Raw genomic sequence first — 282,178 nt, forward strand, 5'->3', positions numbered from 1 at the left:
CGGTGGGCTCAATGGCCTCCGTGGGCTCTGTGGGCTCCGTGGGCTCCGTGGGCTCTGTGGGCTCCATGGGTTTTCCTTCTGTTCCCGAGCAGAATCCCCTCAGGTGAAAGGACCACAGTGCACCAGGGTCTTGTTGAAGGACGTCAGGGTGGTTTCCGGTTTGGGGCAAATGTGAACAAAACTGCTATAATGTGTGACAGGTTTTTTCACGAAAGCAAGTCTTCTTTCTCTTGGGTAATACCTAGGATTGGGTCTGCTGGATTACATGGTGAGTGCATGCTTACTTTTTATAAGTAACTGTTGTCCAGAGTGACTGTTCCATTTTGCATTTCCACTGGCGCTGGGAGGATTTCCGTTGCCCCACACGCAACGTCTTCACAGGTTAGGCTGGTTCTCCTTATTTGGTCCCTTCCAATAGAGGGGGAGTGGCGTCTTATTTGGGGTTTCATTTGCATCTCGCTACTGACTAATGATGTTGAGCATCTTTTTGTGTGTTGATTTTCCATCCGTATACCTTCTTTGGTGAAACATCTGTTCAGATCATTTGCCCATTTTTGAATTGGGTTGTTTGCTTTGTCATTCCTGAGTTTTGAGAGGTTCTTCCTCTATTCTGGATACGTGCCATTATCAGATACACCACTGAAAAGTATTTCTTCCAGTCTGTCTTTCGTCTTTTCATTCCCTTGAGTGTCATTTAAAGAGCAGAAATTCTTAATTTTGATGAAGTCTAATTTATCTACTTTAAAAAAATGAAGTGTGGTTTTTGATGTTAGAACTAAGAAAACCTTGCCTAACTCAAAGTCACAAATATTTTCTCCCATTTCCTTCTAGAATCTGTGGTTTCATGTCTTAAATTTAAAACACCTGTGATTCACTTTGAGTTAACTTTTGCATATGGGGCTCAGTATGGACTGAAGTTCATTTTTTGCATGTGAATGTCCACCCAAGAACATCCTTGTCTCCTTCCACCCCATGGTCAATAACTCCTCCTTTTTGTTATTAAAGTCCCTTCTGCTTGGCTCTGTGGTCAGTGCCGTCCTGGCTGGGGTGTCCACCTTACTCTGCCACCACAAGATGGGAAAGCAGGGATGCTGGTGGGGTCCCTTGAGCCGGCAGAGCCAGCGTGTCTGGTCCCCATTTGACCCCAGGGTGGGCTGGATCTCTAGGGCCTGGGCCTGTGCCCGCTCAGGGTCTGGAAGCTCGAGGTGTGTTGATTAACTGTCAGCAGGTTCAGATTTACAGCTTCTGTGGAGCAGGCGCCTGAATGCCAATGAGCAGCCCTGCTCTTCTGAGCTGGGTCACAGACTGCCCCCTCCATGCTGCTGCTGGAGATGATGTCTGTTTGGTCATCTCAAAATCCAGGGATTTTAAAAGGCTGCCCCTGTTCAGGATGTATCCACAGTTCATGGCCATCATGCATGATGGAGCAGGAAGCTTCACTTAAAAGAAATGTGTAATGCTCTGCATCATAGACCAGTGAAATTGTTTTCTTACTGAATTTGTCTATATTGTTAAAGAAAGAGAAATAAAAGATGAGGTGTTTAGAAACAGCTCACCCAAGTGTGAACAATTAGTCCTTTGGGGCTGTCCCCTCCCAGGGCAGTTGCTGAGCTGGGGGAAGGGCCCCTCCCTGAGTACTGCCCAGGCACTGCCTGTCTCTCTTGGAAGCAGAGGCTGCCAGATCCCGATCAGGGGGCAGAGTCTTCAAGGTGCCCCACCATGTTCCCTGCAGGATCTGCCCCCCAGCAACTGCCCGTTAAGGCAGCTTCATCAGCCAGGGCTCCAGCCCCAAGAGGGAACGGGGAGAGGCTCCGCCCTGGGCTCAGCCTGTGTTTGTGTGATGGCAGAAGCAGCTCCCGTGCAGCCTCCAGCTCACAGGCAGCCATGGGGTCACGTTGCATTTGCATGGCAGAACCAGCAGGAGGGTCCCTGCTGGCAGCTCCTGCCTGGTCCCCTCATCCTCAGCACAGCGTCGTCCTCGTGTTTCTTGGTGCACAGCATGGCCTTGGTCCTGGTGCTGGCGTGTGCCTCACTCTTGCTGCTGGTCTGCAGCAGCTGCTTGCTCATTTCGTCCCTTCATTGTTACATCTGTGGCTTGCCACCCAAAACAAACACTGACCTCTGACTTCGTGGCCCATCCCATCCCCTCCCCATGAGGGCTTTTGTGCAGTGCTTTGTAGCAGACACGTTTCCACAACGCAGAGTATAACCACTATACGATCACGGCAGCAGACACGTTTCCAAAAGGCAGACTCTTTAATTGTGTTTGAAATCTTTGTTAACAGGCATTTTTTTTGGGTGTTTGTGCTTGGAATCACTCTGCAGGGATTCAGCCATGTGCACCCTCCAATCTGCGACCTCGTGCTGGGGCTTTACCTCCCCTCTGGTGGACATTTGGTTATTTCCAGGCTTCTGCTTGTTATGAGTGCTGTTTCTTGAACATTCCTGTGGAGTCTCCTGATGTGCTGGTGCTGTGACTACTCCTGGGTCACATTAGGAGTTGGAATCTTCAACTTTGGGAGATGATGCCAACCTCTTTTCTGGTTCCTATTGGCTTTGGAGCTGTTTCTCTTTGCTCTTTGTTTAGAATCTTTCTGTTTTTACCAAGGGCAAAGATGTTTCTCAAATGTTACTGGGTGATTTGCACAAAATCTCAGAAACTGAACGACTGACTTGAAACCATGAGTCCCCCTCCCCACTTTATTGCTCTGTTGTCTAATTTATTCTTTTCAGCCAGCAGCTTACAGCCTGCGGGCCAGCTGTCTTGCAATCTATAATGCAACCATCTTGGTTAAAGCAATAATGGATCCTTTTACTAGCCTGGCCATGGGGCCGTTAATAGGGGATGTCATTATTAGAGAAGCCGATTTCAGAAAGGGTAGCTGGGCATCGCTGTGGAGGCCTGTGAGAACAGCTGCCGCCACCAGATACAAAATGAAACCAGGAACCCATGGAGAACAGGCAGAAAGTGTGCGCACGAGTGTGTGCACACATGCCAGCGTGTGGGGGGAGTGTGCCTGTGCATTTGGTCATGGTGTGTATACACTTGCTCCTGTGTCCTGGGTAGTGTGCGTGTGTGTGTCCACACTGTGCATTTGGTGGTGTGTGTGCACCTGCTCCTGTGTCCTGGGTAGTGTGTGTGTGTGCACACTGTGCATTTGGTCGTGGTGTGTGTGCACCTGCTCCTGTGCCCTGGGTAGTGTACATGTGTGTGTGCACCTGCTCTTGTGCCCTGGGTAGTGTGCGTGTGTGTGCACACTGTGCATTTGGTTGTGTGTGAACCTGCTCCTGTGCACCCGCTTCTGTGCACCCACTTCATTGTCCCACCTGCCACCTGCACCATCAAAGTGGCTTCTGCCTTTATTATTTATTAGGGAGCTGTAGAGCCAAAATCAGTAGGAGGGTGACCCAGAGCAGAGCACCACGTGCCTGAGGACTGTCTCAGGATGGGAGGACCATTCCAGCATCCGTGTGAGCCACATGGGGCTCCGCCGTGGTGGCTGGGGAGAGGATGACCTCAGAGGCGGCCCTGGGCAGACAGGGAGTTGATAACAGCACTGGTCCCCTCTGTAGAGTTGAGAGAGACCCCATGAAGGGGGTAGAGGAGGAAGAGGGAGGAGGAGGCAAAGCCTGTGTCTGGGTAAGGTCTGTTTCATATTTTCCCCAAATCAGAGCTTCAAGAAAAAAATACCTTGACTGTGAGCAGAGTTAGTGGCTGCCATTTGTTTCTGTTTGGTTTGAAAATGTTTGGCTAAAGTTTCTCAGACAGAAGAGCATATGGGGAAAGGTCCTGTTCTCGGCCCTCGCTCCATGTCCCATCAGCTGGGAATCGGTGTACTTGTGGGGCGGTGTTGGGGAAGAGCAAGGATCCAGACTGCAGGGTCTCACCCCCTCCCAAGTGGCTCACCCTGTGTGAGAACCCTGGGGTTGCTTGTCTCATGCACATTTTTGGAAACTGAGGCTGTAGGTCCCAAGCCTTCCAGTGGCGTTCATCATCTGTTGATTCTGAAGCAGGCAGAGTTCCGGACCCCAGGAAGGTTCTTGTCTTCCTTGCCAACTGAGTTATGTTTCCAAACAGTTGAGATCCCAGTGGAAATTTCCAGCACACACAGACGGCAGGGGCCTGTTCCTCTGGCTCTGTTTTGACATCAATCAGAATGCTGTTTCCTGATCCATATGTACGACTCCGTCTGCACGTGGTACCCGTGGTGGTATTGATGAGGGTTCTGCCCTGCGGCTTTTAGCGAGGTTCCGGTGCCTTTGTGCCTGTGGGGCTGGGGGCCCCGACCTGTGGAAACGCCCTGTGTCAGCCCTGGGTGGTGCCCCAGGCATGCTGCCATCTCCTGTCCCTGCTGCCACCCTTGGCACTGTCCAATGAGCTAAGTTCATGATTGTGGTTGTCAACTTGTTCCTACACTTCATCAGCTATCCTCGTTGCAGCCCAAGATAAAATTACCCAGGCTTTCCCCTCCAGCGTGAAGGGCAGGGGCCCTCAGTGCTCATCCTCCCCCAGCATCATGCACGGTCACGGGGCTGTATTTGTTGACGGGACTTTTGGGCTCCCCAGGCTCTGAGCTGGTTGGGGCTCCCCCTGCACCATGCCTGAGCTCCCCACATCCTACCTCTCTCCTGTCACTCGAAGCTCAGCCACCTGAGCAGCACTTTCCTGTCCCCTCCCTGAGAACTGGGAGCTCTTGGGATGAGGATTGTCTGGGTTTCTCCCGTGGAACCCTTGCTGTGGCACTGATACACTCACATAAATATTTGCCATGTGAATAGCCAAGTACGTAAAAGAATGCACTCCCTGAAGGCAATTCGCAGCCCCATGTTCCCCCCACCCCCAACACTTCCAGGCAACAGTGAAAGTGGATGTTCTGGGGGTCCCCGAGACCACCTGCATCTCTGGGGACTCACTAGGATTCACAGGACTCAGCACACAGTCGCACCACAGCAGGGCCACACCACGGCAGGGCCACACCACAGCAGGGCCACGCCACGGCAGGGTCGCACCACAACAGCCACACCATGGCACAGCCACACCACGGCACAGCCACACCATTATCGCAGCCCTATAATCGGGAGGCATGGCTGGATCTGCAAGGGAAGAGTTCACAGGCACAGCCTGGGGAGGCCTGTGAGCAGACTTCCTGTGCTCTCTCCCCTCCCGTGCTCTTCCCCCTGCGAGGTGCACACGGGACACACACTCCCTCCAGCAGCAAAACACAGCCCCATATATGCAGTGTTTCTGCTCGGGGAATTCCAGCTAAGACCCAAAATTCATGGTTTTGATTTGGGGGCTACTCAGTTGTGCGCCCCCTGCCCACTAACATGCCAGGCCCTCAAAAGAAAGGCTGGTGTTTGCCACGAATCACATTGTTTGCACATCTAAGTGGGAACCTCCTCACTACAGGAATGCTTCGAAGCCAAGTTCCCAGACGCCAGCCAGTGGCCACCGTTGCAAGCAGGCACTTCTGCAGCTAGCAGCCTCAGGCCTGTCCACAGAGACACTCTTGAGTGAGGACTCTGGGGTGCCAGAGCTTGCTTGGGGGCATTGAGGAGCCCCATGGAGCCACAGAGACCAAGGCCAGACCCATGGATGGCTGCCTCCCACCTGTCCTGTGCCTGACATGGCTCCAGTCTGGATGAGGTCCTCAGCTGACTGTGAGGGACAGTGCCCAGAAAGGGGAGGGTGGGTGGGAGGGAGAAGATCACATCCCCTAGAAGAGACGGAACAGACGGGGTGGGGCGGAAGGGATTTGGGAAGACTGCAAACCTGGAAGCAGAACTGTGTGTGTGTGTGTGTGTGTGTGTGTGTGTACGCATGTGCTGTCTGTGTGGTGTGGTGTGTATGCATGTGTGTCTATATCGTGTGCATGTGTGTGCTGTGTGTGAGTGGTGTCTTTGGGCATGTGCATGTATGTGTATGTGTTGTGCATTGCATGTGCATGTATGTGTATTTTGCATTGTGTGTACACATGTACAGTGCATTTGTGCATATTGTGTGGGCATGTATGTGTAGTGTATTGTGTGTACATGCATGTGCAGTGTGTATGTGCTGTTTGCGCGTGTGCAGGTATGTGTATTGTGCATTGTGTGTACATGCACATGTAGTGTGTGTGTGTGTGAGTGGTATGTTGCGGCCATGGATGGGGCAGAAAGTCTCCTGTTCTGGAAATAGGGCAGTGAGTGGAGTGTGCTGACAATGGAGAGCAGCAGCTGGCTCTGGAGAGGGATCAAGTGACCACAGGAAACCAAATGCTCTGGTCTTGTTCCTTCAATCTGGGGAGTGAGTTTTTAAAATTCAGCATAATATTTTCAACAAGACCTCTGTTCTCTATTTGCATGTGCCTAGTTCATACTCCAGGCAGTTGATCACATAATTCAGAGAGGCATTGACAGGGTGGGAGTGTTTCTGGGTAGGTGTCCAGATCCCCGGCCCTGCTCAGCCTGGAAGTGTCACCGAGGGAAATCCCTGTTTTACATGGGGCTTCACCTTTTCCGTCTGTAAAATATGAGGGCTGGACTGGCAGGTCCCCTTCCTCCTGTACCTTCTAGAGATTGATGGTTCTGGGACAACCTATTTAGAAACGAACCCGATTAAAGGCACAAAGAACAAGGTACTATGTTAACTGCCGCAGAGATTTCAACTGTAACGCTTAATACGGGAAGAAGTAAACATGTACGTGTCATTTGACTACATTTATTTTTCATTCTGTTTGAGGTAATATCTTCTTACTTAGAAGTTAGGTTAAAAAATCGAAAACCAAAAAGCTCTTCAGACCTCTCCTAGATTAGAAAACCGTGGTGTCTCTACTGCCGGGCCCTCTGCCTCTGTCCCAGCGTGCCCTCGCTCCCGCCCCTCTGCCTCTGTCCCAGCGTGCCCTCGCTCCCGGCGTGCCCTCGCTCCCGGCGTGCCCTCGCTCCCGGCGTGCCCTCGCTCCCGGCGTGCCCTCGCTCCCGGCGTGCCCTCGCTCCCGCCCCTCAGCCCACGTGGCCTCCCACCCGATGCTGCCATGCCCCAGGGACTGATCCGGGGCCCGCCCTTGTGAAAAGCAGATCCTTCATAACTTCTTCAAAAACATTAAAAAATTGAAAGGTAATAAAAACTTTGAACCTAGCAGAGGCCCACTTTCTAAGCAATGAGGGAAGTTGGGTAGAAACTGGGCTGCTGGCCCAGACGTGGTGAGAAAGATCCAAGGTCACTTCTGTAGGGGCTTTGTGGGGAGCATGGACTCATCTTCCTGAGAGTGTGGCCTTCGGTGGGTGCCGGGTGCGTCTCCCGGGCTGGAGGCTCAGGTCGTGGCGCTGTAGCTGGTGCTGGACCCATGAGGGCAGTGCCTGCCATTGGCTCAGTGACCATTCTGTGCAGAGCCAGTGCCTGGTCAAGGCCCCAACTGCCTTGAGTGCTGACCTGTGGTGGGTCACACACATTCCCCAGGTCGTCGCACTAAATGGCGTTTTCTCCACTCTTTTTCAGAGAGGAAGCAGTGCATTGGTGAAGGCAACGTTAGGTGTGATTTCCATTCCTGCTGGGAGATCCGGGCCGCAGCCCGGGAGCTTCGTCCAGCCTGTGGATGGAGCCTGACTGGCTGCAGATGGAACTTCTGTGTCCTCCCACCCTAGGTGGGCTAAGGTTCTGTTCTCAGAGCTGAATTGACAGGAGGTGTGTGTGTGCGCTCACTTGTGTGCACAAGCATGCATTTATGCGTGTTTTCACGCAACCAGAGGAGCCATTCGTGGGATTTAGCCATTTCGAGGCACCTAGAAGTTGAGGCAGCCAGCTGTGCAGCCAGGTGCGAGGTGTTACCTGCAGCATTGTATAAAAGAAGCGACTCAGCTGCCGTAGGGAGGACTGGGTTGTCTGGAAGTATTAGGCTCATTTTATATTTGTGTCAGAAGAAATGTCTGACTTTGGGGCAGATGACACAGTGGCTGCGGACCAGGCATGGCTCCCTAGGTTGAAATCAGGGAAAAGCTAATAGTATCAGACAGATATGCTTTTTCTTTGGTGGCTGCAGGATTTCTGCTGGAAAATGCACTATTAATCAGCACTTGTCCAAGAAAGACCCATCCATTTCTGTTGTCATTCAAGCCACAGTTCCTGATTTACTCGGCAAGATACTGGGCCAGTTCAATGTCTCTAGCTGAGCCTGACCTCGGGGTTTGCGTCTCGAGTCTGAAATCCTGTTTAGTCCTCTGTGCATAGTTTTGTCTCATTTTAACGACTGCATCTTCTTGGTACATTTATTATACTCAGAACTGAATGGCACACAATAGCCTTGTGTTAATAAAAGCTACCGTGACGCTGTGGGTGAACCACTGGGTTGAAGTCCGATGGACTCTACGATGCAGGCATCCAGAAATATGTTGTAATTCTACCTGGCTCCCTGCCAGCCTGGCCTCCTCCTCTGGGAGAGCTCCTGGCATGGTCCCAATGTGTACCTGCAGGGGAACAACAGCTGCATGGGCCAGCTGTTTCAGATCTAAAGATGTGCAGTGAAACTCACATTCCCAGATTCACATCCCTCATGTTTATTTGGGTCATCATGGTTTAGCATGTTGTATATATGTCTGGAGCACTTCATACACCTCTATCCACCACAGACACTCTTAATCACAGTTGTGTAATGATAATAAGGCAAACTATACAGCAAAGAGAAGCATGTAAATATGTACCAAATTCTTGTGAAGTTGTAATTGTTTATATGTAAAAAGTATGTATATAGGAAAGGGAGAAGGTGCAAGGAATGTGCTGAATAACATCCAAACTGCATCGCGTCTCTGCCCCATTCCTGAAAGCACACATCTAGTTGGAGCGTCAGTTCCTCTCCTTAGATATCATTGTTTTCACTCGTCTATCATAGGCACCTTCTTTACATCTGATTACAATACCCAGCATTTCAGAACTGGGTTTTTGCCCCCAAAAAGGTAAATATGAGCATTTATCACTGACTCCTCCTGGTCCAGTGAGCAGCAGCAGAATTCAAGTATTTAAAAATAAGGTGCATTTCTAAATTGCAGGCTATACCTTCTTTTCCAAACCAATGGGCTAGAGTGAATTTCCCCCAAGTACTTGGGCTGTCTTACTGCTAGCTCTTCTAACAGGGGAAATCTGTATGAATGCATCACCCCTAATAAGGCAAGAGGAAGGACCCTGAAATGTTGCCAGAAATGTACTGTTACATCAACATTTACATTATATTAACATCATCACACTCTGTGTTCAACACACAGAACAACATAGATACTCTAGTTTGTCTAAAGTAAAAATCCACATAAATAGCAGATTCCTTTGTTGACACCAGTGTGTTGTTTACCTTGTGCCCATGGTCCAGATTTTGAGCTGGAGAAGGACTATGGCTGTTCCTTAAAGTCTCTGCCCTTGCAGAATCTGTAGCCTTCAGGATACCCCGAGTGCCTTACAGGGCTTGTGAACACCGATACTAGAAGTCAAAAAGAAGAGAGTGCCCAAGTGTGGGTTTGGAGGCACTGACGCATTCGCCAACTCACCGTCATCCCATCCTTGAAACCCTGAGAGAGAGTGTGTGTTTTATCACAGTAATGGAATTCAGTTTAGGCTCAGGAAACTCATATTGTGAATATAGGTATCAAATCATATATTTGTTTACTGTATATTTTTTAAAAAGCTTTATTGTAAATTTATGCAAAAACTAACCGGGCCTGTTTTCTTACGGCGGCATGCCAGGTAGTGTGTGTATTCTCCCAGGCACTCCCTTCATAGTCACTCTCTATCCACGTGACATTCTGTTCCATGCTAAGCAGTATTCACAGGCCTAACATAGGTTTGTATGGTGATCTAGAAGATTTTACAAATATTTTTGTATTGTGATTCCTATGATATATACCAGAGAATTTTTTACTCGTTTGTAAATTATTGTACAGTTTTAATAAAAAATGTTTTAAATCTTAGACGATTAAAGTCCCCTCAAAGGTATTAAAGTTTGAACTGAAAGCCGTATGAGCCATTTCTGCACTTCTGAGTTCATTCTCTGAACAGTGAATGCCTCTGCACACCAGAAACGGAGTCCGCGCCTTCCGCCCACTGTGGAGGAAAGCCCCAGTTCTCACCTGCGAGATCACCTGGAGGGCAAGCTCTGCAGTCAGGTGCCTAGCAGCACCTGGCTCCGGTCGACCACCTGGGAGGCTCCCTCCTGTGGCTGTTGGTCAAATGTGAACCATGGAAGAGATCAGACAGGAAAGGGACGGAACTTCTGCACGTGCATAAGAACAGTTGGTGATATTTGCCGTGGACGGTCCCACACAGGTGAGTAACATTGCATTAATCATTTAGGGGAGGGGGAGCCCAGAGGACGACGAAGGGGTGGGAAGCTGCTGGACTTAGCTCTGCTGGCTCAGGCCCCGCCAGTACTCGAGGTCATGGTGACTCAGTGGCCAAACTCTGGCTTTGAAGTGCGGACTGCGGTAACAACGCAAAGGCCCGAAGTCTCTGGGTTCGAATTCAGCCGCTGCAGGCTGGGTAGAATGACAGATGGAGTGACAGCATCGCCCGTCACTCCTGTCTCGCCCCAAGCCTCTAACTCGGCTTTAAGGGAGATCAGCAGCAGTTTGCGTGGGCGGGTACACCCCACCCCCGCGCGCCCTCCACACTCGCCCAGGGTTTCGGAGTCAGGGCTTTCTTGTCTGGCGTGGGACGGCCCAAGGGGCCTGGAAATGTGGCCGGGATTCCCACAGCGGTTTCTCCGGTGCGCACTCCCTGCCCGGCCTTCCCAGCGCGCAGTGTGTCCCGAGGGCGAGCAGCCGAGCGTGGCCGGGACTAAGCGAGCACCCAGGGGCCAGAATGGGGCGTTCAGCACCCGCTACGCGGACAGCGCCAGCTCCGCGCAGCGCTGCGGGGCGGCAGGAGGCGGGGATAGGGCGCGGCCGCCAGGTCCGCCCAGTGCACCTGCCGCGCAGACCTCGCTACAGGAGGCTCCGAGACCGGATTCTGTCGCCCGCTCCTGCCATGACCGCGCGGCAGCCTCGGGAGCCCGCGAAGCCTCTGGCCCGGCCCAAGCTCGGCTGCGTGTTCCGCTGCGTGGAGGACGCCTTCGAGAGCAAGACGCTGCCGCTGGATGCTCTGGGCGGCGGCTGCCCGGGCCCTCGGGTTGGGAGGCGAGTCTGCGCGGCGCGCGGAGACCCCTCAACGGCCGTAGCAAGTCCCCGAGGGCAGCCCGGCGTGGCCCAGGCCCGGGACCCCCAGCAGGTAGTGGCCGCGGGACAGAGGCCGTGGGCCCGGGCTCGGACTCCCCGAGACCCTCGCACCCGGAGGACGCCGGGCGTGGGGCTCCCCCGCTCCCCCCTGCGGGGTCCTCCCTATCCGTAAAGGTCCTGAGCCTTCTGGGTCCTGCGACCACCTCCCACCCCCGCGAGGTCCCGCCCGCCACCGCGTCCCGGTCCCTGGGGAGCGCGAGCGCCTCTTTCTGTCTCGCTCTCTCTGTGTCTGTCCTATTCGGGCCCCTCCTCCTGCCCTCCGTCTCTCGCGGCCAGCGTGGAACAGCCTCGCGGGGTCACAGCCTGGCGCTCGGACCCTGGCCCGGGTCATCTGCGAAGGAGCCGGCTTTGGCCAAGGTGCCTTCCTGGACGGGTGCGGTTCCCAGAGCGTCGCGGCCCGGGGTTGACTGGCTCGGAATCCCGGGGCCTTGGGCGCCTCGCGTCTCCTGGGACCTGGGTTCCGCGCTGGAGGGCAGCGGGGGCGCGGGCGGGGCCTGGCAGGACGTGGCCGGACTCTCTCCCTCGTCTCCCCGGGGTGCAAACTCCGCACACATCAGCTGGAGCAGGTTGAAATCCCCACCCAGCGCTCGTCCGCGGGTCTGCGCGGGGGCCCGGGGTGCAGAGATCAGACCCTGCAGCGGTTCCAGCGTGGGGGGCTTTAAAGCGAAGGAGTGGCTGAGGGCGGGGGCGGGGCTGATGGGCGGGGTGAGGCGGGGCTTGTCGGGGGCGGGGCATGCCGGGGGCGGAGCCGGGGTGGGGGCGGGACCGGAACGGAGCCGTGCGGCCCCGCGCGCTCGCAGTCTGTCTCCCGCCGTCCCCACGCACGCGTCCCCCCGCCCGCCCCCGCTCGTGCCGCCCCTGCCAGAGACCCCCAGGAGCAGGATGTCCTTCCAGGGCAAGAAAAGCATCCCCCGGATCACGGTGAGCCCGGTCCCGCTTCGCCCGGCGCCCCCTGCCCGCCGCCCGGAGTGGGGCCTGGACGCGGGGCGGACCCTCCTGGTCTTGTGCGTGGGGGGGTCCCTGCCTTTGCGTCTGGCCCCTGTCCTGGCGCCCGCCCTTCCCTGCTCGGCTCCTTCGCGCCCCAGGGTCCGAGAGTCCCCGCTAGCGCCGCGCAGATCCCCTTACGGAGCGGGGCGCCCAGGCCCGGCCCGGCCCGGCCCGGCCCGGCCCTGCCCTGCCGGCTTCCGGGAGCCTCGGCTGCGCCCGGGGAGAACCCGGGGCCGGGCGGCCTGTCCCTCGGAGCGCTAGAGGCTCCTTCCTCCCACGGCGGTCGGGTGGGCGAGGCGGGCGGACGCGGCCCTTTGTTGGCTCGGGCTGGTCCGGGGCGCGGGGAGATGCCGTTCCCGGCGCAGCTCGTGGGTCGCCCGCCCCTTGGATGCACTGGCGCTGCGTCGGGAGCTCTTTGTCCGAGACAAAGCGATTTAGCCCCAGCCGCTCTGGTCGGAGTCCCTGGTGGCCCCGAACCCTTCCAGTAACCTGGGTTCAGCGACTCCAAGGAAAGCGAGCGGTCAAGGGCCACTGGCCGGGAACCCTGGCAGCCCCTGAACCTTCGAGAGCAGAGACCCCTCCCCAACACCCACACGCACCGGCGCGGGAGGTCCCGCTCTGCCAGAAACAAAGCCTCCCCACTCGGGCGGCGGGAGATGGGGGTGGGAGAAAGGAGGCTTCGGGACCCGGCAGGACCTGGGCGGGGGAGTCCATGGGGTCCCAGACCCGACTCTGGACTTGGCCTCGGTGGGAGGGCCGTGGGGTCTGACCTCTGGCATTAGCTCGAGCCGTGGGCTGTGGGCTTCACTCCCCCAGACGCTGAGCGAGGAAGGAGCCCTCCCCTCTCCAGATGGGAGGGGCTGCTGCCTCCAGAGGGTTCTGCCCGGCTGGGTCTGGTCTTGATGCAGGAGGTCTTGCCAGTCAGCTGGCATGTGGGGGTCGAGTTTGGGGGTGGCAGGAGGACCCCTTCCCAGGGGAGGTCAGGCAACCATGTCAGTGCGGAGGGGCAGCTGCTTCCCGGGAACTTTCACCTTCATCTGGATGAGTGCAGTAAGAAGAGCATGGCCCCACACCCCAGCTGCGTCTCCTCTGGGTTCCAAACCCAGTCTCAGTGTGGGTGCCTGAACACTTGGGCGCCTATGAGCAGAGAGCCCAGACCACACGTCTCCTCAAGCCTCCTTCTGCCCGGTTGCGTTTTCTAGGGCTTCCTTGAAAATGCATGGGTCCCCTGGGAGGGGTGGAAAGTGAAGAGGAGGGACAGCACCGGGAAGGCAGCCAGGGCCTGATGCGGCCACAGAGGCTCTGCAAATGCATGGTGGTGCCGGGTCAGGGCTGAGCCTGGCGCTCAGCTGGGACTGGGCAGGAGGAGGAGAGGTGCAGCGGCTGGGAACAGACAGCTCTGTAGACCAAGGGTCTACAACTTCTTCCACAACCGGCCCGAGAGTAAATGTTGTCAGCTTTGTGGACCACGCTGTTCCTGTCGCAGCTGCTTGGCCCTGCCAGGAAAGCAGTCCTGGACATTTAGGAAGTCAGTGGGCACCACTGTGTTCCAACAAAACTTTATCTGTGGATGCTGCAGTGTGAACTTCATAGAATTTTTGAGTCATGACATATTCTTGTTATTGTTTTCAGTGAATATACAAGAACTATTCTTAGCCTAGAGCTGTATGAAGACAGGTAGAGGGTTGGGTCTGGCCTGTGGCATAGTCTGCCAACCGTTTGTAGACTATGGGGTAGAGGTTGACAAGTCACTGGGATCCTGAAAATACAGCCCCACAGTTAGATGTCAGCAGTGAATCCTGGAATGGAGCTCCTAGATAATGAACTCCTTCTCATTCTGAGAGTTTTACCAAGTGTGCATTTCAGTTTAATGCTCTTGGCTTCAGACTGACGGTGTGTGAAGGCTGCAGCCCCAGGCTAGGGCCCTGGCCACCTATGGGTGGGCCCTGGAAACCCAGAGCAGGCAGCCGGACCTCCCTGTTAAATGCAGGCGGTCAGTCCTGCCTGGTCAGTTGCAGGGCGTGCTGAGGCACACGCCAGACGGTGGAGGGAAAAGCGTTGCCGAGTCCAACCCGTGGGCGTGTCCTTCTCCACCTCCTTTCACTCCTTTTTTGTGTTTCTCTCCCCCATTCTCCAATGAGGTCAGATCTTCACCTCTGACGGTCATGCAGAGTCCCATCAGTGACACCCTACTTTCTGCCTAATCTTCTGCTTCCCGGCCATCTGGTAGGATTCTTAGAAGTGGATTTATGACTGCCAAGCACTGGAGTCAATCCCTGTCTAACGCCACAGCTCTGTGCTGCTAGGGCTGACCCACAAAGAGTGGGCCTCACCAGCCTGACGCTCTGTGTCCCACTGGGAGTGCGTCCGAGCTGCACTGGAACCGAGGTCACCCCATCTCTTCCCCATCACCCCCATGGCCTCTTGGTCAGCAAGTCCTGCCCTCCTGACTCCCAGCCTCTCTGGAATCCACTCTCCTCCCGTCCCTTCCCATAGTCCTGTCCCAGAGCCCCTCATCTCACTCAGAAATCGCCCCAGCAATGATCCAGCTTCCACTGTTACATGTCACAATCTACTTTCTAACACAGCAGCCAAGGTGATCTCTTTAAAACATGAAACCAGGATTGAAACCTGCTTAAGGCCCCCAGTCAGGGGGCAGCCATGGAGTCCCCAGGCCTACATATCCTGCCCCTGCCAAGCTCTGGGCACCGACTTGCCTCTGGCACCACCACCCCACCAGAAGGTTCCAGCCCTCGGCCTCCTCCCAGGTCTGCTGATGGCAGCTCAAGCCCTTTCCTGCCCCAAGGCCAGGCTGCTTCCTGGCTGGAACGCTCGCCATGTCTGCCTTGCCCCTGTATCAGCCACCCTGGCCCCGGAGGTCCTTCTCCCAGCCCCTCTCTCATGGCCCTGCCATGGGCGCCCTCACTGTGCTCTGCGCATTCGTCACCGACTGTGATGATCTGTGCACGTGTGTTTTTGCTGCCGTTGGTCTTCCCTCAGTGGAAGGCAGCCTCCTGGGGTGGGGACCATGCCTGTGGGGGCGCTGTCTGCCTCCGCCTCCGCCTCCTGGCACCATCACCGGTCTGTAGTGTTTGGGTGGAACCAAAGTCCAGCTCCGTCCAGTCCCAGCCTCCTCCGCGTGGGTGGAAGACAGGGTGGAGGAGAGCAGGATCTCTGAGGCTGCACAGGAGGTCATGAGACAGCGTTTGCCTCCCACCTCAGGCTGGGGCTCCTCAATCCAGTGGTAAATTAGAAGATATAAATATGACCTGTGGCACTGCCACACTTTCACCAACACAGGCTTTGCCCTCAGCGAGGTCTGAGCAGCAGCTCTGGGGCGTGCGTGGCGCTTCCAGGGGCAACTGTTTTTGAGCGCCTGGTGCCACTTCTTGGGGAATAGTAAGCCGCTGCAGGCTTTTGTGCTCGTTTTTACGTCTAGAAATTTTGCCTGAATGTTTCAATCATAATTTCAGAGGAAGGAGTTGCACCAAGAGTGTTACTGAGTAACTCAGTTTGGAGAAAAATTACCCTTTGTTGTTCCCGATAGAGTGACCGCCTTCTGATCAGAGGTGGGAGGATCGTGAATGACGACCAGTCCTTTTACGCTGATGTGCACGTGGAAGACGGCTTGATAAAGTAAGTTTCTGCCGAAAATGAAAATACGTTCCCAGATCGTGTGTACACGCTGGTCACGTGGTATCCAGGCAGTTGAAAGTATGTTCCCAGCTCGTGTGTACACGCTGGTCACAGTATCCAGGCAGGTGAAAATAGTTCCCGGCTCGTGTGTACACACTGGTCACATGGTATCCAGGCAGGTGAAAATAGGTTCCCAGCTCGTGTGTACATGCTGGTCACGTGGTATCCAGGCAGTTGAAAGTATGTTCCCAGCTTGTGTGCACACACTGGTCACATGGTATCCAGGCAGGTGAAAATAGGTTCCCAGCTCATGTGTACAGGCTGGTCACGTGGTATCCAGGCAGTTGAAAGTATGTTCCCAGCTCGTGTGTACACGCTGGTCACGTGGTATCCAGGCAGGTGAAAATAGGTTCCCAGCTCGTGTGTACAGGCTGGTCACGTGGTATCCAGGCAGTTGAAAGTATGTTCCCAGCTCGTGTGTACACGCTGGTCACGTGGTATCCAGGCAGTTGAAAGTATGTTCCCAGCTTGTGTGCACACGCTGGTCACGTGGTATCCAGGCAGGTGAAAATAGTTCCCAGCTCGTGTGTACACGCTGGTCACGTGGTATCCAGGCACGTGAAAATAGTACCCAGCTCATGTGTACACGCTGGTCACGTGGTATCCAGGCAGGTGAAAATAGGTTCCCAGCTCGTGTGTACACGCTGGTCACGTGGTATCCAGGCAGTTGAAAGTATGTTCCCACCTCTTGTGTACACACTGGTCACATGGTATCCAGGCATTGACTTTTGGGTGAAATCCATGGGAGAGGTTTCTTCTTTTCTAAACCCATCCTTGGCAGCAGTAAGCTGGTGGCCACTGTCAGAGCCCCGGCCTTTGGTGAGGGCAGAGGTATGTCGGGTGGCTGTGGGGCGAAAGCAGGACACTAGCTTCCACGTTTCTTTGTTCATCACAGCACTTAGTATGGTGCCTGGCTCACAGCAGCTGCTTCCTAAATACTGGTGCCCACACCTATTAGCGCACCTGCTTCCGTTTGTTAAGCTGCTCCCTCCTCTAGTCAAAAAAGTAGCAACCAGGGACCTGAGTGGAAAACCACAGGGCGTGGCGTCTGCATGAGGCTGGACCCTGCAGTGACCGTCCTGAGCTGCGCTGAGTGATGCTTTGCTTCCTGGCACTCCTGAGGAGCTAGTCCACTGAGTGGCCGGCCGTGCTGGCCGTTTCCTCGGGGTCTGGAGCTCATGCAAACCCTTTAGCTCTGCTGCGTTGCTGGGAGCCCATCTGGGCTCTGACCTGGGCTCCCTGTAACCAGTGAAATCTCTGCTGCTTTCAGACAAATCGGAGAAAACCTCATCGTCCCTGGGGGCATCAAGACCATTGACGCCCATGGCCTGATGGTCCTTCCTGGTGGCGTTGACGTCCACACAAGGCTGCAGATGCCTGTCCTGGGCATGACCCCAGCTGACGACTTCTGTCAGGGCACCAAGGCAGCGCTAGCAGGAGGAACCACCATGATCTGTGAGTGTCTGGGTCTCCTCCTCTACAGGGGGCAGCCAGCATCTGCTGCCCCTCCCTCTGGCCAGGTGTGTGTGGGAGGAGGAGTGTCGCCTAAAGGTGCCTTTCTCAGCTGTCTGCCTTTATTGCATCTGTCTGAGAACCTGGAGTGCTTTTCTAATCCGTGTCTCTGGGTGTTTCTGCGTGGCCAGTGCTGGAATGCTCCTGGGATTTCCAGGACTGGAAATCAGTGACTGACGTGTGTCCACTTGTATTTCCCTGGGCACTAGTAGCCAGCCCGGAGTTGGGGGTTGGAAAACTCAAATGCCTTGGGCGAGGGGAGCGGTCATGCTTTCTGAAATGCCAGATACATGTTTGACCTTGAGCCACACGCCTCGGAAGCTTGATATCTGGAAGATTCTTGCTCATGTCAAGAAGAGTTAAGGATGGAGACTGTATTTTTAGAAAAAGATAAAAGCAATGCTCATTATTATTCCATCAAAAAATAACCAGAGTTGCTATTTCTGTAGTGCTGGCTGCGTGCCCGGCACGGGCTCTATCCTGACACCCATCGGCTCACATGCTCTCCTCCTAAAACCCTCTGAGCTCAGCCCAGCTGGGCTCAGCTAAGCCTAGTTTAACAGGCGGGTGAGGGGAGTCCGCCTGCCCACCACGAGCACGTGGCGAGCTCAGGAGGCAGGACAAGGCCTTAGAGCCTAGACCTTGACTGCACTGTGTGGCCTTGGGTGCCATTCACTCTGCGGCGTCGTCTGGCGCAGACATCACTGCTGTGGTTGAGAACGGGTCTGAGGAGCCTAGCTGAACCTGGTTCTATGGTTTTCTAGCTGTGTGACTCCAGATAAACTCAGCTGGCTTTTATAAGTCACACTTTGTTGATCTGTAAAACAGAACACTGGCCTCATGAGCTTGTGAGGTATGTGTGAGTTAATGCACGTCAGTTGCTTTGTGTCCCTGGCACACCGGGGAGGGCAGCTCTGAGGACCCTGAGACACCTCACAGGACATTTAGCCGTTACCAAATCACAGCTTGGTTTGGTTTACTCAGCCACAAAGGGAGGAAACACCAGCAGCAGCCCATCCTGCAGTCTGAGGAGACTGGCCACTGCTCGCACCCTTCAGGGGGCGGCCCAAGCCGGTCAGGACGTCTGCACAGTCGAGACCACCTGCCTCGTGCCAGTGCCAAGGCACCCGGCCAGCTGTGGGTCCCCGTGAAGACAGAGAAACACCACAGACACGAGGCTGGCCTCTGTCCTGCCTTTGTCTTCCTCGGCCTGCAGGCCCAGGCTGGCACTGTGGATGGCTGCAGGGAGGGTGGGTGCACACTTCATCCTGTTGGGATGAGTAGGGGCCCGAGGGAGGGCTGTGCTGGAGGAAGGCATCCCTGGTGGGTGCGCCCTCCTGTCCGACCACCTGGCTTGGAGCTGTCTCTGGCTGCACCAGGAGAGGCCAGTGAGCAGTGTTCGGGCCTTGGGTGTGTGGTTGGTGGGGCAGCAGCGTGATGGCTGTGTGCAGGGGGCAGGATGGCCCCTTTCAAGTCTTGTGGGGCACTCGGGAAACCAGCCCAGCTCCCACTGTTCTAGGAAGGCACCCAGAGGCGGGGCCCAGCACCTTAGACAGCGCACTGGCCCAGCCTGACCCTGGGGGTGCCTCACCCAGCCTGACAGGAGCTGGAGGCAGGGCAAACCCCCAACCTCCTGTGCTCCTCCAAGTGCGATGTGGGAGTGGGGATGGTTTGGGGTGGGGCTCTTCCTCTCTCCCCTCTCCCTTCTGTGCTCAGAGGGTGGCTGGGGGACTTGGGACAGAAGGTTCCTCTTTGAACAAAGCGATAGAACGGGTTTGTGGCAGCGTCATCCTCTCTCGGGGGCCGGTGGCCTCTGCTGTGTCTCCCTCAAATGGTCCTCTGGTCTCTTGGGAACATGAAACAGAATCTCCCATGGAGGAGGCAGAGGTGGGAACCAGGGACCAGTGGGGGAAGCTGCTGACCATGCTGCCTTCACAGTGGACCACGTCTTCCCCGACATGGGTGTGAGCCTGCTGGCGGCCTACGAGCAGTGGCGGGAGCGGGCGGACAGCGCGGCCTGCTGCGACTACTCCCTGCACGTGGACATCACCCGCTGGCACGAGAGCATCAAGGAGGAGCTGGAGGCCCTGGTCAAGGAGAAGGGTGAGGGCGGCTGGAGGGGCTGGAGGGTGGGCATGGAGCCTGGTGGAGGGGCCTCTGCCCTGACCCTGTGTTCTGCCGATGGTGCTGCTCTGCCCTGGGGGCTGGTGTCCAGGTTTGAGTGGAAGTTGGAGAAAAGTCATTTGAAGGCCCATCCCACCTTCAAAGGCTCTGGACCAAGAGGCCTTCTCTTTCCCAATCCGAGGGACCCATCCTGGAATTGTCCTCCCGATGAAAAGATGCAGCAGATCCGTCGTTTCTTAGAAAAGAGGCTGCCCAGGGTGGAAGAGCAGCAGTTCCCCAGTCTCCTAGCATCTGGGGATCCTTTCAGAGGGAGAGACCCTTTGAAATCCATAACTCTTTGTTGTCACCAGTGCTAAAACAGATCAGTGTATAAACAAGTTAACATTTTTCCCCACAAAAAACCCTGAAGCTAAAACCACATCAGAGTTTCATAGTGGGTTTGACAAGTGGCATATCTGATTATAGCCGATCTCTCCTAATCTGAGTCCGGCCCACAGCTTCCAGCCTGGAGGTGGGGGCGGGATGGGGTCCAAGCAAGCCCAGAAGCCTGTCAGGCCCTGGCACTCCCAGGGACGCCTGCTACCCGTTCCCTACAGACCTGAAGGAGGCAGGGGCATTTCTTCAAGGCCATTCCTCTGGGTTCCCATTCCCCAGAGGGTGACGGTCATCACATAGGTGCCCCTTGATGTCAGGACCCCTCACCTCCCTGCCCGGGGGCTGGTGGAGCCCGTCAATCCTCAGTCCCTGGGCCTCACTCCAGGCAGCTGCTCTGCCACCCATGCTGTTCTGTGAGTGGACTTGGGAGGCCTGTGGCCTCGTGTCTCAGAGCGGAGGTGGAAGCAGGGCCTGCACCTCCCCTCACCCTGTGTTGGCAGTGCTGGGGCCTCTGCTCCCCGAGCGCCATGCAGGAGTCGTCGGTCCTGTGCCCACGGGGTGGTGTTGCAGGGACAGCACTGCGCAACCCAAACATCACCTTCCTCAGACGCTCGGGGGCAGGCCTCGAACTCCAGGTCACATGCAGGTTGCTACCTGGAGGGATGGCTTGTGGGGCACAGGGTGACTCAGTTTCCCCAGTGTGCCTTAGCTTGTCACACTAGCACTTTCCACCCAGCGAGGAGGGGATGCCATGGGCTGGGTGGGCTTGAGTGATGGGAGGTTGGGATCTTGCCTCCAGGCCCAGGCCGGTCCCCACACAAGTTCCGAGTCCTGGGGGAGGTGGATGGGCTGTGGCTGCCCAGGAAACAGGAGAGCTCAGCCCTCTTCCTGTTTGGGCCCCAGCGTCAGAGGCAGCCCCTCGTCCTTCTGCTCATCCTAAGGGCCCAGCCCTGAGATCTGGGTGGTCCCACAAGCCTGCACTGTGAGCCAGGCATGGCAAGTGGGGCTCCAAGGCCCTGCAGGCAGGTGCTGGATGTGCTGGGCGGCCAGAATGCAGGTCCCCAGCACAGCGCAGCCCGGGCCGCACTTCCAGGAGGGACCCACTGGAACTGAGGCCGAGAGCCCAGGCACAGCGGCTCTTCCAGTAACGGGGGGTCTGCTGGATGGGTGTGAGGGGTTCTCACCTGGCATTTGCCGCTGGGTGGACAATCAGTTCCTAACCCGGAGCACAGGAGCAGGCAAGGAGGGCCTGGATGTAGCTGCCCCCGCCTCACTTCCCAGCTTGCTGGTGTGTGCGTGGAAGCGGGGGTCTGCTCGCAGGGCTGGCAAGCCCGCGACGGAAGCACTGCGGAGGTGGGGCCCAAGACCCCCAACCCTCCAGTGGGCAGGAGCAGCAGAGGCTCCTTGGGTTGTCTGACCGGTGATGGCTGAGCCTCTGACCCCTGCCTCTTCTCCAGGCGTGAACTCCTTCCTGGTCTTCATGGCATACAAGGACCGGTGCCAGTGCAGCGACAGCCAGGTAAGGGCAGGCGTGGGGAAGGGAGTGGGCGGGTGTATCCCAGGCCGCTGCTGGTGCAGGCACAGCCCCACCCAGGACGCCACCACTTCTCTTCCCAGATGTACGAGATCTTCAGCATCATCCGGGACCTGGGGGCCTTGGCCCAGGTGCACGCTGAGAACGGGGACATCGTGGAGGAGGTGCCGTGGGGCAGGGCTGCCGTGGGGCCGGGCTGCCGTGGGGCCGGGCTGCCGTGGGGCAGGGCTGCCGTGGGGCAGGGCTGCCGTGGGGCAGGGCTGCCGTGGGGCAGGTGCAGGGGCTGCCGTGGGGCGGCGCAGGGGCTGCCTGTGGGGCGGGGCAGGGGCTGCCTGTGGGGTGGGGCAGGGGCTGCCGTGGGGCAGGGCTGCCGTGGGGCAGGCGCAGGGGCTGCCTGTGGGGTGGGGCAGGGGTCTGAGGGTGACTTTCATGATACGCAGACATCAGCACAGAATCCCACAAAACCTTGAGGGAGGGTCGTAGCTTACCCCGAGTCAAAGGTCAACCAGTGAGTTAGAGAGACTGGGGGCGGGTGGGGAGCTTTGAGGCCATAAAACAGCTTGTCCTTGATCAACACTTCTTATCCAAAATACCTCAAAAGCAAAGTGTCAGCCCCAGGGATCGAGGCCCCTCCTGTGGAGCGGGGTACCCTCTGGGGGTTGGGTTACCACCTTCCTTCCAGCCAAGGGCACCCATGTTGACAGGGCCACATCCTTCAGACACATCCCATTGGGCTGGGGAGGGCCTGAGCCCGCGTGCAGTGGTGCCAACCCCCCAGGCCCTTGGGGCTGAGGCAGCCTGGCCCCTAAGCCCCTGGGCCCTGCACCTTGTTTTCCCCTCTAGCAGAGGCACCCACAGGTACAGATGGAGTTCAGAGCGTGGGCCACCCCATACTCGTGGGACCTCAGTGGGGGTCACCACACAGGACACACCTCCCTGACACTGCAAACCTACAGTGAGACTTCCTGGGACGGGATGGGCTCTGCCCACCTCCTGAGCTCTACAGGAAGGTGGTGGCACTCGGGCAGGGGCAGGTGGGGGGTCCCCAGTGTCCTCGTCCACCCGTCCAGCTGTGAGGGCATCGGGGCATCACAGACACTTCTGTGGACCAAGGCCAGGCCCCGGCTGCACCGTCAGGAGGTTGTCCTGGGTCTAGGGATGCTCCACATAGAGAGGGAGGGAGCCTCAGTATTGGGGCTGCTGCTTCTGGCCGGTACCATGTCTTCCCTGACACGAGCGGACGCTGTAGTGCAAATCTGCACGGAAAGGCAGTGCTGGAGGAAGGAGTGGTCGTCCACTCCTGACCTGCAGAGCCCTCCCTGCCTGTGCACACCCCCACACATGCCCCCGCTGGGAGAGGCAGCGTGATGGGCATAGTGGTGGGGGGGTGGGGTCTTGGTGCCATCAGTCAGGAGCCCTGCAGCCTTGGGGGAGCCACTTTCCCCTATCAGAGCTGTCCCCTCCTTGGTAACTCAGGGAGCAGGAATCGCACCTCTCCAAGCTCCTCTGCCCTCTATTCTGAGTGTTCTGTGGCTGGGAAATTCTGGGAGGCCTGGGGGTCCAGGACCACTTGGGGAATGGGGCCTCCTAGCCTTGGGCTTAGCATCCAAGGCCCAGGCTCCCTTCAGGGCTTGGAGCGAGGCATCCTGTTGGTTTCTTTAGGAGCAGAAGCGGTTGCTGGAGTTCGGCATCACTGGCCCCGAGGGCCACGTGCTCAGCCACCCCGAGGAGGTAAGATCCCAGGGCACCACAGCACACCCGAGCCAACTCCGCCCAGACCACTGCTGCCTGGGGCTGTGCTGACCCTGGCCCTGGGCTCCTGGCCCTGCCACTGTGCTCGCCCCGACCTCATCTGGGAGGCGTGAATCCTCCCTGTGCCAGGCACTTGTCCTCCATCCCCCCACAACCCTACAGCCTGTACCTGGGGCCCAGAAGATGGCGTGAGCAGGCCCAGGCACTGAGCCCGAGGCTGGGTCACTCCTACTAGGCTGCCCTGAGCCTGGCATCCCATGGGTGACACTGGGCATCCCCATTGCCCACACTGGTCTGGAGTCCCAGGGCCCTCGTGTGGCCTCATCCCTCTCATCTCGTCCCCAGGTGGAGGCTGAGGCAGTGTACCGAGCTGTCACCATCGCCAAGCAGGCCAACTGCCCGCTGTACGTCACCAAGGTGATGAGCAAGGGGGCGGCCGACGCCATCGCCCAGGCCAAGCGCAGAGGTGAGCACCCAGCCCCGCCTCTGATGCCGAGGGGCCATGGTCTCGGCCTCCTGGGTGCAGCCCTGGGGAGATGCAGGTTCCCTGAGTCCCTGCATCGGGGCGGGGCACTGGACCCTGAGTCCCTGCATCGGAGCAGGGGCTGGACCTGAGTTTCCAGCCTCACTGGAGCAGCAGCTGCTCACCAGGGGCCCTGAGGCAAAACATGGGGACGCTCATCCCATTTCCAGTGGGGGTGGGTGTGGGGAGAATGGAATGATGAGGAGTGTCTCCAAGAGAGAATTCCAGTTCCAACAAGGAGGCCCCCCCCTTACTTTGCTGTGTCCAGAGCCGGGGTGCTACCTGCCCACAGAATGCCAGCCAGCTGGAGCCTGGCACTGCAGAGAGCCTCAGGCCTGGGGGTGGGGGTGCCACCCAGAGCTGTGACTGGCAGCGGCTTGACTGTGGTGTCCCCCAGAGGCTACTGGGCTCAGAGGGTCCATAGAGCCCCAGCAATCACTGGGGCTGGAGAGGGCCAAGGATCCAGGCACAGAACCCAGGTGACGGGTAAATGAGGGGGCGTCCCCTAGGCAGCCTCTGGATCTGGTCTGGTTTCCCCTCCTCCTGCTGTCCCCACTGAGTCCTGAGAGACCTCGTTTTCTGGGCCTGCCTGGGGCTGTGCAGGTCCCTGGGCAGGGTGGGGGGCGGGGTGGGGGTGGTGGTGGGTGGTGCCCTTCTGTGTTTCCTGCATCGAGGGTTGAAACTCAAACCCACTCAGTTAACTGGGAAAAGGACTCTGAGGCGTGCAGGTGAATGGGGGTCTGCAGGGGTGAGGCCTGGGCCTCACTCAGGACACCAAGCAGCCTCGGGGCAGCAGGCCAGGCTCTTCTCAGGGTTACCCCACCCGCCAGGCTCTTCTCGGGGGGTACCGCACCCCACCTGGGAGCATTTCTCCCCCACCCACTGGTGGGAGCTGCCTCAGCTGTGAGCTGGAACCCTGGTGAGGCCATGGCCAGGGCACCCCCGGCCAGTCAGCCGCCATGTAGTTCACTGTGCCTCGCAGCCCACAGGCACGCCCTGGCCCCGCTGGAGTGCCCAGGGTCCTGGGGTGGGGTGTGCGCAGAGAGAGGACTTGGCGTCCGCAGGCCAGACTCCCTTTCCCAGAAGGACCCCCAGGGCCAACCACGTCTGCCCGGGACCCAGGCCTCTGCCCCACCTCTTGCCCAGGGCCAGGGACTCTAGACTGGGCACAAGCTGTCCCAGGCAAGGAAAGTGAGGGGCAGTTGTGGGTGTCAGCAGCAGCAGTTCTCGGGGCCCCAGGGGGTGCAGGTGGCCGGCGGGGCACCTCTCATGGGCCTCGTGCTGCAGGGGTGGTCGTGTTTGGGGAGCCCATCACCGCCAGCCTGGGCACCGATGGTTCACACTACTGGAGCAAGAACTGGGCCAAGGCCGCAGCCTTTGTCACATCACCCCCTGTCAACCCAGACCCCACCACGGCAGACCACCTCACCTGCTTGTTGTCCAGGTAAGCAGCCGCTCCAGGTGGCCCCAGGTTAGCCGCCCGCTGCACACCCTGCCAAGGCCGTGGCCCTGACACCCCAGGCCTCTCCCACAGCTCCCATAGGGCAGCCCAGACAGTGGCGGGTGGGGAAGTCTGAGCCCTTTGGTCCCAGCGGGGGCTCCCCTGGCAGGAACCAGTCCCCGCTCCCCTGCACAGAGGCGCCAGCTCTGCCCAGCGAGAGCCGCTCAGATGATCTCTAGCCCCTGCAGCTGTGCTGGCCAAGGGGGCTAGAGCTGACCTGGCCTCTGCCAGCTCAGGAAGGCCAGGACCCTCTGACCCTGGCTTGTTTCCAGCGGGGACCTCCAGGTGACAGGCAGCGCCCACTGCACCTTCACCACTGCCCAGAAGGCTGTGGGCAAGGACAACTTCACGCTGATCCCCGAGGGCACCAACGGCATTGAGGAGCGCATGTCGGTGGTCTGGGAAAAATGTGTGGTGAGCACAGACCTGGGCGGGGCACGCCATCTGGGGAGCGGCTGTGGGCGGGATTCTGATGGCTGGTCAGAAGGGAGCCCATCTAACCAGTGCACACTCGTGAAACAGATCAGAGCACACGGGCTCCGGGGTGGCGGATCCCCCACCCAGGGCGCCTCAGACACGTGGTTCTGGCCCCTCCAGATGAGACTCCAACAGCAACAGGGGCAGCTGGTAGCCCCCCACCCCCCAGCAGACTCTAGTGTTGCCCGGACACTGTTTGCCCAGGGGTCAGCATGGGGTCTCCACGCTGTGATGTTAGTGCTCCCCTGCGATGCCCTCACAACCTGTCGCACACCGCCCTGTCCTGCGCCCTCCTGCATCCTCAGCCCACTGCCCTGTCCCGCGCCCTCCCGCATCCTCAGCCCACCGCCCTCCCGCATCCTCAGCCCACCGCCCTCCCGCATCCTCAGCCCACCGCCCTCCCGCATCCTCAGCCCACCGCCCTCCCGCATCCTCAGCCCACCGCCCTCCCGCATCCTCAGCCCACCGCCCTGTCCCGCGCCCTCCCGCATCCTCAGCCCCACCTCCCCGGGCAACTGAGCTCTTCCCCTCAGCTGCTCCTGCCTCCCCAGCCTCCAGGGCTCCCCAAGGAGACTGTGACGTCTTTCAGGGGACACAGGTGTTGCCATTGAAGCTCCACTCTCGGTGAACCTTCGTGGAAGCTTTACCCACAAAGTGAATGCAGAAAGCCTTCGCCCAGGAAGGGACAGACCAGCAGGCATCACTGAGATGGGCTCCCTGACTCACCAGTGCAGCCTGGCAGGCGTTCTTACCCCGAGTGTTGCCATGGCGAGGGCCGTGGCTGGAGCCCTGTCCTGATCTTGGCTGCCTGGGTGGCACTCTAGTGCCCGCCTTCACGGGGGCCTGGTATCCATCTTTGTGGGGTCCCAGCGGCCCAGCATCCGACCTGGCAGGGGCCCCGTGTCCTGCTGTCCAACCTTGTGGAGGGCCTGGTGGTCCAGCGTCTGTCCTCACGGGGGCCTGGTGGCCTGGCATCCATCCTTGTGGGGTCCTGGTGGCCCAGTGTCTGTCCTCGTGCAAGCCCCACCCCAACCCCACCCGTTGCCCTCAGCTCAGCCTTCTTGTTCCCCAGGCCTCTGGGAAGATGGACGAGAATGAGTTCGTCGCGGTGACCAGTACAAATGCTGCCAAAATCTTCAATTTTTACCCAAGGAAGGGGCGAGTGGCTGTGGGCTCTGACGCTGACCTGGTCATATGGAACCCCAAGGCCACCAAGATCATCTCTGCCAAGACCCACAATCTGGTAAGGGAAGGCAGCTGTAAGTCAGGGTTGGCTTTTGTGGGGCCGGGACCCCAGGGCAGCCTTCCCAGGAGAGGCGCAGGACAGAGGCCCACGTGGCAGCAGCAGTGGCCTCAGCCATCCCAGGGCCGTCCACACAGCCTGTCCCAGGCCAGACACTGAAATGGGCCCTGTACACGTCACCTCGCTGCGTGGCCCCTGCATCTGTGGTCCCCTTGTGCCGTGGAGGAGGCTGGGGCAGAGCGGTGCCGTGTGCACCTGCCTAGCCAAGGGAGAAGTGACCCTCTCTGCCTGCCCACGCCTGTCCCCTTTGTCCTGGAGAGAGACGGGACTCAGAAACAAGGTCCGTAGGCCGAGGGGGGCATTCCTCCCGAGTTCCAACCCCTCAGTTCCAGCATCTTGCTAGGAGCTCGGTGTAGGCACACCAGGCCTGCTCCACGCTGGGCAGCCACAGTGCTCCAGCGGCTCAACGCGGATGGGACTGTTGGGCCCCAGCGTGGAGGCACTGGACCCTCGGGCCTCTCTCCCCAGAACGTGGAGTACAACATCTTCGAGGGAGTGGAGTGCCGGGGAGCGCCTGCCGTAGTCATAAGTCAGGGCCGAGTGGTGCTGGAGGACGGGAAGATGTTTGTCACCCCCGGGGCGGGCCGCTTCGTCCCTCGGAAAACATTCCCGGACTTCGTCTACAAGAGGATCAAAGCTCGCAACAGGGTAGGGCTGCACCCGCAAGGGTGTTGTGCAGGTAGGCGCTGAGTTCTGGGCCCAGAACACACCCCTGGTCAACCTGGCCCGGCCCCCCGAGGGGTCAGGAAGACAGAGCGGGACCGCTGCTTGCCCAGGGCCCTGGTGGGTCTAAGTGGAGCAGAGCCTGCTCCCGGAAGATGGCAGGGGAGGCCCCCATGGCACTGGGCCCTTCAGGCCCTGGATCAGCTCTGCAAATGCCTGTGAATGGCAGCTGGGTCCCATCTGAGTCATCCACGGTTGTTAGAGAAAATACAGATATAAAGTGAGCAGAAATCTAGCTCCCCACGGGAGCTGCCCAGTTGGACCTCAGTGTGGGTCCTTCTGGGATTCCCCATGGACAGATGTGCACGCTGATTTCTGGACTGGGGCGTGTGCTCCTCTCCACATGGGCTCTCAGGAGCTCAGCCACGGGAGCCCCTCCCTGTGGCCGTCCAGTGTCTTACTGTGGTGACACCGCGCTTGCCCGGCATCATCCGTGTCTGACGCCGTGTCTGACGGTGCAGCAGGTGTGGTCCTGCCCAGACCACCAGGCGCTTCGGCATCATCCGTGTCTGACGGTGCAGCAGGTGTGGTCTGCCCAGACCACCAGGCGCTTCACACATGCACCGGGACGCTCGCAGTGGCGTCTGTGCACAAACAAGTGCACGTGGGGCCTCGGAGGGAGGTTGAGGCATGTGCGCCTGTGTTGGTAGGACTGAGGGGAGGGACGTTTGCACACACATGTAGATGGGACCGCAGGCGGGCATTATACACGTATGGGGAGGACTGCAAGGAGGGAGGCGTGTGTGAACTTGGGTTGAGCACCCCCCCAGGGCAGCCCCAAATTCCTGAAGCTGGCATTGGAGAGGCGCAGAGCAGGCCCAGCCCTCCAGCTGCCCATGCTCAGCCCCTCATGCCCCATCTCTGGCCCCACAGCTGCCCAGGCTCAGCCCCTCATGCCCTGTCTCTGCCCCCACCACCCCCCCGGCAGCTGGCGGAGATCCACGGTGTGCCCCGTGGGCTGTATGACGGGCCCGTCCACGAGGTGATGGTGCCTGCCAAGCCAGGGAGTGGCGCTCAGGCCCGCGCGTCCTGCCCAGGCAAGATCTCAGTCCCTCCTGTGCGCAACCTACATCAGTCGGGGTTCAGCCTATCTGGTGAGTTGGGCCTGGGGCACCAGTGGGGATGAGGGGCTCTGCCGGAGCATCCGGGGCCTCAGGTACCAGGGCCCAGCCTGTGCCCAGAGGGGCTGCACACGGAAGGCACCCAGCTGGGGACTGGGGCAGGAGATGCTGCTGGGGGTGTTGTGGGGGCCAAGGGCTGAGCCCAGTTAGGGAGGCCCCTCCTGCCCGCTGTCTGCCCAGGGCAGCTGTGATGAACCCTCACCTTCAAGAGAGTGGCACTGGGGTGGGGCTGTCACATGGAGCCCAGGAGTGAGCATGGATCCAGCCTCAGGGGAGGTGGGAGGCCTTGACGAGGATCTCAGGATCATGTGGAATCCAGGTCCCCACCCAGCCGGCCCCAGAACCAAGCGTGAGGCACAAGGGAGGGTCTGAGCTGTGTCCTGGGGCCTAGAGGGATATACAGGAATGCCTGGGAGGGCTCAGGCTGCCAGGGTCCGGCCTCTGGCGTCGCTTCTGGTGCATTCTCCGGACCCGGGAAGGTGACAGCAAAGCCCTGCTCACCTCCTGGGGACTCAGGCCTGGGGGCAGGTCCCTGAGAACCCGGCACTGTCTGGGAGGCCAGGGGCAGCCTTTCATCACCCGCAACCCACAGTAGGGACGAGGCAGGACTGGCCTGGGCTCCTCTCAGGACAGGAAGGGCTTCCTGCAGGGTCAGCCTGGAGCCCACAGTCCCCGCAGGTTTCATGATCTCCTGGGCAGCCTCGCCTGCACCCCGGGCCTCAGGGATGGGAGTCCTGCCGGGCACCTGGTCTGTTTGGCCTTCTGGTGGTGGCAGGTGTGTGGGGGCTCTGCAGTCCTGGCCCCACTGACTCTGCCTCACGCCTTGAATAGAAGGGCCCCTGCCCCTGCCTCATTCTCCCCTGCCCATCTGTGCCCTTTCTTCAGGGTCTCAGGCTGATGACCACATCGCCCGACGCACAGCACAGAAGATCATGGCACCACCTGGCGGCCGCTCCAACATCACCTCTCTCTCCTAGACGCCCCGGACCGGCCCTGTGAGCCGTGCTGGCCCCACCCGAGGCCGTGGGAGCCCCAGGGCACTCGCCCCCCTCCTTAGCATTTTCTTTTGTAGAAGTTTCTCGAAGGTGCTTGGCGGTCTTGCCTTCCCCCTCCCCACAGGCTCTCCTTGTGGGGTCCCAGGTCCTGCTGCCAAGAGCCCCTCAAGAGAAGGGCTGAACCTGGGGAGATGTCACTGCCAGGGTGAGGTGGCGCCACATGGCAGGGACAATGCCGGCAGTCTGAGCCCAGGCACCCCAGTGCCCGCTGGGCCCAGCCTGGGGACAGGGAACCTGTCGGGCTCACAGTGTGGGAGCAGCTGGACACCAGGCTTCTTGGTGAACCGGCGAGGGGCCGAGTCCCGCGTGGTGGGCGTTTGCCGCCGCCTCCCCACCACCAGTCACTGCCTCGCAGAGCCCCACACTCCCACAGCCGCTCCTCAGAGGCCTGTGCCCATCGCAGGCCTGGGAGGAAAGTGGGCGCAGAGCCCTCCTGCTCACACAGCTGCTGAGACTTCAGGGACCCATCAGAACTTGGTGCAGCACAGCCCCGCCCGTGGAGGGTCCCTTTTACGCACCCCAAGGCCCACACCTAAGCTTTCGTGTAGCCCTCATCCAGGGAAGTTTTGCAATCCTTTAGGAAGACACTGTCCTCTTATTACAGATTGTGTATTTCCGTAGGCTTCTTAGTAGCAGCTTTGTACACTGAGGACACTGTAGCCAGGAACCTGTGCATGCCACCCACCGCCTGGACAGGCAGTCATCCTGCCTCTGATGTGAATCAGGCCCATTAAAGACGTCTGGGTTTGAAGCCGCCTGTGCATGGAAGGCCGCGTCTCCTCTCCCCAACGCCGTCTCTGCACAGGTGGGGCCCGGCTGGCTGTGGGCTGGTCCGGCTCCTCCTGCAGCCGCAGCTCTTCTCCCCTCAATGGCAGGGAGGAGCTCACCCTCTCACAGGGAAGAGGGCCGGCAGGGCAGCCGACATCCAGGGCGGGGCAGAGGGTCCCCCCGCCCACATTCTCACCGGACAGCCCGAGCCACCCTAGAAGGCGGGGGAGCATGCACGGGAGCGTGTGGAAGTGAAGCACACACCGCCGCCACCCGGGTGGGTGCTGCCCACAGACGCAGGCCCAGCACTCAAGGCCGGGCAGCTGTGAGGTTCTGACCCGAGCCCCCGGTGTGTGGCTGCGGTGCTGGTGTGCTCTGTGTCTCATAAAGGGTGCGTGGACGTTCCCAGACGGTTGTCCTCATCCCAAGAGCGGGGCCTGGTCGCAGTCACTGGGCACTCACTGTTGAGCAGAGAGCCAGGGACACCTTGTGCCGCCAGTTCTCTGGCCCCCGCCCATGCACCGATGGTCAGAGAATTTCCTGCCGTGGTCTCCGGGGACCACAGACAGGCTCATCTCTGACCCTGGGCTTCTTATAAAGCTGTGCAGCTCCCAGGCAGCGGCCCTGGAGGAGGCCGTGGGCCCTCAGCATTTCCTTCCCGGGGCTCCCTCTGGCCCAGATGTGGGAGCTGATGTCCCCCACACCAGCATCTCCCACTCTGCCCCAGTGTGGGGGGGTGGCGATCAAGGGAACCAGACAGCACCCACACCTCACCAGTGTCTTGAAGAAGGACAAGGTGCACCACCCTGCCATGTTCCCCAAACGCACTTATTCAAACCCCCACACCTGTCCTTGCCCCGAGCCTGTCTCTGACATCGCCAGACTTCCACCAAGTACACGGCGCCTCTGGGCCCTTGCAGAGACCGGGCCACCCTTCCTGGTGGTGATTTGGGTGCCGTGTCCCCCATGTGAGCTGCTGAGGGCTGGAAGGCTAGTTTCTGCCATGATTCAGAGGACAGGGGTGGGTGGGGGACGGGAAGCTGCATTCTATCCCCTCGGACTTCTGACTGCTCGTGGCATGGCCGGTTCTTCCCCAAATGTTCTTTGGCCGTTGTCATCTCCATCTCGCAGCCCAGCCAAGGACGGGAGGGCCCTGTTTGCCAGGGGTGCAGTGGGGCTCATGGACACAGGTCTAGGCACATGTCCACTATGGCGGCTGTCCTGGGAGGGGCACAGACCCGCCGCACCCATTTCCCCAGAGGAAACCAGCACAGGCCTGTCTGGAGCGCTGGGCTGACGGGCTGAGCCCATCCTCCTCCAGCAAGACCAGAGAGAAGCACACAGGCCGTTTACCCAGTTAGTTACAGTTCCAACGACAGAACCACCCAACCGCAGTGAGAGGGATGTGTCCCTTTATGGAGGGCCAAGCACTGCCCGACACTGCGGTGGCTCCACTGTGCACGGTGCTGTCCTGGGCTCCTCCGCCTCCAGGACCGTCTCTGCCTTCCACAGCCTTACGGCTCCAGGGCCACGGAGACAGGCACCCGCCCCAAAGCCATGGTCCGGGAGCTCTGCCCTGGGGAGCTGCCCACCCCACTGGCTGCCCCAAGTCCAGGCCAACCAGAAACGGCAGGCACGGGCCTGACAGCCAGGCAGACACAGGACGTACGCAGAACATGCAACATCGAGCGGTTCTCACGTTGTAATTCTCAGAGGTGGAAACTATACAGAAATTACTGGAGCAGTTTGAATCTCTAGAAAACATTCACCTCCCCACCCACTACCCCAACCCACGCCCTTGACCTCCAAGAACTGTGCCGAGCCTGGGGCACCCGCGGCCTGCACTGCAAGGGTCACCTTGTGAGGAGGGCTGTGCACAGCCTCCGGGCTGAGCGGGGACAAAGACTCCTGTCCCATCCATGGCCCCAGCTCCCCGTGAGCGGTAAGAGGACGCCCAGCAGCGCTTCCTCCATCTAGGCGGGTCTCGGGGGCCCACAGGAAATGCCCTCCACAGGTGTCCCCTGCACTCACAGCCTCTTGTCCCCTGCACCACCACAAGCCTGAGGTGTGAAATGTGTCCGGGGCACTGTGGGCACCGCCAGCCAGGCTGGGTGGGAACGTGAATGCCAGGCCTCGGCCCATGGCCCTCCCTCTGGCAGCCGAGTCTTCAAAGCAGCTCAAGGGCTGAGGACCACGGGCATCCCGGCCTAGCCGCTCCCGGCCGAGGGGCAAATGGGGCCGCACATGGGCAGGGCGGAGCGTTCCGCCTCGTCCTCCACAGGCTCCGCAGCATCCCTGGACTCAGGGGCAGGGAGAGGCTCGCTCGGGAGGTCCTGGCTCCTCTTCAGCCTGGGGTGGCAGGAACACACGGAGGGCGTTACGCCCCCACCTCCCTGGCCTCACGGTCCCATGACCTGCCCACGGGCTCATGGGATAGGCCATGGCGTGGATGCCCAAACGTGGGCCACAGGCTGGGTGTCTGCTGGAGAGGCCATGCTCCCGACACACTGGCAGGGAGCCTGGGGACGGGTGGGGGCACGTGAGCATGCTGGCAAGGCTCGGCGTGTTTCCAGCCAGAAGCCGAAAAGCCTGACTGTGCAGGTGCCATAGGTCAGTGACTTGGGAATGAGGCTTGGCTAAGCCTCATTCTTCACCCGGTCGTCTGATCCCCAGGCTGCCAGTTAGTGCCCTCAGCCGTCTGCACGCGCCGCCCTGCACGTCCCGCCCATAAGAGCTCAGACCCACCTCCTCCAGGAGGCCCTCCTTGCCCTGTGCGGGCAGAGGGGGCATCCATCCTCCCTTGGGCCCCACCGTGGCAGCTGCTGCTATTTCTGGCCTGCCTTGCCTGCTGCCAGTCATCTGTGCCCTTTCTGTCCCCTAGGGCCTGACATTCAGGAAAGGTCTGCTGAGAGACTGAGGGCGTGCCTGGGTGGGGGAGTTGACGTGGCTCTGATGGGGCCTCCTAGGAAGTCACCACCCCTCATCTGGGCAAATGATGTGTCTCTCCCCAGAAGATTCCAGCCACGGGCCCCGCGTGGAGCGCAAACATGCCAGAGCCTGGCAGGGGCCTCCCGCCGCTCCCCTCCATAGCTGCTGCTCAGAGTCCCCAAAGAGAGCGGGGCCACGCACCCCAGGCCCACAGGTGCCAGCTCACGTGGCCAAGAAAACCTTAACCTTAGCCCCATTTTCCTCCTCTCTGCCACCACGCCCACCCACCCCCAACACACTCACTTTTCTCTGTTAAAAATCACGAAGTCTTGCTGGATGGCATCGAGGCAGTCTTGAAGATAGTCATTCTCCTGTGGACGCAAAGGCACACGTGAGTGTGGGGGACGCTGTCCAGGTTCCGCCCACGTCCCCTCAAGTGAGTGTCTGGGCATCCCCATCGGGCCTCCACCTGTGGCTTTCTTTGGATGATGGCCTCTGGGCTATTGAAGTGCCCCGGCCCTCCAGCAGCCAGACTGCCCGGGAGCTCGCATCTCTGCGGGTGACTCACCCAAGCCCGAGGATGCCAAGGCCCAGCTCCCTTGCCTCTGGGTGGATGGCTTGGACTTGCTCCGTGGGGCCTGCAGGACCAGGCAGAAGCTGTTCTCTGCGGGACTTTGCTGGAAACCACTCCCTTGCCAGGCCTTTCCCGTCTCGTACCGGGTTCTCCCAGCCCCTCATCACAGCACACACACACCCGTCCCAGGCCTGCTTCTGGGGCCCTGCCCAGAGAATCCTGGAACCAGGGCTGTCTTAGAAGCAAGCCCTCAGGACAAGCTTGTGGACTGAGGCTGCCCCTGGCAGGACCCACCCTTACTGGTGTGTGATGGGCAGGCAGGACTACTTCCTTCAGGCAGCAGGACCACTTCCCAGGACGCAGGGGTCGGGGGAGGGCGTGGGTGGGGTGGAGGGAGTGCTGGCCACTCAGCGCTGGCATGGTGTGGGGAAAGCATCATTATGGTGACCGTGAACTTGGATGGTGACGTTGGTCACTACCAACGCGTGAGCAAATGACAGACCCAGATGAGCCAAGTCACAGTGAAAAGTGCAGGGAGTCGCAGGCCTCGGGTGGCATTAAAAGGGCCCCCACCTCCTGCAGCTGAGGCCAGAGGATGCCCACTTGTGAGGACCACAGAACCTCAGATCCATAGGAAATCACCCACGTCACAGCCAAGGCCCTGGGAGGGAGGGAGCTGGGCTCTGAAGGTCAGAGGGGATGTGTGAGTGGGTACACACCAGAACGCTCACCCCTAACTAGACATACAAAAGGTACAGCAAAACCCAGTGTTACCATCTTACGGGACCACCCCCCCATGCGACTGGCCAGTGACGGAAGCATCGTCATGCAGTGCGTGACAACAGTCTGCGTTCACCCGAGACGGACAACAGCATGCTTTCACGGCCCCAGCCAGGGCTAAGGGGACTCTTCCCTGTCACAGTGTCGTCTGTGCCTCGAACACCTGGACACTCTTGCCTGCTATCCATGGATCCTATTTTTGGTCTCGCTCTGTCACCCAGACTAGAGTGCAGTGGCGTGATCTTGGCTCACTGCCAACTCTGCCTCCCAGGTTCAAGTGATTCTCCTGCCTCAGCCTCCCAAGTAGCTGGGATTACAGGTGCCCACCACCATACCCAGCTAATTTTTGTAGAGACGGGGTTTCACCATGTTGGCCACGCCAGTCTTGAACTCCTGACCTCAGGTGCTCCACCTGCTTCGGCCTCCCAAAGTGCTGAGATTACAGGCGTGAGCCACCATGCCTGGCCCTGTGGATCCTATTAATGCTGATTGCCAAGTGGCAAGTCCTCTGGACACCATGTAAACCCACGAACAGAGTGTGGGAGATGCAGAAGGCTGTTCTCCGATGAACGTTTCAGGGATTTGCTGACGTGCGTCACACTCGGACGCGCCCGCCAAGATAAAGGACAAGCCGTCTCACCTTGCGCCTCTTCCCACGAGAAGGAAGCATAGGGCTCAACACATTTCTTGGGTTTGGGGAGCAGCTCACGTTCCCCACGCCGAGGCAGTGCCCTCCGTGTCTCTCCTGGATCTGTGGTGGTGTGAGGGTTTCACCCTGGCAGCGGGAATGTGGACTCTCTCTTCCCAGCCCTGAGTGGGGACTGTCCCGCCCGCTCCTCCTGGTGGTGTCACCCTGGTCCTGGGCGTTCCCCCCACGTACACGGTGTGAGCGGCCAGCACCTTGCCAAGGACTCAAGAAGAAGCCGGCAGACTCCCACGCTCTCTGCGGGCAGCCCTCTCCTCTCCATGTGGCTCTCTCCCTCCAGGCTTTGCCCTGTCACTGTGGCCTCCCCTAAAGGAGTCACGATCCTGGCAGAGGACCTGTCCTTAGTCATCAAGAAGACGACAGGCTGGGTGATTTACTGTGTCTCAGCACTCTCTGGTCTAACCCTGATATAGACAGACAAGTCTGCAAACTCGGGCCAGCCTGAGAAGGTGACGGTGACCTAAGGCTCAGACTACTCAGGAATGAGGGTCCGACTGAGCCGCTGGGATCCTGCGATTCACGGCGACACAGGGTGGGAGGGGCTGGGGTGAGTGCCAGGGATGCAGAACATGAGCGCCCGTCGTGGCCCTGTGTGCAGCCCAGCGGCAGGGGCTGTTGGTCATCCTGCAACGTCCACAGCCATGTTCTCCTAGGCAGAGAGGCCACCAGAAGCCTGAGGAGCTGCTCCAGAACCATCTGGAAGAGGTGGCTCTGAGCAGCGCCCGAGCCGGGCTGTGTCACCGAGATGTGTAACCACGACCCCTTTCCACAGGGACTCCCTTCCCAAGGTGCGTGTAGCGCCGCCAGCAGGACCCCGTGGCAGGGTTTGTGCCTGGCCTGGGTCTGCCCTGCTCTTCCTCTGACGGCCCCTGCCTCCTCCTCGGGTGGCTGGGGCCCTTTGCCAGCACACACACAGCCAGAAGGCCACAGAGGGGCCCTTCGCCCATGACTGACTGGTGGGGGTGTTTGAGAGCCCAGCTCCCTCAGGGCGGGGACCTCTTGAGCCACAGGTGGCGCGCCAGGTCCCCTGAAGTCCGAAGCCACCCCAACAGGGTTTCCGGATTTCTGCTTGAAAGCTGAGCTCTGCTGGCATCTCCCATCCCGAGGAGGGCGGGGGTCTCTTCTGGATGCACTTTCTGAGTAACTCGACCAGGAATCCCCGTCTCAGGGCACCCGTGGCACCTCCACACATGCTGAGACACAGCCTCGGACTCCAGATGCCACCCACAGCGAGGAGGGGCCTGGGACATGGAGCAGGCTTCAGTCCCTAGCACCGCCACAAACCTGCTTGGCAGCTCAGATGCAACTGTCAGACCCCCCAGCATTCAGTGGAAATGCCAGGGACCCAGAATAGTCAAATAATGTCCAAAAAGAACAAAACTGGGGGATTCACAGATCCTGATTTGAAAGCTTGCTACAAAGCTACAGTTATCAAGATGGTGCGGTCCCGGCGCAGGGCAGACATCTGGACCAATGGAATAAAATGGCAAGTCAAAAAACAAGGTGTGATGTCAAAAGCAATTCAATGGGGAAAGAATCCTCTTTTCAGCAAATGGTGCTGGGACAGTCAGACATCCACCGATGAGAGAATGAAGCTGGACCCTCACCTGACATTGTTCATAAAAATTAACCCAAAATGAATCACGCAGCTAAACGCCAAGAGCTGAAACTATACAATACTTAGAAGAAAGTGTGAGAGTAAATCCCTGTGGCCTCAGCTGAGGCGATGGATCCTTAGACAAAGCACAGCAGCCGAGAAGGAAACAGCCACACCGGACAACGTCAAGGTCCAAGACTTCCCTGCTGCAAATGATGCCCTCAAGAAAGAGAAAAGATAGCCCACGGAACAGGAGGAAATACCTGCCAATCTCCTGTCTGACCACACACCTGCGTTCAGGAAATAAAAGACATGACTCCTACCAAGAAACACAGAGACGAGCAAGGACTTCCGGCTTCTGCTCTGCGGCGAACAATGTGGAAGGCCTCATTCCCATCCCTGCGACAGGAAAAATGCGGAACTAATGAAAATCAATGACTTTTCCCGGACCCATCAGAGAGCTGAGGTCAAAGCGCTGCGGCGACCCCCAAGTCTGGAGAGACAGGTGAGCAAAGTCACAGCTGAGACCTGCTGGCCTGGAGCAGAACTGATGGTGTGCAGGAACACCTCCTGGGCAGCTCTGGGGAGCGGCCGGGGCCGTGTGCAGAACTCCTGTGGCTGCGGTCTTATGGGGCCCCCAACGTTTTGTGGGTTTCCCCTCCAGGAACCCTGCCAGGTCTTAATGAAGCCAAGGATGATCCCTTCCCGGCTCTGGCATGGGATGGGGACAGTCACCACTGTGAAATACACCCAGAGCATTCTCCACAGCAAATGGAATTTGCTCTCCAAAGGAAAGGCTTATCTCACTTGGGGGAAGACTGTTTTTCAGCCTGTACCCCGCTTTAGCCTGTCTCACCTAAGGGGAGGGGAAAAGCAGATCAACAACTGTGAAGGGGCACAGGCCCCCACGACTGAGATTTGGTCACAGACTGTGGAACAGTTCCCTCCCCGCCATCTTCCCAACACACCCACAGGGCCTCCGCAGTGTGACAGGGATTCCAGCAGAGAGGGCCACAAGACGCAGACTCTCTCTGAGGAGGAGGATTTAGGGAAGCCCAAGGGCAACCCGGGAAATGAAAACAAATGTGAAGCCTCTGGTACCCACAGCTACAGCAGACTTTAAACCCTGCCCCAAACCTGGCCAGATTACATAAACCTCACACTAAAGGCCCATCTACTTCAGCTCTTATTACCAGATACATCATGTCCAGCTTTCAACAAACATTACAAGGCATTACAAACATTACAGCTTTCAACAAACATTACAAGGTCTTAAGGAAAAAAATAGAGTGTGAAGAGACAATGCACACATTAGAACAGATCCAGATATGGCACCCATGTTGGAATTATCAAACAGGAAATTTGAAATAACTGTGATTAATATGGTAAGGGCTCCAAGGGAAAAGCAGGCAAGAACAGATGGGGAACAGAAGGGCAATGTAAGTAGAGAGATGGAAACTCCAAGGAGGGATCAAAAGGAAATGCTGGAAATAGAAAACACTGTAACAGAAATGAGGATGCCTTTGATGGTTCCTCAGTAGACTGGATCCAGATGAGGAAGGATCTATGAGCTTGAAGAAATGTCAACAGAAACTTCTCAAACTGAAATGCAAAGAGAAAAAAAAAAGAGTGAAAAAAATGAACAGAATATCCAAGAGCTGTGGGACAATTTCAAACGGCACCACACATGCATAATTGGATTTCCAGCAGGAGAAGAGAAAGAGAACAGAATATTTGAAATAATAATGACTGGGAATTTTCTGAAATTAATGACAGACACCAAACCACAGATCTAAGAAGCTCAGAGAACACCAAGCAGAAAAAAAATCTGTACCTAGGCATATCATTATTCAAATTGCAGAAAACCAAAGACAGAGAAAATCTTGAAATGAGCTGGGGGTGGGGGGTGGGGAGGAATTCTACTTACAGAAAAAGAATTAGAGCAGACTGCCTGTTAGAAATTACATAAGCAAGAAGAGAGCGGAGTGAAATATTTAAAGTGTTGAAAGTAAAAAACCTACCAATCTAGAATTCTATATCCAGTAAAATTATTCTTTAAAGGTGAAAGTAAAGACTTTTTTGGACAAACAAAAAGGGAAGGAATTCATCTCTGTTAGACCTGTCCTACAAGACATGTTAAACAAAGTTCCTCAGGGGAAAGGAAGATGATTTAGGTCAGCAACTTGGGTCTACATAAAGAAAGGAAGCACTTTAGAGGAGGAATGAATAAAGGTAAAATGAAATTTTTAATTTTTATTAATTGATCCAAAAGATAACTGTTTAAAATAACAGTAGTAACAACGTAATGAGCAATTATAGCATACAGATAAATGAAATGAATGACAGCAATGTCATCAGGAACAGGAGGAATGTATGAGAGGTGCCGTCACAAGGCATCCCACTGCACATGACGGGGCAGAGTGTCAGGTGAAGGTAGACTGTATGCTAAAGGTATACTGCAATGTCCAGGCCAACCACTAAAAATATTTCAAAAAGAAGTATAATTAACAGGCTAGGAGAGGAGATAAACTAGAATAATATAAAATGCTTAATTAAAACCAGAAAAGGCAGAAAAATAGGGAAAAAGGAAGAACAATAAATAGACTACAGTTACAAATAAGGTAGATATCATATTGAACTATATAAATGACCACTTATTTATTTACAAGACAGCGTGTTTCTCTGTTACCCAGGCTGGAGTGCAGGGGCATGATCATAGCTTACTGCAGCCTTGAACTCCTGGGCTCAAGTGATCCTACTGCCTCAGCCTCCTGTGTAGCTGGTATCACAGGTGTATCCCACCACACCCAGGTAATTTTTTTTTTGTAGAGACAGGGTCTCGCCATGTTGCCCAGCCTGGTCTCAAACTCCTGGACTCAAGCAATCCTCTCACCTCAGCCTCTCAAGTCACTGGAACTACAGGCATGCACTGTTATGCCTGCCTAATTTTTTTGTCTTTTATAGAGCTGGTGATAAGGTTTGGCTGTCTCCCCACCCCAATCTCAGTTTGAATTGTGACTCCCACAATTCCCGTGTGTCATGGGAGGAACCCAGTGGGAGGTGATTGAATTATGGGGGCGGGTCTTTCCTGTGCTGTTGTCATGATAGTGAATGAGTCTCATGAGATCTGATGGTTTTAAAAACAAAAGTTTCCCTGCACAAGCTCTCTCTGCCATCCATGTAAGATGTGACTTGCTCCTCCTTGCCTTTCACCACGATTGTGAGGCCTCCCCAGCCATGTGGAACTGTAAGTCCATTAAACCTTTTTCCTGTATAAATTTCCCAGTCTCAGATATGTCTTTATTAGCAGCGTGAGAACAGACTAATACAGTAAATTGGTACCGGTAAAGTAGGGTGCTGCTGAAATGATACCCGAAAATATGGAAGCAACTTTTTAGAACTGGGTAATAGGCAGAGGCTGGAACCATCTGGAGGGCTCAGAAGAAGACAGGAAAATGTGGGAAAGTTTGGAACTTTCTAGAGACTTGTTGAATGGCTTTGACCAAAATGCTGATAATGATATGGACAATGAAGTCCAGGCTGAGTTGGTCTCAGATGGAGATGAGGAACTTGTTGGGAACTAGAGCAAAGGTGGCTCTTGTTATGCTTTAAGCAAAGAGACTGGCAGCATTTTGCCCCTGCCCTAGAGATTTGTGGAACTCTGAATTTGAGAGATGATTTAGGGTATGTGGCAGAAGAAATTTCTAAGCAGCAAAGCATTCAAGAGGTGACTTGGGTGCTGTTAGAGGCATTCCGTTTTAAAAAGGAAACAGCATAAAAGTTCAAAAAATTTGCAACCTGACAATGCAATAGAAAAGAAACTCCTGGCTGGGCACGGTGGCTCATGCCTATAATCCTAGCACTTTGGGAGGTTAAGGCAGGCAGATCACCTGAGGTCAGGAGTTCAAGACCAGCCTGGCCAACATGGTGAAACCCTTCTCTACTAAAAATACAAAAATTAGCTGGGTGTGGTGGTGCGTGCCTGTAATCCCAGCTACTTGGGAGGCTGAGACAGGAGAATCACTTGAACTTAGGAAGCGGAGGCTGCAGTGGCAATGAGCCGCCATTGCACCACTGCACTCCAGCCTGGGTGACAGAGCAAGACTGTCTCAAAAAAAAAAAAAAAAAAAAAAAAAAAAAAAAAAAAAGAAAAAGAAAAAAAAGAAAACCCCATTTTCTGAGGAGAAATTTGCATAAGTAACAAGGAACTGAATATTAATCACCAAGACAATGGGGAAAATGTCTCCAGGGCATGCCACAGACCTTTGCGGCAGCCCCTACCATCACAGACTCAGAGGCCTAGGAGGAAAAAATGGTTTCATGGGCTAGGTCCAGGGTCCCTCTGCTGTGTGCAGTCTAGGGACTTGCTGCACTGCATCCTAGCTGCTCCAGCCATGACTGAAAGGGGCCAAGGTACAGCTCAGGCCGTGGCTTCAGAGGGTACAAGCCCCAAGCTGTGGCAGCTTCCATGTGGTTTTGAGCCCGCAGGTGCAAAGAAGTCAAGAATTGAGGTTTGGGAGCCTCTGCCTACATTTCAGAGGATGTATGGAAACACCTGGATGTCCAGGCAGAAGTTTGTTGCAGGGGTGGGGCCCTCATGGAGAACCTCTGCTAGGGCAATGCAGAAGGGAAATGTGGCGTTGGTGCCCCTATACAAAGTCCCCACTGGGGCACTGCCTAGTGGAGCTCTGAGAAGAGGGCCACCATCCTCTAGACCCCAGAATGGTATATCCACCAACAGCTTGCACCGTGCACCTGGAAAAGCCACAGACACTCAATGCCAGCCCACGAAAGCAGCCAGGAGGAAGGCTGTACTCTGCAGAGCCACAAGGGCAGAGCTGCCTAAGACCATGGGAACCCAACTCTTGCATCAGCATGACCTGGATGTGAGAGATAGAGTCAAAGATGTTCATTTTGAAGCTTTAAGATTTGACAGCCCTGCTGGATTTCAGACTTGCATGGGGCCTGTAGCCCCTTCGTTTTGGCCAATTTCTCCCATTTGGAATGGCTGTATTTACCCAATGCCTGTACCCCTATTGTATCTAGGAAGTCACTTGCTTTTGATTTTACAGACGCATAGGCAGAAGGGACTTACCTTGTCTCAGATGAGACATTGGACTGTGGACTTTTGAGTTAATGCCAAAATAAGACTATGGGGGACTGTTGGGAAGGCATGATTGGTTGTGAAATGTGAGGACATGAGATTTTGGAGGGGCTGGGGCAGAATGATATGGTTTGGCTCTGTCCCCATCCCAATCTCAGCTTGAATTGTGACTCCCACAATTCCCACATGTTGTGGGAGGAACCTGGTGGAAGGTGATTGAATTATGGGGGCGGGTCTTTTCTGTGCTGTTGTCATGATAGTGAATGAGTCTCATGAGATCTGATGGTTTTAAAAACAAAAGTTTCCCTGCACAAGCTCTCTCTTTGCCTGCCGCCATCCATGTAAGATGTGACTTGCTCCTCCTTGCCCTCCACGACTGTGAGGCCTCCCCAGCCATGTGGAACTGTAAATCCATTAAACCTTTTTCCTGTATAAATTACCCAGACTCAGGTATGCCTTTATTAGCAGTGTGAAAATAGACTAATACAGATGGGTCTCACCTTGTTGCCCAGGCTGGTCTCAAACTCCTGGACTCAAGCAGTCCTCTTGCCTCAGCCTCCCTGGTCGCTTTAAATGTGAATGGTCTAAAATACACCAATTAGGTCAGGCACAGTGGCTCACATCTGTAATCCCAGCATTTTGGGAGGCTGAGGTGGGAGGACTCCAAGAGTTTGAGATCAACCTGTACAACATAGTGAGACCCTGTCTCTACAACAAAATTTTTTTCAAATGAGCCAGGTGTGGTGGTGCACACCCACAGTTCCAGCTATTCTGGCAGCTGGGGCAGGGAGGATCACTTGAGCCCAGGAAGTCAAGGCTGAAGTGAGCCATCATTGCACCACTGCACTCCAGTTTTGGTAATAAAGCAAGACCCTGTCTCTAAAAAAAAATAAAGTAAAATAAATATGCCAATATATTGTCAGAGTAGACTAAAAAAAAGACAATAAAAATTTTAAAACATTTGGATAGACATTTCTCTAGACACAATGCCTGATAAAACACCTCAAAAGATGTTCAATATCATCAGAGAAATGCAAACCATAACCACACAATCACTGCACAGTAAGATACCTATGATTTTTTAAAAAATAAACCAGACAATAACGGGACTTGGTAAGTATATGGAGAAATTAGAACCCTCACACACTGCTGGTAGGGGCATAAAATGGCACACCTGCTGCAGAAAAGGGTAGGCGTTTCCTCCAAACATGAAGCACAGAGTCACATATGACCCAGCGGGTTCATGCCTAGGTATGTGCCCCCCAAAAATAAAAGTATATATCCACACAAAGACTTGTATGTGAATGTTCACAGCAGCATTATTCATGATAATGAAAAATGTTAACAAGTGGAAAGAACAAATACTCATCAACTGATGACTGGATAAAGGAAAGGTGATACATATGTGGAATATTACTCAGCCATCAACAGGAATGAAGCACTGACAGGCTACAATGTGGACGGGCCTCAAAAGCATCCTGCGAAGTGAAAGAAGCCAGCTGCAAAGACCACATAGTGTGTAACTCCACTTCCATGCAACGCCCACAACAGGCAACCCTACAGAGACGGAAAGTAGCTTCGTGGCTGCCAGGGGAGGGGAGAAGAGGGGAATGGGGCATGACTGCTAATAGGTGGGGTCTTTCTCTTACATTACATGAAAAGGTTCTAAAATCAGATTGTGGTGGAGAATGCACAGCCCTGTGACTATATTAAAAACCACGGAATTATACGCTTTACATGGGTGCACTGTATATTGTATGGAATGTGAATTATATCAAAATAAAGCTGTTTCCAAAAACCTCTCTCAGCCTCAAGGTTAACAGTGGGACTTTTTTTTTGGAGTGATGCTTTCCTTTCAGAACACCTCCTACCCTCAAGCCAAAACATCTCCCCACAACCAACCCAAGACAAAGCCGAGCTCCTCCGGCTCACAGGTGCCTGGCCTCACCTGTTCCCAGCCAGAGCCTCCTGGGAACTCAGCATGGCCAGCTGGGCTCTGCACACTGTCCATCCCTGAGTCTCCCATGAGGGCTCCTACCTCATCCTGGGCCTGTTTCTACACCCCAGAGCCCTGGCTCTGGACACGCTCTGGTAGGGAAAACTTAAACATCTGATGGGGGGAATGCCAAAGAACCCCCCAACCCCGAGAACCTTCCAACCATCCTGTGGCTCTCGGCAGTGCCTCACAGTGGCCACCTGGCAGACAGCAGCTCTCCACCGGCAATTCTGCCTGAGGACACCCAGGGCTGCCGGCAGCAGTCCTGGAGGAGGGGCGAGGATGGGAGCCTGACCCACTGGGGGGCTGTGTTCCCCCCAAAATCAGGGCACCCAGGGCATGACCCCACCCCTGCCCCCCACATCATGGTGAGGAGGGGACTGATACCCGTCTTCTGCCCAGGAGCAACACAGGGCCCACCAGGTCTGAGGAGGCTGCACGGGGGCTGCAGCATGAGAGTTTCCCAGGACATCCACCACAGGCTCAGGCAGACTCAGGGGCAAGGGGACCACCGAGGGACCCAGGGTCATCACTGTCACCCCGACATCAACACACAACCATAGCTACTCCTTGGTGAATATCAGCCACATACATCCTGGTGGTATGGGCCAAACTGTGTCCCCAAAAATGACACACTCAAATTCTAATCCTGGGTACCAGTGAATGTGACCTCATTTGGAAGTGAGGTCTTTGCAGATATCATCAAGATAAGATGGGGCCATACTGGATCAGGGTGGGCCCTAAATCCAATGCCTGGTGTCCTTATGAGAAGAGGGGAGGAGATGGAGACGCACATACAGGCCGACCCCACGCAGCAGCGAAGCAGGGGCTGGGGGGATGCGTCTAGGCCAAGGCAGCCTCTACCGGAGGGTAGAGGGGCAAGGACTGGTTTTCCTCCCAGGAGAGCCTTCAGAGGGGGCACGGCTTTGCTGACATCTTAACTTTGGACTCAGGCCTCCAAGCCATGAGACAACACATTTCTTTTTAAATCTGCTGATTAAAAGGGAGCCTGTTGATGCTCTATTGTGAATATCACATTCACATGGAACACGAACCACGTCCACATTGGGAACACCACGTCCTCACATGGCAGAGGATCAAAGACTCAAAAGAGGACTGAAGTCACCCTTCTACAACAGCATTAACTCCACCCATGCTGGAAGAACCTACATGGCCCCATCAGCCCCCAAAAGTCCCATCTCTACCACCACCACAATAGGAAGCAAATTCCAACACGAGTTTTAAGGGAAACATTTCAACCACAGCACCTGTCAAATCCCTGATGAGACCACGACCTCAGATAATATTAGCTCACACTCTGGGGAGACCCAGAAGCAGGAAACAGAGCTGCACCTGATGAGGCCACGACCTCAATATTAGCTCACATTCTGGTGAGACCCCGAAGCAGGGAACAGAGCTGCACCATGCCTGGACTTCCGGTTTACAGAAACTATGAGATCATCACATAACTGCCCAAAGGGTTCACCTTACCCGCTGCCTAGACAGCCAATTATCAAGACAGGGGAGCTGCAGGAGACAGAGTAGTTCACGCACAGCCGGCTGTGAAGGAGACCATTTCATTACGACTCAGATCCATCTCAGAGAGACGCATTGCTGTTCTTCAACCACCTGAGTCGTGGTCAACTGTCCTGGCAGCCCCAGGATACCAGCATGCCTGGGTGAGCATGAGGGCTTCACGTGGCTGTCCCGGCACACACACCTGATGCTGACGCACCTGGGCTAGTCTGAGGGCTTCACGTGGCCATCCCTGCACACACTCACAACTGACATCAACGCACCTGGGTGAGTGTGAGGGCTTCACGTGGCCATCCCTGCACACACAACTAACATCAACGCACCTGGGTGAGTGTGAGGGCTTCACATGGCCGTCCCCACACACACAACTGATGCCGACACATCTGGGTGAGTGTGAGGGCTTCACATGGCCGTCCCCACACACACAACTGATGCCGACACATCTGGGTGAGTGTGAGGGCTTCACATGGCCATCCCCACACACACAACTGATGCTGACGCACCTGGGCGAGTGTGAGGGCTTCACATGGCCGTCCCTGCACACACAACCAAAGCCAGCACACCTGGGCGAGTGTGAGGGCTTCATGTGGCCATCCCTGCACACACTCACAACTGACATCAACGCACCTGGGTGTGAGGGCTTCACATGGCCGACCCCGTACACACAACTGACACCGACACACCTGGGCGAGTGTGAGGGCTTCACATAGCCGTCCCCGCACACACAACCAACACCAGCAGACCTCGGCAAGCATGAAGGCTTCACATGGCCATCCCCGTGCACTCATAACCCCAGCCCTGGTTGTCCCTGCCCACCTGCTTCATAAGGAGCGAGGTGGGGGCTGGGAAAGGCAGAAGGGAGGTCTCTGGCCTTCTCAGGACTTCAGGAAACGGTCTGCTGGACTTCCGAGATGTGTGGGCTGCCAGGGGTCCCCACACGCCTTGCTCGGTGGTGGAGAGGAGCCCCAAGCCCAGCCCGCCGCCGCGCCCTGAGCCTGCCCTGGCACTCACGGACTGGGAGCTGTCCCTGCTGTTGTCCCGGGACTTGTTCTTGGCTAGGCGCTTCTTCTTCTTGTGCAGGGGCCTGGACTCCAGGATCATCTCCTCCAGCTCAAAGGTGGGGTCGCAATGCAGACGGCCTTTCTACAGAGGGATGGGAGCTGAGCCCTGGCCCGTGGAGGACGCCACGTCCATCCCCAGGGCCCCCCACCTGAGCCGCCCACACGCTTACGTTGGGCACGAAGCCCGGCTCCACCCTCTTCTCGCCCAGGTGGTCCCACAGCACGCCGGCCAGCGCCGGGGCTGCCTGCACGTCCTGGAGGCTGGAGAGGCGGTGCTCGGGGTTCACAGTGAGGAGCTGCAACCAGGCATGAGTCAGAGGGCCCAGGGCCCACAGCCCACCAGCACGGAATAGCCCACCAGCACCGAATAGCCCGCCACCCCCAGGCCAGGGCACCTTGAGGAGGGTCCCACCAAGCCTGAGGTTCAGAATTCAGGAACCTCAGGGCCACGCGAGGAAGGGTGGTGCCGACGGCCGACATCAGGCAAAGCACCGTGGCTGGCTCAGCACGTGGCCCAAGGGATGCCTGTTCTGAGTGCTGCTACCTAAACCCCTGGGGCCAGAGGACAGCAGAGGGATCTGCAGGGAAGGCTCTGCTGGGATTTGCCAGGAGGTGGCAGCCGAGGCCTGGCTAGTGGCTAACACTCCGCACGTGGCTGGCCTCACAGTAACTATCCCGGAGCCACTTCCTTCACCGAATCATGGGACCTCCACAGGCCAGATGAGCCCGGGGCAGCCATGCATGGCCTGGGAAGCAACATCCCAGCGCTGGCACCTCCCGCCTTTCCAGGGAAAATGCCGTGGACCCAGACCCCGTGCGAGGTTTCCCAGACCTGGGCTTGGGCGTGTGGGTCATGCCCAGTCCCCACACAGGCCCTCTCTAGCCCAGTGCCACCTTGTGAGCCACCTGGGCAGGTGTGGCCGAGCTTCGTGGGGCTACAGCAGAGTTAAGAGGCTCTCGGGGCTGGGGAGAGGCCCCAGCAGGCAAGGCCTCCCCAAGGCTTTAGTCTGCTTGGCTACAATTCCAGGGCAGGAGGCCCCACCTGCCTGAGACATGGGGGCCGGGAGGCAGCCGGGCCCGTGTGGCACACTCATTCCCCTCCCGGTCCTGCCTGGGCCTGGCTCTGACTCCGAACCCCCTATGGTGTTAATGCGAGGCTTGGAACAGGGAACTGTGCAGCCCAGTCAAGGCACAGCCCCAGCCTAGCACCAGATCACAAATGGGAGGCACTACTGATGGCCACACCCCTGCCTGTGTCCCTGCCAGGCTGATGTCCCCTGAGAGGCGTTTGCAGTGGGCAGTGGCTGTCCACCTTCCCCAGGAGGCACTGGGGCAAAGGGTCCCGGAGATAGCATGGGCTTGAACCCACCCACCCCACACCCTCCTTCCAATACGTGGGACAAGGGGACGTGGCTCAGGGCTCCTCTGTGGTGACCTGGCAGGGCGGGCGCACAAGCCTGCTGTGAGGGTGCCTGGGGACGCAGCTCAGGGGATCACCAGGACCCCAGTGACCTGGGAGGGCTCGCCATGAGAGGGCCACAGAGCCTGCCACCAGCTCGCTTCCTGGGGCTTGGGGCTGCCATCTGCGGAGGCCCCCACAGGTTACAGTGAAGGGATCTGTGCCTGCCAGGAAGCGGCACTAACTGTGCACTGGAGGGGGTGCCCCGAGCCGCAGGTAAGTGAGGGAGGGAGGTGGGTGCTCGGAGGGTGAGGAGGCTCAGGGATGCGGGCTCACCTTCCGCAGCAAGGCCACCATCTCCTTGGACCACGTGGGGACATACTGGACGCTCACGGTGCTGAACAGCTGCACCAGGGACTCCACGGCGTTGCTGGAGTGGATGTCATAGGGCCTCTGGAGACAGGGAGGCAGTGCTGGGCAGGTCCTCCTGGCCCCCAGGACACCCAGAACAATGCCAGACACAGGTGCCATCGCCCTAAGAGGACCCCCTCCCCCCACCCCAAGTGCAGGTACAGCTCTGAGCACAGCCTGGCCTCCACCTGCCGTGGAGGAGCCTGGGTGAGATAAAGCTTACGCCTGGGTCCTGCACCATGGCTGCTGCGCCCATCTGGCTGAGATCCCGGGGGGCTGGGTCCAGGTAGATCAGCCCCAGAGGGCCAGGAGGGAGCTGGCTTCCTCAGAGGTGGGGTCCTGTGCAGGGCTGAGGGGTACGGTCCACAAGAGGACCCCCAGCCTCCCGGTCTCCAGGACTGGCCTCGCCGTGGCCACAAGGGTAAGAGCACAGGGCCCCAAAAGAAACTTTTTGTGGAACGTTCCGAGGCAGCACCCCTGCTGGCCAGTTCTCAGCCTTGTCCACCCCCACAGAGGCTGGCCTGCAGGCCCCAGCAGCGGCCCCGGGAAACCACAGTGAGTCTGTCCTTCCTCCTCCTGCTCAGGCATTCCATCACCAACTACACACTTCGATAAAAGCGTGACTCCTCAGACACAGTGGAGACATCCCTGCACACCTGGGCACTGGGGCAGCCACCCCCTCCCCAGCACTGGCGGGGGCAGAGAGCAGGGGCCTGGCAGCCAAGCCCGGGGACTGCAGGGGGTCCATACCCATCCTCGCAGCAGCTCATAGGCCATCACCCCCACCGACCACCAGTCCACCTCGAAGGAGTAGCCGGTCCCGCCGTTGACAAAAGAGTGGAAGATCTCCGGAGCTTTCCAACAGAAAGAAGGAACAACAGCTGCCATGGGGTCACAGCCCGGACCCGTGGGCACAGGGCCGGCACCTTGAGGCCACATCCCGAGACCAGGCTGCCTCCAGGGTGGGACAGAGAAGCCACCGAGGTCTTGTCCTTCCCACCTGGAGGAAGCCAGCTCCCATCTGGAATCCCAGCTCAGGCTCACCCATGTACGGCTTGGTGCCTGCTAATGCCGTCGCCCGCTCCCCGTCCTTGATGATGGTGGCAATGTTGAAGTCGGTCAGGTGTGCATGTCCTGTGCAGAGAGGGGTCAGGTGTGGCTGTCCCAGGACCAGAGATGCATCCTTGCGTGCAGGATCCTCCTCCCCTGACAGGCCCATCCCTGCCACCACCCACCTGGGCTGCCCACACCCGGCCCCACACACCTCTCTCATCCAGGAGAATGTTGTCAGGCTTGACATCTCTAGAAAGAGCAGAAAGTGGGAAGTTGAGTTGCCCTGTTTCTGCCCTGGAATCTCTGTCACAATCCCTGGAGTCCCCAGGACATCCCACCAACCCACTCGAGGCAGAGGCCTGGGAGCTTGACTTGGTCCTTGGATGATGCTAGGACCTCACACCCCTGCGTGGGGGCAGAGGCGATGAAGTCAGCCACTTCGTTCCCTGTGGCATCTGGACAGCAGCACACACCTGGCACCAGATGCTGGGAGGGGGCCTGGAGCCCCAGAGGACGAGAGCAATTGCTGGCAGGGTCTGCCCTCCCCCTCCAAGACTCGGCCTCTAGGAGACCAAGCCACCTCGGCTCTTGCTTTGCCCCGACTTTTCCAGGTACACAGCCAGTGCTCAGGTGCCTAGGTCATAATCAGACATCCGAGTCCCCAAAAGCAGAAATGCAAACACCAGTCCATTCAACTTTAAAATATATCTCACAGATATTTTCATTTTGTTCCATTGCTGCAGAATTTCAGCCTAATTTCTGCTTCCCAATTTTACTTCCTTCATAATCTGCTTCCTATTTTCTTTTTTTTAAATTTTATTTTCAGAGCCATCACACCGGCTCTGCTTCCTAATTTCATCTGCTTTAAGCTAATGTTAAAATTAGTTTGGATTCCCTGGGAGGTGGTGGATGGGCAAATGGGAGCCTTCAGTTAAATGGACCAGGTGAAGGCCACCTGCTGTGACCCAGCCTGGTGGTCTGTCCACGAGGGCTAACAGCCCTCTGTGCCCAGTCTCAGCTGGGGCTGCTGGGACGAGGTCCCCCCAGATGGACACCAGGCACACAGCCATGGGGCTGACCTGGTCGGCACAGGTGCCACAGCTGGGGGCAGGCACTCGGGCAAGGGTGGGGCAGAGGAGCTAGACCCTCTCTGTGGGAGTACGGCCGCCCTGCCGGCAGCCTGACCTAAGGCTGCTTCAGCCCCGCCCACCTCAGCAGGTACCTGCGCCGTCTGCCACGCACACACCTGTGGATGATGTGCTGGCCGCGCAGGTAGTCGAGAGCCAGCGCCATCTCGCAGATGTACAGCCTCACCGTGTCCTCGGAGAACTGCACGTTCTGCTGCAGGTGGTAGCGCAGGTCCCCGCCCAGAAGCAGGTCCACGACCATGAACATGTCCTCCTCGTCCTGGAAGGAGTACCTGTGGGCACCGACGGGAGGCCTGTTGTGCGCACAGCTGGGGAGCCAGTCACGGCTGCTCCCACAGCTGACACACTCCCCCTAAGGACCACAGCCCCACCCCAGCATCAGCCACCAGGCATTCCCAGGAGGAGGGGCCTGCCCAAGGCACTGATTGCACCCCAGCCCAGAGCAGCTCTGAGCCCAGATCCTGAGGAAAGACACACCACCCTGTGCTGGAGGTGGCCCAGCTGGGGCCAGAGGCACCTGGGAGTGGCAAATGCAGAGCAGAGCTACAGTGCCAGCTCCGGGTGCTTCAGGCTGCCCGGCCTCCTCTTCGGTAAAATGGAGATACAGACATCTGCCTCGGAGGGTTGTTACAGAAAACGAGGCCGTGTAGGTACCACTCTTGACACTGTTGGGCAAAGAGCTGGCATTTAACAACCAGCATCCATGGTGATGACGATGGCAGTGATGGTGGTGGTGGTGACGGTGATGGTGAGGATGACGGTAGTGGGGACTGAGGGTGGTGGTGATGGTGGTAACAGTGATTGTGGTCGTGGTGGTGGTGGTGATGGTGGTGGTGACAATAGTGATTGTGTTGATTATAGCGATGACGGTGATGAGAGTGATGATGGTTGCAGTGGTGATGGTGGTGGTGGTGGCGGTGGTGGTGATGGTGATGGTGATGAGAGTGGTGAGTTTTTCAGGCCCTAAACTCTCTCCCCCTCTGACTAGTGCCAGAGACTCCATGGGAGCACATCTCCATTGTAGGGAAGCCCTGGTCTTCCGGCAGGCTCAGAAGAGACACTGCATTAACCAACCCCAGCATGCCATGGCCACCTGGGCCCCTGCCAGCCCTGGGGCACAGGAAGGGGGATAGATGAGCAGGGCTAGAAAGGGCCTGTGGGTGGCAGAGGCATCTCCGAGGCACGAGGGCCAGGGAGCACCAAGGGCAGGAGAGGACAGCCAGTGCCTTCCCGGCTTCAGGACGGTAAGTCTTTCTGCAGCAAGGCCAGGGCAGGCTCACCAGAGGTTCACCAGGAAGACGTGCTCGATTTCCTGCAGGATCTCCAGCTCCCGGAAGACGTTGCGGACCTCGTCCCGCTCGATGCACTGCTGCTTGTTCATGTACTTCATGGCGTACATCTTCTCCGTGTCCCGCTTCTGCACAATGCACACCTGGAGGGCACAGGGCTGTTCGGCAGGACGCCTGAGGACGCCTGGGGACACGTGGGGACACCTGGAAATGCATGGGGATGCCTGGGGACGCATCGTCAGGACACAAGGGGACACCTGGGGACGCACCGCAGCCCCTCTGTCTCCTAGACGCGGCAGGTGCATTCCTCTCTGCCACATCTGGTAACATTTGTTCTGGGGATTAAGATGTGGGTGTTTTGGAGGCCGTGATTCTGCCCCCCAGAGGTTCCTGTACTGCTTAGCATGTGGCCCTGGCGGCACCTGTCTCAGTGACATCCTGGCTCCGTGGCTGTTACTGAAGACCCGTCCCTGAGACTCAGTCCTGCGTTTCAAGTCTGCAGCAGGACACAGCTGTCAACAGGCGCTATCTGCAAACAGACAGGGTCCAGCCTAAGAGCATCCAGGCGTGAGTTGGAGCCAAGCAGTGGCTGGTTGTGCGGGGAGCGCCCCTCACCAGCCATGACCTGGGCATGGAGTTTCGCCTTCCTAAACCCCAACATCCTTTTCCAGGGCTTGGAGCAGCAAGCAGCCCGGAGGGGTACTGGGGAATGAATGCGAAAACCCGCTGAGCACAGAGCCCTGCGCTCAGGAAGCCTCATCAACCATGGCTGCAGCTTCACCCTGGACGCACATCACTCCACACTCCAGAGACCGCCTCCCGTCTCAACACCGTGAGGCCAAGGCCCCTCACCCTGTCCTGCAAGGAGACACACAGACTGAGCGTGAGGCTTGGGGGCCACCGCTGCCACCACAGCGGGACCCCCTCCGGGGCGCCAGTCCCCACATAGCTCTTCAGGCACTGTACCCTCTGAGCATGGATCATCGGTGTCAACACTGATGCCGCAAACACATGGCTAATTGCTTGGCAGTGAGGATGAGAGTGAGGCGACGGGCGAGAAGCATCAATGAGCAGGGGGGTCCCTTGTGGCCAAGGATGTCAATCAGAATTGAGGATGAAGATCCCCAAAGGGAAGCCAGGAATTAAGGCACAAAATTGTGAGCAGCAGAGCCAACCCCTGTCTGCCACTCAGGTTGGGAGAGACCTTCCCAGGAAAGGTAATCCAGACCCATTTCCAAGGCCTTCCACAACCTCTGCTCTCTCGTCCTCAAGGAGTTGGAGCCCAGTAGGGGGCCTGGAGGAAATGGATGATTCTGGATCTCAAGGTGGGCCACAGAAGGCCCTGGGCTCCTGGCTGCATGCCCGGAAAGCGTGGTGGCACACACCCGTAGTCCCAGCTACTCAGGAGACTGAGAAGGGAGGATTGCTTGAGGCTGAGAGGTTGAGGCTGCAGTGAGCCACGATTGTACCACTGCACTCAGCCTGGGTGACAGGGCGAGACCCTGTCTCTAAAAAAATTAAGTCAGATGATTACCAACCTTAATTCAATCTGCAATCTTCATTCCTCTCTGCCACGAATGGTAACATGTTTGTTCTGGGATTTGGATGTGGGTGTTTTGGAGGCCATGATTCTGCCCCCAGAGGTTCCCGTACTGGTTAGTGTGCGGCCCTGGAGGCACCTGTCTCAGTCACACCCTGGCTCCGGGGCCGTTACTGGAGACCCCTCCCTGAGACTCAGTCCTTTTGTGAAGCAAAGCGGTGACCCTCCCTCCTCCAAGGGGCCACTGGGAGTCACACTGTGCACAGGGCACCGGGCTGGCCCAAACTAGGAAAGCATGTCTGATGGTGCCAAGCGGTGGCCTGGGTGGATCCGGCTGCAGCACTGTGGTGCGGGAGACAGTGGCTTGGCCTGGCACCGTGGGCTCTAAGTGTGGCCTCTCCAGGAAGCTGACAACAGGTGTGGCCTCAGCACCTCCCTGCCCGCTGGGAGGGGAAAGCTGAGCCTGGAGGGACAGGAAGAGCCTTGTGTTGGGGGCTGCCCAGAGGCGCGTGTGCTGATGGGGGCTCCTGAACACGTGGCCACACCTGCTGAGGAGCAGGGGCAGCTGCAGGCAGCCCGAGAAGAACAGACAGAGACTAAGCTTGAAGGAGGCCGCCTTGGGAGGGCGGGGCTGGGCGGGATTTCTCCTGAACTTTCTGCATTTCCTATGACCATTTTTTAAATTGTTATTTTGAAAGCCAGTTGAGGGTTTCAGAATGACAGTGAGCATAAGCTGCAGCAGCCCCTGGCTGCCCACTTCGGTTCCGAGGACCCCCTCCTGCCGCTTCCCACTGCCAACGGGGCAGAGTCGCGTGGCTCAGCAGCACGGCCTTCCTCCCATGCACACGGCCGCAGGAGGCCGAGGAGTCCCGTGCTCGGGACGGAAGCCCCAGCCTCACTCTGCACAGGCGCAGAAGCAGCGGTGCTCTCCCGTGCCAGCCCCAGCACCCGCGGCCTCCCGCAGACAGCCACTGCAGGCTCAAGGCAGCCACTGCAGGCTCAAGGCGGCCACTGCAGGTCTGGAAACTGCTCCAGAAAGGCTGTTTCTTGCCCTGGGGCTGGGACCAGACAGGCTGCGAGACAAATATGGTGGAAAATCCGGCCCTCACCCTCTGCCCCTCAGGAGCCTGGCTTGGGGCCACTGGCTGGGGCCAGGGCTCTTGCTGCTGGGAGGGAAGCTGGCGGGGGGGGGGGAGCTGCAGAGCCCACCTCTGCCTGGAGCGGTGCCAGCACCCGCAGCCCAAGGCCGTCTTCAGCCGGTCCCAAGCCTCAGGCTTTCTGTCGCTTGTGCACCACCCCAGAAAGCTGCCTGCCCAGGCAACCCAACCCTCTCCGGGCTCCCTCTGCCCCTCCTGCTCACGATGCAGCTCAGCTCTTACGGGGGAATCTCTGGAAGAACACGCCTTCCCTTGGGGTGCTCAACCCCCACAGCCCACTCACCAGGGGACAGGGCACCTGGGCTTCCCGTGCCCTCTGGGCCCTGTCACATGTGCGGCGGACACAGACCGGGTGTCTACTCCAGACAGGACCTCACCCTCCTGCCAGACAGGCTCACCCAGGACCACCCACTTTCCCAAGCATGTGGCCTGGGCTCCATCTGGGACCAGCCCCTTGGCCCTGTGACCCAAGCCTGCTCTCCCCGTCACACGCATCCCATCACCCACAGCCAGGGAGCAGGGACAGAAGAGCTGCCTCGAGTCAGGGCCTGGCCTCACACACCCACGGCTCTGCTGTCCACCAGAACGAAGCAGCAGATCCACTTGCCTCCAGCCTGTTACCCCACCTGGGAAACAAACTGCCCTGGATGGTGGAGCCATCAGCCACAGTCCAAGCCCCTGGCCTGGCCCTGTGGGAGGAGCTGCCCTGAGGAGCAAGGGGAGGCAGAGTTATACCCAGGTCTCCCGAGTCTTTGGGCTCTGTGTCCTGGAACATTCTCAGCTCAACTGCAGTTCAAGAAAAGCTTGTAAGTCTTCCTATGTGCCCGCCCCATGCAAGGTACTGGCAGTGTAGGGTGAGTGGCCATGGTCCCTCCCTGGAGACCCTGGTGGAAACGCCTCGACCCCTCGCAGCAGGCCCGAGTGCGTCCCCAAAAGACACAGCCACCAGGAGCCTCGGAATGTGGCCTTATTAGGAATAAAGGTCTTTGAAGGTGTAATTAAGTTGAGGATCCGGAGGTCCTGAATTGGAATGGGCCCTAAAGCCAATGATAGACATCCTGATAAAAGACAGAAAAGAGAAGATGACGCAGGCATGGGGGCGAGGGAGTGTGAAGGTGGAGCAGAGGCAGCGATGTGAAGATGCCAGCCTGGGAACGGAGTGACGTGGCGGCAAGCTGAGGACACCACGAGTGGCCAGCAGCCACCAGACGCCGGGAGAAGGCACAGCGGGTCCTCCCACGGAGCCGCCCAGAGGACCCACCCTGCCAGGTCTCAGGCTTCCCATCTCCAGGACTACAAGAGAAACTTCTGTTGTTTGCAGACACTGAGCTACAGAACTCGGTTGTGGCGGGAAACTCGCTTTCTCCACGCCTCCTGTGTCTCTGCATCCCTGCTAACACCCTGCCGACTTTCAGCACCTGCGGCCACGCCTGCAGGAAGCGGCCTCACCTGCGCTCACGCTGCGCCCTCACCGGAGCACCTGCCAACCCAGCAGCCCGCTTCCCCTAATCTCCTTCACCACTTTCTGACCCAGGCCAGCAGGTGGGGAGCCTGGTCCTGTCCCTTATCACTAGGACCCACCCTCCGAGGCCTGGACCGTCAGGAACATTGAAGGTGGTGTGGGGCGGTGTGGGGTGGTGTGGGGCGGTGTGGGGCGGTGTGGGGGTGGCGTGTGGTGGTGTGGGGTTTTCCGTTGAAATGGATTTGATTAAGTCAATCACATCAAAGTGCTCTTAGGTGAAGACAACAGAGAAGAGGGCGGGTCCGGCAGGCTCCCTCGGGCCCCTGATGCAGGAGGCTCCAACGAGCGGTGGCGTAAAGCCCTGGGTTTGGTGCAGTCTCTCTGTCTGGAGGGACCTCAGCACCCGAGATCACGCAGAGCAGTGTTTACAAAAAAGACTGGAAACCGGCGGCCTTTTATGACCAGGCTTGGGGGGCTGAGGGCAGGCAGGTCCGACTCTGCTTCCTCCAGGAAACCGCTCCCTGCTTTCCCGGCTGCTTCCTCCAATCACCGACTTAAGCCCAAAGAGGAAATGGAGTTTGAGGTCTCGCCACAAAGAGGAATAAGCCAACCCCGGGCTCCAGAGCTCTGGGCTTTTCCTATGAAACGCCACTGACGGGGAGGCCACAGCGCCACCCGGAGCCCTGGCTTTTCCTATGAAATGCCACTGACGGGGAGGCCACAGCGCCACCCGGAGCCCTGGGCTTTTCCTATGAAACGCCACTGACGGGGAGGCCACAGCGCCACCTGGAACAGGCTGGTGCCTGCAGCCATGTGACTGCCATTTCAACCAAATGCTGTTTATGCATTTTGCAGATTTAAGTGATTCACCCAAGCTCTTTCTCTTTCCAAGTAATTTTTGTTCCTCAGAAGCAAATGCCTGACCACAAGCACCTAAGGCCTCTAAACGGTATAATGAAACCACCTCCTAATCCTTCCTGGGGGAGCTTCTGATGTTCCAAGGAGTAGAGCCTGGGGACGTGGGGACAGCAGGGCGGAACAAGGCAAGGCAGGTTCCCTCCCAGGGATCAGTGCCGGGCACCACAAAAACGGGAGGGTCAGTGCCCAGGACGGGGCTGGAGAAGGTGTCTGCAGCGGCTGAAGAAGGTGCAGCCCAGTATGGGGCCTCTGGGGAGGGCACTGGAGGCAGAGGGGTCCCCCAGGCAGAACCAGGCTTCCGTGCACTCCAGAGGCAGTTCCATCTCTCACTCTCACTCTCCTAAGACCCCCCCTGAAGCTGTTCTCTTGACGTCCCTGAGAAGCTGTGTCCCATGGGCCACTTGTCCCAGGCCCCTCTCCCTGGATGAGCTCAGGATTCTAACGCGGTGAGTGGGAATCAGTTTTGGGGTTTCAGTTTTCCCCCGATGCCTAGTGGCTGCTTCCTAGGCCATGGCTGGTGAAGTTAAGACACCTCACGAGGCCACAAACCTCTCGGGAAGAGGTGGACTCTGGCAGGCTCACCAAGGGGCCTGGGCGGTGGCTGTAGGGGCCATGCTGCGACGGCACCACCTGGCACTGAGACTCTTGTTCCATCCACTGCAGATGGCAAAGGGGGGTCTTTGTCCCAAGAGGCTGGGAACCCCCCATGCCCTATGGCTGTCAGGTGTTGGTGGCCAGGCAGGGGCACTCAGCCCACCGGCTTCCCGGGGGACGGAGCTACCTCCCAGGCCCACACGCGCTCCCGCCTAAAGCCCTCGTTTAGTCAGAACATTGCCGTGGGGCTAAGGCACACAGTTGCTGCGACTGCAGGACGGCCCCTTCGGCAACAGCTGCCTCCCCTCAGCTGCTTCATGCTGGCTGGAACCTTACTGGGCTTGGAAGAGCAGATGGGCTGGGGCGCCGTCTGAGTCCTCGCCACTGTGGAACCACTGTGGACATACTGTTTTCTGGTGCTTGCATGCAAGCGATCATTCCGATGAGGTCTGGGGTTCTTGGCTATCTTCAAACAGAGCTTGGAGATGCTGCTCCTGAGTGGCTGAGAACCTGTGGCCTCGTGGACTCTCCCACTTGGGGATAACCAAGGCTCTTAACACCTTGCCTGGCTACTCCCAGCTCTCCTCGCCCTGGGAGCGAGGACCTGTGTGCAGGATGTGCATAGTCCATGATCCATCTTGAGGGCCACCCTCCATGCTGCCCAAGCTTGACAGCCGCTTCCAAGGGAGCTCTGCCACTGTTTCTCCCTTGTGTCCTCCTGACACTTCCCGATACATCCCCGAGTTCTGGGAGGCACCTCCACGTCCCTTCCTCTTCTGCCACATTCCCATGCCTTGCCACGGTCCCCTCTGAAACAGCGGGGGTTCCTCCAGCAGTTTTGCCCACTTCGCTTTTTCTGCCTTGCCCTGCTGCTAGGTGAGGTCTCTATGAATTCTTGGGGGGACTCTGGGTGCTCCTTCACTCAGAGAGCTTTCTCTCACCTGTTTCCACACAGCTGTGAGCCCAAAGGGTTTCACCCTCCACACCCTGCATCCTGTGCTCTGTATGGCCCCTTCCGAGCTTCCGGCCCCTTCATGCCAGGGCTCTCCCCCACCTGCTTGGGGAGTGGTGGGATGCCGGGGCAGGTGTGGCTGCCATCCGTTCCTGTCAGTCAGGGACCACCTCTTCTTGCATCTCTGGCTGCCTCGAGCCTGTGGCTCTCGTGAGCTGCTGGGGGGGCCTTGGGGGTTGGAGGTCAGGTAAAGACAGGAAGTCTGTGTTGTTCAAAGCCATTGCACATGGGCTAATTTGTTACAGCAGCCATTGGACACTTGTGCAGTATGCCCACCAGGGCAGGTGGGAAGCTTGTGTGGCACGCCCACCAGGGCAAGTGATGTGGCTGTGAAGGGACCTAGGGCAGGGATACACATTGTACAGGGGGCACCAGACACACGGTTGGGGAAGAAAGCAAGGTGAAGCTGTGACTGGTGAGTGGTGTGAGCTGTGTGACTGGTATGAACCGTGTCAGTGGTGTGAGTGGTGTGAGTGATGTGCCACCCTTGATGGCAGAAGCAGATTAAACGGATATGTTAAAAGAAATCAGGCCAGGCGCGGTGGCTCACACCTGTAATCTCAATACTTTGAGAGGCGGAGGCGGGCAGATCACGAGGTCAGGAGTTCGAGACCATCCTGGACAACATGGTAAAACCCTGTCTCTACTAAAATACAAAAAATTAGCTGGGTGTGGTGGCGTGTGCCTGTAATCCCAGCTACTCAGGAGGCTGAGGCAGGGGAATCTCTTGAACCTGGGAGGCAGAGGTTGCAGTGAGCCGAGATTGCACCATTGCACTCCAGCCTGGCAACAGAGCAAGACTCAGTCTCAAAAAAAAAAAAAAAAAAAAAGGAAAGAAATCAATCAATCAATGGAAATATGAACTAAAATCTTTTTTACAAGGGATATTTCTAGAACGAAGGAGAAGGCAGGAGGAAGGGACAGTGTCGGGGCCTCCAGGTGACGTGGGCAGCAGAAGCAGACAGGATGCTCAGGACACGGAGCCATCTGGGCCCTCAGCAAGTAAACAGCAAGGACAGGGCGCACAGAGTGACCGGCGGTCACGGACCCACCTCACTGCACAGACTCATCCAGATCCTGATTGAGAGAAACCATCAGAAGACACTCACAGACACTGGGAGAACACAAGCCTGGCGCCGTGTGACAGGATCGTAAAGACCATTGTTTCAGGTGTGGAAAAATACCGTGGCGGTGGCTACGAAGAGAGTCCTCATCTTTAAAGATACTAAACTATCGGTGGATAAAATGACACTCTCTGGAATTCATGTCGGATACCAAGGGCACGGCGGGAGGTAGGCGAAGTTTGTGGCTGTAACAGGATTGCAGTCACGTCGGTCCCTGATGAGGCCGGTCCCGGGTGCTTGTGGGGGGTCACAGTGTTCCTCCTCCATACCATGTGAGTTGCACCTTCTAAAAACTAGAAAAGGAGTTCAGGCAATGCTTCCGTGGCCCCAAAGCCCACACATGGGCCTCAGTCAGGAGCACAGAAAGGACCCCTGGCCCCTTCCCCAGGTGGCAGAGCCTGCGCACGGCCTGGTCAGCGGAGGGATGTGGTCAATGCTGGGACCTGGGCTCTGGGCCCACGGGGAGGCCTGACTGCCCCGGAAATGGCCAACAATGTCCCCGTGGTCCTGGATGCCACAACCTGTCATGAGGTTCGCAGAAGGGGGTGACCCGATGGGGTGGCCAGGGGCTCCCGGTCCAGATGAGGAAGCTGAGGCAGGGTGGCAGGTGGCAGCCCCACCGTGCACGGGCCCCACACACACTGGGCAGCTGTGTCCGCCACGTGTGGGCCCAGCGCAGTGGCGAGGAAGCTTCCTTCTCACTCGCGGGCTCGCTGCAGGACAGCCAGGAAGGCAGCCCAGGAGGGGGTGCCTATGACGTATTTGAGACTGACCTGAGGCAGCATGACAAGTTTAACTTTCCACACCAGAACGGCTCAGTCACCCTCAACATGGTTTCCAGTACTATCCCCCACCCACCCCAGTGGCTCCAGCCGGCAGCCAGAGATGGAAACTTAGAGGCTTGTCTCCCACCTAACAGAGGCTTCCTTTCCCGGCCATTCAGACATGTGCCTGCCAGCTTACATGTCCATCACGGTGTGACCCTCAACCTGGTGCCTGGGGTTCACCCACCAAGCAGACCTCCTGTGGACCCGACAAACGTGTTGGCCCCAGGGTCCCTGCACTCCCTGCTTGTGCCCCCGACCTCCAAGTGCTTGTGGGCACCAGGCCTGCCATGCGCCCGCCAAGGTCTGTAAGTACTAGAAGATCTTCAGCTTCCACGCTGTGGTTGTATCACAGAAACCCTGCCTGCCCCAGTTCCACCCCTAACGACGAGGCCAGCCCTCAGGGACCCACACGGGTGGATGGATCCCTTGGTCTCTGGCCACAGCCTCCCGACTGCTGAGACCGGAGCTGCCAGCTGGCTGGGTGGTTTCATTTTAAATGCCCACTCCTGCCCCTGGGCTCCCACTCCCTGACTGTGCTCCCTGGACTGTGCTCCCTGGGCTCACAGGCTGGGCCCCTCTGCCCTCCACTGGCGCTTGCTCCTCCCAGGCCAGGTGACCTGACCGGAGGCCAGTAGGGCCACCTCTCTGGCCTCAGCTTCCTTGCAGCTCTAAGGCAAAGGCAAGGACCATGCACACGCCTGTTGAAGGAAGAAAACGAGAAAATGGATATGAAAGTTCTCCTCCTCCTCCTGAATCAGTCATGAGGGAAACAGCTATTTTAAGGCATAAAGGTGCAGCCTGGGTGACCCAGAGAGATGGGCCCAGCAAATTCCCACCGCGTTTTGGCCCATTTAGGAGCACGTGGTAACCACTCCTTCCCAAGCAGACTCTGCACCGAGGCCCCCACGCAGGGTTTCTTTGGTCCTGCAGTGGTGGCGGAGGTGAATCCAAAGCAGAGGGCGAGGCACAGAGGAACCTGAGTGTGCCGGCGGGGCTGGCCCCGGTGCGGCTTCACCCCTCTTCCCCCGAGTGTGCCGGCGGGGCTGGCCCCGGTGCAGCTTCACCCCTCTGCCCCCGAGTGTGCCGGCGGGGCTGGCCCCGGTGCAGCTTCACCCCTCTGCCCCCGAGTGTGCCGGCGGGGCTGGCCCCGGTGCAGCTTCACCCCTCTGCCCCCGAGTGCAGCTTCACCCCTCTGCCCCTGAGTGCAGCTTCACCCCTCTTCCCCCGAGTGTGCCGGCGGGGCTGGCCCGGTGCGGCTTCACCCCTCTTCCCCCGAGTGTGCCGGCGGGGCTGGTCCCGGTGCAGCTTCACCCCTCTGCCCCTAGAGCCTGGAGCAGAACTGGCCCTGGAAGAATCAGCTTCCCCACGGCAGGGAAAGCAGGATCCCCCTTTCCCGACCATTTAGGAGCCTCCAGCTGCCGTGTACACAGGGCTCCTCCGGGTTCTCTAATCAGCGCTGCCATCCCCCTCCCAACGCTGGCCTGGTGGGAGGTGATCTGTTTAATCCTCAGCATCTCTGCCTCCCTCCAAAGCCACTGTGGTCAGACCCAGCACAGCCTGGAGCCCCCGAGACTCTCCAGCCCTGACCTTCCCAGAGAAAAGGCAGCTGCTAAGCGGGGCCCCTCAGTGTGGCAGGCAAGTGGACAAGGCCTGGGGAACTGCCAGCAGTGCTGGTGGGGGAGCTTCCTCCCACCATCTGGCCAGGGCACGGGGCAGCCTCCTTGGGAACGAGGCAGCTTCTACTGAGGACTGTGGTGCAGCAGCTGCTCTCGGAGGCCCCCACGGGAAGCTACACAGCAGGTCCAAGAGATCCACATGATTCAGGAGATGCCCCTTGCTTTAAAATGTAGTTTTTATTATCACACAGGTGGGTGAGATCAGGAGATGCCTGCCACTGATGAGACCGTTTGTTACAGTTCCCAACAGGAGGAGGAGCATGCCACACCGTGGGGCCACACAGGCGAAGACCAGGGTCTCGGAGGCAGACGACGTGAAGGGGAAACACGGGCAGAGCCTTAGCGGAGGCTTCCTGGGGAAAAGCGGGGAAAGGCGGGGAAAGCCAGGTGAGCAGGTTTGAGACTGGCCTGTGGGAATACAGGCCTGCCCTGGTTGTCTGGGGTCAGGCCCTGAGGTGATTCATGCAGGGGATGTGGGCTCAAGCCTGGGAAAGCATAGAGGAGACGGCTGGGGGTGAGCTGGGGGTTGCATTTGAAAGGCAACCAAAGGCAAGTGTTTCTGATCTCTAGGAAGTGGCTGGCCCAGGAGGGGCAGTCTCTCCAGGGTCAGTAAGGCCCTGACATTAAAGCGTTGGAAATACACAGTTCATACATGTGCAATGCATGCGCACACACATACATACCACATACACACATGCACACAGAGGCATGCACACACATGCAACACACAGACATGCAGGCACACACATGTTCATGTACACAGGCATGCACACACACAGAGGAGGGGGCACACTGGGTGGACACTTGGGCAGAGACCAGGCTGCAGTGCCGGGGTGACTGTCCAGCCCTATCGGGTCCCCAGTGCTCCTGAAACCCTCGCCCTGGGCCAGGCTGGACATGCAGGGCCAAGCACTCCCCATCAGAGGTTCAAGGGAGGAAGATCACACTGCACTTAACCATTTAAACCCCAAAGCCAGACAGGGTCTGCAGTGGCCAGTACTGCACTCCACAATCCTGAGAGCCACAGGCTGGAACCCTCAGGATGCTGGTGGGTATTTTATAGATGGTGTGAGGGCTCAGGACAAGAGCACTGCGTGCGCTGAGCCTCCCCACAGCCTGTCCTGGGGCCCTCGGTCCAGCCGGCAGATTCCTTTGGTCCCCACAGGAGAGCAGGTCAGCTCAACCCAGTAAACATTCTCCGGACCCAGCACCAGCAAACGGTCCTCCCCAAGCTGGGGGCGCCCATCTCACACACAATCACAGAATCACAGCAAAGTCAGCAAAAACCCAAACAAAGCCTGTATCAAACCATCTTAGTCCCAACTAACGGAGTCCAGAAACGCCATTGCTCCAAAGTCCCCAGGGGCACCGCACACTCCCTGCCAGATGGGGGTCGCTCCATGCCACACACTTGGCCGCCACAGAGGGCTCCTGCTGCCCTGAGCGGGGTGGCCAGGCAGTGGGCTGGTGAGGAAACCAGAGCCTGTGCTGCTGGAAAATGAGAGGCATCTGGGAGAAACCCAGGCCCAGCCGCCTGCAGTGACTGCAGCAGCCCCTGCCCCGGGAGCCCGGCAGCAGGCCAGCAGACGCTGCCGGACATCGTCAACTTTTATGGCTCCCTTTCAGCCAGGCTTCCCGGACACTAGGGGGCTGTCGTGTGAGGGGTCACTCACGGCACATAGACCCGGGTTCCCCAGGTCCCAAGCCCAGGATCCAGGCCTGGACATCTCAGGAGCAGGGTCTGGACAGTGAGGACAGGGACACATCACTCGCCATGGGAACACACGTCACAGATAAGCAACCCCCAGCACACCCAGCTTCCAATCGACGTCAGCGTCCGCTGGCTGCGAACATGAGGAAGAAATGGAGCTGCCTGCCAGGCTGAGGTCACCCAGGCTGCCTTCCGGCGGAGCTGCCATCCTGGTGGCCTGGAGAGCATGAGGCCCCCCCCCCAAAGAAGACCCCCAGGGAAGCCCCCCCAGGGCAGAGCCTGGGCTACAGGCAGTGCTGACTCGAGCCGCCCGGGTGGTGGCCTGAGACCCATGACTCCAAGCTGGCAACCGAGTTTCATCCCAGAACCCAGACACCTCCAAGCTCTTCTCGGCCAGGGCTGCTCTCCACCTGCAGCGAGTCCCCCTGATGGATGAGGAACCCTCAGAACCAGCTCCTCCCGGCGTGGACTCAGAGGCCACAGGCTCAGCCACGGTGTCACAGTCACACATGGCACGGTGGTCCTACAGCAGCCACTGGCGGGTTGCCATAGCGACCACAGGCACTGTCTTCTTGCTGAGACGGCACAGGGGGCCCAGGTAAGGTGGAATCCAGAGGCCACGTACACAGGCCCTGCACGGGGGCATGGAGCCGGGGAGCCCGGCCAGGCAGACCTTCTTCACCCACAAACATGCTCATCCTCTTCTTGCCTCTCTGTTGGGTCCATCTGAGATGTGGGGTCACTGCAAGGACAGGCGGTTCCTCGGGGTGGGTGGGGGCTGTGGTGAAGGCCTTTTGACCTGTTTTCTTAGTTCTTTCCCCACAGCCTGGGAAACGCGGACGCCGTGCGCCTGTGCTTCTCTCTCTCTCGGACAGGGGGATGGCCTGGGGTGAGGGGTGCGCAGGGCAGGGCGAGGAGCCCAGCCAGCCAGGGGGGTTAGAGAGGAGAGGGCAGAGACCCACTTAGGGTCAAGGGGCGGGGCTGCACCCAACTGTGCCCACTGCCCAACAGCCAGCCGTGCCACCGAGAAATCCATCTGGGCAAGGGGCTCTCGAACCCCCAAAGGGGCACCACACCCCTAGAGACACGCCTCTGCCTCCTGATAGCTGTGCCCATCAGACACCGTCAAGCTGGTGTCCTGGTGCTGCCTGCAGCATTCTGGCCAAGTGGAAATCCGGCCTCTGCCCCTATAGAAGTCAACGGGAACACACGATCTCCCAGCACTTAGCACCTCACACCCCAAACACTCCTAGTTAAGTGAGGGCCTGGCTGTTATTCCCAGGAGCACCAGCCACAGCTTGGCAAAGCCAAACCCGACCCTCCACCCACACCTGCTGCCCAGGCTGGGTGCAAGAGCCACACGCCCAGCCCACCCAACTCCTCCAGCCAGAAGCACAGCCGTGGCTCCAAAGAGGCGTCCAAAGAGGACGCCGACTGCCCCTTTGACAGCTGCGGGAAGGCAGGGCTCAGGGCCAGGCGGCGGCTCAACGACAAGGTCGACAATTTAACACTGGGAAAAGTTAGAAAATAAAGTCTGTTAGTCACGGCAGCAAAAAAGTTCCACGTAACAACATGACATAGAATAACCATAGGAACGACGTATCATCAACGGAGCAAAATGTGAAGAATCAATATGAAAAAGCAGACGCCTATTTGGGTAAAAGACACTAGACCCCTAGATGGGTAAGATCTCAACTTTGCTCTCAATTAATCTGAAAACGTAATTCCTACCCAAATCCCAGCGGGGTTACTTTCGACCTTGACAAGACGAATTCAGAAGTCCATGTGGAAAAATAAACACGAAGGAAGAGCCAGCATTTTTGGCAGAGTGTAGAAGAGGCTCCGGAACACTGCGGACTCACTGGTCAACACACCCTTCATTCAGGGGACAGAGCGGGAAGCCCAGAGAGAGGCCTGCACCCTCGACGGGCTGTCCACAAGCAGCTCCAGACCTCAAGCCCGCCAACTTAAAAGTGCTGAATTCCAGCCACGAGCAGCGGCTCACACCTGTAATCCCAGCACTTTGGGAGGCTGAGGTGGGCAGATCTCTTGAGGTCACGAGTTTGAGACCAGCCCGGAGAACATAGCGAAACCCTGTCTCTACTAAAAATACAAAAAAAAATTAGCTGAGCATGGTGGCACACGCCTGTAGTCCCGGCTACTCAGGAGGCTGAGGCATGAGAATCACTTGAACCTGCGAGGCGGACGTCGCAGTGAGCCGAGATCACGCCACTGCACTTTAGCCTGGGTGACACAGTGAAACCCTGACTAAAAAAAAAAAAAAAAAAAAAAAAAAAGGCTGAATTCCAGATGGACTCCATTCTCCCCAGAACAGAACGTTTCTTGCCCTGATCGCGAATGAGGCAGTGCTGGGTGTAGACGGCCTTCAAGCATGTATGGGGGCCAGGGGCTGGTGTCCTCTGAGAGGGGCCATGAGCTGGGAGCTGCTGGGAGGGGGGAAGCTGAAGGCACCCAGGACACGGGACAAGTGGCGGGGAGTGCAGCAGGAGGACGGAAGGGCACGGGTGGTGAAGGGGCTCCGACGGCACCAGTAAACTCTGCGTTGTTGACTGTTTGGAGCAGAAACCACTGGAAAACAGCACCTGAGGTGGGGAGGCTCTCTCCGAACTCCCCTCATCTGCCTAAAGACAGACCCTCCAAGAGGAACTGCCAGCACAGCCCCCCTGCAGTTCCAGCGGCCCAGGAAGAGGGACCCTTCCCCGGGAGAGGGGCCAGGATCCACCCCCGCCTCAGGCTCAGTCACAAACCATCACAGCCCCCGCTGCTTCTCCGAGGGCCCTGTAGTCTCCCCAAAAGCTGTGTGCCCCCCATGCGGCCCCCCGCGCCCCCTTCTCCCAGCCTGCACATCAGCCCTTGGGGCCCACCATTGTTTTGGGTGTTTTCTTTTTTCCCCCACGATGCCCTGCACACGTAACACTAATAATAAATGCGTATGCTTTTCCTCCTGCCCCTGTGCCTACTGTCAGCACGTTTCACAGACCCGGCTCTCAGCCTCAGAAGGCAGCCGGAGGGCGGCTCCTCCATGACACGTTTGGTTTGGGAAACCTGGCCCCAAAGAACAGGAAAACGCTGTACCCCCACCCAGGGGAACCACAGACCGGAAAGGTCAATGGCTTTTAAGAGATGCATGTCCAGAGATGGGGCCCACCTTACAGGCCAGAGGGGCTGGGGCTTGGCATGGGCTTGGGGTTCATGCCCAGCCCAACCTGCACTGGTCTGCGCCCCCCAGCCAAGCCTGGTCCCAGAGAGACCCTGGGGCAGCGACCTCCCCTCATCCCTGGGGCAGCTGCATCCAAGCAAACCACCCACCAGCTCACAGAAGGATGCAGGAATGGGGCTGCCCAGATCTGTGGATCATGGCCCTCAGCCTGAGATATCCACAGCCCGAGGCTGGAATGCGATGTCCTGGATTCTGAACAAGCACAGTTAGGCAGCGCAGGGGAGGCAGCGAGCCTCTCAGACACCGCGGCCTTTGGAACCCCGGCTGGAGGCTGAGGAGGCAGCAGGCTTCTAACCACACTGAGCAGCCTGGGGGTGAGGCGGGGGTGGAGAGTGGGCTGGACGAAAGTCTATGCCGGGTAAGGGGCAGGCAGGGGTGGAGGGCAGGCTGGACGAGTGTCCGTGGCAGGGAGGAGCAGATTTGCTCCAAGTCTAGACTCCTCCCTGCTAAGCGGTCAGTCCTGGAATCAACTACGGCCACCACTTTCAGCCGGACAGAACCGGGGGCACCATGTACTTCATGCCCCAGAGCTGTCTTCAAAACAGTGAAAATGGTAAATTCTGCTATGTGTAAGTCACTGTAATTTTTTAAAAACTGAAAACAAAAACAAAAGCCAAGGGCCAGGTCTAGATAATCCATTTCCGAGAGCGGCGGCCCCGAGGGTGAAGCCGTGGCCCTGGTGGTAGAGCAGCTGCACCAGGGCCATTTGGCAGGACCTGACTCTACCCGGTCAGACTCTAAATGCTGCACCGCCTGAACGGGTGGGCTCCGGTGCTCTGCCAGGGGATCCCACCCCTCAACCCGGAGCCATTTTCACAGGTGGCTCAAACACTGGCAGGGCTTGGGCACAGCTGAGCCTGGGCCCACCACCACCTGCAGGGAAACAGGGGTGGCTGGGGCCCCTGCTGCTGCAGCCCCTCTGAACTGAGGCCACGTGGGAGCAGACGCAGCTACAGCCCAACCACACGCAGAGCCGCCCTTCTCAGCCCTCATCCTTCCTGCCATGGGGTCACTGCCTTGGCCAGTGAAAGAGCTGGAAGGACCCCTCCCGGTCAGTGACAGGCCTCACCTCACCCTCCCCTCGGTGCCAGGCACCCATCAACAAGCACCGCACAGAACCCCTGCAGGCCTGATGAGGAGGCCTAACTGTGAGCCGGAAGGAACCCTCCAGGTGCACGACTACCCCGCATCTGAACACGGCACCCAGCAGCTCGCTCCTGTTCCCCGCATTCCACAGCCGCCCATTTCTGGGCCAGCTGGCTTTTCCGAGCCTCTTAAGGACTGGTCCAAGGAGCAGAACCCTGGCGGTCTACAGATGGTGGCAGGGCTGATGCTGCCCACCTGTGCTCATGAGGAGGGGACCATCCCCAGGCAGCGGTGCAGGGCCAGCAGAGGTGGGGGCAACGCAGGCAATGGGGAGATGCTGGGGGCCCCAGGAAACAGCACCTGCACCCGCCAGCCTCGCTCCCCAGGGCAGGTCTCTGCCCCTCAGATGCCCTCGGCCTGGCCCTCTCCAGACATGCTGGCCGGGCCCAGGCTTCCCAACCTCCCTCCTTGAACCTGATTTCTGGATGCCTGGTGACTCCCAGGGTCCCCCTAAGCCACCTCTCCTGAACCTGGTCGCAGCTGCCGTCTTCCGCTGCCAGAGGGGAGCAGTCCCCCAAAACTCCATCCTGCCTGCCCCTCGTGCACCCGCTGTGGGCCTGGGAAACAGAACTTAGGCTCAGCTGGGAGGACAGGAGGGTCTGAGTCATCCCAACAGCCCTGAGCGTCTCTGACGAACTCCGCCAGCTTCAGCACCTCACCTCAATGGTCAACCGGCCTCACCAGCAACAAAACGGTGCAGGTCCACGGGCGCCTCCCAACATGCAGGGACTCAAAAGCACTCTCTTCTCGGTGCACGGGAGCTTTCTCAACGCACTGAGCAAAGGGGCTCATTTGCTCTGACTTTTCACATCCCAGGCCTCAAGTAGCCCAGTGGAGCCATCGTTTGCTATACAATGAAATGGAGGTAATTAATCGCATTCAAATACCCTACGTATTATGCTCCGGTAGCACGGCAATCGCTTTAAAAAGGGCTTATGGGGCTTAGACAGACACAGTGTCCAGGCCGCCATACAGCCAGGAGCAGCAGGGAGGCGGAACCCATCTGCTAAGCCTCCCGGGACAGCTGAAAACAGTGTCCAGGCCGCTGCGCAGCCAGGAGCAGCAGGGAGGCAGAACCCATCTGCTAAGCCTCCCGGGACAGCTGAAAAGAACTGTCCATCCAGAAGTGATTCATCCACAACAGAGCTGCGCGCAGAAGCCAGAGGGCTAATTCCAACCTTTTCCGAGTGCTCGTTAAGCCTCTTTGAGTTATAATTACCCCCAATCTCTAGATATTACAAGGCGGCAATCAGGAAGTTAGATCTGGTCAAGAGAAAACAAAAGGAGAGTGAAGGAACGGGCTCCGTCCAGGCCGGCAAACAGGCCTATCTGGAGGACAGCAGCAGGGCGCTCTGGACGGGGCTGGAGACAGGGATAAGGATGAGGACAAGGACCAGCTGAGGATGCACGCTCAGCACCCACCCTCCGTCCTGTCCCCTGTAGGTCCCGAGGAGCAGCCGCAGGCACAGCCTGGCCTCTAGGCTCCAGTTCAGCCAAAGCTGCGATTTTGTCCTCCTGGTGGCTCCTGGACGCTGCGGAGTTGGTGACACCATGGGGCCCAGTCTGATGGCGGCACAGCCAGCTGCCTCCGTGGCAGGAGTGCCCACGTCCTCCCTAAAAGACCTGGAGCCTCTGCCCGGGTAAGGCTGCTTCTCCCAAGGAGGATGGGAGTAGGTGGGCTCAGGGGACAGCACGTCCAACTCCACGGTTCTGCCCCTGCCCCCTCAGCCCAGTCCCCACCCCAGGCCCTGCCTTACCTTGCCAAAGCTGCCCTTCCCAATGGCCCGAAGGATCTGGAAGTGGTCGAAGTTCACTGCAGGATAAAACAGAGGGACACCTGGTGAGGTGGCAGCAAGGCCCCACATGGCACAAGGCCCCACCCCAGAGCAGCTCTCCCACCTCAACATCCCCCACCCCGACACTGCCCAGGGCCCCTCATCCTAGAAGAGGGTCGCCGTGGGGCGGGCCAAACTCTCGCTCCTGTGCGAGGCAGGAGGGGGCTGAGCCCCGGTCAGTGAAGACATGGGCCTTGGGTCAGGCACGTCTTACTCCCAGGATTGCTATGGGATTAGGCATGTGCTCAGCCACAGCAGGGACGGGGCAAGAATGAACCACACACACCTGAGTCCCAGACTCGACTGGGCTGTCTTCCCAGGCACCAGCCACCCCCACTGAAAGCTGCTCCATCCAGTGAAGACCCCCAGACAGGCAGGCCTGGGGTTTTGGGGGAAGCCACGCACACATGAGCAGCTGTTCCTAGTTCCCCTCCACCCTGCTCCGCGTCTCCAGAGGACAGGGGTGTCAGCCCTGCTGGCACTCACTGGGCAAGCCTGGGGGAGTCTGCAAACAGCCCCAAGATGAACAACGAGAGGCGGCTCAGGGCTGTGGCTATGTCCACCATGACCTGTGTAGCCTGGGAGCGCCTGCGCCCAGCACGAGAGCCGTTCCGCAAGCCTGTGCGAAGCTGCAGAAGGCACCGTTTCCCACACCTGCAAGCCCCTCCGGGAGAAGGACGGCTCCCCTAATTGTCACTCGTCAGACCTGTCCGTGTGCCCTATCCACACCAAGGAAAGGGATTCTGATGGGCTTTCCAGACCGTCTGCACTTGCCTTTCAAACCCAGGACATTCTCCGTACACATAACACAGGGGTCCCACAATGTCACCCCCTGGCCTCCAGGACAAGCCCCTCCAGATGACTCCCAGGCCAGCAGCTGCCTCCAGTTGTGTCCCCAGGCCTGTGTCCCCAATTCTGCACCCCCAAGCCCGTGTCCCCAGGTCTGCACCCCTCAGTGTGCCATATCCATGAAGGGCCAGCACTGTGCCCTGAAGCCAGGTTTAGGACACCCACTGGTTCATGACATTTCACCTATTTACCCACTTTTACCCCAGCCTCATGTTCACTTATTCTCTGGGGAATTCGACAGCTGGAACAACCCCCTACACACATCGTTATTCTAAAGGCAGGGAAGACACAGCCAAGGCCAGAGGCAGACCCGGGGAGACAGCAGGGTAGGTACTGACCCCTCCTGGGAGGCACGGCCTGGAGTCTCATCTCATCTCCACTGCTCCCTGGGGGTACCCTGTGCCGTCTAGTGGGGCAAGTGCTTTAGGCACTCAGTGTGTGGAGGAGGAGACAGAACAGTTTCTAGACGAAAGGTTTCTTCGCATTTTCCTCTGAACTGGAAAATGCCCACTCCCTTCCCAGGGTGCCCCAGGATAGCACCAGGTTTCAGCATAGACGCAGCAGGCAAAGTGTCCATCCTCATGGGCCCTGGGGACAGAGTCACACACCCAGAGTTCTTTCAGCCTGAGCTATGGGTGCCGTGACAAGGACCCATGGAGGCTTCAGGGCTCCGAGCACAGGGCAGAGCTGGCCTGAAGGCGCAGAGTGGCATCCTGGGGAGAGGATGCCTGTGCTGGGCCCTCCAGGACAAGTGGGCATCAGCTGGGGGAAGGGAGGGGGTGCCTAGGTGAGGGGCCAGCCTGGGCACAGGCAGGAAAAGGACCCCAAGGGTATGGACAGACCCACAAGCTGGTCCTGGGTGAAGTGGGAGAGCAGTCAGCAGAGCACCTGGGGGTGAGGAAGGGGCTGTGACCTGTGGCCTTGGTCTCCTCTGCACAAGAAGGCAGTGGGGCTTGACTCGCAGAGGTGGGGAGAGCAGTTTGATTTAAGCGCCTTAGAAAGGCACTCCCCACTGCAAGTGGCCAGAGGGGCACTGACTGGCACAGGAGGTTGGGACCAAGTTGACGGAGGGGGTGGGGCTTCAAAGGGTGAGAGAAGAGGCTGCCAGGCATCAGAGCTGGGCACTGGGCAGAAAGGCCGCAGAGGACGGGCCGTGCTGCACAGACAAGACCCGTGGCCGACACCCACAAGCTGACACAGCCCCCACGAGCCCCCGTTCCAGGCGGCAGCTGCCCCACCCTGCATCCCAGCCTCCTTCCTCAGGAAAACCTATGCACCCCCAAACAGAGATTATGTCATCGAGGCAGAGGCTGCTCCGGCACCAGCAAAGCCACTCCAAGGCAGCCCAGGCCGCGGCCGCACAGGCAGGGAGCAGCTGCCGCCATGTGGTGTCACCCAACATCACCAGATGTTAAAGGAAAGTCAGCTGTGAACCAGCACGTGGGACAGACGGGCTGAACTGGAGGAGGGAGGAGAGTGAGAGGGCAGCTGGGCCGTGGCAGGGGAGATGGGGACACCAATGCCATCCAGCAGCCAACCCCAACAGGACAGACCTCGGAGTCTGTGGGGCCTGCCCTGCAGTGGGGAGGGGACAGGGTGTCAGGGCAAGGCCCAGGGCTGAGCTGGCTGCCTACAGCTTGGGGAGATGAACTCCACTGGGCGGCTCTGGGTCCAAGGACCCTCTGTCCACCTAGGCTCCACCCAGGCCCAGGTTGCCGCTGCCCAGAGACCCCTGTGCTCCTTGCAGCGTCCGGTAGAGGCAGAAGAGCCACAGCGGGCACAGGAGCCCGTGGTCGTCACAGCCTTGGCCATTCCCAACAGAGCCGAGAACGAGGGTGGTGGTCCACGCCCACGTGCATGCCTAGGACGGCCACATGGCACCTGCTGTACCAGGCCCCTGACCCTGGCACTTGGCTCATGGGTACCTGGAGTCCAGTCCTGCACTGCCCTGGGAAACGAAGCCAGCGTCTTCCAGTCCATGGGCACGTGCTCTGGTGGCCTCCCCCAGGACCCCAAGCAGCCCGCACAGCACAGAGCCCTAAGCCTCTGGCCCCCGAGCTGTGAACCGGCAAGGGAGTCCAGCCACCATCACCTCCACTTTAGAGAATAAGCACAAGTTCCCAAGGTTAGTCCCTCCCGGAGAGGAAAAGGATGGGAAACAAAATCTATTAAATAACAAGTCAGAAGCATAAGGGAGTCACGGCAATTGTGTCACCTGCGCCTGCACACCTGCAAAGCCTCCTGAGGGTGTGAGGGAGGCGGCGGCTCCAACAGGGGCTCCCAGCCAGGAGGCAGCAGCAAGGCGCATGCGTGCCGGGGCAGGGCTGTGGCGTAAGGGCGTGCAGGGGGCGGGGCGTGCTGGGGGCTGGGCTATGGGGGTCAGGGCGTGTCAGGGGTGGGGCCGTGGGGTTGGGGGAGTGCTGGGAGTGGGGCTGAGGGTGGGGCTGTGGGGTTAGGGGCACACGGCCCCCACTTTGCAGTGCCTGTGATTTGAACACAACTGCCCCTGCTTCCTAAGACTGACCAGGAGGGCAGCCACAGGGACACCAAGGACACCAAGTCTGAGACAGCCATGCAGATGCTGCTCAGGGAAGGCGCAGGCAGGGCAGGAATCCTGGATGTGGCTCCAGGATGCCGTGCAAGCAGCAGAGTGGAGACCTGTGGGCTTGGGCAGGGCTCACCGCACCAGCACCCATGAGAAGCCCCGAGCCAAGTGGTCCCTGCCGGCCATGTCCACAGGGATCCCTGCTCAGGGACCTGTTGGCCCAGACCCCGCCAGGTGAGTCACGGGCACTGGCAGGGGGCTGACCAGCATCGTGGCTGTCCTCTGGGTGACCGTGGCTCCACCCTGATGCCCAGCTCCTGCTGCCCCCAGGTGCCCACCTGGCCTTGCCACTGTGCACAGCAGCCCTCACGCCCTCCCGACCCCAGCCCAAGTCTCCAAACCAGTGGAACTGGAGACCCAGTGGCTGTTTCAGGCTCCTGTCCCCAGCTCCTGTCATTAGCAACCCATGAGGGTCTCCACACTGCCCCGGGCTGGGCCAGGACCTCCCATGACCATCGGCCCTGCCCCACGCAAGCCCAGGCTCAGCCCCATTCCCGGCTCCCAAAGGAGAGGTCAGCTCTCATTCCAGCACTCAGTGGAGGAGGTAAGGAGAAGGAAGTCCACCGGCCGGAATCTGTCAAAACAGCTCCCTGTGGGCTTTGAGGGGAGCAATATGTAATCAGCCTGGTGTCCCAAGAGTGGTCCTGCAACCACCACAGTCACCAGGAGCCAGTGTCTATGGAGTCCATCAAACTCCTCTCATGAGAGTTCCCGGAGCTCCCTGCATGCTGGCTCCGCACCGGGGGAGGGAAGGGGCTGAGGCCGCAGAGCCTGGCAGAGGGGTGGCACTGGCAGAGGGGACAGCACCCTGAGGGCAGGTGTGTGTGAGGCGCCCGGGACAGGTCACTGCAGAGAGGAGCCCCACCCCGAGGGCAGGTGTGTGTGAGGCGCACAGGACAGGTCACTGCAGAGAGGAGAGGGCAGGTGTGTGTGAGGCGCCCGGGACAGGTCACTGCAGAGAGGGGCCCTGCCCTGAGGCAGGTGGGTGTGAGGTGCCCGGGACAGGTCATTGCAGAGAGGAGACCCGGGCAAGTGTTCCTGAACCTTCCAGGTCTCCGCCTGGCCTTCCATCGGCAGCACGGAAGTCGGAGACTGTTCTAGGCAAAGGTCAACGTCTGGTCCCCAGAGAGGAGGAAGGTTCCAAGCTGGGCAAGAGGCCAACACTGCACTCAGAGCCCCCAAAACCAATCCCTGCCTCATGGTGGGCTCCGTGCAGGCCACCTCCACGCCCACCTCCTTCGGGCCTCAGTTTCCTCCTCTGCCAGTGGGAGGGTACAGTGGGGGTCTGCATAGCAGAGGCCTGGGTGGGGCCTATGGAGCATTAGGGGAGCCAGAGATGTCCCAGCAGGACCCCACCATCCCTGGGGTCACCCCCAAGGAGCCCTGAGCCCCAGGCCCCATACATCTGCCTCCTGTCTGCCACAGGACCGGCCTGGGGGTCTGGGAGCCACCACGTGGTCACCCAACAGCAGGGGTGACCCCAGCTACTGGGTCCCCAGGCCATGAATCTGCTCCCAGGCCCTACCCAGTTTCCCCTAGTCCCAAGTCCGCTCTCATGGGGGCCCGTGGAGGGGGCAGAGGCCAGGCCCCTGCAATGGGAGGAGAGGGAGCAGAGGGACGGGTCTGCGTGGTGGTGCCATGGGCAGCCCTGGTCACCGAGGAAGCCGGACAGGCTCCCAGAAGGAGTGGGTGTGCAAAGGGTTGGGGTCACGTCACTTGATCTGGGCCTCAGAGGGGAGTGGGCACGGCCCCTTCGTTATACACAGAGCCTATTGTGAACGGCCGAGGAGCCCTGTGGCCCTGGGAAGGGGGGGCATAGGAGACCCCACACCATCTCTTTACCCCACCTCGCCCCACACTCAGCCCCTGAGGACTTGGGTGAGCACCCCAAGAGGGTGGTGGGTGCCCACCTCAGATCGACTCTGGCTTCCGGGGGTTGAGCCCTGAATGCAAACCCTCCACTACCCACCACAGGCAGGTCAACACCCTATGCCTCCTGGGGCCTCCGACCCTCCACTACTCACCACAGGCAGGTCAATGCCCTACGCCTCCTGGAGCCTCCAACCCTCCACTACCCACCACAGGCAGGTTGATGCCCTATGCCTCCTGGGGCCTCCGACCCACGCCTCCCCCTCACATCCCCCTCTCATCCTGCTGGGCCACTCAGGGCTGGACCTTGGCACTGTCTGATCAGAAGTCTCTGGCCAAGAACCCACTAGGGACATGGGGGCCTGCTAACCAGCCAAGGTCAGAGGTCACCACATGAACCGCTGGCCAGGCCCCTTCCAGACCCAGGAAGGAGGGAGATAACCTCCTGGAGTGAACTCTTCAGTGTGGGGGAAACACTCAACAAGCCCACAGTGTGGCGCCAGGTGCCAGGGAGGGGGCTAAAGGGGGAGGGGGCTGCCATCCTACAAGGCCATCGGGAGACATTTCTGAAGGGGACATTTGGTAAAGAAGTGTGGGCATGGGTCGTGATTACAGGGACCAAGACTGGTCTGTCACACTCCTCGGCGTGATTTACGCCGTGCAGCGATGCTGTCAGCGCATCCTCCACCCGTGCTGTCCACCTCTCAAATTAAGACGCAGGTAAAAGGAGAAGCAGACGCAGCTTCCCACAATCCCATCTCACAGCTAGGGGGCTCCTTCCCAGGAACCAGGATGCATCTGCCTGAAGGAAGCACCTCTGTACTTGTGTGCACCCAACGGCGGGCGTGGGATGGACGGAGCGGCTCGGAGCTCCGGGCCCACCAGCACCTGCCCTCATTGTGCAGCTTGGCCAAAGGGCCACAGACACAGTCTTCCCAGTACAGCAAATGCATTCGAATCAAGGGTCTTTAAAATATTTATTCTTCAAGGAAGGCTTTTATTTTTTTTGGCGTTGGCAACTGAGAGCAGGTCCTATGAGAATCGCCATCTGAATCCCGCTAAGTGACCCCAGCGTGGGGCCGCCTCCTCCCACGTCACTCTGGATTCTGCATCCACACAGGTGGGTTGAGAAACCAACCCCAGCCTCCCACACCTCCCACGGTGTCCGACAGCCTCTCCAGGGCCTCCCCAAGGGCTGCTAGCTGGGGTCTCAGTCCCTGAACCAGGCCCCACAATCAGAGATAGGTTCTCTTGAGACTCGTCAGCACTAAGCCCAGCATCCAGGGAGGACGTTCATCCTCCCTAACGCAGCATTTCCCTGTTCTCAGAGGGTTTTGCCACCATCTCCAGGCTTACCAGGAGCAACAAAATAACCAAAGAAAAGGCAAGGAGCTTTTCTGGAAAGCAGCATTCCAACGCAATTGTTTCTGGTTTCTGGGTTGCCAGCACAGGTGGCCCATCCACATGTCTGCCTGGAAGGTCCTGCCGGGCCTGGGAACTGGAACCGGGCAAAAGGAAGCTGGAGGGAGCAGAGGGAGCTGGAGGGAGCTGGAGAGAGTCAAGGGAGCCTGGGGAGCCGAGGGAGCTGGAGGGAGCTGGAGGGAGTTGGAGGGAGTCAAGGGAGTTGGAGGGAGTCGAGGGAGCTGGAGGGAGCTGGAGGGAGTAGAGGGAGCTGGAGGGAGGTGGAGGGAGTCGAGGGAGCTGGAGGGAGTCAAGGGAGCTGGAGGGAGCCAGAGGGAGTCAAGGGAGTTGGAGGGAGTCAAGGGAGCTGGAGGGAGCTGGAGGGAGTCAAGGGAGCTGGAGGGAGCCAGAGGGAGTCAAGGGAGTTGGAGGGAGTCAAGGGAGCTGGAGGGAGCTGGAGGGAGTCAAGGGAGCTGGAGGGAGTCAAGGGAGCTGGAGGGAGTCAAGGGAGCTGGAGGGAGCTGGAGGGAGTCAAGGGAGCTGGAGGGAGTCAAGGGAGCTGGAGGGAGCTGGAGGGAGTCGAGGGAGCTGGAGGGAGCCAGAGGGAGTCAAGGGAGTTGGAGGGAGTCAAGGGAGCTGGAGGGAGCTGGAGGGAGTCGGAGGGAGCTGGAGGGAGTCGGAGGGAGCTGGAGGGAGTCGAGGGAGCTGGAGGGAGCCAGAGGGAGTCAAGGGAGTTGGAGGGAGTCAAGGGAGCTGGAGGGAGCTGGAGGGAGTCGAGGGAGCTGGAGGGAGTCAAGGGAGCTGGAGGGAGCTGGAGGGAGTCAAGGGAGCTGGAGGGAGCCAGAGGGAGTCAAGGGAGTTGGAGGGAGTCAAGGGAGCTGGAGGGAGTCGAGGGAGCTGGAGGGAGTCAAGGGAGCTGGAGGGAGCTGGAGGGAGCTGGAGGGAGTCGAGGGAGCTGGAGGGAGTCAAGGGAGTTGGAGGGAGTCAAGGGAGCTGGAGGGAGCTGGAGGGAGCTGGAGGGAGTCAAGGGAGTTGGAGGGAGTCAAGGGAGCTGGAGGGAGCTGGAGGGAGTCGAGAGAGCTGGAGGGAGCTGGAGGGAGCTGGAGGGAGCCAAGGGAGCTGGAGGGAGCTGGAGGGAGTCAAGGGAGTTGGAGGGAGTCAAGGGAGCTGGAGGGAGCTGGAGGGAGCTGGAGGGAGCTGGAGGGAGCTGGAGGGAGCTGGAGGGAGCTGGAGGGAGTCGAGGGAGCTGGAGGGAGTCGAGGGAGCTGGAGGGAGTCGAGGGAGCTGGAGGGAGCTGGAGGGAGCTGGAGGGAGCCGGAGGGAGCTGGAGGGAGTCGAGGGAGCCGGAGGGAGCCAGAGGGAGTCAAGGGAGCTGGAGGGAGTCAAGGGAGCTGGAGGGAGCTGGAGGGAGCTGGAGGGAGCTGGAGGGAGCTGGAGGGAGTCGAGGGAGCTGGAGGGAGCCAGAGGGAGCTGGAGGGAGTCGAGGGAGCTGGAGGGAGTCGAGGGAGCTGGAGGGAGCCAGAGGGAGTCAAGGGAGTTGGAGGGAGTCGAGGGAGCTGGAGGGAGGTGGAGGGAGTCGAGGGAGCTGGAGGGAGCTGGAGGGAGCTGGAGGGAGCTGGAGGGAGTCGAGGGAGCTGGAGGGAGCCAGAGGGAGCCGGAGGGAGTCGAGGGAGCTGGAGGGAGTCGAGGGAGCTGGAGGGAGCCAGAGGGAGTCAAGGGAGTTGGAGGGAGTCGAGGGAGCTGGAGGGAGCTGGAGGGAGCTGGAGGGAGCTGGAGGGAGTCGAGGGAGTTGGAGGGAGTCGAGGGAGCCGGAGGGAGCCGGAGGGAGCCGGAGGGAGCCGGAGGGAGCCGGAGGGAGTCGAGGGAGCCGGAGGGAGTCAAGGGAGCCGGAGGGAGCCGGAGGGAGTCGAGGGAGCCGGAGGGAGCCGGAGGGAGCCGGAGGGAGTCGGAGGGAGTCGAGGGAGTTGGAGGGAGCCGGAGGGAGCCGGAGGGAGTCGAGGGAGCCGGAGGGAGTCGAGGGAGCCGGAGGGAGCCGGAGGGAGTCGAGGGAGCCGGAGGGAGCCGGAGGGAGCCGGAGGGAGTCGGAGGGAGTCGAGGGAGTTGGAGGGAGCCGGAGGGAGCCGGAGGGAGTCGAGGGAGCCGGAGGGAGTCGAGGGAGCCGGAGGGAGCCGGAGGGAGTCGAGGGAGCCGGAGGGAGCCGGAGGGAGTCGAGGGAGCCGGAGGGAGTCGAGGGAGCCGGAGGGAGCTGGAGGGAGCTGGAGGGAGCCGGAGGGAGCCGGAGGGAGTCGAGGGAGCCGGAGGGAGTCGAGGGAGCCGGAGGGAGTCGAGGGAGCCGGAGGGAGTCGAGGGAGCCGGAAGGAGTCAAGGGAGTTGGAGGGAGTCAAGGGAGCTGGAGGGAGCTGGAGGGAGCCGGAGGGAGTCGAGGGAGCCGGAGGGAGTCGAGGGAGCCGGAGGGAGTCAAGGGAGTTGGAGGGAGTCAAGGGAGCTGGAGGGAGCTGGAGGGAGTCGAGGGAGCTCGAGGGAGGTGGAGGGAGTCGAGGGAGCTCGAGGGAGCTGGAGGGAGCCAAGGGAGCTGGAGGGAGTCGAGGGAGCCTGCAGAGCTGAGGGAGTCGCCCCTCCACAGCACATCTAAGGCCAAACACTGGCTCAAGGCGAGAGATGGCCACGACGTCACCTCTGGCATGGCTACCACCAAGTCCAAGGCAAAAGCATTAGGTGACATTTCAACACTTTTCCCCAAGAATAAAAAATGATCTGCCCTCCCGTGTGCCTGGCTAGAACCTTCCTCCCACCCTGCAGGGACCCGCCTCTGCGTCTAGCACTCGGCTGAGTGGCTGGCCCACGTGGGCGTAGAAAGAGCACTTCCAATAACAAACCATGTTAGGAAAGCCCGAAGCCTCAGTGGGGTTTCAGGTTAAAACCTAGTCTTTTCAGGCAGGGCGCGGTGGCTCATGACTGTAATCCCAGCACTTAGGGAGGCCGAGGCAGGTGGATCACGAGGTCAGGAGATCGAGACCATCCTTGCCAACATGGTGAAACCCTGTCTCTACTAAAAATACAAAAAATTAGCCAGGCATTGTGGCGGGCGCCTGTAATCCCAGCTACTCAGGAGGCTGAGGCAGGAGAACAGCATGAACCCGGGAGGCAGAGGTTGCAGTGAGCCGAGATCGCACCTCTGCACTCCAGCCTGGGCAAAAAGGGCGAAACTCCATCGGGGAAAAAAAAACGAAAAAAACATAGCCTTTTCATAAGCCAGGGCTTGTATCAAAACTGGTAAGAAAATGCTCCCAATGAGGACAGCAAAAGAAGAGAGGAGAGTAAAATAAGCCTGCCGCAGGGCGCCGGGAATCAGCACTATGTCACCCCGGCACAATGCGTGCACCCTCCACGAAGGCTGCCCCCAGACCTGGGAGCCCAGGAGAGTAAAATAAGCCTGCCGCAGGGCGCCTGGAGTCAGCACTATGTCACCCCAGCACAATGCGTGCACCCCACGCGAAGGCTGTCCCAAGAGCTGGAGAATCAGCTCTGCTCCTGACACTCCAGGTCCCCTCTTGATGTCTTTGGAGGCCCGGGAAGTGGGTGCTGGACAGTTTCGGAGCTGCCACGTGGTGGATGAGCTGCCCACAGCTGCAGGCGTGTCCCAGGCCTGGGACGCTTCCCTTCACAGCCCACCCCACCCGCTCATCCGGGAGAGGCCCCCACCTCCGAGTGTCCTCAGGCAGAACCAGCCCGTTCACCCATGGGAGGATTGCACAGCAGAAGTGGGCACTACTGTGAGAGCTGTCACAAAGATCAAACGTCACACGTGGTTGAAACACAAGCAGAAGTTGATTAAATGCCGTCTCGTCTCCTATGACCTGGGAAGTGCTTATGATGAGGAAAATCATGCCCCAGGACTCCGAGACGCAGGCCCCGCAGAGCTTGTGCAGCCTCTGGGGATGTCTGGCCCACACGGGGCTCCTGACTTAGGAAACACCGGGCCAGGTGGAAGAGTTGGAACCAGCCCGATAGCTCCTCCTGGCAATGGGTGCCCCCCACTCCCGCTCCTCAGGTGCCCTGGCCCGCTAGGTCAACAGGAACCACAGGAGTCACCAGACATCACCTCACAGACCCCTCACCCTCTCGCCATGGCCTGCGGGAACAAAGACCCACCACGCTGACGGGCAGGGTTGACACAGATGGGGACAAGACAGGTGGGGGCTAGAGACGGGCATGAGAGCCGCTGGGCAGGGGTGGGAAGGCTCCCGAGTTACAGCGGGGAACATAGAGCAGAAGCGTCCAGCCACAGCAGCACCCAGGAGAGGAGCAGGAGGCCCTGCAGGAAGCAGGTCCCTCAACCCTTGCTGAGCCCCACGCGGTTTCCTGCACCACTAAGGATGTGTTGAAACCCCAGGGCAGGAAGGTCAGAGATCCGGAGAGGGGATGCAGGCATGGGTGCTGGCCTCTGACCCTGGACTCCTCAGTCCAGAGGGGGCCTGGAGCCTCGAGGTCATGCCTGGGTGCCAGCACCATGGCCCAGCATTACATGCGCTGCCCACGCATCTCCGAGGGCCCAGCTGGCCACCTTCCCCTTCTCCACCGTCCCCTCACCCAGGGGCAGACCCCCGTGACCAGCAGCCTGCAGCCTCTGCACACCCTGGAGCCCTGGTGTCCAGCTTGGACTTGCCCGGGTGGCTTGGTGGTTTCCCGGCATCCCCGGGCAGCTCCAGGACAGGGCTCTGTCCTCAGCTGGCACCACCACCCTTCCAGCCTTGGGGAGCCAAGTGGGGTCTTACTCTGGGAACATACCCTGTGTCCCAGGCTCCGTCTTGGCAGCGATGCCCTCACCCTGTCTTTTCTGTGAAACAGACACAGCCAGGATGTGGCAGCAGCCCAGAGCTGAGTCCTGTGGGGCCCCTGGGCTCCGAAACAATCGTGGCTTCTCCTGCCCAGGTACACAACCAGAGCCCGGGGTCCTGGTGCCTACACCTCCAGCAGGACCCTGTTGGCGGCAGCATTCTTGCCATCTCCCTCCCCCACCTTAATTGCAGTGAAAGCTTCCACCCATTAAACAGGCTCAGTGGCAGCTTCCCGGGCCAGCACTGTGGATCCTGGTCCTGTCTGGTCTGAAATTGTCTGGAATCATGTTCCGGTGTTTAATATCGACATCCTCAGACAACACGGGGATCTGCCATAAATGAGTGATTAGGGCAACCGCCTGATCAATACAGTATCTCCGGGTGGCGGAGGCTCAGGCCTGAGACCGCAGTGCCTGAGACCGCAGGAGTCGCCCACGGCAGCAGGGACCTGGGCTCCTCCAGCTCCCCCAGCCGCTGGAGAGGTGGGCAGCGGCACCTCCCCCCAGGCTGCCTAGAGGGGTCCTACTGTCCGAGGCCCGGCCCCACCCACCCCTGCCTCTCACTGCGCAGGGCCTAGCATCCCAGGACCACCCACAGGGGCAGACCTGGAGGACTCCAAGGCCGCCTGGCCCTGCAGCAGCTGAGAAGCCTGCTCCTGGGGCTGCCCGTCCAGAGGCACAGATGCTCGGGGACCCCGGAGCTTCGATGGAGATGGCCCTGACTCGGGGTGGGGCTTGGGGCTCCTCCTGAGTCCTGAACCCTGAGGCAGGTGTGCCTAGCCAGTGCGGGGGACGCTGGCCACAGCAGCAGCAGCACTGGATGAGGGGAGCAAGCCCAGTGGGATCCCAGGGCTGGGGATCAAAGCAGAACAGCCCACGAAGGAGCCCTGGCCGGGAGCAGATGGATGGGCAGGGCCCTGTGTCCTGGGGTGTGGCTGCACCAAGGGCCACACTCAGGGCTCACTGTGGGGCCAGCTGGGGGCTGCCCATGAGGCTGGGTCCTCAGGGGGTTGAGGCCTGTGGATACAGGACATCCCCTGAAAGACCCCAGAGGTCAGTGTGTTCAGAGGCCAGCATGAGATGGGTAGGTGTGTGGATGGGCCAAGGCTGGAAAAAGCCGTCCACCTATCTGTCCTTCCATCCTCCCATCTGCAGCCCCTGGGGTCCTGCACAGCCCTCCCACACCCGTGCCACTGTCTCCCACAGAGGGAGACGGAGGGGCTCCTAGAAGAGGTGGCTCCTGGCAGCCACAGGCCCCTAGGCCAGCGGGCTGTGGTCATTCAGGGTGCCTGAGAGCTCCCAGGGAGTGGGGCAGAGCTGGAGGAGGAGTGACTCAGAGCATGGAGGGAGCATCACACCCCACAGCCAAAGAGATGGGCGAGGCAGAGCTGCGAAGGAGTGGGTGGCAGGATGCTGCCTGTTCTGGCACAGAAAGCCACATCACCCCTGCCCACCCCATCTGGTGCCCACCCCCTGCTGCCGGCCCCCTGCCCTGCCCTCCCTCTGCCTCTGTCCCCAGGGGCACCCACTGTGAGCCAATGATGGCAATCCCAGGCCTGACACCCCCACAATCCTCCCCCCAACCCCCACCCTCCACCAGGCCCCTCTGCAGACACTAGGAGGGGGCCCCAGAACCAAACACCCCCCAGGGGACCCATCAGCTGCCCTGGGCTGGGGGCTCCTCTACACCTGCAGGTGGGACTCAGGGCTCTCGAGCCTCCACTGTGCAGCCTGCCTGAGGCCCAAAGGAGGCCGCGGCCCAGCAGGCCCCTGAAAGCCACAGGCCCTGACATGGGCTGCAAAGGCCAGCGAGGCTCCCCTCAGTGCACAGACTCCACCAGCCCCGGGAAATTGGTCAGGACAAAGGGCTCCATGTCCCAAGTGCCCTCACTGTCCCTGTCACCCCATCACACACATGTGCTGATGAATGCCAGCTGAGTGGCCCCCCAGGACCTCCCCGGGAGCAACAGCAAGTGTCCCAGCCCCAGGACATCGGCCCTGACCTGACCTAGAGAGGGGGGCAGCTGCCTCTCCTGGATCTGCAGTGGACAGGCGAGAGGGCCCGGCTGCCAAGGCTGGGCAGGTGTCTGCCGGGCACAGCGGGAGCTTTGCTCCAAGGTGGCATGAGCTCCAGTCTGATCTTCACACACATTAGCACTTGGTAGAGTGGAAAGCACCTTTCCCCAAACCGTCAACAGCACTCGAGGAGTTCCTCACAGCCTCCTTTTCCTAAAATGGAAAGCATGGCCCTGGCCGCCCCCCATCACCCTCCACGGGGCCCTTCCAGGGCTCTTTGCGAAGGACAGGTGGAGCCCGTGTCATCCTCAGGACGGGTCCAGTGCGCTCTCCTGGGTGCCTAGGCCAGCGCGTTCTCCTGGGAGGACAGGTCCAATGCGCTCTCCTGGGTGGCTGGGCCAGCGCACAGGCCTTCCTGTGGAATTCCTCCCAGCCCACCAAACAGGAACAGGGCGGCGGGCTCACAGCCGGTCCCCCAGGCACCTAACGCCCTGGGTACCGACTGCTGTCCACGCTGACGCTGTGAGGGCCAGCAGGCCCTGGAAAAGAGCTGCTTCTGGACTCACACGGATTCCCACTGCCCCTCCTGAGTGGGCCCAGGCCACACAGTCGCACACCTCAGGGCCGGATGAGGATCCCCAACCACCACAGTGCCAAGGAGGGGCTGCGAGGGCCTCGAGGGCATGGCCTCTTCCACAACATGAAGGTCTCCGCCCGTGGGCAGATGGGGGTTAAGGATGACCAGTTCATCAGGAAGGAATTTTATCCTAGAAATGCTAATGGCAAATGGTAGGAAAATATCATCTCCAACTAAAAGCATTCACTCGACAACACATGAACAGGGCTATAGCTTGGGAGGCTGCTGCACCGGGTACTGGGGGCACAGCTGGGGGCATGGACGGGGCTGTGGCTTGGGAGGCTGCTGCACCGGGTACTGGGGCACAGCTGGGGGCATGGACGGGGCTGTGGCTTGGGAGGCTGCTGCACCGGGTACTGGGGCACAGCTGGGGGCATGAACAGGGCCATAGCCAACCATTCTCACCCTCATGGGCACCTTCCCCATCCCAGCCTCCAAGCCCTGGGGCAGGTGGGAAAATGGGCCCTGCAGGACCCTCCTTCCATCCAGGGTAAGATGTAACTCCCTGACATGGTTTGGCTCTGTGTCCCCACCCAAATCTCATGTAAGATGTAACTCCCTGACATGGTTTGGCTCTATGTCCCCACCCAAATCTCATGCTGAATTGTCATCCCCAGTATTGGAGGAGGGTCCTGGTGGGAGGTGACTGGGTCAACGGGGCGGAGATCCCCCTTGCTGTTCTCGTGATAGTGAGTTCTCACGAGATCAGTGTTGGAGGAGGGTCCTGGTGGGAGGTGACTGGATCATGGGGCGGAGATCCCCCTTGCTGTTCTCGTGATAGTGAGTTCTCATGAGATCTGGGCGTTTGAAAGTGTGTGTCACTTCCCCTCCACTCTCTTCTACCTGCTCCAGCCATGAGAACATGCTGGCCTCCCCTTGGCCTTCCACCATGACTGTAAGTTTCCTGAGGCCTCCCAGCCAGGCTTCCTGTACAGCCTGCAGAAGTGAGTCCATTAAACCTCTTTTCTTTATAAATTATTACCCAGTCTCAGGTAGTTCTAGCAATGAGAAAACAGACTAATAACCACCATCTCAGGAAACCACGGCCGGCATTCCGGAGCAGCCCCTGCAGTTTCCCTGTGACACTCGCTACAGACTTTCTGGGATGTGCCCTCACAGGGCTGGTCACCTGAATGAAGGAGCTGTGTGTTTTCAACTGGCTTGAATAAGCCCATTGGGCTTCGCGGGGCAGGGGTTGCCATGGTTTCCTGTTATGGGTGAGTGTTCTACATGGGCTCCAGACCAAGGGCAGAGCGCACGCATCACGGAGGCCCCGTGCACACATGCCACAAATGCACGCTGTGTAAAGTCTGGTTCAGGAAAAAAAAAAAATCCAAGCTAAACCCTGATGATGTTGAGAGAGGGTCACCTGGCTCAGGGACCCTGGAACCAAAGCTGTCCCCAGAAACAACTGTTCAGGTTGAGGAGACATCGACACGTCCTCCCAGCCACGTTGTCAGGGACAGCAATGGCCTCAGCCTCCGCCTGGCCCCTGGCCCTGCTCAGCCACTGGGAAATGTACCAAAGCCCAGCCCCAGAGTCTGGCCCGGGGTCCTCGCAGGTGTCCGGCTTGGAGACAAGGACATGGCACCACTGAGAGCCAACTGCATGGAAGAGGGAGGAGGCCAAGCCAGAGCTAGAGCGAAATCCGCCCCCGCGGCCCCTCTGCCTCCACCAGCTCCTGTGTGCCAGGGAATGGGCTCCACCCCAAGCCCCAACGCCCTCCCACACCCTCCCACCGGACACACAGGCCCCCGTCTTGGGATGCTGGGCACTGTTGTCGGGTCCTGGGTGTTGCAGGGGGCTGCTTCCCAGACCCTCACCTTCAGACCGTATCATTCAAGGGGACTGCTCTGCTTCCTCGGCCCACCTGCAAGCAGGGGCCAGCAGATACCCATGAGGCACACCCCACTACTCTGCACCCAGGGCCCCGTGATCGAGTCTGTGCCCCATGCAGTGCTCATGGATGCCACCAGCGGCCGGGTGGGCATTGCTTCACCACATGCCCATCACCACCTGGAGGGGCAGGGAGAGGGGCGAGACAGGGCCCAGTTAAAGCCCGCGCCCGACACCACAGTGGCACCTGGGGAACCCTGGACGTGCCAAGGCCCAGCAGGAGCACAGGGGACAGGCCGCGAGGTCAGCGCTGCCAGACCCTCCCTCCCAGAACCCCGTCAGGACGCTCATGTGGGCCCCCAGCAGGCCCCTGGCCCACAGAGCTCTACCTCCGCTCAGTCCAGCCCCTGGGGCTGGGGGAAGCTGTCCGACTGGCGTCCCCACCTCCCACAGGCCTCAGGGACTACGAGCTTAGGCCTTGGAGACGATCACTGCTTCCCATGGGGAGGACTCAGGGACTACGAGCTTAGGCCTTGAAGACGATCACTGCTTCCCATGGGGAGGACTCGGGGACTACGAGCTTAGGCCTTGGAGACGATCACTGCTTCCCATGGGGAGGACTCGGGGACTACGAGCTTAGGCCTTGGAGATGATCACTGCTTCCCATGGGGAGGCTGTGGAGTTGCCAGGTGGCTGGAGAATCTCCCCGGGAAGGAATGAGGCGCCTGGAACTGACAAACGACCTCAGTAAAGTTTCAGGATACAGAACAAACATTAACAACAATCCGCAGAGTCACACACCCCTAGTCTGGCTTCCAGATGGGTGGGGTTGGAACGTGGACATCTCTGCACGGCAGGCTCTAGTCAGGAGGACACACAGACAGGATAGGAAGCAGCGGGTCTTCAGAGGGAGCTTCCCAGGCTCCTTAACCCTGTGCGTCCACACCAGGTCTACCAGTGGAAAGACAGACAGCCCCCGACCCAGGGCCACACCCTCAATTACCAGTGGGCAGAGTCACGGGGAGAAAGCAGCCCTGGCCCCCGCATGCTGAGCCAGCTCAGGATCCTTGTGTGGACACGGACAACAGGAGCCATCAGGCGCTGCAGGCATGCTCTGAACTCCTGCAAGCAAGTCCCAGGAGACCCGCAAGCATGGCAGCCTCTTCATAAAGTGCAAACACAAGTAAGATGGAGCAGGGATCGCTCAGGCAGGGATCTACACGTCATCAAAGTTTTCCACACCCTGAAAGAAACTACAGCCACAAAATCCCAGCTGCCAGGGAGAGCACAAAGTGGGGGCTTACGGCAGTGTCCCAACTCCGTGGCGACAGTGTCCACGGGAGCGGACAAGAAATCAAACACACATGGAAAAGTCACTAACAAGTCTGCCTCCCTCGAGGAAATATGTGTGGCCCCCACGCAGGGCCAGGCTTACAGGGACACAGACCCCGACCGTGGGCAGACAGCCCGCGGAAGCCAGCGGAGCGACCTTAGGACCGCAGTGGGGGCTCCTCATGAGAGGTGGGCCACATGGAACACGACCCACGAGGCAGCCACAAGGTGCAGGCAACCCCAGCACCATCGGTGCATGAGCAGGTAAACCTGATGTGGCACAGCCACCCTGGGGAATGTGCATCGGCCACTCGGAGGCATAGGGCAGAGGCCCCGGCCAGCACAGTCGGGCAGGAGAAAGAAACCAAGGAATCCAAACTACAAAGTCATTTTTCACAGAAATAGGAAAAACTATGCTAAAATTCACATGCAACCAAAAATGAGCTCAAATAGCCAAAGCAATCCTAAGAAAAAAGAACAAAGCTGGGGGCGTCACATTACTGGACTTCAAACTCTACTACAGGGCCAAAGGAAAAGAGGAGCCCAAATCACCTCTCCTCGCAGACGACAGGATTCTATGCCTAGAAAACCCCGAAGACTCCCCCACAAGGCACCTGGAACTGACAAACGACCTCAGTAAAGTTTCAGGATACAGAACCAACATACAACAATCCGCAGCATTTTTATACACCAATAACATTCAAGCTGAGAACCAAATCAAGAATACAATCCCATTTACAACAGCCAAAAAATAAAATACAATACCCGGGAATACACCTAACCAAGGAGATGAAAGAGCTCTACAAGGGGAACTACAAAATACTGTGGATAGAAATCAGGGGCCGGGCACGGTGGCTCACACCTGTAATCCCAGCACTTTGGGAGGCCAAGGCAGGTGGATCACCTGAGGTCAGGAGTTTGAGACCAGCCTGGACAATACGGTAAAACCCTGTCTCTATTAAAATACAGAAAATTAGTCAGGCATGGTGGTGCACACCTGTAATCCCAGCTAGTCAGGAGGCTGAGGCACAAGAATTGCTTGAGCCCAGCAGGCAGAGGTTGCAGTGAGCCAAGATTGCACCACTGCACTCCAGCCTGGGCAACGGAGAGACAGTCTGTCTCAAAAAAATAAAATAAAAAAGAAGTCAGAGATGACACAAACAAGTGGAAATGCATCCCATGCTAACAGATTGGCAGAATCAATATTGTTAAAATGGCCATACTGCCCAAAGTAATCTACTGATTCAATGCTGTTCCTATCAAACTACAAAGTCATTTTTCACAGAAACAGGAAAAACTATGCTAAAATTCACATGCAACAAAAAATGAGCTCAAATAGCCAAAGCAATCCTAAGAAAAAAGAACAAAGCTGGGGGCATCACATTACTGGACTTCAAACTCTACTACAGGGCCAAAGTAACCAAAACAGCATGGCACTGGTACAAAAACAGACACATAGACCAATGGAGCAGAATAGAAAACCCCAAATTAAGGCTGCACACCTACAACCATCTGATCTTCGACAAAGCTGACAAAATCAAGCAATGGGGAAAGGACTCCCCATTCAATAAATGGTGCTGGGAGAGCCGGCGAGCCACATGAGGAAGAATGAAGCTGGACTTCTGCTTTTCACCATATACAAAAATTAACTCAAGACAAAGACTGAAATGTAAGACCTCAAACTATAAAAGTTCTAGGAGAAAAGCAGAAAACACCCTTCTTGACATCAGCCTTGGAAAGAATTTATGACTAAGTCCTCAAAAGCAATTTCCATAAAAACGAAATGTGACAAGTGGAACCTAATTAAGCTACAGAGCTTCTTCACGGCAAGAGAAACCATCAACAGAATAAACGGAAAACCTACAAACAGGGAGAAAATATTCACAAACCATGCATCTGACAAAGTTCTAATACCCAGAATCTATAAGGAACTTAAACAACTGAACAAGCAACAAACAAATAAACCCATTAAAAAATGGGTAAGATACAGCTGGGCACGGTGGCTCACGCCTGTAATCCCAGCACTTTGGGAGGCCGAGGTGTGTGGATCACGAGGTCAGGAGATCACACCACTGCACTCCGGCCTGGTGACAGAGTGAGACTCCATCTCAAAAAAAAAAAAAAAAAAAACAAACAGGTAAAATACATGAACAGACACTTTTCAACAGCAGACATCCAAATGGCCAACAAGCATATATGAAAAACATGCTCCACATCACTAATCATCAGAGAAATGCAAGTCAAAGCCACAATGAGACACACCATCTCACACCAGAGTCAGGGCGACTGTTCCATCTCACACCAGTCAGGACGACTGTTATTAAAAAGTCACAAAACAACAGATGCTGGCAAGACTGCAGAGAAAAGAGAACAAACGCTTATACACTATTAGTGGGAATCTGAATTAGTTCAGCCACTGTGGAAAGCAGTTTGAAGATTTCCCAAAAAATATAGAACTACCATTTGACCCAGCAATCCCATTATGGGTACGTATCCAAAAGAAAACAAATCGTTCTACCACAAAGACACGTGCATTCGTGTGTTCATTGTGGTGCTAATCACAACAGCAATGACGTGGATCAACCCAGGTGCCCATCTACGGTGGACTGGATAAAGAAAACGCAGTAGCTATACACCATGGCATATCACACAATCGTAAAAAAGAGCAAGATTATGGCCTCTGTGGCAACATGGATGCAGCTGGAGGCCACAATCCTAAGCGAATTAATGCAGGAACAGAAAACTCAATACCACATGTCCTCATGTGTAGGTGGGAGCTAACCACTGGGCACACATGGACATAAAGACAGGAACAATGGACACCGGGACTGCGAGGCAGGGGAGAGGAGGAGGAGTCGAGGGTTGAAAAACCAGCCACTGGGTACTATGCTCAGTGCCTGGGTGACAGGATCAATTGAATCCCAAACCTCAGCATCAGGCAATATATCCAGGCAACGAACCTGCACCCTCGAATCTAAAATAAAAATTGAGATTATGTAATCCCAGCATTTTGGGAGGCCGAGGCAGGTGGATCTCCTGAGGTCAGGAGTTCGAGACCCACCTAGCCAACGTGGTGAAACCCCATCTCTACAAAAAATACAAAAAAAAAAAAAGATAGCTGGGCATGGTGGTGGACGCCTGTAATCCCAGCTACTCGGGAGGCTGAGGCATAAGAACTGCTTGAACCTGGGAGGCAGAGGCTGCCGTGAGCTGAGATTGTGCCACTGCACTCCAGCCTGGATGACAGAACGAGACTCCATCTCAAAAAAAAAAAAAAAAAAGTTGAGATTATAAAAAAGAAAAAGCATGGCGCAGTGACACATTGGGTCCAAGCTGGAAGGACCCTGACAGAAACACAGTGCCAGGTGAAGGCAGCTAGAGACAAGAGTTCATGCATCGTGTGACTCCGTCCCTGTGAAATACCCAGTGCCACGACCCAGGGACAGAAGGCAGTGTGGTGGCTGCCAGGAGCTGGGGCAGGCGGTGGCGACGGATGATGTCATCAGCAGGCATGGAGTCTCCCTTAGGGCTGGTGAGACGCCTGCAGTTAGATAGAGGTGGTGTGAAGAGTACGTTCTCAACATTGTCAATGCACTAAACACCACGGAACTCTTCACTCTAAAGTGGTTAATTTTGTGTGCTATGAATTTCACTTCAATTAACAAGATAATTATTTAAGTGGCCCACGATCAGTCGGCTGTAGGCTGCAGCCCCCTGGAGGGACGCCTGGTCATCAGGTGGCCCCATGTGGATGGCATTACATGGTAGGGAAGGTGGTCAGGGCAGAACTGAGCCGCAGGGACCCCTCAAGCTGGGAGTAGGAGTTAGGTGGGCGGGACGCACAGGGAGCTGGGGACCTTGAGGAAGAAAGGGACAGAGCTTTGTGCCGCACCCCAGCACTGCTGGCACATCCTGCTGGACCGAGGAGTTGGTGGAAGAACGGCCTCACGGGGAGGAGGAAGCCAGGCCAGGACCCCTCCAGGACCCTCCCCACCAGCGAGCTGAGGGGCCAGATGCCATCCTGAGGGGTTTGAGCTGATGGGGGGCATGGATGCAGGGAGGGAAGAGGACTCCCCGAACCAGCACCTAGTGGGGCTCCCATGGGACACACCCCCACAGGGCCTCACTGTCACCCCAAAGCCAGCGAGGTGGGACCCAGCAGACAGCACAGTCTTCTTTTTCAACACGAGTTTCCTCGGTGGGAGGTAGGGGCGGGACAGTCGCTCACGGCAGTTTTCCTTGATGGAAGACGTAAAAAATCACGTGAATAAATAGGGCACTTCATTCTGACTTTCACTTTAGGAAAGACGTTAAACTACGTTAAATTCATAAAAGTTCAAGCCTCATCCATCATACCCGTATTTTATTTATACTCCGCCTGATTTCAGAGGATTCAGGACAGCCACACATCTTCCTGACCTGCTGCAACATCAGAACAGTAGAAGGTGCGAGCAGCAGACATGGCCGCAAGGGCGGGGCTCTGGGGGAGCCGCAAGGGCGGTGAGGTGGGCTCTGCAGCCACCCGGGGGACACTCTGCTGGGCACTGGCTCTTCTTAAATGACAGCCCCTGCTCCTCCCTGCCACACTCAGCCTAGGCCTGGCCCATCACAGTGAGGGTGTCCAGGAAGAGCCAGTCCTGGGCTTCTGGAACTAGGGGAGAAGCGACCACCAGGGTTGCAGGGGCAACACACAGCCTGGAGGAGCCTGTGGGGTCCTCACTACACTCTGGGGCCCTGCCTGGGTGTGAGGAGAGGACACTGTGCAGAGACAGAGGGCAGGCCCATCAGCCCCGCACAGCCCTGGGAGGCCTCTCGCTTTCACGACTCGGGACAATGTCTTTCCTTCCTGCTGAAGGCTCTGGGTCAGGATTCAGCCGCAGGCAGCCAGGGCACACACAAGGCAGTAATAAATGGCAAGCAGCGCATTAAAGATGGGCAAGAGGCCCGGGCAGATGCTTCACAGACGAGGAGCTCCCGAAGGCCAATGAGCACAGGAGACAGGCTGTCCTTAGTCGCCACGGAAACACAAGGAAAACCCAATGCGGGCCCCCTCCATCCCCCCGGAACAGCCAGGGAGAGCGACAGCAGCGAGGCCTGGCAAGGACACCGGGCACCTTGACCCACACGCTAGGGGTGAGGGGGTGCCGTGCACGGCCGCTTAGGAAACTCAGGCAGCATCTTAGTTAAACATAAACTTGCTGTGCCACCCGGCAATTCCATTCCTAGCTATTTACACAAAAGGAATGAAACAGACGTCTACCCAGGAATGTGCTTTGCTGCCTTACAACAGTCAAATACTGGAAATAACCCAAACGTCCATCAAGAGGATAATGAATAAAGAAATTATGTTATATCCATACGATGGAATACCACTAGGGGACTTTTTTTAAAGGAACAAACTCCTGATCCATAGCCACGTGGATGAATCTCAAAGGTTACATTGAGGGAAAGAAGCCAGGTTTACAAGAGCGCGTCGTGCGATTCTGTTTGTGTGAGTTCAAGAACGGGCTGGACGCATCCACAGTGAGAAGCACAGGTTTGTCTCTGGGGGTAGGAAGGGGATGCTTGGAACAGAGCCCAGAGAACTTTCCAGAAGGAGGGCAACGTCCTCTGTCTCCATGGGGGGTCTTGGTTACACAGGAGTGCCCATCTGTCAAAACATCAATCTGCATACTCACATCTGTGCCCTTGACTGTAATTATACCTCAATACAAATAAATAGATCATCTAGATCAGGGACATTCTGTAGTGGAAGCGTTTTAGGCATCTTATCTGAATTTCAGGAAATGGATGTTTACCTCTGGCAGCAGGAAACTGAGGCTCACTGAGGTTACATGGCCTGCCCACGCCAAGGAGCCCTCAATCTGTCTCCAGGACAACCCCGAGCCCTGGGGGAGGAACAAGCCAGGGCTGGAGGGGAGGAAGGAACGCGGGCGTGGGTGGGGGAGGCGCTGGGCAAGGGACGCTAGCTCCATGGGGTGGAAGGAGTGGATCACAAATGCTCTTGGGGAGGAGGGCACTGGAGGGGGCTCCACCGGTGGGGCGGGGTGACTCCAAGGAGAGCATCACACAAGCAGGACTTGGGGGCAGCTCGAGGTCAGAACAACAGGACTTCTCAGCCAGCCTTGAGGCATGGAGTGACAATGAACACTGGGGGTGGGGAGGGCTGCGAGGACAAGGCCGCAGAGGAACTGCAGCTCCAACCCCACCAACCACCGTGAGTGCTGGGAGCTCAGCCGTCACTGAGTGGGCAGCCCCCACCTGCCCCGCTGCAGTGGGGAGACCCAAAGCTGGGCCAGAAGCCGGAGCAGCCCCTTCCAGCCTGTCCTCAGGCTTCCCCGGCCCTGCTCCCCGCATGGTTTCTCTGGCCTGTGACACGTGGGCCCTGGGCTCAGTCCGGGCAGTGAGCCAGCTGCAGTAGCAGCCCCTTTAGAAGCAGCAAGCCCAGTGTGGGGTGCAGGTCTCCTTTTGGGGTCCCTTGAAACCTGGCCAAAACGCGAGAAGTCTGCACAGCCCAGCATTCACTTGTATTCTGGAGGCCTGGAATACACCTCAGATCACACCTATGTGTGCGTGCCTGTGGGTGTAGCTCTGTACATGTGAATGTGCATGTGTGTCTGTATGCATGTGCATATATGTTTCTGGGGCTACAGTTCTGTGCATGTGTGTCAGTGCGTGAGCATGCATGTGTATGCAGGTTCAGCTCTATGCCTGTGTGCACGCATGTCCCACATCGTGTGTGTGTGTGTGTGTGTGTTGGTGTGTGTGCATGCCTGTGTATGCAGGTGCAGCTGTGCCTGTGTGCATGCGTCACAGTGTGAGTGTGTGTGCCTGCGTGTGTACATGCACGTGTCTGTTGGTTCACATGTTGCATCGTGTGTGCATGTGTCACATCGTGTGTGTGTCTGTGTGTGCATGCATGTGCCTGTGGGTGCAGCTCTGTGCATGTGTCTGTGTGTGTCTCTGTGCATGTGTGTGCACGCGGTGGTACGCACAGGGTGCTGCACAGGGTCTCTTCAAGTGAGTTGATTATGTGCCTGGCCTCATCTGACCGACACATGGTGCCCGGAGCCTGGAAAATCTGCTGCTGAGCTGCAGGACTGAGATGCAGCCTGGATTCCACTGGCCGCACCGGATCTTCCCGAGCTCAGGGCTGCCTCCCAGCCCTGCTGGCTGCTGCAGGAGAACCTGGGGAAAGTGTGTGGCAGCAAGCTGCAGCCTCACAGCCATTTATCACCATCATTGCTCTGCTAAGAGCCAGCGCCTCTGGGCTGGCTGCTGATGGATTGATTTTCCCCAAGGGCAGGAAGGCTGCTCGGGGCTAACAGCTAGTGGATGGTCTTATTTCCCAAACCTGAGCTTATGAGCCAGACCCCAGGCTGTCCCCCAACCACATCCACCTGGGAGCATTCCAGACCCTTGCCTCGCCTTGCAAAAGGTGGAGGTGGGCCCTGGGGTCCCCTTCAGCCATGGCCTCCCCCCAGTGCCTGTGGGAGCGCTGACTCCAGCGGCACAGTGGGGGCAGTCCTCCCAAGTCCGAGAGGTTGGTGTTGGGAGGAGGCGTTCAGTGAGAGTCCCTAGCCTGCCACGGCCATAATAGCTGACACCCACCCAATGGTGACCTCCCAGCCACGTGGGCCCCAGATGCCTGAGCCAGGCCCCCTGTCCTCCACGCCTGACGACCTGAGCCCTCCCCTGACTGCTTTCATGGTCTCTTGAGAACCCTGCAGAGTTTACAAGCTGATGCCTGGTACTGCTGTGGGCCTTGGGACAGCGTCCCCTCAACCTGTGGCAGGGGACTGAGGGCAGCAGGGGACCAAGGGCAGCACCCATGTGAGGAGGAGGCCGAAAGAGCCCACCCCACCCCACATAGCCTGTGGGCGGCTGAACAATGGCTCCAGGGATGTCCAGGCCCCAGTCCCCGGACCTGTGATTCACCTTATGTGGCAAAAAGGATTTGGCAGACGTGACTGAGTGAACAATCTTGAGAGGGTGGGACTCCTGAATTATCCAGGTGGGCCCTAACTGCTCACAGCCGTCCTTGCAGGGAGACACTGCTACCAGGGAAGGTGACACCACAAGTGAAGCACGGGCCCACGCCGCTGGCCTTGCAGATGCAGGGGTCATGAGCCACGGCTGCAGGGGAGCGGCCTCTGGAAGCTGGAATTGGCGAGAGCAAACCCTCCACGGCACCTCTGGAGGGCAGGTGGCCCTGCCAGCCTCTGGAGCTGAGAGTGAATGTGCACTGTGGGAACCGCAGAGTATGGCCGTGAGTTACGGCAACCCCAGGACCCAGCATGGCCTCTTCCCTTGGAGTCCCACGCCTGCTCCCCGGCCTGCCGGATATGAACCCACGGCCGTATTTGCTAGTGCTGCCTTGCAGAATGGCCTGGGGGTACCAACCAGACACCCCTCCCTCCCTCTGCGTCTGTAACCAGCAGAGAACCCACAGGCAGCCCAAAGAACCACAGCGAGCCCTGCACATCACCCTGGACTCAGAGCTCCATCCTGGCCAGGGTGAGGCTGTGGAGCGGCCCAGGGCTTCTTCCCATCCTGGAGGCGTCCATCAACACACCTGGTGAGGACCCACCTGTGGCCCAGGGCAGAAGCAGGACCAGAAGGATGCAGCCCCCCTCCAGAGCAACAGCCAATAAGGGTAGGGCAATGGGGTGGGGCCTCACCTCCCACCAATCAGAGGGGGTGATCTGTCCTGAGGGGGGAGCCAGGGGTGAGACCAAGGGGGTTCTGAACCACAGTCAGATGGGGTACAAGGAGGGTGGCACCCCCAAAGTGACTCAAAGACGCAAATGACTAGGGCTCCATTATCAGATAGAAATACAGGGGGTGAGGAGTGTCCTAACCGGGGCCCTCCATTCAGCAGCCGGCACCCCTGACCCATGGCTGGGGACTCTGACATCCAGAAGAGTGTCCCTGGGCTCAGGCACTTCCAGCCAGCTTCGGCCCCCACATGGCAGTGGCCCACACACCCCATCTGTAAAGCAGGCAGCCCTACAGCAACGGTTCCCAGGCCCCTGGCACTCAGGAAAAAACCAGCACACCTGGCAAGAGACCCAGGCAGAGAGCTGCAAGAATAGCATGGAGGGTCAAAACAGAGGCCACGTTCCCAGAGCCCCCAGCTCCTTGTCCCAACAGTGTGGGCCCGTGCTGCGGCCACGCCCTGCCTCACTGGGCACCTGAGGCTGGCCCCACACCTGGCCTCACACAGAAAGATGTTGTCCCGTCAACTGTGGCCAAATCTGACCCCACACACAGCACTCAGGGTGGGAAAAAGTTGGCCGTGGCGTCAGCATGACACGGTCTTGTCCGGCTGGGAGAGCTGGTAAGACCTGCAACCATGGATCCAGCCCCCACCACTGAAGAACCACGGTGGTGTTTCCCTAAGGTGGCCAAAGCACACATCGGAGTGACCTGGGAGCACCCGTTCCTGACCCCAGACTCGTGCCCTTCCCGACACCCCACACCTACAGAACAAAATTTCCAGGTGTGGGTGGGGATCTGGAGTCTGAGTTTTCCAGAGACTCCTGCGGCCTCCTGGGCACACTGTGCTCAGAGCCACGGCCCTGCCCCTTCCCAGGCAGCACTGGGGCTGCCTCAGTGACACCACCACTGCTCAGTGCCCGGACGCCCGGACCTCCTCATGTTTGTGTGTGTGTTGGCGGGGCAAGGCCCCTACCCTGAATGCATGTCTAGCTTCTCTCCAGCTCAGCTGAAATGGGGAAAGGACAGACCAGGTGTGCCTGCAAGCCCCAGCAGGGTAGGTGTGTCATGGGCTGTGCTGTGCCCCCGAAGTCCTAAGCTGAGGCCCTGACCCCTCGTGCCTCCGAGCGTGGCTGTGTGTGGAGATGAGATCTTCAAAGAGTTGGTTAAGGTGAAGCAAGGTCACGTGGGTGGGCCCAATCCCACTGGACCGTGTCCTCACAGAAAAGATCAGGACGGAGACACCCACAGAGGAACGGCCACGTGAGGACGCTGCCCACGAGCCAAGGAGCCAGGCCTCAGAGGCAGCCAACCCTGCCGGCGCGTGGTCTCGGACTTCCAGCCTCCGGATCTGTGAGAGTGCAAGCGGCTGTTGTTTACGCCACCCACGAACAACCCGAGCAAATGAATACAATGTCTGAAACCCACAACCCAAATCTAACGTGCCCTCAACCCAGCTCCCCACCTCACACTGCCACAGCCTCAGTTACCAACAGCTCATCCGGATGCTCGGCCTGAAGCCTTGGCATGGGCTCGACTCCTCTCTGTCTCACACCCCAGCCCGTCTGTCGGGAAATCCTGCAGGCTCTTCCTTCAAGCGTTCCCAGACTCCGACCGCATCTTGCCCCTCCTCTGCTTCTGGCCACCGTCCACTCGCGCCTGGATTCCTGCAACAGCCTGGTCTCCCCGCCTCCACCCTCGCCCTAGAATCTATTCTCAACAAAGCTGCAGGCGTCGTCCTTTTGAAACAAACATGTCAAGCCCCGCTCTGCTCAAAGGCTCCATACTCCCATTTCTCTCAAGTAATAGCCCATGTCCTTCCGGCTGCCAGCAAGCCATCCAGGACCCAGCCCCAGACCCCTCTGGCCTCGGCTCCTCCACCCTCCCTGTGGCTGACTCTGCTGCGCTCTCTGAAGCAGCCCAGTGTGCCCACCATGCGGCCTGCGCACCAACAGCTCCCTCTGCCCGGAGCCCTCTTCCCCAGAGCCGCACGGTTTGCACCCTGGGCTCACCATATCCCTATTTAGTGTGTCATTTTCACCAAGATTTCACCCCAATGAAGACTGCAGTTGCCCACATCATTTTTTTCCTTGCTGCCCCCCTCAACAGTATTTGTTTGTTAACATCCTATACATTTACTTAGCTTCACACAAATCAGTTCCAATCCACTCAGCCTTTCCACTGCTTTGAATAGGCTGACGGGGCATCTGATAGAGCTTTCTGTGCTCACTAAGCAACCCCACCAAGAGGGCAGCCCCCAGTCAAGAAAGGAAGCTGCTCAGCCCTAAAGGTCCTGTGAACGGGCTCTGAGTCCCTGCAGCTCTAGGGTGGGGCAACTGCAGGTGTCTGTGGGGCTCAGGGAGATATCACTGCAGTACCTCCTCCAGATCTCTGTTCTCAACAAAGCCCTGTTGAGTGAATGAATGAGTGAATGAATCAGTAGATGAGTGAATGAAAACACAGTGAGTGAATGGTGGGTGAGTGAGTGAACGAATGCACGGTTAATGAGTTAGTGAATGGGGAGTTAGCAAATGAGTAAATGAGATGAATGAGCAAATGAACACATGGTGAGTGAATGAATACATGGTTAGTGAATGAGTGAAGGAGTTACTGAATGAGTGGAGTTACTGAATGAGTGAAGGAGTTAGCGAATGAGTGGAGTTAGCAAATGAGTAAATGAGATGAATGAGTAAATGAATGAGTAGATGAGAATGAACACACGGTGAGTGAATGGTGAGTGAATGAATGCACAGTGAATGAATGCAGCGAGTGAATGGTGAGTGAATGAACACATGGTAAGTGAATCAATGCATGGTGAGTGAATGAGGTGAGCAAATGAGAGATGAGTGAATGAGTGAATGAACGCACAGTGAGTGAATGGTGAGTGAATGAATGAGAGTGGATCTAAGTGAAAGATCATCTTATGATCACTATGCGTGTGCTGACCCCAGCCCCATACTGACTGGGCCTGGGCTGCCAACTGCACTTCTGACTTCCCAGCTGATTCCTGGTGTGACCCTGGGCTCTGTTCTCTTTTTCCATAAGATCCGCAAGATATGGGAGGTGCACATCGACTTAAACATTTGCGAGGTGAAGCAAGCTGAGGTGCAGGGGTTGGGGCTGGAAATGCAACCTACAAGGAGAATGCATCAGTCTGCAGACGCCTGCAGGGTCACTGCTCAGGACGGGACCAGACAGCAAGCACCATCCACGCTGGGTGTGGCCACACTGGGACTCAGTGGAGAGGGTGGCTCCTCCTGTCCTAGGGCCTGGGGAGCAGCCAACAGCTGTGCCCGGATTCAGGACTCACACGAGGGTAATGTGGCGTCTGAATCAAATGCCCATCCCACACCAAATGCCCATCCCCCACCATTGCTAAGGAAAGGCGGCTGTTTTAAATCCTATCTCAAGGTAAGTGCACGGTTTTATTTTGGACACTTCTTTACAAAGAAATTTTCGTATGTGTTTGATGGGAGGTCAATGTATGAAGATTGACAACTGTTCACGGTTGTTTTGCAGGAAATGTGCAGTGACAAAACCTCGTACCAGGCTGTGGAGGCTGCACCTCCCGCTGACATTCACCTGAGGCTTGGGAATCTAACAGGGCCTGGCCGCAGAGCCTCCCCTGCCCTCAGCCCACCAGGAGCCACGGACGCCGGATCCTCAGGCTGCACTGGTCCCTCAGGCGTGGGCCTGTCTGCAGAATAAATCCGGCTGAGCGCAAACCTCAAAATCCACGGGAACCAGGCCTCGGAGGGCCCTGAGATGTCCCCGAGTCCAAAGCCTCCTCGGCAGGCGGCCACCTCCACCCCCAAGTCACCTGTCACTCCGCCGCACAGGCAGCCAGCAGGCGCCTCCTCCCCCAGGGACGTGGCAAGGCTGAGTCACTCCCAGGACTCCTTCAGTGAGAGCCTTAAATCCACCCTGTTCTTCCACTCCCTGGAGGGTGCCCCAGCTCCAGAGAGGGGACAACATGGAAGGTGACAGCCGGGACAGGGACCGAGAACCCTGTGCCAGCCCCAGCTTCTGAGGGCCCAGCACCATGGCACAGCAGGCCCAGTGTGTGGTTCACGGTGTCCCCCAGGGCCGAGGAACCAAGTTCCTCCTGGAAGCACCCAGGGGGCCCAGGCAGCAGGTGCTGTCCCTGGTGCTGCCATCTGGCCCATCAGCCCGTCTGGCCTCAGCCCTGACAGCAGCCACGGGAGGTCCGGCATCCCCGTACCCGTGCCCACCATGTCTCTGGGCAGTGCTGCCCCACCAGGCCCCATGGCTACTCACACACAGCCCCACAGGGCCGCTGGTGGGGGTGGGTGCTGGGACCCCCGGGGAAGATGGTGAGTCAGCAACAGTAGCAAGGCTGGCAGGTGCAAGAGGTCGAGGGAAAGTCCAGGGGTCTGGGATGAATCCGCCCCACCTGCCCTTGGAGGCAGCCATCCTGGCCTTGGAAACATCTAGATGTCGTGCCATGGACGTAGGATGAGAATCAGGTCCCTTTCCTGGAATCCAAGCAATAAGAGAGCCCAGGACATCCTAGGATTTTGCTCCAGAATCACCTCCGAGTCTCAGCGCCCGCTCTTCCTTCTGGCCACTCCGCCGACGTGTCACTGCAATGCAGGGTCACAGCACAGCCAGGCCACCGGGCCAGTGGCCAGGGGCCAGCGCAGTGCAGAGCCACCCACCGTCACTGACGCATCACGCCACAGGGATGAGGACCTGGGCCCATGGGCTTCCCACACCACCTTCTCTCGGGCTCCAGGGTCTGTCTTCCCGGGAAATCCCTTCAAACGTCCCCTTCCATTAGAGAAACCACAGCCTTCAGTGGAAACCTCCTCAGCAGCTCCATGTTCTTCCTGCTCCTCTTTGCTCCCCACCTCCTCGCATCTCTGAGAAGCAGACACCCAGGCCTGTGTCGGGCAGGAGACTGTACAGGAAAACCCCCTCTGCCTAGGAAACCTCACCCCCCACCCCGCAAGTGGTGGCTGCCTTCCACCCTGGCATGCGGAACGGTCACAGCGAAGGCCCGCGAGGATGGGAGGCCCCCAAGCCGCCACACCACCAGGCTGCCACCTGGTGACGCCAGACCCACATACGAGGCTTCCCTCATCATGAGATGAGCCTGGAGGTAATTCTGGGGTCCAGCTTTTGGACCAGCTTTTCGGTCAGCAATTTTCCAGTCCACACAAATCAGAAGGTGGACCCACAGCAAAACACAGAAAACAGCATGACCGCAGCAGAAAAACCATTTTCAAGGGAAGATGCAGAAAAGTGAGCTTTCAGCAGAGTGATGAGATGCCACCACGCCAAGTCTGGGATCGGCTGGCATCAGGCACGTGATCCTACAGACACCAGCCATCCCACAGACCTGGCACTGGGCACTGGAACAGGGTCAGGGTCAGCACCTGTGCCAGCTACACTGTGTCTAAATGTGGTCCTGTGCACCTGTGAATGCCAAGAAGGACATCACCACAGGCACTCAGAGCATCTGCATCCACCCGATACACTCAGAGCACAAAAGGGGCGAGACACAGCGGCTCAGGCCTGTCATCCCAGCACTTTGGGAAGCCAAGGCGGGAGGACTGCTTGTGGCCAGGAGTGTGAGACCAGCCTGGATAACATAGCAAGACCCCCATCTCTGAAAAAAAAAAAAAAAAAGTTTTTAATTAGCTGGACATGATGGCACACACCTATAGTCCCAGCTACTCAGGAGACTGGGGCGGGAGGATTGCTTGAGCCCAGGAGCTCAAAGCTTCAGTGAGCTATGATTGCGCCACTGCAGTCCAGCCTGGTGACAGAGCAAGACCCTGCCTCAAAAAAAAAAAAAACACAATGTGTCTTCTCCCAAGGTTTCCTCCGTTACCCCAGCGTGGCCCACGGTCCCCAAGAATCCAGGTCAGACGCAGGCTATGGCTCCCCAGGGCTCGAGGCCATGGCTGCGCCCCATCTGGGCTCACTGAACGGCCTCTGTGCCTGTCCCTCCCCAGCCCAGCCTCCCCTCCTCCATTCCTCCTTCCAGCTCAAAGGATTGGATTATCACCCTGGGAAAGGGATGTGCCTATTTTTGACCAACTGAATTGAAGTAAGGAAAGGCATTATTTCTAGACAGAGTGTAAGACTCTGTTCTCTTTTATGCCTCCAAAAATAAGAGTCAGAAGAGCTGAGCAGGGCCAGCAGTCTGCCTTCCCGTGGATGCACAAGTTTGTGGTTTCTGGGCTGCGTGTCTTGGCCAGGACCATAAAAACCACCTGATGACGGGCCGAGGGGAGTCAGGGCCCTCCACGAGAGCCACTGGAGAGAGAGCCAGGGAGGACACCAGCACCTGGACTTCCCGAGTTGCAGCACAGAGACGGCCACAAAACTGGGCTGCAGCCCACCATTCCTGTGTGGGGAGGTGGCCAGGCTGAGGAGGCTGGGACCACACCAGGGCCCTAAACATCCAGAAACATGGCATGCTGCCCTTCCTATCCACTGACCAGTTTCCTTCTCAGGAACCCAGAGAGCCAGCCTGGCCCCCGGCTGCAGTTCTGTGCCCACCGCCTTGCTGGATGGCAGCTGGAGCTGAGAGCTCAGTGGCCGATCACCTGCCTGCCCGTGGCCCTGCAGGGAAATCGGCAAATGCAACTGCCTTTGGGACAGCGGCAGCCTTTGGGACAGCTGCAGGCAACATCCCAAGCCTGCAGGGGACTTTATTCGACCTTGACCCAAGCTGGTCGGGGCAAAGCATTGTGGGGAGCAGGGTGTCTCTTCTGAGTCCCTTACAAAGACATGTGCACACACACGTGCACACACGCTCCTTTCCAAACCTCTGCCTTCAGGCTGCAGGAACCTGGCTTCTCACCCGGGGCCCGACACACCCTCCCCACCTCTCCTTCATTGGCTGTCTCGGTGCAGGGCCAGCCTGCACTCTGGCTCACCTGGGAGAGGGTCTTTCTTCATCTCCCAAATCACGATAAAATCACATGAACGTCCTGTTGATGGCAGAAGGCTGCAGTGGCAAAGCAAGGCTTCGGAATTCCTCCCCAGTTCCCTCCAGGGAGAGGTGGGGGTGGTCTTGAGGGGGCAGCTTAGGAATAGACTCCTTACCATGAAGACCCCCTGGGAACCCATTGCTCACACCTCTCTCTGCAGACTCTGCCCTCTGACTTGGCTCTCAGAGCAGCTCCACCATCACTCTGTGGGGTCAGGAAAAACCTGGAGACACTAGATCCCCACCTCATGTCCAGTGACAGAAGAAACTACAAACCCAGCAAAGATCCACACATGCCATGCCCCACACATGCCATGCCCCGCACATGCCATGCCTCCGTGAGTTCTAAAAACAAAAATTCACCGGTGAATTTATCTGTAATCCTGCAGCAAGAGAGGCCTCTCCAAGGAAGACAAAGACTGCAGAAGCTACAGGGAAAGGGCTCTTGACCAGGAAGATACACAGAACCCTACAAAAATGCAAAGCTTCTGCATAGATAACAATAAACACAGTTTTTAAAAATCAAAATACTGGCCGGGCGTGGTGGCTCACGCCTGTAATCCCAGCACTTTGAGAGGCTGAGGTGGGTGGATCACGAAGTTAGGAGATCAAGACCATCCTGGCTAACACGGTGAAACCATCTCTACTAAAAATAGAAAAAATTAGCCGGGCGTGGTGGCGGGCGCCTGTAGTCCCAGCTGCTCAGGAGGCTGAGGCAGGAGAATGGCGTGAACCCGAGAAGCGGAGCTTGCAGTGAGCCGAGATCGCGCCACTGCACTCCAGCCTGGGCGACAGAGCGAGACTCTGTCTCAAAAAAAAAAAAAAAAAAATCAAAATACTACTCACTGAGAAAAGGCATTTGCAATACATATGACAAACAAGGGGCTACTTTTCTTACAAGGAACTTATACAGATTATTGAGAAAACCAACCCAACAGGAGACGGGGCAGAGGCCACGAGGGCCACTCATGGTACAAGTGTGTCAGACGCGAGACTGCCCTGCCTCAGTCCCCATTTAACAATCCAAGCCAAAATAGCAAGCAGATGCCCTTTGTCTTGAATACAGCCAGTGCCAGTTGCCCATATACCATGCAGGGGGCGGGGGACGGGGCATATAAGTGGCCCAGCCCTTCTAGAAGCAATTAGCAACAGTGATCAACAGTCCAGCTGCACCCAGTTTAACACAGTAATGATTGCAACTGTGAAGTTCCACAGTCAACAAGCCCACAAAAATTCATCAAGACCGATGTGCAGTGACTTTCACGACTGAAGTGTAAGAACAAAAAGCCCTGGGCTACCCGTGTCCGTAACAGGCGAGGTGACATGACCATGTCACGGCCATAACATGGACTCTCGTGCAGACGTTACAAACTAGGTGGAGCGGCGTGCTGATAAGAGCATATCCCAAAGAGACAACATAAAGCCTTTGCAGGAGTCCAGAACACTCTGCACACAACACTCCTCTTCATGTAAATGACAGACTCTACGTGACAAGTACATGCATGTGTGTAAAGACATACACATGTGGCCAGGTGCAGTGGCTCACACCTGTCATCCCAGCACTTTGGGAGGCTGAGGCAGGGGGATGGCCAGAGCACAGGAGGTCAAGGCTGCAATGAGCCATGATCACGCTCCTGAACTCCGTGATCACCCACCCGCACTCCACGATCACGCCCCTGCACTCCGTAATCATGCCACTCCACTCCCTGATCATGCCACTCCTCCGTGATCAAGCCACTGCACTCCGTGATCAGGACACTCCACTCCATGATCACGACACTCCACTCCATGATCACACCATTGCACTCCGTGATCACGCCCCTGCACTCGGTGATCACACCCCTGCATTCCGTGATCACTCTGAGGCCTCCACTCTGTGATCACGCCACTGCACCCCATGATCACGCCCCTGCACTACGTGATCACGACACTCCACTCTGTGATCACGCACCTCCACTGCCTGATCACACCACTGCACTCAGTGATCACACCCCTGCATTCCGTGATCACTGAGGCCTCCACTCTGTGATCACGCCCCTGCACTCCGTGATCACACCACCTGCGCTCCATGACCATGTCCCTGCACTCTGTAATCACGCTGAGGCCTCCACACCATGACCACGCCCCTGCACTCCGTGACCACGCCCCTGCACCCCGTGACCACACCCCTGCACTCCATGATCACGCCACTGCACTCCCTGACTATGCTGAGGCCTCCACTCCGTGATCACACCCCTGCACTCTGTGACCACGCCCCTGCACTCCGTGATCACGCCACTACACTCCGTGACTACGCTGAGGCCTCCACTCCATGATCACACCCCTGCACTCCGTGATCATGCAACTACACTCTGTGATCATGGCACTGCACTCTGTGATCATGTAACTACACTCTGTGATCATGGCACTGCACTCCATGATCACACCACTGCACTCCATCCTGGACAACAGAGCAAGATCTATCTTTAAACACACACACGTGATCCTCGTGGACACACATACACACACACACACAGGTGCATAGACACAGTGACCTTCAGGCCCCATCTTCTGCTTCTCTAGACTATGTCCGTGTTTGAACCTTCTACTTGAACTATTTTTGTTGGCAATAGGGGTTATCTGGGTGTGAGATTATGGGTTCTTTTCTGTTTCCTTCTTTGGGCCTCTCTGTTTATTAAAAAAAGCCTGTTAAATACAACATAAAACAGACAGTGCCCCAGCTATTCCTAATGTACCTTACCAGGCCCGCTCCTGCTGGGTAAAAGAAAGCCATTTTGCCAGCTCACGTCTTAGTGGGCCTGGACCAGTGTCTTCCAAGCTTAATATGACTGTCTTTTTTTAAAGGAAAAAAACATTCTCACATAGCCCAAAGTATGTTCATGAAGCCCAGCCCAGGAAATACTGTCTCTGAAAATCTTCTATCAGAAATCTTCTATCAGAAAAGGGCTCCGGTTGGAAAGCACTGTTGCGGACAGGGAGTATCCCCCTGGGCCGGTCAGGTGGTTTGTGCAGGTCCCCGTGAGATGAAAAGGCAGATTTCCTCCCGGCACCTGCAGGCCCCTCTGCTTTGGTTCCAGGACCCAAAGAAACCTGCTCCACCTTGGGAGAAGCCCGGGTGGGAGATCAGACATGGTGCTGAGGCCACGGGGCAACTTCTCTGACGATGGCTATTTCAGCCCAACCAAGATGGTGGGGTCTGGGGGGAAGAGAGCTCCTCAGACGGGAGCCTGTTTACAGGGGCCACTCTCCCCATGCTGTCCGCTGCCACTCTCAGAGCAGCGTCCCTGCTGAGCGCCGACATCCGGAGGGAGGCGCCTCCCTGATCCCGGCCTGGAGGCAGAGCCGCCAGCTGGCCAGGCAGCAGCCCAGCCGCTCCGGGGGTGGGGGCGACAGGTGCTGGGCGGGGAGGCGCTAAATTGTGTAACACTCAGCAGCCACGCTACACTTGGGAAGAGCGGATGTGCTGAAAATGCCCAGTGCAGGACCAAGGTGCGCCAACCAGCCCGCACCATGCCCGAGAGGCTTCGCAGCCGCCCACCCCGGCTCTCACAGCGCCCATCCCTGCCACACGCCCTGCCAGCTGTGCCAGCTTCCCCAGGCCGTCCAGAGTGGCTGCTGGAACTGGAATAAAGTCCTCTCTGAGACAGCTCCTGGGTGGTTTCCTGCAGTTTTCTGGTGACTGATGAAGAGGGCAGTGCCAAGCATCAGCTACCCACCTGTGCCTGCGCCCACCTGTGCCTGCGCCCACCTGTACCTGCGCCCACCTGTGCCTGCACCTGTCCTTCTGCAGTTCACTTATTTAACCCACAGCCATGGCTTCGCCAGGGGAAGTGACATACTAACACCACACTGAAACCCCCACTTGAAACAAGAAATAACAACAAAATAATAATAACGACGACAACGAAGTCAGCTTGCCATTAAGGAAGCCGAAACAGAGCATCCGATCACCCAGCTGTCTGGGTAGGCTGGGGCCACCAGTTAAACATCTTAGCCACCAGCAGCCACTCCTCTGGGGAACCGGCCAGAAGTGACTGCTGCACCCTATTAGCTGCTGGAGCGAAAGGAAGAAGTGGTTTCTCTGGAGAAAACACAGCACAGGCTACAGCAACTCTGCTGGTCAGGGGGGGGGGGGGGGCGTTGTCATTTCCTGTCACAGCACCTCTGAGGCTGGGGTCGGGGAGGCTGGCCCTGCTGCGTTCTCAGGCCGAGGCTGCACCGATCACATTCCCAGGGGTCCTGACCACAAAAGGGCCACCACCAAGGCGGACCCCACTCCATGCAGCCAACCCCGGGGGCAGCAGAGAAGAATCCAGTGACCAGACAGAGCAGGGAGAGGCGTGTGCACCTCAGGGCCACGATGGCCAAGACCCAGCCGGGAGGCCGGCCCAGGCCCCAGGCCCCAGGGACTGTGCCAGTCCTCTCTGCTATCTCAGCTCTGTGAGCGCTACTGAAGACACCCCAGCAAAACGTTTTCAGGACAGAGCAACACGGTGATCAGTGGCTTTGGGGATGACTGTAACACGGGTAAGTTACAAGAAAAAATGGCACAACCCGCCCTGTGAAATCTGAGCGGAGCAAACAGGCTGTGAAGGCGTTGGCAGAACGCAGACGAGGCTGCGAAGGTCCAGCGGCAGCCACGCCCACCTCACCGTGCGACCAGCGGAGGCAGGGTCCTGGAGGCACTCACTGGGAGGAGGGTGTCATGGGGACCAGGCTCCCAGACAGATGGGCAGCGGGGAGGGCTCCAGCCTCTAGAAAGGCAGATTCCCTCCAGGCCGCCCATCTTCCTCGGCACAGAAGGCCAGTGAAGGGGGCGGTTTGTGACCTGCAAGCTGCAGCAGGTCTGGGCCCGGTTTTGGGGAACACCTGAGGGTCCAGCGTCTGCAGAGCTGAAGACAGGAGGAGGGAGAGGCCGCGGGCTGTCATGGAGATGACCCCAGCACTAAGAGGAGGGAACACGTGGTGCCATACACGTCCGACTCCGCTGCGCCTGAGACTGAGAAACACAGCTGTTGCCTCCTCCTCCGCCCCCATGGCTGGCTGTGGCTCCACTTCTCCCCACGCTCTGCTGGGAAGAGCCACCCCAGACTGCCCAGGAGGCCTCCTTGAGTCCAGCCCCACCCCATCCAAAGTCCAGGGGAACCAAAGGAGAAGACGGGTGCAGTCCCCACCTGATGGTCAGAGGCAAGTACACAGATGGCACAGAATCAAAACCTGTCTGGCCACGGAATGTGCCCTTCTCTGTCACAGACTCTCCAAATTCCAGGACTTGCTGCTGAGGCTTTTAAGCGCATCCCACAGCCTCTGACCAACCATGAGCAGAGCTGGCCAACTGAAAGGGCACGTGGACCACAGGAGGATGGTGGTGAAGAGCAGACGCTGACCACAAGCCCCGCATCCACCCGTGCCTGAGGTCTGCAGGGTCCGCAGCGGCTTGCCGGGCCCCAGGGGAAGCCCCGCAGGAGATGGGCAGACTAGGAGGTGGCATCAAGGTGGAGGACAGGGGCAGGTGAGGTTGAGAGGGCAGGTGAGGTTGGGAGGGCAGGTGAGGTTGGGAGGGCAGGTGAGGTTGGGAGGGCAGGTGAGGTTGGGAGGGCAGGTGAGGTTGGGAGGGCAGGTGAGGTTGGGAGGGCAGGTGAGGTTGGGAGGGCAGGTGAGGTTGGGAGGGCAGGTGAGGTTGGGAGGGCAGGTGAGGTTGGGAGGGCAGGTGAGGTTGGGAGGGCAGGTGAGGTTGGGAGGGCAGGTGAGGTTGGGAGGGCAGGTGAGGTTGGGGGGGCAGGTGAGGTTGGGGGGGCAGGTGAGGTTGGGGGGGCAGGTGAGGTTGGGGGGCAGGTGAGGTTGGGGGGGGCAGGTGAGGTTGGGAGGGCAGGTGAGGTTGGGAGGGCAGCAGATTCAACCCACGAGGCTCCGCAGGGACTCTGAGCACCCATGACACCCACAGAGCCCCCAGTAGCATCGACTGCATGGGCCTTTCCCCTCAGACGAACAGAGCCGCAGCCCTGGGAACCACCTGCCCAAAGACCAGGCATGAACCCAGAACACATTCCCACACCTGCCCAAAGACCAGGCATGAACCCAGAACACATTCCCACGTCTGTCCAAAGACCAGGCATGAACCTAGAACACATTCCCATGCCTGCCCAAAGACCAGGCATGAACCCAGAACACATTTCCACACCTGCCCAAAGACCAGGCATGAACCCAGAACACATTCCCACACCTGCCCAAAGACCAGGCATGAACCCAGAACACATTCCCACACCTGCCCAAAGACCAGGCATGAACCCAGAACACATTCCCACACCTGCCCAAAGACCAGGCATGAACCCAGAACACATTCCCACACCTGCCCAAAGACCAGGCATGAACCCAGAACACATTCCCACGTCTGCCCAAAGACCAGGCATGAACCCAGAACACATTCCCACGTCTGCCCAAAGACCAGGCATGAACCCAGAACACATTCCCACACCTGCCCAAAGACCAGGCATGAACCCAGAACACATTCCCACATCTGCCCAAAGACCAGGCATGAACCCAGAACACATTCCCACATCTGCCCAAAGACCAGGCATGAACCCAGAACACATTCCCACACCTGCCCAAAGACCAGGCATGAACCCAGAACACATTCCCACGTCTGCCCAAAGACAAGGCATGAACCCATAACACATTCCCACACCTGCCCAAAGACCAGGCATGAACCCAGAACACATTCCCACACCTGCCCAAAGACCAGGCATGAACCCAGAACACATTCTCACGTCTGCCCAAAGACCAGGCATGAATCCAGAACACATTCCTACGTCTGCCCAAAGACCAGGCATGAACCCAGAACACATTCCCACGTCTGTCCAAAGACCAAGCATGAACCCAGAACACATTCCCACACCTGCCCAAAGACCAGGCATGAACCCAGAACACATTCTCACGTCTGCCCAAAGACCAGGCATGAACCCAGAACACATTCCCACACCTGCCCAAAGACCAGGCATGAACCCAGAACACATTCCCACATCTGCCCAAAGACCAGGCATGAACCCAGAACACATTCCCACATCTGCCCAAAGACCAGGCATGAACCCAGAACACATTCCCACACCTGCCCAAAGACCAGGCATGAACCCAGAACACATTCCCACGTCTGCCCAAAGACAAGGCATGAACCCATAACACATTCCCACACCTGCCCAAAGACCAGGCATGAACCCAGAACACATTCCCACACCTGCCCAAAGACCAGGCATGAACCCAGAACACATTCTCACGTCTGCCCAAAGACCAGGCATGAACCCAGAACACATTCCCACGTCTGTCCAAAGACCAGGCATGAACCCAGAACACATTCTCACACCTGCCCAAAGACCAGGCATGAACCCAGAACACATTCCCACGTCTGTCCAAAGACCAGGCATGAACCCAGAACACATTCTCACACGTGCCCAAAGACCAGGCATGAACCCAGAACACATTCCCACATCTGCCCAAAGACCAGGCATGAACCCAGAACACATTCCCACATCTGCCCAAAGACCAGGCATGAACCCAGAACACATTCCCACGTCTGCCCAAAGACCAGGCATGAACCCAGAACACATTCCCACACCTGCCTGTGGAGCTCCACAACGAGCTCAACGTCCCCACCCTCAGGAGTCTATATTCTCACCCTGGGAGACTGATGATAAACAATTAACAGATGGAAACACAGAGAAAATTAGCAACACTGTAGACTCAAGGAAAACCATATCAATAATGACGCTAACATTCCAATTAAAGAGCAGATATTTTCAGACTGTATTTTTAAAAGCAAGACACCACTATATATTTGTAAAAGATGTACTTCCTATTTAAAGACACAGGTTAAAAAGGAAAAGGGTGGAAAATGATACATCATGAAAACACTGATCATAAAGTTAAGTGACTACATCAAAGCACATTTCAAACAAGGGATATTTGACCAATGTGTAGAGGAACATTTCCTAAAAGGTTTAATCTTCAGAAAGATACCAACCCTAAATGTGAATGCACCCAACAACAACCCAAAATATGTGGAGCAAAAATAGACAAAATGAAAGGAAGGAACAGACTAACCAACAGACATAGCGATAGATTGCATCATTCCCCTCTATTATAGACAAGGAACAAAACGCAAAACACTAATGTGAGGAATAAGAGGGCGGAATCACTACAGACATTAAAAGGAAAATACTGGCCAGGCGCGGTGGCTCACGCCTGTAAGCCCAGCACTTTGGGAGGCCGAGGCGGGCAGATCACGAGGTCAGGAGATGGAGATGACCATCCTGGCTAACACAGTGAAATCCCATCTCTACTAAAAAAGCACAAAAAATCAGCCAGGCGTGGTGGCGGGCGCCTGTCGTCCCAGCTACTCGGGAGGCTGAGGCAGGAGAATGGCATGAACCTGGGAAGTGGAGCTCGCAGTGAGCAGAGATTGAGCCACTGCACTCCAGCCTGGGCGACAGAGCAAGACTCTGTCTCAAAAAAAAAGGAAAATAATACAACTTCATGCAACAAACTCAACAGCTTAGATGAACTGGACAAAACTCATTCCTTGAAAGACACAAATTATCAAAACTAACACGAAAGAGATGGAAGATCTGAATAATCCTTTATCTCCTAAAGAAATTGAGCTCATTATTAAAATCTTCACACAAAGAAAACTCCAGGGTCAAACAGCACCACTGGTGAATGTTAGAAAACATTTAATGGAAAAACACCACCAACCTTACACAAACTTTTCCAGAAAATCGAGGAGAAGAGAACACCACTCAACTCATTTTGTGAGGCCAGCACATGCCTGATGTCAAAACCAGACAAGGACACCGCAGGAAAGAAAACACAGGCCAATATCCCTAATGAACACAAATGTAAAAATTATTAATGAAATATTGGAAAACTGAATTCAGGAACACATAAAAACAAATCTAGAAATGAAAGGTTGGTATAATATTCAAAAGTCAATGTAACTTATTACACAAACAAAATAAAGGAGGAAAAATCATCACATCCACAAATACAGAAGAAAAAGCATTTGACAAAATTCAACAACTGTTAATAATTAAAAACATAAAAAACTCAGCAAACTAAAAGGAGAAGGAGATTTCCTCTACCTGATAAAAAGCACATATGACAAGGCTCAGCCAACATTACAATAAATAATAAAATGTTGAATGCTTCCCCCTAAGACCAGAAAACAGCAAGGATGTCTGCTCTCACTTCTACTCATTGTGCTGGAGATCCCAGAGAGTGCAATGAGGCAGAAAGTTTTAAAAGAAAGCAGCAAAATTGTCTTTATTCGCAAATGATATGAGAAACCCTCAAGAATCTAAAAATATGATAATGGAAGTTCTGAGTGAGTTTAAGCAAGGCTGGAGAATACAAAGACAATATAAGCAATAGATTTCATTTTTTAAAAAACATAAAATATGTGGGGATAAATTTAACAAAATATCTGCAACATTTGCACACTGAAAGCTAGGAAACAGTGCTGAGAAAAATTAAAGACGACCAAAATAAAATGTCCCAACTGCCACAGATTCATAGATTTAAAAAATCAATTTTTGGCCAAGCACAGTGGCTCACACCTGTAATCCCAGCACTTTGGGAGGCCAAGGCAGGTGGATCACTAGGTCAGGAGTTCAAGACCAGCCTGGCCAACATGGTGAAACCCCATCTCTACTAAAAATACAAAAATTAGCTGAGCGTGGTGGTGTGAGTCTGTAATCCCACCTACTTGGGAGGCTGAGGCAAGAGAATCACTTGAACCCGGGAGGCGGAGGCTACAGTGAGCCGAGATCGTGCCACTGTACTCTCCAGCCTGGGCGACAGAGCGAGACTCAGTCAAAACAGGCTAGAGTGCAGTGGCGTGATCTTGGCTCACTGCAACCTCCACCTCCTGGGTTCAAGTGATTCTTCTGCCTCAGCCTCCCAAGTAGCTGGGATGACAGACGTGCACCACCATGTCTGGCTAATTTTTGTGATTTTTAGTAGAGATGGGGTTTCACCATGTTGGCCAGGCTGGTCTCAAACTCCTGACCTCAGGTGATCCGCCTGCCTCAGCCTCCCAAAGTACTGGGATTACAGGCGTGAGCTGCTGCGCCCGGCCAAAAATCCTCAATTTTTAAGAGATCCATTCTCCCTGAACTGATCTATAGTTTCAATGCAATCCCAATCAGTCTCTCCTCCAGAAGAGTACAAATAATACTAATGAGTAGCAGAAATTGACAAGCTGGGATAAAAGAGCAAATAATCTGAGTAGCCAAAATAATTTTGAGAAAGAACAAAACTGGGGTTTTGCTTCCAAGACTTATAAAGCTACAGTAATAAATAGTGTTGAACTGGGGTAAAGACGGATATACAGGTCAACAGAAAAGAATAGTGTTCAGGAATAAACCCACAATTATAAGCTCTTCTCCCCCACCCCCCAAAAAAAAAGGTGCCAAGGTAATACAATGAGGAAAGGGTAGTCATTTCAGCAAATAGTGCTGGACCATAAAAACATCCAGATTATAAAAAGGAGAAGAGTGGAGGAGGGAAGAAGAGGGGAAAAAAATCCTCAACCCTCACCACATGTGAAACACAAAAATTAACAGCTATAAAACTTCTAGAAGAAAACACAGGAAAGAATCCTTGTGATCAAGCATTGGTCGAAGATTTCTTAGAAAGAACACAAAAAGAACAAACCATAAAGGAAGCAATTGATGATATACTGAACTTCATCAACATTTAAAACTTCTTTCTCCAAAACCACCATTAAGAACTAAAGAGGAATGAGACAAAGATGCAGAATTGGCTCCTGTGAGCCAGTGTAGCCAACTCCAGCCCAGAGCTGGGCTGCCTGTAAAGGTTCAAGGGCGAGCTTTCTGAGGTGACAGACATATTCTACATCTTTACTGCAGTAGTGGTTATGTGACTATATGCCTTTGTCAAAACTCATTAAATCTCAACCTTAAAATGTGTGAATTTTATGTAAATTAGACTTCAATAAAACTGATATTAAAAATTAAACATATTCCTATGCACCAGCAATAAAAATTTTTAAATACAACTAAAATAATGCCAGTTACAGTAGCATAAAACAAAAATTACTTGGGGATAAATTTAACAGACGTACAAGACTTGTATACTGAAAACGGCAACCCATGCTGAGAGAAATTAAAGAAGACCTCAATAAATGGAGAGATGTACCATGTTCATGGATTGAAAAACTAATTATTATTAAGATGTCCAGCCTCCCTAAAACTGAGTTATATTTCTAACACAGTCTGAATCAACATCTTGGCAGGCTTCTGTACATATAAATTGACAAGTTTATATTCAAAATTCATATGGAAATACAGAGGATCCACAATTGCTGAAACAATTTTGGGAAATGAACTAAGTTGGTGGACATAAAAATCTCATTTAAAGATTTACTATAAAGCTACAATAATCAAGACAGTGTGTTACTGGTAACAAGAAAGATAAAAAAAAAAATAGACCCAAACATACTGGTTTTTGACAAAAGCACGAAGGTAATCCCATGGGGAAAGCTAAGTCTCTTCAATGAATGATGCTGGAGTAAACAGATATCCACATGGAAAAATGAACCTCTACCCCCATTTCACACTCTGCACAAAAATTAATTTTAAATGTATCTTAGACCTAAACTTGACTTTAGGATAGACAAAGATTTCTTAGAGGAGACACAGACTACTCATCAAAAGAGACCACTGAGAAAATGAATGGGTGAGCCATAAACTGGAAGAAAACACAGTGCATCTGTCCATCAAAGGACCTGAATACAGAATCGTTAAACTCCTACAACTTAATAAAACACACACATAAATGGGCTAAAGAATTGCACAGACACTTCACAAAGTAAGCCACACAAATGACTGTCTCAGTCGGTTCAGGCTACTATAACAGATTGCCATAGACCTAATCCCTCAAACAACAGAGATTTATTTCTTACAGCTGTAGAGGCTGGGAAGTGTAAGATCAAAGCACCGGAAGACTCAGTGTCTGGTGAGGGCCCACTTCTCGGCTCCTAAACAGCTGTCTTCTCTCCATGTTCTCACAGGGTAGAAGGGTGGTGACAGAGCCCTCTGGGGTCCCTTGTTATAAAGGCATTAATCCCCTTCAAAAGGGTTCCACCCTTATCACCTAAGTACCTCCCAAAGGCCCTAGGTCCTAATACTATCACTCTGGAGGGTGGATCTCAACATATGTATGTGGGTGGGGACACAAACATTCAGTCCACTACAATGTTCAATAAGCACATGAAAGAGTCGTGAATATCATCAGTCATCAGGAAAATGCAAATGTTGCTAATATCAAAACTTATCACATCACGTTTGGAAATGCCCATTATTTGCCAACCTCAGATGCATAATTTTCTTGAAAACCGTATGGTCATCCAACAGCAATCCGATTTGGCCACACCTGCCAAAGAGATTCTGCTGTGTCTCCAAGATACCAGCCGGCCACCCTAGGGCCAGCAGATGCCTCCACCACGGCCACCCTAGGGCCAGCAGATGCCTCCACCACGGCCACCCTAGGGCCAGCAGATGCCTCCACCACGGCCACCCTAGGGCCAGCAGATGCCTCCACCACGGCCACCCTAGGGCCAGCAGATGCCTCCACCACGGCCACCCTAGGGCCAGCAGATGCCTCCACCATAGACCCCAAGAAGAACCCCGGGACCCAGCCAGAAAGGTGAGCAGGGCTGGGCCATGCCTGCCCACTGGACACTGCAGCACACTCCCTAAGGGAGACACAGCCTTGTGCAACACTCATGGTCAAAAAGCCCAACCTCCATGTGCCCAGCTCCCTTCCACACTGACTCATTCACTTTCTCTTTCTACCCAGTTACATTAAATCTAAGTATTTATTGAGCACTTACATGTGCAAGACCATATGGAGTCCAGAGCGAACATAACCCGGCCCCTGCCCACATGGCTTTCTCAGCAACAGACAGAAACGTGTTCTTGCAGCAGGTAGTACCTAGAGAGGATGCGATTACTGTGCACATGTGTGTATGCATGCACACTCACAGGAGAGTGACATCTCCAAACTCAAAGCCAGATCCTCTTGGCCAGATCATCTGACTGTTCTGACGTTTATGAGGATGGATTCCAAGAGACCCCTAAGAAGCTAAGGTCCCCAGCACTACCCAGGAGGATGCCAAGACCAAGCCAGTGTCCAGCATGCTGTGTCCTGAGGCATCCCCCTGACCACAGCCCTGGGGCACTGGACATTGCTGCCCTGAGGGCCCAAGGCTCTACTGCTGTTCACAGGGCCACCCTCCCAGGGCCATCATACCCAAGGCCACCACATCCAGGGCCATCGTGCCCAGGGCTACCATGCTCGAGGCCACCCAACCAGGGCCACCACACCCAGACCCACCAAGCCCAGGGCCACCATGTCCAGGGATATCCATCCAGACCCACCACACCCAGGGCCACCTCCAGGGCAACCCAAGGGAAATACGGCAGGAGAGGCACAGCCAGTCTTCCACCGGCTTCCGCCGCCTTGGCTCTCCCCTGCCTCCCTTCCAGCTCTCTCCTGCATTCGATAACAGCCCTCGTGGCTGTGGGACCTCACTGTTTGTATGTTGAAAACACAAAATCAACACAGCCACTGCACGTAGAAGAGAAGAAACCACTGGAGGGCAAGTTGAATTAATGGAAATTTTCTGAACCTTCCAATTAGCTCGGCGGTGGCTGAGCTGGCTTGTGCTCTCTGGAGCATTGCCGTTTCTTAATTAAAGGAATGTGAGTTCATTTTGGCACAGGTTTCCTGCGATCCACTGCACTGGGCCCCTGGACAGGCCACACAGGTCCACAGGAAGGACAGGCTCCACTGGCTGTGGGTGACCCTGTCCCCTTGGATGTTCTCGGTCTGAGATGTGTGTCATCCTTGTGAGGATGAGGCTCTGCTTTCTGAGGACCCAGGAGCCCTGCGGACACCTCCTCGTGGCCTTGGAAGAAAGAAGTCCATGGTCAAGCTGTGTCAAAGAAAGCCTAGAGGCATGGTCACCTGCAGAGCCCAGGCCACCTAGTGGGAAGAAGGGCTGTGCCCATGAGATGCCAGCCCGCCCAATGGAGGTGGGCCTGGAGCCTTCCAGAGTGCCCCTCTGCAAGTCTGAGTTTAGAATCATACCAGGTACCATCCTTCACGCATCCAGACTCCCGCATGAACGCTGAGGCTGAGCTATGCCAAGCTTCAAGCAGAGCCACGGGGCTCATGAAACAGGCCTCGAGAGAGAACCTTCAGGTGCCAGAGACCCCATCCCCCCGACCCTAGCTCTGACCTGCCTGCTGCCCTGCACTGAAGACCCTCAGGCTGCAGAGCTGAAGGACACAGACCACATGGCCTCCATGTCCACCTGTGTGTACAAGATGGCCATTCCTAACCTCCTGCCCTGGCAAGCCTGATGCTGACAGCGAGAGGTGGTGTGTCTCCCCTCAGACACCAGTGGGGAGCGGGGAAGAAGAGCATTGCAGTGAGGTCCACATACGGCCCCAGCCTTCACTTCCCACCGTCGCACTGACCTCTCTAGACCTGGAGGCTTCCCCTGCAGGGGCCCAAGGCTCCTACAGGGACTGAGCACCTCCCAGGACTGGCCTCAGACCCCAGTCAGCACTGGGCCTCAACACTTCAGCTACTCTCTAAAGTCACGAAGAGCAAGGACATTGGAGGCAGACTGCCACCCTGGACATCCAGTGCCAACATAAGCACCTCCACGAGGAGTAGACAACCAGTGCAGCACACTCTGAGCCCAGGAGCCCAAGCCCAGCGCTTACAAGCACCCCCAGGACCATGCATCAGCCAGACAGGGTCCCCTCACTGCCACCGAGGGCCTGGGTATCGGCCTCAGCCTCTCCATCCAGGCACTCAATGCTCACACACTCACCACATGCACATCGATACCCACACTCTCTCACCCAGTCACACACTCATCCACACTCAGGCTCACACACCACATGCACGTCGATACACTCTCACCCAGTAACACACTCATCCACACTCAGGCTCACACACTCACCACATGCATGTCGATACACACACTCTCTCACCCAGTCACACACTCATCCACACTCAGGCTCACACACTCGCCACATGCATGTCGATACACTCTCTCACCCAGTCACACACTCATCCACACTCAGGCTCACACACCACATGCACGTCAATACACACACTCTCACCCAGTAACACACTCATCCACACTCAGGCTCACACACCACATGCACGTCGATACACACACTCTCACCCAGTCACACACTCATCCACACTCAGGCTCACACACTCACCACATGCACGTCGACACACTCTCTCACCCAGTCACACACTCATCCACACTCAGGCTCACACACCACATGCACGTCGATACACACACTCTCACCCAGTAACACACTCATCCACACTCAGGCTCACACACCACATGCACGTCGATACACACACTCTCACCCAGTAACACACTCATCCACACTCAGGCTCACACACCACATGCATGTCGATACACACACTCTCTCACCCAGTCACTCACTCATTCACACTCAGGCTCACACACTCGCCACATGCACGTCGATACCCACACTCTCTCACCCAGTCACACACTCATCCACACTCAGTCTGACGGATTCATCCACACACTCATACACACGTAAACAATTCATGCATGCATACACACTGACACACGCTCATCCACACAAATGCACGCATGCACACACTCACATGCTCATGCACACAAACACATTCATACATTCGTGCTTGCACACATGCTTCCATATTCATGCACTCCCATGCTTGTGCTCATACCCATACAGGCTAATCCACAGATTCCCGGTGCCAGCCCAGGTGCTCTGAGGGGCACCCAACACAAGACCCCCACCCAAAGCAGGCCCTGGAATTATCGAAAAAAAGACACCAGACCCTGGGAAGCCACTCTCAGGGGCCTGGCTGACACCATCCCCTGGAGCTCTTCTATAAGAAAGGTGTGAGGGAGGGCATCAGATTGCCAACCTCTCACCCTCTGGAGATGGCACCCAAGCCCCACGACGACCCGCTGCCGGTCCCTCCCTGGTCCCTCTCCCCTCCCTTCCCCATGCAGACGTCCTCCTCCTGACTCGGTGGGTGCTCACCTGCTCCAGTGCTGCAAGTCACTCAGGACACAAGACTGAGCCAAGGAGACGAAACCTGCCCCACGCAACGTGCAGGGCAAGAGGCTGACCCGGAGGTGAGCAGCGAACGGCAAACATCAGCAAGCAGGGAGCACGGCACGTGCGGGGCGGTCAGTGCAGCGCGTGCATGCGTGCGGGGAGGGCAGCGCTGGGGAAGAGCCAAGAGAGGCCTGGGGCCAGGGGGCTGGGGCAGGACTTAGAGTGGGCCTGGCTGAGAGGAGGATGGAGTGGCCATCGCTACTCTCACGGTCCCTCCACCCAGACCTGGCGCCTGGCGGGCTCCCCTCCTGGCTCTGAGATGGCCCAGGGCCAAGGGACTGTCCTGGCCAGCAAACTGTGAGCCACTCTCAGGCCAGGGCAGGCAATTCTTCGCCAGCAAAAGACATCTCAGAACACTCCTTCTCCCACTCCAGCCCCTGGTGGCTGCACCTTCACACAGGCCAGTGTGACAGTGAGCCAAGCCCTCCCTTGGACTCATGGGGACACAGGGCAGGCGGCAGAATGAAGGCCCTGTCATCCTCAGCCACTGGCTTGGGGTGGGCGTTATTGCAGAGCGTCTGCCACCCAGACTGGGCCAGGGGAGCGAGGCAGCCGGCCAGGCACACGGAGGGTGCCATCGGCAGAGCTCTTTTAAGAAGCAGCAGTCAGGCCGGCTACAGCGGAGGGAACGCAGGGCAGGCAGGGCCAGAGTGGGGGTGGGGAGATCACACAGCCAGGCACGTGGTGAGCCTCGGCCTGAAGAACAGAGCCAGGAGCCCAGCAGGTGGGAGGTCCAGCAGACTGGGCCACACCAGCCACTGCCTGGGGAATGGGGGTGGTGGCAGCCCCGAGGAAGCCCTACCAGAGCTGGGCCAGAGCCTGCTCCGGGGACGCAGAAGGAGCCAGGGCAGAGGGGGCCCTTCAGAGGGTAGAGCCAAGAGAACACCCGACGGTCACAGGCACGAGGGAAGGGGCCCCCGAGGGAGCTCAGAGGTGAGCACAGGCAGGGGCCTTCAGGCGGGGCCAGCGTGGGGGCATCAGGACTCGCATTTGAACCTGCCGAACTGAGACACTCGAGTGGCGATGTCGAGTCGGAGGGTGGATGGAAAAGCCTGGAATGTGGGAAACAGGTCTCAGCTGGAGACAGGAATTGGGAGTCGCTGCCATACAGGTGGTATTTGAACCGTGAGATCACCAGCGTGTGGTGGACCGGGAGGTGAAAGAGCCCCGAGGCCCCAGCACGGCAGAGTCAGAGTCAGAGACGAGGAGGATCCGCCAAGGAGGCCATGGAGCAGGCACGGGGAAGGGGGTTGGGGATCAGGAGTGTCAGACCCTGCCACAGGTCGAGGCCAAGGAAGGCTGGGAACAGAGCACAGCCACAGGGAGGGGCCCGCCCCAAGGCATCTTTGGGGCAGGCGGGGCAGATTCCAGCTCCAGTGGGTTTTGGGAGAACTGGAGGGGAGGCCTGCAGACGGCAGGGAGTGAGTGAGTTTGAGTTTTGCTGAAAATGGAGGGCTAAGAAATAGGGCTGTGGGCTGACACTTTCGTAGCATGGGAAATAAAGCATGTTGCTTATTCACTCAACAGCCACACACCAAACGCCATCTGATGCCTGGCGCCCTTCTCCACTCTCGGGACACAAACATGCATGGCTCACTCTTAGCCCCTCGGGAGCTCCAGCTAGTGTACACAGCTATTAGCCATTGACCTCGCACCATCTACAGCCAACAGCTCAGCCTCTGATCCAGGCATGGGTCAGTGCACCAGCCCCCGACCCAGGGCCAGCACCATGGACAGCTCTTCCCCCCAGAGCCCCGGGTCCTGTATTCCAGAGCCCTGCAGTGACTTCTGTCCCCTTCCCCGGAAGTCCTGACCACGGAGACAGGCCACAGGTCCTGCAGCTGCCACGTGTGGTGGCTTTGTTTCATCGTGATCTGTCCTGCCTGTGTATGACGCGGGTAAATCATGTGTGGTCCACAAGGGAACACTGAGGCCCGGCCAGCGGAGCCAGGACAGCTCCAGATGTCAGCGGCCTCTGCCCCTCTCGGTGTGGACTGTGCCACTTCAGTAAACCCAGAGAAACAGCTTCCAAAGGAGGCCTGTCAATTCACACACCCACCGGCAGTGCACAGAGCAGGTGCATGGAAAACACATTAAGCTGAGCAAACATAGTGACAGGAAAAGCTAAGAGTCTTAAGCCGGCAGTGACACCATGGGCTTTGTACTTTAAAAAGATCACTGTCTCCCCAGAGCAAGGAGCACAATGGGACCCAGAGCTCAGTGTCTAACACCATCCTCCTAATAAAGAAACCAGGGCTCCTTGGAGAAATGGCCAGTTCTAGGGCTGGGTAAGGAAACACACGGGGTGAGCCTGCAGCATCGTGCAGTGCCCGAATGTGAGGAAGTGATCAGAAACTCACAATAGCAACAACGAAAGCACCGAGGAAGGGGTGTCGAAGGAGCCAGGGCAACGGACAGCTCCCAGTGGCCAGACTGGGACAGGGTGACCAAGAAATCAAAGCAGTGACGAATTACAACCAACGTGTAAAATCAGCACCCATGAGTCTACAGTGATATCAATGACGGGGTAACAGAATTAATGCAAGGAAGAGACAAATCTACACAGAAGAATTCCAGGCTGGGCGCGGTGGCTCACGCTTGTAATCCCAGCACTTCGGGGGGCCGAGGAGGGCAGATCACGAGGTCAGGAGTTTGAGACCAGCCTGGCCAACATGGCGAAACTCTGTCTCGACTAAAAATACAAAAATTAGTTGGGTGTGGTGGCGCACGCCTGTAATCCCAGCTACTCGGGAGGCTGAGGAAAAAGAATCGCTTGAACCCAGAGGCAGAGGCTGCAGTGAGCCGAGGTTGTGCCACTGCACTCCAGCCCAGGCGATGGAGCAAGATTCCATCTAAAAAAAAAAGAATTCTGAATAACGTATATAGATAAGCCCCCTTGATGAGGGGACCATAACTACCCCCACACCCGGTGTGGGCTGCATATGGTGCCATCCTGCCAGGGAGGACAGTGTGGAAAAGGGGGAAAGGGGACGTCATGGTGGAGACACCTCACCAGTGACAGGGCCAGCATCGGCAGGAAGGTGTGTGGACAGCGTGTAATCTCGTATGACATCATGAGAATGGCATTTACCTCCGTGGTCTTCCTCCCAAAGACCCATAATCCTGAGAGAAACATCAAATGAATCCCAGTTAAAGGACACTTTACAACGCAGCTGACCAGTGTCCAAACTGTCAAGGTCATAAAAAGCAAGTTTGAGAAACGGTCACAGCACGGAGTACACTAAGGCGCCAGGAGACTCATGTAACATGGGATCTTGGGACAGATAAGGGACACTGGGGAACAACTGAGGAGATCTGAACCCAGTGTGGACTTCAGTTCACAACGAGGTATCGACATGGGTCCTCTAGTTATGACAAATGTACCCGGTTAATGCAAGACGGTGACGTGAGGGGAAACTGCTTTTGGGGAACAAGGGAACTCTCTGTATCAGCTTCGCAACTTTTCTATAAATCTAAACTATCCTGAAATTTAAAAGGCGACATAGATTTTGCATGTTTTCCAGTACGAACTGGGAGGTCATATGAAAAACTACAAATGGTTGTTTATCAGTGCTGAGATGACATAAGATGCTGGATTTCTTATTTTTTTTCTCATCACTTTCATTATATAATAAAAAGCTATAAAGGAAGAAAGAGATCGTTCTGGCACAGCATCTGGTGGTTAGACCGGGCAACCACACAACTGATCATCCAAACCAGGCCACTTGGAGACAGAAAGGGGCCGCCGTGAGTAATGACACCGATCAGCAGGCAGGAAGCAGATGTCCCAGGCGACCCCGGGGCATGGTAGGCCACAGAGGCAGGACTCGCAGGCCCGCGCCCTCTGGGACGCCGAAAGCCTCTGCGGCTCTGGAAAGGAGTGTCAGGGCCAGTGGGGAGACCACGGCAGGTGGTGCAGGGAAGGAGAGGCAGCCCAGAGATAGGGAGGCGGACATCGCCACAGACAGAGGCCAAGGCCTGGGCACGGCTCTGCCCAGTGTCCTCTCCCACCACTCACTCACCACCCCTTTCACCTTTTGTTTCCTTGTGGTGCCCGAGCAGGTGCAGCTTCCGGGCGGGTGACAGTCACAGCTTAGGCCCCTTCCTTCCTGCGCCTCTGGCTGCTGTGGCTCTGGGGAAGGGGCACCAGGACCCAATGACAGAGGACTCCCCTCCTGCTGGGCTCCCACCCCACACCCTCTGCAGGACATGCCCCGGCCCCTCCTCCGTGGCCATCCCCAGCCTGTCCAGGGCAGCCAGTCCTCACTGCCACCCCACCCATGCCTCCGCCCCCGCTGCCAGCAGACCCCGAAGATCCACCGAAGGGCCTGCTGTGGCTGTGCCTGGTTAGCCCATCCTGGGTTTTCCAATTGCCACCTACAGTTCCCAGCCCCACCAGGGGCCACGCCAGCGCCGGTACTAGCTGGGCCACGCACTCTGGGGCTGGGGTCCCAGGGTCCAATGCTGTCTTCAGAACAGATTTTTTTCCTCCCTTTTCCTTTGTATCTTTCTTCCTATTTCATCTTTTTCCCTCTTTCAGTCATGTGCTAACTTTACAGATTATCTTTTCTGCCTTTGGAGATAAAACATCACTTCAGACACACAAGATGACTGATGTTTACAAGAAAAAGGAAAAAGAATTGGGGGCAAAATAAACAAAGACCCTGGCAGTCACAGGTGCATCCTCCAGGGGCAGTGCAGGAAGCCCTGAGCCAGAGCTCCGAGACTCCCCGGCGAAGCCCCCGTAGTCAGGGGCCCGCCCCGTGGCCAGCAGCAGGTGCACACCCGCCTGGTCTCTGGGGCTTTATTTTCCAAACTCAGGAAGATGTTGACTCCACTCCAACTTCCTGTTTGTTTGTTCTCAAGTACAAACAGCCTTCCCTCCAAGCTCTTTCAGTTTCAAAGCTCAGAGATGCTTTGTATCTCCTGGGGTCTTGGTGCTCTGCGGCAGTGACCTGGGTACACTGGCTGGTGCTTGGCCATTTGGCTAAACTGGGTTTAGAGGTGGCCGAGAGAGAACTCGTGTGATGCTGGCAGGTGGCAGGCAGCAGCACCACTCCCTGAAGGTCTCGCTTCCAACTCGTCCCTGCTCTCCCGGCCCCATGTCCAGCTCTTCCAAACAGCCCAGCCGACCCGCAGCAGCCCTAGCCCAGCCCCAGATGCGGAGACTTCACCCTGTGTGGTCCCTCCCCTGAATCTGAGCTGGGCCTGTGACTGGCTCCAACCAGCAGAAGGCAGCCTTCTTGAGGCTTAGGCCCGGCATCTTCTCCTCTGCGTCTGTGGGCGCCCTGGGGCCTCTCAGGAATTCCTGCTGCCCCAGTGTGGGGCCCAGTGGGGAGAAGAAGCCGAGACTCTGAGGACGGCTGTGGTGGTGTGAGACACGTCCACAGGTCCCACGGCAGCCCCTTCCGATGCGGGGTCCAGCTTCCCTCCCCTGAGGATGAGCTGGACATGCTCACTTGCTCCTAACAGGACATGCCGGGAGGAGCCTGTGGCTCAGATCCTCGCTGTGGCTTCTCGCTCCTGCTCAGCTCACTGGGGAGGGAGGGAGTGGAGCGCCGTGTGTGGGGTCACTAGTGGGAGTTGAGCGCCGTGTGTGGGGTCACTTGGGGGGGGAGTTGAGCACCGTGTGTGGGGTCACGGGGGGGGAGTTGAGCGCCGTGTGTGGGGTCACTGGGGGGGAGTTGAGCGCCGTGTGTGGGGTCACTGGGGGGGAGTTGAGCGCCGTGTGTGGGGTCACTGGGGGGGAGTTGAGCGCCGTGTGTGGGGTCACTGGGGGGGTAGCTGAGCGCAGAGTGTGGGGTCACGGGGGGGAGTTGAGCGCCGTGTGTGGGGTCACTGGGGGGGGAGTTGAGCGCAGAGTGTGGGGTCACTGGGGGGGAGTTGAGCGCCGTGTGTGGGGTCACTGGGGGGGGAGTTGAGCGCAGTGTGTGGGGTCACTAGTGGGGAGTTGAGCGCCGTGTGTGGGGTCACTGGGGGGGAGTTGAGCGCAGTGTGTGGGGTCACTAGTGGGGAGTTGGGCGCCGTGTGTGTGGTCACTGGGGGGGAGTTGAGCGCCGTGTGTGGGGTCACTGGGGGGGGAGTTGAGCGCCGTGTGTGGGGTCACTGGGGGGGGAGTTGAGCGCCGTGTGTGTGGTCACTGGGGGGGAGTTGAGCGCCGTGTGTGGGGTCACTGGGGGGGAGTTGAGCGCCGTGTGTGGGGTCACTGGGGGGGGAGTTGAGCGCTGTGTGTGGGGTCACTGGGGGGGGAGTTGAGCGCAGAGTGTGGGGTCACTGGGGGGGGAGTTGAGCACCGTGTGTGGGGTCACTGGGGGGGGAGTTGAGCGCAGTGTGTGGGGTCACTAGTGGGGAGTTGAGCGCCGTGTGTGTGGTCACTGGGGGGGCGTTGAGCACCGTGTGTGTGGTCACTGGGGGGGAGTTGAGCGCATTGTGTGGGGTCACTAGTGGGGAGTTGAGCGCCGTGTGTGGGGTCACTGGGGGGGAGTTGAGCGCCGTGTGTGTGGTCACTGGGGGGGGGAGTTGAGCGCCGTGTGTGGGGTCACTGGGGGGGGAGTTGAGCGCCGTGTGTGGGGTCACTAGGGGGGGAGTTGAGCGCAGTGTGTGGGGTCACTAGTGGGGAGTTGAGCGCCGTGTGTGGGGTCACTGGGGGGGAGTTGAGCGCATTGTGTGCGGTCACTAGTGGGGAGTTGAGCGCCGTGTGTGGGGTCACTAGGGGGGAGTTGAGCGCCGTGTGTGGGGTCACTGGGGGGGAGTTGAGCGCAGTGTGTGGGGTCACTAGTGGGGAGTTGAGCGCCGTGTGTGGGGTCACTGGGGGGGAGTTGAGCGCAGTGTGTGGGGTCACTAGTGGGGAGCTGAGCGCCGTGTGTGGGGTCACTGGGGGGGAGTTGAGCGCAGTGTGTGGGGTCACTAGTGGGGAGTTGAGCGCCGTGTGTGGGGTCACTGGGGGGGAGTTGAGCGCAGTGTGTGGGGTCACTAGTGGGGAGTTGAGCGCCGTGTGTGGGGTCACTGGGGGGGAGTTGAACGCATTGTGTGGGGTCACTAGTGGGGAGTTGAGCGCCGTGTGTGGGGTCACTAGGGGAGGAGTTGAGCGCAGTGTGTGGGGTCACTAGTGGGGGTGTTGAGCGCCGTGTGTGGGGTCACTAGTGGGGAGTTGAGCGCCGTGTGTGTGGTCACTGGGGGGGAGTTGAGCGCATTGTGTGGGGTCACTAGTGGGGAGTTGAGCGCCGTGTGTGGGGTCACTGGGGGGGAGTTGAGCGCAGTGTGTGGGGTCACTAGTGGGGAGTTGAGCGCCGTGTGTGGGGTCACTGGGGGGGAGTTGAGCGCATTGTGTGGGGTCACTAGTGGGGAGTTGAGCGCCGTGTGTGGGGTCACTGGGGGGGAGTTGAGGACCGTGTGTGGGGTCACTAGTGGGGGTGTTGAGCGCCGTGTGTGGGGTCACTAGGGGGGGAGTTGAGCGCCGTGTGTGTGGTCACTAGTGGGGAGTTGAGCGCCGTGTGTGGGGTCACTGGGGGGGAGTTGAGCGCCGTGTGTAGGGTCACTAGGGGGGGAGTTGAGCGCAGTGTGTGGGGTCACTAGTGGGGAGTTGAGCGCCGTGTGTGGGGTCACTGGGGGGGAGTTGAGCGCATTGTGTGGGGTCACTAGTGGGGAGTTGAGCACCGTGTGTGGGGTCACTGGGGGGGAGTTGAGGACCGTGTGTGGGGTCACTGGTGGGGGTGTTGAGCGCCGTGTGTGGGGTCACTGGGGAGGGAGTTGAGCGCAGCGTGTGTGGGGTCACTGGGGGGGAGTTGAGCGCCGTGTGTGGGGTCACTGGGGGGGAGTTGAGGGCCGTGTGTGGGGTCACTAGTGGGGGTGTTGAGCGCCGTGTGTGGGGTCACTGGGGGGGAGTTGAGCGCAGTGTGTGGGGTCACTGGGGGGGAGTTGAGGACCGTGTGTGGGGTCACTAGTGGGGAGTTGAGCGCCGTGTGTGTGGTCACTGGGGGGGAGTTGAGCGCATTGTGTGGGGTCACTAGTGGGGAGTTGAGCGCCGTGTGTGGGGTCACTAGGGGGGAGTTGAGCGCAGTGTGTGGGGTCACTAGTGGGGAGTTGAGCGCCGTGTGTGGGGTCACTGGGGGGGAGTTGAGGACCGTGTGTGGGGTCACTAGTGGGGGTGTTGAGCGCCGTGTGTGGGGTCACTAGGGGGGGAGTTGAGCGCCGTGTGTGTGGTCACTAGTGGGGAGTTGAGCGCCGTGTGTGGGGTCACTGGGGGGGAGTTGAGCGCCGTGTGTAGGGTCACTAGGGGGGGAGTTGAGCGCAGTGTGTGGGGTCACTAGTGGGGAGTTGAGCGCCGTGTGTGGGGTCACTGGGGGGGAGTTGAGCGCATTGTGTGGGGTCACTAGTGGGGAGTTGAGCACCGTGTGTGGGGTCACTGGGGGGGAGTTGAGGACCGTGTGTGGGGTCACTGGTGGGGGTGTTGAGCGCCGTGTGTGGGGTCACTGGGGAGGGAGTTGAGCGCAGCGTGTGTGGGGTCACTGGGGGGGAGTTGAGCGCCGTGTGTGGGGTCACTGGGGGGGAGTTGAGGGCCGTGTGTGGGGTCACTAGTGGGGGTGTTGAGCGCCGTGTGTGGGGTCACTGGGGGGGAGTTGAGCGCAGTGTGTGGGGTCACTGGGGGGGAGTTGAGGACCGTGTGTGGGGTCACTAGTGGGGAGTTGAGCGCCGTGTGTGTGGTCACTGGGGGGGAGTTGAGCGCATTGTGTGGGGTCACTAGTGGGGAGTTGAGCGCCGTGTGTGGGGTCACTAGGGGGGAGTTGAGCGCAGTGTGTGGGGTCACTAGTGGGGAGTTGAGCGCCGTGTGTGGGGTCACTGGGGGGGAGTTGAGGACCGTGTGTGGGGTCACTAGTGGGGGTGTTGAGCGCCGTGTGTGGGGTCACTGGGGGGGAGTTGAGCGCCGTGTGTGGGGTCACTGGGGGGGGAGTTGAGGGCCGTGTGTGGGGTCACTAGTGGGGGTGTTGAGCGCCGTGTGTGGGGTCACTAGGGGAGGAGCTGAGCGCAGTGTGTGGGGTCACTGGGGGGGAGTTGAGCGCCGTGTGTGGGGTCACTGGGGGGGAGTTGAGGACCGTGTGTGGGGTCACTGGGGGGGAGTTGAGCGCCGTGTGTGGGGTCACTAGGGGGGGAGTTGAGCGCCGTTTGTGGGGTCACTAGGGGGGAGTTGAGCGCTGTGTGTGGGGTCACTGGGGGGGAGAGGAGCGCCGTGTGTGGGGTCACTAGGGGGGGAGTTGAGCACCGTGTGTGGGGTCACTGGGGGGGAGTTGAGCGCCGTGTGTGGGGTCACTGGGGGGGAGTTCAGCGCAATGTGTGGGGTCACTGGGGGGGAGTTGAGCGCCGTGTGTGGGGTCACTGGGTGGGTAGCTGAGCGCAGAGTGTGGGGTCACGGGGGGGAGTTGAGCGCCGTGTGTGGGGTCACTGGGGGGGAGTTGAGCACCGTGTGTGGGGTCACCGGGGAGTTGAGCGAAGTGTGTGGGGTCACAGGGGAGTTGAGCGCCGTGTGTGGGGTCACTGGGGAGTTGAGCGCTGTGTTTGGGGTCATGGGGGAAGAAGTTGAGTGCCGTGTGTGGAGTCACCCAGGCAGTGTGTGGGGACGCTCCCTTAGCAAGGAACAGAGGCCTCCATCCAGGAGCCACATGGGGAAGCTGGCCTGGAAGTGGTCGCTCCAGTCCCAGTCAAACCTTCAGGTGACAGCAGCCCCAGCTGCCATCTTCACCACAGCCTCATGAGAGACACCAAGAGGATGCACCGGCTAAGCCACTCCTGAATCACCGACTCAGAAACGATAAGCTGTAGCTCACTGTGGGCCACTAGGCTATGAGGAAATTCATTAAGCAGCATGGATAGCTAATCTACCAGCAGAACTGAGACCCCAGGACAAGACCCAGCAGCACAGACAGCTAAACCACCAGCCAACAGTGGACTGAGACCCCAGCAGCATGGATAGCTGATCCACCAGCCAACAGCGAACTGAGACCCCAAGACAAGACCCAGCAGCACAGACAGCTAGTCCACCAGCAGAACTGAGACCCCAGGACAAGACCTAGCAGCATGGACAGCTGATCCACCAGCCAACAGCGAACTGAGACCCCAGGACGAGACCCAGCAGCATGGACAGCTGATCCACCAGCCAACAGCGAACTAAGACCCCAGGACGAGACCCAGCAGCATGGACAGCTGATCCACCAGCCAACAGCAAACTAACTGAGACCTCGGGACAAGACCCCTGGGGAGGTTTCCACCAGCCCGCAGCTCTCTGAGCCGTTCTGGCCGAGGTGCCATGTACATGGATGAGGGAGCCACGGTGGACATTCTGGTCCCACAGACGTCATGCAGAGCAGAGAGACCCGTCCCCGCTAGGCCCTGTCCAAATTCCTAGCCCACAGCATCGTGAGAAACCACAAGGAGGCTGATAAGTCACTAGTGTGGGGTAGTTTACTAGCAGCAATAGAAAAGGGGAACAATGTGTCCCCTGGGCACGAACAGGACCCGGTTTGAGAAACGCGGTGCCAGGACCCCAAGCCCTGTTATTGGGCACAAGAGCTGCCAGGAACAGCTTTCCCACAGCGAACAGAGGCTCTGAGGTCAGACGTCACAAAGTGACTGAGGACGGGACCCAGGGCACTGGCACAGGGAGAGGCAGAGGTGCATGGAGTAGGCGGCACCAAAACCCCCGCGGACTCCTGCTCACATCCCAGCATCGTGGTCAAAACAAGACAAATGTCATCCTTGCCAAGGCCCCAGAATGCGTGCAACGCCCGTGCTAGACTCCTGCAGACATTCCAAACACAGAGGCGCCTCTCTCCTGCTCTATCACACTTTCTGCCTTCTGCGTTTGGAGGACAGTCATGATGTGAATTCAAAAGAGGAGAAACCTTTGCAAAGTCAACTTTCTAAATCACTGTGAGAAATGGAATGTGCTCGGTTCCTATTTTTAATAAATTGGGGGCGACACTGACTCCCACCTACACCATCTCCTTGGCTTCAGAACTTAAATAACATCGAGATGGGTTTCCACAGGATTGGCAGGGCCGGAGCCCAGAAGGAAGCGTGGCAGAGACCATCGGGGCTCCCTCCTCACAGGTGGAGAAGTGGGGTGAGAGGAGGCTGGATGGAATCTTGGGGGGACAAAGCCAGGCCAGGGCAAGCACCTCCGTCTGCACTCCTGCCCAGCCATGCTGGTCTCTGCAGCAGCCTTGATTTTTAAAACAATAGATTTCAAATCAATGAGGAAAACTGTTTTCTGATGAAGCAGGCATACCATACAAATGACAGTAACTGCATTGCTTACAGCTTTCCCCAAACTGTCTCGAGTTCTGATCTTTATCATCAATCAGCAGGTTGGTCTGCCTGTATATTGGGAGAGGGGAGGGGCCTGCGTCTCTGCCCACGCCCAGGGCAGGCAGGAGACCTGTAAGGAAGCGCTCCAGGCACAGAGATGCCACCCCGGGTGGCCACTCGCCCCCACTGACAGCCAGAGCCGAACAAGGCGGCATCCCACTGACAGAGGGTGGCTGAGAAGACCAAGGTCTCGCCACGTGCCCAAGTATTAGTCAGCAGCAGCAGGAGAAATGGTGGTTCACAGAGCTTTATTTTTATCTCCAGTTATACACAGACAGCAGAGGGAGGGAGGTTCAGAGAAACACACAGCTCAATGGAGCTTTTTAGGTGAGGAGGAAAATCTGGCTGGGAAGGGAAATGACACCAAGTAGAAAGCCTGGTCGTCCACTAACGTGAGCCCAGATTCAGCTCTGAGCTTCCCAACACCAAGTAGAAGGCCTGGTCCTCCACTAACATGAGCCCCGATTCAACTCCAAGCTTCCTAATGCCAAGTAGAAGGCCTGGTCCTCCACTAACGTAAGCCCAGATTCAGCTAAGAGCTTCCTAACGCCCAGTAGAAGGCCTGGTCCTCCATTAATATGAGCCCAGATTCAGCTCTGAGCTTCCCAACACCAAGTAGAAGGCCTGGTCCTCCACTAATATGAACCCAGATTCAGCTCCAAGCTTCCTAACGCCAAGTAGAAGGCCTGGTCCTGCACTAATGTAAGCCCAGATTCAGCTACGAGCTTCCTAACGCCCAGTAGAAGGTCTGGTCCTCCACTAACATGAGCCCAGATTCAGCTCCAAGCTTCCTAACGCCAAGTAAAAGGCCTGAGTCCTCCACTAACACGAGCCCAGATTCAGCTCTGAGCTTCCTGACACCAAGTAGAAGGCCTGGTCCTCCACTAATATGAGCCCAGATGCAGCTCCGAGCTTCCCAACACCAAGTAGAAGGCCTGGTCCTCCACTAACATGAGCCCAGATTCAGCTCCAAGCTTCCTAACGCCAAGTAAAAGGCCTGAGTCCTCCACTAACACGAGCCCAGATGCAGCTCCGAGCTTCCCAACACCAAGTGGAAGGCCTGGTCCTCCACTCATAGGAACCCAGATTCAGCTCTGAGCTTCCTAACGCCAAGTAAAAGGCCTGGTCCTCCACTAACATGAGCCCCGATTCAGCTAAGAGCTTCCTAACGCCCAGTAGAAGGTCTGGTCCTCCACTAACATGAGCCCAGATTCAGCTCCGAGCTTCCTAACGCCAAGTAAAAGGCCTGGTCCTCCATTAATGTAAGCCCAGATTCAGCTCTGAGCTTCCCAACACCAAGTAAAAGCCCTGGTCCCCCACTAACGTGAGCCCAGATTCAGCTCCGAGCTTCCTAACGCCAAGTAAAAGGCCTGGTCCTCCATTAATGTAAGCCCAGATTCAGCTCTGAGCTTCCCAACACCAAGTAAAAGCCCTGGTCCCCCACTAATATGAGCCCAGATTCAGCTCTGAGCTTCCTGACACCAAGTAGAAGGCCTGGTCCCCCACTAATACGAGCCCAGATGCAGCTCCGAGCTTCCTAACGCCAAGTAAAAGGCCTGGTCCCCCACTAATATGAGCCCAGATGCAGCTCCGAGCTTCCCAACACGAAGTAAAAGGCCTGCTCCTCCACTAATACGAGCCCAGATGCAGCTCCGAGCTTCCTAACGCCAAGTAGAAGGCCTGGTCCTCCACTAATATGAGCCCAGATGCAGCTCCGAGCTTCCTAACACCAAGTAAAAGCCCTGGTCCCCCACTAATATGAGCCCAGATGCAGCTCCGAGCTTCCCAACACCAAGTAGAAGGCCTGGTCCTCCACTAATATGAGCCCAGATTCAGCTCCGAGCTTCCCAACACCAAGTAAAAGGCCTGGTCCTCCATTAATGTAAGCCCAGATTCAGTTCTGAGCTTCCTGACACCAAGTAGAAGGCCTGGTCCTCCACTAACATGAGCCCAAATTCAGCTCCAAGCTTCCTAACGCCAAGTAAAAGGCCTGGTCCTCCACTAACGTGAACCCATATTCAGCTCCGAGCTTCCTAGCACCAAGTAAAAGGCCTGGTCCTCCACTAATACGAGCCCAGATTCAGCTCCGAGCTTCCTGACACAGGGTAGAAGGCCTGGTCCTCCACCAATATGAGCCCAGATTCAGCTCCGAGCTTCCCAACCAGGAAAAGACAGGGTCAGGGCCACAGGGCACAGGCCCTTACTTGATGTAAGAGCCGAGGGGCTCAAGAAGAAGTCTGGGAAGCTGCTCTGAGTGGTCCTGCAGGGCCTGGCCTGGAACCCGGGTTCCTCCCTAGGAGGGTCCTGCCTGACACAGCTGGGAGCGCCCGTTAGGTGTGGGGGTCCCCGGGGAAGACAAGGCCCCGAGGTGGGCTCGGGGACACAGGATGCTCCGCCCAAAAGCACGGGGCCACACTCCCCAGGAACCCGCCAGTGGACACACCAGACTACCCTGCCTCAGATCCGGGTCAGAAGACAGATGCCGCATCCCAGCGTAAAGGAAACAGTGCGGGCTACTGGGCCGGGTGAACATGCAAGATGTGAACCAGGAGCTGCACGTCAGCCATGTGTGGAGAAGGCTGGGCCTTCAAGAGGACTGAGAGGAACAGAAGGAGGAAAAGCAAATTAAAAGTCCACACCACGAGGCGCCCTCTGATAACTGGCAACCCCGTGGTACAGAGGGTTAGAGATCCCCCTCCAGGCCCATCGGGAGCCCGGGCCAAGGGACCAGCACCCCGTGGGTTTCCTGCCCTCACTCACCATGATGCACCGGCTGTATACTCACTAAGCTCTCACACTCAAAGTATGTCCGCGGGCCAGCAGCGCTGGCACCGCCTGGGGCCGGCTGGAAATGTGGGCTCCTGGCCCCACCCCAGGCCGGCTGGGTCAGCCGCGTTTTCACAAGCCCTGGGTGACTGGGGGTCCGGGACAGGCAGGAAAGCTGCTCTGAGCGGTCCCAGCTCCGTGCAGAAGAAACACTTGTCTGTGACTTTGCCTCCCTCAGATCACCTTGGAGTGTCTCTGCGCTTCACCCGCAAAGAATCAATCCCTCAACAAAATCACCTCCAAGGCATCCTCGCATTACTTCTCCACTGGAAAGCTGGGTGGTTCAAGTTCTAAAAGAAAAGCCGGCTTATTTTTAGCCTTGTAAAATGCACAACCAGATGGATAGACACGCAGAGCTGACATTTGTTACATAAAATGTATGACAGTAGGTCCCGAGTCCATTCTAGAGCAGCCTCACAGCTGGGAAGGAGAAGAGGCATCAAGCTGCACAGCTGCCCCAAGGGCCCCCAGGACACCCGGTGCTGGGCCCAGAACCGGGGAAGCCAGGAGCAAACATGTGAGGGGGTGCCCGGCAGGAGGCCAGGACCATAGGCCTCCTCCCCAGTCCACACCCCAGACCAGGGGCCTCTGCAGCCACCAGGCTTCTGACCACCAAGCCTCTGCACTGTTGGGGATGGGTGTCTGGGCCACACAGACAGCCACCACCCCCACCCCCCCATCCCCTGCCGCACAGGGTCAGGAGGCAAGGAAAGGGCACCCTCCAAAATGCGAGTCCACACCTGACTGGAAAGTTTTCCCACACTAGGGCTAAGCTGACGCCCTGGAAGGACAACCCGTCCACACCAACCGTGCGGGAGGAGCTGTCCCCAGCCCTCAGCAGCCCCTGGGCTCAGGACCTTCTCTCTTCTCTGCTCCATGAGCTCCGGCAACACCATAAGGAAAGAATGAGGCAAAACCATCACGGGGCCACTAGAGTCACTCCAAGGCAACGTGACAGACCACCCAGAAAGCCAACAAAATGAACTTCAAAGCTATAGACTAACGAGAATTTAGCCAAGTGCAGTCATGTGCAAGAGGCAGTGAAGTCTCAGACACACACAAGGTGAATCTTGTAAAAGTGGAGCGTTCCTTGACATCAGCAGCAGCCAGTGTGGAAACGGTCACACTCCAGTCCTACAGGCCAGGAGCAGCAAGGGCACAGCCTGCCTGGGGCTCTGCGGTGAGGGGCTGCATGGGAGGCCTCAGATCTCTACATGGGGAAACATCCTAACTGCACTCATCCTGGGAAAGAGGAGAACTAATGCAAGGAGAAGAGAGCTTTCTCACTCTCCGTCAAGCGATACTCCCTACGGGCTGCAATTTCCCACGCAAAAAGTGAAACCACAGAAGCGCTAGAAGAAAGTACAGATGCAGGTTTATGAATTAAATTATTATTAACTGTGCTGGGAAGGACTGCTGTCACATAACGGCAAGGCCGGACGCAGCCACAAAGGCAGATGATGAATCTGACCACACACAAATTAAACACATCCGTAGAGAAAAAAGCCAAGTAGCAGCATTAAAAGATAAATGAGGAACGTGGGAGGGAAGCTGCTGACGCCTCAGCCTGTGTAGCCTGTGTACCAGGAAGGGCGAGAGGAACCTGCGGCTGCCATCCCACAGGACACAGGACACGTGCCGCTCACAAGCACGGGCAGGCAATTCAAAAAGTGTGGAAACACGTGAAATGTGTTTAGAGCTGAATGCTCTAAACATTTAAGGTAAAAAGATGATGAACCTCATTGGTAATCAAAGAAACTCAAAGCATGAGTGCCATCTTTTAATCTCTTAGACTGGCAAAGAATAGAAACATTGCTGATACCCAAAGCTGGAGAGGATTCAGGGGAAAAGGCGATCAAACCCTCCCGCTCCTGGAGCAAGTGAAAATGGGTTTTCCCTTCCCGCCAGCTCCGTTGGCAGCAGGTGGTCTGGTTCTCTCCCCTGCAGGTGCCTCCTGCCACCCACTGCACTCGCTCCTGCCTCCCTGTCTTGTCAGTCTCCCTGCTTCCCCTCTGCCCGGTTACCCTACGACAGCATGGCCCACAAACAATGCTCAGAGAGGGACCAATTGAGCGGCCACACGTGTTAAAGTATTTCACACGGACCCCTTTGCCTGAGCAATGTCGTTCCTAAAAATGTATCCTAGGGAAACAATGCCAAGTGCACAAAGATCTGCAGTGATGTTCATCAATACGTCGTTTATGACATTTATAAAACAGAAACACCTCACGATCCTGTGACAGGAAACTAAGTAAGCAGAGAAAGTCACAGCTGCTCAGGGGAGCACTGCAGGGTCGGGAATCTCAGCCTCGACTGCTGGTAAAACTCAAGAGGGGCTTAAAAAAAAAGCCTGAGCCCCTGAGCCCCACCCCCAACCCACCAAACCCCCCCAGTTCACCCACAGTTCATGGGTGTGGGGCTTGAGCATCTGCATTTTTTTAAGAGTGCCCAGTGAATGACTCGGGTACACAGCCTGGGGCTGAGAACTGTTGTAAATTCAGCCAACAAATGATGCCTCAGGTCTGGAAGAGGCTGGCGACATATTGCTGAATCAACAAGCACGTTACGGCAAATTGGCATGCAGAGCAGGATCCCACTTCTGCTAACAAAGAGAGAGTGTTTCTCCACGGCTGTACCTGGGACTGTATTTCCAGAAAAAGGCTGGGAGGTGACACCGTGATCTCAATGCTGAAGTTACAGATACCATGGCATAAAGTATAGAATGTTTTTAAATGCATACATTTTAATGCTTTCATAATTAGGGAAAAACAAAGGTGTTTCTAATTTTAAGAGATGACTTGAGGAGTCTGGTGGCCCCTGGTCCTGCCTCACTGCCTGCCCGGCCCGGCGCCCAGGGCGAGCCGTCCACAGCCTGCAAGGGCCTGTCCACTCCAGCCTTCCCCAGATGAAGGCAAACCCCCTCAGGGAGGAGCTATTTCCTTCCTGCTGGTGGGCTAATGCCACGTCAGGCTGGAGACTCAATGCTGTGACCCCGAGACGGGCAAGCGCCCCCCAGGTTGCAGAGCTGCTTAGCGGGAAGGTGCCGGAGCCTCCTCTCAGGTTCACTTGGTATCACCAGGACACCAAGACAGAGAGGAATGAAGGGGCTCGCCCAACGCCATGCAGCTCTGGTGCAGAGCAGCAGCAGAAAGACCCCCCAGCCAAGTTCAACCCCAAAAATGAATTTTTCACCGAAGTCAGAGAAGGGATAGAATGGGAGCATGTGAGGGGCTGAGGGGAAGGAAAACTGGAGACCCTCAATTCTGGCATGACAAAGACGTGCAGAGAATTCTGTACATGCACCAAATATCTGCCAAATTAGGAAAATGGTTCTGGAGTCCACAAGGATTAAAAGGAACAGAGGACATTTAGTCTTATATGTCACAACTATGCCTATCAGTTGAAATTTACCTGGCACTTTGTTAAACAGCACTCTTAATTTCTTTTTTCCTTTTCTCTGCATACTAAATTTGATATATTAATTAGGAGTTTTCATTTAAAAAATTCATTGGAAGGTCTCGCATTGCCATAGCAACCGTGCAGATTCAGTAAACTCGAGACACCAACACAGCACCAGGGCCTCCTTAAGCTAGTGCTGCCATGGGGCCACGAAAGTACCAGGCAAATGACTGCACCAACCTGAAAGGGGTGGGACTCAGGGGCAACAGTCCCTTCCTAAAAGACTCTCCTTTCTCCTTCCAAACTGAATCCCTTCCACCAACACGAGTCCCCGGCGACCACACTCAGAGGTGCAGAACATTCTTCTGCAAACCCTGTGCTATGACTCCCAAGTTGTCTGTGCCCTGCCAGTGACAGGAAGAAGCGGTCACCGCCCAGAGATGTCCTCTGCTATTCGGGCCAGGGCCTACTCTTGCCCTCCTGATTTCACCACACAAAGCCCAGCTAAGTCCCGGCGGGTGCTCAGTTTGGGGATGCGGCTGCATGCCAAGCCATAAGGAGCCAGCAGCGTCCGTGAGACACCGTGAGCCGAATCTCTGCCGTCCTACTACAGGCAAACACGGTGATGCTGGGGATGTGAAATAATTCCCAAGTCAGACCGTGAGCCCCACAGACAGACTCTGTGCTTGCTCTTTTTGCCTTTCTAGTGATCCTTGAATTCCGTGACATTAACACACTGTGAACACGCAGGGAAGTCTACCTTACAAAGCTGAAGGCAGCCCAGTGCCACACCATTGTCTCCACTCCCACCCCGGAGAGCACGGTGCTGAGACCCAGAAGAGCAGCCAGCTCTTGGCTGACACCAGCAAGTGCTAAACCAGATGCGTTTCTCAGACGTTCTCTCAACCTGCAGCCAGAAACTAGAGGCAAATCTGCCTCCTGATCAGCTCCTAGTTCACTCTGGGCTTTCTTTACTTTGAATATTTATGTTAAAAACAAAAACATTTATCAAACATTCACCATCGTGAGTTCTGCTGTCCCGAAGTTCAGGACACAGTGACGGGCCACCCTGGAGCGTGTGGGGCCTGGTGTGGCTGGGCCTTCAGCCCTCCTTCTGGGCAGCACACCGTGAATCCCCGGTGCCGTCTCCCGGAGGAACGGCGGTGCACGGCCCCACACTCACCAACGCTGGCCTGACGTCGTATTACTGTAATTTCACATAATGCTTAAATTATTTATCGCAAGTAAATAGCCTGGCTCCTGAGCGCTGGGCTCTAAAATTTTGAAGGATCCATCATACCTCTGCAGGCTGTCTACAAATGAAAAATGCACATTTCAAGTATTTTAAGAAAATGTCAAAAAACATGAAATGTGTCATCAATGTACGATTTTAAATGATTTGCATGTTACCTGTAGAAAAGAGCCGTATGTTTGCATGTGACTGTATTACAGTGCCCACAGGCAGACGCGGCACCACACCTCCCTGCAGGTGCTAATTCGGGGGTCCCCGGGGCCCCCTGGCACCCCGGAAGGTGTCCCTGCAGGCCTGTCCCATGTCACCTCACCTGCCTTCTCTGCTTTCTATGGCGCCCACGGCTGCACGGTCACTCAGGAGACACCAGTCCCCGGGGTTGGCGGCTTTATCTGCAGGACTCAACAGCGCACTCGTTCCTGGCAGGGCAGGTCTTTGCACAACGGCCTGGCCCTGCCTCCAGCGCACATGGGCGAGCAGAGGATGGACACGGCGCGGTCACCAAGGAGACTGAGCCTCTGAGCGGCCGGGCCCCACCACCTGTGGGGCAGGAGCCTCACTCGCACTCGGGCAGCACAGGTGAGCGCCTCTCTTTAACTGCAAAGTACAAACGAGCCCGCACGTGGGCCCGAGCGGATCACGGAAAGCGGAAAGCAGGGCTGCCACGGGCGGTGGGCGGAGGCGCGCGCAAGCCTGGAGCCGCCACAGCCGGGGGGGACCCTCGCCCCGAGGGCCCGGGCCCGGGCCCAGCCTGCTCCTCCTGCGGCGCCGCCACTAGAAACGGAGGACGCGGGCGGGCGCCCAGGACTCGCGTGGGGCCGCAGCCACCCGGCGCGAGCTTCTCCGGAAGCCGAGGCGCCCCGGGAAGCCGTCCCACCGGGGGAACCCCTGCGGGAAAAAGCCGCCCAGCCACGCCCGCCCCTGCGATAGCGCGCGGCCCCCACGCCGTCCCCGTGCCCGCACTCACCGTCCTCCTTGTCGTCAAACACCGGCCTCCGCGCGGTGGCCGCCGACATGGACGAGCCCATCCTCTTCTTCCACTTGCTCCACTGAAACAGGGGGCGCGGCTGCGCGCGGACATCGCCCGAGTCCCGGGCCCGGGGCTGGCCAGCAGCGGGCGGCGGCAGGGCCCAGGGTGCGTCGGAGCCGGCGGGGCGCGCGCGGCCGGGGGGCGGCGAGCCCGGGGACGCCGCGGCGCTGCTGCCCCTGCGCTCGGCGCCACTCCTCATCGCCGGGTCTGGGTGCGCGCCGCAGCCGGAACTCGGGGCATGGCCGGCCCGCAGGGCCCGGAGCGGCAGTGGTGGCGGGAGCGCTCGGGGCCGGCAGCGCCCGCCGTGCGCTCTTCTGGGCGGTGGAACCCGCCCCGTAAACTGCGAGCGCTGGGGGCGGGGCTTCTGGAAGGGGCGGGGCTTCTGGAAGGGGCGGGGGCGGGGCCGAACGCCGGGGCGGGGGCGGGGCGGAGCTGAGCGCCGGGGCGTGGCAGGTGCGGAGCTTCGGGAAGGGTAGGGGCGGGGCCGAGCTGGGGGCGGGGCAGGGGCGGGGCTAGTGCCTGGAGTGTCGCTAGGGACTGGGTGGCCGCCACCAGTCTAGGGATGGGGGCTGTGGTTCGCCGGGACACGGGGACCACGGCTCAGACTAGACGGCGGGTACGAGAGCGAGGGAGGCGGGGAGCGTCCCCACGGGTATCCTGGGGCCCCGGAGGTCGGCGTCCCTGGCACGGGGACTGCTGTGCCCGGCACGGCGGCGGGACCTTCTCGCGGTCTCCGCGGGCCTCCCTCCCCTGCCTTCTTCGTGAAAACAGCCGGCGCGCGGGCTTCCGCGCCCAGTGCGGGGAGCCCTAAACTCCAGCCTTCTGCTTTGCGCAGGGTGAGGCCGGGCTGCAGGCCCGGGATGCGGGCGGCGGGAATCTGCCGGGCAGAGCCCGGCTCACGGTCAGGAGGCTGCAGGCTGAGTCCAAGCGCTGCGCCAGAGGGTGGGGTGGGGCAGGGCGGGCCTGGCTGCGAGCGCGCACACGCGGGCGCCTGGGGTGGGCGCTAAGCCCTGAGCACGTGCGCCCGCGCTCTCGGGCACCCCCGTGCCATCCTCGCGACCCCCGTCCGGCCTGAGACCGCGTGGCCGAGTCGCCCAGGGTCCCCTTGTCCAGATGCGACAGGGGCCTCGGCACTCGGCGTATTTCGGAGGCCTGGGGCGCGGCTTGACCTCCGGGCACCTCTGCCCCTACGCAGGGCCAGGCGCGACCTTGCGCGGAAAGTGCTGGGCGCCTTGGAATGCCCTGGAGAAGGCGCGGCTCTGCATGGAGCCTCGCCGCCTGCCCCTGGCGCTTGTCACTGAAGAATCAGTTTTTGCTACCGGGCTGTTTGACTTTAGGAAGCCTTTACCTCCTTAAGTTCTGCCCTGTAACCAGGACACAAAGACGGGGTCTCTTCCTCCTCGGTGAAATCCTAGATGGGATTTCCTGCTGCCCGCCCGGACGATGAGCAGATCCCCAACCTGGCTCCAAGGCCAGTGTCTCCCGCTCCCGTCCCTCCCACCGCGCACAACTGTCTACCCTGTCATTCAGCCACCGTGAGCCCTGCCTCCCCACGGCCTTTGACATTCAGTGTGGCTGCCCGCCCTAACCGCCTGATGCATGAAATCTGAGCACGGGAAGTCTGTGTGGCTTCTGGGCCAACAGGAGCCCCCATCCCTTGGGGACTACAAGGAATGGAACCATGCCCATCCACCTAGGACATGCACCCACCTGGACATGCACCCGCCTGGACATGCACCCGCCTAGGACATGCACCCACCTGGACATGCACCCGCTTAGAACACGTGGCATGCATTTCACTACCGAGATTTAGAGGGCATTTTTATGGCAGCATAACCTGGGTTACCTGACCAACCAGCCACCGCAGCTCTCCCTGCCTGGCTAGCACAAACGCATCGGTCTCTAACTTCCAGTGCACAGAGCCGAGTTTTCAGCCCTTGCAGCTGCGAAGCTCTGTTCTCTGCTCTCCATCAAAGTTGCCATTCTCCAGCAGGCACGCAGAAGGCAGTGGGTTCAGCACCTGCCTCAGAGGAAGCCCTCGGTGCCCATCCCAGCAGGAGTGGTGAAGGAGCGTTTGGAAGGGGAGGTACCAAGGCAGGGCAGTGCCTGGAACCCTGCGCACCGGGTGCACACATCAGACTCCCCAGGGCTCCTCCCAAAACACGCAGCCTCTGAACATACATCATCGCCTCTCCTCCTCTCCCTCTGACCCCTAAAAGTGGCAGAAAAGGAATAAAAGGTATAACATCCCCACCACCACCTAAGAGGGAACAGGAGAAGGGAAAACATGTTAATGGACTTCAGACAGCGGGTAGAAAGGTGACTCTGAAGACTGGAGAGGCTGAGGACCTGCAGGTAACCAGGACCCCAAAAGGCGGGAGAATGTGAATACAGCCAGAGCCCAGGACGCCTCCCCGGCCCAGGCAGTTGGGGATGGACAGTCCTCTGGTCTGAGGGTCCAAAGGGGCTCTTGACCTAGGGATACCAAGTACTGCAGAAGACAAGAGTGCAGGGGGGCAGAGGGGTTCATGGGGACATCTGCACACTTAACTAGGAGACCCTCCAACCTCACCCTTGCTGTGAGCCTCAAACACCAAGCCAGGCACCTGCCCCTCAGTCAGGAAACAGGAAGGATCTGTAGGGAAACAGCAGCTCCCAAAAGAATGCCGGGTCCTAAGATTTGGCCAGTGCAGATCAGCCCTGGAGGGGCCTGTGGGCTCAGGGCACAACTCTTGTACTGTCCAGGTGCAACCTTTGTACTGTCCAGCCACGGCTCAGGGTCCAGGCAAACACAAGACTGAGCGTTAAGAGGTGCACAGTGTAGGCATGAGACAGGAGGGGTCAGGAGCTGCTGTCCCCAAGAGGATGCCAACCCCTGGTGCCTCATGGGAGGTAGCTCTGAAGTTCTAGGGGGATGCTGGGAGGGACTGAGGCTGGGACAGAGCCAGCTGTAGATGGGAAGGGGCAGTGAGGCCAGTAGAGAATTCCTGAGTTCTCCTGTGTGCCCATGCTGCCCGGGAACGTCAACTTCATTAGGGCAGCGATGGTGTCTGCCCCTTTCAATGACAGGAGACCAAGTGACAATGTGACAGATAAATGCATTCAGTGCACTGACGTCTAGCACGCAGGAGCACACAGGAAGGCACATGGCTGGGCAGCACGTGCATGATCGTGGGACCACTTTAGCTTGGGTAGTCCGGCACAAGTCTCTGAGCAGGTGGCCTTGATGCTGAGGCCGGAGCATGAACAAGTAGCCCAAGGGAGGCCAGGTGTCCGGGTTCCAACAGCAGGAGCTGGCCCTAAGGTAGAAACGAGCTCGTGCGGGAGGACAGGAGGGTCCATGCTGCAGGACAGCAAGTGAGTGGCTGCGGCACGTGCTGAAGGGCGGGGGGTGGTTTGGGGGACAAGGTGCAGTCCCTGACACCAGGCTTCATGTGCATTTGTCCATAATTCGTCCATAAAGCCACGCCTCCTGAGGGACATGCCTTGGACATGGGGCCTCCGTTGCCACATAATTGGCACACGGCTCAGTCACACCGAGATGTGTGCTTCATCTTCTGTCATCATTATGAAATTAACACGTGCTCTGCCCACGCCTTTGTTAAGAGTCCTTTTATTAAATCTCCTCAGATCACACAATTCGTGTGTGCTGTTTCCTGCTGGAAAACACATCTCAGAACTGACCCCCAAAACAGGAAATGGGCTCCCATGGGACTCCGATGCTGGTGTCCACCTATGCGGAGAATCCACGGACAGCCTCCCTCCTGGGAAATGGAAGACAGATGGCCATGGCGCCCTCAGATTCAGCCCTGGCGGGGCCTGGGACTGAGGATTCTTGGAAGGCCAGGGCCTTGGAGCCCACGCGTGGGGACACTTGGTTGCTATGGTGACAGTATTGATTCTAAAGGTCATGTGGCCACCTGGTGACTCAGGAAGGAGCACAGCGACGGAGAACATGCAGGACGGGCTGCAGCCGCTAGGAAGGAGCCCTCGCCCCCACTGCAGTGCGCCGGGGCCAAGCATGAGTTCACCGCTCAGCTCTGCTTAAGGACCCACCACCCCAGCCCCTGCGGCCACCATCATCACGTTGCCTTTTCATCTGTCTACTCCGCCCTTTTCTTCCTCTATAAGGACACTTGTCATTGGACTTAGGGCCCACCTTACTCCAGGATGATATCATCTTGAGATCCTTAACTTAGTTACATCTGCAAAGATCCTCTTTCCAGATAAGGTCACATTCACAGGGCCGGCGCGGACATGTCCTTTGGTGGCAAAGGGCCACCATTTAACCCACCACATCCGTGGGCAGCATGGATTCACCACACTCTACAGCCCCAAAGTCCCAACCATTACAGCAGCAACTCTAAGTCCAAAATCCCAGCTCAAGATTTTTTTTGAGACAGAGTCTCACTGTGTTGCCCAGACTGGAGTGCAGTGGTGCTATCATGGCTCACTGCAGCCTCGACCTCCCAGGCTCAAGCGATCCTCCCATCTCAGGCTCCTGAATAGCTGGGACCATAGATCCATGACCCCACCCCTGGCTGATTTTTTGTGCTTTTGGTAGAGACAAGGATTTCACACTGTGGCCTAGGCTGATCTCAAACTTTGGGGCTCAAGCAATCCACCCCACTCAGCTTCCTAAAGTGCTGGGATTACAGGTATGAGCCACTGTACCCAGCCTCTCGTCTAAATATTTTCAGCTCGAAAGTCTCCAAGACTCATTGTCTAAATCATGCCTGATTTAGACAATCAGAAATGATGTCCAAGACTCATTATCTAAATCAGGCATGGGTGAGACCTCGGTTCAATCCATTCTGGGCAAAATTCCCCTTTATCTATGTAACTGTGAAACTGGAAAATATGCTTCCAAGGTACAGTGATGAGATAGGCATAAGATATACATTCCCATTTCAAAAGGGAGAAATAAGAAGGAATAAAAAGAGTCATCGGTCCCAAGTAAGTTCAAATCCAGCAGGGCAAGTTCCATGAGGTTTCAAGGCCTGGCAAGAATTCTTGGTGGCTCAATGCTGCACTACGTAAACTAAAATTAAAACCATAAGCCCCCAACCGATGGGACAGACCCGCTCTTGGCCAAGGAAACTCCAGAAAAACCTTAAAACTGAGTTCCAGGCCAAATGCAGTGGCTCATGCCTGTAGTCCCAACACTTTGGGAGGCCAAGGTGGGCAGCTCACTTGAGGTCAGGAGTTCGAGACCAGCCTGGCCAACATGGCAAAACTCCACCTCTACTAAAAATACAAAACTTAGCCAGGCGTGGTGGCACACACCTGTAATCCCAGCTACTCAGGAAGCTGAGGCATGAGAATCACCTGAACCTGTGAGGTGGAGATTGCCGTGAGCCGAGATCACGCCACTGCACTCCAGCCTGGGCGACAGAGCGAGACTCTGTCTAAAAAATAAAATAACCTGAGTTCCTGGCTATGATGGTGGGATGGGAGGTCAGACCGGTCTCCTAATACCCCCTCTCTTTCACGGTTTAGACACAACAACCAGCCAGCATTAATGTTAAGCTAGAGACCATAAGACAAACGGAATGGCTCTTTGTGGCAATAAGATACCAAATTATAAACAGGACCTAAGGCCATGCTGAGTGACGGTTAAGTCACACACTCTACCCTTACAGCAGCTAACAAGCACTGGCCTTGAGATGAGCAACATTAAACGCCGTGGCTGTTTACCATCCACACAGAGGCAGCCTCTAAGGCTAAAAAGGACCCTGCCACACGGGCCACACGACAGACATTTGCCAAGCACCTGCTCCATGCTAGGCACTGCAGCAGACACTGCTGACATAGTGAATGGTCAGATGGAGCATGCACCCCTCTCAGCGAGGGAGACGGGAACCCAGTGGATAACAGGCAAAGAGGGGATGCACAGAGGGCTGCGAGAGCAGGAGTGGACGCCAGTCCCGACGGAGCATGAGGGACACCCCCTCGAGGAAGCCCACAGCAGAGCTGACACCTGACAGATGGGCAGACGTCAGCCAAAGGGGAGCAGGAGAGCAGCCCTCCGGGCAGAACATGGGTAGCGTCCAAGAGGTGAGCAAGAATGTGATGCTTTAGAAGAAAGGAATAAATGAAAGGCCAGGCTGGTTAAGCTGGAGAGATTGAGGCAGGGAGTGGCAAGAGACGAAGGCTAAGGAGATGACAAGGACCAGGTCAAGAGGCCTCATGAGCTCCATGGAAGGTGCTAGCTCTGGCTTCCTGAAAGGCTGCTGAAGTGGGGGTTGTTTAAGACCCATGCAGTAAACTTTGGCCAATGGAAAATCACTGCTGGGAGGATAAGCTACCTCTCCTTCCTCTTTCCCGCAAGAGTTCACAGGCAGAGTCTCTCTCCTGCCCATGTGAAGGCATCCTACCTGGCCAAGCAGGGCATCCATGGAGCAGCAGCCTGTGTCAGAACTCAGCCAGCCGTCAGCCCTCGGCCAGCACCGCGATGCACCACCTTACCTGGGCCCCGCCCTTCTCTGCCCCTCTGCCCTTCTGCATCTATATAAAGGAGGGGCAAATCAATTTCATGTTGAAAGACAATTCATTGCTCATAGCAGAACTAATAACACTCTGCCTGATAGCATGTGCAGATGTAAAACTGCACAACTTACAAAGGGCAAAGAGATGATGACACTGCTGAGCTTTTCTGACATTCCCTGGAAGTGGTGTTTTACAGCTCAGGTTTGACTGTGACAGATTAAGGGTAGCTATCGTGATCCACAGCAATGCCTTTAAAAAGTGGCCCAGCTAACGAGCCAACAGAGGAGATACAATGTCACTAAAATCACCAGGAGAAGATGAAAACAACCCATGGGACACAAGGAAAATAAAGAGCAGAGTGGTAGAGTTCATCATTACAGTAAACGTAAATGGACTATGCACTTCAATTAGAAGATAGAGACCATCAGACTGGATACAAATGCAAGACCCTAATATGTATATGCTGATTCTAAAAGCTGCATCTTAAATATAAAGATGAATTATAACCTAAACACTAAAAAAGAATTTAAAAGTAAAAAGATGGAAAAAAGATATACCATGCAAATAATAATCATAAGAAAGGTGATGTAGCTATATTTTTATCAGATAACGTAGACTTCAAGACAAAGAATATTATTAGAGATAAAAAGGAACATTTCAAATGATAAAAGGATCAATTATTTAAGAATACCTAACATGCAGCCATAAAAAAGATTGAGTTTGGCCAGGCACAGTGGCTCATGCCTGTAATCCCAGCACTTTGGGAGGCCGAGGCGGGCAGATCACCTGAGTTCAGGAGTTCGAGACCAGCCTGACCAACACGGAGAAACCCCATCTCTACTAAAAATCCAAAATTAGCCAGGCGTGGTGGCGCATGTCTGTAATCCCAGCTACTTGGGAGGCTGAGACAGGAGAATCATTCGAACCTAAGAGGCGGACGTTGCGGTGAGCCGAGATTGCACCATTGCATTCTAGCCTGGGCAACAAGAGCGAAATTCCATCTCAAAAAAAAAGAATAAGTTCATGTCCTTTGCAGGGACATGGATGAAGCTGGAAACCATCATTCTCAGCAAACTAACACAGGAACAGAAAACCAAACACCACATGTTCTCATTCATAAGTGGAAGCTGAACAATGAGAACACATGGACACAGGGAGGGGAACATCACACACTGAGGCCTGCTGGGGGTTTGGGGGCAAGGGGAGGGACAGCATTAGGACAAATACCTAATGCATGTGGGGCTTAAAACCTAGATGATGGGTTGATAGGTGCAGCAAACCAGCATGACACATGTATAGCTATGTAACAAACCTGCACATTCTACACATGTATCCCAGAACTTAAAAGTAAAATAAATAAATAGATAGCACAAAAAAAGAATACCTAACAATCCCAAATATGTATGCGCCTAATAAGAAGATTTCAAACTATATAAAGCAAAACTTGACAACCGGAGAGAAAAATAGACAAACGCACAGTCATAGTAGCAGAGCTTAACACTTCCATCTCAGGAATTGCTAGAACAGGTACACACATACACAATTACTAAGGATATAGAAGTTTGGGCAACACTCTTAAGCAAGTTGGCCTGATCGACATCTATAGAACACAATAACCAATAACTGCATATTACACATTATTTTCAAGTGTGCAAGAAATGTTAAACAGGATAAGTCATATCCTGAAACAAAATGAAAATTTTCAATAAATCTCAAAGGATTGAAATAATATATAATGTGTTGTCTGAACACAATGAAATTAAGCATCAATTATAAAAGAGAGTCCAACATTTGGAAATTAAACAATAATCCATTATCAAATAATGAATCACAAGGAAATTAAAAAATATTCAAATGGAATGATTATAAAAACCAAACTAATAAAATGTATGAGATGCAGCTAGTTTTAAATGCCAGTATGAGAAAAATAAGAGATGTTAAAAATCAGTTTTCTAAGTTCTGTCTTAAGAAGCTAAAAAAACCATTCCACAATGTATACATATTCTGAAACATCTTGTTGCATGCCATAAGTATATATCATTTTTATTTGCCAATTAAAAAGAAAAGAAATTGTAAAAAAAAATTTTAAAAATAAATTACATACCTTAAAAATCACTACTATAAGCCAATGTAGCAAAGATGGGAAGTTTTGTTCATGGGAGAAGAGAGTAAAGATGAGCTATAAAAAGTTAAAAAAATAAGGCCAGGCACGGTGACTCACACTTGTCACCCGAGCACTTTGGGAGGCTGAGGTGGGAGGATTGCTTGAGCCCAGAAGTCTACGACCAGCCTAGGCAACATAGTGAGACCCAGTCTCTACAAAAAATAAGGATAAAAAAATTAGCCAGGCATGGTGGCATGCACCTGTAGTCCCTGCTACTCGGGAGGCTAAGGCAGGAGGATCCCTTGAGACTGGGAGGTTGAGGCTACAGTGAACCATGGTCGTACCACTGCACTCCAGCTTGGGCAACAGAGTGAGATCCTGTCTAAAAGATCAGGAAAATCAGCAAAGCAAATCAGTGATCCTTTAAAAAGTCATTAAAATGTATAAAGCCCCAGGATTACAGAATAAGGAGAAAGAGGAATTAGAATATTAGAAATGAAGAAAAGGCTATCACTCTAGAGTCTAAAGATACTTAAAAGAGTCCGGGCGCGGTGGCTTACGCCTGTAATCCCAGCAATTTGGGAGGCAAAGGCTGGTGGATCATGAGGTCAAGAGATTGAGACCATCCTGGCCAACATGATGAAACCCCGTCTCTAAAACTACAAAAATTAGGAGAATCACTTGAACCTGGGCTGGGAGGCAGAGGTTGCATTGAGTCAAGATCACGCCACTGCACTCCAGCCTGGTGACAGAGTGAGACTCCATCTCAAAAAAAAAAAAAAAAAAAAAATACTTAAAAGATGAAGAAAGGCATGTGGTGAAAATGTTGTACCAGTACATTATATTTGTAACTCAAATAAAATGGAGAAACTATTTGAAAAATATAATTTATCTACAAGAGAAACTGAATTTGTCATTTAAAACTCCTTCCCAAAGAAAACTGAAGGTACTGAGACAATTGAAAATTTATATGAGAACAATAAACCTAGACCCTTACATAAATAACTCAAACTGAATCAGAGGCGTAAATGTAGGAGCTAACACTATAAAATTTCTAGAAGAAAACACAGGGGAAAATCTCTATGACCTCTAGTTAGGCCAAGAGTTATTACATGTGACACCAAAAGCATGAATGAGGCATAAAATTCATTCATTGGTCTTCACTAAAGTTAAAAACTTTGGCATTCAAACATACACAATTAAGAAAATAGACAAGGGGAAAGATTGGAAATCATATTTCTGGTGTAGGACTTGTACCCAGAACATATAGGATGCTTGGCCAGGCAGATTGCTTGAGCTCAAGCGTTCAATACCAGCCTGGCAACATAATGACATCTCTACAAAAATTTTTAAAAATGCACATGGTGTGGTGGCATGTGCCTGTAGTTTGGGAGGCTGAGGTTAGAGGATCGCCTGAGCCCAGGAGGTCAAGGCTACAGTGAGTCAGGATTGCACCAGTGCACTCCAGTTTGGATGACAGAGTGAGACACTGTCTAAAAAAATAAAAATGAGGCCAAGGCAGGCAGATCACAAGGTCAAGAGATCAAGACCATCCTGGCCAACATGGTAAAACCCCGTCTCTGCTAAAAATACAAAAATTAGCCGGGCATGGTGCTGTGTGCCTGTAATCCCAGCTACTCGGGGGGCTGAGGCAGGAGAATCGCTTGAACCCAGGAGGCAAAGGTTGCAGTGAGCCGAGATCACACCAAGGCACTCCAGCCTGTGAGACTCTGTCTCAAAAAAAAAAAAAAAGGCTGGGCGCGGTGGCTCACACCTGTAATCCCAGCACTCTGGGAGGCCAAGGAGGGTGGATCACAAGGTCAGGAGTTCCAGACCAGCCTGGCCAATATGGTGAAACCTGGTCTCTACTTAAAATACAAAAATTAGCCGGGAGTGGTGGCAGGCGCCTGTAATCCCAGCTACTTAGGAGGCTGAGGCAGGAGAATCGCTTGAACCTGGGAGGCGGAGGTTGCAGTGAGCCGAGATTGCGCCACTGCACTCCAGCCTGGGCGACAGAGTGAGACCTTGCCTCAAAAAAAAAAAAAAAAAAAAAAGGAAAAGAAAAGAAAAGAAAAAACATTTCACCAAATAAGACTTACAAATGGCTACATGGCTAATACACACGTAACATGTGATAAACATTATGAGTCACTGGGCAAATAAAATTTTTAAAATTGCTTTTAGTTTATTTTTTCTTCTTCCTGCCAACTGTTGCTACCTCTGAAGAAGCAAGTAAAAATTTAAACCTCCATGAGATACAACTACACACTTATTAGGATTGCCATAATTTAAAAAAAACAGACAATACCAAGGGTTGGATGTGGCAGAACTGGAGTTCATATTTTGTTAAAGTGATGCAGCTACTTTGTTTTTTGTTTTGTTTTGAGATGGAGTTTCTCTCTTGTCGCCCAGGCTGGAGTGCAGTGGCGTGATCTTGGCTCACTGCAACCTCCACGTCCTGGGTTAAAGCAATTCTCCTGCCTCAGCCTCCCAAGTAGTTGGGATTACAGGCACTCATCATCACACTCAGCTAATTTTTGTATTTTTAGTAGAGGTGGGGTTTCACCATGTTGGCCAGGCTGGTCTCGAAATCCTGACTTCAGGTGATCCGCCCACCTCGGCCTCCCAAAGTGCTGGGATTACAGGCGTGAGCCACCACGCCCAGTCATGATACAGCTACATTGGAAAACAGTTCATTTATTTTAAATTTAAGCATAATCTTACCATATGACCCAGTGATTTCACTACCAGGAATCTAGTCAAGAAAAATAAAATATATCACTTAAAGATAGGTGCATGAATATTCATAGCAGCATGATTTCATAGCCCCAAACTGTAGATAGTCCAAATGTCCATCATCTGGTGAACAGATAAACAAATAGTATATCCATTCAACAGAATATTATTCAGCAATAAAAAGGAATGAAATACTGATGCCTTCTACTACACGGATGGACCTCAAATTCATTATTCTACATAAAACCAGATGAAAAGACGACATACTGTCTGACTCCATTTACCTAAAATGTGCACCCCATTGTCCAGGCAAATGTGTAGAGTCAGTGCTTGCCTAGGGCTGGGGTGAGAGCGGAATGGACTGCAGACAGCTGTGGGAATGCAGGGGCTGAGGGTACTCATCCTAAAGTGGGAGTGTGGGGATGGTATAAATTTACTGTAAATTGAATAAAAATTGTGGTATTGTGTCTTCACAATAGCTTGTAGCCAAGGGTTTTTTTTCCCCTTCCTTTTGTCATCTCTATTGAGGCATAATTTACATAATATAAAACTCATCTACTGCACCTTAGATGGATTTTTTTTTTTTTTTGAGATGGAGTCTCACACTTTCTCCCAGGGTGGAGTATAATGGCATGATCTCGGCTCACTGCAACCTCCGCCTCCCAGGTTCAAGCAACAATGATAAAAAGTCTTAGAAACAGCTATTTCCAGAAAAAAAAAAAATTACAGGAGACCTCATACCGTATGGCACATTTTTATGAGGTTTATAAAGCCAAGAAAAACTAGATGGCACATTGCACGTGTGAATGATAAAATTCTAAAACAAGAGAAAAATTCAGGAACATCCCACAATCCAGGCTGAGGAGGGGGCAGGTAGGGGATGGTGGGGGGTGTGCAGGGTGGGTGCTATGGCTGAATGTGTCCTCCACTTCCATGCTGGTTAAAGATAAACACAGCCCATTGCCAGAGTGGTGAGGGCAGACTGTTGCAGTGGGGAAGAGTCTAGCGTGACCTGACTCAGCTTGAATCTGCACAGCGGTGACTGCGGGTTTTAAAGGGACAGTGAGGGGCGGGGGTCCGCTGGAGCTCAGGAGGGCTGGGGAAGTGAAAACTTAAGAGTGGGAAGGGGGTGGGTCCACAGGAGACCCGTCTATAATAGGTTTGTTGACCACGGTTATGGAAGTGAGGTCCCACCCCCACAGAGGCTGGGGCATGCGGCCCTGTTCTCAGGGGTTGCTGGAGCCAAGAAGAGATCCTTTGGGCAGCTTAAGTTTTCTCAGGCAGGCATTTGGGGGGCTAGGTCACCCTTGGGATGCAGCCTGGAGTTCTTACAAATGATGCTGGTGTCCGTTCAATCTTTTGTGCGCCATGTTGAGGCCTGGTGGAGCAGAGGGCCTGGAGGAGCCTGGCTTGTGTGAGGTCAAGGGCAGACTTGATGTTCTAACCGCCGGCTCCTCAGAATGTGACTATATTTGGAAATAGGGCTCCCTGTCCCCAGGAGGCCAAGGCATTGCCGTCATTGTGATTTCCTACAGTCCTGGCGCATCTGGGTGTCCTCACCCTCTGCTGGAATCTGTAAATTATTGGTCCAGCTTATCTGTCCATCTTACAATAAATGACATCTCCATACCCTGCCATGGCCTTGGGGTGGGTGCAGTGCACCTCACCATCCTGGGACTGGCTTGCCGTGTGGTTTGTTTGGCCAATGGGGTGTCAGGTGGGAGGGAGCAGAGAGGCCCGACTGGAGAGTGGGATGGAACACGGTGAGGCCTGACTGGTCAAAGGGATGTTGGGGGGATGCCAGCGAAGTGGGCCCTGGATGTCCTCCCATAGCTACCGTCTTGCACCTTTGCATGTTCATGGGAGGCACATGGTGACCTGCTTGTCCCAGAAGAATGAGACACCCATAGAATAGATGCGAGCTGCATCTGTGGCCCAGAGCCAAGACTGACCAAGCCCAGCCAAGCCCAGCCAAGCCCAGCCAAGCCCAGCCAAGCGCAGCCCACCTGCAGAGTGAGAGGTAAATGCTTGGCGTTCATGCTACTAATTTTGGGATGGTTTGTTATGTGGAATTCTGTTGAGACTAGCCAACTGGAGTCACGTCACCCTCCACATAGCCTGCTGGGACAATCTCTAAGATGACCCAAGGCCAGCTCCCCAGAGGGTCCCCAAACTAGTCCCAGAGACACTTCATTCACCCTTTGGTCTGTAACCTCTTTAAAATTTCCATCTAAGGGCCGGGCATGGTCGTTCATGCCTATAATCCCAGCACTTTGGGAGGCCGAGGCGGGTGGATGGCTGGAGTTCAGGAGTTCGAGACCAGCCTGGCCAACATAGTGAAACCCTGTCTCTACTAAAAATACAAAAAAATTAGCCGGGTGTGGTGGCAGGCACCTGTAATCCCAGCTACTGCTGAGGCAGGAGAATCGCTTGAACCTGGGAGGCGGAGGGTTGTTCATTCATTTTGAGGCTGTAAGATGCTTCCTTGTCTGGCTTCACTGTGACGTATTTGTGCTTTCTCCCGTCCTGGCCTTTCCAGTGCTTTTGCTTAAATGCATGATCCCGCGGGGCACATTTTGGCACCTGTGTCCTGGTGCACGTCTCCATCTGCTTCTCTACTGGAGTTCAAAGGGGGAATTGTGGGGCTGTTGCACTTGAGAATTCAACCCTGCACAGGAGTCGCCAGATGCTCCCAAGATATTGACGAACACCCTCTCACAGCAGCGGGTTCCGTGGGCTTCACCAGCTCACCAACACAAGGCAGCTGCTTTGCTGGTGCCAGCTGAGTGAGTGTAAGACTCACTCATCTGAAATACAATCTTGGATCAAATTGCATTTCTCTGACAGCTAGTAAAGTGAAGCATCTTTTATATTTTTATTGGCCATTTATTTCTCCTCTACTGTGAGCTATTGGTTTATATCTTTTTACCTATTACTATAAATGTATCTCTATCTTTTCCCTATTGAATCATAGGAATGCTGCATACTATCTTTATCGGATTATAGAGTCTGGATACTAATCTTCATTGGATATAAGAGTCGCCAGTATCTTCTCTCAGTTTTTGGCTGACTTAATTTTCTTTATGGTATCTTTCTGATGAACAGGATTATTTCCAGTATAGTGAATTTACCAATATTTATTTTTATGGTGGTTTTATATCTTGTTTAAAAATCCTTTCTTAGCCTAAGTAAAATTCACTGACATTTTCTCCTAAGGATGTGTATAAACTCTTGCACTGGCGCATAGCTTACCTGTGGGAAACTACACAGGTAATGGGCATGCATCTCAACCAAATTTCACGCCAGTGTAACTACCAGCACAGGAAGTAAAATGTTGCCAGCATCTGAGAAGCCCTGGAATTACTAAGCCCTTCCCAGGGCCATACCACCCAGCAGGGGGAGGAGGCACCCTGATCTGGGAAGCCCTCCTGCCTGACACCCATTTGGGGTCATCTGCAGTGGCCACTCTGTACTTCCTCCAGTGTCCTGGGGTGGAGGTCGTGGTTCTCTGCTCTCTCCACAAACATGTGCATGTCTCAGCCCCATTCTCTCTGGCCCAGGGACCGGTTTGGTTCGTGCGTCCCTCTCCTGAACACATTTGATTGCTTACTCAATCCCAGAGTGTTCTTACGAAACCAAAAAGAACAGATACCTGGTTCTGCGTCTGTGAAATGCAGGCCCTCTAAAACGCAAAGCCCAGGGAAGGAGGATGTCTCTTCCCTGGTCTAAGTGCTGCCCTGCGTCGGACTCACCACCCTTTCATTCTGTGTACTATGATTATTTCCTTTCCTACTGCTTGTCCTTACTGAAATAATGACGTTTTCAGTTGCTTAGTTTTTGTTGAACCTCTTGGGAATTCTTCCTGCCCCTTACAATAGGCTTACCATGTAATTTTCCACCAAATCAATTTCTCCTTGCACAATGCATTCTGGGTCCAAACCCTGGCTCAAGTCTGGAAATGGGCCAGGAATCACGATTGTTACTGAGGCGCTTGCCCTTGGCTTCCTGGTCGCCCATCCTTGATCTCTCTTAACTGTATGGACTGAATAGTGCCATCACTGGCTGGCTTAAGACTCCGTCCCTAGCGTTCTCACTGGCCTAGGCCAACACCAATGTTCCCAGACTGGTGCCCACCCTGGCACCTCGTCAATGTACTTCCTCCAATAAAGACAGTTCCTTTCCAAGAGATGTGCTGATCGAATTGTGGCAGACAGAATAATGGCCCTCAGAGACGTCCATGTCTGAATCTCCAAAACCTGTGTCTATGTTAGGTACATGAATTCAAGTTAAAGAATTTAAGATAGAAGGTGGGGTGCATGGGGATTGGAGGCTCACAGGCCATGAGATTGGCTTGGGATGGGGAGATGGATGGAGCTAAACCATTTTGCACCCAAGTCTCAAGGCCAGTGTCTTGGTCCATTTTCTGTTGCTACAAAGAATACCTGAGACTGGGTTATGATTTATACAGGAAAGATGTTTACTTGACTCAGTTTTGAAGGCTGGGAAGCCCAAGAGCACGGCAACAGTTTCTGGTGGTGCTTTTGTCCTGCATCATGACACAGAAGCGAAGTGGAAGGGGGAGTGGGACAAAACATGAGGGGTGGCCTCATGTTATAATAACCCAACCTGTGGCAGTTAATGCTGTCCGGAGAGAGCGGGAAGCCACTCACTCCCTCAAGAATTAGCCCAGTCCCTAAAGAGCAGCATTAATCTCTTAATGGCCTAACCACACCTTAAAGACCCCACCTCCCAACACCCCCACACCTGGACCAAATTTCCAACATATGAATTCCAGGGACCCACTCCAACCACAGCAGCTGGGAAAATGGAGGCCAAGAGCTGGGGATGAGTCTGAGTCTCCCTGGGTACTGAGACAAGTTCACCACTTTGGCTCATCTGAGAAATTCATTAACCATTCATTACACACCCCCTCCTGATGGGCCACAGAACACACCCCCAGCTTTTTCATGGCAGCCTGAAGGCTGCAGCTTCTTGTCTTTCCACACCATTCCACATCTTCCTGGCAAAATCCCAGTCCTGGCTTGTGCTCTCAGAAGACCTATATGAGGAAACAGAGGTCATCTTCACTTTGCAGTCTGAACTCTTTTCAAGGAAGAGCAATGTATTTCAGTTGTCACATTGTATGATGATTGGTTTAGCAGGCACAGCAGAGCAGAAATGGAATCAGCTGCCAGGGGCATTTTGAACATCTTCCAAAAAACAATTTTAGGCCATTTTGAAATCTGTAAACTTACATAGAAATGTGTATTGTCCTTATATTCAACTTTCTATAAAGTATATTTTACATTTTAAAAAAAGACTGCCTTTCTTTTGATGTTGTTGACAAAAAGAGTCAAGTTCTGTCAAATACTTAAAGAGGTTTATTTCTGAGCTAAATATGAGTGACCATGGCCCAAGGCAGTCTCAAGAGATCCTGAGATGTGCCCAAGGTGGTTGGGTTGCAAGATGGTTTTATACATTTTAGGGGAACATAAGACATCAATCAATGCATGTGAGGTATACATTGGTTTGGTCTAGAAAGGTAGGACAACTGAAAGTGGGATGGGGAGAGATGCAGGAGAGTGACCTTACAGGTCATAGGTGGACTCAAAGATTTTCTGATTGACAATTGGTTTAAAGAATTATTATCTAAAGACCTGGAATCAATCAACAGGAAGGCGTGTCTGGGTTAAGATAAGGGGTTGTAGAGATCAAGTTCTTAGTGGTAGATGAAGTCTCATTGGTGGCTACTGTTAGAAACAATTGATGGTAAATTCTGATGTTTCTGATATGGTTTGGCTGTGTCCCCACCCAAATCTTATGTTGAATTCCCACATGTTGTGGGAGGGACCCGGTGGGAGGTAACTGAATCATGGGGACAAGTCTTTCCCATGTTGTTCTCATGATAGTGAATAAGTCTCACGAGATCTGATGGTTTTAGAAAGAGGAGTTCCCCGGCTGGGCGCGGTGGCTCACACCTGTAATCCCAGCACTTTGAGAAGCCAAGACAGGTGGATCACAAGGTCAGGAGATCAAGACTGTCCTGGCTAACACAGTGAAACCCCGTCTCTACTAAAAAATACAAAAAATTAGCCAGGCGTGGTGGCAGGTGCCTGTAGTCCCAGCTACTCGGGAGGCTGAGGCAGGAGAATGGCGTGAACCCAGGAGGCGGAGCTTCCAGTGAGCCGAGATCGCACCACTGCACTCCAGCCTGGGTGACAGAGCAAGAGTCCGTCTTAAAAAAAAAAAGGGAGTTCCCTGCACAAGTTCTTGCCTGCTGCCATCCGGGTAAGACGCAACTTGCTCCTCCTTGCCTTCCGCCATGATTGTGAGGCTTCCCCAGCCAGGTGGAACTTAAGTCCAATGAAACCTCTTTCTTTTGTAAATCGCCCAGTCTTTGGTATGTCTTTTTTTTTTTTTTTTTTAGGACAGTCTTGCTCTGTTGCCCAGACTGGGGTGCAGTGGCGCGATCTCGGCTCACTGCAAGCTCCGCCTCCCGGGTTCATGCCATTCTCCTGCCTCAGCCTCCAGAGTAGCTGGGACTATCGGAGTCTGCCACCAACGCCCGGCTAATTTTTTGTATTTTTAGTAGAGACAGGGTTTCACCGTGTTAGCCAGGATGGTATCGATCTCCTGACCTCGTGACCTGCCCGCCTTGGCTTCCCAAAGTGCTGGGATTACAGGCATGAGCCACCACGCTGGCCAGTATGTCTTTATCAGCAGCGTGAAAATGGACTAACATGGTTTCCTATGTAGACCTTCAAAGGGTGCTAGACTATCAGTTCATCTCTTCAGGACTGGGGAGGCCTGGAAGGGTAAAGATCCAGTTATGTTAGATTCTTTACAGATACAAATCTCCACCCCACAGAAGACAGCTTTGCAGGGCCATTTCCACATATGAAAAATAAACAAATTTGGGGGTAATTATCTTGATTTCCTTATCTGCCATGTGATATTACGCCAGTCAGTTGGAGTTGGTATCTTATTGCTACAGAGTCTGTTCTGTCAGTCTTAAGACCTCTATTTTATTTTTGAGACAAAGTTTCACCCTGCCACCAGGCTGGAGTGCAGTGGTGTGATGTCGGCTCACTACAACCTCCACCTGCTGGGTTCGAGTAATTCTTGTGCCTCAGACTCCTGGGTGGCTGGAATTATGGGTGCACGCCTGGCTAATTTTTGTATTATTAGTAGTGATGGGGTTTCCCCATGTTGGCCAGCTAGTCTCGATCTCTTGACCTCAAGTGATCTGCCTGCCTTGGCCTCCCCAAGTGCTGGGATTACAGGCGTGAGCCACCTCGCCCAGCCAAGATCTCTATTTTAATGTTAATGCTGGTTAGTTTGTCTAACCCCAAAAGGAGAAGAGTATCATGAGGTACGCCCAGTCCTCCACTGCTGGTCACGGTCTGAACTAGGAGGCGCGCCCAGTCCTCCACTGCTGGTCACGGTCTGAACTAGGAGGCGCACCCAGTCCTCCACTGCTGGTCATGGTCTGAACTAGTTTCAGGTTTCTTTGGAATCCCCTTGACAGAGAAGAGGGGTCCATTCAGCTGGTTGGGGGACTCAGACTTTTGTTTTTGGTTTACAATGTAGAAGAATATTAATTACTGGAAAAACATCATGTATAACTTATGGCAGCTTCACAATAAGGGATTACATAAAAAAACTAAAGCAGAGTAAAACTGTTTTATTTCCTGTACTGGAAAATATTACTTTCTCTGGGCAAGATGGTATTGCAAATTCAAGCTTAGAGGCTGATACGGTTTGGCTGTGTCTCCACTCAAATCTCATCTTCAATTCTCACGTGCTGTGGGAGGGACCCGGTGGGAGGTAACTGAATCATGGGGGCAGGTCTTTCCTAGGCTGTTCTTATGATAGTGAATATGTCTCACGAAATGTGATGATTTTAAAAAGGGGAGTTCCCCTGCACAAGCTTTCTCTCCTTTTGCCCGCTGCCCTCCACGTAAGATGTGACTTGCTCCTCCTTACCTTCCACCATGATTGTGAGGCCTCCCCAGCCACGTGGAACTTTAAGTCCATTAAACCTTTTTTTCTTCCCAGTCTTGGGTATGTCTTTATCAGCAGCATGAAAACAAACTAATACAGAGGCCCTCCCACAATTCTCCCCACCCATGGCTACAATAGGTAATTTTTATTTAAAAAAAAATTTTTTTTTTGAGACAGGGTCTTGCTCTGTCACCCAGGCTGGAATGCAGTGGCATGCTCTCGGCTCACTGCAACCTTTGCTTACCAGGTTCAAGCAATTCTCCTGCCTTAGCCACCCGAGTACCTGGAACTACAGGTATGCACCACCACGCCTGGATAATTTTTGTATTTTTAGTGGAGACGAGGGTTTCTCCATGTTGGTCAGGCTGGTTTCAAACTCCTGACCTCAGGTGATCCGCCCACCTCAGCCTCCCAAAGCACTGGGATTACAGGTGTGAGCCACCATGCTTGGCCTATAATAGGTAATTTTTAAAACAAAAATTTAAAAACTGGCAACACTTCATAGACCAAAAATGAATCAGAAACACATAGCAGCTCACAGGACCCAGACTTTGGGCCTGTGGGGGCTCTGGGCCCAGAAAGAGGGAAAGGTGCTTGGGAAGGCTGTCCCTGAAGAGTGAGGGGGCAGAAAGTGCCTGAGAGTAGTGGAGAACAGCCAAGAGCATCGCTGAAAACCAGGGCTGGAATAAGTCTCTTGCCTCTGTAACTGCCCTATGGGTTCACCTTGCCTGCTGCCTAGGCAGAGCCCATTTACCAAGACAGGGGAATTGCAATGGAGAAAGAGTAATGAACGCAGAGCCGGCTGTGCAGGAGACCGGAGTTCCACTATTATTACTCAGTCAGTCTCCCTGCACATTCTGGGATCAGAGTTTTTAAAGATAATTTGGAGGGTGGGGCTTTGGGACATGAGGAGTGCAGATTGGCCAGGTTGGAGATGGACTCGTAGGGGTCGAGGTGAGGTTTCCTTGCTGTTTTCTACTCCTGGGTGGGTGCGCGAACTGCTGGAGTGAGATTACAGGTGTGGGTGGTGTCAGCTGGTCCATGGAGTGCAGGGTGTGTGAAATATCTCAAGCTCTGATCCTGGGTTTTACAACAGCGATGTTATCCCCAGGAGCAATTCGGGGAGGTTTAGACGCTTGGAGCCAGAGGCTGCAGGACCCCTAACCTGTAATTTCTAATATTGTACCTAATTTGTTAGTCCTGCAAAGGCAGACTGGTCCCTGGGCAAGAAGGGGGTCTTTTCGGGAAAGGGCGATTACCCGTTTTGTTTCAGAGTCAAACCACGAACTGAATTCCTTCCCAAGGTTAGTTTGGCCTATGCCCAGGAATGAACAAGGACAGCTTAAAAGTTAGAAGCAAGATGGAATCGGTTAGGTCTGATCTCTTTCACTGTCATAATTTCCTCAGTTATAATTTTGCAAAGGCGGTTTCACTTCCATGAAAGGAATGTGAAAAAACATACAACTTCTGCAGCGATATCTGGAGATGGAGATGAGGACAGCCCTCGGCCCAGCCTCTTTCTGGCTCCAGGACTGGATCTACAGTTCCCAACGGCAAGGCCAGGCAAGCACCCAAGCATGACCCCAAAAGGCTGGACGGAGGCTCCTGCCAGAGCATGACACACAGTGAATACTCAGGGAAACAGAACATAAGCCCCCTCTGCGGAAGCCTGCAAGCCTAGATTTCAAAACACAGGACTCCAAGAGGACAGATAACAGTATCAGCCATCAACTGGTAAATTCCGCCCAGGGGAGATGAAAACAATAAAGCACAGTTTAAAATAAATGTGTCTACCCCGGGCAGTGGCTCAGGACTGGCAGTGGCTCACGTCTACAATCCCAGCACTTTGGGAGGCTGAGGCAGGTGGATGGCCTGAGCTCACGAGTTCGAGACCAGCCTGGGCAACATGGTAAAACCCAGTCTCTACAAAAAATACAAAAATTAGCCCAGTGTGGCGGCACATGCCTGTAGTCTCAGCTACTTGAGGGGTTGAGGTGGGAGGATTGCTTGAATCTGGGAGGCAAAGGCTACAGTGAGCCGAGATCACACTGCTGAACTCCAGCCTGGGTGACAGACTGAGACCCTGTCTCAAAAAATAAATAAAATAAATAAATAGAGGTGTTTGGGATTCTCATGGTAGATAAAGAAAGAAAACAGCCATGAACATTAAAAACAGATTATAAAACAAAAACTGGAAGAAATAAGAATAGACACAAAAAAGAAAATTAGAAACAGAGACCAATGCGGTTTTATTTAAAAACTCAATAGATTAAACAAACTAATTGGATGGAGACAGAGCTAGTAAACTGGAAGATCGTAAACCCAGAACACAGAGACCAACACTGGGAAGCGCGGTTTGAGAGATGGAGAAGACACTGAATGGGTGCAAGCTACTCCCTTTTAGGAGATCCAGAACAAGAATTCTGTCAGGGTGCAGAGGTGCCACGGGAGGACAGATGGCCGGGAAGGGCTGGGAACTGAAACTTAGCTATCTCAGGTGAGAAGACACGGCCAGCAACAGGCAACACAGCCAAACCAACCTATACTCAGAAATACCACAGCGAAATTTCAGAATAAAGACATGAAAAGAGAAGACAGATTTCCTTCATGGAAGTAGCAATGCCACGGGCAGCAAACTTCTCAGCAGGGTAGCAGCAGTCGCTGCCCCAGAGGAAGGTCCTAAAATCAAGACAGGAAATGACTCAACAAGGAACGCGGCACCAGCTCCACAGCCACTCAATAATCAGATCAACACGAACACTTCACTCGTTCCTACGTTGGGAAGCTCACCCAAGAATACTTGCCAAAAGGCTACCAATGGATACAATCTGGCTGGGCAAAAACTGAGCACAGTAAAGGGCAAAACATGCTCGTACATACAATTAACTACTGACTACAAAAATTAATTTAGCATGAAAAATGTGAAACAAAAACCTGAGGCAACAATAACAAGCAAGAGGGAATACGCTCAAATGGTTAGGAAATGTTTTATTTGTGAAAAGAGATACTGGAATGCTGAAACTTGTTAGAAATAGCATCGTGCTGAAATCTTCCATCCCTTTCGCCACTCACGGCACCACCCATGTCACTCCTCATTCTCTCCTTGCTCTGCCCGGGTGGTTGGCCTCCCCACGCTCCTGGGAAGGTACTGGTTGTGCTTTCAGCTTCCTGATTGGTAGATAGTTGGGTATGTACGAAAACTTTTTTTTTGAGACAGGGTCTCGCTGTCACCGAAGCTGACATCCAGTGGCACAATCATAGCTCACTGCAGCCTCAAAATCCTAGGTTCAAGCGATCCTCTTGCCTCAGCCTCCCACACAGCTGGAACTACAGGTGTGTGCCACCACACCCAGCATTTTTTTTTTTTTTTAATTTTTGTAGAGACTGGGTTGCCCAGGCTGGTCTCCAACTCCTGGCCTCAAGCGATCTTCCCACCCTGGCCTCCCAAAGTGTTGGGGTTACAGGCGTGAGCCATCGTGTCCGGCCTAAAAAACATTTCTTACTGTGATTTCTTAACAAAAATAAAACGTAACTCCCCTCAAAGTGGATAGTCGTTTCTCCACATAATTATGTCGTTTCCTTAAAAAAGTGAAATCAGGCCGGGCGCGGTGGCTCATGCCTGTAATCCCAGCACTTTAGGAGGCCGAGGGGGGCGGATCATGAGGTCAGGAGATCGAGACCAGCCTGGCCAACATGATGAAATCCCGTCTCTACTAAAAATACAAAAATTAGCTGGACGTGGTGGCGCGCCTGTAGTCCCAGCTACTGGGAGGCTGAGGCAGGAGAATTGCTTGAACCTGGGAGGCGGAGGTCGCAGTGGGCCGAGATCACGCTACTGCACTCCAACCTGGGAGACAAAGCAAGACTCCACCTCAAAGAAAAAAAAAAAAAGTGAAATCATGGCAGACTCCAGCTAAACTGTCTGGGTTTCAAGAGTGTTTCTGGGTGGGACAGAAGGTGCTACTTTTCATTATCAGTTGGATTCTGGAATGAAGGTGCACGGGACTCCAGGGTTCCACATGACCACGCGAGCACCTCCCCTCCCGCCCGGTGTCATTTCATCTTCTTCCAAATTCTCAAAACCCTTCCTCAGGACGCTCACTGCGTTTCCTCGCCCCCCTCACTCCTCCGTCCACTGCAGGAGACTCAGCAGAGGCAGCCTTACTTCTCCAAAGAGGACGGTCTGAGTCTGCGTTCCCCTGGCAGCAAGCCCTGAGGCAAGATTTGGGGACAAGCAGCTCCTGTGGGAAGTGGCTCCAGGAAGCCCCAGGAGAGAAGCGGGGAGTGAGCCCAGCGGGAAGGACAGGCAGCGAGGGCGGCCCCAAAGGTGGTGCCTCGGCAGCAATTCTTTTCTGCTCGGCTGTCCTCGAGCAGCCCCGCCCGCCCCGGGCCCTCCGGCTCCCCAGACGGCACTTAGCATCGCGCTCTCTTCCTTCCCCTCTGTGCCAGGCCGGTCGCCCCTCCAGACCCTCTCGGTCCCTACTTGCCGGTCGGCCACCGCCCCTTCAAGGCCGCTGGCGCGGAAAAACGGATGCTACCGTTGGCCGCGTGCGTGCGCAGGCGCACCACCCCCTGCCGCCCCCGCGCAGGCGCACCACACCCCCCCCGCAAGCTCACCCCCGCCCCCGCGCAGGCGCACCACACCCCGCCCCCTCCCGGGCAGGCGCACCACACCCCGACCCCCTGCCGCGCAGGGGCACCCACACCCCGCCCCCGCACGCAGGCACAAACCCCCACAACACGCACACCCCCGCGCGCAGGCGCACCACACCCCTCGCGCAGGCGCACCACAGACACACTCGCGCGCAGCGTGGCGCCTGCGGGTTTCCGTACCGGCGTCTCCATGGCGACCGCGTTGGCTGGGTGGCCTCCATTGTCGGGCTGCTGCTCTCAGCGGCGGGGCTCGCCAGCGTTCCAGTGGGCGGGGGCGCGGCAGGTGAGACGGGGCGGGTACGGCCAGCTGGCTGAGCCCTCGAGGCGGGCGGCGGCAGGAAGGTGGTGCCTCGGCCCCTCCTGCCCTGTCGCCTAGCTCCAGCCGCGATGCTGACCGCAAAGGCTGCCCTCTTGAGGCCTGGAATGTGAGGCCCAGAGCGTCGGATCCAACTCAGCCTCGCCCGGATGGGGAAATCGAGGCAGGGAGCGGGGGTGGGCGTGCGTGGGGATCCCTTGAAGGCAGCCTCGGAAACCCCACGGAGCCCGCGCTGCCTGGGCCCTGTGTGAGTCCAGGCTGTTGTTTCACTTCTGGTTTTAAGATACTTCCCCTGTTCTGAGGTTTGAAGCCTCCCCTCCTCTGTTTTAAGTTCCGTGATTCGGAGAAAACAAGTGAACTGACCGTGAAAAAGCCCGCGGGCTTCCATGGAATGCAGGCTGCCTGGGGTCGAACCCTGCTGGGTCCCGGTGTCGCCTCTACCCCCCAATTAACTGCGCCCCTGGAGCAGTTCCCTAACTGATCTACGCCTCATATGCCAATCATTGGGCTGTTTAGTGACTTGAATTAGATGAACTGATGCATTCCAACGTTGATTCTTATTGCCGAATAAATTGTTTGGAAATTGCAAGTAGAAGTGTGCCTCGCTGGATGAGGTTTTGGTGAACAATACTTCTGAGTAAAAGTGTTGCTGGACAACGAAAATTCGAGATTAATTTAACAGGTTTTTCCCCGGTGCTTAACTGGGTGTTAGCCAGACTTAGTTCTGGTCACTGGGTCAAAATGGTAAACAAAAGACAGGCTTCCTGGCCTCAAGAAACTAAAAACATAGTTCAAATGGCACAGAACCACACCAGAGGTAAGAAAGAGTGCAAACTTCCACCCGCCCCCAGTCATTTCATGGAAGCGTTGCAGTTGATTTACAGGCTTTGAAATGTTCTGATCTGTTTACATCCCTAAAATGATCATTACTATTGTGCGCCTTTGCGTTTTCCAGGAGTTAAATCTTGGAACTCCATTGTACAAAGTGAAAGCAGAGAATTTTAATCTGAACCTCTTTGTATTCCTTTTTTTTTTTTTTTACATGTTTAAAAGTCAAATTTTTGCTACTGCTTAGGAAAAATGATAGCTTTTAAAGCAAGTTACATTACAGTAGATCTGCCACACAGCTGTTCTGTTTTGCCTTGGTATAATTAGTTGTTTCTACGTTTCCCTTTCCCGTGTCTCCAGGTGACTCCAGACCAAGGAGGATGAGCTGCTGTCCCTGGAAGAGAACGGATGGAGGGAAGCAGCTCCTACGAAGTTCCCTCTGTGGCTGCTGCTGATCTGGAGGAGGGTGCTGGTCAGACTAGGAGCTTGCCTGCCACCCCCTCTAAAGATGTTCACAAGGGTGTTGGAGGCATCATCTTTTCCTCCTCACCGATTTTAGACTTGAGTGAAAGTGGTCTGTGCCGTTTGGAGGAGGTCTTTAGAATCCCCAGCCTTCAAGTAAGTGGGGCTGCTCCTCAGGCTGTGTGCCCACAGGTCCCCTATAGACAGAAATGGGAATATATCCCTGGGCTTTATTTGTAGGCTTCTTTCTCTTCGGAAGTGATGAATTCTAAAATGAAATAGAGGAAAGGTTAACTCATAGTTTCATACGCCAATCACAACAAAATGGGAAATTCATGATGGGGACCAACCAATGGAAATAGTACATCTTTTTAGATGCAGGTGTCTGTTCTCTTCCTTGCAGTTCATCTCTCAAAACCTGTGGTAGAAACTACTGCCAAACACCCTTGGTCTCTTAATTAAAACACAAAACCTTAAAGAAAATCAGGCAACATGAGCAGTTAAAAACTTTGTTCTCATCCATGATTTTGCTCATGTTACACACTGGTTTTACTTTGTGCCCGGCCCTTCTCCGGGTCAGTCCGCAGTAGATGCTGTCTTGTCCCTGTGATTTCTAGAGAAAGCTTCTGTGAGGGCACAGCTTTGATGTTAGACAGTTGAGGGTTCCCCCTGCAGCACTTGTCCCTGCTGTGACTCACAGAATTTCCTTAAACCTCATTTGGTTTAATCTGGAATGTCAGAATGATCATGTTTTCACATCATTTATTGTGAAAATGGATAACGTGAAAGTTCAGTGTCTGGAACATAGTTATGATATTGATTGACTTTCTTTTTGTATTTTTAGTAGAGATGGGGTTTCACCATGTTGCCCAGGCTGGTCTTGAATGCCTGAGATCAGGTGATCTGCCTGTCTCAGCCTCCCAAAGTGCTGTAATTACAGGTGTAAGCCACCGCACATGGCCAGATTGACATTTTTGAGTGCTTCTACAAGAGCTACATATTTAGATTTTTAGTGGCTGCTTAAGTTATAAACTCTACATTTGCGTTGTCTTTGCTGTCAGGGCAGCGCTGGTCTTGCTCTTTCTTTCCTTCACGCTGACATCTAGGGTGAGGCACTGGTCACAGGGACCTGCCTTGTCCTGGCTCCTGTTACACAGGTGTCACTTTTAATGAACAGATATCCTCAGCTCTGAATAAGGGATCCAGCAGAGCCCTGAGGTTTCTGTTACCTTTATGCACAAAGGGAGAAGGAGGAAATTCCAGAGGTCTTCAGGCTTAATGAAGAAACTTGATAACTGTTTATACCTTTCAGAAGACAAATGTCAGTATAAATTTTATTACCATGGCATAGAGTCTTTAAATGTGGTAATCAGAGTAGTAGACTTTCTGCAGCTGTGGCTGCAGTCTCTAAAGTCATAAACAGCACTTCCAGAGATCTCCCATCCTCACATGAGGCTCCCAGGACCTAATAGGAAAGATGGAACTTGTATTGTGACATAGCCACTTCACTGTTCACCACATGAGAAACAAACTTACCCATCCAAACCCAAAGAATGGACTCAGAGAACAGTGGAAAAAAGACTTTTTAATGACGGTCTTGCAAGATTGGGTGTCTGGTGGGCAGGCACACCCAGCAGGGTTACAACAAGCCATTTATCCCCTGATGGGCAGGTCCCGCCCCAGTTCCTCATAGGCTGAGTACTATGGGGTCACAGTCTTCCCGGATGTCGTCTATTGGTTGTTGGGTAGGGGCTGTAGGGCGCAGGTCGCTCCCCCAGATCATCATAGGCTGAGTACTATGGGGTCACAGTCTTCCCGGATGTCGTCTATTGGTTGTTGGGCAGGGGCTGTAGGGCACAGATTCCTCCCCCAGATCCTCATAGGCTGAGTACTATGGGGTCACAGTCTTCCCAGATGTCGTCTATTGGTTGTTGGGTAGGGGCTGTAGGGCGCAGGTCGCTCCCCCAGATCCTCATAGGCTGAGTACTATGGGGTCACAGTCTTCCTGGATGTCGTCTATTGGTTGTTGGGTAGGGGCTATACGGTGCAGGTTCCTCTCCTGGCTCCTCATAGGCTGAGTACTATGGGGTCGCAGTCTTCCTGGACGTTCCCTATTGGTTGTTGGGCAGGGGCTGTAGGTATTTTCTTTAGGGTTGTCCTGCTTTATTTTGTCGTGGCCCACAATGCATTGCAATCCCAGTCAGCTCAGGGGCTCTTCAAGTATTTGACTTATGACCTAAGTAGCTGGGCAGGCTGATAAGAATGGACAAAACGAGCTATTTTGCGGGCTAGTAAACTTTCATCTTAGATTAATCTTCTTTGGTTTGGGTGAGGGCAACTAAGGGGTGGGGAATGGCCAACAAGCAGGCATCGGCTATCCAAGTAGGGGCCTAGTACATCCTGCTTTTCTGTAGTTTGCTGACCTAAGCCAATTCAAGGCACTTTGTCTTGGAAATGAACCACTGTATATATTATTTCCTTCAACCATAACCAGCTCCAAGTCACAGGTGGTGCCTGCATTTCCAGAGGTGCTGGGGAGGAAGAAGAGTGTTATCTTTCTGAGATTCCTTTTACTGGCATTGAGAACGACATGGTTTCAAAGCTGAGCACTGGAATCAGCTTGCCCTGGGCGGGAAAGAACAGGACCAAGAAGCGTAAAACCACTCCTGCAGAGGCCCGAGAAAGGCAGCACGTGGAGGCATGCACATGCCTGTATGTGGGGGGTGCACACCCATGTATGTGGGGGCACACACTGTGACCTGTGATTGCCAGGATGCTTTCTGGAGACCAAGCCAGCTGCCAGCAAGCAGTGACTCTGGCAATTTCCTAACAGAGATAAGACAGTGTTTCCAATGCCTTTCTGAAGAGTGTGATTTTTCCAGTCAGTGTTTCTCCAATTGGAATCTGTCAGTGATTTGGATCAGGGACACGGTGTTGAGGGCGGAATGGGGAGGCATGTGGCGCTCTGTGCAATGTGCAGTGTGTGTTTCATAGAGAAGGCAACGTAATCACAACAGCCAATCCACGCACTGTTCTTTAGTGCTTGCCCACATTGCCCTGTCTCACAGATGAGGACACTGGAGCACAGAGAGGTTCAGGAACTTGCTCAAGGTCACACAGCCAATAGATTTTGAAACCTAGATGTGGATCCAGGCAGTCTGGCTTTGAGATCATTGTTCCGAACATCTGTTTCTACTCCCTCAGGAAATACAGATATGGATGTAAATACATATAATAATGTGTGTATAAACAACTAGCAGCATTAATGACAGTATTGTACAAATTAGCTATGATCCTTCCACACTGTGACTGTAAAATTGTGTGAATGTTATATGCATTTTACACAGCTAAAATCAGTGTGTATACATTCATCTTCCACCTTCCCTTATTTGTCATGACTTTACAACGCCGCTGAGTTGATGTGTCAGTCTGCTTCTGAAATGCTGCTCGCTGAGGCTTTGTTTGCTGCTGATCGTAGAGAACACCACGGCAGACATCTCTGTCCCTGTCTTTTAGTTTCGTTTTAATGATTGACTTGGGCTGAGTCCCCCAGACCAGACATGGCTCTGGCTATTTGCTCAGTAAGCAGGCGATTTCGGGGGCTGCCGAGGGCCAGGTGCTGCGGCAGGCACTGGAGAAACGGCCGAGACACTGAGTGTGGGGCCCCGGAATTCAGACCATGTCAAAGGCTTTGGGATAGAAACAGTGGTGTGCTCGGTAAGCAGCAGAGTGCCGGCTCTTCAGGAAGTCAGTTCCGGCTCCGAAGGCCGCTGGAAGGAGTCCTGGTTCTTTCTGATTCTTTTGTCTACTGTTCACATCTTTTAAGGGTAAGAGATTGGGTTTTTGTTTTTAACTTAGTATATATGGTTCTGGTTGTTAGTAGTTCTTTTGGAAATAGATTTTGGATATATCATGTTTTACAAATTAGTTGGTTGACAAAACATTCTCTGATTCTCTTTTCCATGGAAGCAATTGCATCTGCAAAGGAATGCCCTGTGTGTGATTCCTCAAGATTTCTTTCAGTTGCTTCCGAACCTGACTTGGCTGGACCTCTGGTACAATAGAATTAAAGCGCTTCCTTCTGGTTTTGGAGCTCACAAGTAAGTTGTTTATGTTTCCAGATTTTAAAAATCATCTTTTAAGTGCACGAGTGCCTGTTCTTTCGCTCCTTGTCCTTTACTCTTGATTGAATTTTTACCTCGGAATAGAAACATTTAATAGTATTTTTAAAGCCAGCTAAGAGGTGCGACGGCTGAATGTACCCAACACAGAACTATAACTTGGGATATTTGGTGCCACAGAGAATGCTGTAGCCACAGTGTCTTTTTGCTGGGCAGCCAGTGTGATTTTTGTCACAGCCGATTCCAGCTCTGACTCTCCTTGTGTGAAGCTGTCTGAAAATCAGAAATACCTCTGATGAGTTAAACCAGCAACTTTGGCCAGGTGTGGTGGCTCACGCGTGTAATCCCAGAACTTTGGGAGGCCGAGGCAGGCAGATCACCTGAGGTCAGGAGTTTGAGACCAGCCTGGCCAACATGGCAAAACCCTGTCTCTAATAAAAATATAAAAATTAGCCAGGCGTGGTGGTGGGTGCCTGTAATCCCAGCTCCTCGGGAGGTTGAGGCAGGACAATTGCTTGACCCCAGGAGGCGGAGGTTGCAGTGAGCTGAGATCACACCACTGCACTCCAGTCTGGGTGACAGAGTAAGAGTCCGTCTCAAAAAAAATAAATAAAAAATAAACCAGCTCCTTTGCTCCTGAGGGCTCCTGGGTAACCCACATTGGTTCTTGGCAAATAATGAGAAATTCTTCTCACTTTGGAAAACTGGGAGCACCCAACCAAGCTCCAGGTGTCCTGTCCATTTCCACCACTTCCCTTCAAGGAGTTTCCTTGCATTCCCACTTGTGGGGTGTAATCCTGCCCATGGTGGAAACATCACACCTCTTTTCCCCTCCTCAGCCTGGCCCTTCCCCAGCAGCCAGGACTCTACTCTCACTATGGAGACATCCTCCTTTCCTGAGCCCTCTGCTTCTGTGCCCACATCCCTGGCGCCATGGCTTTTTCACCTTCTGAAGCCATGATCGCCCTTAACTCTTTTTCTTTTCTTTTCTTTTCGGTTTTTTTTTTTTTTTTTTTTTTTCTGAGACGGAATCTTGCTCTGTCTCCCAGGCTGGAGTGCAGTGGCGTGATCTCGGCTCACTGCAACCTCTACCTCCTGGTTTCAAGCGATCCTCTTGCCTCAGCCTCCCAAGGAACTGGAATTACAGGTGCCCGCCACCATGCCCGGCTAATTTTTGCATTTTTAGTAGAAACGGGGTTTTGCCATGTTGGACAGGCTGGTCTCAAAGTCCTGACCTCAAATGATCCGCCTGCCTCGGCCTCCCAAAGTGCTGGGATGACAGGCATCAGCCCCCGCGCCTGGCTACCTGAACCTCTTTTGACAAGTGCTGATATGGGGGCCCCATATCAGCTGGGGCCACAGCAGCAGCCCATGCAGGAGGGGCAGCCTGGGCATGGCTGGCCACGGCAGGGCCTGGGTGGGACTTCAGAGCTGGTGGGATGCAGGTGGGTGTGGGGCCACAAGAAGAAGAGGGGTATCCAGGGTGCCCCCAGTTCCTACGTGAGGAATGGTGTCTCCCAAGAGCCATGGTGGCCTCCGTGGGACAGTAGAATAGAGGCTTGTAGGAGGCCCTTCACTTGCCTTGAACTCACTGGTTTTAAAAATGTTTTATAAGAAGTCAGTGTATTTTGCCACAGGTAATGGGAGAGAACCATGCATCACTCACCCTTCAGGCTCTGCGAGGAAGCTGCTTATCTAATGATAGGTGGTGTCCGGAGCAGGTGGAAACACACCCAGTGCATCTCCATGGGGCTCCTAGGGACTCTGGGGTCTGCAGGGCAGACCACAGACGGACCTGGAGGAGAAGTGTTCCGGGGCTCAGCTGGTACATCTGCCGAGCCCGGCCAGCCGCTTGTGTTTTGGGAGCGGCGTGGGAGCCAGGTGCTCTCTGGGCAGTTGTCCATCCTGTCCTCACGGCCTCGGGAGGCTTCCAAGCCTGAGGCTGAGAGTGCTTTGGGAAGGATTTCTTCTTCACACGATCGTCGTCTTCTGGGTTTAGAATCACTGGGTGCTCTTTTGTCCACAAATTGTTTTAGCCTTACACAGCTCTGGAGAGTAAGTGCTACTCAGAGGATGTAAACGAACTAAGGCCTGTTCCCATAACTACTCGTGTTTTCCCTAAAATAAGTGTACAGTCTTCAAAATTTGAAATTCTTTGATTTTGTTAGTCAAAGCTGGCTGCCTATGTTTTTGAAGATATACTTTTATTTGTGATTTGTAACCCATGATAACATTCAAATTAGATCAGCTACAGAGCTGAAACATATTACTCAGAAATACAAAGTGATTATGGGCTTATTAAAGCCTTAAACCTCTCAAAACATAATTAAAACAGTGACGGTGTTAGCATGCCCCCTTCTCAGTGTCCTGGATGTGTCAGCTTGCTGGCAGAGAGAAGATGTAGGAAGCATGGATCTGTTCATTTACCTCCTTAGGCAAACAAGTCCAACCCAACATTTACGTTTATATATTCATTTTAAAATCAATGAAACGAATCAACGGGTAAGCTTTGAATTATTGATAGTATTTAAGGAATTAACATTTATCAATTTATCGTTTAAAGTGTGCTCAGAATATTTTAATAATATTATTATATAAGGTAGAAAAACCCGTGCTGTACTTTCAGGTTAATAGTCAGTAAACATGCACCCACCGCAATCCCTCTCAGGCAAAACCGAACCCAGCCCCACCCAGCAGCACGTGAGTGGGCCAGAACCTTTCTGCCTTGACAAAGCCCTAGCGTTGGAGAAGCCGAGAGCGTGATGCTGCCCTTGCTGCCCTCCTCAGCATCTGGAGGCCTCTGTTCACCTTATAGAGAGCAGATGCTGTTCTTGTTGGCTGGTTTTATACTAGCAAAATTCAGAGGGAGTAAACCAAAAACAGTGAACTGAACGAACCACATTGAAATAATCCACTTTTGTGCAGTTCAATAAAAGTTTGCTTCATAAAGTTTATTCCTTAAAAACTTCAAATAATGGCCAGGCATGGTGGCTCACGCCCATAGTCCCAGCACTTTGAATGGCCGAGGTGGGCGGATCACAAGGTCAGGAGTTCGAGACTAGCCTGGCCAACATGGTGAAACTCCGTCTCTACTAAAAAAAAAAAGTACAAAAAAATTAGCCGGGCATGGTGGCATGTGCCTGTAGTCCCAGCTACTCGGGAGGCTGAGGCAGAATTGCTTGAACCCAGCAGGCAGAGGTTTAATTGAGCCAAGATCACACCACTGCACTCCAGCCTGGGCCACAGAGTGAGACTCCATCTCAAAAAAAAAAAAAAAAAAAAAATTCAAATAACAAGGAAAATCCAAGAAAGTAAGTAGAAAGAAAATTGTCTAAACCTTAAGTAATCTGATTTTCCTGTGGGGTTACCAATAAAAAAATTAAAGGTAATTTAAATGAGGGCTGGGCATGGTGGCTTATGCTTATAATCCCAGCACTTTGAGAGGCTGAGGCGGGAGGATCACTTGAGCCCAGGAGTTCAAAACTGGCTTCAGCAACATAGGAATACCCTGTGTCTGCAAAAAATACCAACATTAGCCAGGCATGGTGGCACACACCGTTAGTCTGAGCTTAGCCAGACATGGTGGCACACACCATTAGTCTCAGCTCAGCCAGGCGTGGTGGCACACACCGTTAGTCTCAGCTTAACCAGGCATGGTGGTACACACCGTTAGTCTCAGCTACCTGCGGGGACTGAGGCGGGAGGATTGCTTGAGCCCAGGAGGCGGAGGTTGCAGTGAGCAGAGGTTGCAGTGAGCTGAGATTGCGTCACTGCACCCCAGCCTGGGCAACAGAGTGGAGACCTTGTCTCAAAAAATAATCATCATAATTAAATGTGAAAACCAAGAAGCATAGTACAATAAAAGGTACAAAATAGAGTTTAATAGAATATATAGATTTTTCCATCATTCAACTAGTAAATTTTTACATTCTTTCCGGTCCGTCTGTCTAGGCATCCATGATATATTTTGGGCTGCATTTTATAAGGATGTTACTAGGTGTTAAATGAAAGTAGGTGCCTTCCTGAAATGCTGCCTTAGCTGAGTTTCTTACGTAGAGGCTTCTCAGAGTCCCCAGTGTACGAATCATTCATCTCCAAGCAGGGCAGGTTATACTCTGCGGTGGAAGTCTCTCAAACATTTTTGGCCATAGAAAACTTTTTTCACAGAGCATGGTAAAACACTGGGATTCCTCACTGCACATCTTAGGAAAGACTGGTTTACAGTAAGGTTATAACTGGAAGGTGTGAAAGCCTAAAATAGAGGTTCTTAACGGGGAGATTTTACCCCCAGGAGACTGTTGGCAATGTCTGGAGACATCTGTGGTTGTCACACCTGGGGGTGGGTGGTACCCCTGGCATCTATTGGAGAAAGGCTGGAGGTGTACAATATCCTGCAAAGCAGGGGACACCGCCACCCCTATGGACTGCCTGGTCCCATGTGTCAGCGGTGCAGGGCTTAGACCTGTGTTTGCATATGACAGCAGACCATTTGTGTGTACATGTTGTAAATTTAAGTGTATCTGTATTGAAGTTGCCCCTGAAAGAGAAGAAAAATGAAGAAACTTGATGGTATATTTTGGAGATAGTCATTTAAATCTTGCTTTTTAAATTTTTTTGTTTTGTTTTGCTTTAAAGGCATTTGAAAACTTTGCTTTTAGAAAGAAATCCTATCAAAATGTTACCTGTGGAGCTGGGTAAGTATAAAATAATAAAAAGATGATTTTAAAATGCTATCTTTTGAACTTGCCAGACCTTGTAATGGAAGTATCAGGCATGACAAAGGAGGGTAAGCTAGATATTTTAAAAATCCTTCCTACTTCTACGACCAAGATAATGTAGCTCTCAAGAACTGTTGATATAGCACGTACTGTTCTTATGGAGGTGTGACGTGAGCCTTGTGTGAGGCACAGTCACAGTGAGGGCCATTGGCGCCATCGCACAGCTAAGGAAACTGAAGGCCCTGTACACACCTCTGCAGGCCCTGCGTGCTGTCTCCGCTGCATCTCGCTGGCCTTCCTGGGAAGTTTTACCACTTACGTATGTTCCTAGGCCCCATCATGACCACTTTTTTAGACTTCAGAATCTAAACACTCAAAACCAAAGGCATAAGCTGACAGACAAATCAAACAAGCGTAAACTATCACAGAAGCAAGTTTTATGACCTTTAAAATATCTAGCAGAAACAGTATAAATTTGTCTGACTAGTAGCCCAGGAAAAAATGTCTAAAATTCTGAAGGCATTTCTATTATGAACTTGAGAAGCATTTTGGAGAACTAATTTATGAGTACTCATTTATTTGTAAGTCACTTGCTACCATGTAGACAGTATAAAAACAGACAGGTATACGCATGTATACATAAAAGTACAAACATTAAGATTGTATAGCTTTGATTTTATTTTTAGCCATGAATCAGATAAAACTCATTAGTTTAAAAGAACAGTTGAGACCACGCATAGTGGCTCATGCCTATAATCTTAGCACCTTTGGGCGCCAAGGCGGGAGGATTCCCTGAAGCCAGGAGTTTGAAACCAGCCTGGGTAACATAGTGAGACCCCATCTCTACAAAAAATAAAATAAAATAAAATTAGCCAGGTGCAGTAGTGCATGCCTGTGTTCCTAGGTACTTAGGAGGCTGAGGCGGGAGGCTAACTTGAGCCCAGGACTTCAAGGCTGCAGTGAGCTCTGATTGCACCACTATACTCCAACCTGGACAACAGGGTGAGACCCTCTCTCTAAAAACAAAACAACAACAACAACAAAAAAAACAAAAATAAAAGAACAGTTAGGTTAAATTGTGCCTTTGTAAATGGAACGAGTTATGGCTGGAACCCTTACACAGTTTTAGAGAAAACAGAATAGCAAATTTACACTTCAAAGAACAGAGAGAGAATTTAAGCTTTTTAAAGAAGGAGTTTGGGTGTGTTTGAAGACTAAAAATGGATGACAAGATAATACAAAGTCACTTGCCACAGGATTTGATAAGGAAACGAATTTCATTTAGATAAGTAGCTTCTAGTTGAGTCTCTGTTTTCCAACTGGACCATTGAGCTCAGGGCAGAGCCCATTAATGGACAGGGCCAACAAGGCATTTGCAGTTTGTAGAGCCTAATACTTAACCTATATGTGAAAAGCAAGCGCAGCTGAAAGGCAGGACACCCAAATACCCAAAATCTAAGCATCCGTTTTTCACACTGAACCCTGGCTCCCTCAAATTGGGAAACGCCACAGGACTAGGGCCCCTGCAGTGCTTCCCCATGCTCCTCATTCCAGGGACTTCGCCCTGAGCCTGGGGAGTGAGCCAGCCCCCACCAACCCACTGCCCACCACGGGAGCCTTACCTCTTAGCGGCCATCGTTTCCACAGCCTCCAGGTGTTCACATAATTTCCATTTTTAGTGACGTTTCACATTGTGGAGTGCTTGTATTCTATTTTCTTCTAATTAAACACGATTTTCTTCATTTGCTTGAACATATTTAAATGGTTGCTTTGAAGTCTTTGTTAAACCCAACATCTGGGCCTCCTCCAAGACAGTTTCCATTGTCTGCTCCGTTCCTGAGTGTAGGGTACATTTTCCTTTTCTTTGCATGTCTGGTAGTTTTTATGTTGAAAATGGGCATTTTAAATAATATAGCGACTTTGTATTCTGAATTTTACAGAATTGTGAAGGTGGTTGTGGCTGCTTCTGTTTGTTTGATTTTATTTATTTGTTTTTTGGAAACCATCGTGGTCTTAATTTGCGGAATCCGTCTCCTGCAGAGTTACCCTTAAAGCAAATCTTTGACATCTGTTAACATGATTTTCCCCCAAATACTGAATACAATCATATTTTAAAATGTGAAAAGTTACTATTATTTATTCCTCATTTTCATTTCAAGAACGGTATATAGAATGCTGACAGTTTTTTTTTCCTCCACTGCAGGGAGCGTAACCACGCTGAAAGCACTGAACCTAAGACACTGCCCTCTGGAATTCCCTCCTCAGCTCGTTGTGCAGAAGGGATTGGTGGCTATCCAGCGCTTCCTGCGGATGTGGGCAGTAGAACACTCTCTCCCCAGAAATCCAACTTCTCAAGGTTTGTAGGAGGTGATTTATGACAAATCACATTAACGTTGAAGTTACAGCTTTTTAAAATCAGGGCAGAACCTGTCTTCTCTTTAATAACATCCTGAGAAATACAGGAGCCATGGGTCCTCTGCTGAGTTGACACAGTGTACACTGATCTCAGGCCGACCCAGTCATCTCTGTGACTTTTCCTTGGTTCTATAAATCTGGGCACATTATAGATCCTGGCTCAAGTGGATTTTGGTAGAAGTTTATTGTGATCAATCAAATGAAACAGTTATCACCTCCAAGCCACCCGCAGGCAGCTGCTTCAGGAATGACTTGATGCTCCATTAGACAGCTATTTTAAAATAAGTACAATGAAATATTTCTTATTCCTAACGAGGTACAAGAAATTGGCAGGAAAATGGCCCGGTAGACATGTTTTATCTAATCACCTTGTTGGTGGGTGCTCACTAACCTGTTCCATTCTTTCAACATACTGACCAGCCAGGTATTTTCAGATGCTCATGATGTGCTCTGGTCTTGAGTACGCATTGTAGTTACACTTGGAAAAGGTAAAGTTAAATTGGGAAAAAGGAGAATCATCATGAAGCCTTGCCAAAAAAAGTACATATTCTGAAATATTTTCAGAATATTTAAAATTTTACTATTTGTGATGTACTTTGATACTTAAGAAAAATGCATGTTTGGAACATTAGCCAAGATAATTATATATGTGCTGTAATTGAAATGTGTAAATTAGTTAGGTCTTTGTAAATAACATGTGACCTTGTACTTTTGACCCAGATGGCCTCTATTTGGAAATTGTTTTAAATGATTAAGAATCAGCTGTTGGCCCTGTGCTTGCTGAGTTGTTTGTAGACATATTTTAACCAGGTTATAGTGGCTGCATTGGGGCATTGCGCTGAAGCCGCCTGGCTGTGGCACCCTTGACCCCGATGCTGCCAGGATGTTGTGATAAAAATAGGAAAAGAGAAGTAGCCGCTGGACTGGCAGTGTGGAGGGCACTGGGCACCTGGCAGGAGTGGGGGCAGGTAGCTGAGGGCATGGGGTGGCCGAGGAGAGATAGGACCAGGACCTGGAGACAGCCGGGACAAGGATGGAGGGGCGGAACCGTCAGGCACAGCCGGAGCCAGGACACAGGGAGCACAGGAGACACGGACAGACCCTGCTGGAGGATCAGGATAAAAAAGAGGAGAAGTGGAAGGTTCATTCCAATTGAAGGTGACTGAAGGAATAGGAAACTGGACGTGATGCTTCATCCTGGATTGGATCCTGGGTCAGGACGAATATGATAAAGGACGTTACTGGGACAGTTATCAAGGTGTGAGGAAGGCCAGCCAGTAAATGACGGAAGTCAGCGATGGGACGCTCCTGGTTCTGGTGAATCGCTATGGCAATGTGTGAGCATCTCCATCTGAGGGTGGAGGGGCAGGATGTCTGAACTTACCCTTGAGTGTTTTAGGAAATGCATGAGCACCCCAGACAGAGAGGCGAGGGCGGGTAGGCTCATGGGGGCAGGCAGCCTCAGGGGCCAGGCACCAGCGGCTGCTGATGGGGTGCGGGGTCCATCAACTTCTCAGCAGTGTTATTGCAACTTTTCTGTAAGTTTGAAAAAAATACATTAAGTAACTGGTCAAAAATAAGTATTTTCTGACTCTTTTCTATTAGGTTTTAGGGCCACATAGAGTGATTTTTCAGCTACTATGTATATTTTTAGCACTTTGCCCTTTCAATTACTTTAAAAAGTCTTTGCTGGCTGGCACAGTGGCTCACGACTGTAATCCCAGCACTTTGGGAGGCCGAGGCGGGCGGATCACAAGGTCAGGAGATTGAGACCATCCTGGCTAACACGGTGAAACCCTGTCTCTACTAAAAATACAAAAAATTAGTTGGGCGTGGTGGTGGGCGCCTGTAGTCCCAGCTACTTGGGGGGCTGAGGCAGGAGAATGGTGTGAACCTGGGAGGCGGAGCCAAGATGGCGCCACTGCACTCCAGCCTGGATGACAGAGCGAGATTCCGTCTTAAAAAAAAAGCCTTTTTGCTGTATCCCACTCTTCCTGTTTGCTTTCATTTTCATGAATTTCAGTTTTGTCCCTGGCCCTAAATCAGCTGTCCACAGGCAGATTGGTCAAATGTGCATGTTTCTAGTCACTTGTACCCCAGGGGGAATTTTACAACTTCTTAGGACGTTTTGAAGCATGTTTGCCCATTTTTTAAAACTTTTCCTTTCAAACCTAAGACCCTGAGCACGCAGCAGTCAGGAGCATGTGGCAGCCAGGGGCGTTGATGTCCATGCACCTGTGTCCACTGCGACGGCCACCTGGGGTCTCACTCAGCCTTCAGGTCGTGCTGGGCACGTGCTGGGAGAAGACTGGCCAATAGGTCCCAGTGGCTCCCAAAGTGCCTGGAGTGCCTCCCTGAGGTCGTGTTTTGAGAAAGTCAACAAAAGCATCACCAAACAAGAAAAGCAGGCATAATGGGCTAAACATTACTTAGAAAGAAAGATTCTAAGTGATCTGAGGGTAAGCAGAAATGTTGATTAAATGTGGCAAGATTGCCCTGTATACACATGCAAAAAGTCCCTCCAAAGTGGTAAGGCCTATGTGGGAAGGTCAGGCGTGCCTGGTGGGGCCTGTGTGGGAGGGTCACGCGTGTCTGGTGGGGCCTGTGTGGGAAGGTCAGGCGTGTCTGGTGGGGCCTGTGGGGGAGGGTCAGGTGTGTCTGGTGGGGCGTGTGTAGGAAGGTCAGGCGTGCTCAGTGGGGCTTGTGTGGGAAGGTCACATGTGTCCTGTGGGGCTTGTGTGGGAAGGTCACGCATGTCCAGTGGGGCCTGCATGGGAAGGTCAGGTGCACCCAGTGGGGCCTGCGTGAGAGTCAGGTGTGCTCGGTGGGGCCTGCATGGGAGGGTCAGGTGCGCCTGGCGGGGCCTGCGTGGGAGGGTCAGGTGCTCCCAGTGGGGCCTGCATCAAAGTCAGATGTGCTCAGTGGGGCCTGGTGGGGCCTGCGGGGGAGGGTCAGGTGCGCCCGGTGGTGCCTGCCGGGGAGGGTCAGGTGCGCCTGGTGGAGCCTGTGTGGGAGAGTCCAGGTGTGCTTCTGGCAGTGCTGTTTCCATTCCCTCCATGTGGAACTGCTTTGTGTGCCGCAGCAGCCTGGCATGGTGCAGGTGGCAGGTGGGGTGACGGGAATTGTTTGGATTGACAGGGAACGTGGTGGCCATGGAGGATCTGGGCACCCCACCCCCCACCATCCAGGCCGTCACTGGCTTTTTGAATAAGTCATAGAGGGATGGCGTTGATGGTAGCTACTAAAGCGGTTTCTTACTCTCCTAGAGGCTCTACCGGTTAGAGAGATGACCCTCCGTGACCTCCCGAGCCCAGGACTGGAGTTGTCTGGAGACCACGTGTCTAACGGAGGAGCTGTGAACGCTCAGGACCCAGAGGGGGCTGTGATGAAAGAGAAGGCCGGCTTTCTCCCGCCTGTGGAAAAGCCAGCCTGAGTGAACTCAGAAAGTCTGCCGACTCCCCAGAGAACTGGCCCAGCGAGGAGGAGATCAGGCGCTTTTGGAAGCTGAGGCAGGAGATTGTTGAGCACGTGAAGGCAGACGTTCTGGGAGATCAGCTCTTGACGAGGGAATTACCTCCAAATCTCAAGGCGGCCTTGAACAGTGAGAAAGAACTACCAAAGCCAAGACACGTTTTCAGGTAAAACTGAAAAGCAACGGGGGATTTTCTTGATCTTTGCGAATTTATACAGTTATTTTCAATTGTCTCTGAAAACATCAGGTCCAGCTTTCAAAGTGTCCTCCACATTGCCACCGTTTACTGTGCAGTGAGTGCCGGTCCCAGGTTTAGGGTAACGGGGACCCGCATCAAGCCCGGAGCGTCTGCGGCAGAGCTCAGTCCATTCAGAGGCTGAGTTTGCCAAGGTTGAGGATGCGCCCGGGGAAAAGAGACATAAGCGACAGTGAGATCTGTGGCCTGTGCTTTCTCCGGAGAGAGCTTTGAGGACGTCAGCGTTTAAAGGAGAAAGAATGGGCAGCAGGGAAAGGAGGAAAGGACAGTAAAAGTGGGGGCAGGCGGTGAGCCAAGTGGGCACATTCTTGTGAGGCTTCGATCAGTGCTCACTGAATCCACATTTTACCTGTGGAAAGAGAGGAGTTGGGGGAAAGGTCAGTTATGCAGAAAATAAATGGCAGCTGCCTGGGGACAAAAGGAAGGCAGTCATTGTGCGGCCCGCTTCCCAAGCTTACCTTTGCCTTTGGCACAGTGAGTTTGGGGGCCGAGATTTTATTTTCCTTTCACACCCAGGACAAGGGTCCCTAGGAAACAGGCTCTGCAGAGGCTACATGAGAGAAAAACTCGAATCATGGGTGCGGTAGGGCGTGCGCCTACACATATGGGAGGTGTGTATCTGTGGTGTGCGTGCCTGTGTGTGTGTAAATATCTAGAGAGAGAATGCTGCAAAATAACAATTGGTGAATCTAGATCATGCATTCTCAGGGGGCACATTGTCATAGCCGAGGGGACAACAATGGCTTCCTGGGGGTGAAGATTCTTGGAGGCCGCAGTGGTCTGTGGTCCCTCAGGCTCCACGCAGCATCCAGCATGAGCAGGTTCACGGTGGCACCAGACCTTCCGAGAGGCGTTGGCATGAAGTGCTCACGGCCCTGATCTTTCAGCTGTCCTGTAGGTTTGAACATTCAAAACAGAACAAAACAAACCTTGGAAGCATCACTAACAGATTAAAGGGTAGGATGTCCTAGCAGCCCACACAGCAGGTTCCCAGCTACAGCGAGGCCTCGGACGCTCCAGCACGCTTGTGGTGTTCTCAGTCCACACAGTCGCACGGTGAAAGGGCAGGAATATGCTGAGCCTGCTGCTTAGAAACCTCTTCCCTCCTCCCTTCAAATATTTATTTATTGTTAGGGACCCTAATAATAGCTAATCCAAGTGAATTGTGGCATGCTTATTAATAGTACTTATAATTTGATCAATATGTCAGATTTGGATACTAGACCCTAGCCTTCGGAGATTGCTTTGGGTGGCTTGGGAAGTTCGAGCAGAGAACTGGAGCCTCTGGCAGGAAGCCTCAACCTGGAGCCCCTGCCCCATGGTTGGCTGGGCCCTGAGTGTTGTCTTCCCCCTCTGCTGCCTCTGCCCAGGGTGAGCCATAGAGAACCACTCTGTGCCTCAGCTTTCCCACAGGGGTGGTTGTGGTGTCACATGCATTATTGGGGCCTCAGTTTCCCCACTTGGTCACGTTGTCGTGGGGTCACAGGTATTAAGAAGAAGCTCTAAGATTATGGCCCTGGTCCGCACTCGGAGTGGTGGCCCATCCTGCGGGTCTGGGACTCGGGAAGCTGGCGCTGCTCTGTGTTCTCTGGCCAGGGAGCAGTGGGCATGGTGGGAGCAGCAGGCCCGGTCCAAGGTGACTCGTGTGGCCTGGGCCTGCTTATAAGGCTGAGTGCTCATGTCCAAAATACTTGCAAGAAAAGTGATGTTATGTAAAAATCATAGGTAAATAATGGTCTGGTCCTGAAATCCCAAAATTATATTGGGAGGGAATCAAAGCATTCTGAAGTCATCAAACATGGAGCTGGAGTACGACGGAGCATCACTGCCCCAGCCTGATTCTGACGTCTAGCAGGCCTTCCTCTGGGGCAGCTCCTCCATACTCCTCAGAACCCTGAGACCACAAGGGGAAGCCTGGTGTTCCATAGAGCCTGGGCCACCTGCCCTTCCAAAGCAGCAGGTTAAAGGCCAGTGCCCAGCACGCACCCCAGGTGACCCCTGTCCCAGAGCACAGGCCATGCCTGCCCTCTCTGCTCTACTGAGACAGTCACTGCTGTTCCCGTGCAGATGGGGAAGACGAGGGACAGTCACTGCTGTTCCCTTGCAGACGGGGAAGATGAGGGTGGAAGGTCATGCAGCGTGGGGGGGCGGGCCAGCCTCCTGGGATGTGGCCACCGGGCATGCTGCTTGGCTGTGGCCTCTCAAGATGTGCTGCTGGTGTGAGGCTTTGCACAGGGCAGGCCGTGGAATGGGATGGGCCTTTCTCCTCTGGGCGAGGTGTTTGGTTTCAGAGGGAAGACCAGGCAGGGCTTCCAGTTGTGTTTCTTAAACTGCTTTGATGCAAGGGTCATGGTGAGGAGGTGTCATGTTCTGGAACCTGTCTGGCTCTCAGTCCTGGGCTCAGAACCCCTATCTCCAGCCTGGTTTTCCCCAGGTGTTTTCACTGGGAGGAAACACCAGTCACACCTGTCAGCTCCCTCTCATGGGCAGGGAGAGGGAGTCCCCAGCACCGTGCGACCCCACCGTGTTACTGGCTATCCCCTCTGCTGTCCTGCGGGCTTCCCTCAAGGGGGACCCAGTATCTGACCCTGCCAGAATGTGTCTGTGGAGGCCAGGTGCCTTCTGATGGCCTTGCCTGCCCCGCCCCCTGCTCCCACATCACCCAGCGATGGGATTCCGACCTGCTGCAGCACCACCCTATGCACCTGAACTCCAGGCACGTCACATCGTCCAGCCTGGGCGAGCTGCTGGCCAGGCCCCCTGCTTCCACAGGCATCTCTGTCCAGGTCAGACAAGGGTGCGGCATTGGTCTCAAGCAGGTCGGGTGCAGCTGCCGAGGCTGCACGTCCTTCAGGTGCATTTCCCAAGCCGACTGTCAAGCGTCCCGGGAAAGTAGCTGGCTGGCAGTGGGCGCGTTGGGAGAGTGTCCTGCTGCCATCCACACGTCTTCATTACGTGTCCTGAAATCAACAGTCAAGACTGTGGACTCTGGGGTGACTGCAGCTTCTAGTCGTGCTAAATGTTCAGATGAGCGGATGATCCACAGGCCCTCTTACATTTCACATGTTGTATGAGTTACCGTCACAGGGTTTTGTTAAACATTCAGCTAAAAACACTCTGTAATTTTAGAAGGAAGACAGCCTCCTCCAGGAGCATCTTACCCGACCTCTTGTCACCGTACCAAATGGCGATCCGAGCAAAAAGACTGGAAGAGAGCCGAGCGGCGCGAGAGCTCCAGGAGAAGCAGGCTCTGATGGAGCAGCAGAGACGGTGAGTCCACACAGGGTGGGGGTCCGCGCGGCCGGCCCAGTGCACCCGGAACTGGGACTGGGCTGTGATTTTATGGCAGGCCTCGTGGAAGTGTTTAGTTAATTCTCCCCTCACTGATGCTGATCCAGGATCCGTCTCTTCCTCACCTGGAAGCCGAGCTGCACGTGCCCCTTGTGGTCTGCAGCGCCACGCATGGGCTCGCTTGTTTGCAGCCCTGAGGCCTCCGTGTGGGGCAGGCGCAGATGCAGTGCTCCGTGTGGGGCAGGCGCCGAGGCCTCCGTGTGGGGCAGGCGCCGAGGCCTCCGTGTGGGGCAGGCGCTGAGGCCTCCGTGTGGGGCAGGTGCAGTGCTCGTGGTCTGCAGGGCCTTGCGTGCATGGCCTCCCTTGTTTGTAGCCCCGAGGCCTCCTTGTGGGACAGGCGCGGTTGCAGTGCTTGCGGTCGCCCCCTTGTGCCCGTCTTTGCCCTGGCTTCCTCACAACACCTGCCTGCTTTCTTGTCCTTTTCCCTCATTTCTTGTGCTTCCTCAGTCCTTTCCTCCTCATTTTCCCTGGAGTATTCCAGGCCCTGACGTGGTCGTCAGGGAGGTTCATTCTTGTGTCGCTGTGACTGCCGCCAGTGCCACCACCTTGCGAGGTGTGTTGGCCGATGGGCTCAGTGTCCTCAGTGTCTTCTCTGTCCTCCAGCTCCACTGACCACCTGGCTTCACCCCTCCCTGGGCCCCAGGAGTCCGGCTGGCATGGACCACAGCCACAACACCCCCGTGCCCCTCACTTGGTGGTTGGCTTTGGCCAGTGGGGGCCCCCAGCAGGAGGTCGAGGAGGAAGGGAGAGCGAGGGCCTCGTCTTTACTTTCCCGGCTTCTTCGTGAGCTGCCTGGAGCTGGCCGAGTCCAGCCTCTCCCTCCTTCTGGGTGCCGGCAATCTCTTCTTGCCTGGTCTGTCCTGTGGGCGGCTGCAGCCCGGCCCTGACTGGCACAGGGCTCTTGCACCGCCCCTGTGGCTCACCTGCTCCCTCCCCAACATGAATAAACCCTCCTGAAGCCACCCCGTTGTGTGTGTGCTGTTTTCTCTTGGGACCATGTGATAGGGGCTGTGTCCAGCACACAGATTCTGTGATTGTCCACAGCTGTCACCCAGTGTCCAGAGAGACATTGTAGTTGGTTGTCTTTTTCATTAAAAAGATGAGTGAGGTGAAGTCCTCAGAGCTGGTCCCCTGTCCCAGGCTGTCATACTGACAGGCAAGGATGAGGCTGACTGACCGCTCTAGGGCTGTCCTAGGACATGGGAGTGTGGTCCGGGCTGCACCAGAAAGCCCACCGCTGTGGGACCAGGTCTTGCCAGCCACGGGCCACAGCTGCTGGGGCCCAGGGAGCACCGGGAAGGCTTTCCTTTGGTGCCCATCAGTTGCCCCACACTGTCCCTCGGGGTAGCTCTACAGAGCCGGGCCCGTCACTCACTGTGAGGTGAGCCCCCCCGGGACCGGCCCCGCCTGTCAAGCATGCCAGCTGCCCTCCCCTCACTGTGTGCCTCAGCAGGCATCTCCCTTCCCTTCCCTGCTGCAGGTGGGTCCCACTCCTGCCTCGGCTCTGCCAGTTTCAAGGTACCATTTTCTGAAGTGGGTGTCCAGACACCTGCCCCCTTGACTCCTCAGGTATCACCTGCCCTGCCAGGAGGCTGCCTGTGGGAGTCCCACTCCCTCTTGGCCATGGCTGTGATGGAGGTGATTGTGATGGGACCTTCCGCAGGCACAGCCCCTGCCCCAGGCTCTCTGGGCACCACCAGCTGCAGGGGGCAGAAAGGGCACTCTTACCCCCAGACACCAGGCTCGGGCCTCATCCCACACCTTCATGGAAGAGAAGTTCTTGGATACAGAGAGCAAGTGAAGTCTGTCTTCTTTATTTTCCTGCCTGGAGCCCAGAGCCAGTGTCCTGCAGTCTCCTGGTGAGCAGCTTAGCAGGCCTATTCTGAGGGCCCAGACCTAGCACAGCCCCCTTCACATCACCCTGTGGACAGCGTCACCCCTTTGCTTCCCAAGGTGTGACCAGAAGGCAGTGACGCTAAGTGGAGGCCCTCGTCCAGGAGCACAGCGGGGCCAGCACCACACATGGTGCTGAGTGGGGACACGGGGGGCACCACCCTGGCTGGGGTTGGGGGCTGGGGGCTGGGACACGCCCAGGCAGGCGTCAGGACACGGCCTCACCTGAGGCAGCTGCTGAGACCACCTGTGCCCTGAGGTGGCACTGGGAGAGGACGCAGCCAGGCTCTGATCCCAGGCAGCACTGACTCGGGATGGAGCCCTCAGCAGGAAGGTGGTCAGAGGTGGGCCGTGGGCCAGGTAGAGCCCAGGAGGGCTGAGCCGCTGTGACCGCAAGGAAGGAGAGCAGAGGTCGGGTGGAGGCGTCGAGGAAAACCCGGACTGGGGCCCAGGCATCCAGGATGATGATGGGAGAAACAAGAGGAGGCCAGATCTGGGGGCAGGATGGAGAGGGGGTACCAACCACAGGAGTCCTGCAGGCTGGAGAGCTGGCCTTCCGGGGGTGGAGCCCTGGGCCTGAGTAAGGGCTCTTGGGGACCTCATTCCACCCCAGCCACACACGAGGAGCCCCGCCCAGCCGCAGACGTGGGCGTTACTCGGGATGTTCACAGCCCTAGGCGGCGAGCTGCGAGGAGGGAGCATGTGACTCTGGCTGCAGACTGGGGAGGCCCGAAGACGCCTGTTCTTGTCTTGTTTTGTTTTGTTTTGTTTTGTTTTTTGAGACAGTCTTGCTCTGTCACCCAGGCTGGAGTGCAATGGCTCAATCTTGGCTCACTGCAACCTCTGCCTCCTGGGTTCAAGCAATTCTCCTGCCTCAGCCTCCCGAGTAGCTGGAACTAGAGGCGCCCACCACTACACCCGGCTAATTTTTTGTATTTTTAGTAGAGATGGGGTTTCACTGCGTTAGCCAGGATGGTCTCGATCTCCTGACCTTGTGATCCGCCCACCTTGGCCAGATGCCTGTTTTTAAAAGTGAAATTCAAGTGTCTGAAGGGAGGGACTTAGAGACAGGCATTCAGATCTTCCATAGACAGACCTTATGTCGACAAGTACCCGCAGCCAGGCACCCCCAACCCGTCGTGCAGCGCTTGTGGTGGCAGCCCCAGCTGGTGCCCTTACCTGAAAGGGATCCTGATGCCTTTTCCTCGGTCACTGGGTGGGGTTGGCCCCCAGCATCAGTCACTGCTGGCAGCACCAACCACAGAGCCTCGGGATAGAACCCGGCATTCCCGGCTCTGCCCAGATGTGCCGGGAGGAAGAGGCTGTGGTTCAGACTCCCACCCAGAGGGCATGCACGCCCCCAGCCTGTGCCCCCTGGAGACAGGTGCACCGCAAGGCTGTAAAATGACAGAGGAATCCTGTAGCCTTGGCTCGAAGCTGCCTGTAACTTATGACATTAACCTTCCCTTTCTCCAGAGAGAAAAGGGCACTGCAGGAGTGGAGAGAGCGAGCCCAGAGGATGAGGAAGAGGAAGGAAGAGCTCAGTAAACTCCTGCCTCCGCAGAGGAGCATGGTACAGCACTCGCGGGCGGTGACCGGGCACTAGTCCAGTCCCGGAGGTGGGTGGGTGCTCACACACATCCCTGTCCATGGAGGATGAGCCGAGACCTGGGGGTGTGGGTGGGTGCTCACACGCATCCCTGTCCATGGAGGATGAGCTGAGACTTGGGGAGGAAGCTGCCTGTGCAGGCTGCTGGCTGGTGGGGCTGGGTTGGAGTGCAGCATCCAGAACCATTGCTCACTGCCCAGCCAGAGGGGACAGCTTCCCGCCCCAGCCTTGAGGGCTTGCCTCTTGGCTCACTGACTTTTGGCTCCTGTCTGAGGAATTAGGAGCTCAAAGAGGGAAGGGGGAAGAGGAGATGGGGGGAAAAGATTCAAAAGATAAAAAGCAGCTAAGGTCGAGGTGGGCCCTACAGAGGTCTTTCTGGGCTCCTCACCCTTGGTCTCTGGACCTCGGGGCAGGCAGTTTCTCTGGAAGCCAAGATTGCCAGCTCTTAAGCTATGGGACACGGGATATCCTGAGTACCGTCCCCCAAGATTGCCAGCTCTTAAGCTATGGGACACGGGACATCTTGAGTACAGTCCTCTCTTCCCGTTTTCCCCAGACTGTATGAGGGTTTTAGTCCAGCCAGGCACAGGGCAGTGGGCACAGGGCTGCGGGCACGGGCCGTGGGCACAGGGTGGTGGGAGCCGGTGGCTCCTCCCTCCAGAATGCGCCTGGCTTGCTTCTCTGTCCTGTGAGCATAGTCAGGCAAATGTGCCATTGAATTTGGTCACAGATGTTTCTTTGGTTCTTTCTTCTAAGAGATGCTCGCTGTGTGTTACTATGAAAGGCCACGGGTTGCCTCTGCAGCCCCCTTAGCTGGGGTAAGGCCCCCAAGGGCTTCACCCTACAGCAGAGAGCGTGGCCACGTGGGCCTGCAGGCATGGACTGCTTGGACAGTTCAGGAGTGTTTCCTTTGTCTAACTTTGTATTGAACTAGTTTTTGACTTACAGGAAAGTTGCAAAAATAGTGTTTCCATCTCCCCCCGGCCCAGCTTCCCTGATGGTGACATCTTACATAACCTCAGAACAAGGCTCAGAGTTAGGAATTGACAGTGTCCAATGCGTTGGATAAACCAGGACTGCATCTCACCCTTCTCAGGTCCCGGGCCCCACAGGACACTCAGTCGCCATCTTTGCTGTCACCTTTTTCCTAATTTCCCCAATATGTGGGAAAGTTTAAAAATACGTATTTTGCCACTTCCAGGAATAAAAATACTTGCACAATTAGGCATTGCTAAGAATGCTTTCAGAGCTGAATTATAGCAAAAATATGGGAAACTTTAAATGTCAACAGATGGAGATGGCTAAATTGTCACATCCAGACCATGAGCTGCCTCTGTGGCCGACAGAAGGGTGAGTCAGTGATCATATCCACTGGCTTGAAAGTGTCTTGAAGAAATCACTGTAAGTTAAAGCAGCACAAGTTGTAGGACAGTGCACAAAAACTCTCATTGGTCTGGAAGAACGTACACCAACCCAGTGACTTTGCGGGGAGGGCTGTGGCTCTGGGGAGGGGGGCGCAGAGGAGGGGTTGATGCTGCCACAATTGTGCTTCTGAGTCCTGTGAGACCGTCACAGTGAGAGTGTATGCAGTCTCTTAAAAAAGAAAAACATAGGTTTTCTAGAAACTCATCTATCATGAGATAGAGCAGTTCAGTCAGCGAGTATTGATGGCCTGCTCTGAGCAGGGAGGGGACCAGGCACAGGCCCTGCCCACGGGAGCGCACACCTAGTGCAGAGGCAGACCCTCGGCTGTGGCAGCAGGCAGAGCTCCGTGGTAGCTGGCTGCTGTTCTGCGCACCCCACAGGCCCTGGGTGAGGCAGCTGAACGCATGGAGAGGCCTGCTGCTGCCCTGTGCCACCCTCTGGGCCTGCGCTGGCCCAGGCACTGGTGGGATACTTTGTATGGCCCAGAGTGCTGTAGTCAGAGTCCAAGGGAAAATCTTTGTGCCTAAATGTTCATATCTAATATACAAAGAATGGCTACTAATTGATTTTAAAAATCTGAGAATCCAGTAGAAGAAATGGGCAAAAAGTATGGCAGGCAGTCCACAGAAGAGGAAATCCAAGCCACCGTAAATACATGAAAAGATGCTCAGCCTGTGAGGGACACATAGGGTGGACGTGTGTGGTCGGCAGGAAGGAGCCGAGGTGGTGGAGCGTGGGGAGGAGCCGAGGTGATGGAGCAGCGTGGGGAGGAGCCGAGGTGGTGGAGCAGCGTGGGGAGGAGCCGAGGTGATGGAGCAGCGTGGGGAGGAGCCGAGATGGTGGAGCAGCGTGGGGAGGAGCCGAGGTGGTGGAGCAGTGTGGGGAGGTGCTGAGGTGGTGGAGCGTGGGATAGAGCATGGAGGCTGCTGCCACCAGCTGCTCGGAAGCCATCCTTCCAAGTTAAGAACGTGTCCTTTGAACACATTTAGGAGTCCATTTTATAGAAATAAAAGCAATCATATAGGCATTTAGGTACACAGAAGTGTATCTGTGTATTTCAGTATTGTTGGAGAGACAAGCATAAATAAATACAACTCCAATTTCCATGTCCATAACAGGGAAGCGGTTCCACGCATTGGCCCGGGGAGGGCAAGCTCCCAGCTCCCTGCAGCCGGGCAGGAGGACACGAGAGGGCGCCACGGCCTTGGGTGGTCACTGCTGGGTGGATCCCACTGGACAGTGGCACCCACGGGCTGGGCTGGGCTGGGCTAGGCAGGCCTGGGGAATCATGGCCGCTGGCTTTGCAGCCTGGTCCTGGAGTGTGCCCCCTGCCCTGCATGTGCTTTTGCTGATCCGTCACTGTGAGGTCACACCCCGAGTACATTTGATGGGGTGGGAGCCTTGAGGCTGCGGCTGCTGAAAGGACTGCAGAGCTAAAGCCTGTGGCTGGGTGAAGCCTGGGTCTGTCACCTGCTTTGTAAAACGCACTGCCTTCTCTTCATGTCGCTCTGAAACCAGCCATGACTTGAGCCCATATTTTGGGCTTCACGTCAGTGGCATGTTTGACACTCGACATACAAACCCTGGCGCAAAGCCCGTTCCACGCCACCAAAGTGGCAGCCTGTTGTAGACTTCGCTGGTGTGTTCGTGTTTATATTTGGTTCTTTGCTTGCTCACTCAAGAACTGGATGTTCGAAAAAGTCTTCCTTCTCTATATTTTAGAGTGGGAGTAAAATGTGGATGGGTGGGCTTCCCTCCAAATACATACTTTTAATGTCTTTTAAAATAAAATTAAGTGTCTGATTTTAAAAGAAAAAAACACCCACTGGATTTAGCATTTATTTATTTATTTATGAGACAGGCTAAAGTGCAGTGGCACAATCTTGGCTCACTGCAACCTCTGCCTCCCAGGTTCAAGCGATTTTCCTGCCTCAGCCTCCTGAGTAGCTAGGACTACAGGCATGCACCACCACACCTGGCTAATTTTTTGTGTTTTTAGTAGAGACAGGTTTCGCCATGTTGGCCAGGCTGGTTTTGAACTCCTGACCTCAAGCAGTCCACCCGCCCCGGCCTCCCAAAGTGCTGGGATTACAGGTGTGAGCCACTGCGCCCGGCCAGGATTTAGCATTTGTTCTTTTCTTTCTGTTGGAAGAACCTTTGGGAGAATCCTGATCACCTGAAAGTGTCCCAGCTCTCAGTCAGCCAAGAGTTTCCTCTGCTGTGTCTGCAGCCTGTGCCTTGCTTTATGGTGGGGTGGGAGGGATAGGAAAAGGTTGGTGGGTGGTCCCTGGTCCTCCCTGCCTCCCATCTTTCCGCCCTTTCTGGTTGCCAAACACTTTTTAAGTGTCAGGCATGTACTAGGGTTAAACTAAGGGCCAGACAAAGGCCCCGGCCTGGAAATACATTTGGAGGAGAGAATGGCAGATAGAACCATTCCAAACGTCATCTCAGGAAATGCTAAATGGACCCTACGAGTCTCCACATTGCAGTAGCCCCTGGTTGGAAGTTCTTCTCTCCCACTCTGTTGCCAGGGTTCCCTCCTACCTGTTTTTGTCATCCGTTGGTTTCTGACAGTCCCCGGGAACACACCGCAGGCACCCGCACAGGCCCAAAGCTCCCTGAGGTCCGGAGGGGTCAGCGTGGCTCTCACATGTGTCCACTGGAGGCAGCAGCGAGCAGCACTGGTCACATCGCCCTTGGGGTGCTAGCCTCCTCCTGCCTAGGTTGCACATCACAGCGAGTGTTGGGTCCTCCCAGGTCTCCCTGGCTCTGGCACTGAAGCTGGAGAAACAGATCTGGGGCCCCTGTGGAGAGGGGCCATCTAAGGACGCCTGTAGGAAGCCAGCCACTGCAGCAAACCTGGCGTGGGGGGCATAAGGGCATGCAGGGCAGCCTTCCGAGCTACCCCAGGGTCCCCTCACTCTGCATCTTTACCTCCTACCCCAGCCTGGGCTGTCAGGGAGGCCCCAAAAAGATGTCCAAACTGAGATCCCAGTAGGGCGCGAGAGCTAGCCAAGACCTGGGGGGATGACTGCGTTGCACAGGGACCATCTACCCGGGGTGGCCTCGGACCCACCTCTTCGTGGACGAGGAGCTAGTCTAACACACCTTGCAGGTTAGCTTTGTGGAAAAACATCATCTACTGGGATTCCAGAAATCATCTTGTTGCATTTTCCTAGGTGGCATCAAAGATTCCCTCTGCCACAGATCTGATAGATAACGGGAAAGTACCACTGAATCCACCTGGAAAAATGAAACCAAGCAAAGAGAAATCGCCACGAGCAAGTAAAGAAATGAGGTTGGTAACTGCGACTGGTACTCAGTCCTTCCAGGGCTCAGCCAGCCACCCACGGGCAGGTGCTGTTTATTTCATGAGTGTGCACTGAGGAGCCCTGAACCTCCAGGCTGTGGCGGGCTCCAGGCTGTGATGGGCTCCAGGGAGAGCCAGGTAACCCTGGAAGATGGGGTCCTTGCCCTCAGGGAACTGCTGTCACCCAGCCATGGCTCCTGTAGGTCACCAGGATACAGAGTGCTCCCGAGCCCTCTGTAGTGGGTGCTGCTGTGGGCGCTGAGGGGAGACGCGATCCGAGATCCACCCGCTGCAGTCCCTGCCCTGCCCTGCCGTGCCCTCCCCACCTCACCCCCGCTGCCTCCCCAGGTCTTCTCATGCTGAGTTCTGATCCCATTTCTTCCCACCCCAGCTTCCTTAGACCTGACCCTCAGGGCCGCTCAGCCCTTCCCCTCATGGGGTGTTGGGTGAGGCAGCGAGGCCAGGCGTTGACCCAGGTGAAGGGGACTCGGGCAAAGTAGCCACCATGGGGTGGAGGAAACAGCCAGAACCGAGAAGCTGTGTCAGGAAGCACTTGAGACGTTTTGATTTTGAGTCCCTGGCCAGGGGGCGGCCAGGCTGCTGGGCAGGTTGTAGTCCCCGGGAAAGGCAGGCAGCCACAGGCCCATCAGGGATTGCTGGTGAGCCACAGAGGGTCCTGGAGTTCAGGAGAGCAGGGAGGGATATTCGGGAAGCCTGGTGCTAACCTGGGACCAACGTGAGGGGAAGGGTAGGGGCTCAGAGGCATGCACTTGGCACTGAGGAGTAGGGATGGATGGAGCAAATGGGGCTGAGGAGCACTGGGTGGCCTGGCGAGTTCACGGGGCGGGACATGCTCCACAGTGCCTGGTGGACAGAGCAGAGTCGGGGCGCAAGGCAAGGACGGAAGCTGGAGGCTGGTCCCTGGCTGGGCCTTGGGGGAGGGGAGGGGCTTCGCTGGGAGGGTGACAGCAGCTGTTCAGGGTTCCCGGGGGTTCACCCTTCTCACCTCACAGCAGCTCGGGGGTCCGGGGTTCACCCCTCTCACCTCACAGCAGCTCGGGGATCTGGGGTTCATGAACCGTCTCACCTCACACCAGCTCGGGGGTCCAGGGCTCACCCTTCTCACCTCACACCAGCTCGGGGGTCCGGGGTTCATGAACCCTCTCACCTCACAGCTGCTCGGGGGTCCGGGGTTCACCCCTCTCACCTCACAGCAGCATTCCTTTGATTTTCCGCGTTCACAGCTTCTATAGCTGGGTTAGTGGCTGCACCCTGGGGATGATCACTGGGCTCCCTAGTCGCCTCCACCTCCTCTGAGCCGTGTATAAGGACCAGGCTGACACGGAGCCTCAGTGTGGACACGCCTTCTTGTCCAGGCATTTCCCACGCCGACTCTTCAGCTGGGCCCCTCCCTCGCACCTCCCAGGCGTCCTGGGAAGCCAAGGCTGGCCTCAGGGAGACCACTGGAGACCACAGGGCATGAGCACTGCTCTCCGGTGCCCCCGTGCTTTCCTGACCTGCACCAGGCTCGCTGTGGCTCTCACTGAAGGCGCCTCACTGCACTGAGAGGCCAGAGCAGAAGAGACCGTGAGGCCTGAGCTTGGAAGGCCCTGGGCCTGGCCCTGGCCCTGCTGCTCAGCGTACGTCTGTCAGGGGGCTCCCCACTCAGTTTAACGTACCCTGGATCCCGGCTGCGATGTAAGAAACCTGGAGGAAGGGTGAGGTGGGATGAGATGTGGGTGACAAAGGGCATGTTCTGTTCCTGCAGAATTTGTTCCTCCTGGAGGCTGAGAGTGTTTGGGGAAAATCTCGAAGGCCAACTAGGTTGTATTAACTCCCCAACCTCGTGAAAATGGCTTAGACTAAAACCGTTTCGTCTCAAACATTTGAATGTTCTCTTACATCCTCCAGGGATTTTACCTGCCATATTTGGCCTTTAAAAAGCCCACAGCAGACCACAGTGGCCCGCTAACCCCCCATCACCCTGGGCACAGTAAGAGCTGGGGTCTGAGGCGCTGACACAGGGCATGCCCTGACCTGAGGACTCTGTTCTGTGGCACTCCAGAGGACATCATGCTTTCTTTTCCATAGTCACTCTGAAAAGCAAGCAAAACCGGCACAAACCCTGCTGCTGGGAGTAAGAGGGTCTTCGGAGAGGCTGAGTGAGACTGTGTGCCACTGTATTCACAGTGGTGCATGCACCCACGCCCACACCAACACCCACACCATACCCATGACCACACCCACACTTACATCTACCTCCACACCCACACTTACACCCACACTAACATCTACCTCCACGCCCACACTTACACCCACCCACACTTACACCCACACTAACATCTACCTCCACGCCCACACTTACACCCACCCACACTTACACCCACGCTTACATCTACCTCCACACCCACACTTACACCCACACTAACATCTACCTCCACGCCCACACTTACACCCACCCACACTTACACCCACGCTTACATCTACCTCCACACCCACACTTACACCCACCCACACTTACACCCACACTTACATCTACCTCCACGCCCACACTTACACCCACCCACACTTACACCCACGTCCACACCGTGGGGCCCCACACTCATGCAGTCCACGTCCATGCTTACATCTACCTCCACGCCCACACCCTGGGGCCCCACACTCATGCAGACTGGAGTGGACCCCGCCACCCCACAGCTCACCTACAGCAGATCCCCAGCTCTTTCTACCACCCTGAGTCATTGTCTTTAAAATTAAAGGAACCCCAAACCCCTGAGCCCCAGTGCTAACAGAAAATATGTTTAAAATCATAATTGAATACACTCTTCTGTCTGTTTAAGGATTTAGGAAAACCGTGTATTCCATGTGGAAATAGAAACCTGCTTTTCCCTTCATGTGGCGCAGTGTGCAGTGTCCTAAATGTGTCATATCTTAAATCAATTTGAGGTTTTTAAATAAGAATAGTGTGTGTTCTGGCAGCTTCTGAACTACTGAAGAAGGGATGGGAGAGGCAGCCCAGGCCCCCGGCGTGAGTCTGGAGGAGAGTGGGTGCCGGGGAGGCCCAGGGCAGCGCCACAGTAACTGGCACAGCTGTGTGGGAGCCTCAGGACCGCTGTTTGGTCTGGGAAGAAAGGCACATGCTTTCTCCCTGGTTACGGCGGGAGTTACTAGGATGAGAGTAAATGTGTCAAGTCATTTCCCTCTTTGCCCTTTGTTTCTCAGTGCCCTCCAGGAGAGAAATTTAGAAGGGAAGATAAAACAGCACGTCCCCCAAATGCATGAGCAAAGAAGACTCCATGGCCAGGCCCCACTGGAGGACATGAGGAAGGCTGCCGAGGATCTGGAAATTGTAAGGATTTCTTGGTTCTGTTTAAAAAAGTGTGGGGTGTTTTTTGTTTTGTTTTGTTTTTGTTTTTTTGAGATGGAGTCTTGTTCTGTCACCCAGGCTGGAGTACGGTGGCACAATCTCGGCTCACTGCAGCCTCCACCTCCCAGGTTCAAGCGATTCTCTTGCCTCAGCCTCCCGAGTAGCTGGGACAAGTGTACACCACCATGCCCGGCTAATTTTTGTATTTTTAATAGAGATGGGGTTTTGCCATGTTTGCCAGCCTTTTCTCGAACTCCTGGCCTCAAGTGATCCACCTGCCTTGGCCTCCCAAATTGCTGGGCCACTGTGCACAGCCTAAAACATTGTTTTATTGAAAATAAAGAGAACTCACTGTGCCTCTTCAGAGCATGTGCTCTCTAAAACCGTGGGACTGTGTGGAATGTGTCTTATGAGGTGTAGAAATTCCCAGAATTACAGTTGGTCACATGAGAAGGAAAACATTTCAGCTGAGGGGCTGAGCCCTCAAATGTGCCAGGCCACATGGCATGCCTTGGCATCTCAGCACTGGGAATCTGATGGCAGGAGTGGCAGCCTGCTGACAGGGACCGGGAACCAGTCCTCTCCACATGTCTGTGGGGTCCTTGCTTGAGGCTTTGCACCCAGCTGATCCAGGCTGTGGGCCCAGGGCTGGGCCATGAGGGGCGTCACTGCAGAGAGGGGTCTGGCTGAGGCCACCTGGACCATGGCTGACACGCTCGGTGTCTATGTAGGGAGGCCGATATTCATGGGGATCCGAGGCCTCCTGACCAGGAGCCTCCTAAGCAGAACTGCTCACGGAAGTGGCTCCTATATATTTGGAATGTTAACCATCCTCTCAGCCACCGCCAGTGCTGTTGATTCACTCAGCATACGCTGATGCCCACCTCCTGGTACTTGGAGTATCCTGGGCTGTGGGAGAGACGCAGGAATGAAGGAGAGTGCTTTGCTGCCTGGCCAGCCCATCCAGCTGTAGAAGGACACAGCTGCCGTCCCTGGCAGTGAACCTGGATACCCGTGTCCCCACCCTTCCTGTAGCCATAAGAATGCTGGCCTGTCCTCTCAGGCTACCCAAGGCCCCTGGCTGGTGGCCTCTTCCAGGTCAGTGTACCATGCCCGAACGCAGGTCAGGCTGGTGCGGGCTGCCCCCAGAGCATGCAGCACTGTCACGGGGGAGGAAGCAACCCTGGCCTTCCTGTCCCCCCACCCCATCTGCAGGCTCCATTCCCACCATTTCCGCTGTTTCCCTCTCTCCTAGAGCCGGAGATGGGAGAGAGGAGGCATGAGGGCAGGATGTGGAGCCACTTCATGGAGACCCCATCCAACCTGACTTGGACCCCACTTCTGAGACTCTTTTCCTCCTCAGCCCAGGGAGTTTGTATCTGCCTTTAGATAAACTCTTATTCTTTCTAAATCCATCGTTTATGAGTATGACCTTGTCCTTGGACACCCAAACCCTGCCTCTTAGGGCTGCAAAACATCTGTGTCTTAACCCATCACTTCACATTAGGGACACAAAAGTCGATTTGGTATTATGAACAACTCTAGCCACAGATTTGATAAATTTAGTGAAATAGATTAATCCCTTGAAAGACAACATCTGCCAAAACTTACAGAAGAAATGAATATGCTCATATCTATTACAGGAATTTAGTCAATAATTAATTACCTTCCAAAACAGAAATCACAGGCCCAGAAGGGTTCACTGGTGAATTCTACCAAACATTTAAGGTTTAAGGAAGAAACTATACCAATTCTCGATAATCTCTTCCAGAAGACAGAAACAGAGAGAAAACTTTTTAGCTCATTCTTTGAGGCCAGCATTACTCTAATACCAAAACCATACAAAGATATTACAAGAAAGGAAAAGTGTAGACCAATATCGCTCATGAATGTAGATGCAAAAATTCTCAACATTCAGAAATCAAATCCAGCAATGTGTAAAAGCAATCACACACCCTAATTCAACATTCAAAAATCAGTCAATGCAATTCATCACATCAGTAAGCTAAACAAGAAAAATCAGTTGGTTTTATCAATAGATGCAGAAAAAGCATCTGACAAAATATAACACCTATCATGATAAAAACTCTCAGCAAACTAGGATAAGCTGGGAACTTCCTCAACTTGTTAAAGAACATCCAGAAAAGACTTACAGCTAACATTATTCTTAATGGCAAGAAACTAGAAGCTTTTCTACTAAGATCAGGAGCAAGGCAAAGATATTCCCTCTCACTACTGCTTTTCAGCCTCATGCTGGAACTCTTAGCTAGTTCAAGAAGACAAGAGAAGGAAACAAAAGGTATACAGATTGGGAAACAAATAAAATTGTCTTTATTCTCAGATGACATGATTATCTATGTAGGAAATCCCAAAGAATTGACAAAAATTTCCTGAAACTAATAAGTGATTATAGAAAAGGTTACAGGATACAAGGTTAATATACATAAGTCAGTCACCTTCCTATGTACCAGCAATTAACAAGTGGAATTTAAGATTAAAACCATAACATTTAAATTAGCACCAAAAAAATGGTACTAAGTAAAAATCTAACAAAATGTATACAAAATCTATATGAGGAAAACGACAAAACTTTAATGAAATAACTGAATAAATGGACAGATATTCCATGTTCATGGATAGGAAGACTCAATATTGTTGGTAGTCAGTTCTTCCCAACTTTAGATTTAATGCATTCCCAATCATAATCTCAGCAAATTATTTTGTGAATATTGACAAACTGTTTCTAAAGCATATATGGAGAGGATGAGACCTAGAATATCCAACACAGTATTGATGGAAAAACAAAGTCAGAGGACTGACACCCCCCAACTTGAAGACTCTAAAGCTACAATAACAGTGTGATATTGTCAAAAGAATAGACAAATAGAATAGAGAGCCCCAAAATAGACCCACACAAATATAGTTAACTGAGTTAACTGATTTGACAGAGGAGCAAAAGCAACTCAGTGGAGAAAGCGTAGTCCTCAACAGATGGTACTGGAACAACTGCCAAAAACAAAAAAGAATCTAGACATAGACCTCACACCCTCCACAAAAATTAATTCAAAGTGGATCATAGACCTAAACGTAACATGTGTTACCGTACAACTTTTACAAGATAACACAGGAGAAAACCTAAGTGACCTTGGGTATGGTGATGATGTTTAAATACAACACCAAAAGCAAGATCCATGACAGAAATAATTGATAAGCCGGGCTTCATTACAATCAAAAACTTCTGTTGTATGTAAGACACTGCCAAAAGGATAAGACAGGCCACAGACTGGGAGACAATATTTGGAAAAGATACACCCGATAAAGGACTGTTATCTAAAATATACCGAGAACTCTGAAAAACTCAACAAAAAGGAGCAAACAAGCCAATTAAAAAATGGGCCAAGAATCTGCAGAGACACCTCATCAAAAAAGATGCATGGATGGCAGATCAGCATGTGAAAAGAAGCTTCACATTGTGTGTCATCAGAAATGCAAGTTAAGGAGATTCACCACTAAAAAATCCAAAACACTCACCACCAAATGCTGGTGAGGATGTGGAGCAACAGGAACACTCATTAATTGTTGGGAATAGAAAATGGTACAGCCACTTGGGAAGACAGTTTGACAGTTTCTTACAAAATTAATCACACTCTCATCATACAATCCAGTAATCACACTCCTTGGTGTTTACCCAAAGGAGATGAAAACTTACGTCTACACCAAAACCTGCACACAGACATAGCAGCTTTTTTCATAATTGCCAAAACTTGGAAGCACCCAAGGTGTCCTTCAGCAGGTGACTGGATAAACTGGAACATCCAGATAGTGGAACATTGCTTAGCACTGAAAGGAAATGAGCCGTCAGCAATGAGAAGACATGGGGGAGCCGACATGCCAGGGTGAAAAGGCTGTACACAGATGGAGATGGTGAAAGGATCGTGGTGGCCCGGGTGGGGGTAGTAGGATATTGAGGGGTGAATCAGCAGAACACAAAGGGTTTTAGGGCAGTAAAACTACTCTTCGTGATGCTGTATTGTTGGATCCATGTGATGATGCGTTTGTCTAAACCCCACAGACTGTGCCACCCCACACATGAGCCTGCATGTTGACTGTGGACTCTGAGTGGTGGTAACAGTGTGTCCATGTGCACACATCAAGTGGACCACTCCAGTGTGGGATGAAGGCTGCTCTAGAAAAATCAAGTCCAGGTTTTTTAAAGTCTGCTTGGAAATCTGAAACCTGAGAGCTGGCTCGTGTCCCCCACTGTTCTCCTGTGCTCCCCCGCCCTGGTTACATGCAGAGCAGGGGGGCCATGAGACAAAAGAGAATGACCCAGAAGGACACTGTGGCGGTTGGTCTCAAATGCCTGCCCCAGCCACACCTGTCTCTCCATTGACTTTCGTGCCACCTAGGAGGAAGGCGGTGCCACCCATTTCACAGGTCAGAAAACCCAGACTCACGGAGGTGCCGCAGCTGGCCCTACGGTGACACTGTAAATGGTGGAGCTTTCAGTCCAACCTGGGTATGTCTGAATGCAAAGCCAAGGTCCAAATACTGCACTGTCTTCTTGGGGACATGAATTGCCACAGAATTCGCTTTGTGCTTTAATGCCTGTCTCGTGTTTTTCTGTGATTAAAAAAAATTCATGTGAAGTTCCTGATGAACGGTTCAGGTCACCAGCACCGGCTCCTGTCGTGTGCCCAACTCCAAGTTACTGCCAAGATCCAGGGAGGGATGTGCTATGTCACCCTGCCCAGGAGACAGGGATATAAACACCCACTAACTTCCCATGACAGGCTCCCTGCAGCACTTGAGCCCAGAGGATGCCCATGAGGTGGGTCCCTTCACTTCAGTCCTGGCTTGGGAGAGCCAGAGGAAGGGGTTTTAAAACTCCCAAGAATGAGCTGGGAAGCAGCTGATCCTGCCCTAGAGGAGGTGAGTTGTGTTGAGACAAGTGGTGTTGGCTGTCCACAAGCTCCAGCCATCCTTCTCCTCTGTCCCGCTGCCTCTCACAGAGCGCCAGGCGGGTGGGCCAGGGGAGAGGGGCCCGAGACAGACCAGAACAGCATGGCAGGCTCCGTGCTGCCTGATGGCCTCATGTTTAGGAAACGATCTTAATTATGCTTTTTTCTGAAATTTGCCTTCTGAGCTCCTGGACCTCCTGTAGGCTCAGTCCATTTCAAATGACCCTCCCTTTTTCTGCTGTCTACACAGGCCCACTAGCAAAAAAGAAAGTACTGTGTTCTTTAGACTCAGTAGGGAACCTATTTGTATAATCCTGGTGAGACGAACATGCCGGCCCTCCCTGCAGGTGAAGTCTCGGGCTTTGCCAGAAGAGTGTGTCTTTCCTTAGAGCAGGTCCTGAGCAAACCCTGCAGCAGCGTTAGAGACGAGTCCTGGCTCCGTGGCTGTGTGGCCCAGCAGCCTGCTGTATGGAGGCGGGCACGCATGTGCGTGAGACAGCTGGCATGTCCCAGGCAGAGAACCATCTAAGTTCACACTGTACCTCTAGAAGCAGAGGGTCTCATTCTCCCGGCTTCTTCCCCGACCCCTCGTGTTTCCTTCAAGGCATCTGTGCAGTGCCGCACATGGCGTGGCGCTAGCAAGGAGTCCTCGGTGGCATGGCACCCCCCCATGCACCCGGGAGCCTGGCCTGTGGGAGAAGGGGATGCCAAATGGGGGAAGTAGGAGGGACTGGAGTCCAGCCCATGAGCCAGGAGCTTGCATTTGATTAGAGGACCAGGGTGGACGGGTCAGGGCAGAGAGAGAAGAAAGCCCAGAGGGATGAAAAGGAGATGCTGAAAACAAACCAGCCAACAGACGTGGCCCTTCCAGATAAACACGGCCCATTCTGCACATAGGCTTATCTCTACTCTGCCCAGAAGCCACCAGAATGACAGGAAAGGGAGCAAAAACGACCTTCACTCCTCAGGATGAGGAAATGGAGAGGAGGCTGCCCGCTTGTCAGGAGGCTCCCCCTCCCCGGGGTCTTTCCTGTAATAATAGAGCCCCACGTCTCAGCTGGGCACAGGCTGCCCCACAAATGGCCACGTTTCTCAACCTCCCTTGCAGCCAGACATTGGCCTGTGGCTCTGTTCCGGCCGGCAGGATGTGAGCAGAAGATGACTGTGAACTTCCTGAGCTTTGTCCCTTCCCTTCCTGGCTGGAATGCAAACATGATGGCCGGAGCAGGGGCAGCCACCTCAGCCCTCAGGTGGAGGCCGTGGGCCAGGGCTGCAGAGCCAGTGTGCAGGAGTCTGTCTCTGGTGGGGGTGCTGTCCTCTCAGACACCCTGCTCCACCTGGCCTCAGCTGCTGTCGTCTGGGGCTGGCAGGTGAGCCCTTGTCCTCGCACACATGGAGGCCAGCACGATTTTGCACGAAGGAAGCCCCCTAGTGGTGCAGCATGAAGGACCTGCCCAGCAAAATGCCAGCAAAGATGCACAGTGATGCAGCCCCAGAGCCTGAAAAGCACAGGAAGACAAAACCAACCACAGAAGGATGGGAAGTGGGGGTCGGGGTGCGGTGGCTCACGCCTGCAATCCCAGCACTTTGGGAGGCCGAGGCAGGTGAATCACCTGAGGTCAGGAGTTTGAGACCAGCCTGGCCAACATGGTGAAACCCCATCTCTACTAAAAATACAAAAAATTAGCCGGGCACAGTGGTGCGTGCCTGTAATCCCAGCTACGCAGAAGACAAAGGCAGGAGAATCGCTTGAACCCAGGAGGCAGAGGTTGCAGTGAGCTGAGATGGCACCATCGCACTCCAGCCTGGGCAACAAGAGCGAAACTCCATTTCAAAAAAAAAAAAAAAAAAAGGAAGTGGAGTCTATACAGGTCATGCCAGGGCCCTGGGTCTGCTTCCCTACTCTGCCCAGCCCACTGACTCCTCCAGCCTACCCAGCAGGAGCCAGGGCTGCCTCTAGATAAGCTGACCAACCAGGCACCACAGTGGTGACAGCAGCCATGTTTGGCCTAAAGAGCCCTGCAGAAGATCAGGTGCACAACCGACCAGGAGGGCCGGCCAGCTCCATGGCGCTGTCTGAGATATCAGCCAACCAAGACAGAAGCCACCTGGGCGTACCCCAGACAGCCCCAGCCTGCACTGAGCAGCCAGCAGCCCACCACCGACACCCCGATCTCAGCCTTGTTCCAGGGCCTCAGTCACGAGAGGTTCCTCAGCTGTTGAGGGAAGCCCCAAGGTGAGGGAGAGGCCAAAGCCAGCCGGCTGGGGAGCGAGCTTCGGATGGATGCGAACATTAGGGGACACTTAAAAATGACAAGCCAGAATTAAAATCCCCCTGTAGGAATAGACAAGTCTGCTGCCACGAAACCCAGCAAGCTGTTGTAGAAAGTGAACACTCAGGTAACCCAGAAGAACTCCCAAGGCAAAGTTTAATATGCGGCAAAAAATTTAAAAAATTAAATTAGTAGATGAATAAATCCCCCAGGAAGGGGAGGTGGGAAACAGATGAGACAAGAGGAAAGGAAGTTAGAGGACAACCCGAGCAGAGCGAAGCATCCAGCAGGTTCCGGCAGGTTCCAGCAGGAGAGACGAGAGCAGACGGAGGGAGAAGGTGCAGGAGGGCTCTTCATGAAGGAACCAACGTGCTTCCTGCTAGAAGGGCCCACACGTGCTGGCACCATGGCTCAGCATCCCGAACCAGAGCAGGACGGACCCCCGGAGATTCCAGGGAGGGCGGGGAGAGAGGATCACACAGAACCAGGCACTGGGAGGGAGCTGGTCGCGGTGATGGCACTGCCCTCAGCAGGCGCCGGGATTCGGTACTCCCATTGCAAGGTCAGGGGTCAGCACACAATAAGACGTTTTCAGACACGCAAAGACTCAAAATGCTGCTTCCCATCTAGAGAGTCTCCAGAAGCTACTGTAGAATTTGTTCTATCAAAACAAGGGAGTACATGCTGAGAGAGGAAGGTAAGAGTTCCAGAAGAAAGGGAGCTGACCCAGAAGCCCCCGGCCGCCCCCTACTGTGAGAGGAGCCTGGCGGGGTCTCCACAGGGAGACCAGGTCAGTCTGAGGACTTGGCCAGTGGAGGAGGATGTCGAGAGAGGTTTACAGTTTCAGAGGATGTAATGACAGATGTAGAAAACAAACATTTTTAAAAGGAGGCAGTTATGAATCCCACAGGGAATACAGGTTTCTATGGGAAGCAAAATTCGTTATCAATGACTACTTACTGGGTCAGTAACAAGTAACATTGACCAAGTCGCAGAGCTGAAGCCGTGAGTGCTGCTCTAGCCCACAGTTATGATATGGGGGCGGGGGAGGCTGCAGGGGTCTCCAGGGACCTGCTGTGATTATGGCTGTATGGAGAGGGGAGGCTGCAGGGGTTTCCGGGGACCTGCTGTGATTATGGCTGTATGGAGAGGGGAGACTGCAGGGGTCTCCAGGGACCTGCTGTGATTATGGCTGTATGGAGAGGGGAGGCTGCAGGGGTTTCCGGGGACCTGCTGTGATTATGGCTGTATGGAGAGGGGAGACTGCAGGGGTCTCCAGGGACCTGCTGTGATTATGGCTGTATGGAGAGGGGAGGCTGCAGGGGTTTCTGGGGACCTGCTGTGATTATGGCTGTATGGGGTGGCGGGGGAGGCTTCAGGGGTCTCCGGGGACCTGCTGTAATTATGGCTGTAGGGGGTGGGGGAAGGCTACAGGGGTCTCCGGGGACCTGTTGTGATATGGCTGCATGGTGAGGGGGTGCGGTGGCTCCAGGGACCTGCTGTGATTATGTCTGTATGGGGCGGGGAGGCTGCAGGGGTCTCCTGAGACCTGCACTGGAGGTAGTGTCCAACCTGTGCCCCCAGCGAGGCAAGCCGGGGAGGGAGACGGGAGCCGGGTGGCCCAGGGCTCCTGTGCTTGGAGTGGGGAGGTTGGGACTCTGCAGAGGGCCTGAGGGGCAGGAACAGGAAGATCCGCTCCTCAGTTTATCCACCTGAGGGCCCCCCGCAGTGCCCTCCTCAGCCTCACCTTGTTCTGCCCAGGGGATTGGCCGTGGACCATGAGGTTTGGAACAGAAAGCCTACCCCTGGTTTCACGCTCAGCAAGTTCCTTCTCCTGTAGGAACCCCTGATCCACAGCTTCTGTGTCTGTGGGGTGGGGGTGGCAATTGTGGCCCCATCTGCTTCCCAGGACAGTTACGGCTCTAAGGTGTGGTCTTGGCTGTGGTGATGCTTGCCAAGACACTGCCCGGGGGGTGGCATCAGCCTTCCCTTTGCCCACAGGACGATGCCCTGAGTCTCTGTTCATCCACTGACCTGTGCAGATGCACGGGACACCTGGGTGGGGCCGTGGGGACACCAGGATGAGTGGCCATGTGTGTGCCTGCAGAGGGTGGTGTCCTCATGAGGTAGAAGGCCTGGGAGCTGGCTGGAAGTAGGCTGCTGGGCCCCACTGCAGGGGGGACCGTACCGTGATGCGGCTTGCAGGGGCCCCGGGGCAGCGGGGCTGGCTCTGCTGACGCCCACATGGCCTGGGCCCCACGTGGAATCTGAGCCAGAGGCGTGGTGACGCCCGAAGTCCTGCCAGCCTTTCTAACATCTCCCCCTCCTTGTCTCCCATAAGGCCACAGAACTACAGGATGAAGTATTGAAGCTAAAATTGGGATTAACCTTGAACAAAGATCGTCGACGGGCGGCCCTCACTGGAAACCTTTCGCTTGGCCTGCCGGCGGCACAGCCTTAAAATACATTTTTTAACACAAAATATGGAGAATCAGGAAATGTTCGCAGATACCAGTGACACCAGGTGGCTGGACTGATGGAGACATCTTCAGACAGGAGCCGCTCAGTCTTCTTTCCCGGGCGTCGCCTCCTGTGTGGTGCCGGAAGAGCGCCAGGTTCAGTGTTACCCTGAGGGCTGGTTTCACGCAGCCTGTTGTTTTCCTTAGACAGGTTCACGTCCCTCTCCTGAGGCTGTGGAAGATTTCAGCCGTATTAAAAGAAAGGACACTGTGAGCACGTGGTCTTGCCTTCCCTTCTTCCTGCAGGTTCCCGCCAAGCCATGTGACAGAGTGCTCACACTCAGGCACTTGCCTCTCTCTCCTGTCCTGGAGCCCTTGTTACAAAAGTACTCACAGTTTTCCTTCACTTAGTTATTTGAGTGTGGGAGAGGAGACCAGGTCACCTGATTCCCGCAAAGCCGGAAGTCCCTGCAGCACCACCTTTGGCTAGGAGGGAGGGGTGACAGCCAAAAAGGACTTCGGGGGAGTGGTTACCCTGCTCCCTGCCCAGCGACAAGCCCTCCTTTCCCCTGGGGGCCCTCCTTTCCCCTGCTCCCTGCCCGGCTACCGGGCCCTCCTTTCAGCCTTGACCCCTTCCTGGTTGCTACCACTCGGCCTGCCACTCAGTGGACTCCACCCCAGGGACACAGCAGGGTCCACAGACCTCCCCATCCTAGATCAGCCGTATTTCATGCTCTGTCTGCCCAGGCTGTGTAGATTCTGTGTGACTTAGTCTCTTGTGCTGAGTGTTTGATTGGATCTTGAAAACATCTTTGGTTTGATTTCTTTAACAGAGGTGAGACTATTCAGACTTCGTTTCTTTTTGTGTTAATTTTGGTAAATATGGTTTTCAGTGAGTTTCCTCATTTCATCCAAGTTGTGCAATGTATCAGCATAAAGTTCCTCTTATTTTCAGTATCTTTAGGATCCGTAATAATGTCCCCTCTTTTATTCTTGACCTGGTGTTCTTCATCATTCTTGCTATGGATTTATCAATTTTGTTCCTCTTTTCCAAAAGCCCCAGGTTTTGGCTTCACTGGATTTGCTGTTTGTCTTCTGTCTCATGGGTCTCTGCGCCCTGCACTTCGTACTTTCCGAGAGTTTAACTGGTGCTTAGAGAGAAATGCATCACTTCCAAACCCATGTATTAGAGAAGAAGGGTGTGAAATTTATCACCTAAGCTTTCCATTCAGGAAGCTAGAAAAGGTGTCAGTGACCTGTTGCGGCCCAGCGGCTGGAGCAGCAGACGTTTGCCATTTCTCACGCCTGAGGGCAGGAGTCGGAGCAGCTCAGCCGGCGTTGCTGGTCAGGGTCTCCCGTGAGGCTGGAGTCAGCCGTGGGTTGAGCTGCTCTCCTCTGAAGGTTTAACTGGGCTTGGGGCTCAGCTTCCAAGGTGCTCACCTGGTTGTTGATCAGAGAGCGTGTCCGTTGTGATCCCAGTCCTTTGAAACTGTGAAGCCTTGCCCCGCGGCCTACCGCAGGATATGTTTTGGTAAATGTAGACTGTGCACTTGAGAAGAATGTATTTTGGGTTGTTGGGTACATTGTTTTGTGTGTGTCAGGTGACATTGACTAATCCTCTTGCTCAGAGCTCCTGTACCCTTACTGACTGACTTAAGCCCAGTTTCTCAGTTACTGAGAGAGGCCTGTGAACAGTTCCAGCTATGATCATGAACATGTGTTTTCTTCTTAGTTATGTGAGTTTTTGCTATACGTGTTTTGGGGCTATTTTGTCAGATGCCTACAAATTTAGGATTGTTTTATCTTCCTGTCCAACTGACCTTGTCATTATTATGAACTATTTCTCTTCGCCTCTCCTTTTCACTTCTTGCCTTCTGTGGATTTTGTCTAATACTAATCCAGGCACACCACTGCTGTTTTGGTCAGCGTTTTCATAATGCATCTTCTTCCCTCCTTCTACTGTACTGGATTTAAAGTGCACCTTATAGAGACATCATATACTCGGGACTCCTTTTCTTTCTCTAGCTGCCAGTTCTGTGTTTCAGTTACAGTGTTTGGTCCTCACATTTAAGGTGCGTGTGCGTACGGCGGATTCCGTGCCCATCTCATGTTTTTATTCCCTTTATTCTTCTTTTGCTGCTTTCTGATAGTGATCAATTTTTTTATTTATATCTCTTGTATTAGAGTTTTAGTAATATCTTTTAATATTATTCTCTTGGGTGTTGCCTTAGAGATTTGATACATGCCCTTGAGTTCATTAGCATTTCCTGAATGAGCCAATGACCCTGAGAAGGTCCCTCCCATCTGCCAGTTCCCTGCCCTTGATGCTGTTGCTCTCATCCGCCTCCCTTCCACAGGTAAGCACGCAAGACACAGGTACCGTGTGCCCCAACGGTGTCTTGACGCGCTGTTACTAGACATCAGTGTTTGCTTCACTTTACCCATCCCGATGCTCTTCCTTCCTGCAGCTTCATGCTCCAATGAGGGCTGATTTTCATTTAGCTAAATAACTTTTTTTTAAGTATTTCTTTGTATCATGGTTATGCTTTGACTGGCCGTAAGGTCTCTCAGCTTTTGTTTGTCTGAAAATAAATTTAGTTTGCCTTTATTCTGCACAGGACAGAATTCTGGGTGGATGATTTCTGCCATTCCCAGAACTTTAAAGATGGGCTCCACTGTCTTCTGGCTCCCATGAGTTTTGTTAAAAATTCAATGTTCAGGCCGGGTGCTGTGGCTCACGCCTGTAATCCCAGCACTTTGGGAGGCCGAGGCGAGTGGATCACGAGGTCAGGAGATCGAGACCATCCTGGCTAACATGGTGAAACCCCGTCTCTACTAAAAAATATAAAAAATTAGCTGGGCGTGGTGGCGGGCGCCTGTAGTCCCAGCTACTCAGGAGGCTGAGGCAGGAGAATGGCATGAACCCAGGAGGCGGAGCTTACAGTGAGCCGAGATCGCACCACTGCACTCCAGCCTGGGCAACAGAGGGAGACTTCATCTCAAAAAAAAAAAAAGATTCAATGTTCATTGTTATTTGTTGCTCCTTTGAAGGTAATGTGTCTTTTTTCTTTGTCTTAAAATTTTTTCTCCTTATCTTTGGTTTTCAGCAGTCTGTGCTGTGCCTGGATGTGATTTTTTTACTTATTTTTCTTGGAATATATAGAACTCAAATCTGGGAGTTAGTATCTTTCATCAGTTTTGGAAAATTCTTAGCCATTTTTTTTTTTACTATTTTTTCCCCTGTTCTCCCTCTTCTCCCTGAGACTTGTTTTGTGTGTGTGTGTGTGCGCGTGTGCATATGCATGTGTGTGCGTGTGTATGCATGTGTGTGCATGCATATGCACGAGTGTGTGTGCACGTGTGTGTATGCATTCATGTGTACGAGTGTGTGCATGTGTGCGCCCGTGTGTATGTGCATAGGTGAGTGTGTGTGGCTGTGACCTGCACGTCTCTTCTGTCATGTGTTCTATTTTTCATTCCTCTCTGTACATCAGGCTAGATGCCTCCTGTCTATGTGGTTTTAGATTTACGAATCCTGTCTTCTGTTGTGTCCCACAGAAAAACCCAAGAGGTTTTTTAACATTAAAAACAGCAGCTTTATGATAGAGAAAAAAACACGAACATAGACGATTGTACCATTGCACTCAGAAGAAACATCCCAGGCCCTGAGCAGCGTGTCTTTCCTCGGCCGAATCAGGCTTCCTGGTGAGCCTCAGGGAGTGCGTGGTCTCAGATGCCATCCTTCTCTTCTCCAGCATTTCCACTCACCTCCGTGTTCTTGGGGAGTGCATGGTGTCAGATCCCATCCTGCTCCTCTCCAGAGTTTCCTCTCACCTCCGTGTTCTCAGGGAGTGCGTGGTCTCAGATGCCATCCTTCTCTTCTCCAGCATTTCCACTCACCTCCGTGTTCTCAGGGAGTGCGTGGTCTCAGATCCCATCCTGCTCCTCTCCAGAGTTTCCTCTCACCTCCGTGTTCTCCTTCTCGTCTCTGCCGGAATTCCACATCTGCTCGTGCATGCCATCCACCTTTTCCACTAGATCCTTTTACATCATCATTATAATGATTTTTTTAAATAAGTGTTTTCTTTCAGTTTTAAATTTCAGATGTTGTGTTTTTCAGGTCTAAGGTGTCTGGTAATTTTTTGTGGATGCCGATTCTCTGTTGAAATTCTCCATCTTTTCATTTCCTTTATATCTCTTTTCTTCTTTTTTCTATAACATATTACATGTTTCTAATAAGTTTTTAGTGAGTGCCCAGCATTGTATAAGTTGGCCCTTGAACAAGAGTTTGAATTATAAGGGTCCACTTATAAGTGGATTTTTAAAAACAAATATATTGCAAAAATTTTTGGAAATTTGCAACAATTTGAAAAACTTTGCAGATGAGCCACATAGCCTAGAAATATCTAAAAAAAGAAAAAAGAAAAAGTTATGTCATGAATGCATACAATATACAGACCATACATGGACCATTCACAGTAGAGAGAAACGTCGCCGTAAAGATGCAGCATTGGCCGAGCGCAGTGGCTCACGCCTGTAATCCCAGCACTTTGGGAGGCCGAGGTGGGCAGATCACCTAAGGTCAGGAGTTCAAGACCAGCCTGGCCAACGTGGAGAAACCCCGTGACTACTAAAAATACAAAATTAGCCAGGCATGGTGGCGCATGCCTGTAACTCCAGCTACTCGGGAGGCTGAGGCAGGAGAATCACTTGAACCCAGAAGGCAGAGGTTGCGGTGAGCCGAGATCACGCCATTGCACTCCAGCGTGGGCAACAAGAGCAAAACTCTGTCTCAAAAAAAAAAATGCAGCATTAAATTATAACTGCATGAAATTAACTGCAGTCCACAGTGTGCTGCTGGAATAATTACAAAGCCACCTCCTGTTGCTATTGCAGTGAGCACAAGCATTTCAAGGATCCGCTTAAAACATCGTGTGGTGCTAATCTCTGCACGAGCAGTTCATGTCTTCAGTACATTGTGTATCACGGTAAAAAGTGATCTATTTTAACTGGACATGGTGGCACACGCCTGCAGTCCCAGCTACTCAGGAGGCTGAGGCAGGAGGATCCCTTGAGCCCAGGAGGTCGAGGCTGCAGTGAGCTGCGATTGCACCACTGCACTCCAGCCTGGGCAACAGAGTGAGACCCCAGCTTGAAAAAAAGGGTACATCTGGATGTTCTTGTGTATTTTTCATGTTTAGCGCGATACTGTAAACCTTGAAGAACACTTTGGGACCCATAGAGTGCCACCAGTCATGCCGAAGAGCTCCTGAGAAGCAGAGAAAAGTCATGACATTTCAAGAAAAAGTTGAATTTCTTGATATGTTCCGTAGATTGAGGTTTACAGCTGCAGTTGCCTACCAATTCAAGATAAATGAATCCAACGTAAGGACCATAGTAAAAAAATAAGGAAATTTGTGAGCAGGCACAAAAGCCTTAACACTTTCTGTGAAATACCTTTTTATCTTGTATTGGGAATGCAGCTTTTATGTGGGTATAGGATTGCTGTGTGTGATGGTTCATATTAAGTGTCAACTTGATTAGATTGAAGAATGCAAAGTATTATTTCTGGGTGTTGCCAGAAGAGATTAACATTTGAGTCAGTGGACTGGGAGAAGACCCACCACACTGTGGGCAGGCACCATCCAGTCGGCTGCCAGCATGGCTGGAAAAAGCAGGCAGAAGAAGGTGGCTGAAGCTGACTGGCTGAGTCTTCTGGCCTTCATCTCTCTCCCATGCTGGATGCTTCCTGCCCTTGAACATCAGACTCCAAGTTCTTTAGCTTTTGGACTCTTGGACCTACACCGGTGTTTTGCCAGGGGCTCTCGGGCCTTCGGCCACAGACTGAAGGCTGCACTGTCGGCTTCCCTCCTTTAGAGGTTTGGGGACTCAGACTGAGCTACTACTGGCTTCCTTGCCCCTCAGTTTGCAGACAGCCTATTTTGGGACTTCACCCTGTGATCCTGTGCCTCAGTTCTCCTTAATAAACTCCATTTCATATGTATATATATCCTATTCTGTCCTTCTAGAGAATACTTACTAATATACTGAGAAAGGTGTACCTGTAGTCTCTTCAAACAAAAGGAAGGGGAAGGAACTGAAGCTGGAGAATCTAATCCCAGCAAAGGATGGTTTGATAATTTTAGAGGCTTGGCTGGAAAAATGTCAAGATAACAGGAGAAGCAGCTTCTGTCGGCCAAGGGGCAGCAGACAAGTTCCTGGATACGGAAACCATGAAGAAAGTCACTGAGGAGAAAGAGGAGAAAGGATATCTGCCTGAACATGTTTTTAATGCAGACATAAGTCCCCTATTCTGAAAAAAAAAAAAATGCCACAGGCATGGATTAGGAAGACAAGCAAGTACCAGAATTTAGGGCAGGAGGGGAGAGGCCAGCTCTGCTGTTCTGTGCAAACACAGTCAGATTATGATCAGGACTGCCCTTATCCAGAAAGCTGCTAACCGCTGAGCTTAAAAGGAAAAGAAAAACACCATCTTCTCCTTGGTTGTACAAGAAGGCTGGACAAGAACCTCTTTTCTGGGTTGATTTCATCGATGCTTTGTCCCTGAAATCAGGAAGTACCTTGCTTCCTGTAAGTGACTGCCTTTTAAAATTCTGGTATTGGACAATGCCTCTTGGCCACCCAGAACCCCACGAGTTCAACACTGAAGGTGTCAAAGGAGCCCACTTGCCCCCAAATATGTCTCCAACGCAGCCTCTGGCCCAGAGGCCGTAGGGACCTGGAAGCCTCATTGCATGCGGCACTGTATGGACAGGAATGTCAGTGCTGGCGAAGAGAACCTCAGGGGAGAATACCATGAAAGGCTGAGGGATTACACACTAGACGTGCCGTCATGGTTGGCAGCAAGGCTGGGAAAGCCACGAAGCCTGAAATGGCACATTCTTGCTGGGGAAAACCGCATCCAGATGTTGTGTACGACTTCCCAGCATTGATGACAGCCAATCACGGAAATGATGGAAAATGAATGGAATCCCATCTCTTGCCACCACCTGGATGGAATGGAGGCCATTGTGTTACGTGCAGTAAGCCAGGCACAGAAAAACAAGCATCGTTTGTTCTCACTCTTGGGGGCTAAAAAAGTGGATCTCACGAAGATAAGAGCAGACTGGTGGTGACCAGAGGCCAGGAAGTGGGGGAAGTGGGGAGTGCAGGGGGTGACTAATGAGTGGAAATGCACAGTGAGATGGAGGAAATAAGACCTGGCGTTCAATAGATCAATAGGGTGACTACCTAACGTTAGTCAGTTGCACATTTCGACATAGCTAGAAGAGAGTCATTCAATGTTCCTAGCAGAAAGAGAAGAAATAGGTTGATGGGCATCCCAGTTACCCTTGATCTTCACACGTTATACGAGTGTATCACATTATCACATGTACCCCCAAAATATGTACATTTATTATATATCAATTAAAGAAATTGTGGAGATAACAAAAAAGATGAGGGTGAAGAGTTTCCAGATACAGGCCTTGGAGAAATTCAAGAGCTAATAGACGCTGCACCACAGCAATGAACAGAAGAGACTGAGGGAGATGAGTGTTTCCAAACCAGGCGATGAGGAGGAGAAAGACGTAGAGGAAGCAGTGCTGGGAAAGAAGTTGACCCGGGACCCTGGCAGGAGCATTCCTGTCATTCAAGCTGCCTTTGCCCTCTGTCAGGACATGGGCCCTTCTATGATGCAGGCATGGAAACTAAAGCCAGCACTGGAAGGAGGATTGGGACCGCACAGAAAGTTTAGAGAAATGAAAGAGCAACGTCAGGCAGAAATTACATGTATGTCCGTCACGTTACACCGAGTGTGCCTGCCTCCCCTGCCTCCTCCCCCACTTCTGCCTCTGCCACCCCTGAGACTGCAGGACCAGCTCCTCCTCCTGCGTCCACAACCTGAAGAGGAGGAGGACAAAGGCCTTTATGAGGATCCACTTCCACTTAATGAGTAGTAAATAGATTTTCTCTTCCTGATGATTTTGTCTTACTGTAAGACTACAATATGTAATATAACATACAAAATATGCGCTAATGGAACGTTAATGTTACCAGGAAGGCTTCCCGTCAATGGTAGCCTATTAGTAGTTACATTTTGGGGAAGTCAGAAGCAATATGTGGATTTTCAGCTGCGTGGGGCATCAGCGCGCCGTAAACCCCACGTTGTTCAAGGGTCAACTCTGTAAACAAACCACAGAGACTAAGGACAATGCCAGTTTCCGTGAGAGGACTGGCCCTTTCCTCTGTGAAGCCCATAAATGGGTACAGGTTTCATCACCTTCATCCCGGCAGGGCTTGCACTGGGTGGAGACTGGGTCGCAGCTTCAGTTACTCCTGGTCAGCCTCTGCCTTTGGCAAGCTGGTAGGTGAGACCTGTCCTGGGCTTGCTGCGAACCCGAGATTTCACCCTGTCTCCAGAACAGCCCCTCAGCTTCCTGTGCTGGTACCAGACCCTGAAAATGGTCTGGGGGACCAGCCGTGCCTCTGATGCCCTAGACCCTGCCCCAGGGCCTCCAGCAGCCCTGCTTCCTGTCTGTGACGCCCTGGGCCTCAGCCTGGGCAGGTCGGGATGCAGCAGCTCCAGTCCCCCTCGAGGCCCTCCGAGGCTGCCTCTGGCTCGCAGCCTCACACGCACCCCGTGACTGCTGCGTCTCCTCTGACTGCTGCGTCTGGCCTTCCCTGGTGGCTACAAGAGCAGGAGGTCATCGCTCACCTGGCCCAGAAGTCGCACTTCATTCACTGCCATCTTTTTAAAAGAATCACTCTGCTTTAATTATGCTTCTTAAAACAGTGTACAGGAAAAACTCCAAGCCTGTTAGGTTGTGTTAAAAAATACAGCTAATAGAAAATTCCAGGTTATTGTGGTAACCACACGCTTGCATTCCCTCCATCTTTGTTTTGATCAAGTCTCTTCATTCCATTGTTCTTGGGAACCTGCAGTCCCTCTATGCTCTTCCATTCCCCCACTTTCTCTCATATCAGACAGATATTTCTCTCTTAATTTTTGAAAATTGGGCTTTCTCTTCCCTTCCTTTTCTTCTCCCCTGCCTCGGCTGAGGCCTTTAGAAGTCCTGATGTCCTGTTTCTCTCCACCCTGTCTGTTATCTGTTGCTGTGACAGACCACTTAGTGGTTGAAAACAGCAGCCTCCCCCTGATCTCAGAATGCTTTGGGTTGACTGGGCTCAGCAGGGCGGCTCTCCCGTCCTCGGGCTGTCCGTGGGGGCACCAGCGATCTGATGGCCGGGCTGAGCTGAGACGGGCAGGACGGCACCCTCACACACCTGGCGCTCTGGCCAGGTGGCCTGGAAGGTTGGTCTCAGATGGGATGCTGGGATCACTGGAACTACCTTTCTCAGGACGTCGCTGGCTCCCATGGTCCCTCCCTGGGGTCTCTAGCAGGGTGCCTGGCCTTCCTCCATGGAGGCTCAGGGCTCTAAAAGTGCAGAGTGGGAGTGTCCAGGCCTTCCAAAGGCTTGGGCCTATCCTGGCGTGCCCCAGTTCCTCCGTATTCTCCTGGGGAAGGTGAGTCCCAGGGCAGCCCAGGTCTCTGTAGAATGACAGGCAGTGACCACAGCCTGCCTCCTGCCCTGTGCCTGGATGCTGTGAGTTGTCCTGGGCTGGATCCGGAAGTGCTGAGTCTCGTCCTTGTCTCTCTGAGTCGATGTTACTGTTCTGTCTTCTGGCTTCCAGACTTGTGGAGGTGCAGCCCGGGTCAGCAGGATACTGTCTCCTGTAGAGGCATCTCCTGTCTGTCTGGAGGCCATGGTATACTCACCAGCCTTGGAGTTCAGATCTTTCTCTTCAGCTACACCGGGACGTCAGGAGCCCCTGGGCTGTGGGTGCAGCTCTTCCTCCATTTCAGGAAAGCTGTTTGCTTCTGTTCTTTCAAAAATAGCGGCCTCTCCTCCACCTGCTCCCTCTGTCATTCAGGGGCCCCTCTGATGGATTGTTCAGCTCTGGCTGTGTCCCCGAGCCACACTCTTTTCATTTCCTTCCTTTTGCTCAGTGTTTGTGGACTTTTTTCTACTTCCTCTTCTACACTTTTCCTTTGGATGCCAACATTCGCATCCTCTCTGTCGGTTCATTTGCTGATGTGTCCTTGGAAAACCCTTTATTTCTTGGCTCTAGAAGTCTTATGTGGGGTGTGCCGTGCTGGGGTCCCCTTGGGCCCTGGCTGGTGCTGCTGGTGCCATCTCTCTGGCACGGGTCTGTTTGACTAAAGTAGCCTTCCCTCGGGAACTGGTGCCTTTAGATGGGAGGCGATTCTTTGGTGGCTCCTTGTGTCAGGCACGGCTTGGGTCCGGCCCAGCTTGGGTCAGGCCTGGCTACCAGCCATGGGTGGTGCGTCAGGGCCCTCCCTGCTCTCTGGCCAGTGCTGCGGACATTGCCCCTCTGGGCAACACGTGCACAAGCACCACTCCATGTCCTGGCATCTCCAGGATGGGGTGTGGGTGCCCGGAGCTGGGTCTTCGTGGGAGACAGGAAGAGTGAGGTGTACCCACCACGTGGTGCCCCCTTGTCTGACTCTTGTCTGGGGGATTCCAATTGGGGTCCCCTGAGTCCTTTTGTTTTTATGAACCTGCCAAGATGCTGCCCACCTTTCACTTGAAGCCACCAATTACTGCTTTTGCTGTGACACAGGAGAAGTGCGCCCTGTGTTGGCCTCAGGCCCTGGGCACAGCCCAGCCTGAACATTGCCATGGAATCAAAGTCCTGTGGGTCAAGGAGCTTTCATGACAAGGTGCTGCTGGACGGGCCCTGGGGAGAGGCTGCATATTCCGTAGGGAGGACTGGGCTCCTGGCAGAGGCAGCAGCTGGAAGGCGGGGTGGAGGCAGGGATGAGCTGGCCACTTGTTCTCCAGGAGGGCCCGCCATGGGAATCCATGTCCTCCTGCCTGTCTTCCGGAGGCCACCTTCATGCCCTCATTTTCCACATCACCCTTCCTGTGGTCATCTGCCCTCTCACCCTCTAAACTCCGACCTCACTCTGTGAGAGGCCCCATTTCAAGGGGACCGGGAGAGCCTGCCTCCCGGATGGCAGTGGCGGGTAATTACTGCTGGGCAGGGTAGAGGAGCTGGCACAGAAGCCACCACCCAGACCCCTGCTTGGAAGGTGCTTACAGGCTGGTGGCGGAACGGTGCTGGAGGCCCTGGCGCCCACCCTCCACCCTGTGACTCAGCCCATCTTCTGAACATGGCCCTGCTCCTGATGGGGCCCTGCAGCCAGCAAGTCCCTGCGGCCTCTCTGGATCCTGTAACCTCTTATAGATTTCAGGTGTCTGGGCAGGAGGCGCCCCTCTTCCTGGTGGATTTGGGATGTCTGGGCAGGAAGCCCTCACTCCCTGGTGGATTTGAGGTGTCTGGACAGGAGGCAACCCTCTCCCTGGTGGATTTGTGGTGTCTGGGCAGGAAGCCCCCCTCCCTGGTGGATTTGGGGTGTCTGGGCAGGAAGCCCCCACTCCCTGGTGGATTTGAGGTATCGGCAGGAGGCCCCCCCTCCCTGGTGGATTTGGGGTGTCTGGGCAGGAAGCCTCCCCTCCTTGGTGGATTTGGGGTGTCTGGGTGGGAGATACCCCTCTATCTGGTGGATTTGGGGTGTCTGGGTGGGAGGTGCCCCTCTCCCTGGTGGATTTGAGGTGTCTGGGCAGGAGGCAACCCTCTCCCTGGTGGATTTGTGGTGTCTGGATGGAAGCCCCCCTCCCTGGTGGATTTGGGGTGTCTGGGTGGGAAGTGCCCCTCTCCCTGGTGGATTTGGGGTGTCTGGGTGGGAGGTACCCATCTATCTGGTGGATTTGGGGTGTCTGGGTTGGAGGTGCCCCTCTTCCTGGTGAATTTGAGGTGCCTGGGTGGGAGGTGCCCCTCTATCTGGTGGATCTGGGGTGTCTGGGCAGGAAGTCCCCCTCTTCCTGGTGGATTTGGAGTGTCTGGGTGGGAGGTGCCCCTCTATCTGGTGGACTTTGGGTGTCTGGGTGGGAGTTACCCATCTATCTGGTGGATTTGGGATGTCTGGGTTGGAGGTGCCCCTCTCCCTGGTGGATTTGGGGTGTCTGGGTGGGACATACCCCTCTCTCTGGTGGATTTGGGGTGTCTGGGTGACAGGTACCCCTCTCTCTGGTGGATTTGGGGTGTCTGGGTTGGAGGTGCCCCTCTCCCTGGTGGATTTGGGGTGTCTGGGTGGGACATACCCCTCTCTCTGGTGGATTTGGGGTGTCTGGGTGACAGGTACCCCTCTCTCTGGTGGATTTGGGGTGTCTGGGTTGGAGGTGCCCCTCTCTCTGGTGGATTTGGGGTGTCTGGATGGAACGTACCCCTCTCCCTGGTGGATTTGGAGTGTTTGGGTGGGAGGTACCCCTCTATCTGTTGTATTTGGGGTCTCTGGGTGGGATCCCCCTCCCCTGGTGGATTTGGGATGTCTGGGTGGAGTCCCCCTCCCCTGGTTCCTGCTCTGCTGTTCTCTTTGCCTCCCTTAGCTACTGAGTGAGTACCGTCTATGTTGACTTCCAGCTCAGGGCGTCCTGAGCTTCTGGGACTTCTCATTTTTCTGCCGAGCTGCCTTGGGAAGGGAAAAGGGAGGCGAGAGCCCAGAGCCAGGCCTGAGAACCCGCAGGGGCAGGAACTGTGCTGCAGAAGGCAGATGGTCTGGGGTGGTCGCAGGCCCACGGCTTGGAGAGAGCAGCAGCCGCAGCAGGGAGCCAGTGCGTGAGAAACGTGAATGTGGTTGGCGGACGCTGCCATGGGGTCACAGGCGGTGTCCCAGGAGTGCTGATGGGCGTCACCAGCCCTGGGGCCCCAGGACGCAGGCCCAGCCTCCCGTGAACCGAGTTCACCTGCAGGTGGCGCTCCAAGGCCAGGCGTGGCGCGGGCTCATGCGGGGGCGGGAGGCTCAAGTGGGGGCGGCAGGGTTCATGCGGGGGCGGGGGGCTCATGCGGGGGCGGGGGGCTCATGCGCGGGCGGGAGGCTCATGCGGGGGTGGGGGGGCGCACCACGGAGCCGCCTGCAGGGGCTCGGGGGCTCTCATTGAGGGAAGCAGCTGCCCGGCCCCGGAGGTCCCACGCCAGGCCATGGCAACAGGGTTGGCATTACAGGGCAACGTCTCAGGCTGAGAAAGCAATCCGCCAAAACTCCGGCCCTCCTGGCTCCCTCAGGGAAGCCTGGCTCATCTCCTGTGTGGATCCCTGAGTCCTGCACCCCAAGTGAGCCCAAAACAGGAGGGCCAAGCCCACAAACGTCCGTGGGCAGCCGGCCAGGGAAGGTGCCGTTCAGGCCCCATGTGCTCCGTCCGGGTCTCAGGACACACAGCGCAGAACCCGGCGTGGGCCCTGGGGTGTGAGGCCAGAAGCGGAGTTCACGTGACCTCAAGGACACCCTGCCGGACTTCCCCAAGTGCTGGCCAGGCCTTGGGGGCAGCTGGGCTCAGGTCCCCCTTGTCACTGTTGGAAGGTGGCCCTGCACCCACTACACTCACCAGCTCCTCCGTGGGGTCAGGAGGCTGGGGAGAGCCCTCAGGGCTGGAGCCCAGTGTGGGGGCTGCTCTCCATCCAGGGCTGGAGCTGTCAGGGTGCTGCCTGGCTGCTCCCTCCACCCGGGAAGGAATGAAGCCCTCCCAGCAAGCTCTGCTCCCCTCAGGCCCCAGGCTGCCCAGAGGCCCCCCAGTCAGCCTTTCTCAGCCAGAAGGTGTTCATTTCTGTGCACCTGGGAGAACGCAGGCGACAGCCTCTGGCGCCCTCCAGCCCCAGCCCAGGGGACCCTGCTCCTTCCTGCACCTCCTCCCTCAGGCATCCTCTGGGGGCCAGCACGAACATCTGGCCTCTCCTGGCCACTGGAGGAGGGCAAGGACAGGAGCCCCGCAGCCCAGCCCAGCTGCACACTGCTGCACCTGCTGACACGCCAGTGCCTCCCTAGATCCAGCACAGGGCTCTGCTCTCGGCCCTCCAACCACACCTCGGAGAGCCCCACTCTGTCTGTGGGTCTGCCTGGGGTCTACACCTCAGCTCAGGACAACCCTGAGGTCACCTGGACTCCGTGTCTGTCCCCACGCCCCAGGGCTCATGCCAGGTTCTGCATGTGGAGGGGTCGGGACAAATGCATAGCCACACCCACCAGGAGGAGGGTTTAAGGGGAAAGAGTTTGCAGGGAGGCCCCTGGGCCCCAGGCCACCACACTGTCTCCCCTAGGAGTCTCTGCCTGGAGGGGGCAGCACAGGACCTTTCCTACCTACCCGACCCCCCCCCCCCCCCCCCCCCCCCGCTCTGGACACAGGCTAGCTCCTGCTCTTTGGGTGAGCAGGAGGTCAGGGTCGGGGAGCAGAAGGCATGAAGGTGCCTTTGCAAGCTGGGCGTGAAATGTGAATATACCCTGAGAGGTTTTTCTCCAAGTATCCCAGATGTGGATAACAACTAGTTTAATGATGAAATATCATGGTGTTTTTAGCCAACAGAAGCCCCACCTTCTAGTATGAGGTTTGGCAAAACTGTCAGATTAAAAAATAAACCCACAAGCAGGGCATGGTGGCTCAAGCCTATAATCCTAGCACTTTGGAAGGCTGAAGTGGGAGGATCACTCGAGTCCAGGAGTTCTACACCAGCCTAGGCAACATGGCGAGATTCCGTCTCTACTAAAAGTAAAAAATTTGCCAGATGTGGTGGCTAATACCACCAGATACTCAGGAGGCTGAGGTGGGAGGATTGCTTAATCCCAGGAGTTTTTGAGGCTGCAGTGAGCCATGATTGTGCCACTGCACTCCAGCCTGCACGACAGAGCAAGACCCTGATTCATTTAAAATAAATAAGTCCCTACAGCAAAGACTTCTCATGAGGTTGGTGAGGTACCTTACAAAATGACACCCCAGGAGGCGGCCTGGGGCTCTGGGCAGTGTTTAACTGTGGGAGTTTCTCATGGTGTCCATGGCTGTGTTGACAGGAAGGTGCTAGTCTGGCTGTGGGGCCCACAGGCATGGGCTCTGTGAAGGGAGACCCCAGCCTGGCAAGGCCGAGGGGCCCAGCGTCCACCCAGAGTGCCTCCGGAAGATGCATCAGGACACAGCTCGGCTGCCTTCCTCACCTCGTCCTCCTCCGCACTCAAACTCCAGAAAGCAATCAGAGAAGACTGCCGTCTGGGAGGTGCCTCTCGTGGACTGGAAGCGCCCGAGTGCCTGCTGTGTTCCAGGTGCCCGGACCCTAGAGTGGTGGGCTCGTCTCCAGCAACCTCCACAGCAGGCACCCTGGAAGACCCTAGGGCAGGAGTGCAGCTTCACCTCCCTGTGGACCAGCAGCTCCAGGGGCCTCCAGCTTTTAAGTGCTTCCCAGTCTGTGTGAGCTGCCCAGGCCAGGCAGGGGCCTCCCGGTCTGTGTTTGCTTCCCAGGCCAGGGGCTTTTATGGGAACGCAGGCTTTAGGACTCTTATTCTGTGACAGGCCACTTCACACTGCACCTCTTCGTGGAGAACCTCACCAGGAACGTGCCAGCGTCCTTGGTCGTGGGTTCTTCTGAGAGAGATCCACGTCTGGCCAAGCCATTTGGATCAACATGGGGGAAGCTTTTCCTCTCTCCAACATTAGGACCTCAAGGGTTAACTTCAAGCCAGGAAACGAGGACTTTAGATCCTGGGAATGGCCTTCGGAGGAGAGAGCTTACAACCTGCTAAGCGAGGCTGCTATGTTGCCTGTGATCCCAGGGGCCCTGGGCTGGGTTCGGGTGTTCTGGATTGGTTCTTTGGTCATGGAGAACAGCACGGGTCTTGCTGAGAAACAGCCAGCTTCTTCAGAAACAGAAGGGCCACACATCCACTGTTTGGAAACCAAAGCAGTTGTCTGGGGATGGGATGCCCCACCCTAGAAATATCTTTGCCCAGATGCTGCAGCCACAGGGTCTCTCAAACCTGAGTCTGGAAGGGATTCACAGCCACTGCTGAGAGCCAGCCTGGCCCTGAGGGCTGCCTCGGCTCCCCTGCCAAGGACATGGGAGAGCACAGGTTATGGGGTCAGAGGAGGCTTCAAGAGCAGCTACCTGGGAGCCACTTACCTGCCTGGCTTCTTCCGCATCATGGGCCTCAGCCAGATACCAGCAGGGGCAGATTGCACACAGAGCATGTGGGCACAGGGTTTGCATCTCCCACCTGGCCCTGAGCATAGCACAAGGCCTCAGGTGTACCCGAGGATCCCACTGAGGGCCCAGCTATACAAGTATCATGAGACTGGTGGTGGTGGTGATCATTATGTTGGTGATAATGGTGATGGTGATATGGTGATGGCGGTGGTGGTGATGCTGATAGTAGTGGTGATGGTAGGTATGATGGTGGTAATGGTGGTGGTGATAGTCATGGTGGTGATGGTGACAATGGTGGTGGGGATGGTGGTGGTGGTGTGATGGTGATGATAGTGGAGATGGGGGTGGCAGTGATGGTGATGGTGGTGTGATGGTGGTCATGATGGCGATGGTGATGGTGGTAGTAGTGATGGGGGAGGTGGAATGGTGATCATGATGATGATGGCAGCAGTGGTGATGGTGATGGTGGAGGTGGTAGTGGTGGTGATAATGGTGATGGTGATGATGGTGATGGTGATGATGGTGATGATGGTGATGGTGATGATGGTGATGTGATAATGGTGATGGTGACGGTGATGGTGATGATGGTAATGGTGATGGTGATAATGGTGATGGTGATGGTAGTGGTGATGGGGGTGGTGGTAATGGTGATGATGGTGATGGTGATGATGGTGGTGATGATGATGGTGATGATGGTGATGGTGATGATGGTGATGGTGATGATGGTGATGGTGGTGATAATGGTGATGGTGATGGTGGTGGTGATGGGGGTGGTGGTAATGGTGATGATGGTGATGGTGATGGTGATGATGGTGGTGATGATGGTAATGGTGATGATGGTGATGGTGATGATGGTGATGGTGGTGGTGATGGGGGTGGTGGTAATGGTGATGATGGTGATGGTGATGGTGATGATGGTGGTGATGATGGTAATGGTGATGATGGTGATGGTGATGATGGTAATGGTGATGGTGATAATGGTGATGGTGATGGTGGTGGTGATGGGGGTGGTGGTGGTAGTGATGGGGGAGGTGGGATGGTAATGATCATGGTGATGATGGCTGTAGCGGTGATGGTGGAGACTGTGGTGGTCATGGTGATGGTGATAATGACAAAAGTGTTGATGATGGTGATGGCAGCTGACTCATGGAAGCTTTACTGGGGCTTGTGCTGTACTAAGTATCTCATTTAATATTAACTCATTTAATATTCAGTACGAGGCTACACGGTAGGTATCATCATATTTCCCACTTTACAGATGAGGACACTGAGGCACAAGGGAGGTGGCAGTCTCCTCAAGGTCACATGGCAGGACTCTAGCAGTTTGGCCTCACAGTTTATGTGCCTGCCCAGCTCTCTGCACCACCTCCAGTGGAGTCTTGGCAGGTTCTGTTCCCAGCTGGTCCTTTGAGATACTGCCTCAGGGGATGTGACCCTATATCATCCTGATAACCCAAGGGGCAGGGAGACAGCTCCAGAACAGACAAGACAAAGTTGGCCTTGTAGACCCACACTGCCCTCCAAGGGCTTCCAGACTGGAGCAGAACAAAACAAACACTGCCCAAAGGATCTGTGGCCTGCTAGAAGGTCGAGGGTTCCCGGCTCAGCATCTGCAAAGATTGCCTTGAGCCCCTGCCTCAGACGACACGACAAGGGACAAGGAGTGTGTTCCCCAGGCCGGCCTCCCTGCCAGACACCTTGGAGGAGGCCTGGCGTGCTCCTGCTCCCTAGTCTGTCCAGGCTTCTTGAGTGATAAATGGTTGCTTACTGAAATCAGAGCAGGCCCTCTGTATTAAAGGCTTCATCCTGTCTCCTGCCTTCCACAGCTGCTGTGGGCAAAAGGCTTGCCATGAGGCGACCTGGGTCCCAGCCTCAAGGCCCATCCCCGCCTTTGGCCTCTGGGCACCAGCTCTGGAGAAATCTGTGGTCTCTGACTCATGGCTGTGGCCTTCGAGGCCTCCATCTTGACCAGACACCTTCGATCCATCTCAGGAGCACCTCACTATGCTGCATGAGACTTGCACACAGCCAGGCCCTGGTGAGCTCCAGTAAGATCAAGCAAGCCCAGGTGTATTGGGGGTTGGGGGGATATCAGGTGATTCTGGAGCAGGCTGGACACAGGCCAGGCTGTGGCTGCACCTCAGTCATGGGGAGGCCGCTGTAAGCCTCATCTCGTGGAAGAGACCAACAAAGGCTGAGAACCTGCTCACCGCTGTCCTTCCCAAGTCTCAGTGATGATGTAGTGCAGTAGGACAGTGCTGGGCAGGTCCAGGTCCAGCAGTCAGGAGGGCCCTCTAAGCTCGGACCTGGGAGAGCAACCCTGAAAGACGAGGGGCGGGCATGGAGCTGGTGATGCAAGTGAGCCAGGCTGCTGGGGAGGACAAATCCTGGAGTTCCTCCAAGGACCGCAGGGGAGGCAGACCCTGAGGGGAGGTGGCCTGCGGGGTTCCTGCCTTCCTCCCCTGCTGTCTCAGGGGACATAGAGGCCAGCCCCTGCTTCCTCCTCCAGCCACCTGTCCCTCCCTCAACTGTACCCCTTCAGGCCACCCATCCTGCCAACTGCTGGTCACCCACCCCCAGCCCCAGTGGAAGTTCCAGACAGTCTCCTGTCCCCTTGGCTTGCCCCATCTGACTGGCTGGGCCGTCCCGAGCTGGGAATGTCCTAGGCCTTGCTGCGGCTGTGCCTACAGCCAGGGGACCAAAGGCTTTAGGACCTTTTGTTTGGATCAAGTCTCTTGAAGACAAAGTCTAAAGACCTCGGAGGTGTCTCTCTTCCCACTCTTGGCCTTTTCACCCCAGCCAGGGGCGTACTCCCGAGCCTCCTCTCCAGCCCAGCCAGGCAGCTCAGGGTCCTCTCACTGTGGGCAGCGCCAGCCCCAGTACCCAGGGTGCTTCCCAGAACTGGGCAGACCTCACTGACTGGCATGAGCAGGGTGGCCTCTGGGGAGATGCTCAGAGCAGCAAGCCTAGGACAGCCTCCCAACCCCCGAATACAGGGTCAGACAGGAGGGGATACCTGGGCTGATGAGGTCCCCAAGGACACCTGCACTTTAATCGGGGACTCTGGAAACTCCCATGGCCTCTTCTTCAACAAGCAGGTTGGAGCGGGGCGGGAAGCAAGTGGGAGCAGGTGCGGGGGCAGGGCTGCTGGGGGAGGCCCTGAACAGCCACCGTTTAAGTTGCAAAAATGGTCTCCCTGTCTGCAGATGGTCTTTTTTATACCTTACCTAGTGGAGAGCAGGTTTTAAAAATGGCTTCCAAGTTCACTTAAAAATACACAGTAAATAGCACGGGCCAGAGGGGAAGAGGCAGAGGGAAGGCGGGTAGGGCAGAGGGAAGGCGGGCAGGGCAGAGGGAAGGCGGGCAGGGCAGAGGGAAGGCGGGCAGGGCAGAGGGGCAGGAGGTACCATGGGCCAGCCGTGCTTCTCACTGCCCTCTTCCGCTCTCCAGCCAGAGCTGCCAGCTGCTGGATGCATCTGTCTGGCCCTCTGTGCCCCGGAACCCTCTTCCCCTGTCCTGCCCGCCGCCACCCAGCCTTGGTTCCTCTCAAAGCCTAGCAAGTCCACAGGTGGGTCCCTCAGCACACCCAAAACTGTTCCTCCTGCTGGCATGGGAAGTCACCAGGAGCCCCAGGCGCACGCAGACACCTTGCAGAGGATCCTGCCCACCCCCACCCCCACCCTCGGAAGCCCTTGCTTTTGCCCACCTGGTGGGGCCCTGGTGAATGCTGGTGCTCCCCTGACAGCTCCCCTGGACACTCTTTCTGGATCCCTCCACCCACATACAGCCCCCTGTGCATTAGCCCCACCCCATGCTGGCCCCACCAGCCTGAATGCTGCTTCACCCTGGCAGTCCCCAGTGGCCTCTCCAGCAGGCAGGAAGAAGAGCCAAGCAAGTGGGCAGCCTCAGGATGGCCGCTCAGCCCAACCTGGAGCAGAGTGGCGAGGGGGTCCCTGCTGCCTGGCATTTTTCCTCCAAAGTCAGCCCCACCCCTGGAGGGGGCAGCTGCAGAGGCCTGTGGGCAGGACAGCAGGCAGGCTCCACTGCAGGCCTGGCAGCCAGTGGGCGGGGGCTGGCTGACCCTGGAGAGCGGGGCGCCTTGAGATGCCTGAGGCCCCAGAAAGGGCTTAGTGTTGGCGGGAGCCCCAGGCCACACAGAGGAGGACAGACACTCGCTGGGCTTCCAGGCCTCCTCTGGGACTGTCCCCGGCCAGAACTCTGGCTCATTCAGCCTCGGTCCCTACCCCTGTTCTAGCCGGGACGGTCAGGTGTCCCAGGCCCCGCGGGCTCCCTCACTCCGCCCTGGCTCCTCTCCGAGGCTCCCACTGCCGCGCGGCCGCCGGAGGGCGAGGTCGACAGGCGCCAGCGACCCGACGGTCCCCAGTGGCACCAGGGGCGGTGGTCCTCCATTCCCAGGCTGGGAGGAGCCCTGCCGGGCGGCGCTGGGTCGCCAGGACAACTACGCGGTCCCCCGCCCCGCCTCCAGGCCTCGTCAGGCGCTGCAAGTCCGGCTCAGAAGCCCGGCCCGGGACCAAGGTCACCGCAGCAGGCCGGGCCCCTGCGTTCTGAGCCGGGTGCGGACGTGCTGGTGCTCGGGGAAGTAGGGGGCTTTGACGCCTGAAGGCGCGGGAGCCAGGCGCCTGGGGGAAGGGGGTCCGGCGCCGTCACCTCCCACTCCTCGCCCGCGGGTCGGGGAGCCCCTGCCGCGGGGGAAGGAGGCTGTTTCCTTTGTAAACTGGCGGAGGCGCGCCTGGCCCCTGGGCCCGGCAACCCGAAGAGACACGCCCGAGACCTCCGGAGGGAGTTAACCCCCCGGGCCCCGGTGCCGGCCACCCCCAGGCGCGCAGAGTGGCCCTGAGCCGGGCGCGCGCCCGCTTGTCGCCCCGAGAGGCGCCGAGCCCAGTGGGGCGACCCAGTGTCCCGCCCCCCACGCGGCGAGGGCGACACTAGGCCGCCGCCCCCGGGCGCCCCGCGTCCCCTCCGCCTGCCCCGGCTTCCTGCGCGCGCCGCCTGGGACTTCCTCGCCGCAGTGCCCGGGGCCACCAGAGCCCAGCGCGGGGCGCTGCCGGGACACGCGGGCGGCCGACCCCAGGCGGGAGGATCCGAGCCACCGGGGAGGGAGGGAGGGCGCAGGGCTGGGCCCGGAGGGGGAGGGGGGCCCGGGACCGGCCCCAGGCAGGGGAGCGGGGGGATGGGGTCCCGGGGCTCCGGCCACGGCCGGTATCCCCCCCGCCGCCCCCGGGCTCGTGGCTCTCGGGTCCTCCCGAGCCAGGGGACACTCCCGGCCAACGTGGGCCGCGAGCCCGGGCGCAGCCCCCTCTCCAGCCCGGGGGTCCGCACCGCGCGTCCGGCCGAGCTCTGCGGGCGGGCGCGGCTTCTCCCGGGACGCGGCGGCGGCGGCGGCGGGCGGGGTCCCCGGGAGCGGAGCCCGCGGCCGCGCGCCCCCGGCCCGGCTCGGCTCGGCTGTGGCGGCCGCCCCAGCGGAGCTTTGTGACGTCAGGCGGCCGCGGGGCGGCGTCACGCGCGGGGCTGACCCGGCGGCGGCGGCGGCGGCGGCGGCGGTGGCGGCGGGGCGGGGGCGGCCTGGGACGCGGCGGGAGCATGGAGCCGCGCGCCGGCTGCCGGCTGCCGGTGCGGGTGGAGCAGGTCGTCAACGGCGCGCTGGTGGTCACGGTGAGCTGCGGCGAGCGGAGCTTCGCGGGGATCCTGCTGGACTGCACGAAAAAGTGAGCGGGGGCGCGGGCCGGGACACCCCCGGGGTCCCCACCCGACACCCGCCTCTGCCGCCCGGAGACCCGGGACCCGCCTCCGGGGTGGGGGTGGCGTGGCCCCGGCGCCCGCTTTCGGTTTCTGCCGAGCCTGAGTTTCGGGGCGCGCGAGCGCGGCCGCCACTCGGGGGGCGAAAGTGGTTCTCAAAGTCGTCGCGACTTTTCGGGGCGGGCGCCGGGCCGGGCCGGGCTGGGGCGGGGGGCGCGGGGCCGGGGTCCCGGAACTCCACACATCTGCCATAATTAATGCACTTTTCTTTGTTCAGAGCCACTGTTGAATTCGACTGTTGGCAGAATTGTCGTTAAAGCAGGGGAGGGTCAGATGAGCTGTGGCCTTGCCCTGGCAGTTACTCACAGGTGGGGGTGCCCTGTCGAAGGCCATGGGCCCCTGGCTGCTGGGAGTGACTCCGCGGCTGAGGTTTGGATTCGGGGAGAGCAGTTGCGCCCAGCTGTGCGATTTAAGAACAGTTTCAGGCCAGGGAGCCCTGAGTCATGGGGGCGTGAAGAGGTACAAGCTGTGGGAGCCGTGGGCACATCCCCCGGGAGCCCTGGCTTCCTGGGTGGGGGGCGCAGGGCAGGGCGGGGCGGTTCCTCCTGAGAGGCACCTGTGCACGGGCTGCAGGGACCCATGCAGTGCAGATGAGCCTCCTGGACACCGCGTCACATGGCAGGGAGCTGTCGCCGCCAGATCAATGATTAGGCATGAATCAGGCTGTGGCCTCGCTGCGCTCCTGCAGGGCTTTCTTTTGAAACTGGGAGCAGGGAAAGGCTCCTCTTGTAAAGGCCCAACTTTTTCCATCCGTGGAGCCCAGATTTTTGCCTGGTGACATGAATTAGCAGAGAGGACCGTGTTCCTTCCACAATTATTTCACAGACGTTATCTCTTCATTAGATGTGCCAGAAGCCATTTATCCACAAGTCATGTGATTTAACATATGGCTCCCGTGTGGCTCTTGCCCGCTCCGTGTGGGCTACCGCTGGGAGTGCACGGGCAGGATGGAGGGACACTCGGGGGCTGCAGAATCGCCACCTGGGAGCTGCCATCCCCTCCACCATTGGCCTCAGCTTCCTCTGGCAGGCAGGGTTGGGCTTGGTCCTGGTCAGCAGGGCCGCACCCCTGCCAGACCTGCACCACCTTGCCTGGCCTTTCCTCCCTGAAGAGGGGCAGGAGCAGCAGTGGGTTGCCCCATTTCCCAGGTTCTTGACTCGGGACAAGGGAGGCTGAGAATATCTGCAGTGGCCTCGGGCTCTCCTCCCTGAGGCCCATGGCTAACCTGGTTTGCAAATCTGCACCACTGCCTCCCCTTCATGGAAAAAACCAGGCCCGATGGGACCCCCGGCGTGGGAACTGGCAGCTGTAGGATGCATGGGTGTCAACCCTGCCTGCCACGTTCAGCTGTAACCAGAGCCGCCCACGGAGCCGGGCGCTGGGCCTCTGCGGGCACAGCCACTTAGCAGCCGCCCTTGCTGCCTTAGGCTGGCCCCCTTGTCCTTGTGGGGAATCTGAAGGTAGAGCAGGCTCCCCGACCCCCAGTCCTGAGGCTTGTCCTGGAAGGACCCCTGCCCTCTCCCTCATCTCCCCTGTGCCTGAGTCTCTGTGGCTGTTCTCCTCTCCCCCAGCCCCAGTCCTGAGGCTTGTCCTGGAAGGACCCCCGCCCCCTCCCTCATCTCCCCTGAGCCTGAGTCTCCAGCCCGTTCTCTGCCCTTGTATTCCGAGTCCCAGGGCTCCTGTTTCCAGCCCTGCCTCGGACCGCAGGGTGCTGACCTGCCTTCCCCAGGTGCCAGTTTCTCATCAGGGCGTGGTGCCCGCCCTTATCCCCTGCGTGTGACAGTGGAGGCCCAGTCCCCAAGTGTGGGTGCTGACTCACAGGGAAGAGCTGCTGGGAGCCCTATGACAGGTGTCCGCCCACCTCAGGGAACCTGTGGGTCCCAGCACAACCGGCGCTGTTGAGCGCAGGCGGCGGGCAGCCAGGCACCTGTTCAGAGCAATCCCACGGGAATGGCGGCCCCGCTCACACAGGCGCCGGGATGCAGGGCTGAGGTGGGCCCAGCAGCCAGCGTTTGTTGTTGGCCGGTTTGGGAGATGGCATTCTCTCCCTTGCTTGCAAAGCAGAGGGGAGAGGGGCTTGGCAGGTGGGTGGAATTGCCTGGCTTGTGCCAGAAGGGCCATGTGATCTGAAGCAAGATTCTCTTGAGTGTCAGCCTGCATGTACATCTGGGTGAGTTCACTGCACACCTACTGTGTGCCAGGAAGTGGGCTGAGCCCGGAGCAGGCGGCCTCCAGTGATCTTCCCCCAATCTGGGCCAATGTGGTGGTTCCTTCCAGAGCATCGATGACACAAGCCTTGTCCTGACCTGCGTTGTTTTGCAGGTGATTTGGGGGTATGCTTCTGGTTGAGGATCTTGGGTGGGGTGGCCCTGGCTGAGGGGTGGCCTGAGGACAGACGAGGCTCCGAGTGCGGAAGGGCTGGCCTGCCCCACCAGAGCCTCCTGGCTTGATCTCTGAGCTGGTATTTATCAGCCTCCCCCAGTTGTGGGTTGCCTATGGTTCCAGACACAGACTGCTGGAAAGGTCAGGGGACTGTCCTCTGTGAACCACACCCTAGCCCAGACACCCTGGCCCACGCTGAGAACCCCAGACACTGCCTGTCCCGGCAGAAGGGCACCCTGAGCTCTGTCCTGGGCTCACCTGTCCAGGTGGAGGCTGCACTGCTGGGGGCTGCTCTTGGGATGATTCACTCAACAACCAAGGTGGGGAGCACCTGGGCCAGGGCTGCAGTGGTGATAGGCTGTGCCCCCTGCCCTTGGGGAGTGAGAGGGACACAGGCCTAGTGCATTGAAGGCCAGGGCACCAGGAGGCCTGGCTAGCATGGCTGGTCTTTGGAGCGTCTCGAGGGGATGGCATCTGAGTGAGTGGGTAAGGAGGGCGTGGGGTGGGGCCTGGCCTTGTGCTACTTGGGGAGCCCCACAGGGCTTAGAGAGGGCCTATGCTGATGGCTCATAAACCCTTGAGTCCAGGACACAGGGGGCCGGCCGTGGCCACCTGGCCCCACCTGCTCTCCCCTGGAGATCCTGGGGCAGGTGCCCACAGGGTGAGGCAGGCTCCCCTTGTGGGGCCTTGGAGGAGGCGCTCCCCTGGTGTCTAGCCTGTGGCTTCTCCTGCCAGCCTGCTTTTCCCTAACCCCTGAGAGAGTTGGCCTGGGGAGACCCCACTGCCCCCAGCAGGCCTGACCTGCCCGCCCTTTTCCCGCATGCTGTCCTGCTGTGGGTGTCTGCAGGGCTACAGGGAGACTGCAGACGCTTTCTAGACTGACACTGGAGCATAGCCGAGGCCTTGGGTGCCAGACTCAGGCTGTCCTGGGCTGCGCTGAGGCTGCCTGTTCCTGTTCCAGGAGCCGCATTTTCTTTACCTCTTTAGGCCACAACAGGGTGTCCTTTCCTGATCAGAGAGTGAGGAAGGAAGGTCCAGGGTGAATGTGGGCCCAGGAGGCCAGGCAGGGGGCTGCCATGTGGGCATCTGCCATCTCATGGCCCTGGTCTGTAGAATGGGGAAGCCGTGGGGAGGCGCTGCCAGCGAGCGCAGGGGGCTTGGGCAGGCAGCCAGGGCTGTGCTCCTCCCAGCCATGGCCCCGGGCAGACCTCAGGCCTGGGCCTTTCTGGGAGTTTGGCTGAGCCTGACATCCAGGCGAGGCCCCAGGGCCGCCATGGCTGAGTTAAGGCTCAGCCACTTGTGTCTGGCTGAGGACCTCAGGCCTGGTCTCCAGGGCCCCCGTGTCCTTGCCAGGACACTGCTGTGCCATTGGGAGTGGCACTGGCGTACTTTTTGCTTTGGGGTGTGGTCCGTTCTGCAATTAGAGACTCCAGGGCATCTCACCCCTGCCTCAGTTTCCCTAGCCCTTTCTCAAAGCAAAGGTTATTTGTTCTGTCCCTGAGCTCACAAGGATGCTGCGTGAGGCTTATTTCAAGGGGCCCCTCGCATGTCCTCTTCCCCACAGGCAGGGCCCCCATAGGGCCCCCACATGTCCTTCCCTTCCCCACAGGCAAGGCCCAGCGGATGGCTCTAAAAGGGCAGCCTGGACCCAGCAGGCCCATCTGGCTCCAGGGCCACTCCACCTTCCCACCTGCCAAGGCTCGGTGTTACCTGTGGGTCACAGCCAGGCCAGTGGGGCCCCTGTCCCTAGGGGGTGGGTGTGTGGGGAACTACACTGCACCTGTGCACTTCCAGAAGGACCACTCTTCACATCCCAGGGTCCAGGATAAGCCACTGAGGTTCTCCCTGTGCCAGCGCCGTCCCCGTGCCTGGAGGCAGCAGACCCCAGTGGGTACCCACCCACTCAGCCTGGAGGCACGTTCCCTGGTCTCGCTCGGCCTCACCGGCCAATCTGTGAAATGGGAAGACTGTGATCTGTATCTCATGGGGTTGCTCAAGGAGGGCAGGAGCCGAGGTCCCAGCAGCCTGGGGGCTCTGCTGTTGGCTTTGCAAGATCCCTAGGGCTGGGTTCCCCCACCCGTCCCAGCCTGCGGAGTGAGCTGTTCCCACCCTGTTCTGTTCCCACCCTGTTTACCCACCAGTGCGCTGGGGTGCGGCCTGGGCAGGGCGGCAGCTCCAGGAAGGAAGTATGGCTGCCTGACGTGCCAGGGTCACCGGCCGCTTTTGCAGGGCTGGCTTGTCCAGTCCCTGGGCACTGATGCAGGTGTGACTCAGGGTCCCAAAGGGGATGGCAAAGCTCAGGCTGCCCCCCACCCATTTGATCTGCCTGGGAAGGGACTCACCCCTGGCCTGTGGCTGAAGATCCTGGGGCAAGGGATGGGGCCGGCTCCGTTTGTGGGGCCCTCCTCAGGGTCCTGGCACCTTCAGCCCAGTCCACAACCCCGAGTGGTCAGGGTGCCATGTTCCCCAGCCCTAGTGGGGTTGCCCCCTCCCTCTGGCTGTTGTAGCCACCGTCCTCTGGCAGGGATGCTTGTGCTCCATGGGGGGCCTTCTCCTTGCCAACATCCCCTCATCTGCCCTCATTTGAGGCCCTTTCATTGGGTCCTATGGAGGGGTTCCTGGCTCCCCCAACAGCAAGGGGCCGTAAGCATGCTGGCCCAGAAGCTCAGGGTGCCTGCGTGCACCAGCGGGCGTGTGCACCAGCGTGAGGAGTGTGCATGCACATGGACGTGCTTCTGTGTGAGCACACGAGGTTGGTTCTCAGAATGCTCAGCCTGTATTAAATGCTCACAAGGTGCTCATGGAAGATGATGAACTGGCTGCTGATTTGGGTACGGAGGCCAGTTCTGGCTATGAGGCCAGGGGACTTGGAGACATCAGCCTGCAACCCTGGGTGGGGGTGGGGGTGGGGGCTGGCTTTGGGCAAAGGCTCATCTTCCACAGCTTAACTCTGGCAAACCTTTTCTGTAAGTGAAAGTCGCCGGCTTGGGTGGCCCCAGTGTGGCCTGGCTCACAGACAGCGTATAAAGGAACCTGGGGGCTGTGCTGTGTGCTGGTAAAACTTTCTTCACAAACGCTGGAGCGGCCAGGTGTGGCCCACTGGCCCCCGGGGTGCATGGGGTCTGTGCTCCTCGGTCCTGGCACCAGCACCTGGCTGGGACTGGTGAGGGCACCGTCCGGGACTGGCCTCAGCGCATCATGCCCTTGGGCCCACGTGCCTGGCTCTCCTTTCTCGTGAAAGTCTTAGCCCATCAGAGTTGAAGGCAGCCCGCTTCCCACGGCTGCTGCAGGGCTCAGTGAGACCATTTGCACAGGGGGCCCAGCCCGCACTCCAGAGACGCTCCTGCCGTCGCTAGCCCGTGGCTGCAGGCCCCACAGCGGTGCCTGGCCAGAGGAAAATGGGGCAGGTGGCGCTCACTCTGACCACCCCCACCCACCACAGAGCAGAACCCCCCACCCCGTGTTCATCCCCTCACAGGCCCCAAGGCCACTGCTGCGCCCTCCCCGGCAAGTCGCAATGCTGTGTTGCTTTTCTGTCTCTTTCTCTCCATCTCCCTCTCTTTTTTCTCTGGTTTAGCTAGAGCAGTCTTGAAAATTGCATCTGGTTTGTTACCAGTTATGCGTGTTGCCTGTGGAAACGTGGATTCTGTGGACCTGTCTTCCATGGTCTGTGGTAACATCAGCGTTCCCAGAACTGTTTTCCTGATGTGCTCACAGCAGCTTGTTGGGCGGGATGAGGCCAACAGGGGACAGGGCTCGGGGACATTGGCTGCACTTGGGCGTCGAGAATGATGGGGCAGCCAGGTGTCTGTGCAGCGAGGTGGCCTGCACTCTAGGACGTGAGCTGCTTCTGAGGACAAATCCCCCAAAGCCACGCACAGTGCTGGGCACTGCCCGTTAAGTGCAGGCTGCCTGGCCCAGCGAGTCCCAGGATGAGAAGGCCTTTACAACTGGGATTGGTGTCCTGGCTGTGGCAGCCGCGGGGCCTTAACTGTGGCTCCCCCAGCAGTGGCTGCTCCTGCCCCTTGTGCCCCTTCCCCTGCAGATCGTGTGGCCCAGCAGGGCAGGACCTGAGGGTGCCAGGCGGGCAGGGAGGGCCTTCTAGGTTGTGTGGGCAGATGGGGATGAGGGCTCTCTCGGGGTCACTGAAAGCATCTGGGCCATCTCCAGAGGGCTCAGCCCTGGGCCACGCGCAGCCCCACCCCAGACACACGTCATGCACCTGGAACCCTGCTCCTGTAGGACAGCATTCTCCAGGGCTCCTGCAGGACGGCATTCTTCTGGGCTCCTGCAGGGAGCTTTCTCCAGGGGCTAGCTTTGGGGGTTGAAGGGTTGCCTGGCCCTAGTGGGGGACTTCGCTGAGTCCCCCAGCCCCTCGGAGAGGAGGGAACGGCTGAGCCTGTGAGCAAGGAGCCTGAGTTTTGGGGCCCAGGGCCACGGGTCACAAGCAGCCAGACCCCTCCTGGGGCCAGGTCAGGCCTCCTGGGAGCATTCCTGCTGGGGTCCACATGTCCCTTGGGGCCATGGACTGAGATTCGGAGCCTCTGGGCCTGTCTCTGGCCAGGGAAGCAGCTGATCTCCCGGCCATATGCTGCGTGGCTTTGGAAGGCACATGTCTTGCCCTGCTGTGTCCAACCCAGGACATACGTAGGGAGCATGGGCATTGGTTTACCATCCTGAAATACAGCCCTGGACTCAGGGCATGGCTCGCTGCCCAGACCTGCTGGAGCATGGGTCGGGAGCCTTGGCTCTGGGGGCTGGTGCGGGTGGCAGATGTGCCAGGGTCCCTTCTCACTGTGGTTTCTCTCTCTCCATTGCCAGGTCCGGCCTCTTTGGCCTACCCCCGTTGGCTCCGCTGCCCCAGGTCGATGAGTCCCCTGCCAACGACAGCCATGGCCGGGCTCCCGAGGAGGGGGATGCAGAGGTGATGCAGCTGGGGTCCAGCTCCCCACCTCCTGCCCGCGGGTTTCAGCCCCCGGAGACCACCGGCCCCGAGCCACCCCCGCCCCTTGTGCCGCCGCTGCCCACCGGAAGCCTGCCCCCGTACCCTCCCTACTTCGAAGGCGCCCCCTTCCCTCACCCGCTGTGGCTCCGGGACACGTACAAGCTGTGGGTGCCCCAGCCACCACCCAGGACCATCAAGCGCACCCGGCGGCGTCTGTCCCGCAACCGCGACCCGGGGCGCCTCATCCTCAGCACCATCCGCCTGCGGCCGCGCCAGGTGCTCTGTGAGAAGTGCAAGAGCACGCTGAGCCCCCCGGAGGCCAGCCCCGGACCCCCAGCCGCGCCCAGGGCCCGCAGGAGGCTGGGCAGCGGCCCGGACAGGGAGCTCCGCAAGCCGGAGGAGCCGGAGAACGGCGACCCCACGGCTGCGGCCACCTCCAGGAGGAGCAAGAGGGAGAGGCGCGAGGAGGACAGGGCCCCGGCAGAGCAGGTCCCGCGGAGCCCGGTCATCAAGATCTCCTACAGCACGCCCCAGGGCAAGGGAGAGGTGGTCAAGATCCCCTCCCGCGTGCACGGCTCTCTGGAGCCCTTCCGTCCCCAGCAGGCCCCGCAGGACGACGGCAGCCAGGACCCCGAGGTGCTGGACAGAGAGTCCCGGGACCGGCCGTCCTGCGCGCCCTCGGCCTCCATCCCCAAGTTGAAACTGACACGGCCTGTGCCGCCCGGCGCGGACCTGCCGCCCCCTAAGATCCGCCTGAAGCCCCACCGTCTGGGGGACAGCGAGCACGAGCCCGTGTACCGGGCCGAGCTGGTGGAGGAGCTGAATGGGTACCCGCGGGACAGCTCGCCGGCGCCCTGTGCGGACGGCCCTGCCGGTGGGCTGGCGGACTTGTCTTCTGGAAGTTCGGGTGAGGACGATGACTTCAAGAGCTGTCCCCAGGGTCCACGGGGACGCGAGGGCTTGGCTTTTCTCGTCAGCTGCCCTGAGGGGAGAGCGGACTGTGCCAGTGAGTCGGCGTGCAGCAGCGATAGCCTGGACGAGGCCAGATCGTCCGGCTCGGAAGGGACGCCGGCAGACACGGGTGACCTCTCGCCCGGCCACGGCGCGTCGGCGCCCCCCGCGTCCAGAGAGGCTCGCCAAACGGTGCCGCCCCTGACGGTCAGGCTGCACACACAGAGCGTGTCGGAGTGCATCACGGAGGACGGCAGGACTGTGGCCGTGGGGGACATCGTCTGGGGTAAGATCCATGGTTTTCCTTGGTGGCCGGCGCGTGTTCTTGACATCAGTCTCGGCCAGAAGGAGGACGGAGAGCCGTCTTGGCGAGAAGCGAAGGTCTCGTGGTTTGGTTCTCCGACTACGTCGTTCTTGTCTATTTCAAAACTCTCCCCTTTCTCCGAGTTTTTCAAACTGAGATTTAACCGTAAGAAGAAGGGGATGTATCGGAAAGCTATAACCGAGGCTGCAAATGCCGCAAGACACGTGGCCCCGGAAATCAGGGAGCTCTTAACCCAGTTTGAAACGTAACTGGTTCCCTGACCAGGTGAGTGTGCCAGCGGCAGCCTCCTTCCCCCGGCCGGCCCAAGCTCACACCTGTGTCCAGGCCGTGCCTCTGCTCCGGGCCCTGAGGCCCAGGGAGCCGCCGCCTGTGCCCCTCAGCTGGCTTGCTTGGGGCCCCAGCCGTCTGAAAAATGGTTGCCCTCACTGGTGATGCCATCTGCGCTTCTGATTCACACGAGAGGCGCACTGCAAGGAGGCCAGTCACCGCTGGTGCTTGTCGAAAGCGCACAGCGAGTTTGTGTTTGGCAGCCATTTTTCAAAGGCCAGAAGGGAGTTTCTCATGCTCTCAGTCGTTGTTTGGAGTCAGGGATGTGGTTTGACGGATCCTGGGGAGGGGAGAGCCCAGGCTGAGGCCCTGTCTTGCGTTACTCACTCAGGGAACAAACTCTCACTGCTCTTTCCAAAGATCAGAGCTGGCGTCTCCCTCCTCCTGCGCGCGGATAGGCCATCCCAGGACATTAAAGGAGGGAGGGTGAGGTGAGCTTCCCACCCTCAGATGAAGCCCCCACCCCAACTCCCCAGACTGGCCCAGCCCTGCCCCCCACGACCCCCCAAATCTTCCTCCTGGGTCAGTGCGCACTCCGTCGTCAGCAGGCTGTGTGCGTGGCCAGGCGCCCGGGACCTGGGACGTGGTGTGGGGGCCTGTTCCCGGGGACGGCGTCTCACTGTCGGCCTCTCCTAGGAGCACTTTCTAGAATCTCCAGCCAGGCCTTGTGTGGATTCTCTGTGCCTGGGGGGCACTACGCTGTGTGGAGGTGTGGAGGTGTCACCTTGTGGGGCTGGGAGCACCACCCATGCCCCTGTAATCACCATGTGGGGCATCCGGAGCCTGCCGAGGGGCTGTTTTCTGCCCTGAGCTCCTGAAGGCCGCTCTCCCAGCTCCAGAGGCTTCTCAGCACCTCCTAGATGCCCCTCTTGTCTTCCCAGCAGGAGAAGGCAGGCCAGGGAGGAGTCCTTTCTGGGTGGGGGCGGCTGGTGGCCCTCTGTGCTCTTCTTCCTGGCTCCATGGCCTAACCACCCCCTGGATGCAGAGATTCCAGGGCCAGGGGCTGTACACAGAGGGCAAGGGCAGGGCTCCGCCTAGGCCTTGGTGACGTCTGGTGACCTTGTCTTCCCTGGCCACCTGCCCAGAGGCCTTAGAGTTTCCCAGGTGACAGTCCTTGGGCCTTTGTTGGGGGCGGGGACTGGAGCTCCTGGTGCCCCTCCACTGCTGCACCCTGCGTATTGGGGTTCCGGCGGAAGCAGTGATGAGAGACCACTGTGGTTGAGCCAGGGTCCCCAGGGTCCCCAGGCTGCCTGGCTGCCCAGGCTCTGGCCTGGCCTCACCCCCTCCCTCCAGCCACCTGGCTGCATCTGCCTTGCTCTCCTGAGGCCAGGCACAAACCTGGCTGCTCCCCCCGCCCCAGGAACCAGGCCCTTTTCTGATCAGTTCTGGGGCCTTGGGGCAGGCGTGGGGCAGGTGCCTTGTTGGGGAGTGGGTGTGGGTGCTGTCTCTCAGCTTGAGTCTGGGGAGTGTCTCAAGCCAGGGCACCATCCTCTGAGGGGTAGGAGGAGGGTCAGAGGACTCCCATCTGCTGTCCTAGGGGGCCCTCCCCGAGTTCTGGACTCAGGCATTTGCGAGGCATGACGTCCCCCCACGCAGGACGTCTCCAAGTGAGGCCTGAGGCCTTGGCTGGCAGGGAGTGCCCAGCCGGGAGGACGGGAGGACACAGTCTTGCAGGCTCAGGGCCGGCTGTGTTTATCCGGAAGTGGAGGAAGAATCTCACCAGACGGGTTTGCCTGCCTCCACGGGGGGCAGTGCCTGCACACGGGGCCGGCGCCAGGACCAGCCCCCTGCTCTGGGAGTGGGGGTGCCGGATCCTTTCAGCACCAAAGCGCAGAGTGGTGTGTGCCTAGTTGGCTTTTTGGTCTTATTTCCTGAGGGCTAAAGACCAAGTGCTCAGTGTGATCAGAGCTGGTGTCTCGTGGGGCCTGGGATCTCCCGCCCTCTGTGGGGTTGGTGGTCCTTGAGGGACACGTTTGCTTTGAAGTGTCAGCAACACACCTCTGGCCTGCTCTTTGTAGGGGAAATGCGGGGGTACCTGCCTTTCCTGGGAAGGGGGACCCGCCACCACCGTCGTGAAGGTGCGCCTCTCTGAGCAGAGGCTGAGTGGGGTGTGGGGCGCTGCTGGCCATGCCCGAGGGAGGGGCGGGAGGAGGAGGCTGGTGTGGGGGCTGGAGCTCGGGCAGGGAGGCCTTCTGGGGAAGGTCGTCCTCCCAGTTCCCGCCCACCGGCCACCCTGGCCTGGCCCCAGCCGCTCCTGCAGCTGCCCAAGGATGAGGACAGGGATGGCTGGGCGGTGTCAGAAGCTTCCTGAGGTTTGTGGGTGTCTGCTGCCTGAGGCACTTGTCAAGGAGCAGTCACCGCAGGCACCGCGAGATCGGCTCCGTTGCAGGGACACTGAGCCCAGCATCTACCCATGAGAGGCCCCTCACTCTCTCTCAGCTTGCTGCGGGGCTGGAGGCCCTGCTCAGGGGTAGGCGGATGCCCCACAGACCACAGGGTGCCAGGGCATTGGGCCTGTGGCCGGCAGTGCCAAGAGGCAGCCTGGCTGGCACAAGGGACGGGCACATCGGCCTCAGCAGGGGCCGCGCCAGGACGCATGGCTGTGACACACTTGGGCACCCCTCCGTGTGAGGTCCTGATGTAGGTGCGCCGAGGCTGAGCTGGCCTCCTGTGCAGGAATAGAGGCCGTTGGGCCTTGTCCCAGCCGGTCACCTGCTGTTGTGGTCTCAGTGAGCCAACACCTCTGAGCCTGTTTGTTCACCGCTCCCAGGGTAACAACAGGTCCCACCTCTGAGTGAGCCGCACTCCACCCCGGTGGTCACGGCCGGCTCCAGGGCCTGTGAATGGCCTGTGGCCGCTGCCCTTGGAGGTGACCACTGTGCCCTCTCAGGCCGGCAGGAGAGGCCATTCCCTGGGACTTCTCCTACACCCACAGGGACCCCCTGGGATTAGAGCTGAGGTCCGGGGCGGGGGCAGGTGGTGGAGACCAGGCTCTGGGGTTACTGTGCCTGGGAGCAGCCTCCTGCTTCAGGTGCAGGCACCGGACATGCAGGGTCAGGGGCCCAGCAGGAGCTGCCTGGCCAGGCTTGTCCTGCAGCTGGGAATGGGGACCCAGAGAAGGCAACGCCACCCACACCCCCACCACCGCCTGGGCCCACCGAGCCTGAGAGGGGAAGGCAGCTCCTCCCCAGTGTGAGCCCCGGGGCCTCGGGCTGGGGTCCTGCCCCTGTCCAGGCTCAAGGTCCTCTCTCTGCTCCCCTGGTCTCTCCCTCACCACCCACCCACCCACCCACACCTCTACTGAGGGCCAAGCACTCCACTGGACCCAGGCTAGAAGGGGGGCCAAATGGGGAGGGCTGTGAATCACCAGTTCCCAAATTAGTGCATAATCACACACAGGAACTGCTGAGAAGGAAGGGAAGAGGGGCTTGAAGCAGAGCATCCAGCGAGAAACCTGGCCTGGACTGGGATCTGGGAAGGCTTCCTGGAGGAGGTGGCAGGAGCCAGGATCTGAATGGTGAGCTAATCAGGAGCTGATGGGGTGAGGGTGGGGGCGAGTGTTCTAGGCAGGAGGAGGGCAGGGCATGTTCCAGGGGTTGCGGAGGTGGTCAGAGGGCCCGTTGGGCCAAGGCACAGACTCTGGGTGCTGTTGGAGAATTACAGACAGAGGAGTGAGATGGTCTTGTTATTATTTGTCAGTTAAAAATAAAATGAAACTTTAAAAAAATCTGATAGCTTTACAAATAAAAGCAGTGACCTCCAGCTGTGAGGACAGGGAGAGTGATGGGGGACGGGGAGGCTGGGCGGTGTGCAGGTGTCGCTCCTGGAACTAGGGGAGCCACGGTCTATGCCCCGCATCCTCAGGGTGGCTCCAGTTCTCGGGAGGTGCCTGAGGCCTGGCTGGAGGCATCTCAGGGGAAAGCTCAGAGGCGGGTCAGGCAGAGGGCTGGGGGCAGGGATGCTCGTCTGGGGGACCTGGGCCAGGACAATGCTTGGCGGGGAGCTCCACAGACTGGCTGCTTGAGGCAGAGGCTTTGGAGCAGCAGAGGCGGGTGGAGATGACAGGTGACTGGATGTGTGCACTGTGCGGGAGCAGGAAGGACGGTGGCGCAGAGTGGGTGGCACTGGCCAGCCGTGTGGGGAGGACCTGAGGGGCTCGGGACCTTGCCCGCCCTGCACCTCAGCACCACTGCAGGGGAGGGGGGCGTGCCCAGAGGGGCAGTGGGCTGCCTAGTGTTTTGGGAGCCATGAGGACCAATGGGGACACCTGGTCCTGGGAGCCATGAGGGCCAACGGGGCACTTGGTCCTGGGAGCGGTGAGGGCCGACGGGGGCACTTGGTCCTGCACAGGCACCTCCTGTGCTTCCCTGTCGTGGCCAGGGCAGGCCGTGCTCCGCCGATGCGTGGACTGGAAGCTGGGCACCTCCCTGAAGTGGGGACTCAATGCTCTCCTGGTGTCCCGGCCTCTTGGGCAAGGGGGAGATTTCACAGCTTCCAGACAGTGCAGGCTGGAGGGGTACAGCCTCCTGTGGCCCCAGGGGCCCAACCCTTTCCCCTCCTGCCCTGGCAGGGGACTTTCGGGGGCGTACCCAGCACAGCCTCCGTCAGCAGCTGGGAGCACGGGGTTTCTGCGCCACTGAACGGTCAGTGTCCCTGGGGTCGTCCTTGTCTTTTGTGAGTTTCCTGTAGCTGCTGTAACAAACCTCCACACACTGGGGCTCTGAGACCACAGGCGTTTATTCCCACGCCTCTGGGGGTCAGGAGCTTGAGTCAAGGCGAGCAGGGCTGTGCGCCTTCAGCTCCAGACAAGAATCCCTCTTGCCTCCGCAGACCTGGGGGTCCAGGCGTTCCCCTCTCATGACCACGTCGCCCCAGGCTCTGCCTCCATGGGCTCAAGGCCTCTGCCTCTTCGAAGTACCCTGGTGGCATCTGGGGACCCGTAGATAGCGCGGGAGGGGCCGCTCATCTGGAAACCCTTTAATCACAACGCAAACACGATGTGGCAGAAGGTGCCGTTCCCAGGCTCCCGGGACGAGGAGCACCCGGTCTCATTCACTCCACATCCCCAGCGGTTGTGTGGGCAGCGCGGGCACAGCCCAGGGTCCACCCCAGCCTCATGTCCGACAGAAGGGAAGGCCCCAGGAAGCAGGGGTGGAGATGGGCTTCAGCCCAGGGGCCCGTGGGGCGAGGGAGGGACCCACTGCTTCAGAAAGGTCTGCTGTGCACAGGCCATGGGGGCAGCATGGGCCGCTTCCGACCTTCAGCTTCATAATGTTGATTTCTCCTGGGAAATAAAGATAATAATCAGGAAGCTGCCCGGTCCTGGAGTGCTGAGTCGGCAGGAGCCGCTGCCGGGACTTGGGAGAGTGTGGTGCTCACTGGAGTCTCCGGGCCAGAAGCAGCGACGCCGCCGTCTCTAGGCTTTGGCTTTTCTGATTTATGTTTTCCTTTTAGAACAGCATCCTTGAGCTTCCTGCACAAAACTTGCTTTTCTCTTCCTCCAACTCTAAATAAAAACGCTCTTCTGCTTCCGAGGACGGGTTTCTCAGCTGACTTCCCTGCGTTGCTTTCAGGGAATTCAGGTCCCACGTGAAGGTTGTAATTATTTTGTTCCAGAAGGAAACAGAGGCCTGTAATTCTGAGCCTGCTGCAGGGGCTCAGGCCCCGCCCTACCTCCTGGCTCCCAGCAGCCGGGCAGCCGGTCCCTGCCGCTTCCTCCCAGCCAGCAGCTTGGGCATTGAGGCCATGTTGGTGGGGCAGGCGGGCAGGTGCTGGGGTGTTTGGAGTTGCTTCTCAGGGGGTCAGATGCCTGGGACACAGGGGACTTTCCCAGTGTGGGGGGATGCTGCTGGGGGCCCCTGCCCACCTGTGCCTTCAAAGCCAAGCGTTGTGCCCACCTCTGGTGAGATGCCCTAGTGCTATGCGGACCTGTTGCCAGACCTCCTACTTGCTTCCTGGGTCTCACCTTCAGCTCCAAATCCTTGCCCCTGACCCCACCGGGCTTCAATGCCCTGGACAGGGCATGTGCCCCGTGTCAGAGGATTGGGAGTGGAGGGTGGGACTTCCTGCACGCCATGGGGCTCACTCTCTTGCCAGGACCCCTTCAGGGGCAGTGGGAGCTCCTGCCCGGCAGGAGGCTGTTCTCTCCTGGAGACCCCGGGGTTGGTTGTGGGCTTGGGGTTGTCGGCCTAATCCGTTCCCGATCAAGTTCACCCAGGTTTTCACCCTGGGGCTCCGCCTACCGTTGGTGATCACTTTAAGATTTGCTCTTTCAGGAGGGATTACGAGGTGCTGGCCCTGGTCTTCATTTACTCACTGGAATTCTTGCAGAAAAGCCTCTTTCCTTACCAGCTTTCAGTGGCACTGCACCAAGACTTGCGGCTACCCTCCGCTTGCAGAGAATTCTCATGGAGGCCAGGGTAGATGTGGGGGCTGGTTCCCCAGCTCCTTCCAGCGTGGCTGAGGAGTCCCTCCTGAGCGTGTGTGTCTCGTGAAAGCACACGTTTGCTAACATATCTAGTCGGGTTCGATCCACACAAGTCCTGTTCTTTCCATGCTCAGACGGTGCCATCTTGGGTCAGCTGGCGGAGGCCAGCGCCCGTGTCCTGTGGTGACCACAGCAGCCTGCTGGCATCTTTGCCCCCGCCATGCCACGTCATCCGGGCTCGCTGTGCGTTTTCTGGCTCAGGCCTGAGGCAGCCACGTCCCCGGGAGCCCTGCTTCCTGCTTTCTGCCCCTCGGGCCGCTGCTGTTTCTAAACCTTTGCAGTCAACATAGCTAGGATTCACTTTTGTGTCTGATGCCGGAAATCTTGACTTTTAATGTTAACATGATCAATTTTATAGATGTAAAGGTTAATATATCTATCAACATGTAATATAGGTGTGTAAAATATTTAAAATGTAACAATATAATGTCACATATTACTGAACATAATATATGTAATACCATTATGATGCAGTAGGATAGTTTCGGAAGAAAAGCACCCCAGCACCTCCCACCAAGGAGGGTGCCCGCGGGCATCCCGGTGGGTGCTGGCAGTGAACGCCTGAGCTCGCCCTGCCCGTCTTTTTGTCCTGGGGTCTGGCCCTTTGGGGTGTGTGTCACATCCCTCTCTCTGTGGCAAAGTCATGACCTCAGAACACACTTAGGCATCTTCATTCACTTTCTATTTTTAGAGACTCCTCGTTTTTAAAACCCGCTGTGATAGGATTCTGTGGCACCTCCGCAGCCCTGGGTCCACTCCCGTCCTGGTCTCCCCGGCCTTCCTGTGGCTGCATCTGGGCAGGGCCCCATTGTCCTTCCGGGCTTCCAGCCTAAGCAGGCCCCACGCCGGCTTCTCCTCCCCGCCCCTCGCCTCCTTGCGATGTGCAGAGCTGTAGGACACACCCAACTCCCTGGGGGGACTCTGGCTGTCCCAGTCTTTTCCCCAACAAGCTGTGGGGAGGGTGTGAGCCACCAGCTTTCTCACCATGGAAAAGGTGTGGCCCAGGCAGGGAGGTGCTGGTGCCTTGGGGCCTCAGAGACAGTGGGGTGGGAGAGAGGTAGGTGAGCACGAGACTCCGACCCCGTGTCCCGGTGGGGGCTCTGAGGGCTCCCAGGCAGGTGGGGCCCCAAGGCCTCCAGGTTCCTGAGAACACCTCGTGTCCTGGAGGCCTCAGTGACGCAGAGCAGCCGAGCTCAGCTCCATGAACGAGGGTCATCTAGAAAGGTAGGAGAGACGTGAGGAGCGGCCAGTGCCGCTCCAGCCTTGGAGTCTGTGTCTCTGCCGCCGGGAGAGGGAAGGCTCCTGCGAAGGCCACTGCTGCTGTTCGGGACGAAGGGCCCGTCCAGGCTGTCTCCTCCCAAGGCCTGTTACACATGTTTCTAATGAGGATAGTGGCTGATGGATGTTTACCGACATTTCCAAAGGTCATGCTGTTGTTGATGGAGAAGGACTTGGATGGTTTTAATGACCTCCTGGGGCTGTGTGTTTCTTTGCAGGGAAGTGTGGTTGCCTTTGATTTGAGCCTCTTTCAAATCCTAAAATGCTGCATTAGAAGGGGGTGGACAAAGCAGGTTCCAGGCATGGCAGGGACGGCACTTGTGCCACAGCACCAGCTGCGGCCTCTGCGGATCCCCCAGACAGCCGTCCTCCTGACCCATCTTGCACGCAGTCCCTGGTGACTCCCTAGAAGTTTGGGAGGGACCCCAGGGGCTGGAGGACGCATAGGTGGAGCCGCTGCGATTCTGGGATCGGCCTCCACCTCGCTGTCAGCCGTGGAGCGGGTGTCTCAGGCGCCTTAGTACAGCTGCCTCTTCCTTCTGAGAAGTGGAAAATGGTATTTGTGGGAATGCATTTGTGTGACCGGCTCTAATCCTCGCAAACATTCCTCACAGGGACTGTTCAGCTTCCCGTATGGAATCTGCGGGGTTGGAGGAAGTTATTCCAGGACTGAGAAAGTGAAGCCTCGTGGTGCGGAGGCACTGACGCCTGGCTCTGTCTAGGAGTCACTGTTGGTACCCCCGGCAGGTCTCAGCTGGCGTTGGGCTGGGGACTGTGTCAGCGGGGCCTCCGAGAGCCTCCTGCTCCCCCTGGGACGTGAATAGGAGATGGTCCAAAATGCAGCTTCTCTTTAATTTGTGTTTGCGTCGATCTTACTATGTATGTTCAATTTTTACAAGTCCAGTGGCCACATGCAATATGTAATGACAATAATTCACCTTCGTATTTCTAGACGATGTACTGCTGCTGCTGCTTGATCCTTACGTTTTCAATTTAGACGTTAGTTACGGGCTTTTTCTATGGAAGATGAAGAGGCTGAGATCTCTCCTGTTCACTGCCACACATCCACATCCACTCTCTCACACACACACACACTCACACACATCCACTCACACTCACACATCCGTTCATACACATCCACTCTCACACACCCACTCACTCACACACATCCACTCACACTCACATCCGCTCACACACTCACATCCACTCACACACACATCCACTCACACACATCCACTCACACTCACATCCGCTCACACACATCCACTCACACTCACATCCGCTCACACACATCCACTCACACTCACATCCGCTCACACACTCACATCCACTCACACACTCACATCCACTCACACACACATCCACTCACACACATCCACTCACACACTCACATCCACACACACCCACTCACACACCCACACATATCCACTCACACACATCCACTCACTGTCACACACATATCACTCACACTCATTTACTCACACACCCACTCACACTCACATCCACACACACCCGCTCACACACTCACATCCACTCTCACACACATCCACACACACACCCACTCACACACATATCCACTCACACACATCACACACTCATTTACTCACACGCACTCACACTCATATACACACACATCCACTCACACACATGCACTCTCACATTCACTCACACACCCACTCACACACATCCACTCTCACACACCCACTCACACATCCACTCACACTCACATCCGCTCACACACTCACATCCACTCACACACATATCCACTCACACACTCACATCCACACACACCCACTCACACACCCACACATATCCACTCACATCCACTCACTGTCACACACATATCACTCGCACTCATTTACTCACACACACGCACTCACACATCCACACACATCCACTCACACTCATTTACTCACACACACCCACTCACACTCACATCCACACACACCCGCTCACACACTCACATCCACTCTCACACACATCCACACACACACCCACTCACACACATCACACACTCGTTTACTTACACACACATATCCACTCACTCATTTACTCACACACGCACACACACACTCACACACTCATATCCACACACACATCCACTCACACACATCCGCTCACACACATCCACTCTCACACACCCACTCACACATCCACTCACACTCACATCCGCTCACACACTCACATCCACTCACACACACATCCACTCACACACTCACATCCACACACACCCACTCACACACCCACACATATCCACTCACACACATCCACTCACTGTCACACACATCCACTCACACTCATTTACTCACACCCACTCACACTCACATCCACACACCCGCTCACACACTCACATCCACTCTCACACACACATCCACACACACACCCACTCACACACTCACATATGCACTCACACACATCCACTCACACACATCACTCACACTCATTTACTCACACACATATCCACTCACACATACATCCACTCACACACACCCGCTCACACACATCCAGTCACACACACATCCACTCACACACACACCCACACACACCCACTCACACACATCCACTTACACCCATCCACTCACACACATATCCACTCACACACATCACACACTCATTTACTCACACACATATCCACTCACACTCATTTACTCACACACCCACTCACACTCACATCCACACACACCCGCTCACACACTCACATCCACTCTCACACACATCCACACACACACCCACTCACACACATATCCACTCACACACATCACACACTCATTTACTCACACACACGCACTCACACTCATATACACACACATCCACTCACACACATGCACTCTCACATTCACTCACACACCCACTCACACACATCCACTCACACACACATCCACTCACACACATCCACTCACACACATCCACTCAGACATCCACTCTCACACACATGCACTCTCACATTCACTCACACAAACACACATCCACTCACACACACCCACTCACATTTACTCACACATACATCCAATCACACACATCCACTCACACACCCACTCACACACACACATCCACACACACATATCCACTCACACACATCACTCACACTCATTTACACACATATCCACTCACACTCATTTACTCACCCGCTCACACACATCCACTCACACACATCCACTCACACACACATCCACACACCCACTCACACACTCACACATATCCACTCACACACATCCACTCACACTCACACATATCCACTCACACACATCACTCACTCATTTACACACATATCCACTCACACATTTACTCTCACACACCTGCTCACACACTCACATCCACTCTCACACATCCACTCACACACATCCACACACACCCACTCACACACACACATATCCACTCACACATCCACTCACACACATCCAGACATCCACTCTCACACACATGCACTCACACACATTCACACAAACACACATCCTCACACACACACGCATCCACACACACACACGCATCCACTCACACACACCCACTCACATTTACTCACACACATCCAACCACACACATCCACTCACACACCCACTCACACTCACACACATGCACCCACACACACATATCCACACACACATGCACTCTCACACACATCCACTCACACACATCCACAAACACACAATGTTTGGCTAACTCAAGACTTGGTGTTTATGTTAATGATTTTAGCCCATCCATGTAGAGGATTATAGATGTTGCCGGCCCTTTCTTCTCTGTAGCATTGATCCCGGCTTGGTGCTTGGTCTTCAAATTGTTTACAGTGTTGTCACTCAGGAATGCCCAGCGTGAGGAGAAAGAATCTCCTCTCACACTCATGCTCACACACACATCCACCCTCACACTCTCACACAGCACACGCCTGCAGGTGCCCTCCAGGCCTCCCCACGTGCCGCTGGGCTTCCTCACTGCATGGTGGTCTCAGGGCGGTTGCAGTTTCTCCCATGGCAGCTCAGGGCTTCCACGAGGGCAGCACTGGAAGCGGCAGTGGCCTCTCCGCGGGGCCGGGACAGAGGCAGGTCCCTCCAGTGACTTCTCGGCGGGGCCGCGACAGGGACAGGTCCCTCCTGCCCTGCTGTGGTCAGGCAGGGCCCATGGGGCGCCTTCCTCCTGACAGGAGGAGTGGCGGGGCTGGCGTGGCCCCGTGCGCCCTCGGCTCTGCAGGCTCCGCTGCCTTCCCCGTCCCTGTGCTCTCCACCCGCCGGCTGGTGGAGAACTGGGGCTGACAGTGTCTGTCCTTCTGTTTGTTGGATTTAGGGGGCTGCTCTCTTCAGGGCCCAGGGTTGGCCCTGGGTTGTGGGGCTGAGGGGACCGCCTGTCCCCGCCAGGTCTTTCTGCCTGAGGTGGCCATCTGGGTCCTGCATGGGCTCAGGTGCGGGGCGATGGAAGCAGGGCTGACACCTGGGGCTCCGCACAGATCTGGGAAAGGGTTTTCTCCTCAGGGTCTAGCCCTCCCTTCCCACCCTGGGATCCCCATGCGTGGGGCTGTGTCCTGGTGGAGGGGTCTTGGGGCTCCTCCCCAGGCTTGGGTCTCCACGGGGCCGTCAGTGCGAGGTGAGGGTCCCCGGAGTCATGTATGGGGGTCCTTCCACATCATGAGCCCGGCACAGGCATGGTCGTCAGCCCCCACCAAGAGGCCACAAGGCTGCAGGCCCGCTGGCTTCTCTGTGGCCCTGCGTGTAGGGCCTGTGGACTGCGGGACTTCAGGGCTGTGGTCTGAGCCCCCAAGCATGGAAGACCCTGCACTCTTCCCCAGCACAGCCGGGCTGTGGGCCCTGAGGGAAGGAGGGCCGGCAGGAGCTGGGGGGTGGTGGAGGTCCCGGGTGAGCCTCAGGCCCTCCGGGGCACCCTGGCCTGCTGCTCAGACGTTGAGGGGCTGGTCCCCCATACTGGACCCTGAGTTAAACCTCTGCCCCTTTTTGCTTTCCCCCAAGGTCACCGACGATGAGGGCGCACCTGCTGTCCTGGAGCTTCCGATCTCTGTTCGGGGACCCTGTGAGCCTTCTGGCCGGCGGCGTGCAGAGCCCACTGGGCACGGTGGTCGGCCTGGTGTGAGGCCCCCCAGGGACTGGCAGTGTGTCCAGGGAGGGGATGGCCCTGAGCCCAGTGGCTCCTCCCGCTGAGTGTATTTCTTCCCACCACTCAGCCCATGGCTGCCCTGGCTCACGAGGCAGTCGGGACTCGTGACTTGCTGGCTGCTGCTGCCTCGCGTGCTGGGGTTCCATGGAGGAACTGGGCCTGCCACCCCGGCCTCGCCTGCTGCCCGCATGCTGGGGTCCCGTGGAGGAGCCAGGCCTGGCACCCCGGCCTCGCCCAGCGGCTGGTGTGGGCCGCTGTTCCCTGCCTCGCAGTGTCCTGGAGGCAGCTGTCTCGCAGACTCAGCTTGGTCTCCCGCAGGCTTCAGTAAAACCCAATTGCACGTGTGGGATTCTTCCCCAGCCCTTGGGTGTGGGGTCTCTGTGCACTTGACAGCTGGGGGACCTACCCACCGTCTCCCACTCCAAGTTCATCCCAGAGCGTGGGGCCCGCTGGGCACCTGGCACCTGGCCTGCAAGGCCACCTGTCCCCCAGATGCTGCTACGAGTGACCAGTGCTGTGTGGAGGAGGCCAATGGCGGCCCCTGGGAAACCAGGCTTCAACAGTACAAGGAAAAGAAACTTGCTCTGTTTTGTAAGAGCGTGTTCCTTTTCCTCTTTTTTGTCACTTTAAAGACCAAAAAGAATAAAGAAAGAAAAGAAAAAAATTAATCTGCTCTTTCTTTGTTTAAATGTTAAAAAAAAAAGAGAGAAACGTATGTCATAGTTGAAGTTGTGACTTGTGCAGCCACAGTTCACACTCATGCGTGTGTCCCTGTCGGGGCTGACGGGGCCTGAGTCCCCTGGGCACTGCTGGGCGGGGCCCATGTCGTACGGCTTGGGGTGACGCCGCCACCGGCTGCATCTCGCTGCCTCCAGGTGGGGGGACGCTGGCCACCGCCCTGAGCCCCAGGAGGGCTGTGAGCTGAGTCCCCATCTCCAGGCCTCCCTGCTGGCTTTCCAGTGGACGTTGAGATTTCCCGGAGAGGCAGTGCTCTGCACGCGGGGAGCTTTGTTCCTTGTTTCCTGGAGTGACTCCTCTCATCCCTTGTTTCTTGATTTGCTCATTCAGAACCAAGGGAGATCTCAGAGATGACGATGGTGGCTTTGCTTGTTCCTGGTTTTGCTAGAACATTCTGTACTCTAAAGGCATCGCTGCCCTCAGCAAGGATCGTCTGGCGGGGGAGGGGTCGGGGGAGGGCAGCAGCACACACCTGGAGGGTCCTCTCCAGGGCACATGAGGGAACAACCCTCATGGTTTCCTGTGGTTCTGGACCTGACTTGCGAGGAGGGGCATGGTTTTCAAACTGGTTTGTAGCAGCAGAGCCCTTTTCTCCAACAAAATCACCCAGAATCACTTCCTCCCGGAGGGGCTGGGCTCATCCTCCTGAAGCCCTCCAGGCCCAAGAGTCCTGGGAAGCCTTTGAAAATCCAGGGAGGGGCTCGCATGAGCCCAGGAGAGCAGAGCCAGGACTTGAGAGGAATGAGAGCAGCTCCCCCTCCCCTCCTCCCTCCCCGGCCCTGCCCATGTGGGTGCAGCAGAGTCAGGGCCCTGGCCCTCGGGGCTGGGCATCTCATCCCTCTGAGCTCCGGTGCCCAGGGGCTGCCCCTGCCTGACCTGCTGCTCGGGGTGACTCCCCCTGCCGCACACCCCACTTTGCACCCAGGACCTCCTACTGACTAGGGTTGGCTCCCCTTTACGAAGGAAGGCCTTCGTAAAGCTTGGCACTGCTTCAAGAAATGTGTGTGTCCAATGGAAGGAGCAGGCCTCACCCCCTGGGACAAAATATGCGTGCAGCCCTGGGCACATTCACTCCCAGCTGCCCAGCCTGCGACTAGAGCTCAGCCACTGCAGGTGACAGCAACGGGACCCGCCTTCGAGCCTGAGGCCAGGACTGACGCCACAGCCTGCAGCTCCTCCCCAAGCCCAGCCCCAGCCCTTGCCCTTCAATCCTGAGACCCTGAGATGCATGGTGGGGCTTTCATCCGGTGAGGAGCGGAGGCCCAGGGAGGTGGGTTCCCCAGCTGCCAGTACCCACTGGAGGCCCAGGGAGGTGGGTTCCCCAGCTGCCAGTACCCACTGGAGGCCCAGGGAGGTGGGTTCCCCAGCTGCCAGTACCCACTGGAGGCCCAGGGAGGTGGGTTCCCCAGCTGCCAGTACCCACTGGAGGCCCAGGGAGGTGGGTTCCCCAGCTGCCAGTACCCACTGGAGGCCCAGGGAGGTGGGTTCCCCAGCTGCCAGTACCCACTGGAGGCCCAGGGAGGTGGGTTCCCCAGCTGCCAGTACCCACTGGTCAGGCTGGGCTGGACCAGGTCCTGAATCCCCGCCCTTCCACCCATGGGCTCCCCAGGAAGGCTGAACTGAGGGAAGAATTCCTGCTGGGAAAGCCCTGTTCTGGGACCAGGGTTTCGTCCCTCTATTGGAGGGGGCCAGGGGGACACCTGGGAGCGGAACACCTGAGGGAGGAGCACCTGGAGGGAAGCCTTGGGGGAGGAGGCACCTGGGGGAGGAAGTCTGGAGGAGGGGGTCTCCTGGGGGAGGGGCAGCTGGGGGAGGGGCCTGGAGGAGGGGTCTCCTGGGGGAGGGGCCCTTGGGGAGCCAACCCTAGTCAGTACGAGGTCCTGGGTGCAAAGTCGGGTGTGCGGCAGGGGGGTTGGGGCCTCAGCAGGGCTGCCTGGAGCTGGTCCTGGGCCTCTCTTGCTCTGGGTCTCCCCTGCTCTGGGTCCAACCTCCCAAGCGTCCCACCTGGCAAGACATCCTCGCTCAGAACAGAGCCACCCCTGGCTGTCTTCCCAGGGTTTGTTGTGGAGAGGGCTCTGGCCCTTTAGCCTTCAAAGGAGCTTTCGGGGTTGGGGTACGTTTGTGGCCCCAGTAGCCGCTGTGCTGGGGGCCCAGGGCAACTCCTCCAGGAGCAGGGAAGGCACTGCTGGCACCACCAGCCCTGCAGGGTCACCAGCATCCCGTCTCCACCAGGGCTGCTGCTGTCCCTCCTCTGCTGAGGCCAGCTGTGATCGTGTTCGACATGGACCAGGCCGTGTGGGAAGACACGGGGTGGCAGGTGCAGGGAGCACGGTCTGTTTTCTGTCACTCACTGTTCCCAGCCTGAGCCCCAATCCCTACCTCTGAGGGTCACACTTCCAACCCACTCCAGACAGAGCTGGAAGCAGGGGCTGGCATGGGCGCTGGGGTAGACGCAGGGGCTGTCGTGGCCTGGCGTGGCAGAGCTGGGGTGGACGCAGTGGGTGGCGTGGCCTGGGGTGCTGCTCTCCAGCCTTCTTCCTCTTCTTCCTCTTCCTCTTGTTCTTCATCTTCCTCCTCTTGCTGCAGATCCTCCCCCAGGTGGCTCCATTTCTGCTGGTCCCATCTCCCGGAGGCCCTGCCCACAACCCCCTGCCCGCCATCTAGGGGGACCCTGGAGTGGTCCAGGAGAGGGAGTCAAGGCCTGTGTGGGGCTCCTGGGGCTGGAGTCCTGGTCTGCCTTCTGGGGACAGAGACTAGGTCGCCCTGGGCTCCAGCTCTGTGGCCTGGCTGTGTGGGCTGGGCCAGGGCCTCTGCGTCACCTCCTTGCCTGGGCTTCTCACAGTGCAAGCCCCGCAGCCCAGGCCCTGCTGGGTGGTGGTGGGATAGCTGGGGAGGGGCAAGAGCAGGTGAGGAGTCCTCACTGGGGGTGCATACTTTGCATTACAGCTGGGGAGGCTGAGACCTGGGGGGCCACAGCTGGTTCCTGGACTCCAAAGCCCAGGACTCTTCCAAATCCTGCCTGGACGGCACCGTGGCCAGGAGCCCAGCCAGCACTTCCCTTTTCTGCGAGGGTTTTCTGTTTCTTTGATTATAAAATAACCCCTGTTGGTGGGAAAAAAAAAAATTAGCAAAATAAAGAAAAGCAAAAAAAAAAAAAGAAAATTAGAATCTCCCGCAGTCTCACACCCTGTGGGCCTTTTGCATATTTCTTCCTGGGTGAGTTTTCTGGGCATTAACAGATGTTTGCTCTGCAGACCTGGCCTTGTGCCACCCTGGAACTCTGTGCCCAGCTCACCCTTCCGTGGCTTCCTGTGGCCGGGGGCTCCCTCCCCTTCCTGCCCAAGGTCTGAGGTGCCAATGGCTGCCTGTGGTCAGGGGCATCTCCCCGTGGACACTGAGGGAGGAGCCGCGGCAGGGCTGGGCTCTCCCGCTGGGCTCCCTGCACCCTGCGGCCCCGGCCCCACCCCCAGCCATGGGAAGGGTGCACTCCGGAGAGGCCGATGCAGATGGGGCCCTGCCCCTGGCCTGAGCGTGGCCGTCATCTGCTCAAGAGGGTTAAGCTCCTTTGTGCCCCAAGGAGCTTCAAGCCGATCAATACCCGGCTGGAAGTAGGGGGCTGCAGCTGGGGGGGCCCCACCGCCCTGACCCCAGACGGATTTCCTGCTCCCTGCCCAGCTTCTCTGCGGGGGGAGGTCAGGTCAGTGGGCCTCCTGCTTGGCCTTTGGGGCCACCGCCCCTGGGCTCCAGCTGAGGCTGTCCCAGGGCCAGTCTCCCTTCCCGCCCCCACCCTACAGAGGCGGCCTCACCAGCCAGCCTCTGCCCCAGCAGAGTTATTTTTAGCCCCAGCCCCGCCTGCTGCTACCACGGGCCTTTTCTCCGCAGAGAGAGGCGGGTGAGGCCTGAGGGCCTCACCCAGGGCAGCCAGTTCCCCAACCACGAAGGGAGGCAGGAGAGCTTCCCTGTGCGTGCAGGCGTCGCTGACCCTCCAAGGGTCAGAGCAGTGGGGGCTTCCTTCCTTCCTGGGTGTGGCTGGGGGGAGGGGGCTGAAGGCCTGGAGCCGGAGGGGCTTGCCCTAGGAGCCCCATAGCCAGGCAGGGGTCAGTGTCCACAGCTGGAGGGGCTGGAGAGGTGAGAGAGATGGTCCCAAGGGAGCTGGGAGGACCAGGAGTGGGCCCAGTGCTCAACCCGCTGCCAGGCAGGGACAAGGCCTGAGAGATGACGGGGCGGCGGGGGTGACCCTCGGAGGGCAGAGGGTGCCAGGACGGGGAGATGAACGGGGCAGTGGGGTGACCCATGGAGACCCACAGAGAGCAGAGGGGCACCAGGACGGGGAGACGGAGGCCAGTGGGGGCTGAGGGGTCCCGGGGGAGGATTGTGAGGCTGCGGTCAGCATGGCTGGGAGACAGGGGTCCAGGAAGCCCACTGGAAGCTGCCGCCCCGGCTGTAGCTGCAGGGCTCTCTGTGGGAGCCGGGAGCTGGGTGCAGAACTGCGTCGAGGCTGCCTGAGGCCTGGCAGCCCAGCAGGAGGGGACTTCCCCCCACCCCCCACGGAGGAGAAGGCTCTGGGGCCTGCTGGGTGCAGACACAGCTGGGATCTGCTTTGGGGAAGAAAACCTAGGCAGGTCACCGAGGCTCTGCCCAAGCCAACGCCTGTCACCTGTCACCGAGGTGTGGGTGTCTGTCCTCCTCCCAGCCGTCCATCCCCCTCCCTCCTGGCCCCGCTCCAGCCTGCAGCCCCCATGGGAGCCCGAGAGAGGACAGTCTCAGCAGGTGGCACAGGCAGATGCGGACTCCTCACTGCAGGTCACAAGGCATGTTTTCAGAGACCAGCTGCAGTGAAGATCATCCAGCCCTTGGGCCCCTGATCCATTTGGATACAGTTTCAAGCATGAATTTCTCCTTTGGTGGTTTGCTACAAAGAGAAGAGTTCTAATGATTTATTTGGGGTGTTCATCCTATGATTTTGGGGTGAGGATTCGTGACAGAGACAAGCAACAGGAGTCCAGGAAGCCCTCGGGGGAGACGGGAAACAAGTCTTTTCGAAAAAACAGCTTTCTTTGAGACGTAACTCACATACCATATGATCCCTCCCCTTCCAGTGGACACGTCCATGGCTTTCAGCGTGTTTATAGATGGGCAACATCCCCACGGGCCCTTTTAGAACATTTTCTTCACCTCAGAAAGAAACCCCACAGCTTTTAGCCATCACCCTCCTCCCCAGGCCTAAGCAGTCCTTCATCTGCTTCCGTCTCTGGGGACTTCCCTGTTCTGTGTTCTGTGTGACGTGGTTGTGTGTGATTTACGATTGTGTGTAACATGCATTCCATTTGATCCATGTGACATGCGGTTGTATGTGAGATACAGTTGTGTGTAACACACATTCTGTATGACATGCAGTTATGTGTAAGATACGGTGTGTAACACATGTTCCATGTGACATGTGGTTGTGTGTGATTTATGATTGTAACATGCATTCCATGTGGTCCATGTGACGTAGTTGTGTGTGATACACCATTGTATGTAACGTGTTCCATGTGATGTGTGGTTTCATGTGACACACCGTTGTGTGTAGCATGTGTTCTGGCAGGCAGTCATGTGTGGCTTCCTTCGCCGAGCACAGTGCTTTCACGATGCCCCCGTGTTGGCGCATGCCTGTGCCCCATTCCTTTCTATGCTGAATGATGCTCCCCATGTGGGTGAACATATGGTGTTTGTCCATCTGTCAGTCTGTGGACATGTGAGCTGTCTCTGCCTTTTGGCTGCTGTGCACAAAGCTGCTGTGAGCTTTCCTGCAGTCTCTGTGTGTCCGTGTGTGTGTGTGGCTGTGTGTGTGTGTGGCTGTGTGTGTGTGTGTGTGTGTGGCTGTGTGTGTGTGTGGCTGTGTGTGTGTGTGTGGCTGTGTGTGTTTTTGCTTCTCTCAGGCTCACCCCTGGGGTGGAGCCGCTGGGTCCTGTAGGTCATGATCACGTGCGTCATCTTCAGGAGGGTGCCAGGTTGTGCTCTGCAGTCCTAGGCAAGTGGAGGTGGTCCCGCTGCCAGCTTCGGCCTGAAGAGCAGGTGCTGAGTGAGGTACTGAGCTTCCTGGTGTCCCTGCTGCACCCTGGTAGGCCAGCACCCCACCCACCAGAGCAGCTGTGGAGAGGACAGTGGGCATGGTGGGGACTCCAAATGGGACACACACGGCCCCCAGGGGAGGCTCGGCTTGGGCACCCAGGCGGCCGAGGTATCTCTAACCAGTGACTGCCCATGGGGTGAGTAGGGCCCTGCTGCCCCATCAGAGCTTGTCCCACTGTGGCTGGCGAGGAGATCAGCAAGGGCTTGAGGCCCATTCTCGCAGCCTGTCCCCTGCCTGGGGTGGCCTGGCATTCAGTGGTGGGGTCCCGGAAGCCCCGGTGCCGAGGCACGTGTGCTCTGGCAGGCTTGAGCTGGGCCACCCTGGAGGCACCACTTGTCTTTGCGTTTCCCTCTCACCTGCTCCCTGGACAGGCCCTCTGCATTTGAGGGCCTGTTTGTGTCCCCAGGGCATCTCTGGATGGGCATGAGCACACAGGGACCCAGCACGTGGGTTCTGCACCATCCAGCACTGTCCATACAGGCCCTGGCATGTCCTCCTGGCCTGTAATTTTGTTCTGCATGGCTTGGTTTTTGCACGAAGGGGAGCACTGTATTCCTTTCTCATCCTCCAAAATGGATTGCAAATGTTCTGAGCTGTCACACTGGCGAGAACGAAGCCCCTGCTAATTGGCGCATTTTCCTACAACCACTCTAGGCTGAGTTCTAGAGGAAGCCTCTGCCTTTCTGTCTCATATTGCACACTTTTTCCCTGAAATGTTTAATGTGTTAAATTCCAACTTCACACACATTAGCTCTAAAGTCGACTAATCATTTAGCTTGATTGTCGAACTGAATTTGACTCTGAGATTTTAAAATAAGAAAAAAAACTGTCAAGCTCTATGTAAGGCAGACACTATGGCTGACTCTTCACAAGAAAATATCTTTCTTTCTCTAGGGATGTGTGGCAGAGTCCATCTTTATGGAGAGTAGCAATCGTTTTACCCACCAGGGCAGCATATAGGATGTTAGGCAGATGTTAAATATTGATGTAGAAACTCAAAATACTTTGTCTCTTTCCAGAAATGAGCTTTTTGGTTTAATTACTCTGAATCTAATGACTGTGAGAAAAACACAACACGTGTGTGCTCCGAACGGAAAACATTTAGATTAAGGAAGAATTTCAGCTCCTCAAAACTGGGAAAGGAGCATACTGGGCCTGTCCTGGAGTGGGGCTGCTTGCTGATGCTGACACGCATGTGCGACTGGGTGCCCATGCATGCGCGTGTGTGTGCCGTGTGGATGCTGCGTGCCCATGCGTGCACGTGCGTGTGCCATGTGGATGCTGCGTGCCCATGCGTGTGTGTGTGTGTGCTGCGTGGATGCCGCGTGCCTGTGTGTGTGCCGTGTGGATGCCGCGTGCCCATGTGTGTGCCGTGTGGATGCCGTGTGCCTGTGTGTGCGCATGTGTGTGCCGTGTGGATGCCGTGTGCCTGTGCATGTGCCGTGTGGATGCTGTGTGCCCGTGCATGTGCCATGTGGATGCTGTGTGCCCATGTGTGCCTTGTGTGTGCCATGTGGATGCTGTGTACCCGTGTGTGTGTGCATGTGCCATATGGATGCTGTGTACCCATGCGTGCTCATGTGTGTGCCGTGTGGATGCTGTGTACCCATGCGTGCTCATGTGTGTGCCGTGTGGATGCTGTGTACCCATGCGTGCTCATATGTGTGCCGTGTGGATGCTGTGTGCCCATGCATGCGCGTGCTTGTGCTGTGTGGATGCTGTGTACCCATGCGTGCACGTGTGTGTGCTATGTGGATGCTGTGTACCCATGCATGAGTGTGCGTGTGCCGTGTGGATGCTGAATTGCACTTTCAACGACGTGACCGTTCCTTCCTTGCAGGCCACCTCTGGAGGTGTTCACTTCCAGTGGCTGTACCTGGCCATAGAGCTGGGGGCTGTGCTGCCCCAGGCGTCCCACCTTGTTCCAGGACACAGAGGCCAATGCTGCTCCCCTGTTCCGGCAGGCGTGGGCTGCACGCCTGCTGGCAAGGGGCTCAGCTGGGCTGAGCCTGGGCCAGCTGTCCCTAGAGCATCTGCTCCTGTGGGGAGGGAGCGTTTTGACAGCATGGGGATAATTTTTTTCATAATTAAGAGTTTTTTATTTAAGTGAATAGACTTTATTTTGTAGAGCAGTTTTTGGTTTACAGAGCAGGGAGCAGGTAGCACAGGGCATTCCCTGAGCCCCCGCCCCCAGTGCCCTTATGCCCGTCATTCGCATCGGCACTGGTGTCAGTCCAGGGCCTGTTAGGAACCAGGCCACACGGCAGGAGGTGAGAGGTGGGCAGGCAAAGCATTACCACCTGAGCATCACCTCCCATCAGATCAGCGGCAGCATTAGCTTCTCATACGAGCATGAATCCTGTTGTGAACTGCCCATGCCAGGGAGCTAGGCTCCGAGCTCCTCGTGAGAATCTAATGCCTGATGACCTGAGGTGGGCCAGTTTCATCCCCGATCATCCCCCGCAGCCTCTGGTCTATAAGAAAAATGTCTTTCATAAAACTGGTCCCTGGTCCCTGGTGCCAAAAAGGTTGGGGACCACTGCTGCTGTTCCATCAGTTTTGACAAATGCACGACGCCGTGTGTCCACCGTCACAGTGTCGTGTGGAATCATTTCACTGCCCTAGAAATCCCTGCGCTCCACCATTCATGATTTACTTGGACAAAAACACATATGGCCACCAAGGAAAACAGCCATAGTGAAGCAGATGTCAAAATATCAACAGAGCAGATGTGTGGGGTGGCAGTGGCTGCATTACACGTCGCACTGGATAACAAAACCCAGCGTCCGGCAGCCCCTGAGTTTCAGAGGTGGAGGTGAGTGTGGACAAGTTTGAAAAACCTGCAACAACTGCAAAGTGATACAAACACACCTGTGTTTTCTATTCGAGATGAAGCCGTGGGATGGCTGGCGTTCCTCATGGAAGGAAATGCCAGATTTCAGTCAGAGCTTAGTAAAATAGAGATGTTGCTTTTTCTCGTCCAAGTTCACAGACCCCATGAATGAAGCATCCCTGCTCTAGGAAAGCACGGAAAGCTTGTGCATCAGAGGGACACACGCCCACAGGGATTGAAAATGTGTTTTCAAAACAAGGTATGTTGTTTGCAAAATCTCCACCATTACAAATAGCCACGTAGGCTTCTGATGGCTCTATGTGCACAGCCAATTCCTAGTGAATTCAATTATTTCACATTGACAGGAAACAGGTTAATTAGGAGAAGTTGATTAGGCTTTGCAAAAGGAGATGTAATTAATGCCCAACCGCATGCCAGGCACGACGGCTGCATTTCAATGTCTTCACATGACTGAGAGAGTTACTGCCTGAGAGCTGGGAGACAGCAGGGGAGCAACCAGCATGCCGGTGCCTGGGGTGTCCAGCAAGCGGCAGGGGGAGCTGCTGGCCCAAAAGGTTAGCTCAGGTGTGCCACGATCCCCATCGTCATCATCATCACTATCATCATCATCACACCATCACTATCACTGTCACCATCATCATCACATTCATCATCAGATCACAATCACCATCACCATCACTGTCACCATCACCATCACCATCATCACCATCACTATCACTGTCACCATCACCATCACAATCACCATCATCATCACCATCACTATCACTGTCATCACCATCATCATCACCATCACTATCACTGTCATCACCATCATCATCACCATCACTATCACTGTCACCATCACCATCATCATCATCATCACACCATCACTATGTCATCGTCATCATCACGTTCATCATCAGATCACAATCACCATCATCACCATCACCGTCACCATCACCATCACCATCATCACCATCATCATCACATTCATCACATCACAATCACCATCACCATCACTATCACTGTGACCATCACCATCATCATCATCACACCATCACTATAAATGTCATCGTCATCACATTCATCATCAGATCACAATCACTATCATCACCATCACTGTCACCATCACCATCACCATCACCATCATCATCGTCACATTCATCATCACATCACAATCATCATCACCATCTATCACTATCACTGTCACCATCACGATCACCATCATCACCATCACTATCGCTGTCATCACTATCATCATCACCATCATAGTCACTGTCACCATCATCACACCATCACTATCACTGTCATCACCACCATTATCCCCATCATCTTCATCTCATCACCATCACTCCACCATCATCACCTCATCACCATTACACCACCATCACTGTCATCATTGTCACCATCACCATCACCACCACCATCATCTTCATCTCATCTTCACCACCACCGTCTTCATTATCACCTCACACCACTGTCATCACCTTTGTCATTATTGCTGTTGTCATCACACTCCTCACAGCTTCCTCATGCATGCCTGTGTGCAAGGCTCTCTGGAAGGTGCTGGGCTGCTGAGGCATGTTTCTGGAGGAACGGCTGTGAGCACCACACCACAAACAAGCCATGTGGACCAGATGTGGCCTGGGCCTGGCCTGGCTCCTGTCTTGCAAGCCCCCTGCCTTGAGAAATGGGGACTGTGTGGATGCACACACAGGCTCAGTGCAGGGGAGAATGCCGCCTTCGGAGAGGTAGGAGGGCTCCAGGCGGACTTCGAGGACAGGGAGCCTCAGCAGTGTGGCCCTGGCACTCTACCAGGCCTCGGGGTGTACCCTGGTGGGCTTCAGTCCAGGCCAGAGCAGCTGCGCAGTGTCCCTGCTCACTCCTCATCCCCGGGCATTCTCAGCTGTGCTCTCCCGCCCTTGCCCACTCATCCCATTTTCTGCCCCAATTGTTTTGGCTCCTTCCTCCAAGGACCACAGATGTCCCCTTCCCTCTGCATGGGTCCCAGAATTTGGGGCCAGTCAGGCCTTAGCTCAGAGCAGGCACCCATCAATCCCAGCATGAGATGCAGGAGGGAAGCAGAGCCAGAAGGCTGGGTGGCCTGTCCAGCGCTCCAGGGAAAGCCCAGCTCCATCAGGCCAGGCTTCAAATGTCAACCTGCATCCAGCAGCTCAGCCTCTAAGTGTCCCCAACCCTTCCACAGTGGCCACTACCATCTCCACAATGGACCCTGGCTCCAGGCCGAGGGGCCAGTGGCAGCAGGGTGTGCTGGAGACCCCCCGTGAGAAGGACAGGGGTCAGCGGCACTCCCCACCGTGACCTTTTATAGTCCCCATTCCAAGCCCATCCTCCCTCCCTGATGTCTGGGCCTCCCAGCACAGCCCCATGCCCCACCAAGAGCCACAGAGGCAGCCCCCGTGCTCTGTCCCTGCAGCTTGGTAACCGTGGGGCAGCATGGGCCCTCCCTCTGCACACCCAGCGCATGCCTGGGTGCTCCCACCTGCCGGCCCTGGCTGGCCTCCATTCAAGTGGGGAGGCCCTGGGACCACACCCCAGAGTGCCTGGGAGAGCAGAGGTGGGCCTGCTGCCAACACAGGGCCTTGGAACGTGGTGCCTCATCTGACCCAGCCGGGGCCCAGAACAGCACCCTTCTTGGGAGATCAGGCTCCAGTGTTGACCCCTTGCCCTGGCTCATCGGCTCCTCCCGGCTGTGCCGGGATTCCTGGCTCTTGGTCCCCATCCACCCCTCCTCCCTGGCAAGCCAGGCTGCAGGCCCCACCTTCTCCCCAGCTCCTTCCTTCCTCCTGTGGCCCATGCTGTCTCCAGGAGAGCAGGGGGCTCAGGAAGGGATTCTGTCCGTGGGCATTGCTGACCTGGGCAGGCAGGAGCAGGGTGGGCTGCACTTCCTCCCATCTCAGGACCTGGCAGGGGTGGCACAGCCCAGCTGCAGGGACTCTGGCGGGAGTGAGCTGCCTTGCCCCCACTGTGCCTCTCAGGGCCTGTCCCCCTCCCACCTGAGCCCTCCACTGGGCGTCTCTTCTGAATCCAGTCCATGCCCACTGGCTGCCTGTGCCCCAGGTTGGGCTTTGCGCTGGAGCTGCACCCCAGGCTCTGCAAAGCCACCATGGTGACAGTGTTTCCAGGGAAACCACAGCAGGCTGCCAGGCAAGTGCAGGCGGAGGACACCCAGGTGGGAGGTGTGTGTGTGTGTGTGTGAGGGAGCGCAGGAAGGTGTGGCGCGTGTTCGTGGTTTGTGTGTCCATGAGGTGGTGTATGTGGGGGTACCCTTGAGAGCTTGTGTGTTTGTAGGTCATTGTGGGGCACATGCCTGAGGGTCCTGGGTCTGTGTCTGAGGCAGCTAAGTGTGTGTGTGTGTGTGTGTATGTGCATGTGTGAGCACGTGCGTGTCAGTGTGTGTGAATGTGGGGGTCTGTGTGCATCGGTGTGATGTGTGCACATGTGCCAGTGTGTGTGTTGGGATGCATGTTTGCACGTGTGTGTCAGTCTGTGTTGGGGTGTCTGTGTCTATGTGTGCATGTGTTGGGGTATCTATGTATCTGTGTATGTGTGCGTGTGTGTGTATATGCTGAGGTGTTGTCTCTGTGTGCATGTGTGTGCACACGTGTGTCAGTGTATTTGGGTGTGTGTGTCTATATGTGCATGTGTTGGGGTGTCTGTGTATCTGCATATGTGTGCACACGTGTCTGCATGTGCCTGTGTGGTGTCGTTGTGTCTCTGCGTGCATGTGTGTGCACGTGTGTGTCAGTGTGTGTGCATGTTGGGGTGTCACATATGTGTCCTGAGTGTGTTTCTGTGGGCCTGAGGGTCCCTGGTGGGCAACCTTGTCTACCCAGCACCAAGGATCTGTGTCCCCAGCAACACTGCCGCTCCCCTCAGCCCATCCCCCAGGGTCCCTGAGCCTTCAGGTAAACTCACCTTAGCCAATGACAGCAGGCTTGTAGGGGCCACGTGGGCTGAGCTTGGACCTGTCCCAGAGCGTGAGGGTGCCGTGATCCTCTGAGGGCCCGGCAGGCCTGGTGGGGCAGGGTCCCGAGAAGGAAGATGGTGCCTTCAGATCACGGGGTGTTCCTTGAAGCTTCCCGTCCACCTCACCCCCGCACCCCACCCCTGCTCAGCCTCCTCCTGGGGCTCAATAGCATCCCCTCCCCAGGGGCTCCTCCTCCCCACCATTCTTGTCCCCTGAGGTCGCTGGGCCCCCAGCAGCTCAGGCTGGCCACCTAGGAGGTGCAGGCCCCAGGACTGGACCCAGCTGGGCAAGGCCTGGGGTTCACTCTGAGGCCTGGGGCACCAGCCCCTCGGAGGCACCAAGGACAGAATCATCCTCAGGGCCAGGCCGTGGGGCACAGCTGCCCCCAGTAGCCCCCAACACTCCATCTGTCCACACAGGCTCAGCAGCTCCCGCCTGCCTAGCTCTGCGGCCCCAAGGGCCCCTCCCCATAGGGTCTGAGTGGCCCAAGGCAGGGCAAAGTCTCACCTTGCCTGGAAATCTGGGAGGCTCCAAGGACCCCGAGCCTGCAACTCATTCATTCATTCATTCATTCATTCATTCTGCCATCAGCTCCTGTGGAGCTCTTGTCTGAGTTCCAGGCCCCGGGCCACGTGCCAGGCCCCAGGGAATCAAGACAGTCCAGGACAGGCCCTGGAGCATCTCCCCAGCTCTCTCAGTCTCCTGGTTCATCACAGAGGCCAGTGCCTTTGTTGGAGTGAGCAGCTGTGAGGGGCAGTTCGGGCATGAAAGAAGGAACCAGCCACTTTGGAGCATCAGGGAGCACTTCCTGGAAGAGGCCATCTCTAAGCTGATCCTCAAAGAGCTGAGAGCAAGCTTGGCGGGCTGCCACCGGGGAAGGAGAAATATTCTGGAGAGGGAGTGCAGAGTGTGCACGTCCTGATGCAGAGAGGGACGCAGCGGGGAGCTCCTCTCTGAGACAGGGTCCCATGCCAGGCAGTGTGAGAAGCAGGGGAGGCTGCAGGCCATGGTGGTTGGCCAGAGTGAGTGCCCAGCAGGGATAGCCTGGGGGGCCTGGCAGGGGCTGTCCCAGGCAGGTCTGCAGCATGGACCACGGCAGAGCCCCAGGAGGCTCCTCAGTGATGCAGGGTGGGGACAGGCTGTGCAGGCCACGGGTGGGATGGAGCAGGTGCAGTGGCCCACCAGCCACCCAGACAGCAGGGGGCCCCTCCCGCCGTGCCACGCACAGGTCAGGCCTGGGTGAGGGCGGTGTGGAGGACAGACCGAGTCAAGCCCAGGTAGTTACGGAGCGTGTTTAGTGCACCCTCGCTTCGTGTTCACCCTGTAACGGCCCAGTCCCCAGGAGAAGCAGCCCCGGGGGCTCCCGCCCTGCAGGCCCAGGGGAGGGCACTCAGCAGGGAGGCTGGATCAGGAGGGGCTCAGCTCCCACAGGTCTGGGCACCGCCAGCAGAGCCCCCAAAGGACCTGGATGCCCTAGCCCCAAGGGCAGGGGAGCAGCCACCCGGCAACAGGGCTGGGACACTGTGAGGGGCCTGCAGTGCTGGAGGTGCAGATACAGCACCCCCAGGGATGCTCCGGGGCAGCCCTTTTAGGCAGCAGATGTGGCCACCACCCTGTGCCCAGCAGAGGCTGCCAAGCCCACCCGCCCTCAGCAGGAAGGGGGTCAGGAGCTGGCCTGAGAGGGACGAGGAGAGAAGAGAGCAGGCAATGACTGGAACGGACCCAGTGGCCTTCGTCCCACCTGGCCAGCACTGGCCCCTCCCCTCCCCTCCCCACACCCCATGACCCCAGGGACAGGCCTGATGTGGACGGAGTCCCCGAGAGATGCACATTTACAAGTTTGATCCAGTGGACAGATTTTCCTCTTTGCTAATCGGAACACGTCTGCTGTGGCTGCCGTAATAGGCAAATGAAAGAATTAAAACGAGCAGAATGCACCCAGTTAACATTTCAAACAAGAACGCTTTCCCCTTTAAGCTAATACTGGACTGAAGACAAAAAGGATGTCAGCTTGAAGCTGACGAGAATGAGTAGCTTTGCAGCTCCCCTGAGGCGGGCCTGGAGCTGAGTGCAGGCGGCAGCCCCTGCCCTCATCTCCCTCGGCCCTGTGCTGGCCACGTGGGCGACCACGGGCACCCTCCTTACACCTGGGATGCATTTGTCTGCAGGTGCCCGCCGGCCCCTCCCTTCAAGCCTCACGGAATTGAAACAAGGGGCTGCGGGAATCGATTCTCCGGCCGAAAGACTTCTCCAGTAAAGGAGCTTCCCAGGCTCCATTTCACAGGACCACCGGCTGGGGGAGGACAGGGAGGGCCTTCATTATGCAGTCATTACGGAGTCTCATCAAACGCTGATTCCACCTGCTTGAGAAGCCGACTTTTTTTTTTTTTTTGAAACAGCGTCTTGCTCTGTTGCCCACGCTGGGGTGCAGTGGTGCGATCTTGGCTCACTGCAACCTCCGCCTCCGAGGTTGAAGCCATTCTCCTGCCTCAGCCTCCTGAGTTGCTGAGATTACAGGCACGTGCCACCACACCCAGCTAATTTTTTTTGTATTTTTAGTAGAGATAGGGTTTCACCACGTTAGCCAGGATGGTCTCGAACTCCTGACCTCGTGATCTGCCTGTCTCGGCCTCCCAAAGTGCTGGGATTACAGGCATGAATCACCACGCCCAGCCCAGAAGCCAGCCTTTCTTTGGTTCTGGAAGCAACAGCAGAGCCATGACTTTGGTGGTGGAGACTGGTCTTTGTTCAAATAAATGTCACCACCCTGGACACTAGGCCAGGCATAACAAACCACAAAGCCAGGTGGTGGCTGACCTGCAAGACCGTAGTCTCAGAGCTGCAGCTTCTCCCAGGGAGAGGCGCCTGGCAGTGCCTGCAAGGACGGAGACCCCGGCAGTGTCTAGGTCCGTGTCCCATGCTGAGGGTGCACTGGGTGACGTGGGAGGCGGGCCCTGGTCACATGCATGGGCCCTTGACCACATGCAGCTCGGCTGGCCCCAGCTGACTGTCCCCATCCTTGAGACCCGCGGCAGCCTGAGAAGGGCCTCGGTGGTCATCCTCGTCTGTTCCTTCTGCTAAAACAAAATACCTCAGAGGGGACAGTTTGTAACCAGAATTTCATCGCTCAGTTCTGGAGGCTGGGACGTCCAGGACCGAGGCCCCAGCAGATTCAGCGTCTGGTGAGGGCTGCTCTCTGCTCCCAGGATGGCGGCTTCTTGCTGTGTCCTCACCCAGTGGTAGGGACGGGAGGGTGGGGAAGGGCAACCAGGACCCTCAAACCTCTTATGAGGCTACTGGTCCCATTCATATCCTCCTCATCTCCCAAAGCCCACCAGTGATGCCATCGCCTTGCGGCTTAAGTTCTAACAAATGAATCTGGGGGTGACACCAACATTCAGACCATAGCAGCAGCTGTGATGGTTACTTTTGTGTCAGCTCGACCAGGCCACGGTCCCCAGCTATTTGGTCAAACACCAGTGTAGACGTCGCTGTGAGGGTGTTTCTTGGATGAGGTTAATATTTCAATCAGGAGACTTTGGGTAGAGCAGAGTACTGACCATATTATAGCCTCATCCAGGCAGTCCAAGGCCTAAAGAGAAAAAGACAGTTGTCCCCGAGGAAGAGGAAGTCCCGCCTCCAGACGGCGGCCCCTGGAGGAAGAGGATGTCCCGCCTCCGGACAGCTTTCAAACATGAGCCGCAGCAGCCAGTGTCCCTGGGTCTCCAGCGGCCCTCAGGTGTCAGACAAGCAGCTGCCACAAACACATAAGCCAATTCTTTAAAATAAATCTCTCTTGCACGCTCTCCCTATGTATATATTTACATTTTATATATATATACACACTATCTACATGTATACTACATATACACACTATGTATACACATACATACATATACTGTGTATAGAATATATAGGTATGCAATATGCACAGACTATATACACCATGCACACTGTATATAATCTCTATATATGTATACTATATATACACTATACACACACTGTATATATCTATATGCACACTATATTACACAAATATATGTATACTCTATATTAATGTACACTATATGCACACTATGTATACATATGCTATCTCTATAATATATAAACATTATATGTGTACATACACTATACTCTATATGCATGCTACATATACACTATACACAGTATATATAGTCCATATGCATACACTATATACACACACTATAACTTTACACACACACACTATATATACTCTATATGCACACACTGTATATATACTGTATATGTGTGTACTATATGCACACTCACACTATGAATATTCTATATATGTACACAATATCAATATATACCCTATATGTACATGGTATATGCCATATATGTCCACGGTATATGTCCTATATGCACACGGCATATGGCCTATATGTACACGGGATATACCCTATATGTACACAGCATATGCCCTATATGTACGTGGTATATGCCCTACATGTACACCGTATATACTCTACATGTACATAGTGTATACCCTATATGTACATGGTATATACCCTATATGTACATTGTAGATACCCAATATGTACATGGTATATGACCTCTATGTACACTGTATATACCCTATATGTACACTGTTTGTACACACATCCCAATGGTTCTGTTTCCCTGGAAAATCCTGCCTACCCCAGACACCGCTACGCCCCTCTGCCCACTGCCACAGCCTCCCTGCGTGCCCCCAGGTCCCTTCTCCACTGGATGTGGCCCATTGACTGGGTGCCCCCAGGCCCCTTCACTGGATGTGGCCCATTGGCTGTGTGCCCCCAGGCCCCTTCTCCACTGGATGTGGCCCGTTGACTGGGTGCCCCCAGGTCCCTTCTCCACTGGATGTGGTCCATTGGCTGCAGTTTGGCATCCAGAGATTACATGGCTCCTAGCCGGTGGGAGCCAAGGTGGTGGGGAGCAGGGAGGAGGCTGCCAGATAAAACTCGGGATCCCCAGCTAAGATGAATTCAGATCAGCAATGTATCATTGGTTAGTATACGTCTGTCCCAAATTTTGCATGGAGCACACGTATGCTAAAAATGGATTTGTTGTTCTAACTTTGATCTTTTGAATTTGCTAACCTGGGCCGCCCTAGGGAGGGGCACCCAGCCCGGTGGGGAGGGGCAGCTCTGTGCCCTGGGTGGCTCCAGCCCAGCCTTGTCTACACCCCTGACCCAGGCCCGCCTGCCCTGGCTCCCCTGCCTGTGAGGGGCTCCCAGCACCAAGGCCCCTCCGTAGGGTTCCCACCATGTGTCTTCTCATCTCGGAGGGCCTGGACCTGTGGGCGTGGCTGGGATCTTTCCCAATGCCAGTCATATGGCCTCTGCCACTAGGACAGATGGCACACAGCTGCCTTAGGAAAACCCGCCAGGCCCCAGGGGAAGTCCCAGCGAATCCAGCTGCCCAACGGCAGGAGAAAGGTTGTTTCCAGGCATCCTGGATGACTGGCTCCATCCAGTGACTCAGCCCAGAGCTCCTCAGGTGCCCCCTCCAAGGCGCTCTTGGCCTGTGGACGTTTGGCGGGACACTCAGCTCTGGCCAGGAGGCCCACAGCACTCTCCACGGAGTCGAGGGCAAGAAGCACCCTCCACGTTCAGCCTGAGCACGAGGACAGCTCCAGGGGGGACTCTGGGCTCTGTTTCCCCAGAACACCCCAGAGAAGTACAGAGCCCACCAGCGACGTCATACACGTCGAGTCCAGGGCCTTCCAGGTGCAGGAAAGATGGCAGAATGTCACCCCAACATCCCCAAAGGAGCAGTCAGGGCCAGGGCAGCCCTTTTGGCCTCTGTGTGACCAAGAGGGAGACGTCTGGCTGGGCCCAAGGCCCCTGCCCCCTCAATCACCTCTTGGTGTGTCTGCCACATCCCAGCCACAGCCTGCCACAACCTGGAGGATGGTAGCCGGGGGAGGTGTGGCCGGGTGGGCCTGTGCATAGGGACAGACTGGTGACACCATGCTGTTCGCTGGCCTGACTGCTCCACCAGCTCCCCACTTCCCTCTGTGGGCACCCAGTGGGCCTGTGTGAGGACAAGGCCTGTCTCTCTCTTCCGAGGGCAAGGGAATGAGTTGGGCCTGCGGGGCTAGCTGTGTGCCCCCAGACCTCACAGGACTCCCCCAGCAACTCCTTGTGCGAGCCATGGCTCTGACGGGAGCTGGGCCTCCATGTTCAGGGCCAGGGCCCTGCCTACATCTGATCCACCCACACCTCTTCCCTGAAGCGCGGGCGGCCGGTCTATAAGCGCAAAACATGCCCGTCCCTAGCCCATCCCTAGAACCGCCCGCTGGCCAGCTTTCTGCATCTGTCTTCTCTTCTGTTCTCATTACAAAAATCGCAGGTGCTCACCGCATATTATTAAGAAAATGTAAAAAAATCTGAAAAGAACATTAGAATTACCCATAATCACCCCCACCGGAGATAAATCCGTTACCTCTTTGGTATATTTCCTTTTGGGACACACACATATAAACCCGTATATTTATATGTAGACCGAGTGAGAGTGGTGGGAACCACCTGGCCTGCTACACTCTGTGGCACTTGCACAGGCAGGGGCCTGAGTGCTGCAGCTTCCTCCCTGCCCGGCACAGGCAGCCACAGGGCCTCCCTCCTGAAGCAGGGCCGGCAGGACCTCCTGCCCATTCACCCACCCCAGTCACTGCCTCTGTCCCCGCCCCTGCCAGGTGCACCCATGAGATGCACGCCCGAGGGCAGCGATGCCCGGCAGGCCCATCCCCGAGGGCCCACAGCACAGCTGCAGTTAGAGAAGGGACTTCTTCCAGCGCCGCCAAGTTCATGCCTGCAACAGACTTCAGGGCCTGGAGAGGGTTGTGTTTGCGCTCCTTCTGGAAGCATCCTGCTTGGACCCTGCCAGCCCTGTGGTGGCCAGAGGTCCCGGGGCCAGGCTTTTGTCTCGGCCCTCAGAGACTGGCATTTGGGGAGAGCTGGCAACAGCAAGGACGCAGCCAGGCCCCGGCATGTTTGTGTCCTAGAGAAGTGGAGCTGGCTCTCTCTGGAGGCCACTCACAAAGCCAGGCATCCCTGGGGCAGTGGGTGAGTCTGGGGCAGAGGAGGGCAGGTGCCCCATCCACCTGCCCATGCAGAGACAGATGGGACCACCCAGGAGGGCCAGGCCAGGCTCCTTCCTTGGTCCAGGCCCAGCCCAGCACCCCTGGTCTGGTCTGCTCTGGCCCATGACGCAGAGAACCAGGCTGCTCACTGTCAGCAGCTGGCCAGGAGCAGGCCCACTCCCAGAGTGTCACGACCCTCTTCCACCGACACCACTGCACCCAGCCGTACAATACAGATCTTCCCATCTTCTGGAGCTGGTGTGGCCCTGACGGTGCCTTTCCAGAGCCAGTGCCCAGTGCAGGCCTCTCGGCACGGTGTGGGCGAGCCCCAGGGGGTCCTACTGGCCCTGGGCTCTGCTATTGCTGAGCAGTTGACTCTGTCCCTAAGAATAGGAGGAGATGGGTGCCTGGGGACCAAGCACAGCTGGTCACCCCAGAGTGCAAGGCCAGTGGGTCCCATTTCCTGCCCAGTAAGTCTGGCTGTCCCGGTGGCCTCTTCCTGTCTCAGAAGCCCTGGACTGAAAGCAGCACGTGATCAGCTGGACGTGGGGGAGGGACCTTCCCTGGAGCAGAAGCCTCTCGAAGGCCCTGTGTTCAGCTGAGAGTGGGTTCCAGAAAGTCATGGAATCTTCCAGAAAAGATGCCACCTACATCCCCGAGATGGCTTTGGTGAACGTGAACGTGGTGGGCTCCTGCGTCAACAGCATGGGCCTTGGCCAATCTGAGCTCCAAGGCACGCCCAGAAGACCTCCCCCAGGTGCCCACAGCTATCCTTGAAGTTGCAGAGACAGACCCCAGAATGAGCCGTGACGCCGTGCTCAAAGTGACCAAAATCCACCCAGAGCACATGCGACGTGCATGTGTGCCTGCGTGCGTGCATGTGTGTGCCTGCGTGAGGATGTGTGTGTGCCTGTGTGCCTGCATGTGGGGTGTGGGGGTGTGTGTGCCTGCGTGTGGATACGTGTGTGCCTGTCTGCCTGTGTGTGGATGCATGTCCATGTGTGCCTGCGTGTGGATGCATATGTGCCTGTGTGCATGCATGTGTATGCATGTGTATGCCTGTGTGGATGCATGTAAATGTGTGTGTGCCTGCATGTGGATACTTGTGTGGGTGTGTATGCCCATGTGAGTGTATGCCTGCATGTGTGTGTGTCTGTGTGTGGATGTGTGTAGATGTGCATGTGCCTGTGTGCCTGTGGGTGGATGTGTGTGTGCATGTGTGTGCCTGCGTGTGGATGTGTGTGTTCATGTGTGCGTGTGTGCCTGCGTGTGGATGCATGTGTGCGTGTGTGTGCCTGCATGTGGATGCATGTGTGCATGTGCAGATGTCTGTGTGTGGATTTGTGTGCATCTGTGTGTGGACTCGTGTGTGTGTGTGCATGTGTGCCTGCATGAGGGGGCCTTTCCCCCACCCCACCACAGGCTGGCACTCCCAAAACAGCTGGAGTGCTGCCCTCATCTCCCACTACCCTCACCCCCAGCACACAGGATCTGGGCCCACTGTCTCCCCCCCAGCACACGGGATCTGGACCCACTGTCTCCCCTGCCCAGCACACAGGATCTGGGCCCACTGTCTACCCCCCCAGCACATAGGATCTGGGCCCACTGTCTCCTCAGCAGCGTCCCTGAGCCCCACTGTCCATGGCCCCAGCCACCACTGTGGTGCAGACCCTGGCTCTCAGGACCCCCCCACCCCCTGCCATCTCCACTCCATGGGTTCCCTCACACTGGGCTGAGTGATGCCCAGCACCAGGCATCTCTTGCAGGGCCCGGGACCCCATTCCTCGAAGACGGCTCAGGGCCGAGGGTGGTTGCGTGGCAGGCACTAGGCCTCTCAAATTGGCCTGCAGAATGCTGCCTGCGGTGGGACAGGGCCTACTCTGCCAGCCGACAGCATGTGTACCCTCGAGGCCAGCAGAAGAGAAAGGGAGGTTTCATGTTCTAATTTTCATTTTCGTCAAAATATACTCATAGAATGAGAACTCAAGCAGCACAGGAAAGGTTGGGGCAGGACTTCCTGAGCCCCCACGGCCACTCTTCAACCCAGGAGCCTCTCCCTGAGCCCGGTTTCTGGTCCTAGAGCCTTAAGCCTGGCAAGACACTCGCCCCGCCGCTCCTGCCCCACGCCTTTGGGGGTGTCGGGATGCCGCACTTTAAGCCGGGCTGAGCTCATCTCCACCCGACCTCCCCGCACTCACGTCAGTGGCCTTTTCAGTCCTGCCGTCCTGGTGGGGTGCAGTGGCCCAGGGTCCTGGCTACCTAATGCGCTCCCCAGGCAAACGTTGGAGCAGAAGGGATCACAAGTGGCACAGCCGAAGGAACGGATTCCAGAAACGTGAGCTGGTGGTTGGAAACACTCACGTGAGCAATTGAAACGGCCGTGAAACCATTACCAAACATTGAGAGCAGAAATGGAATTTAAAGCGAAGGTGGGTAAAACCCCGAATCCTCCTGATCCCAGATTTCTTTTTCTTTTTTAAGCTTATTTGCTTATTACAAAATGAATCCACTCTTTTTACAGAACAATTACAAAATATTGACAGCCAAGCATGGTATCCTAAACCAGCCCATCCCTCACACATTCAGGGGCAGCTTCTGTTAACCCGGGGTCCCCTCCTCAGGGCTGTTAGCAGGTGCGTATGCATGTGAGTGTGGGTGTGCGTGTGTGCGTATGAGTGTGCATGTGCGTATGTGCACGTGTGTGACTTGCGTGAGTGTGCATGTGCGTGTGCCTGTGTGCACGCATGTGTGAGTGTAGGAGCGCATGTGTGCATGTATGTATGAGTGCATTGCATGTGTGCACGTGTGTGTGCATGTGTGTACGTATATGTGTATGTGTGTGTGCACGTATGTGTGCATGTGCGTGTGTGCGCATGTATGTGAGTTTAGGAGTGCATGTGTGCATGTATGTGTATAAGTGGGCATGTGAGTGTATGAGTGTGCATGTGTGTACATGTGTGTAAGTGTTGTGTTTACGCATGTGTGTGCATGTGTGCGTGTGTATTCTTAACCCAAGGGAGGCACTGCTTACCACTGGATCATAACCAGATGTTTAACCAGTCTTCAGAGGGAGGACATTTAGGTTCTTTCCAAATGCAGCACAGAGCAGGGGCGCTGGGGAAAGGGGAAAGGAAAAAGAGCTCAGCGCAGGGAACTCGTGATCGTGTAGAGACAAACAGAAACATTCACACACCAAGGGACAGCAGCAGAATGCGGGGGCCGGAATGGGGGGCTGGAATGGGGGGGCCAGATGGGGGGGGCTGGAATGCGGGGGCCGGAATGGGTGGGGGGCCAGGACGGGGCGGCCGGCATGAGGTACTCCACTCTTCCTTATGTGGGGTCGGACACATCCACAATAAAATGTTTAAAAAGAAGGAAAAGGACCAGGGCACTTCAGAAAAAACAAAGGAAGCCACATGGGAGACGTCACAAGGCATTGCCCACCCCTTGCCCACCCCGTGGGCTCCCAGCCAGCAGGCAGGGCAGGGTGCACACTTCCTCCTGCCCCCCCGAGGTCCCCGGGGCTGACCACAGGTTCACATGGGCAGTGAGGTGGTCGCAGGAGGACGGGGCCTGGAGATCCAGCCCCAGATGACACTGCAGGCCCCGGCAGGGGACGATGCCACCCTCACCTCTGCCTTCTTGCCTCTGCTCTGCCTGGCCCATGGCTCTGTAGGCCTCCGTCGTCTAAGGACTCAAATTTTTTAATATAAAAATAAGTTGCAGGCCGGGCGCGGTGGCTCACACCTGTAATCCCAGCACTTTGGGAGGCCGAGGCGGGCGGATTACCTGAGGTCAGGAGTTCAAGACCAGACTGGCCAATATGGTGAAACCCTATCTCTACTAAAAACACAAAAATTAGCTGGACATGGTGGTGGACGCCTTTAGTCCCAGCTACTTGGGAGGCTGAGGTAGGAGAATTGCTTGAGCCCAGGAGACAGAGGTTGCAGTGAGCTGAGATCGTGCCACTGCACTCCAGCCTGGGCAACAGAGTGAGACTCTGTCTCAAATAAAATAAAATAAGGCCAGGTGCGGTGGCTCATGCCTGTAATCCCAGCACCTTGGGAGGCCAAGGCAGGTGGATCATGAGGTCAAGAGACTGAGACCATCCTGGCTAACACGGTGAAACTCCATCTCTACTAAAAATACAAAAAATTAGCCGGGCGTGGTGGCGGGCGCCTGTAGTCCCAGCTACTCGGGAGGCTGAGGCAGGAGAATGGCGTGAACCCGGGAGGCGGAGCTTGCAGTGAGCTGAGATCACGCCACTGCACTCCAGCCTGGGTGACAGAGCGAGACTCCGTCTCCAAAATAAATAAATAAATAAAATAAAATAAAATAAAAAGTTGCAGTGTCAGCAATGAGTTAGCTCTTTAATGGGGGCTTTTTAAAATGAATATTTCTGAGCTGTTGGTGAGCTCAGCTGAGGGAGGGCGGGCGCCACGGGTCCCTGACTCAGACCTGACTGTGGGGCTGGGACACGACTGCCCCTAGTGGGAGCAAGGCCCAACGGTTGGGGGGTGCCCAGCGCCCAGCCAGCAGCTGGGGTGTCTGTGGGGGCTCCCCCATCGCCCTCCCCTCCCCCTTCCCTTCCTTCCCTCTCCTCTCAACCCCCACTCCCCTCACACCTTCCCCTCCCCCTCACTCCTCTCCCCTCTCCTCAGGGCTCCCTGGCTTCCTGCCTCACCCTTCCCCTCCCCCCACTCCCCTCCCCTTCCTCAGGGCTCCCTCCCCCCTCACTCCCTCCCCCGCTCGCTCACTCCCTCTCGCCTCTCCTCAGGGCTCCCCAGCTTCCTGCCTCTCTGAATTCCTCCTCCAGACCCTCAAGGCTCCCTGCTCATTCCCTCTGGGGTCCTGAGGTCTCCAAGGGCCACTCTGGCTTCCCCCCTGCAGACCCACCCTCCTAGGGGAACAGGGTAACCCCACACAGACACTGATGGGACAAGAGAACCAGCCCTGCAGAAAGCCTCCAGGTGAGGCTGACAGTGCTGGTCCCGTGAGGGGGAAGCGGGTGAGAGCCATCTCTGGCCTCAAGGCTGATCAGCAGCCCCCAAGGTGTCCTCTGCAGAGAGGGCCAGCCTCAGGCCTGCCACCCCGCAGACCACAGGGACCTGTCCTGAGATTCCTCCGTTTCTGAGCACCAGCCTAGGAAATGATGGAGGGTCTGGCCCCCAGGCCCAGACCCCAGCCCCAGCCCTGGCCCCGGCCCCAGCCCCAGCTCCTCCTCAGCCACAGGGGCATCTCCAATTCCTGAAATAATTCAGTTCCCTCCCCTGGGCACCTCTAGAGCCCAGCTGGGCCCACGGTGTGTTCTGCAGTTGTGGGGGTGGGGGTGGGGATTTTGCAACGCTACCCTCTCTGCAGGGTGCCTCCGGTGGCTCTGGCCTCTGGGCCCCATGCTGTGCCAGACACACAGAGAGGCTCAGCCAGTTATTTCCAAGAGGCCAGGCAGGCAGGAGAGGCCCAGGATCCGCCAGGACTGCGAAGGGAGGCAGGAGGCTTCTCTGGGTATAAAGCAGCTGAAATGTGGAGCTTCCTCCCAGGAGCTGAGAGGTAGCTGCAGGGCGAGCCCTGGGGGAAGTGTGCAGCCGCTGGAGCTCCGTCCTGGGCAGGGGTGGTCACGGCTTGAGGATGGCAAGGGCTGATGCCTTGCTTGCTTTTAAAATTGTTGCTATTTGCTGTAGTTCCCCTGTTATTCCTAAACTCTCAGGAAGCACCTACTGGCCTCAAGGCAGTCTCGCTTATGGGGCTGGGGATGAAGAGTGAGGTGTGCAGGTGGGCAGAGCTCCAGCGGCAGGAGGCTGAGGGTGGGCTGGGGAGTAGCAGCAGGGGATGGGCACGAGGCCCCTTCGGTCCTCCTGCAGCTGTTTTAATGTGGCTTTTTGGAAAGAGCCGCACCCCGTGGGTGCCTATGGGAAGGAGGCATCTTAGTCGCGCCCCGTGGGTGCCTATGGGGAGGGGGCGTCTTAGTCGCGCCCCGTGGGTGCCTATGGGGAGGGGGCGTCTTAGTCGCGCCCCGTGGGTGCCTATGGGAAGGAGGCGTCTTAGTCACATGCCCCTAACGATTGCGGCGTTTCTCTACAGCGTGTCCATGGGCCCAGCGCCTGGCGTGTCCTCCTGGGAGCTTGCTGGACGCATGACCAGGATTCTGGGAGGGCAGAGGGCAGGTGGGTCCTGGTGGTAGGTCAGCTGCTGAGTTTCCCTATGACGTTTGTTCCGCTGGTGCCCAGAGCCCCTTCAAGGTGCCCATCATCAGGGGAGAAGTGGCCACAAACTGCCTTTTAACCCTGGGGTCCTGCCAAGAGGCCTGGGGTGTCCTGGGGCCCGTGGCCTGGGCTGCAAGTGCAGCCAGTTCCCTCAGGGCATGGCCACCAGCCCTGGGCTCCCGTGCCCGGGTTTCCCTGCCTGCCTGGCTGGTCAGAGGAGGGAGTCCCTCTATCCACTCTGCCCCACATTAAGGGCAGAGACTGAAGAGGTGGCTGCCTGGACTGTGGAGCCCCAGGGTGGGCGGCCACCTTGGCCAGGACTCGGGTGCCCCCTTAGAGAAGGCTGTGCCCACCCCTTCTTTTCTGCAAGTACCTGGGGACCTAGACGGGGGCAGGGGATGCCCAAAAAGGCCTAGACACCTTCCTTGGCAGCCGCCATCACAGGGTCTGTGGGAGGGCGTGTCCTCCCTTCCGCAGGCCTGGTGGGCAGTGAGGCCGTGCAGCTGCGACCCTCCCTCACATCCGGGCCAGGAGCGGACTGAGGCCCAAGGCTGAGCCTCCACTCTGGACCTGGGACATCTGGGCAGAGGAGCCCCGTGGTGGGGCCAGGGCGAGGGCATAGGAGCCTCAGGGTGGGCCCTGGGTACCCTTGACCTGCAGAGGCGTGTGGGGAGGTTCCAGCAGCTTCTTGGAGAGGCCCGGGGTAGAAGCACTAGCAGGTGAGCTATTGTGGGCCTTGGCGAGGCCCGGCCTTGAGCCGGATGGCCCGTGCCCCAGCTTGGAGGGGCTTGTGGGCAGTGGAGTACCGAAGGGACCCAGGCAGTGGGAGGAAGGAGAGATGAGGGCTAGACCCAGGCAGAAAGTGCAAGATGGCCTGCCGGCCTGGCCCAGACAGGAGGGTGGGGTGGGCAGGAGGAGGTGGGGGTCCTGAGGTCAGTGCTTCAGCTGCTCGGGCTGGCAGGATGCCCACCCTGCTGGGAAGGAGCCTGGCCTTTCTCCAGAGCCACAGCAGGGGCCTGGGCACCCCGCACTTGGTCCAGGCTGAGGAGGCCTCAGGTGCTGGGAGGCCTGGGAGGGCCTGGAAGAGCCTGCCTTTCTGCCCCCTGCTGCCTCACTGTGGGAGGGCACAGAGGAAGTGCGGGGCGGGAGCTGGGAGAAGCAGGAGGAGGAGGGGCAAGAGGAGGGACAGGAGAGGCTGGGTGCCCAGGTGCTCTCTGAGCAGGACCTTCCATGCGGCTCTGGGGGGCCTCTGGCACTGGCAGGTCAGGGGTCAATGAGAGGAGGGAAAGGTGGCCGGGAGCAGCTGCTGGGGCGGGGGAGGGCAGGAAGTGCATGAATCAACGCATGGGTGGGGGGTCCCCTGAGAGGCCCATGGGAGCCCCTGAGCCTGGCCCCTGGTAGAGGGGCACCAGGCCCAGCTGTGGGATTGTGCCTGGGATTCCTGCGGCTGGGACTTCCTGAAAACCCCTCCTGCCTCAGCTTTGAATCCGAAGGTCATCAGGAAGCGGTTCTGGGGCCCGATGGCCAGAGACCCAGGGACTGGGCAGAGGGCCTCTCCCTCCAGCAGCAGGGGTCACCCGTAGGCCCAGAAGCCCAGCCCTGGGGCCCAAGGAGGGCTGCCCCAGGCAGTGGTGTAGACAGGCTCTCAGAGCCTCCACGTGGCCCAGACTTGGGCTGGAGGGACTGCAGGTGGGGGCGCTGGAGGGACCGTAGGTGGGGGTGCAGTGGGGCCCTGGGGAAGCCAGGCTGATCACACCCAGGTGCTTCAGGCAGGGCCTGGTAGGGCGAGGTCCACTGGGCTTTTTCCTAACGGGGTGGGGGATGGAGGGGCTCCCAGTCGGGCCCCTTCTTGTGTGCAGCCTCCTCCCTCTTCTCTCCCCTTCCCTCCTTTCTTGTCTGAATTAATCTCTCCCTCTCGCCCACTTCCCCACCTCTCAAAAGACCACAGGCACCCAGGATAACTCAGTACACATGGGTTCTCAGCTTCCTGTTCACAGAGAAACCTCAGACAAGAAGCACGTCGCCCATTTTTCATCAAGGCCAATCCCAGACCACGAGAACGCTTTCTCTGCGTCAGCCCCAGCACCCCAGCGCCCCTGCCTCCAGGCGCCCACGGCCTCCGCACTCCAGTGGCCCAGACCTGGCTGAGGCAGCTCCCGTGGTAGATCAAGCCTCACAGGCGGCTGGAAGAGCCAGTTCTGGGCTGGGCCTGTGGGAACAGGCGTCTGTTAGTCAGGGTTTCAGGAATGCGGCCTTCGGAGCCTGAAGCGGGGAATGGCGGCTTTGGGCTCTCAAGGGGCAGGCGGTAAGCCTGGGAGGCCAGGCCGGGCTGACCCAAGGGGAGGGGACCCTCTCCGCCCACTGCCGCTGGCCCTGGGCGGGTCCAGAGCCTGGGGGTCTCCAGAGGCACAATCCCTTATCTCCGGGAGAAGGCAGAGGGCAGAGGCAGGAAACAAATCTCCTGTCAAAATTCCTAATTAAAATACTAAGTAAGTGATGGCTCCAGGCTCGGACACCAGACACTGAGAGAATAAGGGAAAATCAGCCCGGACAGCCAGGGCTAACAAGACGGTTAATTACAGCCCGAGAAGAACGTTAACGGTATTAATTCTAACCACAAAGGAGGAAAAGAGAAGACCGCCCAAGAAGGAGAAGGAGGGTCCCTTTCCCAGATGAGGCTGCCCTAACCACTGGGGCCTCGGCCCCTCCCAGGCCTGAGGGAGCCCAGCTCTGCCTGGCCCCACCCACCTCACCCCAACCCTGGCTGGCCCCGCCCACCCTTGCCTCAGCCCTGCCCGGCCCCTCCCACCCTTGCCCAGCCCCTGCTTGGCCCCTCCCACTCGTCCCAACCCTGCCTGGCACCGCCAACCCTTGCCCCAGCCCCTGCCTCGTCCTGCCCACCTCACCCCAGCACTTCCTATGGTACTCACGCCTTTGTCTCAGGCTTTTGGTTTTCAAAATAAATTATAAGTTTTAATAAAATAAAGTACTAGAAAAGCTATTCATTACGGAAGATGTAAAAATCCGAAAAGAAACTTCCATTTGGGAGGAGAAATGGAGAACGGAGCCCAGGAGGTGGAGGAAGGAGGTGGAAGGCCCTGGGCCCTGGAAGGTTCTGTCTGTTCTCCAGGAACCCAGCTTCCATTTACTCCCCTAAAGCAGAGGGATGCTGTGGGAAGGCAGGTGTGGAGCCCAAAGGGACCCTGATGAGGACACGTGGGGTCAGCGGGGGTGGGGGCTGCAGCCGGAGCCGGTACCAGGTGTGCCCCCCCCGTGCCACTCTGGAGCCGGTACCAGGTGTGCCCCCCCCCGTGCCACTCTGGCCTTCAGCACGTGGACGAGAAAACCAGCCCCTCATGATGTGGATCCCCTCTTTAAACTGGGCTGCACTTCGGTCTATAAAATATTCAGTGTCTTTCTAAATAATTGCATTATTTATGATGCCGCTCGTGAAATATTCATGTCTGACTTTGACACGGAGCCAGTATGCCCATGCAGGTCTGTGGCGACAGGCTGGCCTTTCCCAGGTAATGGGAGGATGTAGGGCTGCTGGGGTGGGGGGTGCTCGGGGAGTCGGTGGAGCCCCCTGGCAGGTGGATCTCACCCGGGAGCCAGGGATCTCCCCACTGGCAGCCTTGGGGCCTGCCTCCTCTGCTGGGGAGCTCATGAGTGGGTGGGTGGGCACCGGCTCCCCAATGCCTGATCCTCATGATGGCCACTTCGAAGCCCTGGCAGACTGGAGGCATCTCAGCCCCCACCCCAGCCCCCACCCCAACCCTCACCCCAGCCCCCACCCCAACCCCCACCCAACCTCACCCCCACCCCAGCCCCTACTTCAACCCCCACCCCAGCCCCCACCCCTCACCCCAGCCCCCACCCCAGCCCCCCAACCCTCACCCCAGCCCCCACCCCAGTCCTCACCCCAACCTCACCCCAGCCCTCACCCCAACCCTCACCACAGCCCTCACCCCAACCCCCACCCCAATCCCCGCCCCAACCCCAGCCCCCACCACAACATCCACCCCAACCCCCACCCCAACATCCACTCCAGGCCCCACCCTAGCCTCCACCCCAACCCCTACTCCAACCCCCACCCCAGTCCCCACCCCATCCCCCACCCCGGTCCCCTCCCCAACCTGACTGAGGAGGCTCCTGGGCCATGGCTGCTGCCCTGAGAAGGCCCTCCCGTGCTCAGAGGCACCCCACCCCCACTCTTCCCCGCCGAGGTCCTGCCATCCCAGCCCCTACCATGGACCCTGGAGAAGGTGACAGAAGGAAGGAGACAGAGGGCAGGCTCTGAGTGTTCGGGGATCTGTGTGCGGGGAGGGACTCCCCAGGCCTCTGCTGGTGGGAAGGGGCGGACTTGGCCCCAAACTGAGGTATTTGTCCTATCCTGTGGATTTTGCGGTGTGGCCTTCGTGAAGGGAGAGTGGGGGGCAGGGTGGTCACCCTGGGGCTCCCCTGAGAGGCCCCCTGCCCTCACGTCAGCCACCCTGGACTTGGGAGTCCAGGCCCGTGCCCCCCAGACCCCCACTTCTCCTTGTCCTTCCCCTGCACATCCCCCCTCCTTGAGGGTGCAGAAACCACCTAAAGGTCTTGGTCATTGTCAAGGAGTCTTGGTCCCAGGACCCTGCAGCACAGGGTGGAGTGGCAGGAGTGTGTCCAGCCAGCACAGACTCTGAGGGTCCCACAGGTTACTGGACATGGACCTGGGCCAGCTGAGGGAGGGCTGACCTCTGGGCCCCCCCTCGTGTTCCAAAGCCCAGGGCACAGCCCCCCAGTCAGGAGGATCAGCTTTCTGGAGGTCCTCAGAGGGGCCCACCCTTTACAAGGCCTGGCCCGAGGAAACGAAGGGGCGGCCCCTGGCTGAATGGGGGAGGGTCCTTGGAGTCTGAGTGTCTTAGAATTCCTGGGGATGTCCGCTTTGGTTCTACAGTTCGCAGATAGGGGAACTGAGTCCTGGAAACAGGCAGGGCGAGGGGTGGGCCCGCCAAACACTGCGCCCCACTCTATGCCAGGTCTATGTCAGCCCCTCCCTTGCCCTCTCAGAGCTCAGGGTACATTTTGAGCCCACGTGGCCTGGAGCACGCAGGGCTGGGGGCTGGCTGGGACCTGGACAGGGCTCAGCTGCAAAGGCAGCTTCCCCCAGCACCTTCCAGGCTCTGGCTGTTCCAAACCATGCTCCAGGCGCAGATGGGCTTGTCCCAAAACAGCTGAGCCATTACCTTCACTTGACAAGGGCCCCCCAAAACACAGCATTCCAGGGGAGTGGGTGACCACCTCGTGGCCACCCCTTGCCCCCCTGCTGGCCCCATCCTGGGCAGGGGAGCAGCTCCTGCCTCCAGGAACCTTCTCCCAGGAGACCATGTGCAACAGAGGGGCGGCGCCCGGCGGGTCAGCACAGAGGCTTGCCTCACCTGCGGTTGCTGAATGAGTGAGTTAGTGGGTGAGGACCTGCAGGCAGCCCCTGGCTGACACTTTGGCTGTGGAGGAAGAAATCAGGATGTTCAGGGCCAGAGGGGAAGGTGGCAGGGAAGGTGAGAGGGGAGCATCTCCCTGTGGAAGAGCAGGGTGCTGGGTGGGGCATGCTGGGGTGCCGGGACCCCTGCGCTGGCTGCCAGTCTGGCAGGGAGCACGCTGCAGCCGCCTTCAGGAGCTGAGCCCAAGGGGACAGCTGTCCGTGTGTTGGGGAAAGGGGACAGCGGTACCTGTGTTGGGGGTGGCCCCGCATACCCTCCAGGTAAAGCCATGCACTGTACTTGGGGCGTGGCCCTTGAGTGGCCACTGGAGCCGCCTGGGCCTGAGGGTGGGGTGGGGAGCCCATGTCAGGGTCCAGCCAAAGGTGCCACAGGGCTCCAGCACCAGAGGCACCCAGCATGGGCCTGCCTAGCCCTAGGGCCCTCTGCTGCCCAGGGACCCGACCCTGCAGTCTCTGGGTGGTCAGCGCTGCCCTAGAGGGGCGTGACACCCTCTGCTGGTCCCACACAGAAGGACAGAGCTGCCACCCAGCATGCAGCTCCCCCAGGCACTGGGTGCCCACGCTGTACCCGGCAGCTTACACTGTGCCTTGTCACCCACGCTGCACCTGGGAGCCCGCACTGTGCCTAGACGCCCACGCTGCGCCTGGGACCTCACACTGCACGAGGTGCCGGCGCCACTCAGGCAGACCACCCTCTCCATGTGTGGCAGGATCCACCAGGGAGGGGCACCCTGACCCTGATCTCCCCAGGCAGCTCTGGAAAGGCCTGTGTCCTGGCTGGGGACCTCTGGGAGGCCATGGAGCTGGGAGGGAGGGACTGGAGGTCTGAGGGATCCAAGTAGCCCGTCCTGCTGCACCTGCCAGGCCCCAGTCAGGCCTGGCCATTAAGGCTGAAGGATGACCCCTCACCTCCTGCCCCTGGGGGCTGAGCCCTACCTAGGAACCTGAGTGTTTCCAGCACCCCAGCCCTGGCAGTCGCGGCTAGGCAGATCCACCCAGCACCATGCAGGAGGCCCCAGGACTGAGCCCCGCAAGGAACATTTCCCAGTGCCCACAGCCCACCTAGCGGCCAGTCCACCAGGGATTGGGGGGGGCCCTGGGAAGGACAGGGGAAGAGTGAACCACTAGGCCCTGCGTGGCCACTTCCCAGCAGCCAGATTTAAGGCCAGGTTAGGATAAACCTCTTGTGC

General features: G+C 56.1%; 5 protein-coding genes and 1 long non-coding RNA gene across 33 annotated transcripts in view; 5 read left to right on the forward strand and 1 right to left on the reverse strand.

Annotated features, from left to right (window-relative positions):
* The window catches only part of JAKMIP3 (Janus kinase and microtubule interacting protein 3), a 139,525-nt gene extending 129,593 nt beyond the window's left edge, over positions 1-9,932 (forward strand). For all 18 annotated transcript variants that reach the window (XR_010135329.1, XR_010135314.1, XR_010135315.1 and 15 more), the window contains one exon: positions 7,478-9,932. The gene's annotated coding sequence lies outside the window, so the exon portion shown is untranslated. The remainder of the gene's footprint in view (positions 1-7,477) is intronic.
* A 2,050-nt stretch (positions 9,933-11,982) lies between these two features.
* Positions 11,983-30,666, forward strand: DPYSL4 (dihydropyrimidinase like 4). Of its 3 annotated transcripts, none has more exons than XM_055354043.2 (14): positions 11,983-12,153; positions 15,767-15,855; positions 17,186-17,370; positions 19,366-19,530; positions 21,384-21,445; positions 21,544-21,624; positions 23,123-23,191; positions 23,558-23,678; positions 25,023-25,179; positions 25,509-25,650; positions 26,786-26,956; positions 27,485-27,664; positions 28,668-28,833; positions 29,746-30,666. In XM_055354043.2, exons 1-14 carry the CDS (start codon positions 12,115-12,117, stop codon positions 29,835-29,837), a joined length of 1,719 nt encoding a protein of 572 aa, XP_055210018.1. In that variant the 5' UTR covers positions 11,983-12,114; the 3' UTR covers positions 29,838-30,666. The 3 variants fall into 3 exon arrangements, 2 of the variants coding, with proteins under 2 accessions (XP_055210018.1, XP_018891122.1); XM_019035577.4 differs by lacking the exon at positions 11,983-12,153 and adding an exon at positions 14,219-14,987; XR_010135330.1 differs by lacking the exons at positions 28,668-28,833; positions 29,746-30,666 and adding an exon at positions 28,264-28,661 and having other exon boundaries at positions 11,988-12,153; positions 27,485-28,203.
* A 107-nt stretch (positions 30,667-30,773) lies between these two features.
* STK32C (serine/threonine kinase 32C) lies at positions 30,774-140,009 on the reverse strand. Of its 5 annotated transcripts, XR_008669289.2 has the most exons (13): positions 139,604-140,009; positions 70,431-70,486; positions 52,257-52,423; positions 51,075-51,248; positions 50,040-50,077; positions 49,820-49,909; positions 49,526-49,629; positions 48,701-48,817; positions 47,136-47,261; positions 46,916-47,047; positions 34,180-34,249; positions 33,915-33,982; positions 32,979-33,032 (listed from the first exon to the last, which is right to left on the reverse strand). XR_008669289.2 is itself a non-coding variant. In XM_055354047.2 (12 exons), the coding sequence occupies exons 1-12, from the start codon at positions 139,863-139,865 to the stop codon at positions 31,066-31,068; spliced, it is 1,413 nt and encodes a 470-aa protein (XP_055210022.2). In that variant the 5' UTR covers positions 139,866-140,009; the 3' UTR covers positions 30,774-31,065. The 5 variants fall into 5 exon arrangements, 4 of the variants coding, with proteins under 4 accessions (XP_055210022.2, XP_055210020.2, XP_055210021.2 ...); XM_055354047.2 differs by lacking the exons at positions 32,979-33,032; positions 34,180-34,249 and adding an exon at positions 30,774-31,144; XM_055354045.2 differs by lacking the exon at positions 34,180-34,249 and having other exon boundaries at positions 32,364-33,032; positions 139,604-140,008.
* Positions 140,010-163,797: 23,788 nt separating this feature from the next.
* LRRC27 (leucine rich repeat containing 27) lies at positions 163,798-184,188 on the forward strand. Its single transcript, XM_063710590.1, is given in 9 exon segments — positions 163,798-163,935; positions 165,157-165,414; positions 169,228-169,358; positions 174,015-174,073; positions 176,301-176,453; positions 179,779-179,937; positions 179,940-180,150; positions 183,370-183,510; positions 184,039-184,188. Coding segments are annotated over 8 exon segments (1,143 nt in total). The 5' UTR covers positions 163,798-163,935; positions 165,157-165,204; the 3' UTR covers positions 184,118-184,188.
* A 41,246-nt stretch (positions 184,189-225,434) lies between these two features.
* On the forward strand, positions 225,435-249,213 carry PWWP2B (PWWP domain containing 2B). Of its 5 annotated transcripts, XM_031007293.3 has the most exons (4): positions 226,413-226,662; positions 233,957-235,317; positions 239,083-239,200; positions 248,401-249,213. In XM_031007293.3, the coding sequence occupies exons 1-4, from the start codon at positions 226,538-226,540 to the stop codon at positions 248,519-248,521; spliced, it is 1,725 nt and encodes a 574-aa protein (XP_030863153.1). In that variant the 5' UTR covers positions 226,413-226,537; the 3' UTR covers positions 248,522-249,213. The 5 variants fall into 5 exon arrangements, with proteins under 5 accessions (XP_063566661.1, XP_030863153.1, XP_055208052.1 ...); XM_063710591.1 differs by lacking the exons at positions 226,413-226,662; positions 248,401-249,213 and adding an exon at positions 225,435-225,510 and having other exon boundaries at positions 233,957-235,620; positions 239,083-239,202; XM_055352077.2 differs by lacking the exon at positions 239,083-239,200.
* Positions 249,214-275,355: 26,142 nt separating this feature from the next.
* Positions 275,356-278,443, forward strand: LOC101134976 (uncharacterized protein C10orf91). The gene is made up of 2 exons (XR_004069241.3): positions 275,356-275,470; positions 277,451-278,443. It is a non-coding gene; the product is annotated as an uncharacterized protein C10orf91 (long non-coding RNA).
* The last annotated feature ends 3,735 nt before the right edge of the window (positions 278,444-282,178 follow it).

The sequence above is a fragment of the Gorilla gorilla genome, chromosome 8 (genome assembly GCF_029281585.2).
Source record: "Gorilla gorilla gorilla isolate KB3781 chromosome 8, NHGRI_mGorGor1-v2.1_pri, whole genome shotgun sequence".
Lineage (NCBI taxonomy): Eukaryota > Metazoa > Chordata > Mammalia > Primates > Hominidae > Gorilla > Gorilla gorilla.

Coding starts and splice junctions, on each gene's coding strand:
- DPYSL4 (XM_055354043.2), top strand. CDS start 12,115: ATGTCCTTCCAGGGCAAGAAAAGCATCCCCCGGATCACG. Junction 15,856..17,185: donor GTGGAAGACGGCTTGATAAA/GTAAGTTTCTGC, acceptor TGCTGCTTTCAG/ACAAATCGGAGAAAACCTCA. Junction 23,192..23,557: donor TGCTCAGCCACCCCGAGGAG/GTAAGATCCCAG, acceptor TCTCGTCCCCAG/GTGGAGGCTGAGGCAGTGTA.
- STK32C (XM_055354045.2), bottom strand. CDS start 139,865: ATGAGGAGTGGCGCCGAGCGCAGGGGCAGCAGCGCCGCGGCGTCCCCG. Junction 47,048..47,135: donor AGCCGGGCTTCGTGCCCAAC/GTAAGCGTGTGG, acceptor ATCCCTCTGTAG/AAAGGCCGTCTGCATTGCGA. Junction 33,983..46,915: donor GCAGGGACAGCTCCCAGTCC/GTGAGTGCCAGG, acceptor TTGCGTCCACAG/GAGAATGACTATCTTCAAGA.
- PWWP2B (XM_031007292.3), top strand. CDS start 226,538: ATGGAGCCGCGCGCCGGCTGCCGGCTGCCGGTGCGGGTGGAGCAGGTC. Junction 226,663..233,956: donor CTGCTGGACTGCACGAAAAA/GTGAGCGGGGGC, acceptor CTCCATTGCCAG/GTCCGGCCTCTTTGGCCTAC.